General features: G+C 42.6%; 8 protein-coding genes across 29 annotated transcripts; 2 read left to right on the forward strand and 6 right to left on the reverse strand.

Moving 5' to 3' along the window:
• Positions 1 to 13,334: 13,334 nt before the first annotated feature.
• On the reverse strand, positions 13,335 to 22,032 carry RBFA (ribosome binding factor A). Of its 3 annotated transcripts, none has more exons than XM_038128673.1 (7): positions 21,629 to 22,032; positions 20,617 to 20,659; positions 19,841 to 20,017; positions 18,462 to 18,574; positions 16,857 to 16,941; positions 15,111 to 15,181; positions 13,335 to 14,067 (listed from the first exon to the last, which is right to left on the reverse strand). In XM_038128673.1, the coding sequence occupies exons 1-7, from the start codon at positions 21,736 to 21,738 to the stop codon at positions 13,674 to 13,676; spliced, it is 993 nt and encodes a 330-aa protein (XP_037984601.1). In that variant the 5' UTR covers positions 21,739 to 22,032; the 3' UTR covers positions 13,335 to 13,673. The 3 variants fall into 3 exon arrangements, with proteins under 3 accessions (XP_037984601.1, XP_037984602.1, XP_037984603.1); XM_038128674.1 differs by having other exon boundaries at positions 20,617 to 20,745; positions 21,629 to 21,760; XM_038128675.1 differs by lacking the exon at positions 20,617 to 20,659 and having other exon boundaries at positions 21,629 to 21,785.
• Positions 22,033 to 22,169: 137 nt separating this feature from the next.
• Positions 22,170 to 26,612, reverse strand: LOC119697658 (probable 2-ketogluconate reductase). Its single transcript, XM_038128681.1, has 6 exons — positions 26,465 to 26,612; positions 25,592 to 25,976; positions 24,674 to 24,845; positions 23,501 to 23,679; positions 22,892 to 22,988; positions 22,170 to 22,519 (listed from the first exon to the last, which is right to left on the reverse strand). Exons 2-6 carry the CDS (start codon positions 25,971 to 25,973, stop codon positions 22,366 to 22,368), a joined length of 984 nt encoding a protein of 327 aa, XP_037984609.1. The 5' UTR covers positions 25,974 to 25,976; positions 26,465 to 26,612; the 3' UTR covers positions 22,170 to 22,365.
• A 4,082-nt stretch (positions 26,613 to 30,694) lies between these two features.
• LOC119697656 (probable 2-ketogluconate reductase) lies at positions 30,695 to 36,768 on the reverse strand. 5 transcript variants are annotated; one of them, XM_038128679.1, is made up of 6 exons: positions 36,615 to 36,768; positions 36,020 to 36,404; positions 34,389 to 34,560; positions 32,207 to 32,385; positions 31,910 to 32,006; positions 30,695 to 31,079 (listed from the first exon to the last, which is right to left on the reverse strand). In XM_038128679.1, the coding sequence occupies exons 2-6, from the start codon at positions 36,399 to 36,401 to the stop codon at positions 30,923 to 30,925; spliced, it is 987 nt and encodes a 328-aa protein (XP_037984607.1). In that variant the 5' UTR covers positions 36,402 to 36,404; positions 36,615 to 36,768; the 3' UTR covers positions 30,695 to 30,922. The 5 variants fall into 5 exon arrangements, with proteins under 5 accessions (XP_037984607.1, XP_037984608.1, XP_037984604.1 ...); XM_038128680.1 differs by having other exon boundaries at positions 36,611 to 36,768; XM_038128676.1 differs by having other exon boundaries at positions 36,601 to 36,768.
• A 1,752-nt stretch (positions 36,769 to 38,520) lies between these two features.
• Positions 38,521 to 47,587, reverse strand: LOC119697641 (probable 2-ketogluconate reductase). 9 transcript variants are annotated; one of them, XM_038128633.1, is made up of 7 exons: positions 47,411 to 47,541; positions 45,552 to 45,793; positions 43,052 to 43,436; positions 41,627 to 41,798; positions 40,629 to 40,804; positions 39,803 to 39,899; positions 38,521 to 39,422 (listed from the first exon to the last, which is right to left on the reverse strand). In XM_038128633.1, exons 2-7 carry the CDS (start codon positions 45,744 to 45,746, stop codon positions 39,266 to 39,268), a joined length of 1,182 nt encoding a protein of 393 aa, XP_037984561.1. In that variant the 5' UTR covers positions 45,747 to 45,793; positions 47,411 to 47,541; the 3' UTR covers positions 38,521 to 39,265. The 9 variants fall into 9 exon arrangements, with proteins under 9 accessions (XP_037984561.1, XP_037984555.1, XP_037984560.1 ...); XM_038128627.1 differs by having other exon boundaries at positions 40,629 to 40,807; XM_038128632.1 differs by having other exon boundaries at positions 40,629 to 40,807; positions 47,346 to 47,481.
• On the forward strand, positions 47,544 to 55,705 carry TXNL4A (thioredoxin like 4A). Of its 2 annotated transcripts, none has more exons than XM_038128637.1 (4): positions 47,544 to 47,642; positions 47,781 to 47,954; positions 54,640 to 54,743; positions 55,415 to 55,705. In XM_038128637.1, exons 2-4 carry the CDS (start codon positions 47,802 to 47,804, stop codon positions 55,584 to 55,586), a joined length of 429 nt encoding a protein of 142 aa, XP_037984565.1. In that variant the 5' UTR covers positions 47,544 to 47,642; positions 47,781 to 47,801; the 3' UTR covers positions 55,587 to 55,705. The 2 variants fall into 2 exon arrangements, with proteins under 2 accessions (XP_037984565.1, XP_037984566.1); XM_038128638.1 differs by lacking the exon at positions 47,544 to 47,642 and adding an exon at positions 49,261 to 49,338 and having other exon boundaries at positions 47,815 to 47,954; positions 55,415 to 55,696.
• Positions 55,706 to 57,976: 2,271 nt separating this feature from the next.
• Positions 57,977 to 60,547, reverse strand: HSBP1L1 (heat shock factor binding protein 1 like 1). Its single transcript, XM_038128639.1, has 3 exons — positions 60,443 to 60,547; positions 60,264 to 60,330; positions 57,977 to 59,361 (listed from the first exon to the last, which is right to left on the reverse strand). The coding sequence occupies exons 1-3, from the start codon at positions 60,488 to 60,490 to the stop codon at positions 59,249 to 59,251; spliced, it is 228 nt and encodes a 75-aa protein (XP_037984567.1). The 5' UTR covers positions 60,491 to 60,547; the 3' UTR covers positions 57,977 to 59,248.
• Positions 60,548 to 71,561: 11,014 nt separating this feature from the next.
• On the forward strand, positions 71,562 to 147,670 carry SLC66A2 (solute carrier family 66 member 2). 5 transcript variants are annotated; one of them, XM_038163526.1, is made up of 7 exons: positions 71,562 to 71,682; positions 72,000 to 72,356; positions 81,228 to 81,361; positions 85,588 to 85,641; positions 114,709 to 114,925; positions 135,324 to 135,426; positions 146,661 to 147,670. In XM_038163526.1, the coding sequence occupies exons 2-7, from the start codon at positions 72,154 to 72,156 to the stop codon at positions 146,754 to 146,756; spliced, it is 807 nt and encodes a 268-aa protein (XP_038019454.1). In that variant the 5' UTR covers positions 71,562 to 71,682; positions 72,000 to 72,153; the 3' UTR covers positions 146,757 to 147,670. The 5 variants fall into 5 exon arrangements, with proteins under 5 accessions (XP_038019454.1, XP_038019473.1, XP_038019434.1 ...); XM_038163545.1 differs by lacking the exon at positions 135,324 to 135,426; XM_038163506.1 differs by lacking the exon at positions 146,661 to 147,670 and having other exon boundaries at positions 135,324 to 138,108.
• KCNG2 (potassium voltage-gated channel modifier subfamily G member 2) lies at positions 141,806 to 194,985 on the reverse strand. 3 transcript variants are annotated; one of them, XM_038163486.1, is made up of 3 exons: positions 194,656 to 194,985; positions 164,548 to 165,371; positions 141,806 to 144,205 (listed from the first exon to the last, which is right to left on the reverse strand). In XM_038163486.1, exons 2-3 carry the CDS (start codon positions 165,301 to 165,303, stop codon positions 143,408 to 143,410), a joined length of 1,554 nt encoding a protein of 517 aa, XP_038019414.1. In that variant the 5' UTR covers positions 165,304 to 165,371; positions 194,656 to 194,985; the 3' UTR covers positions 141,806 to 143,407. The 3 variants fall into 3 exon arrangements, with proteins under 3 accessions (XP_038019414.1, XP_038019421.1, XP_038019404.1); XM_038163493.1 differs by having other exon boundaries at positions 194,610 to 194,985; XM_038163476.1 differs by lacking the exon at positions 194,656 to 194,985 and adding an exon at positions 194,262 to 194,571.
• Between the last annotated feature and the right edge of the window lie 27,731 nt (positions 194,986 to 222,716).

Consider the following 222,716-nt stretch of genomic DNA (forward strand, 5'->3'; position numbering starts at 1 on the left):
CACATGACCGCCCAGCACTGGGCCGCAGGGGGTGCTGGGTGGAGCCTTATTTGCATCCGCTGCATTCTGGAAGCCCCGCCCACCCCGCTGGCCACTGGGGCAAGGCATAGCCTGGCGGGAAGGCTCCCCATTGGCCACGCTCCTGGGGGTGGGTCTCACACATCTTGGTGCCATGGTGGGGCTGGGCCTGGACGCGATGCCTGGGCCTGGGCCAGAAGGGACACAGGGCAGGGCTCAGGCACAGGGCCCCTCTGGTGACACCATCCGGGAGTGTGGATTGCCACACCCATGGCGCTGGAAGGCTCTGAGGTCTGATGGAACACACCTCGCTGCAAGCTCTGTCTCCATGTCTGGTAACGCCGTTCTTCTTGCTCTTCCCGTGATGGCAGATGGTTTCTGATGGACGCAAGATGCAAACAGAGCCAATCCCCTGTACAGGCAAACAACAGCCGTACCACAAGGACCAGGACAAGCGGCCTCAGCAGTAGGATGGGTGGCTCTCCACCGCCAAGACCCCTGTTGTGGCCCTGCCACCTGAGCTGGCAGGAGGCCAGTGATGGCAAGAGGCCCTATAGGACCATGCTGGATCCCCTCCTTGGCACATCTAGACTTTCTCTCTGCATCCCTACCATCTTCCTGGCACAGCTCTCAGTCTTCCCCACAAGGTTGACCTGGCTTTGCTCAGGCCATTCCCAAAGGCCTCACAAACTATTGACTTCAACTAGAGATTCCCCAAGCGTTCACCATGTGAGTGAGACATTCGTCCATGGAAGCCAAGGGGGATTTGCCATGGGCCTGGGCAGCCACGCAATTTCGCTGTTGGTCTACACACAGCTCACATGCAGGTCAATGTGTTGGCCAGCGCACTCAATGCCCGTGAAGGCCACAGCAACAGACTGGCATCTCCTCATAAAGTAATACAAATCAAACATTCACTCTGGCAGAAGAGTATTCTTTTTTTTTGCAACAGCAGCAGCATTGACCACAAAAGTTATTTACCTTTGTAGTCAACAGTCCAATAAGTACATTGAAATGCAATCAGTTCTTTTTTTTTTTTTTGTTAGTAAGTTCCTTAGCTATGTACTTTCAGCAGTTTCAGTGTATACACAGTAAGTTTGTAGGTAAAAGCATTTACAGAAAAAAGGGGCAGCCATCCCTGAAAGATAAATTATCCATAATAGATGTAGGACCACAATATAAAAAATTGTTACTACACAGTGTAAGGAGGGATATGTCCCCTTTCGTTTAAATGTAGCATCTAAAATAAAGGTATTAACTTCTGTCTAATAATTCATAAAGTAAGATAATTGAACATGGCTTTGCCAGTATGGAAATGCCCAATGGCTCCCACATAATCAACAACATTAGACTTCCATTGCTACAGACCAAATAATTGCAAAGTGTTTCAAACAGTGGATATGTTAAAAAGATTAAGTGAAAGGTTAAGAGAAAACATTTGTCAAAGAGTCTTTCATGGTTGAACATTCCAGACAAACTGTGGGATATGTTCTCATTTTCATAGAACCCCAGGACGGTTGAGGCAGGAAAGGACCTCAGGAAGCTATCTGATCCAACCCCACATTCCCAAGCCACCTGGAGACAGTTGCCCAGGATCATGTCCAGATGACTTCTGAGATCAACCAAAAGTGTTTTCTATCAGGTGGTAAAAACGGGAGCTACTTTATAAAGGGGGCAAATTAAATGTACCCACAAAATAACTTCAGTTGTAAATCTGTTACCTGTTTATCCCCAGCTGCTGATATCCTGCAGTGTGCTCAGCAAAACTGGGTGATGTTTAAATCATGGCACTTGTTTTCTTGGGAAAGGAAGTTATATTTTCACATTGCAGGACTGGCATTGAACTGTAGACATTGGAAGTGGGTTCATCAGCCACCAGCACATGCCTAAGACGTTCCAAAGTGTAACCTGTGACCAGGCTTCATATTCCTTCCGTGGTAAAAAGACAAACAAACAAAAAAAATCAACAAAAAATCCACAACAAACCAAGAAGGACAGAAACATGCAAAAACAATTGAAGAAGATTTGGAAGAATAAAAATGGATTGGGTTAAGAGGGATGAGCAATGTTTGTATTCACTTTTTCTGCAACAATGATTTCACAATATAAAAATAAGTGGGCTGGGGGACAACAGAGTGAAGACAAGTCATAAACACACAATATAAAGAAGAGTAAAGAAGTTTAAAAATCAGGTTTTCTTAGGTAAAAGTAATAGCTTTGATCAATCAAATCTGATGGTGTAGTAATTTTCTTTGGGGATGCATTTGAAGATTAGTACTTCTCCAATTAGAGGACATAAAGAAATTTGGTGATGTAAGTTTGCTGTCATATGAGAGTTAAGTATTTGTCTAGATGCCTTAACAGGTTACATTTAACAGTAACATATTAAGTAATAATTTTGCTTATACTGTTGGGCAGTTCAGGTCTGGAGGAAGTGACAACAGCAGGAGAGCGCTTTGGCAGGTCACAGTGACTTGTGAGTGCCTTAGCCCTGTCCTCTCCTTCCTGTGCACATAATTCACAGTTTCAGCTCTTCCCATTACAGAATCACAGAATCACACAGAATTTCTAGGTTGGAAGAGACCTTTAAGATCATCGAGTCCATCCCATGTTCTAACACCTCAACTAGATCATGGCACCAAGTGCCACATCCAATCTTTTTTTAAACACATCCAGGGATGGTGACTCCACCACCTCCCTGGGCAGATGATTCCAGTATTTGACCACTCTTTCTGTGAAAAACTTCCTCCTTAATTCTAGCCTGTATCTCCCTTGGCGCAGCTTGAGACTGTGTCCTCTTGTTCTGTCTGTTGTTGCCCGGAGAAAGAGACCGACCCCCAGCTCACCACAGCCACCCTTCAGGAAGTTGAAGAGAGTGATAAGGTCACCTCTGAGTCTCCTTTTCTCCAGGCTAAATAACCCCAGCTCCCACAGTCGTTCTTCATATGGCTTGTGTTCCAAGCCCCTCACCAGCCTCGTTGCTCTCCTTTGGACGCACTCAAGCATCTCAACGTCCCTCCTAAACTGAGGGGCCCAGAACTGGACACAATACTCAAGGTGTGGCCTCACTAGTGCCGAGTGCAGGGGAAGAATGACCTCCCTGCTCCTGCTGGCCACACTAGTCCTGATACTGGCCAGGATGCCATTGGCCTTCTTGGCCACCTGGGCACACTGCTGGCTCATGTTCAGCCGACTGTCAACCAGAACCCCCAGGTCCCTTTCCACCTGAGCACTGTCTAGCCACACCGTCCCCAGCCTATAACATTGCAGGGGGTTATTGTGGCCAAAGTGCAGGACTCGGCACTTGGACTTATTGAACTTCATCCCATTAGATTCTGCCCATCCATCCAACTGTTCTAAGTCCCTCTGCAAAGCCCTCCGTCCCTCTAACAGATCAACACACCCTCCCAGCTTAGTGTCATCTGCAAATTTACTAATGAAAGACTCTAAACCCTCATCCATGTCATCAATAAAAATATTAAACAGAACTGGCCCCAGCACAGACCTCTGAGGGACACCACTGGTGACTGGCCACCAGCTGGATGCAGCACCATTCACCACCATTCTCTGGGCTTGGCCATGTAGCCAGTTCCTAACCCAGCACAGAGTGCTCCTGTCCAAGCCACAGGCTGCCAGCTTATCTAGGAATATGCTGTGGGAGACAGTGTCGAAGGCCTTGCTGAAATTCAAATAAACAACATCTACAGCCTTCCCTGCATCCACTAGGTGGGTTACCTGGTCATAAAAGGTGACCAGGTTGGTTAAACATGACCTACCCCTCCTAAACCCATGCTGACGGGGTCTGATACCCTGGCCATCCTGTAAATTCTGTGTGATGGCACTTAATATAAACTGTTCCATTGTTTTGCCTGGTACTGAGGTCAGGCTGACTGGTCTATAATTACCAGGATCCTCCTTTGCACCCTTTTTGTGAATGGGTGTCACATTGGCCAGCTTCCAGTCATCCGGAACCTCACCAGTGAGCCAGGACTGTTGGTAAATGATGGAGAGTGGCTTTGCAAGCTCATCTGCCAGCTCTCTCATTACCCTGGGGTGGATCCCATCTGGTCCCATTAGCTGTCTCCAAGCAGAACAGCAGCAGCAAAGAGCACCCACCTGCAGGTGTACAGCCAACAGCTGGGTTGGCAAAAGGGACTCCTCAGAGCCTATAGGAGAGTCAGGAGAATTAACTTCCATAACTGCCTTCCAAGTCCCAGTGTAGGATCCCAAACCAGTACTGACCTAGATGACTCTTTTGAGGAAGTGCAAGAGGATGGAGGGGAGCTCTGTCTTTTTACAGGGATTTGCAGCCAATATGTTTTTTCCCTTCAACTCTCCAGTACATTTTTTGCATCAGCTTATATTAATGTAAATGTCATCTTGCTTTTGAAGATGATGCTGCAGCACATACCGGTCTCAGCGATCATCTGCAACACTGCCTGATGAACATGTTCATTGGTTTATTCTAGAGGTTTAAGGGTTAATGTAATTACTTCACACTCTGTCTTCCCAACAACAAGAAGTTGCAAGGTCTCCCTTTGCATAGTCTGTATGTTTAATTTGACAGAAAAAGGTGTTTCCTTGCTTGTTGTAGTGTTGCCATGATTCTAGAGAAACAGAAGACCTTGGAAGAGTTTCCAAAGGAACCATGTGCCAAGCCTCCCATTGCAATCCCACTCTTCTGCTCCCTGCAGGAGACCTTCTCAAATTTCACTGAAGTCTAGAAAGATTTTTACTGAATGTCATAGCTTTTCAAACAAGTTTTCATTATGAAAGGAGGAGCTTCTCTTCTAGAAGAAGAAAAGGAAACCAAGAAGCAAAGCACAAAGAAAAGACAAAGAACTATGCTAAGGAAGCAGAAGTTATACAAAAAGTAACCATATTCAATAAGTTGTATTAGTTCAATATTCATATTCATATTATATGAGAAAAATATAAAGATTCCCAGAGAAAAATTCATCTCAAATACTTGTGATTCTGGCTGAAGCAATACCACTTTTTTTACTAAACAAAACAATAAAGATGGGTTTACCTACAAAAAATTAGACTTAAAATTACTATTAAACTATGTGATTATTTGACTAAAGGAAAGATGGATCTTAAAAATCCAGATTATGTTATAGAAAGGAATTAATTATTCAGACAAGCTGAGAAGGAAAGATAACTAGAAAAGAATGAAGAATCTGTCCAAGTACATCCACTAATTAGAATATCTGACATTAATTGATACTCAAAATTTTTCAAATTAATTTTTAGTATTTCTGAATTTCAGATATCATTGGGAAATTTTCAGTTTCAATTACATTGAAGCATTTTAGCCAAATTTGAAAAGAACATGTCTAGAGAGATTAAATATCTCTGATTTAAAAAAACCACCAACATAACATCTGCACAGTAATGCAGAAAATCTATTCCTCAGTAGATGCAAATATTCTACTGTAAGAATTCCATTGGAAAATACAATTCAATCTACTTTTCATAATTTCACAAGAAAATGTTTCACAAGAAAATCTTAGAAAAAAAGAATCTCAATGTTTTTGCCAACACTCCGCACATACAATTCTGATATTATCTTTTCAGACGTTCTCTATTTTTAGAAGAGGAATTTAAAAACAGTTTTAACAAAATACTAGCTGTTGCCAATCTTTGTATTTTTAATGCTACACATCCCTTCAAGTTTAATCCAATTTTCCCTAGGTTGTTCTGGAAGTGCAGAGGTGTTTGTCTACCAACAACAAAGGCAGATTACTAACTCTGTAGGAGTGCACATTTGGATCACACAGTAGGGCTAATAAGGAAGACTAAATCCACTAGAACGTCAATGTTTTGACATTATTTTGGACCTTCTCAAGCCAGAGAAGATACCAAAAGAGTAGGTTGTATTTTTGTCACATCTATTTTCTCCTTGTTCAAGTTTTACCAGGAAATAACTTCCCTGTAGTGCTAGATGTCCCATGTAATTTGGGTGATAAATAAGTACTTATACATGCAGATTGTTATTCACTTACTCAGCCTTTCCCTCATGTTCCCCATCAGGCAGGCATTCTGAGAAAGCTATAAACCAGGATCATATAGCTTCTTTCTGAATTATGTACATATTACATATCAAGTATTTTTCTTTATTCAGAAATACTGTTTATCAAATTCTGAGAATAAATGTAACTCATGTATGTATTCATTCATATAACCACAGTTTCACATTGTAGTCTTTAACGACAGGCAACATTAGATTACCCCATCTTGGCTCAGCTTCCTGTGCTGGGCATTTGATGGGGAATGAGTTAAAACATAAACCAATTGATGTTTAACAGAGCTGCAGACTAACCTATAAAAGAATAATTAATGGCTTGTCATCACTAGATTTAACATTAAGTGGAGGGATTTTTAAAATTACCTAACCAAGCAAATAACACACCTTGTTATTGGCCAGGTGTAAAATCAATGTATTTCAGCTAATTCTGAGAAGCGCTGACTTTGGACAGTCCTTGTGCAATGGTTTTGGAGTTCTTCAAAATAAATTAAAGCCTCTTTTTTTCCAGCCAGCATGCTGCACACATCCTTGAAATAATTAAGTGAATGTTTAAGTGTTTGACTTGTGCTATTCACACATTAAGGAATTTTCCTATTCATTTGAAAGGTAACAGCCTAAAGTCCAAAATAATTAACACTTTCATTAAAAATGCTGTTCGTGGTCACTCTCAAAAACACAATAATCCCATTTGAATGTATCTGGGGTTGAAAATCCTTTGGCCATTGCATAAGAGAACAGACACATTTAAAATTAGAGTGCTTTAGCTGTATAACACCCTGAACAATCCCTTATACCTTGTGTGGATTCAGAGGTTTACTGAAATATTGCTGGGAAAAAACCAAACCAAACCCCCAGAGATAAAGGTAATTTCCTGTTCACAAAGATCATTTACTGTTAAGTCATTGCAATCTCTCTTGACAGCCTGGCCGATGCTCACTGCGGATGACTGGCAGACTTGCTCTTGGAAATTAGATTCTTCAGCTGGGTAGGTGAACAATGGCTGTGCATCTTCTCCCTCTTCCAAAGCCGACATGTAAATGCAAGTCAGAATATCTAAAAAGCTGAAGAGATTATTCCATTTTACAACCTTTCAGATGCCTTGTCTTGACATATTCCTAATGTGGACAGAAAGGTTTACCTTATATGTTGTTAAAGATCAAGTTTATATTGAGTATGAGAGATACACGTATCAGCTGGTAGGAGAGCAAGGAGGTGATTTCTTGATGTCCGGTTTTGGCTAAAAATATGTGGGTTGGAAAAGGAATTGATTGATTTAATCAATATCTCAAAGCCAGTTCTGAATAATTCAAGCACTTGTAATTTTTTTTCTTAAAATTTACAGTTTTGCTTGAAAAGAACATCAATGAAGAGGCCGATTTAGATGATATTCCAAGACTGCCTTATCGGCATTAGGATCTTCCTTTTATCTTACCATGATAGTTTGCCACACACTGGTTTGACTAGAGAGGTTCAGATGAAGGTTGCTGGAATCTCAGGAAAATTGTAAAGGTTGCAGACAGCAGCAGATTCACAGCTGACAAAAAAGTGTTCAAGAAAAGTGGGGAAAATGTGTGGGTTTTGTGAAATTTGCCTTAACACAGCTGAACAGATTAAGTTGGGTTCAGTGCCAGCAAGGGAGGAGCAGCATGGCAATGATTAGGAATCATTGCTTTAAAACCCAGCACCTTGGGGTGATCGTGAAGAGCTCAGTTCTGTTCCTATTTTTAAAACCAGGAATGTGTTTGAAACTACTTACATGAAAGTCCTCCAGACATATCATTTGTTCAACCTCCTCACAGTTCTCTGGAATGGTCATCCTACATAGCTGCCTATGGACTTCTCCTTTAAAGAAGCTATGCTTCACATCTATAAGAAGACTCTGTATATTTTTCTAAGATTAATACAACTACCAAAATTCTGTTTTCAAGCAGGTACCAAAACTGCCAGCCAAGCTCCACCTAAACACACAAAAATAGTACAATGCCTTCTTGTGTGTCAGGCAAGATATTTTTGTAGGAAAGACACACACCAAAGCCCTGGCGAAAACTCATCTATACCACCGTGGACATTTCTTATTCCTCAGGTTCAAGTAGGAGAAATTCCATCTGAAGTAAAGGCAAACAAAGACTGAAGCAGTTAAGTAGGGGCATGGAGGGCTTATGGAATAAGAAGGAAACTAGCAAGGCAAAACAACAGCTGAGAGGGCTGTCATCACTTTCAAGAAAGTTAGCAAGGATGAAGTCCAAGGAAGGAAAAAAGCTACTGAAGTGCAAGGAAAATCATGTTTAACAACACAAACCAATTCAGTACTTCTTTCCAAAATGAAAACCTCACCATCAACAGTATAGTAGCAAATGTCCCTTGGTGTATTGGGAAGAATGGTGAGGAAACCATGCATGCTTTCTATGCCTCTGCAAAATTCACACAGAGTAAACCAAAACCCTATCTTTCACCTCTCGTGTCACCGCAATAAGATATGCCCTTATTTACATAGTCTCAATGTACACATCCATTTTGGCACCAACAGAGAAAATGACAAGCCTAGTATTTTCCTTCCTCTTTCAAGGCTCAAAATACTAAATCCTAAAGGAAGAAGAGATTTACCAGGTATTTGTATAAGTTCTGAACATTTCCCCATGAATGGAGGTGCACAAATAATTTCCAGAAAGATTTAAGTCACCTTTGATTTAAGTCAGCTTTGAAAATTTTACCCTATGGATGGATCCCACATAAACACAGCCAACTGGACAGCTTAGTTTCAGTGGGAAAAGGGGATGTGAGGGTGATAGCAACAATGGGCTGTTTTACAGTTTGGAAATTTGCCTGACTGTGCTTTGGGCATGGATCCAAATGTTCTAGGTCTGAAAATAACCAGCCTTTGTACCACACCTCCTCCCCCTTGTTTTTCAAAGCCTATGTTATTTCCATAGTGGTCTCTTGGCACTGTTTATTCCAGCTGATGGAATACATTTGGCTACATTTTGGCTTTTGAGCCAGGTTGAGGGAGAACAAGGCTTGGGAATCTCCTGGGGGATGTGACCAGTCTGTACATTGAAGAGACAGGTCTTGCTTGCACACTCAGGGAATTGCCAGTTGTTAGCACTGAGATGAGGAAAGATCCACAGCAGATTGGCACTAGTCTATGGGGTTTTTTGCCTTCCCCTTCAGCATCAAGCATGACCACTGTTCAGGGCTCTCCAGTCCCCTTCTTCCAGGCTGCTCATGCACCTCAAAGATGGCCTCTTGTGCCCTGCAGCTGAAGGGGGGAAGGCTTTTTTTCCCCCCACAGTGGGCTAGCAAGTGTCTCTAGCAGTTGTTTTTTTTTTTTTTTTTTCCTTTGTCTGCAGTATTTAGCATGGTCCCTTGCCAGCATTCCTCCAGGCCCTTACAGCTCTGTTCCTGCCTGCTGCCCTTGCACTTCCCAGGCACTATTGGTGCCCTGGCTCTGTCTGACTCTTCTGCCCACTGCAGGCTTGGAGCAAGAGTGAGCTCTGCACTTCACATCACTCTATTTTCCAAGGAGTCCTTGCTTCTGGTGAACAGCCTTAGAAGCCTTCCTTTTCGCTTGGAAGGGCTCCAGGTTTGCTGCCCGATCCAGAGGCTTGGATGCCAAATGGCTTACTGCCATTTTTCAGCTCTTCCAGAGGACAATACAAGCATGGGGCAGGCACAAGAGCACATTTCATTCATCCTTGGCCAAGATGCACAGTGGAGCACATTTTGGAAGGCAAAAAGTGTGCTTGTCATCGATGTGTGTCCAACTTTGGATAATATCCCATGGTACCACATATCTCTTTGCTGTATTCTTCTGTATGTGGTCAGTACCAATCCTCATTCTTCGCATTCCTAACTCTTCAGGAAACAGGGGCTGCTTGACCTGTATTCCTGCTGTTGCTCTTTGTGCCTCTGTAGCTTCTCTTTGCTAGACTGCAAGCAATGTTTTTTCAATCTCAAGTGAAGAATGCACCAGCCTGGCTACATGTGCATTGTGTTAATGCTTGCGCACATTAGCTATGAAACAGAATCCAAAAAATAAAAGAAAATTGCGTAATGTAAATTCACATATAAAAACAAAATACCATTCCCTTTGTAATCTTTCAAGATTTGTGTCCTTGAACATGTTTTTGAAGATGAAAAAGCCTTGGTATTTCAGGAAAACAACAGTCTTGTCGTTGTTTGACTCATGGTGAGCATAGGAAAGAATAGAATAGAATAGAATAGAATAGAATAGAATAGAATAGAATAGAGCAGGACAGAACAGCTCTGCTCTGTTATGCCCAGAGTTCTGCATGACAAGCTATGACCCACATCTGAGTGTTCTATCCAGGAGAGCAGCTCTCTGCAGTGTCAGAGACACCTATAGCATCACTCAGGCTGAGCTGGAACATGCCCCTGGAGCCCTGGGCAGGAGGGGGGGGTGGAGACATGAGGGCAGCCTATAAGCACAGCCAGGGCCCGGCAGAAGATCTGCACTGATCATGTGCTCTCCTGTAGACATTGATGGTTGGCCACTTTGGAGACAGCGTTTTGGGCCAGATGGACCTCAGCGCTGATGGAGCACTGTTGTTCTCTGGGTCTTGCATTTTAACAGGTTTTTCCAAGAGAAATGACTCAGGTATTTCTACAGCTGAGTACAAGGAGAAAAAAAATCCACAGGGAAACGAACATGTATTGCTCACTTCAAACAACTTGTAACCATTTAGTCTGAAGCACCTCCTGCTCCTGACTGAGGGATTGATCTCAATGCCTAGATCTTTGATCTAGGTGTCAGAGATGTGCGGGTTTGCCATCCTGTGGAAGCCCAGCTAAACTGGATAAACATAAAAGACTTTAAAAAAATACAGTTTCCATGTGCTTTTTGCAAATGTGTTCAGGTGATCAAATGCTCTTGAGGTGATCCACAGCTCTCACCCCCATGAAAAGGTACATGCCTCCTTCCTACAAAGTGACAGAGCCAATGCCCAGGCTGGGACACAACTGCCAATTCCATCCAACTGCCTATTCCATCCCCTCTTCTAGTGTAGGGCTGGGAAGAAATGTCATCAAAGATATCCTGAGCATCTAGTGGTAAGGAAAGAAGAAGGAAGCAACAAGAGCCAAATCAAATAAAATTAAATTGGACCAAACTGAATTGAATCAAATAGCTGAGTTGTAAGGGATGATGACTGAGTCTAGCTGCCTGACTACTTCAGGGCTGACCAAAATAAAAAGCATGGTATTAAGGACATTGTCCAAATGTCTTTTAAACACTGACAGGCTTGGGGGATTGACCACCTCTCTCAGGAGCCTGTTCCAGAGTTTGATCACCCACTGGATACAGAAATGCTTCCTCATGTCAAGCCTGAACATCTTCTGAGGGGCACAGCTTTGAGCCATTCCCACATGACCTGGAACTGGGTCCCAGGGAAAGGAGGGACCTTTTCTCCTTCCTTGCCTCAGAAAGCTGTAGAGACCAGTGAGGTTGCCCCTTGGCCTCCTTCTCTCCAAACAAGAAAACCCCAGTGTCCTGCGGGGCTCCTCACAGGACACCCTGCCAGCCCCTTCCACAGCTTTGCTGCCTTCCTCTGGATTCATTCAGGGACCTTCACATCTTTTTGAAATTGTGGGGCCCAGAAGCACACACAACACTCAGGGTGAGGCCACACCAACACCAAGTACAGCAGGATAATTCCTTCTTTGAAGTGGCTGGTGAAGCTGTATTTGATGCCCCCAGGACATGGTTTGCCCCCTGGGCTGCCCGGGCACACACTGCTGACTCCTGTTGAGCCTCCTGCCAGCCAGCACCCCAGACCCCTCCTGCAAGGCTGCTCTCCAGCCACTCCTCATCCAATCTGGACTTTTCCCTGCCATTACTCCTTCCTATGTGTAGAATCTGGCATTTATCCTTGTTCCATTTCATGCCATTGATGTTTGCCCAAATACTCTAGGCTACCCAGATCCCTCTGCAAGGCCTTTTGTCCCTCGAGAGCGCCAGCAGCACCTCCCAGTTTGGAATCATCAGCAAACTTGCTCATGGTGGATTCAATTTCTGCATCCAGATCACTGAAAAATATATTGAACAGAACCAGCCCTAGAATGGAGCCCTGAGGAGCATCCCTGGTGACCAGTCACCAGCCAGATGTGGCCCTGTTCACCGCAACCCTTGAGCTCTGCCTTTCAGAAAGATCTTCACCCAGAGCACCATGAACTCACTCATCCCAGTGCTGGAAAATTTGTCCCAAAGGATGCTGTGAGGTACAGTACCAAGACCCTTACAAAAACCCAGAAAAACCATATCCATGGCATTCTTTTCATCTGCTGGGCAGGTGACCTTATTACAGGATACTAAATTATTTAAACTGGACTTTTTTTTTTTTTTTTTAATACATCTGCATTGACTATGACTGATGATTGCAGTGTTCCTTAAGTGTAGTGATAGGACAAGTCCTAAGTTTTAAATGAAAAGAGAGTAGATTTAGATTAGATATGAGGAAGAAATTGTTCCGTCATGGTGGTGAGGCACTGGCACAGGTTGTCCAGAGAAGCTTGTCCCAGCCATCCCTGGAAGTGTTGGTTGGACAGGGCTCTGAGCAATCTGGTCCAGTGAAAGATGTCCCTGCCCATGGCAAGGGGCTTGGGTCTAGATGATCTTTAAGGTTTCTTCCAATCCAAACAATTCTGTGATTCCACTGTATTGTAGGGCAACCTCCCCTGTGTTGATTTTCTTTACCTCCCCATTAACTACTGGAATTAAATTTTCTGTATTTCTGGTAGAATTTTACTACCTTGTTCATTGTAATTTCTTTGAAGCTTACAGCCTTCTGACTTTATACACTCTTGCTATTATTTTTTATGTGCTTTGAGTCAGAAAGTTTTATTCTCACTTTTTGTATGATTCCCTAGTCATTTTCAGATCTCAGTTTCTGGAACATTCTTCCCTGCAGCTCTTTGTCTGCTTTTCAAGTTGTTAATACATTTTCTAAGTCACAATGTTTTGCCTGATTTTACCCAATGGATTAGCAGTTCTCAATTTTTTTTCTGATGCAGTTCCCCTTGCACAACTATAAATTTATTTTCTTTCAGGGTTGTAACTTTATTGGCCATCATTGGGGTGTTTTTTGTAGAAAGTGTTCTCCCATTAGACTGGTCTTCTAGAGAAGACCCTGCCCTCGTCTCTGTGTGATGAAGCTGAACACCACTGTCATTATTTTGCTTCCCTCTTCCTTCCTTATATCAGAATAACAAGCACCATCACTTAGTGGCAATTTTTACACAGGTCACTAAAACAAAAAATGAAAAGAAATATTTGTAATATAGAAATCATGGTTTTATTGGAAATAATCAACACAACTACAAGAATTTTTAACTCAGGGCTCCATTAGGCATATTTTATCATTACAAAACTGCTTTCTGGTTGAAAGTCCCTCAACTGCAGCAGCTTGAAAGCTGCTTAACAGAATGTCAGTAATGGCAGTTTTCCTTACATACTTTGTGCTAGCAAACCTGCTCACATGTGGCAAATCTATTTGTTTGAATGAGGAAGTGGTAAACACGTACAATATGAATCTTTCTAGCTATGGCAGTCTTTTTTTTTTTTTTTTTTGTTATTGACAGCCTTCATTTTGAAGGGAGTGGCTTTTTTACTTCATTTCCTTTTACCAGTAGGCTGAGTTAAAGTTTTGTCATCATCCATGTCCAATTCATGCTCCTCTTCCTGTAACTCATCCTGCAGCTCACAGTCTGAAGCTGATTCAGTGTTAACATCCCAGTAATCAGCTTCGTATCTGTCCAGTAAATGTTTCTGTGGTGTAACGTCATCATCGTCAGGAGGATTCCTTGCTTTTTTCTTTTTCATTTTCTTTTGAATCTTAGAAAGCTGCTGCTGCTGCTTCTCTGTCCAGACAATGTTTTCTGTATGTCTTGACGCTTTCATTTTTTTATAGTCCATTATCTGTTTATTCAGCAGTTCATGATCAACACCAAACAGATTAGACCGCATGGGTGAATCTGAAGATTGCGTTGTTGAAGGGAAGAGTTTACTGTGGGAAAGAAAACAAGTACTGGCTTGTGGCTTTTTCCCCACATATATTTCTATTTTTGACAAGTTGAGTAACACAAAAATAAACTGGACTTTTCAGTTTAACTTTATCAACACGCTGTGTTCCCTATGTTACAAAGGAAGAGATACCACCATACCATGCGTCCAAGGACAGTCTGTGTCAACAGATTTAATGGGAGAAAGCCAATAAAGCAACAAGATGCCAGATGAAACTGCCTACATCTGGGAAAAAATGTCTCTAGATGAGCACTGTATCTGGGAGACCCAAGGAACTCAAGACTTCTCCCAGCTCTTCCAAGAAGTGAGAAGCAGCAGCTTCTGTCTAAAACATATCAGAACGATGTGACACCTTATGCTGGACTTGACTATTTCCCCAAGACAGAGAAAGGTGTGAGGGATCCTTTGGGAAATCTGTCACAGGAATGACTTCCCACAGGAAGCTATTTCTGATTCACACCTGATGGAACATCCTGTGAGATGCTGAGGCACAGAAGGCATTTCTATCAAGACTACAGCACACAGGTGCAAAGGCTGTTGGCTTTGAGAGCATCCAGTCCACAGAACCACTATTCCAATAGGTTGTTCAGCCCTATCTCTCAATGGTTAAAATCCCTCACAGAGGAATGTTAAATTAATTTAGGGAGATTTGTCAGTAAACTTGCAATCCATGTATAATAAACCAAACTTATATCAGAAAAAAAGTGGACAAGTAGAGCAGTACTGGTAAATGCCGTTTTCATCCTCATGAGACAATTACCAGCAAGCAACAAGCATTACTGCTGCAGAGCGTTTTTAAAATTTTGATTATTATCAACACATAAAGTCTTGAAATCTTAGAAGTTCTACATATATTTCACTCATAAAAACTAAGATATTAATACCAGCACAAGTATCAGGTCTGCAAGTAACAATGTACACACCTTATTAAAATATACTTTCTTTTATTTCAAATAATACCCAATTTCAGTTGGCCAGCAGAGATGAAAACAGACACTTGTACAATTCTGAACCAAAAAGACCCACCTTGAATCATTTTGAGATGTTTCTTCTTCTTCTGGAGGTCCAAAATCAGCAATTGCCAGTAAGTCCTCGACCTGTAAACACATGAAGGCCACACATATTTAAATCTACTTTGTTTAAATCTACACTGTTTAAATCTACACTGTTTAAATCTACTTTGTTCCCATCTACACAAGAAACAGACCTAAGTATCCAACAACAAATATGATTTTTTCTATGTTTGGAATATTTAGCAAAATCACTTTAAAACAGTCTTTTCCTTCTTTTACATGGAATTGCTTATACTTCTTGCCTGGGATGTTATTGTCAAATAGTGGATCCAGAGATTCCTACAAATTTTTTGCCTTATGTGCATTATGAACCCTGGGCTAGGGATTGTCTGACATACATATTTTTTGGTTTATTTCTTCTTACCTCAGTCTTGCAAATCCTTTTCCATAACATCCTTACACAGATTTTTTTCACCTCTTCTCCCTTTCTGCAAGTTTGCATTTCTCTTACAGGCAACTATGGAGTTCCCAAATCCCTTTTAACATGGCATCTAACCAGTAAATGCTACAAATTATTAATATATTATTAATGCATCATTATATGCTGTGCTTACAGACTATATGTAATCGTGAAAATTTTCTCTTGTTTGAAATTTCATTTCAGCTTTTCTTTACATTAATTCCCTTCTACTACATTGAATTATTCTAGGAGTTTAATTGGATATTTTTCCCTTTACTTACAATACTTAAAAACCAAGTTCAGTGTGTTATTTGAATCTATGATTGACATAAATCTGATGAACTGCGAATTGGGAGAAAATGATCCATCTATCTGCTCCCCAGTGTCATTCCCTGACAGAAGTGATATAAAGAGTTTTTACTTATCTTCTGTGAAACTCAGAACTTTTCTCATCACAGAAAGTTCAAGAAGTTCACTGCATTTCTAGAGAATCTGAAATTCTTTTTATCCCTTCCAGCTCTGCTCATGCACACTGCAGGAGTTCACAAGGGTCTAACAGTAATTGGCTGTAACAGTAACTATTATAAATAATAAGGCACTTCAGGTCACAGAAACATGAACCTGTTCTTTTCAACTCCTGTTCACATCAACAGCTTGAGGAGACATTTCTCATCAAATTCTACTCATTGGTGTCATCTTTCTTGTCTGTAAATCTCACTATGTTAGAGATCTCGCTTCACAGTCCAATGACAGCAAATTCCTAGGAAACATCAGTATTCTAGTAATAGGTCAACTAGTTAAAGCTATCAACACCTTGACAGAAAACATGAAATAGTAAAGACAACTTTAAAAGTTAAGGGAAAAAATGTAGTATGAATAAGCCTACATCCCCTATGCAAAGATTTGCACTTCCCTACAAACATTTTAACAATTCACAGATGGAAAAAGATATGGGGAAAAATTTAAAAATCACTGGTTATTCAATTGAATCTTAAAAGCACATAACATTTAAAATGTGGAAAACAGCTCCTCCAACCTCATTTCCACAATCATATACATCAGGCAACCCTATATTATTCCTTACAATGGTAATTTAATTCTTTAAACATTGTTCACTGGCCTGATGATACTGCCTACATATTATATAGAATCAATCAATCTTACTCAAGATTATTTGTTAAAATTATTTTTGCAACTATAGAGAAAGACTGATTTTTAATGAAAATTGGTAGAGCAACTAAATTATCAGCTCTCTGCTAAGTCACTGTATTTGTACATTGAGTCAAAGATTAGATTTACCTCTTTTACAGCTGCAGCTTCTTTGTCTTTTATAAATACTACGGGGGGAACATTTCCTACAATCTGCTGACTCTTCAGAAGATACCTGGCAAAAACACAGCATTCGCCAGCATGAGTATCAGTATATCATCTGCAGGACAAGTAAAAGATGTTAAGTGAAATCCAGTAGTCCTGCACGTTTAAAGATACGGCTTGCAAAAGCTTTCAGTCTGACGAGGAGCTATCCAGGTTGATGCTAAGCAATACATCACTGCAGAACCCCTACTTCGAATGCATGGCATACAAAAACTACTGGCTGCAGGTCCAGCTGAGTATTGATGATACTAGGTTTGTCCATATCTGTATACTGTATACACAGTCTGGCACAGGTCTTTCCCCACTTCATTTGGTATCCTTATCCCCTCTGTAGGGATAAGAGCAGTGGGGGATACAGCCCTCAGAGCAGGGCAAGACAACTTATCCTACATGCTAGCTGCAGGAAGGATTGACAGGGGTCCCCTTCTCTTCTTCCCAGGAGCAACTTTCCTTCTTAAAGAGTGGAAGCTGTGGAGTAGAAAAGAGCATTGTGCTGGAGCAGGAATTACACAGCTTAGGGAAACAGGGAGGAAGGAAATGGCTTTGCAAGTATGCTTCTATGCCACCTGCCACATGGGTGAAGTCCTGAACTTCCAACAGACTGGCTGGATAGCAGAGGGAAAGGCAAGGAAAGGGAGGAAGAGACAAAAATCTCAATGATACCATGAAAATCACCGGACTCTGTGTTGGAAAAATGGGGAAAAGCATCACAATACATGGTGGCATTCTCAATTTGGGGCAGTTTTTGGTATCACTATTGTGAAGAACTTCTGTAATAACACTTACCCCTTCTGGAGGTCTAAATCATCCCCAGCAATCAGAACTGTCCAGTGAATCAGCAAGGAGATCCTTGCAGCTGTCAGTCCTCTGTACATTATGCTGTCCTGGGCTACTGTCCCGCCCAGCCTGTCCAGCCACTGTTGCAGCAGTATTGCTCAAGTCACAATAAACAGCTCAGCTCAGCTCCACGGAGCAGCCTCTGGGCTGACTGACAGAAGCTCACAGGCAATGGGAGCTCTCCTGGGATGCAGGCATCTTATTGGTTCAGATTCTGGGGCACACACATAGACCAATGAGCTGTCTCGACCCGGGAGTTTAGAATGGGATAATAGGGTGCCAGACACGATAAACGAGGCTGTTGTCTGATCAGCAGAAGGGAGTTCTGTCGTGTGCTATGTCTCAGACATACAAACATCCCAAACATACAAACATGAAACATCGCGGATTCACTGTAATAAGCCACCACCACCAGGACACTGGAGTGAGACCTCACCACATTCCTCTTGCTTTCTGCTTGGCCCACTCCTGCCCTGGGAAAGCACAAAAGCCAAAAAAGCCAGCTGTGCTCCAGCAAAAAATCACAAAACTGGTCTGACACAGCTACCCTTCCCTGTGAGGCTCATCACAGGAGACGCTCTATTCCAAGTACCTAAAAACCTAAGGCATCCCGGTAGGTCAGGTCTAGACTGTCAGAAGTACTTAAGAAATGGCTCTGGGTGTAGGAGTGGCCTGTCTATCCCACAGCAGTACCGTATACGTGGAGCGCTCTTCCGCAGCACACTTTCAATGTAACTTTCCTCCTCCACAGTGGAAGCAGGGTTCCAGTACACACGGCACGCTGAAAAGCTGGATGACAGGGACACCTATAGAAAAGGCAAATCTGTCTTTAAAATTATATATATACTCACACACTTCATATACAAAGTCTGTCATGGATTGAAAAGCCTACTAGAAAATGTCTTTTGATAACAGAAGTGATGGTATCAGACCAGAATCAGTTCATGAGTAAATCAGGACTGATCTATGCCCAGCCACGTCCCAGTGAAGCACAAACACTGTGCAGCTATAAAATCTGTATTGTATTGGGAAGAAGGCTGTTTCTTTCTGTCTCTGATGTTATAAGCTGTTTAATTTACAACAATGCCTCCTGAAAGAACTGTCTTGCCCACACCAGCCAGCATTTTTACATGCAGACATGTGATGTGAGACAAGCAATCCTCAAAGCCCTATAGAGACAGAAATACTCTGTGAAGGATACTGCACATATACAGCTAAAAGACTCATCTTGCCTATGTAGTTTTGAATGCTTGTCTGACAACAGAATGATTAGGCTGGAAAAAACATCTATTTTAGTCATGAATGACAACTCTTTTGTCATAGATGCAGCTATGAGGTATCATTTTCCATGCTTCTAATATCAAAGCTAAGTCCACCAAGCTTTTAAGCCAAACACTGGTATAATTTAATCTTTATAGAACAGCAAATGTAGACGATAAAAACTGCAGACAACAAACAAGAATGCAGAGACTGACTTAGTTCCTGTATCAGAAATCTAACATTCCTTTCAAATCCATAAATTATGACACCACTAGATACAATTACATACAAATCTCAATTATTTCTCAGATCTGGCTTGACAATGACATTTTCTTAGGCTTGACCCTTTTTTTTGAACTGATCTCGTGCATCACTTGGGTCTTCTGCCAGTAACATTGCTGGGGAGTGACACAAGCACAACAGCTCTCACACAGCTGCAAGAAGAACAGAATCTTGGAAAGATACACTTATGTTGGTAAAACAAAGCTCCTTCTTCTGAAAGGGCAAGACAAAGAGTTTATGTTTGAGTAACAGAAAAAAAAAGTCATATCAGGAAAATCATCATTTAATTGGCCTGAGTTGCATCTGCATTAGACTGGCAAAGGTCTCCTAAGGTAGGTACTACAGTGGCAAAGCTCTGCTTGTGTGCACTCCAGTGACAGATCTTGCTGCACTCTGCCACATCAGAAGCAATGCAGTAAAACTCCTCTTGGCACACATCACAACACCCAGGGGAGCTCCTTTAGCACGTCCATGCCAACCTCACAACATAATCAGAGTGGCTCAGCACAAGCTGTAGCTTTGGCACTTGCCTTGCAGATTTCCAGCTTGAGATCATAAAATTCTTGACTGACTTCACAGGTAGTCGCCATCTCTACCACAGCTTTATGAATAAGACCATTCAAGACTCTGCAGCGCACGTTGTCTTCTTTCCTTGTTTTTGTAAGGTCATTTTTCATTAAGAAGTCCAACTTGGTTGGTTTATACAACTACAAAAAGAAACAAACAGCACATTAAACACACTTGTATTGGGCAACTATATACAGTTTCATGCACTTTACTAAGTACCCTCTTATTTCATTGTTGCAGCTATGATGGCTTTATATAGGTCCTACGTATCAAGTGTTTCAATAAAAAATACTTCTGTTAACAAAATCTTTGACATTCATCTACTACAGTCAAAGTTTCTAAAATTCTTTTTGTATTTTGTAGCAAGTTATGAAGCTCCATAGATCTGTTTTCTCAACTACAGCATGCATTGACTGAAAAGTTTTGTTTGTTTGAAAAAACAAACATTAAAAAAGTTTTCATTAAACTAAGCTCATAGAAGTTTTAATCTGGATCAGTACTCAGGAGTGTGCCAGACAGCATTGATGCTGGCAAGGATGAAAGATCAGTACAGAAGAGGAAACAGCCATGGGAAGCCAAATAGCAATCCTGTCACAGTCAGACTGGACCACTACTCTTTGTTCACAAAATCCTGCTATTTCTCCATCAGAAAGTGCTTCAAAGTTAGGATCAATGGCAGAAACACAAGTCTATTCCTCCTGGCACAAAAAACCACATTGCCTTCAGAGCTAGCACTTACCGTTTGTGATCCCAGGGTAGGGCTGTCATACCAGAACTTCTTTCTTTTGGGAAAAGGAAAGGAAATCAGCCTTATCTTTCAGTAGCTCAGAGAAATAAGGATTCCTTGTGTAATTAATATTCTACCTGCCTGAAAGGACACCATAACACCCAGGTTTTCATACAAGTAGCTCTCCTCACAGCTGGGCTGCAGCTTCCCACCCACAGATGAAGCTGCACATAGATGGGAAGGGGGTGGAAAAGAACAGCTCTCAGGTTTCTTTAGATTCAGAGAATCATTAAGGCTCAAAAACAGGGCTATGATCATCAAGTCCCACTGTTAACCCAGCACTGCCAAGTCCAGCACTAAACCATGTCTCCAAGCACCGCTTCTACACGTTTTCTGAACACTTCCAGAGACAGCGCTTACACCACTTTCCTGGGGATCCTATTCTATTGCTTGACTATTCTTCCCTTTCAGTGAAGAAATTTCTCCCAATACACAGTCTAAATGTCCCTTAGTGCAACTTGAGGGCATTTCCTCTCGTCCTGTCACATGCTTCCTGGGAGAAGAGGCCGACTCCCACCTGGCTACACTCTCCAGCAGTTGTAGAGAGTGATAAGGTCCCCCCTGAATCTCTTTTTCTCCAGGCTGAACACCCCCAGCTCCCCCAGCTGCTCCTCACAGGACTTGTGCTCCAGCACCTCAGTGTCTTTCCCGCACAGAGGGGCCCAGAACTGGACACAGCACTCGAGGTGTGGCCTCACCGAGGCCAGAGCACAGAGCACCGAGGGACGATCGGCGGCCTGGTCCTGCAGGACGCACCACTTCTGACAGAGGTCAGGGCCACTGGCCTTCTTGGCCACCTGGGCACATGTTCAGCTGCTGCCGACCAGTTCAGGTCGGCGGCTCGGGGTCGGCGTCTCTCTCTCCTCCGCGGTACCGGGGCCGCGTAAGCGCCCGAGCCCCACAGCTCCTCTGACTCCCCTTGCCCCAGCACCCACAGCCCACCCCGGCAGGGCCCCACACCTACTTATTCTTGCGGAGCATTTTTCGCAGCAAGTTCCTGGAGCCGCCCAGAGCCGCGGAGCTACGCAGGGCCCGGCACCACCGCGGCACCGCGGCCACCCGGGCGCCCCACATTGCTGCCCCAGCCCCCGGCCCGGCCCGGGGAGCTCCCACCTCAGCTCCGGCTGCGGCTCAGGCTCCGGCTGCGGCTCCCCCTGTCGGCACGGAGGCCCGGGCCCGCGGCTGGGAGTGTCCCGGCCGGTCCCGGAGAGGGAAGGAGGGAGAGAGGGAAGGAGGAGGGAGAGAGGCCGAGCCGCCCTCAGGCTGGGCAGGGCAGGGCTCGCACACACTCAGGGCCCGGCGCTCCGGCCCGCGGCGGGAGCACGCAGCCGAGAGCCGGGATTGCTGCCGGAGCGGCGGCAGGAGCCGCTCCCACACGCCGGCTGCGCTTGTGGCTGTGCCGGGCGGTCCCTCTGAGACACCATTTACTCGTCCTTCAATTCGCTGCTGCATCGGCGGACAGCAGTACGGGGACGCGAGGAAAGTAAATGACACTGAGACAAGACTCTGTGCTCTGGAATTTTCCATTGAAGATCAAGACAAAACACTGCAGTTTTCAATACAGACCTGCTGCTGGGTATTTCAATAAATTGAACCCGTGATTTATATATTTTAAATGCATAACACGAAATCACGCGAAATAATTACACAAAAAGTGATCAAATTCTGCACTGATGGCATTGATCCTAAATGCAAGCTGCTTTAGGGCAGCACCTCACGAGGGATAGGAAGACCTGCCAGGCCTGCCTCTATGCTTTCTGCCATTTCCTCCATCATAACCCAGCGCGTCTTCTTGGTGGCACTTCCGATGTGAGGAGTTATTATAACATTCTTCAGCTTTAACAAGGGGTGATCCCTGGGAGAGGAAAAGAAATGCTGAACTGTGAATCACAGCACATTCATCAGTATTTCATCAGTATTGCAGGACGCCAGGGAAAATAATAATTAAAAATAAAAGAAAACCTAATTGCATGACCCAAGTATATTCAGAGGAGTTCAAAGTGCTGCCTAGCTTGGTGGAATTTTATGCAACAAATCCTCCAAATGAGTGAGTGTGAATTTTATTTGGCTGGAACAGGATTAGGGACATGGTTTCAGCAGGACCAGTGCACATACCTCATGTACTCCTACTAACAAAATGATGCAACTTCTCACATGCTCACAAATTTTACTCAGTTTGAACATCACACATACATCCTTTTATTTTTAACATAAATACATGTCCTACCTTGGCAAAGGTTCGGGATATGTCACATCCAGAGCAGCTGCCTTAATAACTTTGTTTTGAAGGGCTTCCACCAAAGCATCCTGATCCACTATCAGACCTGGGTTACAGTAAGAAGGATATGTTTATTTTCATGTTCCTTACTGTCCTCTCAGTATTATTTTGGGTGCAGTGGTCAGGCAAACAGCAGGGCAGGCCATGGTCACAGTGCAGAAGCAGCAGTGGAGTGTGGTGGAGTGGGAGTGGGAAGCCTGGGTATGTGCATCAGGGAATTAGCAGAATGAAGCAGAGCACCAGGCATCAGAGTAGGCTGTGCCACTAATGTGTGTGAGCAACAACACTGCGTTAAATAAATAAAAGGCTTAAGTAGGAGATATATAAATAGACATGGGCTTCTAACAATCCAAGGCCACTAACATTTCAGAGACCTACTTTATCATTATTATGGGAATGCCTAAATATTTTACTGAGATATGACCATGGGTGTCAAAATAAACTAATAATCAGAAAATTTATGGAAAATTTCAGAGGGACAGACTCTATATTAGAGGTTTTCCCAGGACTTGTCATGCCACCAAACTTTAATGCAGTTTTGTTTATTCTGCACCTTACCTCTGCTGATATTAATAAGAATAGCAGTGGGTTTCATCAGCTCCAGCTCTCTCTTTCCAATCAGTTTGTGTGTCTGTGGAGTTAAGTTCACAGCCAATAACACAAAATCTGACTGCTGGAGCAAATCATCTATCTTCTTGCAGTAAACAGCTCCAACAGCATTTTCTTCTTCTTTTTTTCTGAAGAGAAAATCCCAAAATTAAACTGCAGTAGCAAGAAACAAGGGAAATATCAAATCACCAGAAGAGAAACTGTTTTATTATCTTTGCTGTGTAGTGCAAAGCAGTCAGCTGCTTGTCTGAAACTCAGTAAAAAAAAAAAAATATCAAGTTATTTCCCACAATACCAAGAGAACTATACACAAATGTGCCATACGGTGGGAATGGAAAGTAAGAAATGGGTATCACATAAATGCACTGAATAAATGATAAACCAAAAGCATTTGTGTTACAATTTCTGCTAATAATGGGGATTCTTTTCCTACCCAAGAGCAAGACTGATTTCTTGTGAAAATTAAGTCATTTAAGAAAGTTATGTGAAAATTACTGAGGAAACACACAAGACGGGGCAGGGATTAAATCTTCCCAAATCTATGTCAGCAACAGCCTGATTGTGCTTTGCATCAGTGCTGATGCACTGAAACCACATGCTGCAGGACCTGCTGGCGCACTCGATCTGTATCAGGATGAGGTTGGCTGGCTCTCATCAAATTCCCACAAAAGAAAAGAATGGAATGGGCCTGATGGGAGCACAGGGGCACAGGGCACATACAACCTCATCTACCAGACAGCAAACAGATTGGCAAGTCTGGCCCTTTATTGTCACATGGCTTTGGAAGGGTAAGATGTCTCTGCCTGAATCCCTGCCTCACCTAAATCACAAGAGTTAAGTCCTCCCAGTTTTCTGCTTTCCAGTCCACTGCAATGTCACCACCATGGCAGGAAGAAGTCAGGAGCCCCAGCTAATGGGGAGAATAGTGAGGTATATCTCTCCCATTCCTTCCTGACTTTCTTTCTGTATAAATTGGAAAATTAATCCACGTTGGAATATGTGTATGTACTTTTGCACTTAAAATAAAGAGCACTGTAAAAAGCGAAAGCACAGTGAAAAGTACAAATAACACATAAAAGCAGTGACAAAATAGAGTTGCCTTGGAAGTGCAACAAGCTTTACCTCTGATTTCTGTTGTGGTATAAAATCTTCATTTCAAAGGCTTTTGCTCTTTCAGCCACTTTGTAACCAATTTTGCCCATTCCCAGGATCCCCAGGGTTGCTCCAGAAACCTCAACCCCCAGCCAGTCAACAGGGAAATACTCTGTGTCAGGGGAGACTGCCATCTCATGGCCTTGGAAGAGCAAAAGAAGAATTATGTAATCTAAGGGATGTTCCAGCACCTGGTTACTTCCCCCCCCCCACACACACACACTTTTTATCGTAGGACTGGGCAGAAGCACAGCAGCAGTAATCTATTGTCATCATGTTTCTGGACAAGACGTGAGTAATGCTGCACTGTACACAGGACTGCTGACACTGATTTCTTGCCCAGGACAGAAACATACCCAGCCTCTCTTTGGCAAGAAAGGAAGCCAGGAAGGTAAGGCCAAAGCAGCAGTAAGGCCATCTGGTTCCCAGCCTCCTTTGCAGATACACCAAGGTTGGGAGAGAAAAGAAACGCAGAGCATGGCGGGCAGATTTCTGGACAGTGTCTTTGTAATGACTCAGATACATGGCAGCTTGGCGAAGATAGGCTTCAAACCTCCTTGAAAATACATTCTTTTAATCCTCTTTTATTGCAACTTGAAAAGCAAGACTGCAATGAACAAGTACAATGAATAAGTGGCTGTGGGCTGAGGGAGAAGAGGCCTGAATTTTTAGCTATCCAAAGAAGAAACAACTCTACCTTGCCAATAAGCCAGTTTGGAAATAGGATGCCAGTTACTGTCAACAAGAGAGATTTGCCTTAACTTTTTCCTTTGCCCCTATTTCCCATATTTCTAGTGTTGAGCTTACTTTTGCATCAGCACACATTTTCTGCTTCATGTTTTGAAGTAATCTTTTCTATGAAAAAACTAAGACCATTTAAGTTATTACCTTCCACAAGTCTCCTGGAAGATGCCAGCAGCAAAGCCATCCCCATGTCTGCAGTGTCAGTGGAAACAACAAATGGAGTGTTGGACACCTTCACACCATAGCTGGAGAGGAGTTTCAGGTCCAAGTGATCTATTCCCACTCCAGCACTTGCAACTACCTTCAAGTTAGGCAAGCTCTGGAGCAGCTCTTCATTGATAGCTGGTTTGTGATACCACAAATAGATAGCTCTGATCTTTTTGCTGAGAAATGTCTTGTTCTCAAGATATTCTTTCATGGTGATGAGATGAAAACGTTTCTTCAGAAATCCAAGATGGTCTTCATATACTCCAAGCCTCCCTCCTATACAGTCAACTAGCACATGAGGCAGTTCCTGACTCTCCATGCCCTACAAAAGCAAAGAGAACAAAAAGGACATGATTGGAAGTGATCCATTATACGTTTTTTTCTAAAAACCAGGAATTGATTGGCTCAATTATGTGCTGTTTTCCCACTTGATGAAGGATTTGGCTAAAGATAACCACTACCACATGCAGAAGTCTTTTGGGTTCTTCCTGAGCTATTCAGAAGGATGTTCTATATAATCTTGTTAATAAGAAAACATTTCTGGCATACCAAGTGTGCTAACACTTAAGCAAATGAGTAACCAGTTGTTACTCCTGTTCAACGTTCAGTATTTAAAGCCAAATTCGTGATGATTTAAGAATGTGGCCGTGTGAGTGGAAAGGCATTTTTAGTCTGCAAATTCTGCCACTTCTGCAATTATATTCAGCAATTATCATTGATGAGCTTATCTCATTAAAAATCCCTTTTAATGTAACAGGGCTGTAAATTGTCAACTATGAACACTGGAGTTACCCATGAACGTAAGTTTACCCTTTCTTTCTTCCGTCTCCTTCAGTGCTTTGCCAACTCTTCACTCTGCTGACTCTGCAAAGAGCCAAGGCTGTGATCTCAGGTTAAAGCCGAGACCCCCTCACGCCGCCCTCATTGCGAGGGGCAATGTTCCCGCACCGCTCCGGCACCGCCGGGCCAGCTCCCCCTTCTGTGCCCCGACCCCCCGCCCCCGGAGCGCGGTGTCCCGGCAAGTTCTCCCTGCCCAGGGCGGGCTGAGCGTTTTCCGCTGTCCCGGCGGGCCTAGGGCTGGGACTAAAGATAGGAGGGAGTCGGAGCGGCGGCCGCGGGCTCTGTCCAGCCCTGAAGGACGGCTGGGAACGGGCGAGATTCCTCCCGCTGCCAGCCCGGGCGGGCGCGCAGGACCGCGGGAGCCGCCGTGCCCCGCACGCCCGGTGCTGCCCCCGGAGCCGCCGCGGGGCGCGGGCCCTGTCCCCGCCCGGCAGAGGTGGTCCCGGCGGGGGGCCCGCGGAGCCGCTCGCACTCACCCCGTCCCGGTCGCACCGCGGGGGCGGAGCGGGAGCGGCCGCCGAGGCGGGCACTGCCCGGCCGCCCGCACCCCGCCCGGGCAGCCCGCGGGGCCAGTGGGGAGAAGAGGCGGTGCCAGGGCACGGGAGGGGTACCCCAATCCCTCGGGGAGCCGGGAGGGAGCAAGGGGAGCTCACGAGTGATTGTGTGTTTTTGTAGGAGTGTTTCTGTGCTGCTCGTGATTTCAGTACAGTCGGGATTTTGCATTAGCGTCCTGCACGCTGTGTTTTCCATACTGTCTTTGAAAACCGGACGTGGTCTGGCATTTCTGCTGATCATTACAGTCTGTGCACATGAATTAACATAAGATGAAGAGTTGTCTCTGACCGACAGACACCAGTGGCAGCTCTCACTGTGCAAATGAAGGACTTTTCCAACCTATATGATTCTAGGAATACCCTCAAAAACTCTCTTTGAGAGCTAAGCAGCTGGGGCAGGCTCAAGTGCTTGGACACCTGAGATGTTAGCCAGCTACTGGCCAACTTCAGCTGAGAATATGTGAGAATTTTTCTGACAAGGTTACTTGGTCTGTATCATGGAATCACAGAATGGTTTTGGTTGGAATGGGCCTTAAAGCTCATCTATTTCCAAACCCCCTTCCACAGGCAGGGACACTTTTCACTAGACTGCGTTGCTCAGAGCCCCATCTAACCTGGTCTTGAACATTGGTAGGGATGGGGCGTCTACAACTTCTCTGTGCAACCTGTTCCGTTGCCTCATTATCCTCAAAGAGGACAATTTCTTCCTAATCTTCTCCGTTCTACGTCCTAACCTAAACCTACTCTGCTTCCATTTAAGGCCATTCCCCTTGCTCGATCACTACTTGTGAAGAGTCCCTCTCCCGCTCTCTTGCAGTCCCCCTTTAGCTGCTGTAAGGTTGCTATAAGGTCTCCTCTGAGCCTTCCCTTCTCCAGGCTGAACAACTCCAGCTCTCCCATTCTGTCTTCATAGCAGAGGTGCTCCAGTCCTGTGATAACTTAGTGGCCTTCTCTGGACCCACTTCAATAGGTCCACATCTTTTTTGTGCTGAGGACCCCAGGGCTGGATGCAACATTCCAGGTGGGATCCCACAAGAGCAGAATAGAGGGGAAGAATCACCTCCCTCAATCTCCATATCCAGTGATGGGCACTGGGAAGTACAGCTTCAGTTCTCAGTTCACAAAAGCTGTGCTGAAGTGATTCCCCTTGCTGTGCAGGTGGTCATAATCCACTGGGGAGGATGCCTGATTTCTGGGGTCACAGCAGCTCAGGAGCCAGGACACACCACTGCTATGGGCATCCAGGGATCTTTCTCCTTTCACACTACGGAATAACCAGCCATAGGGGCCGCTGTGTCTCTCCTGACTACTGTAGTGCTTTTCAAAAGAATGGATTACAAAATGCTGTCATCTTGAATTCTGTCAAATACACTTTGATATGCTGAACATGAAGACAGTTTAACACCAATCCTCTCTAAAATTGCTAATAAAAAAATAAAATATAATAACAGCATCAATTACACAAAACCATAAACTGTTCTTGTTATCCTGGTGATGATTTTTGAGTATCAGTTGCTTACATTAATTTCAAGTTCAAACAGTTAAACTTTAAAGCAAAAATTAATTAGCTAGCAATATGGAACAGAACGTTAACTGGATTCTTAGTTAAGTTTACTGGCATTTTCTTCCTTTAAAAAAAATCCCAACAAACATAAAATGATTACACATTACTTCTTTCACATCAAAAGTTTCCAAACTGCTTTGGTGATAAGATTGTAATGAATAGCTTTTAACTTACTGCTCACCTGAGATCGAAGGACCCTTGTAAAGTCCTCTCAAAGACACAAGTCTGAGGAAGGAGGCCTACCACATTTTAGTATTGAAGGTAAAGAAAAACCTTTGAGAGGGTAACACAGTAGTGTTTACCTTTGTACATCAAATCCACGAATTTGAATGAACAAAACGAAGGAGGAATTAGTCAGAGGAGCCAAAAAAATAACAGTCAACGGAATGTTATTCCAAGAAAAAATCCAGGACATACATATCAAATGTCAAGAAAATGGATGTTATGTGGTTAGATATGGAGAGAATTGGATGTTTTCAAAGCTGTTTCATGCCACTTGAACATCCAATTTTCAAGCTATAGGTCAGAAGCTGATACAGCTCTACAGAAGTTATATCTGTTTAGCATCATATGTGAAAAGAAGTTATTAATTGCACCAGTGCACGATCATGTTCTAAGTATATTTAGTTTGTAGACTACCTTACAGACCTCCATGTAGCATGTTAAGTTGAATTTCACTGTGTGTACATCGTTGCTGTGTGCAAGTTTTCTCTTACAGAAAGGGATCTGATAGACCAGCACTGTACGGAGCACTGAAATGAGTGAGGTCTGTGGGTACGTAGAGAGAAGTATTGCAGACTGTGGACTTCATCCCCATCATTAAATGTTGCTGTTGGTATCCATGTAATCCTGCAGGGTGAGCTGATGCCTGCAGTGTTAATAAGGTGCTTGCATAACAGTTGTTTCTTAGCATTAGGCTTTGAAGTATTGCATTACCCTAAAAGACTTTTGTACAATTTAATGTATACATTTCTCAGGTTGGTTGTACAGAATAGCTTAAGCATGAAGCTGGATAAAGACATACATTTCCTATGTCTACATTAAGTTTTATAAGGTAGTATTTTATTACAGGCAAAAAAAGCTGAGGAGGGAAATCTTCAGGCAAGGCCAAACCAAGTGATGCATCTGTTTTCAGTCGCTATAAACTATCATAAAGTGTTATTTGGTATCAGCCTGTCTAGTTGCTGTAGGTAAGGCCAGCTTTCCCAATAGACCTCTGTATCAGCACTTTATTCCAGATCATGTACTTTTTGCACATCAAAATATTTTTTAAAATCGGAAACAATGGAGTGAACTATAATGGATCATCTCTTCTCTCATGTGGCCACTGCATCTTGGGATCCACTTTCAGTAATCATGAGATTGAAGGTATTGTGTGTAAACCAACTCATCACTCCGGTGACTGGCAGGCAGATGTGTCTTCCCTTCTAAAGCACCCTACTGGCAGGAAGCACTTCTGAAACTAATCAGCCCAGATTCTTGAAATATCTGCAGACATAGGAGTAAAACTCCAAGCAAATGCCAAACATGTACAAGTGTTTAAGTAGATGTGAAGTGCTGTATCTGATTTTGTTTGCTTCTTCACTTGGGAAAAGTTTGCATGTGCAAAAGCCTTGTGTGTTTTTTGCAGTTTTAGGATATTGATCTAAGAAAAGGCTTTTTTTCCACTTTCCTGTTTTATTGTATAGTAACTTTGCTTTTCAGCTCTGTAATTTATTGCTTAGCCTTTTATTTTTTAATAAATGGAACTTATTTTTTCAAGGTTATACATGTGACAATGAAATGTGTACTGGGCACCTGTAGCTCAGAGTGCAGGGAGGCCCCTGGGGCAGTCTTGAAATTCTTGACAGCCGATTTGCTGTGTCTAAAAAGCTGCAATGTCTTGTTTCCTGGAGCAGCAAAAGTGATGGAACTAAGTGTATTTTGGCCAACACTGGTGACAACCACCTGAAAGACAAAGGCTCTGTAAAGATGCATAAGACTCCAGGCAAAATCCTGACTGCACTTAATGGCAGCTTTGCTATAAATTTTACAGATAAATAATCATACTATTCATAAAGTCACACTGCATAACAAAAGGCATAGCACTGCCACTTTGGGTGCTGGTTTATTTGCCTTTTGGACTTGTATTAGACAACAGAAACCATATAAACACAACTGACACAATGGCAAACTGCTTCCTTCCAAGCTTTAGTGAGATGTATGGACATTCTTGTATTTAAAAAGATCTCTAGAGCTGATGTGCAGGGGAAAGATAAGAATAAAAAAACAAAGAGAAGAATAAAAAGATATGCAATATCCTTTCACACATCAGCTTGGGAGCACTTCACTGGGTAGGGGGAGACCATTCAGGGCTGCCAGTATGTTTTCAACTGCTTCCTCTGTTATCATGTAGGTGGCCTTGTCTGTTTTAATGCCGAGGTGAGGTGTTATAATGATATTCTTTAATTTTAACAATGCATGATCTCTGGAAAAAAAAGAAAAAAAGAGTTAACTATTGAATAAAGAGGAGTCTTACTTTAGCTTTTGCACTGTATTTAAAGTTAATTTGATACAGCTTTACAAGTCCCACTCTAGACCCAGAGAAATTGAGCACCTATATTGAAGTAATTTTCGACTGTAATAGGATAAGCAAAGACTTCATAAGTAGCTCTTCTCTCCAGAAACACACTTCTGCCATGAGGTAGCAATTTGAACTATGCCAGAAGAGAGGATTAAGCCCTCCTGACACATTCACCTTACACAGTAGTCTGAGCTGTAGTTATTTGCACACAGACACAACAAGACCAAACTCCCCACAAGCCGAAGTGCAGCCAGCACAGTTAACTCCAAAAGGCACCATCCTGATAGAGCAGTCTTTTTAGAAAAGCTAAGCAGTCTCTGGGCCCAAGAGGTTTGCAGTATTTCAGCCTTGTATTGTGGAAAGAAGCCTGTGGAGAAAGACATCTCCTGCCTATGCAGCAGATCTTAGGCTCAAGCAGCTGCTTCCCATTAAAACTGGCAAGCTGCACGTTCTAATAAAGCAATTTGCAAGTGAAGCACTGCTGCAGCTTCAGGGGGTGATTCTAAGGACTGGGTTTTAATGCTTTCCCTGCCTCCTGCTGTTTGCCGGCTCCCAGGCTTCCCTTTGGTCTGTTATCAGCCCCCATGTCTGGGCTGCATCCCATTCCCATTCATGGCGCTTTTATCCAAACTCATGCCAGGGGCAGGGAGGCCAGCTTCCTGCCTGCTGCAGGGATGCCTCTAGCCTCAGCAGAGCTCCCCCATCCTTCTCGAGAAACAAGCAGAGATGGCAACCTGGGCAGTGGTTCTGGGGAGGTGACATCCAAAGCCGCGGCCCTGATAACACCGGTCTGCAGAGCTGCCACCAACGCCTCTTGGTCAACTACTGCACCTGGTGTGAAATGAGAGTGTCCCTGAGTGCACCTGGCAGGTAAAGAGCAGAGAGAAAAGAGAGAAGGGAAGGGGAGAGGGAGGAATTTCCACCATGCCTGATCATCCTTGCCATATGCCCCAGCTGTGCTGGAAGCAGCACGGTGCTGTGGAACACAGCAGGACCATGCTGTGAGGCCAGCCAATGGATCTGGATGGTACCTCGGCTGATGTTAATGAGGGTAGCTGTGGGTTTCATCAGCTCCAGCTCTCTTTTCCCAATCAGCTTGTGTGTCTGAGGTGTCAGGCTCACCACCAGCATCACAAAATCTGCCTGCTGGAGCAAACTGTCTATCTTTTTGCAGTAAGTGGCACCGACAGCTTGCTCCTCTTGCACTTTCCTAGTGGGGGAAAAAAGCATTTCAGTCATGGAAACATTTTCTTCAATGATATCACCAGAATACAAACAAACTAAAGGATCTGATTATCACATCCATATAGCAAACAGGTGGCAAACAAAGGTGAATTTACCCTCAGCTCAGTGTTTAGATCCTTCTGGAGAGCTTCAATCCCTACAGCACAGGACAATTGCATGCCTGCCTCTCAGCCACTCCAGTGCAGGATTCCAAGGGCTTCTTATCAAGTCTGCAAATGAACTAAGGCTAAGTACCGAAGCAGATGGCAGCACACAGTCCATTCTCCAGGATCCCCTGTGCACCTCAAAGGATGTAATCACTGTTCAAACCAGAGGAGTGGTATTCACCAGACCTCACCCATGCATGCTCTGGGCATGGCAGTGGTCCCCATCCTGTTGGCACTCCCAGTAAGGCTGTCATTTTTTTAATGAGTGAAATCAGCAGGGCAGCTCTTTGCCAGGCTCCTGGCTGCCCCAGGACATTCATAAAGTGTTCAGCAGAAAAAGTTACTAGAGTAGAGAGAGTTTTAGTTTTGACTTTTCACAGTGCAGAAGAATACTTGCCATTTCTCACATTCTTTGTAAAATTAGCTGTCTGAACTTTGGGAAACAAAGAAGCAATGATAGGAGATAATGTGTACAATCATCTGCTTCTGGTTGCAAGAGAAGGGCTTTAAATTATCTCGTCCCTAATCTAGAAATAGAAGTCACACTAAGAAAACAACTTCAATTTAACTTTGACCCACGTCTCTCCTAACAAATGCACTTCACTGTTTTTTTTTCAGGCCAACGATCAGAGAGTAAGTGGGAAAAGAACAGAAGGAATTGTAGCCAGTTTTGCAGCATGCAGAGGGCACCTTGATTCAGCACACAAGCTGGAAGTGTAAATGTACTTTAAATATACTTTAGACTTTTAATTTCTGTTGCCCTGTGCATTAAAAAGTCAGCACTCTTACATAAATATTACTTTAAAAACTGAAAAATATTATACAGAGGGAGTTGAGGATGATACACATAAAAAAAAGAATAAAGGAATTTGTGCCTTTTCAATCTTTTTTTTTTTTGGTGGTCTGTGAAGAAATTCTGAAATATCTTAAGGAGTACTTTCTTTTAAATGTAAGTTTGCTCAGCTGTTTTTCTGAAGAAACAGAAATGCCAAGCATGGCTAAAAATTCCTGGCCTCATTCACCCTTATGATTTGCCTACAGCTAGCTAAAGAAGTGACCCTCCTCCGGCAGTCTGCCTATGGGGAAAATCCCTGAAAGACACATTCCTAGCACGGCAGCTTCTCCTTCCAGTCACAGAGGAGTTCTCTCAGGGTAGGTCATAGTTTATAGCAGTAAATATTTGTTCTGCTCATTATCTGCACCTTGCCTGATTGCAAAGGCCTCGAGTTGTTCATGGGGGTCTTGCTCACTTCAAATTGAAGAGCTCTTGTGCTGAATGTCTAACAAGGTTCAGATTCCCAGATACACAAGCTAGAAGGGACTAGAAATAAAGGGTGAAATCCAGTTAAATACTTGCTACAATTCCTACTGGCTTGAGAAGAAGCAAGGTTTTCTTAAGAACAGCTCCCAGTCATATTTTGCCAAGTATATGCTTCCTAGTTTCCAGCCAGTTTCCAAAATATCCCTCCTGAACTTCAAAATATGGGGAAAAAAAATGAACAACAAATAGAGTTATGCTGTCATCATAGTACAATGTGGTAAGAATAAAAAAGCATAAGCTTGATTTCCATTTTTCTGCAGGAAACCTTGAAATTTCTAATATAAAACCTAAATTAAGTTTCCAAGTGTTTAATCACTGAGTAACTCTTTACATGACTGATTTCAGGAAACCATTCTTTTTTTTTTTTTTTTTTTTTTTTTTGTTTGTTTTAGTCTTGGCTCTATTCTCTCATTTCTTGCTGTATTTCTGATATAACTCCTTGAAAAGAAAATACTATCTGGAGGAGTTTCTGCTGCAATTAGGGTCAAGACATATCTTTACCTCCGTGTCCTGTTGTGGTACAAAATGTTCATTTCAAATGCTTTGGCTCTCACAGCAATCTTATACCCAATGCGGCCCATGCCAATGATCCCCAAAGTAGCTCCAGCAACTTTAACTCCCAGAATATCAGCTTCACAGTAGTCCATACTTGGAGAAATTGAAATGTTATGGACTGCAAGAAAAATGTATAAATATGATAAATGAATGGGGTCAAACACAGAGGAACAAGGCAAAAGAGTCTGGACTTGTTGTGCTACTCTAGCATACTTCTAATGGTTACAAACACATGATTTTTAATGTAACATTGTAGGTAATGCCCTAACCTATCATCATTCCCTGCTACAGTTATATGTGATATTCCGATTTATTCTCTCTGTACTACAAAAAGCCTTTTTATATAATCCCTCCAAAAATTTTATTACTGCTTTAGACTCATGAAAATATTGCCCTGTACCTCATCAACAATCAAAATAATTATTGCCAATAACAATGCAGAGTTTGAAGATATCACGTGGAGAACACCACCAGATATTGGGTTTCCTCTCCACATCTGCCACTCTCCTTGGAAAGAAAAGTGTGACTTCTTTAAAAGTCACAATTTGGTAATTTCTGTAATTACCTGTTAAACCTGCACAATTCTGGATAGTTCTACAACACATAAAATACAGTTATGTACACAGTGTCAGCACTTCTTGCAAGGTGACAGCCTTTTGATATTTCAATCTTCTGATATTGCCAGCTTTTCTAAAACACAAGGAGAATATCGTGAAAGGCTACCAAAAGTGACTCAGGAAAAAACTCAGTCTGTCAGAAAACTCAGAACTATCAGAAATGACACCAGGGATAGTTCAAGTAGATGGGAACAAGAAATTAATCTTCCTTCTAAACTGTCTCCCTTTTTTGAGGTAGAAACCGACTTAGAGGGACACAAATCCCCTTTGAGTTTCCACAAATCCTGTGGTACAGATGGCAAGTCAAAGTCAGGTAAATATAAAAGGATAAATCTGAAGGATATTTTCCTGAAGAAAGAGGCTTTCTAACCCAGCCAAGGCTAGGTCTATTTGACAAAATAGCAAGAAAAAATTGTTGATGAAACTAGAAAGGACGCTATTAACAAAAACTGGAGTAGGCTACCTCTATTATTACTCCCTAATGCCCCTTAAATGCCCCAATTCTGCACCAATACATTTCAGTCTCCAAGAATATGCCCATGCCTCTATCAGCCTTGTGGGTTCCTTCCAACTCAGGATCTTCCACGATTCTATATAACCTTGTTATGCCCCATTGTTGCCTCCCACACTAAGTTCTTCTGCCAGCCTGTGACTTCAGCCAGCCAGTGATATCTGATCTTTGGCATCCCTCAGTTTTGATCATAGCACTGTAATGCCATCATGTTTTATTTATACCTGCTTGAAATAAATGCTATGTATGCCTAATGTAATAATTTAAGTATACCTATTATACATAAAATATATTAAAATACCAATTATTCTGTTTGCCAAGCCAACATACTTACATTTTCACATTTTATGTAAAACCGTGTGCACTACAGGTAACCCTAAGAAAAATCAAATTAATGGCAGGCAAATCTTGTATGATTTTTGGAAGCCACAAAAGAATTGAGATGTTACCTTCCACGAGTCTTCTAGCAGATGCTAGCAGCAAAGCCATCCCAGTATCTGCTGTGGTGCTGGAAACAGCACGTGGAGCATTAGCCATCTTCACACCAAAGCTAGCTATAAGCTTCAGATCCAAGTGATCCATCCCCACTCCCGAGTTCGCAATCACTTTTAAGTTTGGCAGGCTCTGGAGGAGCTCTTTGTCAACGACTGGTTTGTGCCACCACAAATAGATTGCTTGGACCTTTTTGCCTATATCCTTTCTGTTTTCAAGAAATTCCTTCATGGTGATGAGGTAGAAATGTTTCTTCAGGAATGGCACATGGCTATGCAGTATCCCACTTATGCCACCTATTTCATTTACCAAAAGCCAAGGTAGTTCTCCTCCTTCCATGATCTGCACAAAGAAGCAAGACACAAAGTGTCAGAAGAAACACATATTATTATTTCCAGACATTTTAAAGAATAATCACTGCCATGTCCTGTTTCATGACATTTATGTCAAGAGATCCTGTAAACCACAAAGGAAGATAAGAAAACCAAGACAAGCAAGCAGGTCTTTTAAATATGCTACTAATTATACACACAGGTACCCGCACACACACACAGAGGTATTCACATAATCAGTCTGATCAGTCTGAACAAGTTCTGTCCTCCTGATCTAAGATCTCATATTATGCTGCTGTGCTGGATTTCTTCTGCCCGACTAGCTCCCAACACTGCCAGCGAGGGTGAACCACCCCCAGACAGCTGTCAGGGACAGAAATACACTAACTCTTACACACCAATTTATAACCAGGGGAGGTCCCAGGGGAGGATACAATCTTTAGCCAATAGGGAGAAACTGGGGATGGAACACGAGGCGGGAACCAAAAGGGGAGGAGAATAATTTAAAGCAATGGGACTTCGAAGGATACAAAATTGATAGAGAAGTTTCTAGAGAAAGGGGCAGGCTTGGGGAGGGATCTACATTCAATGAGAGGAGGAACAGGGAACAAAAGGGCAGGTCTTCGGGGAGATGGACAACCAGGGCAAAAGCAACAACACAGGGGGGAAAGGAACAATCCATTGGTAATAAATATGCTATAACAATACAAAATAAGGGGGAGGGGGTATAAAACTGACTACTAGGACCGAATTATAACCAAACACAACCACAACAATATTACTGCTACCATGCTCAAAACACAGCACTTCTCATTAATTACTTAGTTTCAAATCATCAGTAGTCTGCAGTAAATAGTGCAATAAATCTCCTTTGCTACCCTGAAATCACAAAGTACCCTGTCTCACTAGTTTAGAAAAATGTTCTACCAAATCTACATCATGAAAATAAATTGCATGGCTTCATCATGAACTTTGAGTTGTCAGGTTAATTTTTAAATGCTTTGTTGCAGAGATTTTTGCAGCCACCAGTGATTGCAGAGCCCTGAGCCTACTGTAAATTACCAAAGTAACAAAATAATATGTGCTTACGCAAGTGTTTTCCAAGAAGGACGTACACACTCTAAATTGTTTGGTTTGGCTTTTTTTTTTTTTTTCCCCAGAATCCCTGACCATCTGGTTTTGGTCCCAAGAGGGTCTGTGAACTGAGTTACTTTGGGTTTTTTTGACAGACTATTTATAGCTACCTTTGATTTTCTACAGCAATATTGAGAAGAGCTGTGGGGAGTGTTCAAGAGCTAAAGATCTTGGAATAGCAATTATGTCGCCTTGCTAGTATTATTTCACTATTTCCAATGGAATGTCTGACTCTTGGCCTGTCTACACATCCTGTGCTAGTACTTCATTTTACCATCCCTTCAGGGAGCCTGACCATGTTTCAAAATAATGGAAAGTCTTCCTGACTTTATGAAGGTGACAACCAATTAATTAAATTTTCTGAATTTGTTGATTGCTAGTAGGAAAGAGAATGTAAAAAGAAGCTTGGCCCTGGGCTGGAAGTCAGGACTGATCACTAATTTTACTTGAGGTTATACCCTCACCCGTGTGATTTCAATAGTAATTCTGCCTTTCTTTCACGGCCAGTCAAGATAAAAGCATCATTTTTGTCTGCATGGAGGAACTAAATCTCTTGGAATTTACTTTGGTTTTCAAAGGATACCCTCATGAAAAATAAAGACACTTTTTCAACAATTGGCTTTGCTTTAACATGTCGATTAAGCGGGGCTCTTAAATTAGAAAAGCATAGGCCTATGATCACTTTAAAGAACATTTTTCCAGTATTTTCATATAAAAATAGAATATCGGAATATTGGCTAAAAGTGTTTCAGGATACAGTCAAACTTCTGCTGGAAATCAATGCTCATTCATATTCAACAGACTGGAGAGTGTTACACAAATTGCCAGGTGCACTTGCTTATCATTATGTAGCAGCAAGAACTGGGAACAGAACATTGCTATTCACTGAAATAGACTGAAGATACCAAAATGCATAACTGCTCAGTTAAAATCTTCAAACAAATCTCTTTTAGTAGTTTCATTTTATTTTTTTGAATTGCATGAAAAATGTGTATGATTGCCTTTTCGCTAATATTTAAATGATTATTATATGTGTTATGTTAGAAAGTTATACTGTATTAACCATTTTCAGTAGTGTGTTAAATATAGCTTTAGGCTATAACATAATATTAAAATAAAAACTATGCAATGTAAGATACTTTTTCTAACTAGCTCGAGAAATTATTCACACAGAGATAACAGCAACAAGACACCTAAATCTCCAAGAGAAGAATTACTGCCCCCTTATCGGAAAAGACAAACTTTCTTCCATCTCCTTCTTGTCTTTGAGGTGCTAACAGGATTAAGCAGGAGAAGCTGACAATAACCAGAAAACACCCTTTGTTTGAAAACAATTTTTGAATAATGTATGAGATATTTGAATATGCAACAGGCTATTGCTTTTAAGGGTTAATCCTTTGTTAGCGAGCCATGCTTTCAAGAGGGAAGCATCCAAACATTCGTAATTCTTTGCTTTTATTGTCCTTTATTGTCCTAACTCTGATTGTCCAAATTCTTATTGTTCTAATCTGTATTACAAATTTTATAACCATTTTATTACTACTAAACTTTTAAAATTTTAAAACAAGTGATTGGCGTTTTTCACAAATTGTAAGTAACAGAACAGATCAAGTCTGACAGTTTTGCAGTATCATGATGAACAGTGCAGGAGCAGGTTGTTTTTTTATTCAGCTTAAAAGTAGTAAGAAATAGTGCCTTCCCGTACACAGGAGATTTAGTGGCATCATCTGGCACTCATCATTTGGGAAACACTTCACTTGGAATGGGTTGGTCATTGAGAACAGCCAGCATGTTTGCTATTGCTTCTTCTGCCATCATACGGATGGCCTGGACTGTCGCGGTTCCAATGTGCGGGGTTATGATGACATTATTCAGGTTTAATAAAGGATGATCTCTGGAAGAAACAGAAAGAACAGAATGTGTTACAGAAGGAACTTGCTCTGCTGCTATCCTATGCTAGCTGTGAAGAACTGAACCTCAGCAACAGCATGTTCAGACCAAAGCACAGAATGAGCATGAAGCTGTGGGATGCTTGCTTACACATTTCTTCTTCTCCATCCATCTTGCTCATTGACTGGCCCATGAGACAGGCTGGCAAAGACCCAAGAGATGTGGGAAAGGGGAATAACTCGTTGTTTAATTATGATTGTGCAAGACAGTCTGAGGTCTTGCCCTTACACAATGAGTCTGCCTGTGGAGAGCAAAATTATGAGCACACTTTGAACACAGTTTAAAACATTTCAGATTAACAGACTGGGAAAGAAGTTTCTTTACCTTGGCAGAGGCTCAGGGTATGTCACGTCCAGAGCTGCAGCCCTAATAACCTTATTCTGGAGAGCTTCTACCAATGCATCTTGATCAATAACTGCACCTGCATTGAAATTAAATCTTGATAACCTGATGAGTTAATTACATATTTTTACCTATAAGGGGGGGAAGGTCTCCAGGGTCAAGTGAGAAAAACTAGAGGATCTTTATCTTGTTAGAAAATAGAATGCCTTTTTAATAATTATTAACCAAACAAACCAAAGATTTTATTTATTAACCTTTAATTAAAGGATGATTATGGTCCACTGCATAAGGTTTTTTTCTGGGATGAGACCAGTTTCAGTCTTTTCTTCATTTTGACACTTCCTGTATTATAGACAAATCATTTAATCTCCGCAGACTTTCCACTCTTTTATCTCTGCTTGTTTACTGATAATCTCTCTCATATGCTCGTTCAGTCATCAGATCAACAGATCTGTCATCCCATGTGAGGCCTCCCTCCTTTCTACACTGCTGTTCCAAATGTTACTTAATGTTTTCCCATTCTCCCTCGCTGATGATAAACCTTTCTGTTATTTCCACTAAAACCCACTGTCTCTAGAATAAGGCTAAAGAGAACCGACCATCTGCTGAGCATCCCTAATTTCCATAGGACCTTTGAAGACATAGCATATGATCCATGTAAGTCACACATTTGTAGACTGCCAGCTACTTTGTGACTCAAACAACAGAGGGATATACAGACTGAGATTGGAGAGGAGAATATCAAAACAATCAGACAAAACATGACCTTAAGTGTGGAGCCACAAACAGTGATTTCAGATCCTCCTACCTCGGCTGATGTTTATAAGAGTAGCTGTGGGTTTCATCAGCCTCAGCTCCTTCTTCCCAATCAGTTTGTGAGTCTCAGGAGTCAGGTTCACAACCAACATAACAAAGTCAGATTGCTGCAGCAAGTCTTCCATCTTTGCACAGTAGTGGGCACCAACAGCCTCTTCCTCCTCCTTTCTTCTGAAGGAAAAATGCACAAATCCCCAAATTGACACAACTATTTCTAACTGAGTTTAACAATCAGTCAGCCCTAGGAGAGTTCCAGAAAGCACAGAAACTGAGAAGTTTGAGACCAATGTAAAGGATAAGCCATAGATAGGCACAGTTGGTAGAATGGATGCAGAAAGGATGTGGGCTAGAGGGAGCAAGAGGCTACAGGAGTGGTGGGACACTGGAGGAGTGATGTACGTGTGAAAGTACAGCACACAGGCAATATGAGGTTAGGAGGCTGGGGATGCAGTCAGACCCTGCTCTTCTCTCCTGTGTCTATGCCAATTCCTGTGGAGCCTTTCCTTGTCTGACATGCCAGTTAGGACTTGTGATAGGAAAGAAATGAAGTGTGAAACAAAGGGAACTACAGACCCATGAGAAATTCAGGCCTTTGTCATTGGTGCTAGTGTGATGAGAGATCTGGCTAGGCTGAGGAGACTGGCTGGGAGGAACAGGTATGCCGCCAGAAGCCTGAAGAAGAGTCTGACAGGACAGGGGACACCACGAGGGCACAAGACCTGGTTTGCTGGGATGACATCTCCCAAATGCTTACCAGTCCTTGTTTCAAACTGGTACTGGCTAACCAGGACAGGGTAAGTGCAGAGGGAACTCCTTCCTGAAGGGAGCAAGAGGGAGCCAAAGTGAGGAAGTGGTGGCACAATGGTGCTTGTCACACTGCTTACAACTGCCACAAGTGCACAGGAAGGCTGGGGACAGAGCAGAGCTGTGGCTTCCGTCACTGCCTCCTGGACAATTAAATGCAGAAACCAGAAATGCAGAAACCTTTACCTCTGGTTTCTGTTATGGTACAGGATCCTCATGTTGAAGGCTCTGGCTCTCTGAGCCACTTTGTATCCAATGCTGCCCATCCCAATGATCCCAAGTGTCGCTCTGGTTACTTCCACTCCCAGCCAGTCAACAGCAAAACACTTTGTGTCCGGAGACAGGGCAATGTGGCAGCCTGCGTGTAAATACAGGTCTTGTAAATACAGGTCGAATGGGTACAAATCAGCCACAAATGGAGGCCTGGGGGAAAGAAAAGGTTTATCACCATCACAGCAGTGGGGCTCTGGAGCACCCCTTACAAAACACCTTTGTTGATTTTGACCAGTTTATATAAGGGTCTGGATGGTGCCAATTCCTGCACTGAGGCCTGAAGCCAGTAACACAGTGGGATCCTGGCTGGGTACTGTGCTGAAAGGAGTAACTTCTTGGGTAATTAACTTTTCCACAGCTGGTGCGTTTTCTTGGAAGTTCAAAAATAGCTTATTTGAAACCACCCTGCAAGCATTGACTCCACTTTTTTTCAGTTGGGGTAAATCTCACCATTTCTCTCCTGGATCACAACCCAAACCAGTCTCACTGCTTGAGTAGGGGTGAAGGTTTCAAATTCCAGCTCAGCCAGGGATCTCTGTCAGCTTTTATACAAAGAACTTGAGGTTCAAAAAAATACACTAGTGAGAAAACATCACTGGGAAAGAGATGTTATTTCATGCTCAGGGATGTGAGCAGCAGTGACAAGAAGACCATGAGTCCCTGAAGACAGAGGCAGCTTCTTGTGAAGGTCTCTACTGACACCTTCCTTCCCCAGAAAGGCGTTGCATGGCATGGGAGCAGGGAAAGAACCTGCGTTTAGGGACACAAACTAATGCTGGTAGTACAACTTATAACAGCTTTGTCAAAAAGATTACCATCTATTTCAAAAATAATGCCGATGCTCTTCAGGAAGTACAACCCACTGGTTTTGACAAACTGATCACAGAGGCAGGAAAAAGAAGAATTTATACTAATTACTGCTCTGGAGTTGGAGATGTGGCCACCAACACTTGTATGTTCCTGTAGCTCCTAATGCTTCTTTTGAGGGGAAATAGAAAGTGCTGACATTCAGTTTGGATGCACTCTGTATTCAGTTTTCACAGCTATAAACAACCCACACAGTGAACAGCCAGAGAAGAATTAAGCCCCAGACATTATTCCAAACATGGTATCACAAGACTTCCAAGTGCATTATTTAGACAAAAGCCCTACTCTTGTCACTGTTGCCCTAAAAAGAAGTAAGACATAGGAGAAGTAGAGGCCTCTGAAAGTTAAAGCCTCTGAAAATTTTTCCCTGTAAAAACATCCCAAATATTGATTCAGAAACATCATCTCTACCACAGCAAAAGCGAGGTATGACAAAGAAGCAGCTAGGACCAAGAAAATGTAAAACACTACCTTCCACTAGTCTTCTGGCAGAGGCCAGCATCAAGGCCATTCCTATGTCTGCTGTTGGGTCTGCCACGGCGTGCGGGGTGTTGGTCACTTTTACACCAAAGCTCGAGATCATTTTCAAGTCTAAGTGATCCACTCCAACCCCAGAGTTTGCAATCACCTTTAAATTAGGCAGGCTTTCTAGAAGCTCACGGTCAATAGTTGGCCTGCACTCAAACACAAAAACAGATTGGATTTTTTTTCTCATTTCTTCTTTGTTTCCAAGAAATTCCTTCATGGTGATAAGGTGAAAGTGTTTCTTCAAAAGTGCTGCAAGGTCTTCTAGCACGCCATGAGTTCCTCCTATATCCAGGATCAAAACAGCTGGCAACTCTCCTTCTGCCATGACCTGCAACAGAGGAATAGAAGAAATACTCCTTTGTTTAGGAGAACACCCTGCAAGGAGCAATGATGTTCCTTTAAAAGTTATCACTTAAATTCACATGTGTAGATCAGGAAACTGATGGAACTCATTAGTGCTTTTAATCCACAGTCACTTGGTACTAGCATGGTACGTCAGACAACTGCCAAGTACTTTTACCAAGTGCTGATTTAGACTATAACACCAAGGACTATCCCCACTCTTACATCCAAATCCAGTCCTACAAGCTGTTCTTCTCAAAGAATTTCATTTTGCTCCTGAATCAATATTGATTTCATACAAAACTAGTAGCTTTTCTGGTAGCTTACTCACCAATGCCTTTCTATAAGCAGTCCTATGAAACAGGCTGCTAGAAATTTACTCAAGGTTTCTTGCCTGTTAGTTATGGTTGGTGAAGCCACAGGCAATGTAGGGTGGCACTGAGGCCCAGATGGTTCTGACAAACATCTGTCAAGGATGGTTTAAGTCTAACAAATTTGCACGATGAAGGGCCACCCTTTGATAGCTGTTAGTGTTGCCTTCAGTGCCACACTTCAGTGCTTTAAAACATTCAGATCTGTACCTGAACTTACCTCATACAAAATTTAGCACACCTATGTGCTGAACCAGTGAGGAAGAGCACTAGAGAAGATACCACTGATAGCACAGTCCTTCATGCTGGAACTTTCCTCTGCCCTGAGAGTTTTGAGCCCAGTCCTCTGTACAACACTCCAGCAAATGCACTCTGCAATAAGATAGGGGCTCCACACACAATCAAACATCTAGAGTTCCTATAGGCAAAAGTGGTAGTTGAAGATTTCCTGCAATATCTTAACAATAGCTGTGCCTAATTTCCTACAATTCTTTTTGCTGTGCTCTACTGACTTTTGATCTCCATCCCATTCTATCTCCTAGACTTGTGTCCAGGACACCTGATGTTTTGCTACTTGAATCAGAACAATTTTCCACAGCAGTATGCTGATTTATTCTGGGCACACAGCATTGGCCAGCTGTGTCCTGCTGCTTCACTCCTCTCACAAAAGCCTTCTGTGAGTAATCAGAACCCAAACCTGTGACAAAAAGGTGTCAGTGTAGGTTGGAAGTTTTTGTCAACCCTATTTACCCTTGTCCTGAGCAAACTCAGACTTATCCCAACCACATCTATTAAATGGTTACAATCTCAGCACCAGTACTGCTGTTTTACTCTGGCCTCGATGTGCATTTCTGCTGCAGTTTCAGCCTGCTGCTGTACATGGGCTTGAAGGGGCCTCCATGCTAGGACAGGTCTGCAGTTCACCATAATGTCTCTGATAACACTATCTGGTTCTCAACTGCAGCAAACAAAGCAATGAGGTGAACAGTGCAACCAAATCACAAAGGAAGACAATGTTTTTATATACATCTCATCTTTTTTTTCTGCCACCTGAAGTTGTCAGCCACACGTAGTTGTCAAAACTGTGCAAATCTCCCCAGGTGTAGTCTGCATTTCTTAAGAGTATCACACAACATTACTAGGATAACCTAGATTTGTGTTGCAGAATGAATGATGCATAGAATAAAAGAGGAGTTGATGTCATATTGTGATGGCATTGTCCAGCCTCGTAAATGATCCTGGAGGATAGCTAAACCTTTCGCTGTTAAGCAGGGAAAACTGGGCACCAGACATGATCAAGTGACTGGCAGATGCCAGTGAGGCAGCACTGTATTACTCCATTTGCTTTCATCACCACTTCCTACCCTATTACAGTACACCACACATGATAAGCAGAGCCAGACTTGCTTTCACTTTGGAATCACTTCCTACACTTCAAAAGCAGAAAGGTGACCCACGAGCAAGCCTCTAGCTCTAAACAAACCAGCTGGTGCACAACAAGCAGGCCAGTGGCATGTTGATGGATCTTTCAATGAGTGTGGACATGCTGAGCCTGCCACCATTCCAGCTGTGTTTGATGCATGCCTGACCCATTCACTACCTGCAGCACTGGTCCAACAACTGGTGTTCTGCTCGCCCCAGGTACAATCTTAAAAAATCACACAGATAGCAGGAAACTAAAAACTCTTAAAGAAACCTCACAGAAGGAAGGGGGCTTTCCAGATACCAACCTTGGTCCCAGTGCTTATTGTTTGTCTTCCAGCACTAAGTTGGTGCATCCAGTACCTCTCTTTGTAAATCACACTTCTGTGACAGCGATGTCCACAAGAAGCAGTAACTGGATGAATAAATTTGTAAGCCAAATTTGACTGGCCAAACATCAAGGGAATCAGTTTCGACAGACTCGATGCTTTGCTCCTGAACATAATTATTCAGTTATCAGATGTCTTGTCCAGTGTGCCAAATGTAACACCTGTCAAAGATATGACAATTTTGGTTTTGGACTAATACCATCTGCAGTATCACTAAGTTCCTTTTTTTCTTTTTCTTTTTTTGTTTTAAAGTTGTCTCTTCTCCTTTTGTATTTACATAAGACTGTATGCTTCCATGTAGGCAAACAGTCATAATCATAGTAAATCACTGATATAAGGTAAATATACTAAGTTTTGGTCCTGGCATTGCAGAGAAAACTTTGTAAATATGACTTAGATTGAGACAACGGGGCAAATACATTTAAGTATTAACTTCAGTGCTAATTGAAATTGACCTTTTTTCATCTGTGGAGCTTGACTCCTCCTGTGGAGCTTCACTCACTCGCAGATTTGCTGGCTGGCGCTGCTCTATCACCTTGGACTTGTACTAGCAAAATAAACGACGCAATTTTTCCGACCCCAGTTTTCAATTAAAGTAAACCGCCTGCATTTTCCTGGATCAATTCCTCCCACTAACTTCTCTAAAGAAGAAGAAGACTAATTATACCTGAGCGACAACCACAAAGCACTAACCAGGGCTGGTTTCCTTCTGACTTTGTGCCTTTCACAGCTCGATCCCGCGGCAGCTGGAAGGGCCGGGAGCTCACGGCTCCTGCTCGGGGCCGAGCACATCCGCTCCTGCCCAGCCCCACTCGCTTAACCCCGCTCGGGCACCGCCGGCTCCGGGGCTGGCCACTTCCAGGGAAGCTCCAGCACGGGGATCACCGTCCCCGCTGCCTCTACCCTTGTCTGCAGTCAGACCGGGCTGCCTCTCCTATCCCCCTCTCCTTCTCCCCTCCCCGGACGTCCTAAAAAGGCAATAAAGCAAGACGAGGACTCGGATAGTTTCTGGAAAGCTCAGCAATTGTGGGGGAAAGTTATTTGCCACCAATTGACATTGTTCTCCACAGTCCTGGCTGCAGCTTGTGGGGAATTTTCATAGTGCATACTATGCTTGTGTCCCTGCCTGCTGCAAGCTCACCTTTCAAATGAGTGTCTGCTGTGGAATTAAGGAAACAGATCGGTCTGGGATGGCCTATGCCAATGGCCAGCTCGATTCTGGAACCCAGTGCTGGAATGTGCTGGTTTTGCTGCCGACCACTTCCAGTGGAACGTTTGCCCAGAGTGTTCCCGTAGCGGGACCTCGATCACCGGAGCGGTGGCAGAGCTCATGGAGCCCCAGCGCGAGTCTGGCAGCGGCGGCGCGGTGCAGCTGCCACAGCACGGCCGGGGCTGGGGCCATGAAAGTTGTCACTGCTGTGGGTGAATACACATCTCCCACAGCCAGGAGATGCAACAACACAGAACCACAGAAGGGACAGGAAGGGACCTTAAAGAAGCATCTGGACCCAGCCCTCTGCCATGAGCAGGGACACCTTTCGCTACATCAGGTTGCTCAGAGCCCCGTCCAACCCGGCCTTGAACTCTTCCAGGGACGGGCTCTCCACAGCTTCTCTGAGCGCATCTCCTTGATCAAATCCCGTGGAGATTACAGGGACTGTACAACATCAGAGCGGTCAGCAGCAGAGAGTAGGAGATCTGGGCTCTGATCACCTCTGTTTCATCCTCCCCCTGTCAGCCGGCATCACCGATCCCCACGGCACGGCTCCACATCCCACCTGCGAGGGGGGACGCGGGTGTCCCCGGCCAGCCCGTGTGTGCCCGTTCGGCGGCGGGGCCCGCTCCCGTCGGGACCGCGCCTGTCCCGCCCCACCCCGTGCCGTGCCGTGCCGTGCCGGAAGCGCGCGTGTCCCCGCCGCGTGCGCGCGCATCCCCGTGTCCGCCCTTCCGCTTCCCGCCCGTCCCGGCGCTGCCGCCGCTCCGCGTCTCTGAGGGAAGGGCGCCCGCGGGGTGCGCTGGGGATGGGCCGCGCCGGGATGGGCGGGCCGGGGGGGGCTCGGTGCTGGCGCTCGGTGCCCGCCGGCGCCCCGGGAGGGCCAGGGGAGGGGTCGGGCTGTCAGCTGCATGGGCATCCCTGTCGTCCCGCAGGCTCCCCAGCCGGCCGCCAGGATGTCGTACATGCTGCCGCACTTGCACAATGGGTGGCAGGTGGACCAGGCCATCCTGTCGGAGGAGGACCGGGTCGTGGTCATCCGCTTCGGGCACGACTGGGACCCCACGTGCATGAAGATGGATGAGGTCCTGTACAGCATCGCCGAGAAGGTAAACGGGAGCTTTCTGCTCCTTCTGAGCTCAGTGTTCCCCATGGCTTGCTTGGAGCCTGGGGCAGCTTATAACTGGGGTTCTGCACAGCTACCCCAGCTTTAGGAGGCGGCGGGAAAGCTGTGCGGCTTCACTTTCACGAGTGTCTGCTTAAGACTGCTCTTATGTTTGCGGTGTTCTGGGGGGTGAAAAGAGCGTCGCAGATGTTCGGAAATCGAAGGTGCTGCCTGTTAGGAACCCATCACTGAGTGAGCATCGGCATTCAGGCAGAAACAGTGCTCGGTGGTGGGGCTGCTGCGGCTCCAGGTAACGCAGCACTCTCACTTTGCAGCGGAAATGTGTGGGGTACCTTCAGATTTCCATCTGAATAACTTGAAAAGTTACTTTCATGTTGGCTTTTAACAATGGTGAGGTGCTAAAATGTGCGGGGGGTGTTGATCTGTCGCTCATATAATTCTGGTTAATCTATCAGTGATATTAATCTGTCAGTGATGTTATCCGTGGACACCAGTAGCACTCCGCTGAGTTGCGTGGACTGAATTAAATTTTAAGAGCCAAACTCCACAGCTGTTTTCAGATGGAAACTGAATGATAACAAACACCGGGTCACTTACTTAAGAAAGATACATAGACAGGAAAAATTAGACTGTTAGAATACACAATCAGCTACAATTTACCTTTTCATGTATTTGCTAAAGGTTTTGCAACACGATAGATGTAGAATATTGACAGTTGTTTAACTGAACCACATGAAGAAAGAAGCAAAAATATCTGAATCAGAAATGGTAACTTGGGTAGGAAAAGGTGCCAGCTATCATAGAAATCAAAGAATGGTTTGGGTTGGAAGGGACGTTAAAGATCATCTCATTCCAACTCTCCTGCTCTCCTGACCAGGTTGCTCAGGGCCCCATCCAACCTGGCCTTGAACACTGCGAGGAATGGGGCATCCAGAACTTCGCTGCCGTCATAGAAAGTTCTGTGCATGCTGCATAGATTGACATGGAGTTGTTTTGTGGTTTTCTTTGCCTTCTGAAGTTTTTTAAAATAACTTGTGTCTTGAAAATCCCCACAATTAAAGATCTATACCCACAGCCAGGGATTAAGATGTATTAGAATGCAGTAAAGAGTTGTGACATGTTTTAATACTGTTGTTTTGTGTTCAGCCTGGTGGGAGTGTTACGCTCAGATACTGTTAGTATGGACTTGTGGCAGAATGCTTGGCAATTTGGCAGACCTGCTGGCAGCTAGGGGTGACTGGGGGAAGAAAGAACAAAGTAACTTCTTATTTAAAAATCTCCCTCTGCAGAAATGGCAAATTAAAGGGGGAGATCCTACCTCATCCTCTTGCTTACAAGCCATGTTTGGATCTCTGCTGTTTTAAAGAGTGAGTAAAAGTTCCAATTGTACAGGTGTTTATTCTAGAGAATAATACAGAATGTTAACATGCTATAATTGCAGGCTACGTCTGAAGACAATGTGGCCATATTTTACATTTGTTACCCTGGTGCAATGTTCTTTTAGACTGAAGCATGTTTTTGGGAAGCAGTAATATTTATCTGTATATTATGATAGGAGAACAGGGTTTTCTTTTCAGTTTTTTTGGAAAAAGAAGCTGGAATGCTATATGAAAGTACAAAGTAGATTGTTTTCACTGAAATGTACTCCATTTGCAGTTGACTGGGGTTTTTCCCTAGTGTTATATGAAAAAGAAGCAAGGTTTCACTGAATGTCAAAACAAATCATAATTGTAAGATGTTAGATTTATTTTTGCTTTGTCAGGGTTTCAATCAAACATTGATTGAAGCAAGAATTGAGTTTCGCAAATTTTATCTTAAAGACCTTTTCTAAAAATACACTTTTTCCTTTTCTTTAAAGGGAACCCATAATTGTAAAAACCTATCCCCTAAAATACAGAGATTGGTTTGCTAAATTAATGCACCTTGTTTAGGAAATTATTTATCTATGACTGAGTACTGTAAATCAGGTAACTGTTGTATTGGATCAGTTTGGGTTTAGGGAGGGTTTTCAAATGTTGTGCATTTATTTAACCATAATCAGAAGCGTGAATAGCTGTGGCTTTTCCTCGAACACTAGTTGTGCCTCTGCATTTCTGCTAAGGGTACATGAAAAGAGAGAGGAAAAGGAGGGGGGGTGGGCAAAGAGGTAGTTATGAAAAAAACATATAGGTATTTTAGCTGGTGTTTGTAATTAAAAGCTGAGCAAAGTTAATCCATTTACTGATGTCTGTTGTTTTCAAAATTATTAGCTGTAAGCGCTGCTCTTGGCAGTACAATATCTTTCTCTTTTCCCCTAGAAATTTATCACCTACACTTACAGCATAATTAGCAAGAAGAAAGTTCAATTAAATATTGTCAGTACAGACTTTCAAGTTTGTACTTGCTCTTTTCAGTTCAGAAATGCAAGTCTGCCAGCCACCTTCAATTAAAGTCATTTGTTGCAAATGGTAGTCTCAGTTCCTGTATTTTTTTTCCTGAGTTTCTTGACTGTAAAGTAGTGTTCTGTTCTTCCAAACAGAAAAAAAACACTGTCTAGAAAGTGGTTAGGAAGATGAGAAGGTGGAATCTTGGATCTTGTTTCAGATTTCCTTAGATATTTGGGCTGTAAGGTTTGCTTTTCAAAGGCAGCTGAAAACTTCACAATTTTTGTCAGTCATCCTGGACATTAATCATAGTGTAATCTCATGTTGTAGGAATTAATTTATTTATTTTTTAGAAGGATATTGTTAATGAAGGAAGTCAGGGAGGAGAACTTCAGAGGACAAATGAGTCCCATGAGATATGATTTTTCCTACATCTGTGTCTCCCGTTATCTAGCAAAGTGTGTGATCTTCATGAAGACAGGATACAGAATCTTTATCTGATGTTTAAAGTCCTATAGATTCCTCTGCTTTATAGTCTTGAGCCATTCAGTGTAAAGACTTCATAGCGGTCCTCAGGCAGAGACAGTTCTGTGAAGTATTAAAGCAGCATGGAGTAGTGGCCAGGCAGTAATGTGCTTCTGGGTTTTCTACATGCATCTTCAGCCATGTGGATTGATTAGACTGATCTGTGAAACTACCATCACTGGGGAGAAGGGGCAAAACCAGCAAAACTGAAGCCCAACCTGTGGAAACAGGTCACACAATTTCGAATCCATGCTGCTGTTTGACTTAGGTTTCCTACTCTACCCTGTCCCCATGGAACAGCAGCTCCAACAGCCTGGTAAGGCAGAGAAATTTTGAATTGAAAGACAGATAAGGGAAGTCAGGAGTGTCAGAAATAGTTAATATCTGTCTCTGAAAATGCTTTTATCTTTAGTTGTTGCGCAGGTGAGGTGCTGCCCAGAAGGAGGTGTCTCACCAGAGTCTTGATTTTGTTTTTCTTCAGAAAGCAATTGACTTACTGCAACAAATTTACTGTATTTAGTGTATGTTATGAGTGTATGTTAAGCACTTTCAGTGTTCAACTTCTAAAATACTACAAGGTTTTTTCATATTGTCTCTACAGTAAAATTTTGGTTTATTCTAACAAATTCAGTGTAGTCTCCCTTGTAACTACTGCAACTGCTTGTATTTAGTTGGATTTGCATGTTTAGAGTTGTATTTTATTCTTCTGAGGTGTCCATACTGTATCTTTAGTTACAATTCACAAATCAGATAGAAAACTTGTTAGCAACCACTGCCTTGACAGGGTAGCAAAGCTGGTTTTGTACAGGAATGTAGGTTTTCAGCTGAGCTCTGTCTGAGGAATGGATTCACGTCCCAGCAGAGAGAGATCAACCTTTGGTTTGTCTCCACAAACTGCACATCCACAGCAGTCTGAATCCATAAATACTTCCCCTGCTTTTGCTTATATCAAAGCTTTTTTGTGAATTAGAGCTGGCTGCATGTGAAGCTGGCTCAGATGCTGCTCTGTACTGCCGCTGTCTTGGCTCCAATATTGTGTCTGAGACAGGAACTGCTTCTTCAGGCTCTGAAACTGGTCAATACTGTGCAGAAAGAGACATCTGAGTCTCTGCAAGGCTTGTCTTGTATAGAAATGAAATGCCTCTTGGTGACAAGCTTGCCCACCCTGGCACATTAAATTGCCCAGCCCCTAAACATTACACAGGCCACTGCAGTTCTTCTGCATCACCCTCTCCATGTGTTTATCTCATTCCTCCTTAGGCCTGAATTCCTATTTCCTGCTGCTGTCCTTGGCAGCTGGTGCCCAAACTCAACGAAACACAGCCTCATTCAATGTGCTTGTAAGCTAACTTGTTTTGGAGTGGCGATCTTGCTGAATTTGAAATTAGGAAAGCCAGGGGTAAAGAATAGAGCACCTTTTAAGGTTTTTAATTAAAATTTGAGTCCAGCTTTAAGGTCTGCTTCAGACTTAATATGAGCTTTTCGGCAGGTGACTGTCATCAGTTACGCTTCTATGAAAGCAGGTCAGAGAGAAGGAAGATTTAATTAATGTCTTGGATGCTTGGATCCTGGTGATGACTTGCACATGTGCTCTGCAAAGGTGATTTGAGTGATCCAGTCCTTTCTAGTAAGATTTATATAACAAATTAAGACTTTTATAGCCTGTTTCTCTTGTATGAAATCCTAGGCTGTTGATGATTACTGCTAGTGACAAGCATTTCTGGTTCCGCAATAACTCAAGTAAATTAGATGCATATAATGTCAAACTACCTTTAAAAGGTTTTTTATTCTAGTACTATCTGGAGTACAGAGTTCTTGGAAGTAAAATTTTGGTTTAGGAGTGCTTATGGAGCAGTATTCTGGTGCAACATACAAATCTCCTTGGACTAATCTTTCACCGAACAAAACAGGCCCTAAAAATGTTTTATTAATGCTAGGTTTACCTTAAAATAATTTTGCAAGCTCCAAATTAAGTAATTGTTCAGAGATGGTGTGCTCTGTCAAAACTGCTGAGCGTGTTGTAGAAATTTCCCCACATGGTGAAGGTGTGCTGCTGATGCTAAAAATGCCAGCAGGGTGGAAGAAGTAATGATAGGATAAAATGAAAATGGCTCCTCAGGTGTTTTGTCTTCTAAAAAAAGGGCCAAAACCCTCACAACTGTCTTTTGCCTGCCAGGGCTCACCAGGGAGTAGCTTCAGTCACTTCTCAGCTAAATTGTGCTGCCTCTGAACATCCTGTTATGGTTCTTAGAAGTCTTTAATGTAAAATTGAAATGGGTGTGAAGGATCCCTTCAGAGGGTTTGATATTGTGACTGTTTTAGTTGACAAGGCTTTACCTCCTGCCTGATTTAAATGGGATGCTTTCATTGGAATGTTGACCGAACCTAGGACTATATCTGGCTTCCTAAAAGCACAGTAAAAACTTTAAATGCTGCTTCGCTCTAGAAGAGATTTTACTTTCTTTGCTAGTAATACTTACTTACCTTCTTGAAGTGTGATTATTTTTTTATAATTTTGAAACAGTCTTGAAGCAGAAGTCCATAAAAATTTATTTACTCTGCGCTTCTGAGGGGTTTTTTTGTAAATAAACATCTCCATGCTTTCTCAGTAAAGTGCCTGCTAGGATGTCCACGTACAAGCTACACAATATGTTATATTTTTGTCATACAAACTAATCCTGCTCTGTGAAATAAAATAAAATACTGTTCCATCAGGTAGATATTATACTCATCATAGCATTTCCAGACTTTTGATAGCAGAATTAACAAGTGGGAAGTACTGTCACGAACAGTGTGTTTGTCACAGATTTCAGACCATGTGTGTTAACCTCAGGTTGGTAATACTGGGCAGTCAAATGGGAGGGACCAAAATTGTGTTAGCAGGTAACTGAGGATGGGCAGGCACAAATGTGCACTCCTGGTGTAGTGCAAAAGCATTTGATAATATATCTTAAAGTTAAATGTTTATGCAATTTGAGTGACTTCTGACTTAGAATGTAATGTGTGTGTGTTAATTTCTACTGTGCACTTATGAGCTAAGTTTAGAAGCCAAAATTTCTCCTAATTCCACCTAATAACAAGTATGCTACATCTAGGAAACAAAAATGTGACATGGTTTTCTTGCAGGGGTGAAGGCATTGACTGTGACACTAGAGGGGAGGGATTCTTTTGCATCTGAGTAACTCTGTAAAATGAAACCCAGTTTTACCAGAATTGTCCAGACATTAGCTTCTCATCAAGGTCTTATTTCTTTAGCAATTACACTTTTAAGTTTTAGCTTTGCACCTCTCAGAAAAGCTACTAGTTTTTAAATTAAATTATAAGTTTCCAGTTTTAGACAAATTATGTGTTTTAGAGGGGGGAAGATGCTTGGAGGCAGGCACCAGGGCATTGTAGATCATTAATTTTCTGAAGTCTATAAGCAGCTGATGACAGAGGCAAAATGTGTCAGCTTGGCTTGCACAAAGCTACTATTCTACTTGTTTAGAGCTGTGCATGTCACTGTGAGTTCTCAGTTCTGTATAAAGGGCATTTGTTTCTCTGGATGCTGATTTAGCATAGTATCTTTCCAGTTGACATTGGATGTGAAATGAGCTTCTTAGCTATATTGAAAAATATTTTCCATGTTAATTGGTTGTTGTGATTAACAATAAAAGCAAGGCTGTTTATTCTGATTTTATGACTTAATAATTTGGAAAATAGATGCTACAATAATGACAGCTTATGTCTTATAATTGGTAACATATATTGCTTTTGTATTTCCTGTTTTCTTCTGTTTAGGTTAAAAACTTTGCTGTTATTTATCTTGTGGACATCACTGAAGTACCAGACTTCAACAAGATGTATGAGTTGTACGATCCCTGTACAGTCATGTTTTTCTTCAGGTATGTGATGGTTCTGGAATGTAACTCATTTAAACTTTGTGTTTGTCAAATACAGTGTCTCAGCAGATCATTTCCAAATGCATAATAGCACACTGATGCCTATATTTACATTCCTCTATGGAAGAGTAAACTGATTTTATAGGAAAATGGCTTGTTTTCCAATTAGCCTCGTAACAGTATTTGATAATAGAGTGCAAATTAGTGATAGTGAAAACGGGGTTTGTTATCCATTTTTCTTAGTTTTAATTCTCAAACTTCCTGTAGAGAATACTGTAGTAACATAGCAATCCAGCTTGGCAAACTTGCTTTCAAGATAAATCAAAAGTGCTAAGGTTTTTTTGTCATTAAGGTTTCTACATTGATGAGATAAAATGTTCTGCTGACAAGCATGGAAGTCTCTCTGGAGACAGACAGTAGTGGGAAAGAAATACAAAAATAAGGAATATGCTGAAGGATAATTGCACCGAGTAACCATTTTGGGGGCATGTTTGGAGTCCTTGCTTTTAAAATTGACACTAAAATGTCAGTGTGAGAGGAGTAATGCTTGTTTTGCAAGCCTGTTTATGTTCTAAGGGCTTCCTTTGATCCTACAAAGCATTTGGGGTGGGGTATCAGATTTCTTTGAATTATAATACCATATTAACCTGCCTTTTTGTTCTTCCTCTTTAAAGGAACAAACACATCATGATTGATTTAGGTACAGGTAATAACAACAAGATCAACTGGGCAATGGAAGATAAGCAGGAGATGATTGACATTATAGAAACTGTTTATAGAGGAGCCCGCAAAGGTCGAGGTTTGGTGGTATCGCCGAAAGATTATTCCACTAAATACAGATATTGATGTTTCTTTGGGCTGCCTTTTTTCATAATCCTATGTCCAGTTAAATTTATTCCTGTGTATGCGTGTACATATATGTATATTAAAATAAAAAAAAAAAAACAAACCTACAAGTCCTTGAATATTGAGCACAATTTGAATTATTTAAAAGATTTGAATTCTGTTTGAGAAGCAGAAAACTCAAAGCCTGGAACTGTCTTGAATATTACTGCAGTAATATTGTAGCTGATTTTTGGGGTTTTCTTTTTTAAAGACTCCTTTGCTGTCCTTTTGGTATTACATATTTTTGTACACAAAAAGCCTGTTTGCAGAAAAAGCATTTTAAATTGTTTCATTTGCTTTTATTAGACAAATATCTGGGAAAACTATACTATAGTTTTTTTAAAGAATAAAGTGAGTTCCACTTATTCACCTCAATTTTTTTCAGCTAACGAAATTTGACAGTGAGTACAGATGGGTGCATTGGGTACAAGTCCATAATGTTGAAGGTGACTTCTGCTGGGATTTCCTTGCATATCATACTAGTCCTCAGTATCCACTAAAAATGGGAATAAAATAAGGTGCATTTATTAGTATTTAACAAAACTCAGAAAAACATCTCCCGTGACTTTGCTCACCTCCACACCCCCATCAGCCTAATAGACTTGTGGTGCCAGACTCCTTTTCCATGGTGGGTGGGCACTCACTTTGCAGCACTTGGTGAATTCTGCACTTCTGGAGCTGGCTGCAGACAGCAGCTGAGGAAACCAAAAGCCATGCTGTCACTTGACCTCCAGTTTGCCTAATAGTATACCAAAACACACATGTACTTGGGAGATTTGGATTGGATTCCACTGTGGCATAGCTTTTGAAATTTCCATTTGCATTTCTGACAACTTTTATGATAATGGAGTTGATGTTGTGTGGGGCTTCTTTGTTTTTTAAACTGATACATGCATATTTACAGGATTAATTAAAAGAAACCAGGCTAGCTCCCTTCTCCAGAAAGAAGAAATCCAATTTGTTACAAGACAAAGAATTTACTTCTACTACCAAGTGTGTTGTAGAAGATTTAGAAAGTGTGAAGAAAGTAAAATGAAAGGGTCTCAATTTCTGCTGAAGTTAATCTGGTTTACAGTGGTTATTGATTTTGGAATAATGTATGTTGGAGGGGAACGTCAGCCTCCCAGTTATAGTAGGTTCCTCGTGGTCAGGTTGCTCAGGATTGTGTCCAGTATTGAGTATCTTGGTTGGACTAGATGATCTTCAAAATGTCTTCCAACCGTGATGATTCCATGTTCTCTAAAGGTCGAGATTCTTCAGCCTTTCTGGAAGGCCTGTTCTGCTGTTTGAGCACCTTCATAATTGAAAAAGGTGTTCCTTGCATCTAGCTGGAATTTTCCATGTTTCAGCCTGTGTTGAGTAACTGTGGTGTACAACACCTTCAATAAGAGTCTGTTCCCCATGCTCTGCCGTGGGTTGGCAGCAAGGAGCCACAGTCCTTTCTTTAGGCTGGACTAAGAGATTTCTCTCAAACCTTGTATCCATCTGCTGTACTCCACCCTATCTTGGTGGCTCTGTTTTACCTCCCTCACACCACTGCATCTCTTGAGCTGGGCAGCCCCCAAACTGACAGAATATTGTGGGTGAATGGAGGGAGAATGACTTGCTGTCCCTACTTTGTGCTAATACTGACCAGTGGGTTGCTGCAGCCCTTGCTGCCTGGCACCCTGCTCACCCAGTCAACCTTTCCTCCAGACCCCCTTCCTGCAAAGCAGTGCCAGCTAGCCCCTCATACCTGCCCAGCTTGACATTTTCAACTTCAGCAAGGTCCTCTTGGCCCACTTCCCCAGCCTGTCCTCCAGCATACCAACCTCTCCCCCCAGTCTGACAGTACGTGCAAGTCTACGCTGATTAAAGCACTAATTGGAATGATTTCATGATATTAATGAAGGCTGTAATAGAAGCATTTCTCCCTCATTAGCTGAGGTATTCTGTTAACCTGGCAATGCTTCAGTTTCCGCATTTCTGGTAAAAGTTTCTCTTTACATTTCAAACTAAATTTTCCCTGCAGAGTACCAATGTTTTGGTGTAAAACCACCTTAAATTTAGTGCAGATGTCCTGTGACTACCAATTTCTTCTTCTGGACATGCCTGGTAACTAGAACTCCTCATCTATTTCCAGGTATTTAAATAAAATAAACTGTTTTCATCAAGACAGCTAACATTAAAGAATTGAAATTGTCACAATATAAATACCTGGGTGATGTTACCTGCACTGGTGTGCACAGCTTTGGGTGGGCTTGTGCAAAGAGTAACAACCAAGCAGTTGTGGCCTACGAATACTGCCATTTTTTTTAGTACAGAATAGTTTATTCTAAGAACATATAAGTTAAAAAGACAACAAATCTTACTATTTTAATATTAAAATATTTTAATATTTTCATTCATTGAAAACATTTGTGATTGGATAAGTTCACTATATATAGTTTTCTATCCAAAACAGTGGCTTTGCCTTCTCTGAAACTAACAGTTCTTTTTCAGCTCCAGGAAATACAGTGCCCCGCTTAGATGAACAAACCTAGCTTTCAATTATTTTCCCAGGGCAATAGTTTAAAATTTTTTTTCAAGGTTCTGTTTTGACATGATACCAACACATTTGTTTTCCCTAAACATTTTTTGTTAGTGTGACAATAAACTGGAAAATGTCAGAGTCAGTGGTATGCTGTTCTGCCCTTAATCTTCCTCAAACACATCCTCATTTCAGTGCTGCAAAGATACAGTGAATAAGTAGGTTATTGATTTATTCATGAATGTGGTTCAGCATGGAGATAGGAAGATCTCTCTACAATTAAATACTGTGGATTGTCTCTCTGCATTTCTGAAAATTATTGCATACCTTGTGCAAAAGGCATCAGAATGAACAGATACCTAAATTACTTCAGAATATTTATAGAGATTCGTGTCTTTCAGTGCATAAGAAGTTCCAACGACAAGAATAATTGATGTGTCTCAGTTTGAATTAGGAAGTGTGCATCAACAGGAAGACAACATCACTTGCATCCACAGAACACAGAAGCAGTGCTGCCTCATAAATACTAAGAACACAGAGTCAGCCATCCATCAGGGAGGGGGCTGGCATTTGCAAGAGACAGATATAAAATCCAGAACACAATCCTGAACTGTAGCATGATTTTATATTATGAAGTGGTTGACTATAGTTTACTGCTGTGTTTGTGGTGAGTGCGTGTGAGAGGTGTGCTCCAAGCCGCACTGGGAAGTTGTGGCAGTTTTAAAAGCAGAGGTACATAAATTTACATCAGTGAGCATCCTCAGCTAGGTTAGCATACCTGAGGGGCAGGAATGGTAGGCAGGATCACTTCAAGCCACACGCATTTCACTATGAACGGACAGCCTCAGTTTACACACTTGAGGCGAGTTAGCACTGCCCCCTTGTATATTGCACTCAGCTGGAACAGAGCCAGCAAGATGCAGTTTTTCTTTTGTGAAAGTGGTCACATTCTTTGTCTCTTGGCAAAAAAAAAAAAAAAAATCCAAGGTATATTAAGTATGTTTTTAAAAAGTACACTTTCAAATCTAAGAAAATGCAGGTATACTAAATAAGTAAACACAATTACTTGCCCACCACTCAAAACTAAGTGGAAATGCATAAAACACAGAAAAACTTAAGTAAGTGTCTTTACTCCCAATTCTTCATCCCTGTTTTCTACCCCAGCCTCTGTCATCAGGTCAGCAACACGCTTCTCAAGGTCATTGATGCGCTCGCCCATTTCTTCCAGTAAAAAGTTAAAGATAACTGTTATAAATAAGAGTTCTACATTTTTACAGGTTTTTTCTTCTGTAAGAACAAGCAACCTTCTCCCAGATGTGTCAGCCTTTTACTTGTTCACACTTAATGTAAGATGAAGCATGCAAAGGTGGTATTGTTAGAACACAATCTCTCATTCTCTAATGACAGACAAGCATTAAAATTCTTAGTATCAAAAGCCTTTGCAAATACTCATGAGTGAACTGTGTGAGAGATTGTTTTCTTTCTGAGGAACTCTTTTAGGTGATACCATACAGGTAACCTACAGAATCAGAATATGAGGGCTACTCAGACATTATTCAGGAAGTAGCTGCTTCCTGAAAGGTCAAGTTTCTGAAAAAAAAAAAAAATGCTTTGGAAAGCAGAAGTAGTTTCTGTAAGCACACGTAATAAGAAATCTCAGAGCCCCCTGTAATAAGAAATCTCAGAGGTCTGATTTTCTTCATTTGAGGGCTCACCTTGTCATGCTCAGGCATTTTTCAGCTGCTTTTAAACGGTGGCTCGTTTGAGTTGCATTTTTGGAGATGCATGCTTTTTTAAATGCACCTTCAGAATCTTTACACATAATTCGATGCTTATTTTACTTGAAAGCCAGAATTGCTGCACGGAGACTACCTTGCTACTTGTAGTGAAACATTTTTTAGGATTTCCTCCTTAGAAAAAGAGATCAATAAACAGGCTGGGGCGGGAAGGGCCGGGGGGTAGTACGTCAGGTGCCTTTACGTCGTAGGTGTTTACCCACGCCCCACATTCCACGCGAATTTGATGTTTAAGAAAGAAGCCCACCCCGCTCTTAGAAGCAAAGACCCCGCCCGCACCCATCAGCGTGCAGGGGGCCCCAGCCGCGGCACCCCACGTTCCAAAGAGGATATTTCTCAGCGTCAGCTTCTCCGTCAGAGCCTCAAAATTCTCCTGCAGCCGGCAGAGCAGATTTTCCGCCTGCCGGGAAAGGGGGAAAATGAACACAGGGGAAGCAGAAGGCAGGGGCCCCGGCCATCCAGGAGCCCCGCAACCAGGGCACCGGCCCGGCTCCGCTCCCGGCCCCGCTCACCAGCTGCGGCAGCTCCGCGGCTCCCGGCGGGGCGGCGGCCGCCGCCATCGGCTCCAGCTCCGGCTCCGGCTCCGCGGGCGCGGCGGGGCGGGCAGAGAGCGCACGGCCCCGCCCGCAGCGCTCCGCGGGGAGCCAGGGAACCCTTCGCTACCAGTTCTTTATTTGCTGAAGAAATCGTCATTCCGCGCGGCGGTAACTAAATAATGGGCTGAGGTTTCATCTTAAGAGGTCTTACAATTTTTTTTTTTTTTTTTTGAGGTTTGCTCCTTTCCCCCGTGCACTTAGTTTTGTGAGATGGAGTGGTAAAAATACCGTGGTGGTTGAAGTTCCTTGCACTGCAGTGTCGAGCGAGGCAACATCAAAGGCATCAGGGAGAGTCGCATGGTGCCTCTTGCAGCACCAGCATCTAGGTCATCCCTGGCTTCTGGGCTGCACAGCGTAAAAAAGCTCCCAGTGCATCTATTACAGAGGTGTCTTTCTTCTGGACGCTGAGACTGTTGCCTGATGTAAATGAAGAGGTTTTCAATTTACTGTGTCTGTATGGTTAGGAGCACATCACTGTTGGGCAATAAATTACCTTAGTCAATTACTTTGAGTAATTATATATGCTAGATATGCCAAATATGTGTCTTCATCCACAAAAAAAAAAAAATCTGAGCTGGGAATTACTTCAGTTGCTGTAAGCCTACCACTTAGAATCTTTCATAATAAACTTAATTGTTTTCCTTCTTGACCTTCCCCACCTCATTTGAGAGGGTGTGTTAATCTCTGAGGTGAAATTCTGGCATCAAAGCAACCTCTGCATTGCTACCTGCTTCCTATAATTGTAGCTTCTCTGTATAGCCTTATTTTTTCCCACTCTTGCAGGTAGTCCTTGTTGTAGAAAGAAAAATCAAGCACGTTTGCAAAGCTTGAGTGTCCTAGCAGTATTACTGCTCTAGACAGCTTCTAGATAAACAATTTTAACAATATTATGCATGTAGATAAGGTTTGCTTTTGTATGTAGCCACTAGCTTCAATTGTACAGCCTTTTTGTTGCATAAGTAATAAGGAACAATTGGTGCTTCTTACCTGTTTATTTGTCGATAATAAATATTCTTTCCTTTAAGGCCAAGTAGTAGAAGTAGGTAGAGCTGTAGTATTTTTGCATTTTTACTTCTGATAACAGCCATAGTCTCCCTGGTTTTCCCTCCTTCCAGAAGAGCTACAAAAGCTTCTCTCTCATGCAGCAGTATTTTACCCCAGAGGCAATCAAAGTGGCTCTGTCTGCTTGTGCCCAGTTATCCTGAACAAAGCCATAGAGTCTTATTGGAAGTGAAGAGCTTGCAAGGATAAAGAACCTGCTGGAAGTGCAGAGGAGCAAGCATTATACAGCCAACCAATTCACAGGAATCCCACTATATCTTTGTAGTGCCACATTTTAGCAATGGCCAGGTTAGAGTTCAACTGAAAACAAGCATGGCTTGATAAAGGTTTTCTGTAATTAGCTCCTCATTTTTCTGAGGTAGGTCAGTGTGGTCAAAACAGAAAAAAAAAATACAGTATCCAGCTGGCACAGCAATGAAGGACAGGCAATTAAAAGCATGAAAGAGACTGAAAAATATTTGCCATGCATTTTCCCCTTCAAAGGTCTGTTTCTTTTACTTTGTGGGCTCAGCAGCTGATGTGAATGGCCTTCTTAGTTCAGATCTGGAGCTAAATTATGCCAATAGTGCACAGCCGGGTTTATGAAATAAAAATGGAAGTGTCTTTAAAGCTAAAAGTAGGCATGGAAAAGTTCCAAACTTCAGAAAGCCTAAGAATAGACGAGACAAACGACAAGACCAATCAGACTTTGCTTAACAATGGATTTACTTACGATAGAACTAGCATGCTTGGTTTTGCTCTGCTGTCCTCTAGTCTCTCCCTTCTCAGAGGGCCTAGAAGTTCAGAATTGAGCTGTTGCATACATTTCCAGGGTCTGAAATCTGGGTATGTAAGATGAGCCATAGTTTAAAAGCATAGTCCATGTTGGGCATGCGCCCATGGGCTAAGGGAAGCTGAGCAAAGACCCTTTGGTTTTGTTTTGTTTCAAAAGCAGAGGGCTAGCTGAAAACCAATATACCACCAGTGCTCATAAGAGTATTTACTGCAAGAAGAATGCTTAATTTACTAAAAGGATAACAAGAAGTTCATTTTGGCAATACAAAAACAGGTCCTGAGGAGGTTTGAGAAAGGAGCAAAAGAGAAGATTTGTCAACAAATTATTTTTCCATTCCAAAATATGCTTGATGCTACTTTCTTTCAGTAAAAAGCTTAGACTTTAGTCACTTTCAGTCTAAATATGTCTTCTTGGTATGAAGAACATGAAGTAAAAATAAAATTAGAGTGACCTTGAGGCTGAGGTGCCATCTGCTTCCATCCTATTTCAGTATTGCAGACCTGTGCTGTGAACTCTTCACAGTGTGCGCTGAAATGGTATAAAAGCATGTTTCCCTTGCTCTTTCCTAGGGAAATTCCAGTCCCTCCACTGCTGGAAGGAGAAGTCAGACTAGCAGGATAGGACATAAAAGCATGTTGAAACATTTATAAGATCTAAGCTCCAAGTTCACTGCCATGCTGTAAAGGGCTGTGGTGTGGTGAGATAGAAGAACCGTTGTAGGAATGCATCACTCTTGCTGTTTGGATGTTACATAGAGCCTCTTTCCCTCCCCTCTGCTGACAAATAAGATTTTATATACCGGGGTAAGGAATCCCCTGGTCACATACTCCAAGCATGTCTGGCTCAGGGTTGCTTTGGAATGGAGGTGAGGCCAGAGAAAGGACATCTCAAAGAGAAACTGAATTTACATGTGTGGTAAGAGAGAAAACAGGAATTTAGTGCTGGAAGGAGACAAGGAGGGAAGGGCTCCTGGGCCAACATGGCAGCTTGTTTGGCTGCAGATAAGAAGGCAGGATGCAAATGGCACTGCAAATTTTGTGTGTTTGCTATTTTTTCTTCCTGGTGGAGGCATGGTCAATACTAAAAGTTTTCTCTGAAAAGGGCTAGGTACAAGTTAGTGCTTGCAGCACAATCATGGTATTTTTGCTAACAAATTGTTGGGCTGGGTCTTTGAGTCATGCTGTGCCTGGTCCTTCCCTCTCAGGTAGCTTCTCCTGTGTCGCTTTGCAGTAGTGATTCAGAGGGACACAATGTGCAGAAAAAAATCATCCGGCTTTGCTAGGTCATCAGCTTTTATATGCAGCAATCCCAAATGGCGCTGATGGTTCTTGTAGCAAACTTTGACATTTACCCAGTCTTTTGATTCAGCATAATGCAGTTCACTGAAATCTTGCTCCACTGGAGTACTTCCTGGTGAAGGCATCGCTTTTCTTTCATATGGTAACATCAGTAGACCAACAAGTTGTTATTTAAAAGCAGGGAAATATGTGGTGAGTGAAATGCAAATGCCTCAGGCAGGGGAAAAAGGCATTTGGGTCAGTGGTGTCTGACAGCTGGTGTTCCTTTGAAATACAAAGTCATTTGAGGTGAATATTAAAAGCCTGGGTGTTTGCTCATGGTTCAAATTTCAGCTTCTGTATCTTTGAAGAGAAAATTCCAGCCGTTGGGAAACCTGATTCCTGATGGAGGTGTTCTACCTTTAATAAAAGTATTCTTTTTTGGGACTGCTGCTCACAAATCCCCTTATTGTGAAATACTTCAGCCAGCCCCTTTCTGCAAGTATCTACAGAAAGAAAACGGAAAGGGTTAAGGATAATCTTGATCAGATGTTCAGTGCATGCTCTAGGCATCATGTACTGCTAAGTAGCTGTAATAGAACACAGGGTGTAGTTTTCCATGTAAGAGTATTGCACCGGGATAAATGCAGGAGCAGCAGAAAGGTGACTTAGTAGGCTGGTCTGGTGGGTGGTGGTGGTGGCGTCCTTTGGCTCTGTGAAGAGCTGTGTGTAATTCACGGCTCTGTGAAATCATCTACCCAGCTGCTGTTGACTGAGTTATTATGTCGTGATTTAGAAATCTCCAGCTATGTTTCCCGGACATGGCTGGTAATCAATGTTGCTTCCCATGCTTTTTTTCTGCTCCAGCCTTGTTCTGTCGTCTTTGGATAGTGAGGGTAAAGGAGTATTCACCATCAGCTCACCTCCTGAAAGGCTGCAGGAGGGAGCTGGAGGTGTTTGTCCCTGGTGGGAGAGGGAGCAGGGTCTGTTTCTCTGGCCTGGTGCCCTGCTGCTGGCATGCCTGGCACTGCATCTGGGGGCTGTGTTCAAAGCACCCCGTGGCCTTGCTCCTCACACAGAAGAGCACAGAAGAGCTTTCTGGAAGCAAATGTAGTGTGTGACAGGTGAGGCTCTGCTGTGAGGGCAGGATAGGCAGCCCCTGTGGCACAAGGACAGGCAGCTGACCTCACATGTTCAGATCCCACAGCCTGGTGTGACTCTTTTCCAGGGACCTTGTGGTCCAGAGCAGAATGCACATTTTGTGCACAGATATGAAACATGGCACGTGCTGTGGTGCATGATGGAAAGAGTATTTTTCTAAAATATTTGCTAAAGAGAGCCTGTGCTGAAGAGGCTGGAAGCTGGGCAAAGGAGGGAGTGGTTCATTGGAAAATGCTCATTTTGCATTTCCAGAGGGTGTAAAGAACCGTGGGTAAAATTTCCTGTGACCAAACTGCAGTTATGCTAATGTTTCCTTCCAGCTTCAGACACAACTTTTCCCAGAGGAGGCAACTGGAGTGTCTCCCTGCTACAGGCAGTTTAAATTCACCTTGAATTAATGGAAAGCACTTAGTATGGTTGCATAAGATGTGAGTTGATTTGGGCAAATATGGGCAATAACACTGGAAAACATTGGGTGTAGGAACACGTTCTAACAGCAAGATAGGGTCAGTGGGCAATGACAGTAATAAAAACAGCCAAGAGTGTGGTAATCTGACTCTTTGGCTTTTTTTTTTTTCTCTTAAGACTGACACCTTGACTGGCAGTGGCCTGCCTGCTTCTTCTGTCAGACATTTGTGGAAGAGGAGAGGAGCTATGAGTTATGACAGGTATTTTATGCAGCTTGGGTGATGTTGTAAGCCCTCCCACATCAGCTCCATTTAGTGCTCCACATGGTGTTTGCCAGCAGGAGACATTTGGGTGCATATTCCAACCATGCCTAGCAAAAGGCATCTGAAATTACAAGGGCATAGAGGGGCCAGAGGGTGCTAAGGGACACTGCCAGCATAGGCAGCACAAGTGTCAGCTGAGCAGAAGAGCGCTGGAGATTTAGCCTTCTACAACTGGGAAGGAGGTGCAGTGGCATGGGTCCCCAAGGCTGCTCCCACTTTTGGGACTAGCCAGAGTGGCTCAGTGGACACATGAGGATGTTAATTTTCTCTCTGGGATAGATTCTGTATTAAGCAGAAGCAAAACCACCTGTGACTGCAGCTCCTTGGGGTTTCAGAAAAGTCAGTCTGCAGTATTTGTGTCTGTTTTGTCTGAATTATCTTTGACTCAAGTGTTACTCTTGCAATAAAGATGGTCTTTGGTTTTTTTTTTTCCCCATTCTGCACTCTTTGCTCATGGTAAGGAGAGCATAAATTTAGTTTTGTGTACCAGCGATATTGAGCTTATCTAACAGAAACAAGCCATGTGTGTGCTACAGTGTGTAAATGCCACCAGGAGCACTTTGTCCTTGTCCTAGAGCAGAGAAAGAAAAAACACTTTGGGTGCTGTAATGCTACTGACTCCAGGTCACCTGGTGGTATTTTGAATCATTATGAAGCTGTAGTTTCTCTGTCATTTTTATTTTCTTTCTCTGCTTCTTATTTACTCCACAGTGGAGAGAAAATGAGTCAGGGTAGGCTAGGGATAGTTCTCCTGACACTTTGGACACTGCATTTGCACCCTCACTTGTTCAGCAAAAAAGCCAGCATGAGGATCTCCCAAATTGCATTTCATGCCCTGTGTTGGCTCTGGCTAAGATGGAGTCAGCTTTTTGCAAAGCGGCCCGTACGGTGCTGTGTTTGTGACTAGAACAGCGCTGGCAGCACACCAGTGTTTTAGCCATCACTGAACTGTGGTTGCACAGCATCAAGGCCACCTCTGTTTCTCACTGTCCTTCCCCCAGCAGGGGGGAAGGCTGGGGGGTCACAAGAGGCTGAGAGGGGAAGCAGCCAGGACAGCTGCCCCAGATGATAAAAAGGACATGCTGGACCCACAGCATCGCACTCAGCAATAAAACCAGGCTGCGGGCAGGAAGTTTCTCCAAAGTAGCTGTTGCTTGGAGACTTGCTGGGCACCAGTCTCTTAGTGGGAGGTGGTGAGTGGTTGACTTTGCATCACTTAGTTATGTTCTTTTTATTCACTACAAGACTTCTATGTCAACCCATAGGTGTTTTTCCCATGGCTTCACCCTGCTGATTCTCTTCCTCATCCTGTAGGAAGGACTGAGTGACCAACTGGCTTCACTGCTGCCTAGGATCAACCCACCACACTCCTTCTTTCCCAGCTCACTCCCTGGTATCAGCAGCTTCTTGTGGAACACAACTGATCCCGTAATTAGTGAGCATTTTGCCCCAGGGAGGAGTGAAGTGCATGAGAGTGTGTGATGGTACAGAGCTCTTTCTGCATCATGTCAAGAAAGGTCCATCAAAAAATAGCTTAATAAAATAGCCATTTCAGATGCAATAATAAGAGGATTCTGTCCCTTCTGATGCTGAGCACCATGCATTGGATCAGCGATTAATGGAGTCTGCATGGTACTTTCCCATGGCACACGGTGCAGATCCCATCTGTGGAGATGTTCCTCTATTACATATCTTCTTAAGAGAAAGTAGCTCTGCTCCTGAAGGTTGTTAAGCCGAGAACTTCTGGCTGCATTGTGGGACATGGGCAAGGATATGCAGGTGGATTGGGAGCTGTCTATGGACTCCTCTGATGCAGCCAACTGCTGAGGTGACCTTGATGTCATGGGACCCACCAAAGGCATCCCAAGAGTAGGTGGGGAAGAAATAATTGCAGCCAGCTGGACCTGTTTAACAGAAGAGTAGGCTGTGGGTAAAGCAGTCCTGGTTTAACTTCTTACCTGAGTAAGCAGCTACACAGGTAAAAAGTTGAACCAGGACTGCTGTTTGTTTATTTCCCCACTCTGAACTTTGCCCATTGTTTACAAAGCTGTAATGGTTTGAAGAAGGGTTCATGTATCTCTGCCAGCTGTCAGGCTGATTCCTGCTCTGATATGTTTGTTTTAGCGCTTTTTCTCCATTTTTCTGTGGAGATGGTAGCAGTCCAAGTACAGAGAGGAGTCTAATCATCAACCTCCATGGTCATGGTTCCTGCTCCCCAGTGCAAAGCATGTGACTACGGCCCAGGGATGGGCTTGTAGGCTTGGGCATGCTTGTCAGAGCTCCTCGTTGGAAGTGCAGAGTGTGTTCCTCTGCAGGCAGGTGGGTGTTCCACTCATGCTGATATTCACTGTTCTGTTTGTAAAGACCAGCTCAGGAGGAGAAAGGAAGAGTGGTGAAACTGTGCAATAAAACGGTATCTCCTATTAACGCTAGCTTGATTCTGCCCATCAGCTGCCAAAAAAGGGGCTCACTGGTGTTAGGAGGGGCCAGGAGGCTGTAGCTTCTGCCACCAGTTGCAGCAGGGTTGCTTTAAAAAAATCAAGAAATGGAGGACAGCTGATTTAGTGATAATACATTATGGTAGGAATGGCCAATTTCAAGACACTTAAGACCCATTTACTTGTTTTATGAACAGTACAGTGAATATTTCTTTTTAATGTCCCCATGGCTGTAGTTGCAGAATGAGATATATAATGTGGTAATTGAAGGGAATTTGGCTACCATAGGGATTCACTTTATCCTTTTATTGTGAAATGTGTTCAAGAAGTAACTTAGGGCTTATCTGCACTTTAGCAGGGTCTTGAATGGACTTCATATGCTTGCCTCTGTGCAACAGCATTTCTCTAATGTAGAATATAAAATAATTTTAATACTCATCTTTCAAAACCAATTGACAGAACAACAGACTGGTTGGGAGACTTGCAGCAATCTGCTATTTTTGCTACTGCAGTAACTACAAGTAAAGTACCAACAGCTGTCCTCCTCCTCCTCCTCCTCCTGTAAAAAACTGCAAAGAGATGGCTAAGTCTTGTCATGAAGCTGGTCCACTGGGTGGTTCATTCCTGTGTCCTGTTGGTCTCAGTGTCGTCCTGGTAGGAGTATGGCCATATGGAGCCAAGTCAGAAATGGGGCTCTGCTTACTTTTTTTAAGTCAGTGGACCTATTTGGAAAAACTAAACATTATATAGTAATTTTTATTACCTCTACCAACATTAAAGTTAAAAGCCCTTTGAAAACATTCAATGTCTGTTCACTATTTTCAGCTTGCTTATACCACATCCAAAGATACTACAGGAACATTTCTTATCAGACTTATTAATCTAAAATAAATCAAAGTTCTCATGATATTTGGAGGTTTGGGGACTACATTGTTACCAAAATGTTAACTGCTAGAACATAGTTTATAACTAGGCAGCGAAAGTTGCTCACATAATCAATTTCAATTCTCCTTCAGCAGATGTCCTAAAAAGATTAATTTAGTCTTCAAAGGTCTGGTGTGAAACATTGTCTGCTTCTGTTTTCTGAATGAGTAATGTAGTTCTAGCAAACAGGGTTTTTTCCCTAATGGGAGTTTATGTGAAAAAATAAATACACCCGTTCTTTTTCTCCTCACTTGAAACAGAGGATTGCTGTCTGGCAGTGAAGCAGTACTGTTTCTAGGGTAGGGTCTGCTTTTATATCAAGAGGGCGGTCCTTCTGAGCTCCCTCTCAGTTACTATCTCCCACAGAAAGAAATCTGCTTTCACATGAAGCCTCACAAGGCTCATTGTTGTGTGACTGCACTCAGACCTGCAGGTTGCAGAACTTTTCCTTGATGATGCAAGACTCCAATCACCCGCTATCACCTCAGGTTTAGATAAATTTCTTCTAGCACACTCTCCTACTGGAGTCTTGCTGGGTCTGCTGTGGCTGGGTGCTCCTGTGCCAGGCAGGATCCTACGCTGGAGGCAGCAAGCACCTCAGGATGGCACCACTACCAAAAATACCTGAGCCTGACTTTTTAGAATATCCTGAGACCTGAAGGGTCCCTTCCTGATGCTGGCAGCTGCTCAGCCCGAGGAGTTCAGCCAGCCTGTCATTCCTCCTCCCACTCAGTGTCTGGTGTCACTGGTCAGTTTAGCTTACATCCATGGATTAACTCCTGAGCTACTAGGACGTTTTTTAGTGACCAGTACTGAATTGTGTTCACACAGTAATGTGCTGTAACTCACAGTTTTTACCCTTACAGGTTCAAGTAAGGGAAAACAACCTAAGTTTAGGCAGTTGTCTGTTTCCAGTTGAGTATTTTAGAATCTGAATATTCTATGCAATTTGTTATTGAATAGACTTAAGAGCATCCTGGAATAATTCTGGAAGCTAACCTGGAGATCTGGTGGCAGCTTGGTAGTTTACTTCAAAATACCTGTTTTCTCAAGACAATTTCTTCATGATTTCTCAAAATACTTGTATTTACATGAACAAAAATTTGCTTTCTAATCTGGGCTACTCCTATTTTCAACTTGAAGTTTTTTTAAACCATTGTGCTTAAGGAAAAATAATGTGCTAATGGCTCCAAGGAAAGCATGTAAAGAAATTGGCATAACTGCTTGATGATAACGCACAAGTGATACATGAAATATGAGCCATTAAATAATAAAATGTTTTAAATGTTAAAATGTTTAAAATGCAGTTTATACATAATTGGATTGTAATAGTCTGAGTGAGTCAGATGTGATGACATCAGGAACTTCAGGATCCTCATCCAAAAATCAGAGATCAAAACATCCACTATGTATTTCTAACTTCAGCAATCAAACAATCAAGTCTGTGTAATAGAATAGAGCTTTGTTCAAGTAGCAGAGCTGCTACTTCCTTGTAGGAAAGCTAAGTCTCAATGTTATCACTGGTCACCTGATCTACATAGGAGGCTGTTTTGGATATTTGTGTGATGGTAGTCCAAGAATGTCTTTGACAAATACATTCTGTGGTAATGTGCAGGTTCATGTGCTGCGCATATGCTGCAAGAATTGCCCAGTGGAAGAAATGGTTGCAGCTGAGCAAGGTGCTGCTATGCAGGAAGTAAACAAAAGGCTTCTGAAATCCTGAAATAAGATACTTCTATTTTTAATTCAGCTCCTTTTACCTTTTAACACTCACAAAAAACATTTGCAGTTGCTGCTATAGGACACAAAATCATACATCACTCAGATGCAGGAAAACCCATCTCATTTCCTACCTGTTGGATGAGCAGCAAAAGACAAGCAGCCTTCCTTCTACTAACAAGGTAGAAGGAAGTATGTCTGCGGTAGTATTATGGGGAGCCCAAGGAACAAGCTTTGAGGACAGCTGTGCAGCCACTTGGATGCATGGTGGATGATCCATCCTTTTAAGTGTGGCTGAAGGAGGTGGATGCAGTGTGCATGCTGCCATTCTCCACTCAACACCTGTGTGTAGCACTTGCAGCACTTGTCCTCTCCTGGCCCAGTGCAAGCAGCAGTAGAGGCACCCTGGTCACTTTGGGTCTGCCCTACTATGAGTACAAGATGCACACTTTCCCTCTCCAGCCGCTGCAATTCAGAGAGCCACAGAAATCACAGAATCATAGAATGGTTTGGGTTGGAGACGACCTTAAAGACCATCTAGTTCCAACCTCGCTGCCATGGGCATCTTTCATTAGGCCAGGTTGCTCAGAGCCCCATCCAGCTTGGCCTGGAACACTCGCAGGGATGGTACAGCCATAGCTTCTCTGGGCAACCTGTTCCAGTGCCTCACCACCCTCAAAGTAAAGACTTTCTTCCAAGTATCTAATCTAAATCTACTCCCTTTCAGTTTAAAGCCATTCCCCCTTGTCCACGAGGCATGACGGAATTTTCCATAACTCCTGGGGAGCAGGACCCGGGGCGGCATCTCAGCGCAGCCCGAGCAGGAGAAGACGCCCAGGTGCGCTCGAGGTAGCCGAGCCCCCTGCAGCCCACGGCTCGCCGTTACGGCAGGGGAGGAGGCGGCCGGGCCCGGTGCCGCCGCTCCCCGCCGGAGGAAGGGGCGGCCCCGGCGCTCATTGGCGGAGGCGGGGCCGCTCCCGGTGCGTCACGGGCCGCCCCGGCCGCCGCTGCCCGCCCGCGGAGCGGCGCCGGGGGATGGGGGCGCCGGCGGCCGGAGCTCGGGGAGCAGGTGCGGGACGGGCGGCAGTGCCTGTCCGCGGGGCGGGGAGAGCGCGGGTGGGCGAGGGAGGCGGAGGAGCCCCCTCGAAGACGCGACCCGGGGGCCGGGCGGGGGTGGCGGCGGAGCCGCGTGTCCGCGCCGCGCCCGGCCGCTCTCAGCGATGGAGCGGCGCGCTGCCGTGCCGGGGCCGGGCTGCGACTGGGGCCGGGGCCGAGGTTGGAGCGGGGGCGGCCCCGACCCGCCCGCGGCAGGGCGGTGGTCCGAGCTCGCCGGCTCCCGGAGCCGCCCTCGGCAGAGCCAGGCTCACGCCCCATCTCTTTCCCCAGGTCCCGGCCCCACGGGAGCGGGCGCAGTCATGGAGCCGCATCCCGGCCAGGAGCCCGCCCGTGGCTAGAGCCGGCCCCGGCCGGAGAGCTGCGGCGGGGCACCCTCAGCCTGAGGGCATCCCTCAGCCTGAGCGCCTCCCCGCGCGCCCCCGGCATGGAGCCGGGCGGCCTGGAGTGGCTGCTGGTGCCCATGCAGCAGCTGGTGTCGTGGGGCGCCGCGGGGGCCATGGTGTTCGGCGGCGTCGTGCCCTACATCCCCCAGTACCGGGACATTCGGCGGACCCAGAACGCGGAGGGCTTCTCCACCTACGTCTGCCTGGTGTTGCTGGTCGCAAACATTCTGCGCATACTTTTTTGGTAAGTGGGCTGTGTTTCTGCTCAGTTCTGAAGCTTCCTACTTGTTTGCCAGGTGTAAAGCTTTGATTGGAATGTTTGAAGAAATAATGTTTTATGTACGTTTCCCCTTCTCTTGAAAATCTAATTTCTATTAGTGTGTCTTTTAAGTAGAATGAACTGGGCTGGGGAGCATGGTCTGTTACCTTGCCAGATCTGATTATCAGCAGTCTGATTTCCAAGGTGAAACTTTTTAACTTGTTGGTAAAGAGGTTTATGCTAAGTCAGGGTTTTTTTTTCTTGCCGATTGACTGTATTTTGCATTTTTCATACTCTATCTCCCTTTTCAGAGCGAAAGCCTCGGTACCACACACTTTTTGTAGCGTCTAGTTGGCATTAGCGTCACTGGAACACTTGCCATATATTCTTGCATTTTCCCAGGATGCCAGCTGGCTTCAGAGGGGGTTCACTTGTAGATCTTCATGCACAGCTACAGATGAAAATTTTCTTTCTTGGATAAGCAAGGAAAGGATGTGCTGCCTTTCCAAAGCAAATTTCTTTTGCTTTCAACACCAGTTTCAATACTTAAGAGCAGGTTTGTTTCCATATTTTGGTCTTGTGCTGCTGGACAAAGAAAATGTTATTACTGCATGATTTCTGTGACTCAATGTTATAAATATCTTGCTCGTTACTTCTGATTATACAGGTGCTACACCACTGAGAATGTACTTGGGAAATCAAAGATTAAATGGTCTGGGCAATTACTGCAACTAAGGACAGTTATTCTATGATTCTTTTTTGACTACAAAGTAATGCTTTTTAATCCATGAAGAACTGATAGGTAACAGGCTGCATCCGTTTGTTGGTTTCCAGTTTCTTTTTAAAGAAACCTCCTCTGACTCTGTATAATGGCTTCCTGGGTTCTGCTACAGCAAAATGCAACATGTAAATGCTGTGCTGGAGTGGAAAACGGGAGACCCTTTCTTGGCACCACAAGCTTGCAGTCAAACAGAAGAGTCATGACTAGAACAGAGCTACTTGTTGCATTGGAACTGTGTTTTCCTGGGGAGAAGTATATGGAGAAAGCAGAGAGCAGGAGGGAAGTAGAGGAACTGGCTGGAGGAGAAGTGAAGAGCCTGAGCTGACGCTGTTGGAAAGAGAAATAGTCTAATTTTTGGTTTTACTGGAGGCAGTCAAAATATATAAATGGCTTACACCTGAATGGAGGTGCTGGCAGTTTCTAGGTAACTCAGGTGAGTGCATCTGTTAAGTGAGACTCAGACTATGGAAAAACTGAAAGGTCTTTAATTTGTATTGATTTTAAGCACATCTAGTTAAGAGATGTGTGAAAGTATAAATACCACAAGTAGTGAAAAGTTATAATCTATATCAATATTGACAGGTTTGTCAATACCTCAAAAGAGAGAGAATGCAGTTATATTGACAGGAGTATGTATGAGCAGTTAAGCCACATGATAGTATCACTCCCTGACACGTATAAGCACTGTGTAAGTTGTGGTCACCTTGGAGCTTGGTGAAATGGCTTCACGCAGGATCCTGCAGAAACCTTTCTGTCTGTACTTGCAATGAATTCTCTCTCTCTAGTTCTGCTGAACTAAAAGACAAAAGAGTACTTGCATAATGATAGTTCAGTGTGCCTGGGAGAGAATATTTTGCTTGTCTGCCCAAAAAATTAGGCATCCCTGATAGTTAGTTATAAACACCAGTAAGTCATGAAAATGGCATTGAGGGTGGATGTTATCCTTGGATATCTGGATGATTAAAGGAAGATCATAGAGCAAGAGCTTGTGATTCCTGTGAACATTGTGAAAATGCACCCATAGAGCATCTTGGCAATTCAATTTTTGCATTAATTGGTTAATGTTACTTGTGGCCAATGCATTATCTGGGACACAATGCTCTCGATAATGGCATAAACAGCAGAATTATTTTAATTGTATATGTAATATTCTTTGGAGGAAATTAGAAAGTTTTTATTTATTTTGTTTTAATTAATTAAATAATGTAATCCTTTCTGGTGCCAGGACAGAATTGTTCCTACAAGTAATTTTCTTCTATATATATTTTTTTTTTCCCAAGTACCACTTGATGTCTCCTTCCCTTTAGCAAACCCAGTATTAATCCAAATCTCTCATCTGAAACTCTACTGCCATAAAGCTTCCAGTTTCATTTGGTTTCACTTCATTACCTCTGATTATTAAGCACGTGATTTGAGCCAGAGTAATTTTTTTCTGGACTTTCCCTCCACCCTGATCCAAAAATAAGTACTTAAATTGTTAGGCCTTAAAAACTTTCAAGTTTTAATAGTGTTGCTTTTCAGGACTTAAGTTTTTCCTAGGATGGCTGATGTTTTTATTGTTTTTTGCTTGTTCGTTTTGTTTTTAACTTCAAAGACACTCCTGTCCTTTGTTTCTGTTGTTACTTCCAGGTTTTCCCTGAAATTTCATGTATTGAATTTGTGGCTCACAAGGACAGACTGTTCCTGCCTGTTATGCCTTTTATGCCTCTGTATGTTTGCTCTTGGGTAGTGCTGGTGTTTCTGTATTTGTGTTACTTGTAACAGACCGAGTGCTCCCACCTTTCCCTTATGGCTTTAGCATACTTCCTTCTTCTCAGCTATGGGGACTATTCCCTCACATTCTCTTCGTGGAATGATGGATTCTGCAGGTTCCTATAACTGTACTTGGTTATTTCAGAGGTTATCCTTTTTTGGTTTAATGTCTGGTTTTATTGTGGTTTAAGTTTAACCTTTCATCTCCCCTCCAAATAGAGTATTTGCTTCCTAATCTTCTTGGCATGTTTTATGTGTCAATAGAGTTTCAGCTGGTGAATTGCACTGTGACAGTAGCCAATGAACAAAGTACTACTGAGATCAAGGATAACAATCCTGTTTCCAGTTACCTGTTCCCACCAATTGTGTTTCTCTGATTAGACTGTCTTCAGTGGCAAGCCATCCTTTGAAGTCAAGAGGACTCAGTGCAATGCCTCTCTTCCTTGTCATTCTTACATCTAATCACTTAATTTCAAGGTGTTCCTAAAGAACTTTTAGTTTGCTAGTGATGACAATAGCACAGTATCCATTTTTAATGCTTCTCTTTCACGGAGCTGTTTCTGCTTTCATGTGTGTTTGGCTTTGCTGTGTTCCAGCAATGTGCCAGAACTTTGTGTGAAAAGATTGGTCTGGAAGACTGAAGACAGGTATGGATAGCAATGGGTGTGATTCTACTTCACTTTATTTATGCATGCATGGCTTTTGTTTAGGAAAAAGAAACTAGAAGTTTGGCCATATTTAAGTATTTTGCCCTTTTAAAGAGGACTCTTAAAAAAATAAATTGAAAGGCAGGCAGTTTGTGCTTATAATGTAACACAAGGGAGTCTTTGTGTACCAGTGTGAAGAGCAGATTTTGTGCTGCAGTAGATTTTATACCAATTTAATGTTATTTTTAATAATAATCTATTGTTACAACTTCATCTAACACATCAAAGCAATATTTATTTTGGGGTGTCAGTATAGCTGCTGGATTTGATTTATGGCTGCATCAGCTGCCCCTTTGTTTTGTCCTGCCATTGTCAGTACTGCTTCTCCTGTCTGTCTTCTCCTGCCCCACAGGTCATTGTTTCTCTGGACTGATCAGCTTGGGAGAAGTCTGCACTGTGGATAGACATTGAGAAGCAGTGCAGAGCTCCAGGCGTTTGTAATTCTGGTGCATATGAAAGTGTATGGCCTGCTCCAAAAAACACCTGATAGCAATTTGCTTCCCTCTACATTTTTAACTAAACACTTCATTACCATTTTTGATGGCTTGTGCCTTATGTCTTATTATACGTTCTTGAGGTAGCTCTGTGTTCTTGCTCAAGGGATACACTGAGCTTTGAGGTGATTGATATCTGTTTAAGCTGTCCCAGGCTGTTTGGAAGTTGTGGGATGGCTCCAGAGTTCCCTGTGGCAGTAGACCAAGATGCACACATCTTCTGGGTTTGTGTGGCTGCCAGCTGAGTAGCTTTGCATTGTCATGATGGAGAGCAGGAATGAGAAGGCGGGTGAGAGTTGTGTAATCAGTAGGGGGTGGAGGATGCAGAAAAACTTACTTGTGAGTTCTCCCTCTCTACCCCCTCTCTCTCTTGGCCCTTTCTTTTTTAAAGCAGAACTTAGATAAGTTACAGTTTCTTCTAATATTAAAATGAGAATAAATAGCTAGAGGAAAAGGAACTATAGATTTCTTAGAAATCAGCGTAGACATTTATATGTATATCTTGACTAAGTGCAGCCAAAAGTACTTATGTTGCGTGCTATCCCCAGAAGTTTTTTGGGATTTTTTTTTTCAGTTTTACATTGTGTAAAATGGATGTCATTATATAATAGGGTTTGTATATTTTCCAAGAAGACAATGTTCTTTCCAAAGGTTTTGAGCTGCAATTCTAAGGGACACTGTCCTAAAACTTATACAGCAGTGCCGTGCAAATCCAAAACCAGAAAATAAAACCATCCAGTTTTGGAGTTGTTCTCATGTAATAGTTGCTGTAGGGCAAACTGTGGGAAAAAGTTCTGATAGCCAGGGGCAGGATGGAGACTATGGACTGTGTTATTTTTGATGAAAGGTAACCCTCTACCCATTCCTCATCAGTGGACCTGAAACAAAAAGTCTTCTTAAAACAGCAATATCAATAGACCTCAGAGCTCTCTGTGCTGGAGTCAATGGAATAAGCTCCCTGTTTAAGAATAGAAGTTTAGAGACCCAGGTATGGAGCTGGAGGTAATTTACAGAGAAATAGTGAACTTGCTCTTGTCAGGGGTAGATTCCTAGGTATTTATTGTGCTGTAGCATCTACAGTGCTACTTGTGGACCAGACTCCTTCTGTCTTGTGTTGCTCTGGCTTTGGAAAGCAAAGCAGTGAAGTCTGAAAGACTTTCTGCAAGAAGGAGAAACTTGTGCTTTTAAGGCTTCTGTTACTAAAATGGATCTTGCCAGTTTTTAACATGTGTGGCATGTGGGATGATGCTATGAATCAAGCTGATAGAATGACTACAACTTTGAAAGATTGCCTTACGTATGGCCTGCTGGTGGAATCTTGCTCAGATATTGAGAGCAAAAGTGTTATGCAATTACTCCTCCTTTGTATAAGTGCCACAGAGCAGGGATAAGTTGCGCTACTTTTTTGTGCAGAAAGTAAAGTGGAATTTTGTATGCCTGAGTGAGGAGCTTCGTTTGAGATGATGCATAAAGTCTTGGCAGTTTAAATGTCAAGAGGAGCCTTGTATCAAAAGATCCTGTTGCAAAACTAGTTTGTTTCTTCTTCCTGCTTAAATCCTACAGGTTAAATTCTGTAATTGTGTGGGATGACTTTTAGGACAGCTGCCATGCTGCTACCCTGGGCTATCTGTCGTGATCCTGGTAGTGCGTGGTGTATCCTGTGTGCTTTCCATCTTGCCTAGAATCTGTAACTTCCCAAAGAGCTGAAAAGCAGACAGTAGATGAAAGCTGGAACAGCATCCAGGAGTGTAGGAGGAAAACAGAGTGATCTGGCTGCACCAAAAACAGATGTCTTAGGAAAAGCGATAAGCAAACCTTTTATGTTTGGTCTGGCTTAGGCTTCTTTTTCACAATTGGCATTTGCTGTTTCAAGTAGGCCCAGGACAGGAATAGCAGGATTATTGCAGAACTGAATTGTATCAATGGAATTACGTAGTTTTCTCAATAACTAGTTAGTCTCTGCTCTTGTCTTCATCAGCCTGAACATGCATTAGTCATTTGAAGGCTGTGGAAACACTAATAACATGTAAGCCACTCCCGCCCCTTTATTTGCGTATTTGACTAGTACAGGAAATAAAGGGTTCTTTTGTTTTTACAAATGAAGTAAACAGTGGAAAAGCTCTTTGTCTCTTTGTAGTGTGACATATGAACTTTGAGTTCCTTGAATACTGCAAGTGTCATGGTTCACTTTGTTATACAACGCTGTAGTTATGGAATGAAAATGCAGAATAATTGTGGTGACCCCTCACCCCCAGGACTTCAAACCTGATCTTTTCCACAAACCTGTTCTAGTATCCTAAGGCTCTTCACCTTTCTCTCATAAGGTGCTTTAATTACCTTAATGTGCCTCCTCTCCTGGCTCCTGCTTAGCAGAGACAGGAGTAGTGTCTGTGAGGCAGAAAGGAAACAGAGCATGGAATGGCACGCTCTCCCTGCAGGGCTTACATCCCATAGTGCTCCTGGCTCAGGCTGGCCCTGAGGAGTCTTAAACTGGATTAGTGTTGCTTTGGCAGGCCCTGATATTAATGCAGAGTAGGGTAAGTAGCTCGGAGTGGTGTTTGTGTCCATGATCCTGAGCAAAATGAGTGTTCTGGCTTTACTTTTACAGCTTCAAGAACCCAGGAGTGGTCCTTGACAGTGGTATTCCCTTCAGTCTTGCTGCCCAGGTAGTGTGGTCTAATCCATGTGGTGTAATTTGCCCTGCCTGTTGGTCTCCATGGCAGCTGTTTGTTCTCCTGTATATGTGATCATATGTGATCTAGTTTAGCGGGTTGTGTTGCCTGCAAGACTCATTCTGGGGTTGATGTTTGGGGAGATATATTTCACATGAGTATGTTTTGTTGTATAACCTTTGTTGTCTTTGACTGGATGGTTGTGAAAAACACTACAGGTGCTTTGCATTGTTTGAAATTCCCATAAGAATTTTTAAATTTCCATTGTAACTCTCTTGTGTGTTGTGAGTTTTGTTTTACTTTTTTTCCCACCTAGTGTTTGGAGGGAGAGGGTCTGTGGCAATACTTGAATGTCATGACAAATTGTTGTGATCAGACAAGCAGGTGGCAGTGCTTATTTGTGTCGGTAGTGAGTGGGTATTTATACTGCAGGCAGTACTTTTGTGAGGCACCCGTTACTGAATGACCAATAATCTCATCAGCAGGGAGAAGCTAACCTTGCAGTGACCTGTGGCTGGATTTACTGTCATAATAGCTTCTAACTTGTTGTGCTGCTAGCTCAGCCCCTCTTAAATGCATTACTGTATTTTTACATGCAAATTCATTTGTAATTGAAGATGGTTTTTCTAAATCTGATGTAAACTGGTTTACAGTTAACTGCTCTGTAATTCTCAGTAAATCTTTCCCATATTTTTTCTCATCCCTGAGTAAGAGACAAATATAATAGTATTGATTTCCAGTAGATGAGGGGAACTTGGCCATGGTCAGCGACACAGGCTGAATGAGCTCTGGAATCATGAACCTGGAGCATAGGCTAGGCCAAACTTCTTTTCTTTTCCCCTGAACTTCAAACTAGTGCAGTGAAAGCCTTATTCAGAGCACATACTGCCTGTGATTATGCTTATCAGCTGTGTTCTTTTTTCTTTCCTCCTAGTGTCCTCCAAATTTGTTACAGTAAAGGCTCCATTGAGGGTAGAAGTGGGGGACTAAAGGTCACAGAACTGCTATTCCTGCAGTAATAACTGGTGGGCCCTCTGGCAGTAGGATGGAGCCTCAAGGGGTTGTACTTTTCCTCAGCTGTATGCCATTAGGCAGGAAATACTTGGCTGTTTTCACTGATGTGGGCTGCTTGGTTCTTATGCACATGATTTCCAAGGAAGCTAGTCAAGGACTTTACAGTCTCTGTCCTGTTCCTTGTTAGTTGACTCATAACAAAAAATCTCTCTGGTGAAATGGCTGCAGTGGAAACACAGTAGTGTGAGACAGCATGATGGTGAACCTAGCTGGTTTTTACTAGCATGGAGCTCGGCTGTAAAAGTAGCCCAAACATAACAAGTTATATTTTGCCAGGGTGCTGTAAAACAGCAAGAAGAGGGCTGTCAAGAAGAGGGCAATAATTGCCATGCCTGTGAGGCTTGGGACTCGGTCAGCATGATTTGGTGGAAGATTGACCTTAGTAACTGTGCTGTTAGGAAATTTAGAAAGCCTGTGTGCCTCATGGTGCAGGTGAGGGAGCTGGGGAGCACAACAATATGTTCTGACCAAATCACTTCCTCGGCACCTCTGTCTTCAAGGCATAAAAAAACCTGGCAGAATTGAGTACAGAGAAGCAGCTCACTGTGATGTGTGTGTCACCTTCCTGTTATAAATGCAATATGCTTCCGCCCTTAACCCCTTATGCACTTACTGAGTCTGTGGTGGGGATTGCTGAGCTTTCATCAAGTGATGTTGGAAGAGCATTACTGATCTCCACTGAAGGATTCTCCTTTTCCTACAGCAAAATCTTGTGCAATCACTTAAGAGTAAGCTCTTCAGTCAGGACTGGCTACAATCCAAGTTCACCCTCTCTATTGTGTGAAGGAAGTGCACGGAAGCTCCCATGACACATCATCTGTACTTCCTTACTTCCCCCAGTCTTGGTCCAAATAAGGCAAAAATTTATTAAATAGTTGGTGTGTTCTGCAGACCTGGCTTTTCCACTCAGATGTCTAGACAAGGCTGTGGGTATTTATTTCTTTATAGGGCAAGTGCTGTTGTTTTTATGACTTAACTGAAAAATGGAAAATTGAGAAAGGGAAGTTTTGCGCAGAATTCCATGTGAAATCTTTGGAGTGTGTGTGTGGAGAGCACGCATAACTGGTGTTAATGTGGCATAACTCTCTGGTCTCTCTGTACTGACTTACTGCGTTATGAATGTGATTCTCCTTTCAAAACAGTAGGTTTGCTACTGGCTTTTGAAGCAAAGACTTAAGCTTCTCTCTTCAGCATCTCTAGGATCAGTCCACTGAGATGTTGAGATATTGTTCTCAGAGACTTCTGCTCTGAGCTCCTGTATGGGCAAATAGGTCTGTCTGGTGACTCTGACTTCCTAAGCCTTCCATACCTGTTACTGTTAGCATTTCTTTTTGCAGGTGTTTAGACGTTTTACATACTTTCTTTTCCTTTTATAGGTTTGGAAGGCGTTTTGAATCTCCTCTTTTGTGGCAGAGCATTATCATGATCATTACAATGTTACTGATGCTGAAACTGTGCACTGAAATTCGTGTGTCCAATGAGCTGAATGTGAAACGCCGCTCTTTTGCAGGTCAGTGATGGGAATTGGCGTTTTTAGGATAAATGTATCTGAAAATATGGTGTGCTCTACTTTCAGTACAAAAGTTCGGTGTTGCAGTCCAGTCTCCCCACTGTGGCCCTTCCTGAACTTTTTTTTTGAAACTGCTTATTTTCTAGATAAAAATGTATGGCTGAAATTTTATTTCAAACAGGTCTTGGTTCAGTCTAGAAATTGGAGTTCTCCCTACTATTTCGCACCACATTTCTGAATATAGAGCTGATTGTTATGTTACTGTGCTAGCCTGGATTTTTTAAAAGATCTTGGTAAGAAGTTATTTTCTTCAGCTGTACTTCTTACCAAGTTCTTAGTTATGATCTTATGCTATTATTTAAATGTTATAATTGCAAACATTTGCTTTTGTAGATAATAATTTTCTATTTACTTAAGTTACTGACCGTCAAGAAACCAGGTGATTCTTACCATTCAACCACAGTTGCAAAACTATCTTTTTTTTTTTTTTCTTTTTGTGTACCATTTCCTTTGGCTTTAGTGTGAGATTAGTTGGGATTTATGGAAATTTTCTCATATTTTGTGTTTTGGTTAATTTTGATAATTTCCGTTGGGACAGACTATTATTCTCTGTTTAAAAAAATGTTCAGTCTTTGTGCAAAGTCCTTGCTTTTTCCCCTGCAGATAAGAAATGTGAGATGGGTAGATTTTTGTTTCTCTGTGTTGACTTTGACTTACAACATTTTATGTAACAGCTTATTACCAACAAGAACAGAATTAACACTGTCAGCTTTCTGTCAGTTGTTTTGCCATTAAGGATGTATAATTTATTCTCTCCATCTGTTCTCTTCCACACTCCCTAGTAATTGAGGGTCTGATCCAATTCCAGATATCCACAGCCATCATTAGAAGGCTGCAGCTCCTGGCTGTGCAGTAGGGTAATTTATCTAATAGCTAAGGAAGCTACTTCCATTCCTGCTCATTGTGGAGTGTAGTGAGAAACTGTTCAGGTAAGTGAATTCAGGTGGAAGAGGAGCTGCAATCCAGCTTCCAAACACAAGCTGCTGTGTTCACAGGGGTTTTCAGTCTGGCAGGATGAACGACTTAAAAACTGCTTTCAGCCAGATTTAGCAGCAGGTAAAATCCAGGAAGCATTTGGGAGGGGCACATATGCTTTCTTCCTCCTCTGCTGTTTGTGCTAGCATTTTGTGGAGTGACGGAGAGGTTTCTCTGTTTGCCCATTCTGAAAGGAAGTTGTTCTTGGGCACATTTACACACACACACACACACACACACACACACACACACTTGCAGGCTCCTTCAGTAGCCTTTGGACAGAAAAGGGAGGCTCTTCAGTTTTATATACAGTGTTCTTCAAGCAACTTTCCTTGAAAGATATACAGTCTCCTAGGGGTTAATCAGGCCTTCCCTTGACAGATGATAACAACTCTTTAAGGTTGCATTGTATTATATAAACCTTTTTCCTAAAACTCATTTTGTCATATGGAATTTGCTAGAGAGATGGATTTTTAATTAAGGACTTGTGGTCCCTAATTATTTGTTTTCATAGAAAGGCTTGCATCCTCCCACAAACACTGAGAATAGTTGGAATATTTTTCTTAACATGGGATTGATTTTTAGTAAGGACGACTGTATGATGGCTCAGAATAAACATTCAGATGCATGCAAAGCTCCTTTCAAGCTGGACAGAAAGATAGGTTTCAAGCACAATACGAGTAGGAGTGAGAACTGTGTCTCTAATCATACACCTAATCTTATCTCTAAAGTTTTATGGTGATCTAGGCAAGCTGATAAGTCTGTGTACTTACTTTCTTTCCTTATATCTTACTGGGACAGTGAAGAGCTAGGTTTGAAGTCATTGTTTTTGGTTAACCTTGCAGAATTCTGAGGGAAGGTACAGCATTTCTGTATGATAATATAATTGTTATTTCTCACGTGGCTGATCTTCATTGTAAATGTTTTTCTTTTCTATCCTCCCTTTGAGTGTTTCAGCAAAATATTTAGAAAGAATAGAATATTTCAGTGGAAGGGAGTTTCCTGTTTTCTTATATTACTGTTAAATGTGGTATTTCTTCCAAGTAGCAGAAGTATATGTTTTCCAGTGTGTTTTCAGTTATGTGGGAATTGCCCTTTTTCCTTTTGTTTTTATTTTTCTCACAAATTAGGTCCCTTAAGTAATTACTAGTTCAGAAAGAATCTGCTTCCTATCTTGAAGCATTAAGAAGCAATCTCTTCAAATTCTGACAAGCTTGTTCTGTACTCTTTATCATGTTTTGTGTGTTACTGGGGCTTAAAATACCCAAAATGTCAATAGCTATTCAGAACATATAAAGCCATTCAGTCAATTTGCTTGTATTTTGATTTGTAGGGTAACTATCATAGCATGAGAAATGCAGTCTCCCTAGATTTTCTAGTAATGTTTGATTTATTTTTTAGACTCTCTATATAGAAACTTTAAAAGAGTATGTGAGTTTTCTTAATTTTTTCCCCCTTCTTACAGTTACTTCTAAATTATGGCATTTTCCCCCGCTCCCTTTTAGTATTGCAAAATGAAATTGAGTTGAAAGTGGTGCAACCCATCTTGTGCTGTTGCTGCCTTCTCTGATTTTTTGTTTTGGATACAGAGATTTTATCCTTCAGTACCTACCAACTGAAAACGGAGTAAATGCTGTTCATATATCCAACTGTTCTATTATTATTATTTTTTTACCTTGGATTGTGTAGCTTGTTTGAAACAATTCAGGTTGAGGAAAGCCAGCACCCAAATCAGGCAAAATACAAAACGAACAAATACCCCAATTTGATTTTAAAACCTCCAGTGATAGGACAGTTCTCTCTCCCCTGTGTAAGAATGCTTTGAAAACTACATGGGGTCTTCAGGTGAAATCAGCAGGCATGAATAATAGCTTCTTATATTTTATCTTGTATTTGACCTTACTGCATTTAAGTGCTCTAATGCAGATCTTCTGGTACCGTTGTTGGGGTAACAATAGTTTTCCATATTTGTTCCTAAGTTTTAAAGTCATATCTGTGGAGCCCTTAGTATGCTGCATTGTTGGCTCAGTACAGAAGGGGCCAGGCTTCTTGTTAATTTTGATGTTGTTGTTTTTGTTCAAAGTATTGTAATATTTTGGGGCATGATGGTGCTACTGTGCTAAAGAGCTGAATATTGAAATACAAAATGTGAATGTCTTTACTCAAGAACCAAGAGGTGGCTGAAGCAAAATGGTCACAGGTATAGACAGCTGAAAACATCTGGGTCTTTTTGGGAGTGTTGGTGGACCAGAGCAGTTTCTTCATATTTTTGGAGAGACAGACACTCTCCCCAAATCAGCCTCCCATCTCTCTCTAACAAAGATTCTAATAATGCCCAAGATGTTGTGACAGATTTTGATCCTCTTGAATGTATGAACTATATTGAAAACCAGTGGACAATATTTGTTGAAAGGAGCCTCTTGGACATCTCTCTGTATTTGTGCAGCCCAAGCTCCACAAGTAGAACATGGGCTCCTGTGTTTTTACATTAAGATTATTTCCTCTTGTCATTCATTCAGTTTTACTGGTTGACTTAATCTCCTTTATAACTTGTATCTTATTATAGCACTCTGATCCTTTGAAGAGCTTTGGTTTTGGCACTGGAAAACTCTCTTGTGTAATATATGGTTTTCAACTGGCAGAGGAAGGTTAGAATGAAAAAGGTTTAGCATGCAGCATGGTTGCAGATGAGTTCTGTTTTCTCCTTCTTGTTGTTAGGCTTTGTGACAGTATTTTTGAATACCACTTTCCAGCAGAGGCAAGGCAACTACTGTCTCAGCTGTTAATACATCCATATCCACACACCCAGTGTTGCCGAGATAACAGGTTGTTTTCTCTTATCGTGAAAAGTTAGAATTTATGTAGTCTAAATAAGAATCAAGCTGTCTGTTTCATTGTTTTTTGAGCCTTTATTTTCCCCTCATAGGTACACTGCTTGTTGGGTTGTGCACTGAGACTGTTCTGGGACTTCCTACTGCTCAGTCCTATCTTAACATTGTGGGGTGGGAGCCTTATAGAAAGCATGGGGACTAAAAATTCTGGCATGTTTTTGTCTGGCTATTATTTTTTAATGAATAAAATGTACTAACTGACTAAGCTGTAACTCAAATAACCACTGTTGCATTTAATCATAAAAGTCTGTTTGTCTTTCCTTTCTTTTTTTTTTTTCCCTTCAACTCTTTTTTATGTAGCTGCAGATAGTAAGGATGAAGAAATCAAAGCACCTCCCAAGAGATCCTATCTGGGTATGTACTGTACAAACCCATTCTGCCTGAAGTTGTCCCCTTAACCACATATTTCATGATTTCCTGCTTTTTGTAATCATTTTTGGAAATGATTGCATGATCATTTCTATAGAGAAGGTTTGCATTACCTTTTCTTGATATACTAAAACCTGGTGTCTGATTGTATTTTTTTAAAAATTTTTCACCTGCCCACTTTTAACTTTCATGGAAAAGAGGAAAAGATGCTTTCAGTTGTTTCAGAAACCAATTCTTTGAAGGCAGTTGAATTGACCACACTGTGTGTCTTCCTTACTCCTTCCCCAAGCTGGACAAACAAAACAGAGGTTCACCTCTTCAGGCTCAGCTGGCCTTTTTTCAGCTCTAATGCTGGAGGAAACGATGAAATATTAGGTGCAAACCAGCCTTGCAGTACTTTTTCCACTCTTAATAGTTTGGAATGACAGTTTTAGTCAAGTAATTGTAGTTTTGTTTAAAATTAGTTGGGGTATTGCATCAAAGAACTTAAACTGACACAGAAGTTCCCCAAAATCGACTTTTAGACTGGTTTTAACTGAACTGATTCAGAATCTTCCGTTGGTACCAGCTGTGTTCTGTTGCAGTTCTTGAGTTAGTGAGGGATAACTCAACTGTCAATATCCAGGGCACAGAAGAACATTACTGTGGCAAAAGGAGAGCCTCTGTATTTCTCAGCACACAGTTAATCACGCTGGAGTTAGCTCTAAGAAACTGCCCAAGAGTGGTATTAACCTGAGTGTTTTCTTGAAGCCATAAGCCTATCCCTGCTTAGGTTAAATAAGATGCTCTTTTAATGATTTATCTTCTGGATCTCCCCTTTCAGATTTAGGGGCAAAATCCATGCTTTGGGAAATTTATCAGTTTTTTTGTCTGATACCAGTACTTTTGCAAAGCACCTTTTCCTTTTGTATTCTCAAAACATTTTTTTTTTCTGGATTTGGTATCAAACTGTTTTCTTTCTGTTTGTCTTTAACTCTAGTTTGTGTGGTCATTCTCACTGGCTTGCAACACTAACCATTGGAATGTAATGTTTAAGCAGTTCTGTCTTCCTTGTGCCTGTATTCCTGTTGTCTTTTACTAGTTTCCAGCAATGCTTATTTACAGTCTCCCAGCTATAAGCAGTTGTCAGCTTCAATTGGTTAAAATTAAACAGAAATAAGTAACTTAATGCGACCTTTTACTTATTTCAATATTTTTTTTCTTTGTCTTTTTGATTCAAAAGTAATTTGTTGGTAGTTTGATAGCTTAAAAATATGTAGAATGAAGCACCACACATCTTAATCCAGCTGGTCTAAGTCTGGAACATTTGGTTAATAGGTATTACTTGAAGTTTGTTTTGGAGTTGCTTAGCAAAATGGGATGAATTGAATTATTACTAAGGAGCAAGATAGCCTTACAGTAGTGCTCTGAAGTTTAAAGACTAGATGCAAAAGTTTGAGATATGACAATTCGCACTGCTATAAAGAAATTAGGAATGTTTTGAGCTGTTTGTCTGTAATGTGCGTACAAAAGTGTGTGCTGGTGGTATAAAGAGTGGGATACACAGTGCTGTGTGTCACAGCATATGCCATACTCAATTTACAGAGGGCTTTACTGACCTGTGCCCTGCAGTGCTGTGTTTTGCTACAGCTCTGGGGAAGCTCAGTTAGAGATTAGCTGAGGGGAATATTTGCCATGCTTTCACGTGCTAGTGCATTCTCATTATGTCCTTTAATGAGTTTTAATTAAAACTTCTGCTCTAGAAGAACAAATTGTTTTTTAAATTTCCTTTGAATAGTTGAGTGGTACAAAAGCTTTTTCAATGTATTTTTAGGCTTCAGAAATTATTATATTACTTTATTTTTCTGGTCATATACTAAATTATATCTGTAAATGAAGATGATCTCTGAAAACTATTTAATTATAGAGCTGTTGAACAATTAATCTGAAAATGTACTGGGCTACCAATGAATTTTAGGTGAACTTGTTAGATAAATACAGAGGCATTTGCTTGGTGCTTCTCCTTGAATAGGAACTGAGGAGCTCCCCGAGATTGCTTTTAGGTTTGTTTTGTTGTCAGTAGTTCAAGAAACCACTTAATGTCACTGTTTTTCCTCATGTTAGCTGAAAAAGCCTTTATCTCTGTCACATGACTCTGAAAAGTGACTTTGTCAGTCAGTACTGAGTGGGAGTTGAGAGTGTGGGGGAAGGTTACTGCAAGTTTGAGTGACCTAAAAAATTTACTGTAAGGTTGGCCCCTGGGTGTAGGGTTTTCTGATTCCATACAGAAATAAAATTATTTTCTTTTTTTTTTTCTTGGTGAGGGAAAGACTAAAAAGGAGTACCTCCAGTTCTGAAGGATTAATGCTTTATTTCCTTTGTTTTCTAATTCATGTGTCTAGTTCTGCCTAGTGCCTGGTAGCATGGCAACTGCTGAGACTGAGAAAGGTGCAGTTGAGTTGAAATTTGGGTTTTTGCTTGTTCCTTGTTTCACAATGAGATGATTTAGAACAAATGTGAATAAGTGTATTAATCTGTTTTGCTAAAATAAAAATTCCATATATATATTTTGAGCCCTGTGAGTGTTGGAGACTGTTGAGGTAACAAAATCACTAAAGAAGTAACAAAACACTATCATAGCTCCAAAGAGCTCGTATTGTTTAAAGTTCACAGTAGTTTCAGTGTGTGGCCAGTGAGCCTCAACGTGGATGAGACTTGATAGATTTTTTTTTTTTTTTTCCTTCTAAATAGATGGTTAAGCATTTGGAAGGACATTTCTGGAATTTCCTTCTCTCTCTGAAGATGGTTTTAACACTTGCTGTATTACGGAATCCTGAACCTTGGTTTTAACTCAAAAAACCCTCATCAAATCACATTAAATTTTAAAACATGAGTAATAAGAACTAGTGGTAATGGAACAGCAAAATCTTAGATTCATCGAATACCTGTTGCAAAATATTTGAAATGACTAAGCATTTTTTGGTGGGGAAAAATGTAAAATGTATGTATGGTTGACTTTGCAGACCTATAGCTGCATAATAACGCGGAGAAAATAGTAATGTGAATTGAGCAGGTGCAGGCATCTGCTGCGTGTTTCCACTGGCAGTGTGACAGCCTGGTGAATAACTCACACTTCTACCTCTCCTTCTGTTCCTGCTCTTTAGTTAGTTCAGGACATCAGTTGGCTTGTGTTGTTCAACAGCACCACCACAGTGTTGACATATTTTAGAGCAGCACTACTACATTACATGTGCCATGAAGGATGTAAACTTTATTTAATCAGCTCTGTGGCTTCTTCTGTTCAGTGTTAGGTATGTTTGGGCTCAGTGGGACATCCTGCACAGCTTATGGGCGAGCACTGTGTTTTTCCAGGGGTGCTCTGTAAGTCACATGCACAATGTGCTTCTCTGTCCAGCCCCGACACCCTGATCAGAGCTGGGGACACAGCAGAGGCACAGCTTTCTTTGCTGCTTGTGGGGAGCACCTGGGTTTCATTGAAAGTGCTTGACTTCTGCACTGTACTGCCCAGTAGTTGAATTCCCCGTACAGCTGGAACAATGAGAGCAGAGTTGTTGCTGGGATCTCACCACCTCTGTCTGTGCATAACTGAACATGGAAGTGCTCTTGGAAGGATTTTGATCCCTCCTCCCTAGGATTATACGTATCCTGGTTAGACTAATTTCAGAGTGCTTTTGTTAGTATTTGGGGGAGGATGTTCAGGAGAAGGGATTGTAATGGCTTGTCTGTAAGAAAACAGGATGTCAAAAGGATACTTTTTTTGCTTGTTTGTTTTGCTTTTGTTTAGTTATGTCGTTTGTTTGTTTTTTAATTTTTTTTTAAGGATTAAAAAATATTAATGAAGTTCTAGTTGTTGAAGAATTCAGGTCTGCTTTGCCTGAGAAAATGGCACCTGTCTGCATTAACACCTTGGTTGTAATTCTGTATATGATGGGAAAAGTTTTTCCCCATGTCTTTCTCTGCATCAATTTTTAGACTTTTTAGGAGACAAAAGAGAGTGAGAAATCGAGATTATAAACACGTAGGGTCAATTTAAAATTTGTTTTAAATAAATACTTAGCTGGGAAACATTGGTGTCTTTTTGAATACATAATTTTGGTTTATTTTTAGTTGATGTTGCAAAAGAGACCAACACAAATCTGGAAAATAATTTGTCTTTGCAGGTATCGGTCTGTGCTGGAGGTCTAAGTTACTTATTATTCAAGCATTTCAGAATAATTCAGTCCAAATAGAACACTACTGATTTTTTTAAAAGGAGCTTAAAAATTATTTGCATACTGAACAGATTGAACAGATAGCTTTTTTTTTTTTTTTTTTTTTTGTTGTTAAACTATAGACAGAGAGGAAATAGTTCCATTTTAAAAGTTGTTCCTTTATTTTTTTAGGGAATTTGTCGTGAACCATTGCAAGTTCAACACTAAAATAATTTTCTTTCAGAAAACATGAGAAAAATGGGTTTGGATCAGTCTGTTTTCTGGAACCAGTTTTATGTTTCCCAGTAGATACTCTCTTTCAGGCTTTGAAGTTCCATTCAGTGTAAATCTTTCTTCAGTCCCTTAGGCTAATGGGCCTCAAAATAAAAGTTCTGTGGCCTTTTATGTCCTGTTGAAAATGTTGAAAGTGGTTCAGTAGGAGGGCATAAATTTTGATATTAATCAGAAGGTATAAGAGGGAAGGATAAGTTTAAATTCTGTATTCCAGAGACACCTTTCCTTTCAGAAAAGACAGCTGGGAAGGGAGAAACCCAAAGAATGATTTTTGAGGCCTCTGAGCAGCTATGATCCCTGCCTCTGGCAGTTTGCAGTTTCCTTGAGGTGAGAGATCCAGAAATACACATCCTCTGCAGTGAGGTGGAGGCCAGTCTGCCTTCTGCCTACCTGAGTGCTCTGAAAGCACATTCCTGATCATGGTGGTCAGGAATGAATTACTTTTATTTTCCCATTTCCCTATGCTGGAGGCAGCTGGCTCATGTTGTTGTCTGGAGGGTGGAGGAAGGGGAGAGGGAGAATTGCAGTAAATCCAGAGACTTAGAGATGAAGTGGTGAGGGATCCAGGTGGACAAGGCACTCTTGTAATGCATGGCATGTAGTGGATTTAGGCCTGAGAGACAGGTGGTGGCTTTGCATGAGAGTTAAGGTCATCTTTAGAAAACCTAAGGGTATTTATTTTCGTGGGTGTCTTGGTTTGGAAAGACAGGTACCTGCTATGGAAGGCAGGAGCTTCCCTGGAAATGGAAAATATAAAACCCCTCCCTCCAAATTGCTATAAATTTTAAATTAAGGGGCTCTCAGGCAAAAATATGGGAGTGGGATTAACAGTTCTTTATTAGGGAAGAAAATAAAAAGATAAGATAAACAATGCAGTAAACCAAAACAACACTGACAGAGTCAGAACACAACCTGACACCTGTTGGTCAGGGTGTTGGTAGCAGTCCATTGGAATTGTGGCTGCAGTCCTCCTGGAGTGTCAGGTGTGGTTCTGTTGGAGTAGGGATCCTGCAGAAAGGTGGAGTCTTCCTCTGAAGATCTAGTGGAAGAGGCAGCTGTTCCTCAGGAAGTCCAGTGGAGAAGCCTTGCTGGTGTTCCAGAATCTCCAGATTATATCTGGGTGGGAATGCTCGGCTCTTCCCTCTGGGTGGAGCATCTCACAATGGGATGCTATGGTTCTTATCAGTCATGCAGTGATATTCGATAGCCTGTTATCAGCAGATGTCTCCCCGGAGGGAGGAGTGGGTGTGGAAGAGATAAGGAAAACTGCCCACTTAACAGAAGACAAATAGAGTACAGATGGCAAACGGAATACAATTTGTTTGGCAATTCAGGACAGTGGGATGCAATGGAAGTGGAAGAGACTGACATTACCTGCATGACTGTTACATAAAGTATGAGGCAATAGTTCCCAAACCTTAAAGTAATCTCAGATGTATTGTTCCATTCATAAACGCAGATTTATCTGTATTTGTAGTTAAGCCATAGGGAATAATCTCGTGCTGTGGGCTCACCCTGGCAGGCAGCTCTTCCCAGCAGAGCTATCCTCTCACTCCCCTGCAGTGGGTGGGAGGGGAGAGTCAGAAGGCTAGAAGTGAGAAACTCCTGGCTTGAGGTAAAGATACTTCAAAAGGTGAAGCAAAAGCTGTGAATACAGGCAAAGCAAAATAGGGATTTAATTCCCTACTTCCCATCGGTTCAGACATTTCTAGGAAAGTAGGAATTTATTGTGGGACATGATGGAGACAAAATCCATAATTTCAGACATCGCTGCTTCTTCCTCCTGAGCATGCTGCTTACACTTTCTGTGATCACTTGATGAATGTGTGAGCCAGCACAGGCAGGCTCTACTGTGATTTGATTATCTCCAGAACAGGGCAGGAGTCTGAGGCATGTTTGATAGGGAGCCTCTTATCACAGGCCTATGATACTTAAACACAGATGCTTGAGTTGCCTCTTGAAGAAAGGTGAGGTGATGAAATGTGGTACAAATCCAAAAAACCACAGCGTTTTTTCCGAGCCCAAGAAATGCCAAGGACTCCTCTCTTAATTCTGCTTTCTGGTTTAGTAGTATATGAGAGCTGTGGAGCACCTGTTACTTCATGCTAGCACATGGGTCCTCCTTTCAAGTTGAAGTCTTATCTTAGTCCATATGCTTCATAGTGGATTCTTACTGGGTCTGCCAGTTATCTGAAAATGGAATGACGTGTGTCTGCCAGGTAAACAGTTTTTTTGGCTGCTGACCTGCTGTTTTCTTTATGTAGATAGCATAACTCAGAGGAGAGAGATCTTATTTGGGTGGTAACACTTAATCCTTTTTTTACAGAATTTTGTTTAGCACAATGATGGTTGAACAGGTTCCTACTGATTTTGGGGTTTGTTTTGGAACTTAGATATTTTACCTTAATTTAAGATAAAACTAGACTTGGTAGGCAGAGAGGTAATGTCCTTTAACAGACAACTTGGGGAAAAAGTGTTTTCAGCTGTGCAAGTTCTTGAGCAGGTCTGAAATAGAAGCAGTGAGCTTCAAGCTCCTTTCAGTTTGGAAGCTGCTTTTCTCCAAGTTTAACTTTTGTATCAGTTACAACAGTTAAGCAGGAAGAATAGTTGCCACCTGTGGGGTGGGGAGTGGAATGGAATGAACACCCACCATGGAATGTGGATAGGTGAGTTGCATTTCAGGTTGTATTTTTAGTGGACAGTGAAGCCAACAGTTCTAGAGTCTGTAATTTTTGATAACTATTGATGAATTTTAGTTTCTAGACGTACTGTTTGGCAACTTAAAAAAAAAATTGTCTTTTGGGTTTCACTCAGAGATCAGAGTTGGCACCTTCAACAATTAAAACCTTATCTTGCCAGTAATGTTCCTCTCCCTAGTTTGTATGTGGAAGATGCTGACTAGCGATTGTTTCATATTAGCCACGCATTTTGCACCGGCAGAGTTGGTACACTGTACGAAGTGTTTTGCATCCAGCGATAAATGCAGTAGCATTCCTGTGCTTTGATAGCTGTATTGTAAAAAGTACTCTTTAAAAATACTTGAGAAATTGGAACTGCCACCTGCAACTTCTTTTAGTAATTAAACTAAATCCTCTGAAGCCAAAAGCACTGAAGGGGTTATTTCAATCTTGTGTAATGTGGACAATAATATTTTGCTTGTATTTTATTGTAGTGCATACAGTAACTTGTGGTTAAACTGGTTCTTCTTCACAGTTTAAAAATTTTCCCATTTTAAATCAGCAAGGTTCAAAGTACCACTTTGTAAGGTGAAATCTCCTCGGTTTTTAAATTTTTAACAGGTTACCGTTGAACAGAGTGGACTAGATGTCCTACAGAGGGCTTTTCCGATCCAAACTATTGTGGGATTGTAAATAAAGTATTTGTAATTTGCTCTGTCAACTGTATTAGCTTTGTAATGTTTGGTATAACATGTTAATTCATTTGGCTTCTGTCACTGGTAGTAATCAAACAATGCACATATTCTCTATCGCTAAAACAGGGAGTTGTGAAAGTATTACCCATGTTTACTTGTTACCAGGGCTGGGAGCCTGGTGGACATTGCTCTATTTTTGCTGCTACTGCATTTTGAAATTATTATTTAGCTTCCTTTAAGTTTTCAGCTTATATACAGTAGAGAGATAGTCAGCCACAGACTTGTACAATCTCTTGTGAGTTAGAGTCATTTCAATAAGATGTTATTTGGTGGTAGAGCAGTATGTTTGCACCTAAGTCGTTTGACCCCTTCTTTGCACCAGCCTTGCTGCTGCTTTTGAATGGCTTTGACATGAAAATGTGGGTAGGCTGTTGTTTTGTGAACTTCTTAATGCAGTTTACAGTGCTTGTGTTTTTAGTTTAACAGGCTCTGCCAGGCTAAATGTAGCATGTGAAGGGCCCATGCCTGTTTCAAAAGCCTACCTGCTGCAAGGAAAAAGGGGGTGGACAGGCAGGCACGGTTTAGGTGGACTGAAGGTGTGTGCAGTGTCAGGGGTCTTTCCTTTGCTGTGCAGCACGAGGAGCACACTGCAGTGGTTTGGAGAGCTGGAAAGAAGCAGTGCAGCTGTTATTGTCCCAGCCTGTCTTTATTAAAAAAAAAAAAAAAATCTTTATCTGCTACACCAAGAAATTTCCCTTAAGTTGAGGGAAAACTGTTTTTCAGTCTGGGGAGAAAAGAAGAGAGGTGGTGAAACTTCTTCCCCAGCCTGGCACGACCAATAATACCTTGAGGTTCAGCACCGTGTTTGTGGAGTGTGCTGCTCGGGTTGCCTGCTCCAGCTGCTGGTGCCCCGACAGGGGCCATCCAGCACTGCTCCAGTGGGAAGCCATCCAGCAGGACTGTCATCCAGCACTGCTCTGGTGGGAAGAAGAGACTTGAAACATGGTCTGTTGGAAGAGCTGTGTGGCAGCAGAAATATTATTTATGGTGTAAGAACCATGCCCACTTGGTGGTGTGGTGGGGAGATAAACCTGTGAGTAAAATGTGTATTTTGCTTGTGCCTCACACAATTCAGACAGAGGAAGGAGAACTCCTAGCAGCATCTAGCCACATGAGGGTGCTCTGGGGTTTCCAAAACTTGTCTGCTGAGCCGCTAAACTGGAACCTCAGAGACAAGGCTGAGCTTGCTTCTAGGGCTGTGGAAATAGTGAATAAACAAAGATGTTGAAAAAATATTTTCCTTCTTGGTGGGACCTAGAATAATTAGGTACTTTAATAGTATCAGCAGTGGAACATCTAAATGTTTAGACAGCTGGTTGGTCTGCTCACCCTTCACATCAGGGAGCATGTGTGCAGCAAAGCTGCTGCTTTGGTTTGGTAGAGGTGAGAAGCTTTTGTAATTGGCTGCTTCTTGAGCTTGTCACATGCTGTTGTAAACTTGGTCACATCTTGATCTGAATGGTGAGCTTCATTCTTTAAATTTGGCTTCGAAGGGTCTTCTGAAGTTATTTGATCCAGTTCCCTGCTTAAAGTGGGTCCAGTTAGATGAGGTTGCTCAGGGCCTTGTCTGGGTGAGTTGTGAGTATCTCCAGAGATGGAGATTCCACAACTCTGACACCTGTGTCAGTGTCTGTCTTCATGATGATAAAGTTTTTCTTCCATCTAATTGGAATTTCCCTTGTACCTCATGTCTTGTTATTGCCTGTCCTGTCTCCAAGTGCCTTCAAGAAGAGCCTGCCTCCATGATCCACTTCCCCCTTAGATAGCTGTAGGCAGCAAGAACCCTTCTCTTAAATCTGAATGGGTCTTATTAGCCTCTTCATGTACACTGTGTACCTGAGCCCTTTAATCAACTTGCCAGACCACCACTGGGCTCATTTATAGAATCATAATAAAATTATTTAGGTTGGAGAAGACCCTTAAGATCATCAAGTCTGGCTGTTAACCCAGTGCTGTCAAATCCACCACTAAACTGTGTCTCTAATTGCCACACCTAATCTTCTAAATTCCTTCACATCTGGTCACTCATGTGCTACCCTGGGCAGCATGTTCCAGTAATTGACAATCCTTTCTGTGGAGTTTTTTTCCTAATATACAATCCAAACCGCCTGTGATCCAACCTGAGTCCATTTTTGCTCATCCTGTTGCTTGTTACTTTGGAAAAGTAACTGACTCCCACCTGGCTACAGCCTCCTTTCAGGCAGTTGCAGAGAGTGAGAAGGTCTCCCCTGAGCCTCCTTTTCTCCAGGCTAAACACCCCCAATTCCCTCAGCTGCTCCTCATCAGACTTGAGTTGCAGGCCTTCCCCAGCTCCCTTGCCCTTCTCTGGACATGCTCCAGCACTTCAATATCTTTCTTGTAGTGAGGGGCCCAGAACTGGACACAGGACTTGAGATGTGGCCTCAGCAGTACCAAGAACAGAGGGTCAAGCACTGCCCTGGTCCTGCTGGACACATAATTGCTGATGCAGGCCAGGGTCATTGGCCTTCTTGGCCACCTGGACACACATTGGCTTGTGTTCAGCAGCTGACAGCCGGCTGGCACCCCCAGGTCCTTTTCCACCAGGCAGCTTTCCAGCCACTCTTTCCCAGCCTGTAGCTCTGCATGGGATTGTTGTGACTGAAGGCGCTTGGCCTTTAGACTGTCATACACTTGGCTTCAGCTTATTGATCCAGCCTATCCAGATCCCTCTGCAGAGCCTTTCTATCCTCCTGCACATCAGCACTCCCTCCCAACTTGGTGTCATCTGTGAAATTGCTGAGAGTGCACTCCAGTAGGCTTTCTAACGTCTTTCTTGTATTTGGAAGCCCTGAATGCATGACTGATAATGTGCCTTGTGGGCATTGAGTAGAGAGGAATAAACACATCCATCCGTCTGCCTGCCATACATTTGCCCAACTATACAGCCTGGAAGGTGATTGAAAGTGCCTTTACTATGGGTGTACACTTTGACTCATGCTCAAATTGCCTGCCATGCTACCCTCTGCTATTCTGTGAAGCTGTTCTCTGGTGAGTCAGCTCTCTGCACCAGTATTGTGTGGTTACTCCTTCCCAGCTGCACAGTAACCCTGAATTTCATTCCTGTCAGCCCATATCCTCAGACTAAGATCCCTTTGAATAGCTGTCCTCAGTTCAGACAATCATACAATATCCTGGTTTGGATGGGATCCACAAGGACCACTGAAGTCCAGCTCCTGGCCCTGTAGAGGACAGCCCCAAAAATCACACTGTGACCCTGAGGGTGTTATCCAGACACTTCTTGAACTCTGTCAGGCTTGGTGCTGTGACCACTTTTCAGAGGAGCCCAACCACCCTTTGGATGAAGAACCTTTTTCTAATATCAAAACTAAACCTCCCCTGACACAACTTCATGCTGTTTCCTGAGGTCCTAGCACTGGTCAGCAGAAAGAAGAGATTGGCATCTTCCCTTCTGCTTCACATTGGGGTGAAATTGTTTGTTGCTTACTCTCCCTAATTTGGTATTCATGAACTCACCATCATTCAGGTTGTTAATGAAGGATATTTAAAGAGCATTGGCCCTAGTATTAATCACTGTGGGCTGCCTTGTAACTTGTATGTTTTTCCTTTGAGAGGTGAAATTCTTTGAGCCTGATGATCCATCCAATTTTCTGCCTTTTTTATTGTCCACTAACCAATCGGTAATTTGTTAATAAAGATACTACAGGAGACTGTCAGTAGCCTTGTTAAAGGCACTGTAAACAACACCTACTTCTCTCCTCTTGCTCTTAAAACCATGAATTCATTGAATGTTAAGGGGTAGGAATGGACCTCAAAGACCATCTAGTCCCAGTCCCACTGCCATGAGCAGGATGTGTCCCACTAGACCAGGTTGCTCAAGGCCTTATCCAGCCTGGCCTTGAACACTTGCCAGGCATCCACAGGCTGCCTGAGCAACCTGTTCCATGTCTCACCACCTTCACAGTAAAAAATTTCTTCCTAATATCTAGCCTAAATTTTGCCTCTTTCAATTTGTACCCATTACTTCTTGTCCTATCACTGCAGCTGCTGAAGAGTCCCTCTCCAGTTCCTGGAAGGCTCCCTTCAGCTACTGGAAGGTTGTTGTCTCAAAGGTCAGGTTGGTCAGTTGCAGTTGACACTTGGTAAAGCCATGCAGGCTGTCCTGGTTACTTTCTTATCCTTCCTGTGTTTTGGAGTGACTTCCATGAGGACTTCTTCCATAACCATCCCAGGGACGAGGTTATCCTGTCTGGCCTGTAGTTCCCTGGTCTCCTCCTTGCACACAGGTGTGATTTTTTTACCTTTCCTTCCCCCTGTCCCCAGTAGTAGAAAATCTCCCCCAGTACCATGATCTTTTAGAGATGATGGACTAGCCTTGCAAAGATATAAGCCTGCACCCTCAACACACCCACATGCATCCTATCTGTGTCACTTGAAAATTTAGGTACTAACTCCTGCTTTCCTGTTCCTGGGTACTGCTTCACTCTCTCATCTATGCTAGCAGGGCTGAGGGGCTCTAGGGGGCAGACCTCACCAGTGAAAGCACATTAAAGCATTATTAATACAAGAAGGCAAGAGGTGATTTTAGAGCCATGGTGACAATTAGTTGTCTGGCTTTCATGGTGATGTCCTGCTTTGCTGCCTGTCAGCTCTCTTTCAGTTTCTGTAAGCAAAAAAGTGAGAAGAGAAATGTTGATTTTCTAAATGATGGCCAAGTTGCCAGTTCAGTGCAAAAGATATAAGTGGAAGACATTTTTAAAGTGTGACTCAACTCCCCACAGACTTCAGAATAAACTTTCAGGCTGAGGGGCTTTTAATTGTTTGTACAGATAAATTGATAGCTTGCTTTTTCAGTTTCCTAAGTAGTTTATAGCACTGGCTGGCATGGTGTCTACTTAAAGAAGCACTGTTGCCCAGTGCTGCCTGCTCAGACATAATGGATTGTCTAGACAGCTTGCTAGGGTGAAAACTTCTGGTTGCAGCACATTTTTATGATTCTAGAACATTCAGATTTTGTAGATTTTGTGAGTTTTTAAAGAACCTTATCTTTGCATTTAGGTAAGTGGTATGGAATCAACAATTCAACAAATAAGCCTGTCATCAGAGTCAACATCTGCAAATATTAAAGTTCTGTCATATACAGGGGATGGGGCATAGCTTGCACTCACTTTCTGCTGCTGACTCTCTAACCATACTCCCTAGGAAATGCAGATGTTGTCACTTGGGAAAGCTCATTTGATATGTTAGGGCCTTCTGTTGGAAATGAGCCTGCTGAGGTAACTGTACTTGCTGCTATATGCAGTGGGAGGAATGGACATTGAGGTGACCTGAAGTGCTGGGCAGGTGGCAGCACTCACTTGAGTGCTCCCAATTAAAATGCTGCACGGGGCAGGTGTGACATTGGATGTGTAAGCTGTCATAATTTGCTCTATGAACTGTATGTGGAGGTAATGCTAAAGGTACAATGTGATTGTTGTACACAGCCTGATGGATTTTTTTCACTGCATTTTATGTTTTATATTAGCTATATTTAATTACTTAAAAATCACTGAGAATATGGCATTACTAGTTTCTAGTAAGCTAGAAATAGGGAATATAAATAAATAAATCAATGCTTCTTAAGCTCTTATAAATAATGCCATTTTAACAAGGCATTTCCTGATGCTGGAGATTGAAAGGCATTTATCACTGAAACATCAGTGCTTTGCCATTTTCATTGCTGTATGAACAGAAAACAAAATAAACCCTTTTCTGTTTTGACATAAATGTCATGCTTTTAGCCTGTAATGCAGTACACTGACCATCCTGGACTGAAAACAATTTGTGATAAGTTTATTTTCTGAAAAGATTCCTATTTTCTCTCCACTGCACATTCCCACTTTGCAAGCAGTGATGCACCAAATGTTCATTGGAAAAGGATTTTTAAACTCTAGGAGGACATTTCAAGTGTGAGAGAAGAGAGATTCTAGACACTCTACCTTGTCTGTTTGCTTTTAAGAGATGACATGGGAAATCCTATTTTGTGTCCCATCTCTGAAGCAGGAAAATGAAGCAGCAGAACCTAGGTATTCTGTATTCCATGTGAATGCTGAGCGAGGATGAATTAGGGCAGGGGGCTTAGGTGCTTCTCCTTTCCTGTGTATTCTTGCCACCACAAGAAGATGCATGCAGCTGGCTCTGTTTAGCCCTCATTGCCCGTTTAGTTTGTGTCTGTCTCTGCCCCTGAATGTTTTTAGCCCTGTAAAGACTGGAGCTGAGCACTCCAGTTATAGGGGCTGCAAAGCATTATCATGGCACTTGGATGGGATACGAGAGACTGAGGTGGAGGCTCCTGCTTGCATGGGTAACTCTGAGTTTATTAGTGTGAACAAAGTGGCTCTGATGGTTTCTTGGTAAGCCAGGCTGCGGACAGGGGGGAGAGACCCCTCAATGGGAGCCTGAAGCCTGCATCCTAACCCTTTAGGCTGTTTAGGTACTGCTGGTTTCCCATCTTCTAATGCTACTGTGATTTTTTCCTGACTTGGGATGGAGAAACATTTGAAATCTCAGTGTTTTCCATAACAGAATAAGGCATCCTGTCTGGGTCTATCCCTGACTTGCTGAGTGGCCTGCAGAAGCTGAAGGCAAGCCAGTCTCTCCCCATGGATTGCAAAGGACCTGAATCTGAGGCTCAGTCTGGTAGGTTGGACTCCAAATCTCAAGTCTGATGAGATGAATACTGCCTTTTGTGGTGCTGAGATCAGCACTGTGTCAGGGAAAACTGCCTGCCTCCTGAAGTTTTACTTACTGATTTTCTTTTGCAATGGTAAGTTCTCAGCTGGCTTTGTCTACTTTTATGGAATAACTTTTTATGAACCAAGGTGTGTTGAAGAGCAAACACCAAACCAAACACCCTTCTGGTGCAGATGCCAAGTTGTCACTTCTGCTGTTTGGCAGTTAACAGATGCCCAAAGAGTGACTTACAAATGCTCAAGAGAAGCATCTTGTTTACGAATTATTTGTCGGTTCTGTTCCTGTGCTTGGGGAGGTGGGCATTGTTATGGGAAATGGTGCCGACCTTGGCAGTAAGTGTGAAGCTGTTTGATGGGAATGCTGCAGTGGGGCAGATTTGGTCTGTGTATCAACTGTGCTCACCTGCACTGAGATATGACAGTCAACTTTCAGAGACAGGCAGTACATCATCTTCGCCCTGCCTTCCAGCTTGATACTTTTTACTGTTGCATGCACCTGATATAGATTATTCCAGGTTGCATTAGATATTGGGGCAAGTAATTTAGACATTTAGAGGTGTGACAGCACAGTGTAGTGCTGGCTTACAGCCACATTCCAGATTGCAGCCAGGACTGCTGGAGGGTTGTACAGGACATTGTGTCAAGGAACAGGCAGAATTAAGGTGGAAAGATTACTTTGTAGGTCATACCAGTTCCTGAATTCACTTCAGAGTCGTGTCCCACCAACTGTTGTTCCCATTCCAAGGCCCAAAGCATCTCCTTTTCGCTCCCAACCACTCTGCTTCATTAAAGCTGATGAGGAAGGTATAAGTTTGTTTTTCTCTTAGTGCAAAGAAAGGTTAGTGTTGGAGCTGCCTTTGCAAATAATGATTTAAATTACCAAGCAAGAAATATGATAATAAAATAAATTATGTTGTGTCTTTACTAGAGGAAGTTTGCTTCATGTGGTGATATGTGTAAATAGAATAACTGTGTTTTGGTAATGATCCATTTAAATTACACTTCTTATCATCTTAAAAAATTAATTAAATGGTCAAATATTGCATTCCTTTTACTTGTAACTTACAGCAAGCTGTTTGGGTTGAAAATTGATTTAAAATAGAAGTGCAAAATGACTTAATTTAAATTATAAAAAGGTAAATGAACTGCAGTGTGTGTTCTGAAGGTTCATTTTGTGGAAATGTTTCTTTTTAAAAAAACAAATGAAGTGGATATTATTTTCAGATAGATATAATTTACTCTTTTTTTCTCATTCTTTTATACTCTCAGTTGCTCTTCAAAGACGCAAGAACAAAGCAGATGTTAGTCAGCTCCAATCAGTTTTTTGTTGTTAGAATAAATGAGATATTTTTTACTAAGCAAAACTGAAAAAGTATAAAAATTGTTCTTGTAGAAGCAGACAAAGCCTTCTAAGCTCTGGCTTCAGTGCACCAGCCAGTAATTCTTCAGATGTAGTATTTGACTCACTAAAGCTATGCAGTAGTGATTTAAGTGATGTTAATAGGCTGGCAAATATAGACCTCATCAGAAGGGTGCATAATCACATTTCAAAATTTGATTTTGTTTTATGCTTCGGAGCAAATGTTTTTAGCTTCAGAATGTTATCTTGTAACTAAGAGAATGGTGTGCAGTCTCTGGCTGTAGGAGGAGATGACATAACACTGAGCGAGGTTGGGAGGAAAGGATGTAACTTAGCTCTTAGTGAGAAGCTGCTTCCTGTATGGTCTCAGAATCAGCAGCAGAAAAGGTGGGTTTTTTTTAGTGAATTTTGAATTATGGTGAGGGAAGGGTGTACACAGTCTCCCTCCTATCACTTGGATTACTAGTAAACAGCATGTTTCCCTCCATGTGGGAAGAGAGCAACTATAGGAGGGAGCAACTATACCACCATTATTCCTGAAGTTATGAAGGTCTCCTTTCAGATGCATTTATTATATGCCCTACTTTCTCTTTGCTCTGCTCTGTGATCAGTATGCATTACTTCTCTGCATCAGGATCCTATGTCCCCTCCCATGGATGGGGGAAAGATTCCAAATCCCAGAATTCAGTTCTGACAGATTTATTTTTACTTGCATTGTTCGTTTACAAAAAAGGGTCTTGTTCATCCTGACCGATTACATGGAGAAATAGAAATCTGTGAAAGGAAGACAGATCCAGAGTATTTAATGGAAACATTTTTTTATTTTTAAAAGCTGCTTAAAGCTGTCTTTTTTACTATTACCCATTGCAACTCAGAAGTTTGAAGAGAATTTTGGAGATGGAACATTTTAAATATTCAGAACATCTCTGTTTCTTTGTGTAAGGTATGAGTGTCAGGATTTTTTTCCCATCAAAATCAGGACCAGTGCTGCTGTTTCTAAAATACATAGACTGCTTTTGTGTTACACGCACTTCAGTAGCCCTTGCAAGTTTGCTGTGTTTTTTTGTGTGTGCATGTGTGCGTAGCTAAGCTTTAAAACCTGACATTTATCTCTACGATAAGAAAAATTATGCCATCCTCTCCTTACCTGAAGTGGCTTTTAAGCAGCTTGCTTTGGAAGTGTCACACACTGTAGTTGTTCGTGGGTAAATTTTTTCCCCTCCTTACCTCCAGTTTGTACAGCCTTTGGAAAAAAACAGTTGCTGGTCTTGACATTCTCTGCTTCCTGTCACCCCATTTTTTTTTGTCCATTTATACAAACCATGACAAACTTGCAGTGACTCCTTGCTTATGTCAGTGTTTTCCACTGCTGCTCTTTTTTGTCTTTGCACCCCTTGGCATGTAAAAATCAGGAGCAGTTATTTTAAGAAATCTTTTGCCTTAGATTTTTTTACTGTGTCTTCAGAGACACTGTTTACTCCCTAATGCCTTTCTTCACCCCCTTTTGAGAGCAGGTTGTAGTAGAACAAGTAACTGCTCTTAGGGAATAGAACAAACTTAATATGGAAATGGCTTAAATAGTCTTGTACACAAGTTGCTAATTTAATTTTTGTGTACAATAGATGTTAAAGAACTGATCAGTCCTGAAAGAAATTCATTATTTCTTCACAGCAGAACTCAGAAATGTAATGAGGATTTTGTGGATAGGATTGTTGGTTGCAGCTCATTGTTTATGATTCATCTGTCGTCATTCTCCACATCCCCTGCACTCCTGAGAACACAATGTGAAAGGGACAACAGCAGTGGAAGGCAAATCCCAGAATCACTTGGCCAGGGATAAAACGATGGTGCCCTGTGGTGGCTAAGTCATCTCTCTGGTGAACACTTCCAGTGCACTCTTTCCTGCCTGTTTTGGTTTGAAGGTCTTTTGTTGTCCTTTTTAAAAGTAAAAATACTTGTAAAAGGGCATAATAGGCAAAGTCTTTTGACTCTAGCAATGGCTGAGTGCCAGCATGCTTAGCAGCAATGTTGAAGATATTCTTGATCCTCTTTTTTCCCCTACTCGTTCTTGCCCCCTCACCTGTACTGACAGAACAGTTTGTGGGATTATGTTTTGAACCAAATAAGTGAACCAGTCTTGCTTAAAATGCAGGCTTGTTCTTTTCTTCTTTGTGTAAAATCTTTGAAAAATAAAGTAAAAAGCAGACATTTTGTGGCTTTAGTGGGAAATGCTTCAGGGAACTAAACTGAACTGTTAGAGATTGAGGGGGATAAGAGGAGCTTAAACTTCTCTTGGGAAATGGGAACAATTTGTGAATGCACACCTATGTCACCACCAAACTCTTCATTACAGACCCACTTATTTAAATCAACTACCTTTTGATCTATGTCTTGAAGGATTTTTAGCTTTGGAGCATTGAACTGCAGGCACCAGGTGTTCAGAAAATGTGGTATTCAGAAGTGCACCTTACATGAAAAAATGCTACTCTTGTCAAAACAGGGATTTATTTCTGGTCAAACTAAACAGCTGGGAAGTTGAAGGGGAAGTTGTGTTTCAGGGAAGCTCTGTGTCGCTTGGCTCCTCCAGTTACAAGTGCTGCAATCAGTAAGGCAGTCTGCAGCCACTCAAGTGAAACTCTCTACTGGTCTCCTGTCCTGTAAATTCTTTCTGCTAGTGCAGTGGAAATTCCTGTTGTATTCGCTGCTCGTATACAGTGATTTAGATTTGTGCAGACTTGTAACCAGGATGAGCTTTAGTTTAGTGGTTGTGAGGGGACACTGAAGGCATGGACGTTCTGGAAAACCTGCTACTAGAAATCCCATTATTCCCTTTTCCCTAGAAAGTTGCATGGAGATTAGAATTACTGCCAACCTTATCTACCTATATATATATATTTTTTTTTAATAGCAGATGAATTTCCATAGTCACCTTTAAACTTAAATGATGTTTATTGTAGTAAATGAGAAGTTATAAGTTGAGATTTTTTTGCTATTGCTGGCCTAAAATTCATGAATTGATTGTTGGTGATAAAGGTTGTCACCAGTGAATGGTCACATCTTTGAAAACACAGATACATAAATTATTTTAATAAATTTGGTCAAAATTAGTCAGAATGTAGGAGATACTTCCAGACCTGGGTGGGTAATAGCTTCATGACCCGCTGCCATAGGACATGGAAAACTTAGGTGGAAGGTCCTTAATTCAAATCAGAGACATTAAAAGTTTAAACTGATTTCCCAGATCTCATCTGTATGTTTGCCTCTCTCATCATTCTCCCTCAGATTTCCCAAAGTCTTTCTTTTTATTCCAGCATAGAACAAAAATCGAGAAATAAATTTTTTTTAAATATGGGATTTTTTTTTTTACCAGCCTACCCTATTATTATTAACTATAATAGATATTTGGAAGGAAGCTCTATGAAATGGAGTAGACTGTGCCATCATTTGGAGATATTAGCATCTTTGTAATGCTGTTGAGATAATTAAAGAAAACTTGTCTGAAATTTTCATATATGTAGCAGGGACTGGGCAGAGGAGAGAGGCGAGTGAAAAAAAGAGGTGAAAACTTCCTATAATTTCCTCCCTGTTTGTGATAACTTTAAAGTATTCAGCTATCAATACTAAAATGGGTTATTCTGAGGTTAACTGAGGTAATGACCAAGAGATGTTTAGCAGGCCACATTGTTTTAGCAAATGAGGCAAGTGCGCAGGGCATTCTTCTGTTTAGATGCTAAATTACTAGGGCCAGTTTGGGGGCTAGAATTTGTGTTGGCTGGTGGTGGGTTACCTAGGAAACAAGGATTAAACTTGCCCCCAAAAATCCTAAATGAGGAGCTGAGTTTGTATTTTCATGAAGTGTTTAGCTTTGTGTTGTGGACATACTTACACATGCATTTATGAATGTGTAACTGTCTGACTTCGGTGTCTGAAAACAAATCAAAAATGCCTTCTTTTTGTGGTGTCTTCACAACAGAGGAGATAGGGTCTCAGGCAAGTCAAGCTCAGACAAGGCGGAAAAAGAGGGATCACTTATCAGCTTTTCTTCAGAGATCTGCAGTTCAAAAGGTGGTAAAGTCTTACCTGGTAGTTACTTCCAGAGTTTCTGATAGTAACTTGCTGCATTATACATGGAACCTGGCATTGTGATCTCTGGCTCAGTGGAATCTGAGCCAAACTGCATCTGGTATAATGCACATCTTGGTTTTGTAATGTTTAGAAGAACTTTTATTCGTTTTCTAAATTACAGTCTTTAAATAAGAAAGGGAATATTCTTTCTAACATTATAGTAGTCTTGATATCTTCTGAGACTTAAGCTGCAAAGAATAAGTTTCAGTAGTATTCAAAATAAATGAAACTGTTTTCATATAGAGTTTAGAGCTCCCAACTACAAGAATTTTAGACTCAAGTCTGCCTGCTCTGCAGTGCTTAACTTAGTCCATTTTAGTCTTTTTTGGAGTCTTTTGTATATTGCCTGCTAGGACTGTGGGTGATATCTTCGATAAACTATGCAGATGATAGTGTAAAATATTGTTAAAATTATTGTAGAAATAGAAACTTGGTACTACATGTTCTTCTTGCTGTGACATTCTCATCATCCCTGCTTATCTTGCTGTCAGAAAAAGAAGTCTCTTTCTATAGTTAGCATAGAAAGGCGTATCTGGCCAAAAGAAGAGTGAGCTTATCTTCTATCTGCCGCCTCCATCACTGGCACAGTTGGGAGCAAAGACCTGACTTCACAGCTGGGGCACTTCTTTAGTTTGCCTTGCTCTGGGGTTTTTGATGCTCCTGGTGTAGGAGGTGAGCAGAATTGGGAGTATTTGCAGTGAAGGCAGAGCTGCCCAGAGTCATCAAAACTCTGCTGTGGCATTCCCTGGGCTTTCCATTTCACTGCCCCTGCTGCAGCTTTAGAGGAGGATTTCCTTCTGGGGTCCGTGCTCCTTCTGAGTCCCATGGCTTTTAAAGCTGTTCATGCTGCTTTCACACCACCTTTCAAATACAGAGCTTATTTCTGCAGCACTGAATCCTTTGGGCCACAGCTGTCTTATTCCAGTGGCTTTCCAAGCCCCATGATCTGCGTAGTTATTAGGCTGTTTTCCTTCATTGGTCATAATTGCCACTTTTGCCTGCTGTTGAGACTGTCTCATGAACACAGTGACTAAGAAGAGCAGTCAGTACATTGGAATAGAGAGACTTCTATACTGAACAGGCAAGAGTAGCAGTAACACAGTAGGGAGTTGCAGTAGTGATGTTACTGAGAAAGCAAATCTTCACAGGGGGAATATAGTGCTGTAAGTACCTTCATTTAGATATACCTAGTCTTAACCTAAAGTGCACTGCTCTTGTAGCAGTTTTGACACGTGTGTGGTGGTGGTTGTTGTCTTTTTTTCTTCTCCTAATCTTACTGGCCTGTTAGTACACCAGCAGTAGAGATCCAGTGCTTTCTCTCAGCTGGACTTGGAAAGCAAAGAATTTGGTTAGCATATGTTGCACAAGGTACAGTGGTAGGGGGGGTTGCATGTCTACCTGCTGCAAGATTGCCTCAAAAGCATCTTCCATCTGGAGAAACCCAAGAAATGTCCTTGCTTTGGAAGAGAAGTCCGGAGTACTCTTCTGCACGCTTTCTGTTGGAGAGACTGGGGTAGGAGTTTGCTTCTGGCTGCCCCCAGGTTGGTTGCACTCATTCTGCAGTGATGTTCAGAGATGGCTGAGCTGAGCTGTACTGATCCATGAGGATTTCCCAGCTCAGCTGGCATTCACCAGCAATTTCTGAGCCCAACAGTTGGAACCTTCTTCACAGATACTATACTTACTAAAACTTCCTCTTATTAGAACAAAAAATCTTTGTTCTCCCCTGCTTGCTTTTATAATTTTGCTTTCTTTTTCATGCTTCTATATCAGCATTGCTGTGAGGAAGAGGCATGTACATGTATGCAGGCATATTTAGGTTTAAACACACAAATTAAAATGTTGACAGGGCTGGTATCAGTGCAGCACAACTAATGTAAACAATTCTGAAACCTTTTGTAAGACAGTGGAAATTCTCAAAGATGAGGTAAAGGTCAACCTAATTTTGTGTGTTTATGTAACTGCATTTTTCTCTACTTTTTTTTTTCTTCTTCACTGTGAGATTCCCATAAACTGAAGCTGTGTACAAAGCAAATTATACTGCAGATAGCACAGCAAAGGCTGTCAACTGCACAGAAGGTGCCCAGGGTATGGATATTTTGATTTAGCTTTTCATTCCTCTTGTCATTTGTGTTGTTAGCAGCAGGGATAAAACTTTCAGAATAAATGATAACTTTTAAATTGCTGCTCTTTAAGGGTCACAAAATAGTCATGATAGGTGCTAATGCTAATTATCTCTAGTGAGGACCACTGTGCTAAGTGGTATTCAAAGGTTCCCTTAAAGTGAAGGCTGTAAAATCAGGGAAATAGCACATTAATGGGAAAGGCGAGGTATTGAGAAATAGAGTGTGAATTGTTAGACTTTTTCATATATACTAGTGCATTTGTCTCAGATTTTTCTGAAGTAGTTGTAACTCACATGTGTTTCTTAACTGGGCAATTGCTAATTACCTTTGGTGAGGAGATAGAGTGGACCCTGCAGAACCCAAAGGGGAAGGACAGAGCAGTTGCTGATGCTTGTAGATATGTGCTGGGGGACAGTGTGGAATATAAATGAGAAGCTGTGAATGGGCAGGATAGCGCTGGAAAAATGCCTGCTCGCTTATCTGTAGTGTTTTTGAGAAGGAGGAAGAGGAGTGGGTAATAATCCTGATAGGAGAGAAAAAACATGAACCTGATGTGACAAAACAGAGACCCAGCATAGAAGATTTTAGAAGATTGTGAAGCTACCTAAAATAATGCAAAGAAAACTAAGGCAGGTACTTGCCTTCAAACTAGAGAAGATGACTGAGGGGAAATAGGGATAATTTTGATGTAGAGGAGGTTTCATAACACTTGAACTTCTAATCTCAGGTGTTCTCTCCCCCATCAAGTACTGAAAGCTCCATTGAGCTTTTAAAAACAAAAGTTCTTTGTATGAATCTTCAAGGTTTGTGTGGGTCAGGCTTTCAGCCTTTTTCTATGCAATTAATTAATTGACATTTTCCCCCTCTCACATGAAAATCTGCTGGTTACTTTTTGTTGACCAGAGGACTCATGCTGGGCCTTTAGGTAGAGTCAGATACTAAGAGAAGTGGCTTTAATTGAATTCACATTTGTCTAGATGTGGCCAAGAGAAGGTGCTGTATGAGCCAAGGGATGTCAAAAACGGATTTCATTGGAAGAGAGTAATTTGGTGGTATAGGCTGGGGTGATATTTTCAGAAAAGGTTCAAGACCCTCCAGGATGTTTTACTCCTATCTTGCATTGGCTAGAAAGGAAACAGTGACAATATGTGGGTACAGGTCAGTGTGAAGACCAGATAGAAGGGAATGTTTGAGAGATGCTGACAGGGCTGAGCAGATACCTAAAAGTAACTCAGAGTTTGAGAAGTTCCTAGGTCTTGGGCATGAAGGAATGGAGATGAAGAGCATTGTCTCTGTTTATAGACAGTGTCCTTTCAAAAAGACAGTGGTTTGGATTAGAGCCATAAGTTTTTTGTGCTAAGCTCTCCTTTCTTCTCTTTTGTACCATGACTGAAAGTCTCTTCTCAGTCCCAATGAGTGGAAATGCTGGCTTCAGACAGCATTTGCAGGTTTCTGTCAGTTCCTAAAAAAGGAGGAAAGAAAATCTAAATGTATCTGTTCTCACTGTCTGTAATGCTGCTTCCTTTCTTCCTTCTCCTTTCTGGAAGGAAAGGATGCCTAGCTGGGTATGTGGATGATGAGAGTGAGAGAAAAAGTTTTGGATCACACAGTAACAGTCATGCATAGTCTTACTGCCCAAATCACCCCAGTTATTTCCTGGGTGCCCTGTGGGGTACTCAGGAATTTCAGAACAGAGCATCAGAGAAACCCAGGTTCTGTCTGGGAGGTGCTCAGAATAAGCAAGGTAAGGAGTGCTAGCCAGCATGCTTCTCTGCAAACCTGCTGCTGTTTTTAGATGAGACAGCTGAAACCAGGATTGCCAGGGAGACAGATAATGCCTGAGGCAAATGTCTGAGGATTTGCTGCAGCTGAAGAACTGGAAGTGTAAAAGTCTCCTTTTCAGAATCCACTGCCTGGGCCCAACCTCTTGTGGCAGGTGCCTTGCTAGTCCTCTTTAGAGAATGTGGCAAAATTTATTTTTAAGATGCCACTGCTGCGTGCAGGAACTGTGTATAGCTTAGAGCATTCATTGGAAGTGTGAGAGGTCTGAATTAGTTTCTTTTGTCAACCTGGGGATGCAAGTCTTCGTCTTCCAGCTGCCCAAAGAGTTGCTGTTGTAGCCGGGCAGGGATGAGGAGCAGCAGCATATTTGCCTGCAGCTCAGAGCTTTTACAGCAGAGACTATGAGTTCTGGAGATGAGCAGAAGAGCAAATAAGAGGGAGAGTGTTGTACCGTAGCCCAGTGGCTAAGACCCACAGGCAGCACAGAGTGTTGCAGGTTGTGGCTTCTGCATCTTCAAAGTGTGTACGTCTTACAGGAAACAGACCATGGATAATAATCTGACATAATTCCCAGCCATGATTGCATTTTGTAACTGTTCCAGGTTGGATATATTACTGTTATCAGGCTCTTTCACAGCATATGAGCCAGGTTTTGGATTGCAGTGTTGTTGAGGCAGGCGTTGGACATCTGACTGCTTGGGCTGGACTCCTTTGATCATGTGGCAGGAGCAGGTGAGGTGGGCAGGCATGGTGGCCAGATGATGGAAATTGGATATCCTTTGAACAGCACCACAGTCTCACAAAACATAAGAATTAGCTGTGTACCAAGGGGTAGGAAGATTAACTACTGAGTCATCTGTTTAAGAGGGCACTCAGGGGTAGAGACTGTCTGCTCAGCATGCTCTTAGGAGTTAGTGAGCAGTGCTTTTCATACAAGAGGTCAAGAGTTTAGTTACGGGAGGCAGTTTGGGTGAGTGACTGTGATGTAATGGCGTTCCATAAGGAGTGGGAGAGAGGGTGAAGCCAGCAACCTTTGTAAGAAGAAAAGAGTTTATTTCCTTGTCAAAGCCATACAAAGGGCTCAAATGCAAACTCTCCCACCTCACAAAGACAGGCAGGGGAAATGGTAAGCTTTTCCTTGACCTCAAAACTAGGAAGGAACCAGCCAAATGGAGGAGCTGGCTCAAATGTCTAAGGACAAGTGTAAGTGAATGTAGTGCAAGGATGTAGGTACAGAATTAGGTCAAGGCATAAAATAAGATGCAACTAGTAAGAGAAATTGAGAGCTACAGTAAATAATTTTTAGGATGTCAAAGTCTTTGCTTCACTTTCCCAAAAGGAACTAGCATGTATCTGGCTTGGTATAAAGTATTTCTTGACTAAAAATAATGTAACTGTTTGGACCTCTGTGTCATCCTAACTTGAAAGTTGATACTCTGGACTCTTCTTCGTGTCACTTGGCATCTATCCCACACCAGAATATTGAATTTACTACTTGCATTTTGGCCTGTTTGGTAATAACCATTGTTATTTACAATGCTGTCTCTTGCCTGCTTTACATTTTTCATCTCTTGACATGCAAAGTGCCTCCCAGAGGAGGTCTTTTAATCTCATCCTTCTTTACCCTCAAGCTGTGTAGAGTTTTCTCCAGTCAGTGCACAAAAAAAAACTACTGAGCTGCTCCTTCCCCCAGCATTAATAGGATTTTCCAACATAAATCTCTCATCTATCAATGGATTAACATGCTTAAAATGCAATTCACTGGGTGGTTTTAAGAGCTCAGCCATGGGTAATAAAATACAGTACCTTTCACTGCAGTAATGCTAATTCTGATCCACACAGGATGTTAGTGACTGGGAGTTACTGCTTGAACTGCATCAGCTGAGTGTAGTTACAAACCCATGTTAGGGATTTCTCACTGGGCAGAATGGAGTGAGCTGTGCAGGCAGTGCCTTCCCATTTCAGGGAGTAGAAAGATATGCATCCACATTTAACTTAGACAGTTTTAAAGATGTTTGCTGGAAATAAATGGTGGTTCAGGGGATTTCTTGTTTTGTCATTCTAAGGAAAAGAGATGATGGGGGTAGCAAAAATCCCAATATGATATTGGGATATTATTATATTATTATTATATGTATAATATTATTAGTCATGCTTTTCTTCAAACATGAGTAATGTTTGCAATAATATGTATAACTTTGTTCAGTTCTCAGATGACATGGTCTGGGACACGGACTGGTTTTCTCTGCCTATCTTCTTGGAATAGGACTGGTTTGCACACACATGAATTTTATTCTGTTTTTAAAACTACTTTTTTAAAAAGCATTTAAGAATTTTTTGCACATACCTGTCACTGTATTTAGGAGAATCAACATATTTTTTTTATTTTAAAAAAATATCACTCCCATTGCAGAACTAATGTGCTTGGGCCCCCTTGAGAAGGGAGCCACTTGGAAAAATGAGTCACAGTTTTATTTCCAGACCTTGAAGTGATGGATATGTGACTTCTTTCCCCTCTGAATTTTTGAAACCATTTTTCAAAGAAAGTAAACTTTACCCTTGTTTAAAAAGAAGAAATAATGAGGCAAAACATTTTAGCAGTTCAAATAAGGGTTAAAGAAACTACAACCCTTATGGAAAGTCAGGTGTTTCATTCTCTTTTTTTTTTTGCAATGCAGTGTGGTGAGGTTTAGTGTCCTAAAATAGACTTCTGCATCTGGAGAATACATCTGTTAAGTAGAGTAATTAGTGGTTATATATTAGGTTGTTTTTACAATAACTCAGATGTTTTTCTGCAAAACTATTACCAAGGCTATGATTGCTTTTATCTCTTTTGTCTTCTCTTCCCTTCTTCCTTTCTTTCTTAACTATATTACCAAGCAAAATTTATAGCAGAGACCAGAACTTTTAAACTACGACAGTGAAATGGAGATTATCTAGCATCATGATAGTTTTGAGCAAAATAGGGTCTCTGTACTAGTAATTAGTTCTCCTGCTTCAGTTGAAATTTTGTTTCACACAGTGTTTTTCTCATCTATGCTCAAGTCTTTGCATTCATCCATGGATTTTGTAGCTTGCCTCATGATAGCTGTGAGAATGTTGACTTTTTGGTTTCATAAACTTCCTAAACTTATGTTCCTTCAGTGTAGTTTTAGTTCTTCGATTTCTGTTATGAAAATGAACTGGGGAAATTAGGATTTGGTGTCCAGGGATGGGTATTTTGAAAACAATCTTTAAGCATGTGGAGAACGCAGGAGGAAAAACACAGTGTATGTAGGGCAGATGTGACAGCTGGTAGGAAGGTTTAATGAATGGCCATGGGCTCTTCATCTCCAAAAAGGAAAGCCTTCACAAAGCTCCAGAAATGCATGAGGCTCACATGGTTTGGGCTGTGCCAGCACTGGGTCTTTTACTTCGTCTTGTGCCCCTGAATTCTGAGGCTGAGGAGCCACTACCATAAAATACTGAAAGTCAACATTTACATTGACAGTGGTTTTGCCCCAGGTCATTTTACTCAATTCTGAGTGATGGCTGATAATACTGCAGGTTGGGTATGGCTCCTGGCCAGTTGTGCCTTCCTCTTTGGTGGCAAAATAAAGTGATTCAGCTGGGCGCAGTCAGGAGGTGTCCTGTGGTGTGGATTTGCCAAGTACTAAAAAGAGAGTAGCTAATAAAGTGTGTCTGAGGGCCAGACTGATACTGATATGGAGGTATGAAGAGATGCAGAATATAAAACTATTACTTGGTGTGTGTATGTATCCTGAGGCAGCCAAGTGCCTATATTCCCATCTCAGTGAATTTTCTGTTTGTGTTAGTCAGTGGAGGTTGGTGTCTTCCTTGCTTGAGTTAGCAGTGGCACTGTTTCTGTGGCTTTCTTGACTACTTCTGAAGTGACAGCAATGGAAATCTTCTAGTGATGTGCTGTGTGTTGCACAGCTTTGGGCTGGTTGTAATATCCCTGTTAGGACAGTAGTTCGTCACCTTGGTAGTTCGGAGAGTCCAGTTGATCTGAAGTAGGTGCTTCTATGAAAGGAAGGCAGGGACAGCACCTGCTAATGAACAGTTATTGTAGCATTTTTGTTAAAAATGAAGTTGTTATAATGCTATACAGTCAATCGATATGGGGTTGTGTATTTTATTATTCATCAATAACACTGCTAGGTATCTTCCAATGATACACTGTTAACGTACCAAGCAAATGCCATGGTTGGTTTGTTCCTTCTCTCCTTCCCTCAACAGGGGATATTGCATTCTGTGGCTGAGGGTTTCATGGTGATGGATGCAGAAACGGGTGCTACATCTGCACTCCTTGGTGCTGGCAAAGGCAAGAGCAAAGTTTTGTCCTAGGAGTGAAAGTGGTGATGTCTGTGAGAGGCTTTTTTCCAGGGAAAATCTTGCCTCAGTCTTGTACCTGTCTCTGAAAAACTGCAGCAGCTGCACTGGCATCTTGGCCTTCCCCACAGGCAGCTGCACTGCACCAGGGAACAGAGCTGTGGACTTCAGGTGACCTTCTAAGCAGCTTGGATTGAGGCACTTGGAAGGCAGAGATAATGACCTAAGAGAAAGAAAGCTTGCACTGCAGTGCTTGGGGCTTGTTGTTAGTACTGTAAGGATTTTTGTGAAACATTTCCTATGCCAGCAATATCCAGAGTCCTTCATGTTTGATAGGAAGGTAGTTTTTAAATGCTTACTTCTAGAAAGTTATCTTTGTAAATACTTTGTTGGCTTTCAAGCCTTTGCTTTCTTGTTTCTTTATTGAACACCCCTCAAAAATGTTTTTGAAATCAGGACTATTATTTATTTTTCTTGGTTTTGTGAGATTTTTTTTGGGGCAGGGGTGGGGGTGATTGCAAGTGTGTTTATTTGGTTGTTTTGTTTTTATTTTTTTAATCCTATCTCTCATTTTCTACTAACCCCTTCTGCCAAAGACTGTGGCTCCCTCATGCTTCCCAATTATCAATTCCATCCTGATTAACTTTGAGTTGGTTGGGAAAACATAATTAATTCTTCTTGCATTCCTGTTCTGTTGCAGATTTTGACTTGAACTATTTTTGGCATTGGAGCAAGTTTACAGACTACGTGCAGTGTGTCCTCACCTTCACCGGTGTGACTGGTTACATCACTTACCTGTGGCTGGACTCCTCCCTCTTTGTGGAAACGCTGGGCTTCCTTGCTGTGTTCACTGAGGCCATGCTGGGCGTCCCCCAGCTGTACCGCAACTACCAGAACAGGTCAACAGAAGGAATGAGGTATGGTGCTTGCCTTTGTGAGGGTTGTCTCTGCAGTGTGGGAATGCTTTTCCAGGAAGAGCAGTGTCATCTCTACAATTTTTACTTGAAAACACAGCAGCAGTCGGCATAGACTTTCTGTCAGTAGGAGCCGGTGCAGCACTGATAAACGCAGTGGGAGTTCCATGACCCCTCTGAAGTCTGACCCATTATCCGAGCTCAGCTGGAGAGTTCCAGGGTGAAATGTGTTCTAGTGAAATAAACATGTGAAACCACTGCTGTTGCCATTAGCAACATGTTGCAGTTCTACTCAAGCTGTGCTACACCAGTAATTAGAAATGGTCTAAAGAGATCTTGCATATCAAAAGTAATAAAGAGGATGAAAATATTTTGGGCCTGCAGCCTATAACTATCAGTATAACTCATATAATTAGCTTTTCCTCACATATCTGCTCATAACTTCTTCATAATCTACTACTACATTTGTAGCAAATGACATCAGTATTTATTTTTGTGTCAAAGCTTGAAACTGACATTTACAAAAGCGCCAATGCGACTTTTACAGTCATGAATGTAAAAATGCAGGACAAAAAATTTTAATCTTGTGCCCACTCTTGAGTCATTAAGTCAGAATATTTTTTCACACTGTTTATTAGATAACTCAAATGGTAATACTAAGATTACAAAGGCAACATGTGAAGCTTTTTGAGAGAGGAAACCTTCACTGTGGTGCATCAGTGCATTGATCTGTAGAAACAATACAGCAGAAAATTCAGTTCACAGAGTGCTGTGATCATTTGTAACTGTCATCTCTTCCACTGTTTCATTATGACTTCTCTGCATTCCTTTTAAAATTTGCTAGGATAATTTTTACTTTGGTCAAGACAATTAACCACCCCAAATGAAAGCAATTCTGTCCTCTGTTCACATTGTTCGTTTTACTTGTTTGGCTTGAGCATGCTTATACTAGCTACTCTGAGATCTTTTCTAACTTGAAATATTGAAATGTTCAGAAATTTGCTTTGATGCTCGAGGCATTTTCTGATTGGGAGCCCATTTGGTACAGAATGAGTCAGGATTTGCTTCCGAAATAGTGGGGTATTTTTCATATGCTCACTGTCTTGGAAAATTCTGTACCTATCATATCCAGAAAGCAACTCATCTGCTAGACAGTTTTTGTGCTCTGGTTTGATTTTTTTTTCCCTTTTCTGTTTTTCATCTGTGAATCATAATGCCATATTAATGATGGCCACTGGTAGTGCTTTGCTTTTCCTTAACTCCTTCCTGGGGTTGTGAGTCTCAGTTTTGCTATTTCTTGTATGTGCTGTTAGCAAAAGGATTAAAAAAACCCCTTTGTTCTTTGTAAACTGCTAAGCATAGAATTGCAGAATTCTCATCTAAGACTGCTTGGTGAAAGAGTGCTGTGTTTAGTCAAGAAAAAATAGCACAAAAGCTCATGTTTCCTTGTCATGGAACAGAACCAGGTCAAGCATAGCCACACTGCTTATCATTTGTGCTCACAGTTCCAGAATGCATTCCTCTCTCTGGTTCCACTCTTGAAGCAATACTTTGTGTGGTATTGGACATTGATGGGTCTGGGCACTGATGAAGTAATGCATAACCTTGTGCTGTTGTACTGCAGTGGGAGGATATTCATGCATATGTTGGTGCTCTTTCTTTTTATCAAGTTAAATTGTGGCTTTATATATGTTGCAGGTACTACACACACTTTGTAGTACCATGCAATCCTAAATTGACTGGATGTTCTCTAAGCATTACTGGGCTGTTCCTCCTGTGAGAGTGAGTGACTTCTCCCAGTTGCCTTCTGTTGAAGGAACTGTTGGAAATACTTACTCTGAACTTCCCTTCCTGTGCCCACTTCTCTAAGAGCATGTCAAGAAGAGACCCCAGTCACGGGAACGTTGAAGGGAGCATGTAACAGTGTAGCCAAGCCTACTTGCATGGGCATTCAGCAGGGGAGGGCTGGCTGATGCCCAGGTTATCTGATTGCCACTGCTCTGTTCAGTTATTTACAGCTCAGGGCAGAAATAAACATGTGTGTGGTTGGTTACACTGTCGGAAGCAATTGTGTTGGTGATCCGGGCCAAAATGGCTGCCTGCCAGCCATGCTCTTAGCAAGCCTCAGTGGCAAAGAAAAAGAGATGAGTTTCAAGTGTCGCTGTGACTTTAAGCTTAATGGAGAGAGCAAAGAGTATTAAGCTGTTCTATATAGTGACCTTTTGGTCAATCATCACATCCTGGTTGGAGGTGAATTACCACAATAATTTTGTCACCCAGTGCAGGAGTGCAGTCTGTGTCCCTGACAAAGATCACAGCCATCACTACTGCTAGAGAAGCGTGGTTGTGCGCAGGTCCTCATGGCTCGGCTGAGAAAAGCTGTAACATGCATCTGTCTCTGAGCTGGGACAGAGCAGCTGATACATTAATTCTATTTAGCAAACAAGTCTTTTCATAAAGGTTAACTGTTGAAAAAGAAATGGAGAATAAGGTCTCCATCTGAGCAGAGTATCCTGCCAGACTCCTCTGATATTCTTGTTTCTGAAAAAAGGCCACACTACCCACAACTCTTCCCCCACCCAGTAACACCAATTTAAGTGGGAAGTTGAGGACATCTCATACTTGAGGTAGTAGTCATTTCCTGATAAACAGACTTGGAGACCAGGGGCCATGAGAGAGCTAAGTGGGAGAGGTGGCTGTAGTGGCAGCCAGGATATCGTTTATGAGTCTGTTGTGGAAAGGGTCCTATCATCTCACCCCTGTATTTCCATTTGCTACTGCCTGAAAAGTCCCCTACTGAAAATGTGCTCTGTGTCTGAGGTAAATGTCCAGAGGCCATCTTCAGCTTAGGCAGTTACGTTTATTGTAACAGAGCATGACTGGAGTGAAGGAATCACAGTTATATGCTTTCTAGTGCTCCTGAGAATGAGTCTGCTGGTTCTTTGATATCTCTGTTCTGCTGGATAGAGCTCCTCACATCTTATTTTTAAGTTTTCATTTTTCCCTTCCTCTCTCATTTTCCTTCTTTTTGTAGGATTATTACTACTAGGTCCTGTAGCTTCCTCCTCTCTTCTGACAGAGCAGAGACCAAAGGAGAAGTTGGAAAGAAACAGAACAATAAAAATAGAAAGGAGATGCATGCTGAATAACAGCTTTTGTGGAGTGAAGATAGTGTAATATGTTCTTGTAGGCTGATGATTGATGGGTGGAAGTTTTCCTATGATTAAGTAAACAACTAAGCTAATCAAAGTAACAGAAATTTTCATTATGTTCTCTTTGATAATTCACCTGATTACTTTTGGAATGAGTACTTCATGGAAACTTGGAGCTCTGTTTAAGTATTTAAGTACTTTTGAATGGTTGCAAACCTAAATAGTGCAGTAGTAGTTATATCAATTATGGTACTAAACTTGACAGAAGTGCTTTGTAATGAATTGTGTTAATACCTATCAAAGAAATATTCACTTAATCTCCATTCTTTTCAAGAACTAAACTAGTTCTGTCAGGTGACCTAGTAAAAGAGTAATTTAATTACTTTAATTATTGGGGTGGATTAGAATTATAAGCGGTTATGTTAGAAAAAGGACAAAAGCTGCCTCAGGAGTATTTGAGAAAAAAAGGCACTATGACATTAAAAGATGGTTCATCACTTGTAAATTTGCTTTATATTATGTGGTAAAATATTTCAAGATTTGACATCCAGAACACCTCTCCTCTACCACCCGTTAGGAGTCAGAGCTGTTGAATACTACAGTTGGGATCTGATGCTCCTTGTTTTATAACTGCTTTTGTTTTGGGACAGGAAACATACAGACAGGAACTTACTCTGTCATTTATTTTTGTGTCCCCACTCCTTCTAGGATAGTTGCCTCCCAGTCTCTTTCTCTTTCTAATGAACTGCATTCATGAGAAATGATGGTGTTCAACAGGAGGCAGTGGAAAGGGCAGGAAGGTTGGCTCTGGATCTGGCAGCAGCACGGCTACACACAGAGATCAGTGCATTAGGAGAATCACATCCTTGTGTTGACAGCAGATTTTGTGGAGTTCCTGTAGGGGGGCGGTATGTGCTTTTGTGCAGGTGTGGGGAGAGCCTCTGAGGGGAGGCACTGCTGTTATTATGCTCATAATCCCATCCGACCGACCTCCACCAAAGGAGGAGGATGGAGGGTTGTCGTGGGGTGACTTTATGATGCTTGTATTCTCATCCATTAGTTTAGCCCAGAAATAAGTTTTATACCTTTAAGACTGGTTCTGAGAGTGAAGGGGAGGAGATAAGAAGCATGGAGTTTGTTATCAGAGACTGCACTTGCTCCCCTGCATCCTGCTGCTGGACTGTGTTGTCTGCAGCACGGACAGAGCTCCCCTTTGTTTTAGTTAATTTTAGCTAGGCAAAAAAGTTCCCTGGACTGTGGTTTTTTTCCTTTTCTTTGGACCTGTTTAAACCTGCTCTGGACCGAACACCCAGCAGAGCACCGGCAGCTCACACCTGTGGCTCACAGGGCCGGGTCTGGGCTGGGCATTTCCAGCACCAGAGGGACTGATAAAGACTGAGTGAGCCGAGCTGCAACCCCAGGAGGGGACTTTCTGAGTTTGTCATCTCTTTTGAAGCAGCAAGAGGTCCTACTGCTTGATATTGTTCAATTTTTTTGTGCTGATGAATGCTTTGCCTATTAAATAAACAGTTTTTTTCCACTTTTCTCCAAGGAAATCTTTTCCCAAACCAGATGGGTGAGGGGCCACTTGAGTTTGCTTTCTAGAGGAGCCCCCTTTGGAGGTTTTCTCCCAAATTCGCCCTAAACCAGGACAAGGGTGTTCCTCTGTAAGGTCTGTGGCCAAGTGGTAGGTGTATGGTCCTACCCAAGGACTGTGTTAACCTTGGGACTGCATGAGGGTTGATTTGCTCCGGGACGGTATTGCATTCCTGTCTGCTGCCCTGCTCCAGAAAAAAGCAACTGCCCTTCCTCAAAAGTTTTTTGCAAAGGCTTCTCAAAATCACCTGGCACTAACCCTTTTTGACTGCCAGCTGCTGCTCAAACCCCATGGAGAAGCAGTTTCTTTTCAGTCAGGGCTGCTGCATGGCACAGTATTCCCAGGTCCAAAAAAGAGGTCTGGCAATAGGACAGAGCTGGACTGCATATCTTGAAATCTCAGAAATCCACAGTCCATTGGATATCCAAATGTGCCCATCACTTGTTAGCTTGGAAACATGTGGGTTCAATAAAGCAAGGTATTTTTGCAGCCGTAGTTGATACGATATGCAGTGTTGTCTCTTCCCTGGCTGCACCCTGGGCATGGGATGGCCCTTGCTGTGCCGGGCTCAGGGCTGCACGTGCAGCTGCAGGGTCAGAAGGACACAACCAGAGAAAACCTGTGTCGTCCCTCTGCAAGCAATTTCCCAGGTCTTCTTGCTCATGGCCAGCTTTCAGTCTGCTTGGAAGGAATCTCCTTTCTGCACAACTTTGACTGTTGTATTTGGCTGATATTGGGTTGGGGGTGCAGAATTTCACTGCCCGGAGACAGCCAACACAATCAGTGACTCTGCTTATGTGTTGATAGGAGACTGTCTTGGGAAATCTAGTCTGAAAAGGCTGAATGAGGATAATCTCAGGATTTCATTCAATTGGGTTATTGTGCTATGAAAGAAAAATATTAATTTAATCCCTCCTGTGGCAGTGCTGGGTCAGTCACAGTGATTATCCTGTTTTTAAAAGTGCAAATCACTGATGGAGAAATAATTGGCATTTACTGTCTCAGAAGCTGCTGGAGTCAAAAGCTGCAAATTATAAAAAGGTTTTTAATTCAGAAATGTTTTATAAGGTGTGCTGCAGCTGTGAGCTAGTTATGAGCAAGTGTTTGTTTGAAATGTATTCAGTGAAATGAGTGTGGTATAAAGACGTATGAAAGAAATAAATTCTATTAAATTATTCTAATATGCATAGGTATTTAATATATTATTTCCTGTTCTCCTCTATAGATAATATTAAAAATACTAGAAGACAGTATTTCTTAGATAAATTTTATTGTTGGTTGCTTTTATTGAATACTGCTCTATAGCTTTTTCCTTTATGAGATATGCAGCTCTTTATATAAATTTTTCAGGAGAAACTTTTGACTTCTGAAATCAGTGTTTGTCCCAGAGACAAATCCTGGGTTTATTCAAAAGCTGCAAAGTAATGAAAGCTGCTATATTTTTTCTGTCTGTATTGTATTAACCAGTTGCTGTGATAAAGCAATGGAAGGCTTTATTCAGGACTGGCTAACCAATGTCTGGCCACCTCACTTAGTGAGATTTTAGATTTAAGGAGATTGGGCAATTGCTCTAAAAATGCTACTCCTGTGGTTTCTTGGGATTTTTTAGCCTGAGGGAATTTTTAATTTGTGAATAAGTAAAACAACTTCAGTGAGTTACTTCCTTTGGAGTAACTTTTGAGTTACTTCCTTTGTGCTATTTAAAAGAAAACAAAACCCTGTGCTAGAGGGAGGTAACAAGACTTGTGAATATTTCTGCTCAGGCACCAACTGTGTATTAGCTTCTTCAGCATAAATTTAGTTCCATTTAAAAGAGAGGCAATTCACATCTGTTATGGCAACTTTGGTACATATCTGTGGTACATAAGTTTATGGTAACTTTGTTACATATCTGTGCTTTTTTGGGGAGGCTCAGTAAGAGGTTGGAGAAATTAACTGGAAAAGAACTTAAAAAGTGCTAAAAAGGAGGGAAGTTAAAAAAGAGTGATGCAGGCAATGGCCATATGGAATGTTGTTGCTTTTTTTCTCTTCAACTCCTTTTTCTCACTGTCAGAAATTGCATAGATAAGAGCAAAAAAAAAAATAGGAGTAGGGATAATGGATGCTTATGTGAAAGATTTCCTTTCCTGAGTATGCCACATACACAAAGCAGACACTGACCAGTACAGCAGGGACCTGAGTTAGGAGTAAATTGTGTCCAGTCCAGAACTAACACCAAGGAAGATGCTGAATAGAGAGAGAACTGTTTCCCACAGCTTTAGCATTGTACCCTCCAGGTGCTGGTTAAGCAGTGTCTTCTGTTATTCTTAAAACAGCAGCTGCTTTATATATTAAACAGACAAAACAGAGAACATGGAAGAAGGGTATGGGAGGTGAGGGCCATTTAGTTCAAAGAAACAAACAAACAACCCCCAGTATAGTTTTGTGGATTCAAATCATCCGAACCAACTAAGAAGCAGGTTTTCATTGCATAAGGCATTGTGCAGACAATCATAGGAACTAAGTTATGAGAGAGGAAGTAGTTCTTGAGGGACTAGTTAGGACCTAAAAGTTAAATATAGGGCCCTAGCAAATAGAGAAATCAAGGTCTTAAGCATGAGCCAGAACTGCATCGGGTAAATGTAAAATTATTAGCTCTGCTTAAAAGTGGTTTGTACTTAGGGTTGAATAGCCCATTCCTTAGTTTTGCTGCCTTTCCTATTGCACCAAGTTAATCAGAACTGTCACTGTGCTTACAAATTGCCTATTTTAAACTATACATATAATTTACTGTAGTTCTGTGATTCTATTCTTTTATCTTCCTAAATGCTCTTCTTTACTCAGATCCTTGGTTTTCTTTGTGGACCTACAATTGTTGTCATTACTTCTGTAGCTCCAGCCAGCATTTGTAGTTTTCTGGGCAAGTTTTACTTGTGGGATTGTGTTGCTTTGCTGACATTTCCTCTTCTGCTGCTGGCACTGATCAGCTGGTGGCTATTGTCCTTTATCGTGGCTTTTATGTAAAATATTCCAAGGTTTTTAATTTCTGGACTTTGCATACTCATTCAGGTTTGCATAATAGTGAACAGTTTTCATGACTGGATGGACGAGGTTTTTGTACAACTGTAAGGCTTACCAGACACAGCTTGTCTTCTCTCTTAACCTTCTCATTTGTAGTTCCAGGGGACAGCAGGAACATGAGATTCCCTTCCCAAATCTACCTGTTTTAAGGCTAAGAGATTAAATAAATTATTCTGTAGTCCTCAGAAGATTTCTAATTTCTTCTCCCGTGAAAGTGTTACTACATCAGGAAAATAAACAGACTTGGTCTCAGTGCACTCAGGATGAGGGCAGAGTCATGTCAGCATGTGAACAGGTGGGCTGAAACTATTTTGTTCTCATCCTAGGAATTAAGTGGATTCTCTCCTCTTCTCCAGACCCTCTTTTCACTTGGAGCAGATTTGTGATTGATGCCCCAGTTTCAAGGGCCTGCACTTTCTGCTTGACTCTCTGCAGGTCTGTGGCCTTGTGGGTTGCTGTGCTGGGTCAGCACTGCAGTCACCTCTGTGCTCGCCTTCTGTGTCTCCCCAGAGCTGCTCTCTCAAGACCTGCAGCAGCACAGTATGAATCTCCAAAGACAGTTCTTTTTGCCCTGTACACTCAACACATCTGAGAATTTCAGGAACTGAAGGAAGAGACACGTGGAAAAATCCAGGAGGGAGACCTTCCTTCCCTCAGTCTCCCAGCACTTCTGACAGCGAGAGCAGCAGTATCCACTTACCTTATGCATCTCTAAGGTTGTAGCGCAGTGTGGACTGCAAAAGTTCTTGCACATATTGAACCTCTTTCTCATTTCTCTTCCCCTGGCACCTCATCCCCTCTGTTCAAAAAGTAAAATCAAAGCAAATGGCTTCAAACCAAAAGCATTCATCTTTTACAAATAGTTCAAGGCTTCTGTACAGTAATAGGAATAAAGCTCTGCTGGCATGTTTAATGAGTGCTCTCTCGGTAGGTGCTTTTCTCTGTGCCTTGAGAATTTGAATTACAAGAGAAAATTTATTGTACTTCTGTTACAAAACCATTCCATTAAGTTTAGGTGCTCCGTCTTCCTCTGACAAGGAAGTGTCATGCAAGGTATTTTGCATAGATAAGGTCAGGTCAAGGCACAAAAGATGGGAATTGAACCTGTCATGAAGATACCTGAGAGATGGAAGTTTTCTAAAAATGTTGTCTTCCTCTATTACCTAAAAAATTTGGGAACAGAAGTGCCTCAGTTCTTGACATTCCAGCACCTGTATTGTTTTTTTAGAATTCACCACAGCAATTACCTGCACGTAAGTGGCTGCAGAGCTGTCTCCCTCAGATCAGTAGGACTGAGTGGGATTAGAAAAACAGAATGGAAGTAAACTGAGATTTGAGTTTGAAGAAATGTAAGTTGAGATGTAAGCAGCCATAATGGTAATATTGACTGTGATGAAGATCTGTAAAGTCAGCAGAGAGGTGAGTAATTGAAGTAGTTAACAGATGAGCCAGAACAGCAGAAAAAAAAGAGATCAAAGAACCTTAGCTCAGGAAATGACTTTGCAGGGTGGTCCAGAAAGACTGCGATGAAGAATTGGGTAGAGAATGGGAGTTGGGCAGATGTGAGTGGGTCGACTACAGAGATTTTCTGCCTCAGCTTTGACCTGTAATGGTTTATTTGGTCCCCTGCTCCTCAGACACAGAGAGACAAGCAAACAGAAGAGTGGGAAGTGCAGAGACTGACATACTGAATGATGAGCCCAAAAACTGAGATGGGGAGGAAGTGCTCATAGTATTCCTGAGTAGAATGTAGAAAGAAAAAAAATCTTGATATCAGAAAAACATGTTTCAACAAGGCCAAGAGGTAGGATTTTAATTTGTTCTGGGGAGGATGGCTAGGAATGATACATGTCTGCATCACCTCAGGGAATTACATGCCTAGCCAGATGTCCTGGCATTGTCAGGCAAGCTTTCAGGGTAATTTTGGAAGCCTTGTTCTGTCAGATACTAAGTCTTGTATTAGAGAATTCCTAAAACAGGATTCATAGTGTACAAGGCAGCAGATGGCAAGGGTTTGGGAATGAAGATAGGCTAGGGGATGTCTATCCTTGTTGAACTGCAGAAACCCTACTGGGGCTGAAATGTTAAGATTTGTTTCATGCTACTGTGTGTGGGATGTGATCATGATGCTTTTATTTCCTCCCTGCAGCATTCAGTTCTGCCTACAGCAGGGCTTCAAACCTCTGCAGCCCCCGTGGGTCAGTGGCAATGTGGAAAGTGGCTCAGAAAGGGTTGGTTTGTTGTGGCACCTGCTGACAAAGCAGTTTTCCCACTTGGCTTTGCTTTAAGAAGTAGCACAGAGTTGTATGCTGTCTCACTGTCACCAGTAACTTCACTGCTGCACCTCTGTGTGCACTTGAGAAACCTGGAATTTCAGATGAAGAATTAGGTGGTGACATACCTTCATGGAGAGTTTGCAAGGGATTATTTCATAGAATCAATAAGATTGGAAGAAACCTCTAAAATTACTGAGTCCAGCCATTGACCTAACACTGCCAGGTCTGCCATTATTTCCTTATGGTGCTAAGATGTTTTGGAGGAGGATGCAAGCTTCGTTCTTGCAAATATCTGTAATTCCTTTCTGGACAGTAATCTGGACTTTGTCCCCGAGTGATCACTCTTATTTTAACCACTAGTGTGTTTGGGGTTTTAATTTCCCCAGTGTTTTCCTGGAATGTGAGAGGCATTTTTACTAACTGAAGGATGTGATTATTCGTGAAAAGTAATGACTGCAACATCATTAGATTTTGTCCTCGTGGATGCTGTCTTGAATACAAGTGAACTCCAATCATCTAGTAAAAGGAAAGCATTGGAGCTGGGACTGTTACTTTGTGTATGTTGACCAAAGAGGTAATTGCAGTTTTTGAAGTAGAAACTAGAAGTGTGCTCAAGCTGTGTAATTGTTACCATATGAAGATGAAGGGAAAATGTGCTCAAATTACCTCGAGGTGAATGAAGAGTCTGATGATCTCTTGGTTGTCTAGGGCAGGAAGAAAGGAAGATTTAAAAGCATTGCTTTGAGCCTTGGGACACACAACTGTGCTGACATGTTCCCTCATGTCTTTTGATTACCTTACAAATTGAATTTGTCCCAAGTTATTTAGAACTAGAGCAGGAAATATCCCTGTGCAACACCATTCAGTGCATTATGTTGATACTTCTTGGCATTGGCCTTGCAGGACATAGCAGTGATGTGGCAGTGGGCAGGTTGCTGCAACTACTGGGGTGTGGCAGGCTAACTCACCCTGCAGGGAAGTGAGCCATGGGAAGGAGTGCTGCTTCCTGGGATTTGTGTCCCTGTGCCCTAGCATGGCAGCAAGTCCTTTTATCACCCACCTTTCAGTGCTTGATGTGGGGCCCCAGGGTGGGCTGTGCCAAGTGGCTGGAGAGAAGATGGGCAGCAGGAGAGCATCTAGAGCAGCGAGAGCCAGCAGCTGTGCTTGCAGCTCCACCAACTGCAGTGCCGTGAGTGGGAGGTGAGAGACATGGAAGCAGGGACAGATCCTCGAGAACAGCTTCACGAGTGAGATCTTGAAGAATGATGTAACTTAGGTGTGCTCTGCACCATTCTCATTACATTGACAGTACCATGTGTGTTGGCAGCTGACTGCGGTTATTGCGAGAGGTGCAGGATGTGATTTTCTGCCTTGGCACCAGAGGAAATCTGGTCCCTGCCATGGCAGCAGGTCTCAAGCTTCCCAGTTCACCAGCAGCAGAAACAGAGCCTGCCTGATCTGTGTTCATACCACATGTCTAAGCAGACCTGAGTTTTGCAGTCTGGCTGGCATCCATCTGTGTCTCCTGCAGAAAGGGCACTGGTGTGAATTGTGGCTCAAATCTCTCCTCTGATCCACCAAAGAGTTTTTTTTTTTCACATCTGCTTCATAGAACTTGGGGAGTTTTATGCTGTTTAAGACCTGCTGCCCTTCTTTCTACAGCACAAGTTGTAGAGTACTAGAAGTAGTATTTTGTAGCTGTTAAGGGTTAGTTTCTGGACCCCTACAGACTGAACTTCAGGCATAGCTGCTTGACATAGTTGAAGGCCATGTTAGTGATCCTGGACTATCTACCAGCCCTGTGCGGCATGTCCTGTGGTTTCCTTTTGACTATCCTTTCACAGACATGCTCTAACATATACTGGCTTTTGAGTGGATATGCTGCATGGGATCAAAATGCCTGACACTGCCATACTTGGGAGTTTAGAAAATAGATATTAATGAAAAAAATTGACAAATGCCTATTTACCCCGTGTTTTGTTTTTTTTTTTGTGAAACTTTTGTTTAGATGCACCTTTTTAGGTTTGTTTGTGTGATGGTGTTTCAGAGTGAAATCCTGCATTTCGTCTTTACTCATTGATGAGTACAGTCCCTGAAAATCACAGGAACTTTTAGATAATTTGCACTTGGATTGCAGCTGACTGTGGTATCAATTGCTCCTGGATATGGCTTTAACTCAACTCCTTCAGCTTGGTTACAGAGGTCCAAAATAAATGCTGGATCTCTCTTGCTGGAAGCTCCTCTTAACTCCTGCCAGTATTGTGGGGCTGGACGAATGTCTTTCTCTGGAGATGGTCAGTGCTGCTGCAGCCTCAGAGGAATTGTTGAGACGTGAGGTAAGGCACCCACACCGAGCAGGGCACGTACGACTGGTGAACAGTTTCATGCTTGGATTCCCAGCTGGCTGTGCAATATTTAAAACAAGATCTTTGCTTGTTCACACAGAAGGACCTGTCTTAGGGTATGCACACTTAGTTTCCATGTTTTCAAACTTCAGATGCTTTGGATATCTGATCTGTGTGTTTTCTTTTTCTTCTTTTCCTTTTAATAGTTTTTGGCAGGCTAAGCAAATTGGTTAGCATGAGGAGAATTCCTTTTTTTGTAAAGCCATATGGCATTTTGTTAGAAACAAATGGTCTATTTATTAATTTTTGTTTGTTTTGTGCAGTGTTAAAAATAACATGGCATTCGTGTTTCATGTTTTCTGGTCTCTGTTTCACTGCTGTAGGCGGGCCAGCCTCTGATTGAAATATAGTGTTAGGGATGCTTGCAGTCTTTTCTAAGTAGACTATTTTGGAGCTGCAAATGGGAACTGAAAGTTTTCCAAAGTCAGGATGTTACAACTGAATCTGCATTCTCTTCCAGACGTTCCTGTGCAAATGGCTTGTGGGAGGTAGCAGCTTAAAAGGTTGCTGGAGAGATACCTTCTGTACCTTCTTCCTCATTTCCCAAAACCAAATGCAGTGTTGAAAATACTCACTGACAGGCTGCTTTTGTGTGGACTTTATTCCTGAATGAAATACTGTATTATCAGCTTTTAAATTATTTTATTCTGCTTTTGTATCCCATAATTCAAAGATTTGTCACTGTGTTTTAACATGTATGAAAGTCAAGTGCTAATATATGAAGAAATGTCTGAAACTGTGGCAGTCTAATCAAATTTTCTGATTTGGCAAAACCTGTGTCATGGCCAAGATACGGGGAAGTTGGCCACGATGTGGGGCCATTATGTGTGGAAGTTGTCCATAACTGATTCTTGAACAGAGTCCAGGCTAATTCTCTTCTTTACATGGGTAAAGGTAAATAAATTATATTCTTTTTTTCTCTTATCAAACATAACTTAGAAGTGCTGAAACGTTTGCTCAAACCACTACAGGATTTTTCAATGGAAGTCACCATCTAATGTCTCATTCTCTCAGTGTCTTCCAGTGCGCAGGGTATTTTTGGGTTTGTGTGTTAAGCTACAAACATGCAGTGTCATAACATCAGTGTGAGAAAATCTGCAGTGCAAACAGGAAGCGAGGACTGCCGTGTCTTTTTCCTCCTGCATGTTTTGTGCTCAGTCCCAGCCTGTGTTCTGCAAACTGCTCTGCAGCCCTGCTGCTGTTTGGACAGAGAGTGGCAGCAGTCTTAAGACAGACTGGTTCACCAGGGAAGTGGAAGAGGGGGCTTCACATCTCATATTCTTTTACAAGATTCTTCTTTTTGGTAGTTTTTGTTCATTTCAGATGAAGGAAGAAGAAAAGATGTAATGATCCACGTGTGACTAATGTTGGGCAGAGTGTGCAAAGACTCTGAGGGAAAATCAGAGACTTGAGACTCTGGTTGCAGCCAGGTTTTGTGCAGAAGGAATGAAGATGCTGAAAAGCTTTGATTAGAATAGTATTAGTCCTGGATAAGGAAGATTGCACCTGAATATCTGGCAGATATAATTGTTTTGTAAATTACTCATCCTCTAGTATAGTTCCACAGAAAAAAGTGACAGAATATGGTTTGGGATTTTTTTTTCTGTTTTGAATGTAGCTCTTTATACATCTAAATAATTCCAGAAATAATTCTGTAAAAATTAAGGTTTGTTGGCTGATTGCAGATGCCATGTTACTGATAGCTGCTGTTACCTCTAGTTGCTGTCACTTCATGATTAATATACAACATACAGGGAACCTGAATGAAAGAAGTTATTCCATGAGAAAAGTGAATGCTGTTTTCTAGCATGTAATTTATTTGTTTAGCAAATGAGGATGGGTACAGCTTATTTATGAAATCTGCTATCAGTGGTAGAGAACAGCAGCACCATAGGGCATTTTCATATTACCATATTAAAAACCATCATTTAGCAACCCACCCCTAATCTAGTGTCTAATCAAAAGGGCTGGTGACTCTCTGAGAATTAATTCCAGCAACAGAATAAATAAGTGCTCTTTCAGATTTTAAATAAAGTTGAAAAAATACCAGCTTTTCCTTTTTGTGGTCATTTGCACTTTATGCAGACTTGGCCCTGGCCTTGGCCCCCTGTTACTACATTAACAGCTCCTTCTATCGAGCTCAGCTGTGAGGAAGGCACTTGCTTTTTAGGAGGTTTGTTGTCATTGGATGCTGCAGTGCTGATGTATATTACTGGGAAGTGCTATTTTTACCGCAAGTCTGCCTCAGCCTCTGGCAATACCAGCTATTTGAGCACAGTTCCTGCCTCTCAAGTTGGCATCTCTGTTGTCACACAGACAAATGCTGCCATTTGCTTATTTCTGCATCCCCAGGTTGCTCTCTGGCACTGCTCACCCCTAACCTGCTTGCTTATTTGTGTTAAGAGCAGTAGTGCTGTCCTCCTAGAGCAAATCCTCCATATTGACAAGGGGAGCATTTCCTGCCTTCCACCTCTCCCCAGCTTAGCTTTGGGCTGTTTCAGGGAAGAAATATTTACTTTTAAGTCCTGTTTTGCTTTGTAGCCAGTGCTGCACAGAACAGCTTGGCTTGTGTGACTTTGCAGATAGCAGGAAGATAGAGCGTGAAGTTGGTCATTGTGAGACAGTCTGGGAAGTTTCTGCTGTACGCAGCCTCTTTGCGTTGTGCTGTCCAGTCTCGTGCAGTGTTGATGGTGGGCCCTGACTGCCTGTTGTAGCAAAGCCTCCTCTGCATTAGCAGCGCAGCATTTCCTCTTGCACTGTGGAGCCAGGGGTCAGACTCTGGTTCACTGGAGTCTGTGATCTACCAGCCCATGACACCTGGCACATGGCAAAGGTGCACATCCATGGGCTGAGGTTGGTTATATGAGACCGAATGCTGGATCCTGCACTTGGGTTGCAACAAGCCCAAGCTACAGGCTTGGGAAGGAGTGGCTGGAGAGTCCTCAGCAGAAAAGCACCTGGAGGTGCTGGTTGACATCCACCTGAATATGGAGATACTTAAAAGATGTGCAGATGTACCACTTAGGGGCATGGTTTAGAGGTGGACTTGACATGGTTGGGTGAGTTTAGGTTAATGGTTGAACCCAGTGATCTTAAAAGTCTTTTTCAACCTAATGATTCTGTGATTCACTCAGCAAATACAGGGTTACAGTAGAGCAGTGAAGCAAGGGCTTAGGTGTGCTCTCCCCTTTTTGCTCTTTCTTCTCCACAACCAATTAAAAATCCCCATTTCTTCTGGGCAGTAAAATGCTTCCTTTTTCACAGACACTGCTCTTTTCTCCACCAGGGCAGGTAAGGGGCAGCTATCTGCCTGAGCTAGAATGGTGTCTTTCTTGTCTACCCCAAAAGTAAGACCAAATATAAAAATTACCTCTCTTCCCCAGATGATTGGGTAAAGTTGAGAAGCTGCAGACAAAAACTGGCTTTTATATGCAATGTGGCATCCTGAAGTGACACAATAGCTGGAAGGTATGAGAACAGTGACAGTTGTATCTATGCCATCCATCCCTCATAGTCCTACAAGCACTGCTGCATCATTGCAAGTGACATCTGCATATGCAGCAAGGACAGAGCAATTGCAAATCCCAAACTGGGAGGAGGACCATTACTATTGCACTGAGAATCTGGAAACTAGGACTTGACAGAAGCTGTGTTGATGGTGTAGGCTTCATCCAGCCCGTCTCAGGCCTGTGATGTAGTGGGGGCAGGGCCAGCTCTGTTTCCCCCAAGGTGCCACACAGACACTCGACAGGTTTCCCAGCAAGCTGAAACTTTGAGGCTGTGTGTGCAGATGGGTGCTGGTTGAGATGGGAGAGCCAACAGCAGTTGTAGCTTTTCCTCTCCCTGGAGTGGACACTGGAGGAGTGAGACACATACTGACTTGGAGAGAGTGCTGGGGGCATTCCCGGGTGCTTGGAGTGGTGAGGTGAGGGTCCTGGGCCAGCACACACCTCTTTGCTCATTCCCTAGCTTTACCCTCATGGTGGATTGATGTTGGCTAATGCCAGGTGCTTACCCCTCATACCACTCATACTGCTCCTGCTCCTCGGCTGGACAGGGTGAGTGAAAAATACAACAGAAGGCTCATGGGTCGAGATAAGGACAGGGAGATCACTCACCAGTTACCATCACAGGCAAAACAGACTCCACTCAAGGAAATTATTTTAATTTATTGCCAGTCAAAATCAGAGTGCGATAATGAGAAATAAACCCAAATCTTAAAACAGCTTCCCCAGACCTCTCCCTTCTTCCTAAGCTCAATTTTATTTTATCTTCTCTACATTCTCCATACAAATGGCACAGAGGGACAGGGGATGGGGGTTGTGTGATCCATTCATCACATGTTGTTTTTGCTGCTCCGTCCTCTTCATGCTTTTTCCCTATTCCATTTGGGGTTCCTGCCAGGGAGACAGAGACAGTGCTTCATGAACTTCTTCAGTGTGGGTCCTTCCCTTGGTATGCAGTTCCTCATGAACTGCTCCAGTGTGAGTCCCTATGTATCCTTTCCATGGGGTGCAGTCCTTCAGGAATAGATTGCTCCATCCATTGCTCCAGGGGTCAGAAGTCTTGACAGAAAGCTGCTCCAGCTTTGCTGCTGTGGGCTGCACTCTCCATGGACCTCCCAGGGACCTGCTTCAGCACAGGCTTCCCATGGGATCACAACCCCCTTTGGGCATCTGCCTGCTCCAGGGTGGTTTCCTTCACATACTACAGGTGGATCTGTGCTCCCCCGTGAACCCTCATGGGCTGCAGAGGCACAGCTGTTTCACCATGGTCTTCACCATGGGCTGCAGGGGAATCTCTGTTCCAGTGCCTGGGGCACCACCTCCCCCTTCTTCTGCACCAACCTTGGTGTCTGAAGGGCTGCTCCACTCACATATTCTCACTTCCTCTCACCTGGCTGCTCTTAGTGCAGCAGTTTTTTCCCCTTTCTTAAATACATTATCCCAGGAGTGCTACCACTGTCACTGATGGGCTCAGCCTTTGCCAGTGGCAGGTGCATCTTGGAGCCAGCTGGCATTGGCTCTCTTGGACTTAAGGGAAGCTTCTGGCAGCTTCTCACAGAAGTAATTTTGTAGCCTGCCTCCCTGGCCCCTGCTACCAAAACCTTGCCATACAAACTGTCTACCCCAAATTCAGGTCATTTTCAAGGACTTGTGTACCAAGTTTCCAGTTTTCTTCCATTCCTGTCATTCCCTGTCCTGTTCCAGTCTCTTTTTTCTATCCTCTTCTCATCTTACCAATCTCCTGGCTCCTCTGCTGTCTCCTTTGCTCTCCTCTATGGCCCTTCATTGCCTTTTCTCTCCTCTTGCATGACACTGTCCCCATTTTCTTGCTAAGCTCTTTGTGATTACTCCATGCACCTTTTGGTCTCTGCTAGATGTGCTCCTTTTGTCCACTCCCAGCCTCTCCTCTTGGAGGGCAGCCAGCACTGCCACAGTCACTACTTTGCATCAGCCCTGAGAATACCTTGGTGCAGCTGCAGGACTGAGTGTTGTGGGATGTCAAGCATTTTCTGTATTTTATTTTCGTTGTACCTTGGTGATTTGTAGGTTTTCTCTGGTGCTTTTTCCAAGCTACTGGACAGAGAAGGATGTATGTTTTTTGGTACTCAGATAGACCAGTGGCATTAGCTCTTTAAACTACCTGTAGCATTTTTCAAGATCATTTTTGTCAAATGATGACAAAAAGATTGAGATTTTCATGTGTGTGGAGCGTTGTCATGTCCCAGTGAGAACTCCAGGCATGATGATGATGTCCTTGAATGTCAGATGTATGAGCTGAACTGTGGGTTCTGGAACGTTCAGCTCATACATCTGACATTCTGATAGCAGCCTCTGATAGCAGAGGCTATCAGAACATGCACCGAGTTTTCCAGCTGGTATTGCAGACTGTTGAGTTCACAGGTGGCTTCCTAGCAAACTTGCTTCCTAGCAAAACTTGTTTTGGCAAGCCTGACACAGCCTGTGACACAGAGGTGTGCTTGGCTCCTGTGGTGCTGCTGAACTGCAGGTGTCCTTAAGTTTTCCCTCAGTGATTGATTATTCTTTCTATGAAGGGGTTAACTCTGCTCAGAAAAAACCCCCGCTGGTTTTCTCCATTGGGAATGAGTGACAAATATCCTTTGTATTAAGGACGTTTGTTAAATTCCTATTCAGCTATCTCATGGTATCTCTGAATTGCCCTTCTGTTAACAGTGAGCAGTTAGTTTGATCAGCCTAGTTGAGCATGTGCTTTTAGTGAGGGTGCCTAGCCATGCTTGGACAGATTCACAATTAAATTGTGATCAGTTGCCCAGCAAATACTAATACACTTAAAGGAGGAGAAATACTGACTGCCAGCAAGCAAGGTGCCAGTTTTATTATCCTCAGAGTTTATTGCTTTCCTAATTAAAATCTCAATCAATTCCTTGACCACCACCTGCATCTATAAACATCCTGTAAGTGTGATGTAAGGTGACTTGGTGTGACTGGGAACATGCACAGGGCAGGTGGTACAGGCTTTTTGCACCAAGCACAAATGACATGTAGAGTTCAGCAGGTTTTTTTTCTTTTTCCGATTATTTATTTACATTTTTAGAATGACCTTGGGTGGGGAATGACTGCTCACTTAACCCTTTATCCTTGCTTGCAGTTCCACACAGATTCTATGGAAGGTCCTGATTGTTTTGTACTCTGGGCCACGTGTCCCAAGTTACAAAAAGGCTTCTGTTTCTATGGTGTGATGGGGCTGTACAAACTGATGCTTTTGTCCACCCTTCCCATGTGGGGAAAGAATGGGCTGCAGCATTTGGCTTGCAATGGCATTGTGTGCTTGTGCCAAAACCACAAATCCTGTGAGCTCCTGCCTGAGTGTTTGAAAAATGAACATTAAGTCCTGCCCTGCTGCATGGGCCTGACTGTGTGTGATGGAGTCTGTGCTGGCAAAATGTAAATTGCTTGTAATTATGACAAATCATATGCAGTGCTCATACTGTGAACTACAAAGCTTTTGTCCACTGCTGCTTATCCAGCTGCTTAAAAACCTCTCCTGATAAAGTACGTGAAGCTCAGAAACAGCCTTCCAGGTTTGGTTGTTCACATTCTGTTGAGGACACTGAAAATAATTTGGTCTGTTTGAAGAAATTGCTTTCATTCCCCAGAGTTTCTACTGATGTGGGGGAGCAGGAGCTGGACTACAGGACAGGAAATGCTTAGCAGAAGAGCAAGATGAAAGCAAGTTTGGTTATTAAAAGGAACTTTGAGCATTGCTCTTGATCTGTGTCCTTGATAAAAATCCCTAGTGCTGTTCATCCTTCCAGTAACAGCTGCAGGCATGTATTTTCTCCTCTTTCTGTATTACTTGTCCAGTAGACAATCTGTCTGCTTTTTTTAGTTAGGCATTTTCTGCAGTAAGGATTGGTTTCTTCTATCTGTTTTGTTTGTTTCAGCAGATGCTGAAAGCGTGCATGCATGAGAGAGCAATCTGTGTGTTACTTTACCTTGCACGAGCTCAGAATGGCACACACAAGAAGTAACTGCTGGGATGAATTGCTGTTCTTTTCCATGCACTGTTTTACTTCGGTTCATGGTCAATGCTGTCAGCATGTGGCAGCCATGTTTACAGAGCACCACTGAGTCAAATATCCTAGCTGGAGATTTAAAAATGTTTGATACCTTCATAGCCACAGGTGTTTGGAGCTGTAAATGCTGAGATAAGAGTGCTGCAGTTGTGGAGCAGAGAGTTTGATCCTTCCTTTCAAGTACAGTGCTGCCTGTCTCAGCTAGGCCCACTGTCTGCCCCTGTCAAGGGGAGTCCCAGCCCACTGTTGGGTATAAGTCCTACCTGCAGTAGGTGGGATCCTCAGGCACAGCAGGTCTAATCCAAAACCAAGTTCTCAGCAAACACTCTTCCCTTTCTTCTGTCTTTTAGTATCAAGATGGTGCTGATGTGGACCAGTGGGGACACGTTCAAGACTGTTTACTTCATCCTGAATCAGGCCCCTTTCCAGTTCTCCATCTGTGGGCTCCTGCAGGTATTTGTGGACATCGCTATCCTGTTGCAGGTTTACTTGTACAGCCACTACCCTCAGAAGCCTGTGTCCCACACTGCACACCCAGCCAGCACCAAGGCCCTGTGAGGAACTTGGCTGGGCAGGATGCAGGTCAGCAGAGTCAGCCATGGCATCTCTTCTTCCACTTGTAAATACTCCTGTGTTGCCAAGTTGAAAGCAGAAATGAGAACAAGGATGGAGGATACGGCTGCATGTCCAGCTCGGGAGGTTCTGTGTTAAATAACTTGCTCTGTTTTCAGACTTAGCTGTACAGAACTGTTTCTTGGTGGGGGGAGGGGCACTTTATTTTTGCATATGTACCTATGAGCCTTATTAATTCACAAATGTTTGTATATTTAATCACAAGGGCTGGATGGTTTGTGTTTTTAATGCTATTTAAAAATGTTACACCACAGAAATTATAGGATATTTTGTCTGAAACTTCTACCTATTTATATAATGTAAAGTCTGTATATTGGCGGGAAGTTTGTGGTGTATACTAGCATTCAGTGTCTCCGCGATGGAGGAAGCAGTATTGAAGACCAAATCCAGGAACTTTCTCTTTTCCCTATAAGGGTGTCTGGTGAGAGAAGGTGGGGGTGAGAGGCCCTGCAATGAGTTGAGCAGCCAGAAATGAGCTGGCCACAGATGCTGTAAAGCTAAAAAATCAGCAGATGTTCATCTCTGCTGCAGGAGGACGCATGGAGGAGATGATGGAGGGGGGGTCTGATGGTGCTGGAGTCACATCTAGAGCTGGCACAGCCAGTCAAGCATCCAGGCAAAAGGAGGAGCCGGCAGGTGACTTCTGGGAACTTAGGTACTCATGCTTTGAAACTCTGGGGTGTGGGAATAGCCTGCCCTGCACCCGGGGGGCAGCACTGCCCCTGCAGCTGTGCACAGGACAGAGCTGGGCCGTAGGGTGTCTTTCCCAAACCAAGGGAAACAGACGGGCATTGCCAGTATTGCCAGGCAAGTATTTCTAGATGTGGTTGAGCCGCAAAGATAGAAGCAGGTCCACTTTCATTGGCTCAGAAATGAAAAAGTTTGAGATGGGGAAAAAGCTGTATTCCCTGGAGTAGGACCAGCATCTGACAGCTTGATTTGTTGAGGCTGAGATTTGTGTTCATGTTGTTCAATGCCAAACAAGAACTAGGTTATGTTTTGGGGTGTTTCCTGCATTGGCCCAACAAAGGAGTCCATGTTTTCCTTTTACTGTTGTGAACTGTTAGGCTTTTAAAGAAGAGGTTCTTCGCTTTTAGAAGAATCAGCAGGCTGTACTGAGAGGGACTGAGAAGGCTGAAAGAGCAGAGTTATGTAGATGTTGTCTCTGAATGCCATTAGGCAGCATAGGTCACCATACATGCTGTATGGTCTGTGACATGCAACTGCTGGTGGTGTGGACCCATGGGGGCTGTGACCAAGCCCCTGGGCTCCTGTTGTGACACTGCTGCCATGAAACTGCCCCAGGTGATGTGAGGAGGCCGTAGCAATGCCCTTGGTCCCAGGAACAGTTATGCCTGTGCTGCTTCCTTCATGGGGCTTCCTCCTTCTGCTGGACGAGTCCTGTCTGGCCACAGGCAAGGTTGGACTGATTTTTCAGAATAATTTTTTCTCTAAGCATAGCCCAAGAGCTTATGTTTTCTTAGCAGTGGCAGCAAGTCTGAGGTTTGATAACCTTAGTGTGTAAGTCAGATATTTCCCCTATCGCGCTTTCTTTGGGAACATCACGATTTGAGTCTGGACTGTCTGGATTGGTGGCAAACTGTCCAGTGGAGGGGAATCACACTGTGCCCAGGCACTGACTCCATGCTCTTTGTTCGATACCATACTCTTCTAGGCCTGAAGTGACCTTACAAAGACAATGTACTCAGCATGGCAGACTATGAATGTTTTGTTCCTCTCTTTTCTCCAATGTTCTGGTTGTGCTACAAGAACATCTGGGCTTTTGTCTTTTTTAATTGAAAATGTAACAACTGGCTTCTCCGGTATGCTGCTTTAATGAGGATTGTATTTCTACTGTTAGAAAACAAACACTTTGTTGTGTGTTTTAATTGTCTGAAGGGTTTTTTAATAACTTGTAATGGTAAGATTTTTGTATTTGGTGGTCTTTTTCTAATATTCTGCAAAACAGGGATGTAAGAAATTAGTGGTTCCTAAGAAACATACTTTTGTATGTTGTAGCTTCACCTGGGAGTGCACACTTTTGGCCACCTCTTTGGCTTTGAACTACAGATATTACTGAGCATAAAACAATTTCTGCTTTTTGCTTTTGGGATTCTTCCTTGGGTGGATTCTTGAGTCTGTCATCAGTACCTAAACCAGCGAGCTCTGCAGACCAGTCTCATTTACACCAGAGCAGCAAATGCTGGAAGAGAAGCCAGTGAAACCATGTCTAAGTCATCTTTTGTGTGTGGCATTTAGCAAGTAGGACTCTTGGCCAGGAACTCTAGAACTTCTTGCAAGGTACTTTAGGGACAAAGTGTTACAGAACTTTTGTTTTGTTCTCTAATTGTCAGGAAGTATCTGTTTCAATGATCACCTCAGAGAATAAGAAAATTGCTTACTTTAAATACATCTCTTGGAATGTATGGCACATTTCACAGACTTTATTTTTTCTGTCAGTTGCAATGTTTTTTTTAATAAAAATTACCTATTATATATAAATTGCAGTGTTGCTTTGTTTTGTTCAGGTACAAAATGTGTACTTCTTAACTCTTGTTATAAATCATCTTGTCAGGAGCATTCTTGATACAAATAACTAGCATGGTTTTTCCTTCTGATGGGTGAGTAAGCGCAAGGCAGAAATTGTCCTGAAGTCATGATGCACAGCAGGGATTCTGGATTTCTGTTCCCTGCTCTTCCATACATACCAGGGTAAATTTAACCATCGAGACCACATAACTTGTGTTTGCAATGCTCACAGTAAAAACCACATTACTAACAGATTATAATGTAGCTTTAAAGGGACCCTGTGTCACGCAGGCTGCAGAATGAGGTTGAAGATGGAATACAGATGAGGGACGTGCTCTTGGCAGGCTCTGCACAGAAGATGAGGACACTGAGTCTGTCATCTCATGGCAAGCTGCTGCCCCAAGAGACGTCTTGACCACCCTCCCTGTTCATTCTGGATAGGAAAACAAGCCAAGGCTGTCAGGAGCAGCCTTGCAGCTGCTGTGCACCTCCTGGATCCTGCCAGGCTGCTGATCCAGGATGTTGGGCTGCTTGGGCATGGAGAGGTGGTATGCTATTGCTGTGTGCAATGCTGCAGGAGCTGCAGAAGGGGAGTTGGGGAGGAGAGAGGGCTGGAGGCGTAGGAGAGAGTGTTGGGCAAGGCAAGAGGAGAGATGTAGGAGAAACTGAACTTGCTTAAATAAGGGGTTGAAAGATGATACTCCTGGAGGGAAGGGATAGAAGAGAAACCAAAACATGAAGGTAAAGGTAGGTAAATCATCAAAATAGGCAGGAAAGGAGGAGGAATATGATGGTGGGGAGTAAACCCTGCCTGCTGGCAGTGGAGACCCAAGCAGTTCTCACTGCAGTCAAGCCTGCTCAACACTTGCAGTGCCTGCACCTTCTCTCCCAGACAGTGCTGGTATTACTGGCTACTGCTTTGGCATCCACTGTGGGGAAGCCAGTGGTGGGGCTGGCCCCAAAGGAAACCATGGGGAACGCCATCTCTGGGTGCTGCACCAGCCCAGCCCTGCTGGCTGGTGCAGTGCTGCCCCAGGCTTCCCTCAGGGCAAATCTCTTCCTCTGCTGTGCATGGCAGGCAGTGGTTGGCACTGTGACTCCATGGAGGGAGAAATTTCAAGGTTAGATATTTGAGATGCATGCAGTTAGGTGCAATTTAAAAAAAAAATTAAGACATAAAATAAAGCTCACATTTGGTACTGGGTATTAAGCAAAAATGGGCGCACAGGTTCTGTTTGTTAAATCTGATTGTGATCCTTAGGCTTGAGAGCCAAGCAGGTTTCAAGGACCTGACTGACAACTGTAGCTTTGTTGGAGGCTTTCTGTAAGAAAGAGGACATCAATATGAGAGCAAACAATGCGCCAGTAAATAAACACTTCCTGGATACCTGTGCCAACAGCAGTAAATAAGAGATGGGGACTAGAACACAATGTGAGGTTCACCCTGGGGCACGGGCAGGTCTTCCTGTAAACAGCCTTGTAAAGCAGCCAGTCCCAAGTGGATGTCAGCATCTAGAAATGCACTGATAGCAGTCAGCATTTCAGACCCCCCTCCTGCCCTTCTGTGTCCTGGCTTACATGCACTTGGCTCTGGCAGGTGCTAGTTGGGAGACTGAGGGGCCTCACTTAGCCACAGATGGGCCAGCAGCACCACACTGGATTTCTCTACCCATCAGCCCTTCCATGTGCCTCTGTCCTTTTCCATGCCAAGGCTTCACAGTCCTCTAAGGCTGTGGCTTGTATGTGTCAAGGATGCTTTGCCCCCTGAAGCATCTGCTGTGAGGCTGCCACATCCTGTGCCTGTTCTGGCCTCAGCAGTGTGGGACAGCTGCCTCTGTCTGGCTTACAGCTGAGGAGATGACACCAGCATCACGTTTTTCTTTGCATTACTGCTTTTTCTTAACTGCGGCTGCTGTGCCGTAGAAGTGGCTGTGCACACGCGCTGTACGAGCTGAACCTGTGTTTGACTCAGTGCCATTGCCTTTAGCTCTGTCCCTTTACCAGTTAACACATTCTTAACTCTCCTAAGCTATGCTTTTTCATGACTAGTGTTGCCAGCTGCCAGAATTTGTAGGTCTAGATCCATGCATGCTGCCACCAAGGTGAATGTGTAGGTGGACATGTAGAAGAGGTGACTTTGCTCACATTTCAAGTCTTTGTCCCATATAAGAGAGAGACATATTTTTTTCTTTTTCCTTTTGGCAAAACTAGTGTGCTACAATCGTGAAGCACTTAGTTGTTCAAAGAAACAGGTATAACTACCTGGTGGCAGTGGTGTGCCTGCAGACAGCAGTGTGGCATTTATTATAGTTAGAGATAAATGGCCTTAAAATCATCTGTGTACCGTGTCAAAAAACCCCAACCACCATACACAACAAAACCAACATTCTCCAGCAGCTGATCAAAAGCAATAAGCATCACTCATAACAACAGCTGCCCTGGGTGAAATTTATTCTCCTCTGAGTGTCTTTTATGTCTGGCAATGTGTGCATCACAACTTTATATAGCTTCCAAAAATAATTTTTTAAAAGGTTCCTAGTTTATATTTGTTTCCTCATCTGTCATCCCAGTAGATGAAATGAAACTTTATTAAAAGCCAGGCTTTGACTAGGAGACAATGAGTGGGTTTTGTCACTTTATTAAAACTGTGCGTGCTGGAATTAATTATGTGCCTTTTGAAAAATACAAAGACCTCACTATTGTAGGACAATAGCAACTGGATGGAGAACAGCAGCAATATGATGTGTGTCATCAGTCTGTTTTTCAACACAGCTGCTGAGCTGCAGTTTGCTGTCCCAGCACTGTTTTTTTCATGCTGCAAAGCCAAAGCTGCTTTGATTCATGGTTATTTGCTAGCACTGCAAGTGTGAAACTCTTCATTCTGCAAGGATGTCTACTCCAGCATGGCTTTTCTAGTAGTAAGGTAAGGGTGCTTGCAGATTTTGGGCTTCACCCCCTTGAGGAGATGCATTCTGCACCTTCCATGTGCATTAGCCATGGCCGCTTTATTCACACTGGAGAAGGAGCATGAAACACACCTGGTGTGCATGAGCCAAACCACCACGAGGAGTGAACTTGTGAGTCCACCTAGTGAGTCTGTCGGGTGCCACCTTAAGACCGAGCACCTGAATGCCACCAGAAGATGCAGTGCTGCTCCTCAGCACCAGGCCACACTGTCCCCCTGCCACTGCTCCCTTCACTGGTTTGCAATCAGCTGGCTCCAAAGATGTATCCCTTGATGTCAGACCTTAATAATCCTTAATGAAAGAAATGTCTGCACTGGGAATAAAAAAAACAATAAAATAAAAATCTTTGATGAGTCACAGCAACCAGTGCTGGCATTGCTTTGCCAGGAGTCTGAGTCAGCCCAGGCACCAGGCACCAGCCCTTGGCCCTCTTCTCTAGCACAAGGAGCAGATGTGTTCCCAGTGCTGCTGGGCCATGAAGGATGGGCAGAACCCTGGCATGGGCCCCTGCATTTGGTTTGCCTACAGTTCAACACAGCTTTGCTTTGCTGACCCGGGTGCATCCTGCAGGGTAGGGGGGCTCAGTTTCGCTGCCTCCATCTCTTGCAGTGCTCAGCAACAAGTAACACGAGTTGCTTCACATCAGCATGGCAAAACACCACCTCCCTCCACACCCAATTCATCAGACACAAAGAGTCAACAACAAAGCTTTATATTTTTATTAAAATAAAGTTAACTTTTCCATTTCCCTTGCTTCATTCCTATAAGGAATGGCTTAATATGAGATTTTGCTAATATAGGATTAGTTTTACAACGTATCTTGAGGCAAAAAAACCCCCACACAACAGACCAGACAAATCCCATCTTTAATACATCAGGTTTTGTTCCCTTCCTGGTGGGTGGAGAATACGTAGGGTGACATTGCATGGCTTTAGTACAAATAGGAGTGAAGGTACAAGACTGTTTGGTTCCATCTCCCTCCATTCCCTTACCACATCCCACCTGTAGGAGCACTGAAAGACCCACACAGCATCCTGACTTGGACCAGCTACACAGCTCCACCAGGGTAGGGGCTGGAAAGCTCATGCATGGGGCTGGCATCAATAAGCAAACATGCAGACGCCGCCATATGATTAATTTTCCCTTTAAAATTACTTAAATCTTTTGAGAATCAGGAAGAAGAGCCAGAACACTTGTTCTAATGACAGGATTGTCTTTTTCTTTGTAGGAGGGCAAAACCAAAAGGCTACTCCTAACGCAGAGCACAGCTGCTACGCTGCAGCTTGGGCCAGAGCCCGCTGAAGGTGTCTCGCTGGCTTCACTGAGTTTGTACTGCTCCCCTACTCCTGTTTGCACACGACTGCACTCAGTGCAGCCACCACCACTGAGGAAGACTGTGCAGAGCTGGGAGTCACTGCTGGTTTAACACTACCCTCCCCTTCTTGAGCTACATGTAGTTCAGATTGGTTCAGTTGCCTGAACCAGTTAAACACATTTCTCAACACGTGAGAGATGGAAATAGTTAACAGAAAGCGGAGAACATAATCATTTGTAATGGTATTTTTAATATTTGACTGTTAGCAAAGGAAAAATAACCAAGTTAACATTCAGTACCGTAGTCAGGAAGATTTTTTGTATGTATATTTCTGTCATGGGACTAAGATACAAAGCTTAGGATGGTAAATATGCATCTCTACTAAATAATGCAAACTGTGCTCACACACAATTCAGAGCTGGCAGCGCTGCCAGCGCTCTGGCTGTGCTGCTTCATCCGTAGAAGACAAAAGCAAGCCCCTGGTAAAGCTGAAGGAATGCTTCTGCCCTTCTCTTGCCCTCGCTCCTTGGCTTGTCTGAGGTTTGTATTCCTTGGTGGTGCTGCCAAAACAAACGTGCTGTGGGGCGTCGCAGCACAGGGAGCCCTTGCTCAGCTCCTCGCACTGGGAGTGCCACTGAGCAGGGCACGGAGGAGATGGCACGCTGGTTGCCTGCCACATGGCACCTGGCACAGGCTGTGCTTCACATTCAATTCTGCTGGCTGGCTATGTTCAATGGCTGCTCCTTGGGCATACCCAAAAATACTTGCTCAATAGAAAAGCCCTAAGAAAAGCAATGGAGCAGAGCTGTACTTGGTAGAATTTGTAGGGGTACTTTTCAGAGATCCCTTAAGATCAGAAGTTGTTCTTTAGAGAAACCTTCTGTGTGTCTGCCCCTCATTTATGCAGTTCATGGCATTCTTCCCTTGTCCACTGCTTCTTGGGCTGCCAGCATATGTCCTCAGCTGTTCAGGGTCAAGAACTTCTCCTGGCTTACTGGTCCACCAGTAAGGTCAGACCCTCCTGCTCACCAGCACTTGGTGGGAATGTGGCATTGAGCCCCCTTGCACTGTCACCACCCGGGGGCTCAGTGTTCTCTTGCCGCTGGCGCACCTGCCTGCTGGCTACTCGCTGCTGCTGCTCCTTCAGCTCACTGTAGGAACGGGAAAAGGTATGAAAGATGGATGTGACTGGGAAAGCCATCAGCAAAATCCCACTCAAGATGCTGCTCAGGGCTACCACCTGTCCAGGGATGCTACGAGGCACCATGTCCCCGTAGCCAACAGTTGTCATGGAGATCACAGCCCACCAGTAACTGGTGGGGACGCTGGTGAACTCTTGCTTGGCTCCCAGTTCGCTCTCAGCCAAGTACACCAGCGGTGAGAAGAGGGCCATGGCGACGCAGAGGAAGAGCAGGAGCAGCCCGAACTCGCGGGTGCAGCGGCGCACGGTGAGCCCCAGCGTCTGCAGCCCCAGCGAGTGCCGCGCCAGCCGCATCACGTACAGGATGCGCAGCGCCCGCAGGAAGCGCAGCACCAGCCCCACGCGCTCCAGGTACTTGTTCCCAGCTCCCCCACCAGGCTTGCTGCTGTTCTTTGCAGAAACCACATCCACAATGAGAGATATGTAGAAAGGCAGAATGGCCAGGATGTCGATGATGTTGAGCGGGGTTTTTAGGAAAGCACACTTGTTTTCTGCCTGGATGGATCGCAGCAAGAACTCAAAGGAAAACCACGCCACACACACCGTCTCCAGCACAAAGATGTCATAGCACTTTTGTGAGCATTCACCCTGAGGAGAAGAGGAGCGGGAAACACATAAAAGAGAGAAGAAACAGATTTAGCCAGGGAGTGAAACAAAGAGAGTGTCAGCTCTTAAAGGAAAGCACCACATGAAATTGATACAAACTGTGGTGTACCAAAGCAAAATAATGGCTGCTGAGAGGTACTAAAACCAGAGGCTACATGTTTGACTACAGGACAGGTCAACAATGCTCTGGAGTGCCCCAAAGCTGCCAAGAACTTGGTGTGATCTTATCAGCTGTTGGCCAGAGAGCCTACTGCTAAAAGGCCAGTAGCTCGCTCTTCATTTCCAACCAAGACTTTAACACCTTTTTAAAAAGGATTAATACAGGATTCATGGATTGTAATAAATGTTATCTTTCCTTCCCTTCTTAATCAATAATAAATTGCTTACTAATGGCTCATAAACACCTAGAGCATTTTATGTGATATGCTTGGAGTTATCTATAATCTATTATTCACTAAATACAGAACATATTTTATATTCCAGTGAACATTTATTAGCACACTACCCCTACAGTCAAACGCTTATATAAAGTACTGAGAAATGTAGGCATTTCTAAAAGAAAAAATACCACAGGATAGAGTGGGGTATGGAGAGATAAGTGGTTTTAGTTACTGCACCTGTAACAACTATTGACCACAATGCCATCCCCAAGCTTTCTTTCCCTGCTCTTCCCTGCAGGCTCACTTGGTGGCAAATAAAGAGAACTCTGGCTCTTTAGTTATGATGCTTGTAAACAAGCCTCAGTGCACTGGAAAGGCAATAAACAGTAATGCTGGTGATGGCCACTCGTCGGTTGTTAATACTGTGGCAATTCTCTGCTATATCACTCTCGGTACCTCCAGCTGAATAATGAACAGCTTCTCTAAATAAATAAATTTTGATGTGGACAATTATAGGGCTAGTGCTGTTTCCTCTGTAAATGCTTGTATAAAAGTGTGAATGCTCTGGGGGCTTTGTGTGGAAGGCAAAGTGTATACTTATAAAGGGAAGTGTATATTTACTCAGTGTGCCAGTTTGAACAGTTTGTGAAACAGTTTGTTGTAAGGAGTCAATCCATGCTAGTGGGGTGTGTGACTCCCACTGGATGCAACAGGTATTGGGTCCCAATTCCCAACCTTGTTTTACTTGCCTATGCCAAATTATAGCAATAAAACATCGGTTGAGAATGGTGAAGCTGTTTCAAGCTGGTTCCCATTTCACCACTGGGGAAGCTGAGAACCTGGCACATCTATTAGCAGTTCTGCCCACATACTCAGCTACGGGAGTCTTTTGCTCCAGAGAGCCAAGGAAATTTTTAATGCGCAGCACCACATCCTCACTTCATCCCTCTTGAAGTGTGTATGCACAGGCTTTTTCCCTGTTTGGAAAGAAAGCAGCCAGCAAAACACTGATGAGGCTTTTGCCCTCTTCACTAACTGCAGCCTTCCCCAAAATGTGGAGGGACTGGATATGTTTCAAGGGCTGTTGCACTGCCAGCAGTGGGAGCAGTGTCATCACATTGAATGCAAAGCCTTGGGTTACCTCAGTATGATAACCAAAATGCTGAGGCACCTTGCACATCTTACGCTTAAGAAGAGATTGAGACAATAACTAAAGAGATGTCAACAAGAAAAACAGATGTGAAAAGGAATCCTCAGAGCCAGCATTTCTGGTCCTTGTAGTAACCACAATAAAAAATTGTGATGCCTTATGTTTATGGATTTTTGTTTTGTATTCCACTTTCAGTTGGCACATGATGTACCTCCCACTGTTTCCCAGGGGGTCATGCTGATATGGAGAGAAATATTACTTGTCCCATTGAAATTACTGTCAATATTTTAAGCATATTGCAGGGAGGAATGATAATCTTATTTTACCAATATAGTAGCTTGGATAGCCTCTCTTTAAATTCAGATTTTTGATATGTGTGAACACTGGAAGGAGCTTAATTTATATCTGCCTCACCAAACTAATTTGGTCATAAGTAAGTATTTTTGTCACAGCCCAATACATAGGATACAAGATTTTGTTTCTAGGAGCTTTCCTCCTATCACAGCATAATTATACTGTCAGGCTCTTCTATCAAATATAGAATCAAGATGCTTTCATACCACAACACAAATCTGGCTCTGTGAACCAGAGACAAAGCTCACAAAGTCAGTGGAAGGACGCTGCCTGTACCACTGTAACTTCTCTCCTTATGACTCAGAAACCAGCTCTCAGACCCATATTGTCCCAGAACTCTGCTGCCTGGGAATCTCTCATCAGGATATGCTTGATCTCACCTAAGGGCAGTCGCTGGAAATGATTTGCAGTTCTTCATCCTATCCTTGCAGGTGCTCTAGAGGATCAGGTTGCAGTGTTAGGATGACAACCCAGAGAAGAATAGCTAAGGCTTGAGCAAAGCAACAGCAATGACAATGAATACCCAAATGTGCAAATTTGCTTTCTCTGACAGGTGCACCATTACTTGGACCTTGGGCCATTACCTATGGAAACCAGGATGGACCTTGCCTTAAGAGCCCTTTCTGGAAGGAAGTGTTCTGGACTCTGATGCACATATATAGACTTTTTGTGCCGCTAAAAGTTTTGGGAAAGTCAGCGAAGCCAATGGGGAATTTAGCCTTAACATAAACCTACAAAGTAACTAAGGTGATTAATAGCTCATTTGGCACCTAATTCCCCCAATTTCTATTAGCTGCATATGGAAAGAAGACTTGCCAAAGTGCTTTTGTGTGTGAGTTTTGGTGTAGGAGAAAACAGGAGTGAAGATTGCTCCTCATGAATGGGCTACCAGGGAAGAGGACTTTTGGAAGACCCTGTCTGCTCTCCCACACTCTGACATGTTTATCCTGTGTAGGTTCACAGACCTAAAACATTGCTATTTATGTCTTCGATCTTCCTACAGAATTACATCCCAAACGCAAGTGCGGGAGCAGCCTGGCAACCTTTGTTCAGCCAAGCTCAAGAAGCTTGGTGGAATCTGGAGCCCAGATAATCCAACACTGCAGAACCGAGATGCATCTTTGCCCATCAAGATAATGAGGAGTTGAAATTTCCTCAACCCAGAGCTGAGGCTGGCTTTTTTCCACTCTTCCTACTCTCCACAGCTGACAAATAATTTGAAAGTCAAAATGTTTACTTTCAGTACAGTGGAGTGATAATGTTTTACTACACAGAGTTCACTTCATCAGGATGAAACAATCCCCCCTTCCAGCAAACGCATAATTATCTCCAGCAACTTGCTCAGTATCCTTATTAACCTAGCACAATCTGAACAAGCCAGGCTCTGTCCGAAGGCTGTCTTAAGAATAAGAAGGTCTGAATATACTTTTAGAAAACAGATCTGTGTGTCAATCAACCTGCCAGAGGTCTCTTTTTTCCACTAATTAAATGTCTTCCTATCCCTTGGACCATGTTTCAACATCATCTAGGTGTGTCCTATTATTATCCTCACATGCTATATAAAACAGCAACTCAAAATTGTATTTCATACTCTTTGCACTTCATTTCTTTCAGTTGCAGCTGCTTTTCCTTGCTGGTATTTTTTCCGTGCTTGACTACAGCATTGGTTAAGAAAGAAAAAAAAAGGCAATTTTTGCTTTCTAAACCTTCTAACTATGTGTTCCAGTCCAAATGGATGCTGTAATTCTGTTGGGGCTTTAGAGGTTTTTCCATTCAAGAAGACAAAGCAAAAATTCTCAGAAAAGCACACACACAGATGGAAAAAAAAAAAATCAGGAATTAATCAGCCATTGGAACACGAGAAAAACAAGTCCTAGCAGAATAGGGCATCCTGCCCAAAATAGGTCTTCATCAAATCTGTATGTTCTCAAAAAAAATCGAGCCATACCAACTTGTAGCCATAAACAAGTCCATTAACAACGACACACTGCTTTTTACTTTTTATAAGCAAAACAGCTCTCCCTCATACCAAGTAACAAAATTTCTTCACCCTGTATTCTAATGGATACAGTTTTATCATTACTTTTTCATATTTAGATTGATGAAATTGAGCCACAGGGAAAACAGTTGCTTTTCATGAAGTGTGTATATTTACTTATCTGTGTACATTTCTTTCTTTCAAACCATGAGTAGTCTGGGTTTCTTTTTCGTGCAGAAATTTCTTGAGTATGGGAAATCATCTGCAGTTGTACAGAACTTGGGGGTGATATACCAATATCAACACAGGGAACAAGGAAAGAAGTAAGAAAGACATCAGTGAGTAATTCTGTGCAGTCATTCTCCTTCATTAGGATCTATAGAAATTTGCTGTCAAAAAGCCAACCATGGCATCTTTCTTCTGGAGAAACGTTTCTCTGCCAAAAGTTCCTCTGACAAAAGGAAAAATTACAAAAAGGAAAATCTGTGTCACTGGAGTTCAAATCCATCTGTATTCATTGTTCTGTAAGGTCTGTCTAAAAGTGGCAGACATCTTTCAGAAACATTTTGGTTTGTCTTGCAGGGTCCATTTCACTTGTACTGAACCCTGTACTGAGCCCCAGAAAAATTCTTCACTGTGTGTTGTGTGACTTCTTGGCCCTGCCTTTGTCCTTTGGTCTCCTGAGAAGAAATTCGGACTCTTCCTTAGATTCTTGCAGGCTTTGACACCATCTTCTAATCCCTCTGCATTACAAGATGTCAAAAGCCAGGTCACCTTTAACTGCTCCAGTTCTTGTGTTGCTTTTTTGTAAAGTCAGCGGCTCCACGGAACTTTGAAGGAAGAAGTTTCAATGCTGCCCACTTTGACCCTATAGTGAGATTTCCCTTACTGTCAAATCTATATGTTAAGAAAAAAAAGAAACCCCAACCTGAGAGGCATTGCATACAAAAGCACTTACATAAGCTTGAAAATCATGACATTTCTGAAATTATATTTTTGTACATGTCCTCTTGCTCCTTGTTACTTGAGCCTTTCGGGTCACACGTTTCAAGTGTTTCTCTGTGCACATCAGATCAAACTCTTTTTTAACAACAATGTGGAACTTGAAATTCTGATGCAACTGAGATCTCAGCATCAGAGATCCGTGTTAAGAGACCTGCAGCCAAAGAGACCTGCAGCCCTGAGGCTGCTGACAAGTCTGCCTACATTTCCCAGTCCAGAGGCTTAGGGTGTTCCCCTTGGATTTGGATGGGAGGCTGAGCAGCCTGTTTCAATGAACATCTGCAGGGTGACCAGAGGACAGACAGTCCTCCACTACCAATTATTCAGCAGCCCAACACTTGGAGCCTTTGCTGGACTTAGGAGAGACCCAGCTCCTACTCCTATGAGAGTGAGGTGGAAGGTTGCATCTGGCTCTGTCCCAGTGCGTGGGAGTGCCTGGAGCACTGGCTGCTGGATCATTTGCTCTCTCTTGTCATTGTAAAATGAAGAAGCCTTCCTTGAGAAAAATTCCGGCAAAAGAGCAACATTCCCAGAAACATGCCTCACCAATGAAACTCAAAGGTATTGCTCACGCTGGCACTTTCTGATGAAAGGCAATTTTCTGATGAGAAGTGATTTTCTGGTGAAAGCATCCAGACAATTTTCCCAGCATGGGTAAGTGCAGGACTCCTGCGATGTGACTGACCTTGGAAGGGCAGCATCCCACCCTGCTCTGGGGCACAGGCAGCTCCCCTTGCTCTGACCACCCACAGACATGGGGATTGTAACTCAGTGCTTCTGCCATTAACGCTGGGGTCAGGCTGAACTCGCAGTCAGCCTGCTCCGAATATCTCCTTGTGCTCCTGAGCAAAGATGATTCAGATAACTGCACAGCTTGTCCTCAAAGCTGGCTGGCTATGAAGTCAAAGTAACAATTTCTGTTTTTAAAGTCACCAAAGGGCCATGAAAGAGTCCTCTGCTTCTTGCTGTCCACACTTTGATCCGTAGCTCGAGCTTGGTTCGTGCTTCATCTTCAGCCCAGCTGCCAACAAAGGTAACTTGTGCCTTCCGAGGGGAGGGCTGTTGCCAACTTTGTGCAGCCCTGTTATGGACACAAGATAGCTCTTATAGAATTTGTCTTTGTTTAGGAGAAAGGGCAAGGAACTGGGCAGGAGCTACACCTCCTTACCCCTCTGGATTTCCCTTGATCCTGAGACAGCACAGCCCCAAACCACCACTTCTCAAAACCCCTCAGCCTGCCATTTTTATCCTGCCAGAAAAGCTGCAAATAAACATGGAACACCATCAGGAACAAGGGAAATGCCAAAAGACTATGGCAGCTGCTAGAAGGTAACTGCAGGCTGTGCTAAAATACCCAGCCAGAGTCTGATCAGCTTGTGGAATTGCATGCTGTGCTATTCACTTGCAGTCATGCAGCCAAGGGGTTACTGAGATACCTGCATGTGCCTTTCGTTTGTCTCAAATTGCTCCTCTGACCTGTAACTGTGACGCCAGATGGCTGTGTTCATGGAAATCTCAGAAAAGGGCCTGGGGGTCAATGAGAGGGAAGAGAAGACCACGTGAGGACTTTACCTATGACTACCCTTGCAGACTACAGAGACAGGAAACACATCAGGGTGGCACTCCTGATCCAAGAGGCTGCAGAGGGAACCAGTTGTGCTTCCTTGGGTTACTCTGCCCAATCCACAAGTAGCTGATGATTTGGGCTATCTCAGCCCCAAACTGTAGAACCAAAATTAGACACTGTAAGTAGGCCTCAGGTCCCTAAGCCATAAAATACTGAGTTTTGAGACCTGTTTAACCAACACCTTTTTCCCTGGAAATGCTACAGATGTCTTAACAGTTGACTGCATAGATTTAGCATATAAATCTGAATGACGGAGAAAGACACAGACACGAGGGATTCAACAGCCTACCTACCAGGCAAGACTTACTATGATCCTAAGGCTTTCTTCCACTTCCCTGCCTCCTTCATGGACTGCCCCTGACACATGCAGATATATTCTTTGGTCCACTATCCTGCCTCTTTTTGCCCCAGTAGAGCCATTGCTGAGAAGAATGGAAAGCAGGTAAGAAGTACTACAAATGCACAAAGTGCCCTCTCATTAATTCCTTCTTCTGAACTAGCTCTCCTCATGCCTGTGCCCGTTTTTAGCACACACTTCTCCAAAAGAAACAATATTTGTTGGAGGGAAAAAAATGCTGGTGGACCAGCCAGGTGGTGCTGTACTTTATGGAAAGCAACCAAAACCTAAACTCAGCAAGGAGCAGGAAACACAGAAAGAATAAAACAGACCATGAAATATCTGTGAAACCATCAACTTGCCTGATTTTCAGATGTCTATCAGGAACAAGCACAGCACCTCGTCCAGAGAGGCTGGAGGAAGTGTCAAGACATCCAATGTCTTAAAGCTCCTCAGATTCTGTGACTGGCTGGGAGCAGCTTAAGGAGCTAATGTGAGCTCCAGCAGCCAGCTCCTCCTATCTTCCACTCTGATCACCCCACACACCAGGAGTGAGGGGCTGTGCTACAACATAAGGAGGAGTGATCCACCCTGGGTAACATTTTGTGCAGATGTGATCCAGGAGTGGCTGGGATGAGCAGCACCATCAGCTGAATAACTGCAACCAGCAGGGGAGGTAGGAGGGTGAAGGAAAGGGACCTTACATGATCAGTCCGTGCTGGCTATGTTCAAAGGGAACACCTCACTAATTGACAGGAGAGTGTTGGCCAGAGAAGAAATAACTACACCAGCTTTCAGAAGCTGGACTCCAGAAGACACACGAGGTTCCAAAAAAGACCCTCTGCAAGAACAGGGAGGATGAGAGATCTTTTAAGATGAAGCTTCTCAGTTTCAGGGTTGGTGGTGTGATGTAGTTCCCATGAGAACAGTGTCTGTGCTCACCTCAGAGGACCCCTCCAAGTCCAACCTGCCCATAAGGTTCAGCTGGCAGAGGAAATGATCTCTTGGTGATGCTGGAGTTGGCCTTCGGGGTCTGAGATCCCCACCTGGCTGGTCCACAGCTTTTGTCTGTGCATGAGTGTAAGACAAAAGCAGGCTGTTACTAATATTTAGAGAATTACAGCCTATATGTACAAGAATAGATTTACTGCCATTTGCTTGAACAAATATTCTAAAATCAAAACTTTTGTGCCGGGGGTCTGCTTTGGCAATTTTGCAATCGTTCAGTGCCATTGGGACATTGTCTGAAGACAAATAGCTACACAGGAAGACACAGGTCCAGGAAAACAAGGTATTGTATTTGAAACTCATCAACTCCCATGGCATTTGAGGCAGGATTTCACAGACCTCAGCCCATATGGCTTGCTTGTCTTTGCCCTGCAGCTGACCCCTCTGTGGGAAACACCCGTGGGTGACACAGGGGTTCAGGTGTGCCCAGGATTCCTGCACAGCCCGCTGTGCTTGGACCAAGCACAACCTGCCCAGCCTGGCCTCAGGGGGCAGCTCAGCAGGGAGGGTTTGTTTATCAGCCACTGCCACCGACAGAGGCAGGAAGGCAGGAAAAAGAATGATGATTTCACCAAGCCAAGGTGTCCTCCAAAGAACAGCTTCAATTTAGAAACACTGATGTTCTCAGTATTTCTGACTAAAATTACCTTGGAATTTTCTATTTCCAGATTTACAGAATGCTTTTTTTGGGTTTGGCCCACTTTTTTTTTCACTGAAATTGTAAGTAAAAATCCCCACGAGATAGTGATTCACCAGTAACGTCCTGGCTGACAAGTGTCCCCCTCTTCCCCTAATTTTACATGAATAGAAATCTTCCTCCTCGGCCCCCTCTACTTTCTAGCTCTGATAGAGGCATCAGAGCCTTGAAAGTTTACAATGTTTTTTTTTTAAAAAATCCAGTATCTGCAAATCTGAGCAAAATGCTTCAGCCTGAGCTTTCGCATGAAGAAGCCCAGTTACACTGCAACTTAGCAAATCTGATTTCTGAAGAACTGTATTTTCTATCCTAGCGCTCTGAAAACAAGGCAGACTCAGCTGGCTCTTGGAAAAGCTTAAGCAATGGCACTTGGCACTTGCAGCACACCTGGTCCTCACAGACAGGGCAAGATCACAGAAATAAAGATGAGGGCTATCTCCCTTAAACCAAACCAGCATCCAACTGCAGAACCAGAGCAGGGCTGAGTTCTTGCCAAAGGCACTTGGGTGCAGTTGGAACAGTTTCCCCAGGGAATGGGAACACCTGCACACCCCTCCAAAAGAACCTGTCCAAGAGGGACAGGGCTGTGTGACAAAGCAGTGGTATTCCCAAGGCTTTCACACCTATCCAATACCTGGGAAAAGGTGATGTGGTCGCACCTGGCCTCACAGATATACACCGCCTAGAACTGTGGTCTTCCTAAAGCCAGCATCCTCTTTCCATCTTCTCCTCAAGCTTGTCTCACATTAAAAAAACAATCTGTCTTGTTCTCTCTCTCTCTCTCATTAATTATATTAAATTATCAACTAATTCTTAATATAATTTTAAAGTGTATTTTCCCCTCTTATTTACCCCAATTTCTCACTTCTTTCAATAATTTTTTTAAGCTCTTTTCCTCCTTCTTCCCACTCACTGCTAGTTCTGTTTTACTGACCCATATTTATTTTACTGGTTCCTGCAACCCTATAACCTGCTATAAGATCTGGGGGTGTCTGTTTTTTTCCTTGGAGGAAAGGAGGACAGAGTCAAGCTTGCTGTCTTCCTTTGACATTTTTTTCCAAACCTGTATCTCTTCCCGCTCAGTCTCCCTTTATCCTCTTATCTGAAAGCAAGGGAAGGATTTGCCTGTGTTGCCTGTGGTAAGATTTGCCTTCCTGCTGGTAGCAGCTCAGGCACAGCTGGCAGTGAGCTCCCGCAGTGCCTTTGCACTGAAATGCTCTAAGTTGCGATGGATTTTTATGGGGTGGATGTGACCACAGCGAAACCACACACACTTTCATATTCTCTTTCTGCTCAAGGCAAGAGTAAAAACAGTGCTTTCTGTGACAGCAGTGCAGCACACAGGAGCTTACCTTAAAACATCCAACATTTCTACTGTGTGTGAAGGCAACAAGCTGCAGATCGGGAGAAAATCTCTGCATCTGCTCACAGTCAGAGCAGGGACTTTTCAGGAGAGTGCTGCAATTTCTCTTGTCATCATCTCTACCCAGTGTACCAGGTGCCAAGTTTCCAGCACAGCTCAGGATGTATTGGATGGCTGGGACCTTCACACTATTCTCTGTATTTCCTACTGAATCCAGGCTCAGGAAGTAAGATGAGGCAAGGGAAAGGGATTGTTTGTGTGTGTGTGACTTATGGAAGGGTGAGGGTAGAGTGAGTGAATGGCCAGAGGGGCTAGCACGTGTCCTGGTGAACAGCCTGTTCTGCTGTGGCTAAGCCCCACTAGTAGCATATCCCAGCCCCTGTGGCACCTCCTGACAAACACATTCAGTGCTGGACAAGACACCTGGGTTAGGATGCTGCCTTCATGGGACCAGACTCAAGCCACGTCATTCTTCAGAGAGCTTCCAGCCTTCTGAGCTTTTTCTGGCTGCCCTTGCCTTTAATCACAATTATGAACTGTCACTGCTCATTTCATCTTACTGATGCCTTCAGGTCTGAATATTCACAAGGGCCAAGGAAGCCCCAGACAGCAAGAAGATGTACAGCATCCCTGCTGGCACCTCCTACACCAGCAGGAGTCAGGGACAGGATGGCAATGGCTCACCGCCCTGGAAGGCCAGAAGAGGCTCTTGAGCTGATCCTCCGTGGAGCAGAGGATCTTGCCAAGTGGCTCATGAATCATATGCATGGCTTCAGCTGAGCTGAGTTATAATGTTTGGAAGGACTGACAGAATGTATTTAAAAACTCTGTGAGATGCATGCAGGCATGTCTAGATAAATGGTTTCCATTGTTAATTACCCACACTGTAGCACACTTTAATTCAGAGCATGAGTTTGTCCAGCTGCAGCTTTCAGTTATTTCAGTTCACTGTTGCCTACAGCCGTTCTCTTATTATGATTCCCACTGCATTAAAAGCACTTCTAATGTCTCATTATAAAGCAGAACTTGGAGATTTTAAACCATTTTTAAAACTTTTTTTTTTCAATTTGCCTGCTAAATGAATATCAATCTGGACACAGTATCTCAAGCCTCACTTGATGTCTTATGTTGGTTTTCTGCTATTATGAGATCTAACAGAATTTTTTTAAACAATAAGGAAGGTAATTTTTGAAAAATGCCTTTTTATTAAGGAAGAATATTGTGTGGCACTAATTCAAATGTCTTACAGAAGTACCTACATCAGAAGTTACTTTCTTCTGAAAACTTTATAACCTCAAAAAATTATATTAAATTTGATTAATGAAAGGTGTTTTACATAGAGTAGATAAACATGTGACTGATTGTACTCAGTACCATGTTTTTGATATTTTTACTTGGAACTATTATCATGCTTACTGTTAGAAAATCTAACAACTTTATGGATTTCTCCTGGTCCTTTCTCAAGCCTTTGTTTAAAAACTTCTGCAAAAAGTCTTATAACTATTTTTCCCCATCTGTATACCACTCAATTTGTCTTGAATATAAATGTCTACACTGCAAAAAAACCCCAGTTTCAAAAACTTTTATATTTCATCTCCATTGCTAGACTCTAGGCAATGAAAATGTAAGCATTTATAATGTTGAAGGATTTAATGCAATTCTTCTAAGTGCCGTACACATGAATCAGCTCATTACCTCAGCCTGGCTATATGAGGTGCAGCCAAATGTAAATCTGCCTGCTTGCTTTCATTCCAAACCTCCGGAATTGATAGCAACCTATCCTGGAGTTCTGAAATGAAATTTCCAGATTATATTTTCATTTCAAATAAATGAAAGAGTTCTCTCTTTCAGAACACTGGGACAGTACTCAATAAGCCCACAGTGCCCAAGCTCTCCTGCAAAAGGCAGTGGAGCAATCTATGGAATGCAGGAGCTGTGCTGTACCCCCAGGATATTAGGCTGCAATGAGTAGCTGTAGTAATTTTACAAACCTGTCTGAAGGCCAAGCAGCTATTATTGTGAGATATCTTTGGAGATTCCCTGGATGATTTACCTGGAAGTTTGGAGATTAAACTCACTGGTAAGGGTACATACTTATGGGGGTGGAAACAGAGAGATATTAAAAGAAATTAAACATGGAGCATATTTTGCTGGGTGAGCCACACTGCACCAAATATAAACCAGTTAACAATGTGACAAAGTTACCAATGCTTTTATGAAATAGTTTTAGCTGTTTAATTATTTATCACTAATGTTACATTGCAGGATATTTATATAATATTTAAAAGAAGACCCAAGCTTGCTATTTATTCATGAGAAGACTGCAGACTGAAAGAGTTCGTTGGCCCAGAATAAAGTTATTAACAAGTCAAAAGTAATTTTATCTTAGCCAACTCCTGCCTTGTTCTCAAGCAGCGGGGAGAAACACTCTCCATTTTTTTACTTCTAAGCCTAAAAGACTGCAGAGACTCTCAGGTGGCTCCCAACGTCTATATTGCAACCTACTATCCTCAAAATCTTCCAGGGCAGCTCCTTGACCCATAAGGATTTCTCTCTTTATTTGGGAAAAGCAGCCCAATAGCAGGTGCTGCCATGAGAGCCACGGCTGGGAAGAGCCAGGCATGGAGAGCTCAGGCAGCAACTTTGCTGAGAGCAGGAATTTTGAGCAGAAGGTCTGCAGGCTCCCTAAGGGACTCTGCGTAAACTTGCCACACAGTGCTGTGTCCCCACCCTCAATCTATGGGCAATTCTCAGAGAAAAAAAAAACAACATTCCTCCTAATCCTCCTGATACAATGGAGGATGATTTTCTTACTGGGACCATGGTTCCTTTATCTGCTTATGAAGCAGCTGCCATGATGGAACAACCAGGTATGTCTGCCAAAGTTTAGAGAGCTTTGATGAAGCAGGAAGGCTGGATTTTTGTTTTTTCTTCCAGGGGTGGGACAGCTGCAGAAAACAATTTCTTTTTTTCCCAAGAAGAGCAAGTAAGTCAAGGAGAAGAAATGGTGAGAACTCTCCAAATGTAGTCATGACAAAATACAGCCAGTTATCCAGCAACAAGTATCTGTCCACACAACCAATAGCAAAACCAACCAATCATTCCTTCAAATGTTTTCTATTTGTTAGCAGCTTAAGGCAGCTTTGCAAAGGGGAAGGACTGTCTTGTAAAAGAGTTGGCAAAGCTGGCGCATGGTGTGCTATTTGACCAGGGGTTTTGTAGGCAGTAGGGGTCCCAGGCAGTGGCTGGCAGAGCTGGTGCAAAGGGCAGTGAGATGTACAGCAGTGATGCTGGGGACTCCCAGTACTCAATGTGTCTCCTCAGTGTGTGACTACAGCAATCCTGAACTCATCAAAATAAACTGACACCAGGATATGCTCCATATAACAGCTGGATTTGGACAGCCAGAAAGGAGAGATTGAGATTTGGATCCACAAAGCAAAAACAAAGAAATGTGTTCTTTTGCATTAGGGACTGTATCTTTCAGATGCCTCACAGACAGCTCCCAGGAAAGTGATCAAAGGACATGATCACCACTTCTCAATATTTGAAAAGAACATTTTGCCATTGGTCTCAGACTTATAAACTTTCTCTGACTCTGATGGGAGTCAGAGAAAAGATGGAGAAATCTCTACAAAACTTGACATTTAAGGTTTAGATTGAGCAGTGCAGAGGTTAGCTCCATGATTTTAATGTCTGTGTGACACACAGAAGCAGCATCACTTATTAAAACCAAACTTCATCACTTCCCACTGCTTTCAGACAAACCTGATCTCTCTGAAAGACAACTTGCCCAGCAAATGCCTCTGACCATCAGAAAGGAGTTGGGAGACCACGCTAGCATGACTCAGACTCGAGAATTTTGCAGTTATCCCTCAGTTTGGATTCAGCATGAACTTAGTTGGTCTCACTTGCAAAGAAGAATATCCTTGCCTAGAAACATATCTTGCAGGTGAGGCATGTGAAAGGCGGCCATGGACCTGAACAGCAGGTAGATGTAGTTTTATTTCCGTTGTTATGATGGCCATAGACATGGTGTTTAAGATATTCTGTCCCAAAGCATTCTGAATCTAAAGGCAAGACTACACAGAACAGGTGATGGAACTACAAGAGGCCAATTGAGAACTTCAACAAGAAAGCAAACATTTACTTACTGCTGATAACTGAAACTGTCAGTAAAGGATGCTCTCAAGGCTTGTAATTTAAAGTGTGGGTTACCAGTTTCATTTAAGTGCTATCTGAGGAGAAAACCTACTTTGGCTTATGAAAGGAAAAAAAAAGTAAGAAACACCTTACTTCTAGTTAAAATAGAGCTCTGCTGTGCTCTGAGTCCTACATCCCTTAAGCAAGGACATGTGAATGTTAAACTGAATATGAATCTCATGTGCCTACAGGAACTTCCTTGTGCACGACGTAGAAAAGGCAGGTGACCATTGCTACTGAGTCATTTGGTCTTTCCCTGGCTGCCAGCCAGCTGTGGCCTGAGGAGTCTGGAGCAGACACAAAATGCAAATTAGCAATGTAGGGTACAAGTACAGTAGATCAGTTCAGATGCCAAAACTGGTGATACTGTTACAGCTTATGATTTTTGCATTTCAACAGCAGAGCTGAGAGTGGTATAGTAAACTCTAAGATGATCCCTGGGGAAATTAGTTAGTCCAATTCCCCAGGATTCTTTTTATAAAAAGTCACCCTCAGTGCCTATACACTATTAATAGTTATCTGTAACACCAGCAGGGAGATATTTTTTTAATACATGTTTTTTGTTGACTGTGCTGTAATTTCTAGAACAGTTTATTCCACAATGAAAGTAAAAACACAAGCTGCAGTTTTATTAATGCTTTCATTCATGAAAACAAACCATCTCTGCATCACATGTGGCTCTAAGTTAAAATTAAGATCTCAGTATCACAAGCAGAGCAACAACTCAACAGTCAGAAAACAGATAAAGTCATAAAAATGACACCAGTAATTCCAGAGTCTCAAGCAGAATGCCATCTTAGGATAGCAAGCACCACTGGACTTTGTCCAGCATGTCTGTATCTCTCTTGCACTGAGGAGCCCAGCACTGGACACACTGCTCCAAGTGTGGCCTTCCCAGTGCTGAGCTGAGGGGAAGAATCTCCTCCCATGATGTGCTGGCAGCACTTTGCCTGAGGCAGCCCAGGATACCAGTACCAGCGAGGGCACAGTGCTGGCTTATGGCCAGCCTGGTGTCCACCAGGACCCCGAGGTCCTATTCTACCAATCTCCTTTCCTTCTGGTCCCCAACATGTACTGCTGTGTGGGGCTGCTCCTCACCAGGAATGCAGGACTCTGCGTTTCTTCTTGCTGAGCTTGCTGAGGTCCACAGTCTTCCTGAGCCTGTTTCTCCAGCCTGCCAAGGCTGTTCAGGGTGGCAGCACAACTGTCCCGCCACAACATGCCCAAAGTTTGTGTCATCAGCAAACTCGCCGCAGGTGCACTCTGCTTCACCCTCCAGGCCACTAACGTAGAAGCCTCACAGGACTGGACCCAGTATGGACCCCAGGGCACCCTGTTAGTTACTGGCCTCCAACTGGACTCTGTGTCACTGACCACCCTGCTCAGGGCATGGCCACTGAGACAGTTTTCAGCCAGCCTCACTGGCTGCTCCTCCAGCCTCTCACAGAACAGTTTGTCTATGAAAAGCTATTGAGAATCATTATACAAGACTCTCTTAACCTTGTCTGAGATTACTTTTGTGTGTACCTTTGTGAAATGAAACCTTTAGTCACAAGATTGTTTAAAATGCACATTCGCAATTTACCTATTCCCTATCCTCAACATTGTGGAAGTTGAAGCACAGTGTGTAAATTGAGCTTAGAAGGTTAAATAGTGTTGGCTTCTTGAGAAGCTATTATTAACTTCATTATTTATAAATCTCTTTGTTGTAATGTTCTTCAGCTGAAGGTTATTGAACTGTAACTTCCTATCACAGCATCTCTAATTAGGCTAGCTTTTCCCAACACGTTACGAAGCACGGTGAAGAACATGCTCTCTGATCTGCTTCTCCTGTTTTGCACTATGCTGTTACAAATGACTCAGGGGTCTCAGGCCTATAAATGCTTTTTTGAATCAGGACAGAATGTTTGATATTATTCTCGAAATTCCACCTTCTCTTCTCTGATGACAAAGGCTGCTGTCTAACAAAAAAGAGAAGATTTGTCTTCAGAGAGAAATTTCTGTTTTCACCAAGAAAAAAATGAAGAGTCTAGTATGTGTACCCTCTGACTTTCAGCTGAACCTCTCTGAATGTCTTTTGGTTGTTCAGCTCTTACTGTGTGTTTAAAGCTTTTGCTGTAATATATCCCTGACTGGTTTACTTCTCCAATGTATTAGCTGCTTTCTTTGAGTCATTCGATAGCTGCTATTTGTTTAGAGAGGTGAGAAGTCCACTTAAAGATAGGATATGCCTAAAATGCCTTGAGGATACTCTGTGCCTCTGGCTATTTTTATGTCTTGGAGATGACTTCTGTGGTGGTCTTGAACGAGCCTGGTGCCTGGGGGCTCCCGCTATGATTTTGCGTCAACAGATTTTGCCTTAAGAGGAGACTTTTCACCATTAAATCTAAATCTCTCATTGAAATCTCCCATTCTGAAAACTTTGAAATAAAAAGTTTATCATCATCTTGTTACTTTACATGGAAGAACCTGACTGCCTTCACATGTTTGTTTTCTTCACATACTCGAAGTGTCCCTTTCCTGAAATTTCCAGAAGGAGCTATTACACATGTTACTGGATTGGTGGATTTTATTTAATTTAATAAGCAAATAAAATCTAAAGGAGAAAAAAAAAAGACTAAATATATATCCTACTTGGGTAAGTGAAAAGTAGCTCAGGATCTGATTCTGTTAACTCTACTGACAATTGTGCAGCATCTGAAATACACGAAACTACTTCCAAAAAAGTACACTCAAGGTGAATCAAGGTGACCTTTAGTAAGAACAAGTATCTACAGTACAGGGGAGCATGAGCCTTCCTACTCTTGTTAAACCACCAGGGATTGCCACTGTCATCCAGAACACCTGGAGCAGCTAATGAAGTTAAAAAAAAGTATGATTTTCTGCTCTATTTTGAAAGAGAAAGGCAGGCACCTAAAATAATTTCCTCACCCACCTGGTAATTACTTCTATCTTTTAAGGTCCCACACTTACATCTTGTGTGAGGTAGTTTACACCTCTGCAGGACATCACTGGGTGTAACACCTCGTCCATTCAGATGGCATTGAATGGTCGGGGTATGGAAAATTGCTCCCCAGCATGGCTTTTTTCATGATTGGCCTCTCTACCTTTCCCTGAAACAGTCACAGGACAGGTAGATGGCACATAGAGCTACTGTTTTCTGTAGTAACACCAGCTCAAGGAAAAGGCCACTGTTTGCTGGCCAGAGCACGTACGACAGCCCTGACACAGAACCATAACAACAGCAATGCCAGCCAGAAAGCCTGGAAAATGTGCACACTGAGTATGGTGTGCCTTTGAAATAGTATTTACTATTTATTTGTTCCTCAGTCAGGAGGGATGCACATCCGTTTTCTGCTTGTTAGGAGCTGCAAAGCCAGACCAAAGAGCTATCCCTGGGCACAAATTTTAATCTAGATACTGGGAATACAGCTAGGATGATTACCACAAATTTGAATTCACATAAGCTCTCTTGTCTCCCCGCCTGTTACTTGCAGAGCAGCCTTGGCTTGCTAAGACATAGGGAGTACATGTAGGGAGTCTGCAGCCACGGTCCCAGACCCTACAGGTGATTCCAAGTGGGCAGATGCCTACTCCTTGCCTTGCCAGAAGTGATCCTTCACCAGTCCCCTGTGCAAGAGAGCCACCTTTGTCTCAAACAAAATAACCATGTCCAGTCTGTCCACAGAGACCTTCCCTGTGCAAAGCGCAGAACAAAGATTATTTTCAGGAGCTCTGTGTTTTTAGAATTTAAGGGCACAGAAGAACACTGGATAATTTATTCTGATCTTCTTTGTATTGCAAGAATTTCACCTTTGTAACTTGATCTGCAATTGATGTTTTTCTTTTGATTGAAGTAAAGTCTGTTTAGCTGAGGGCTAAACAAAAGGACACTGATCTTTTAACTGAAAATGTCTAAAAGCACAAAATCCACTCATTTTCTTCCTAGCCTGTCCCAGTAATGAATCATCTTGGTATTAAATACTGGCATATAGTTTCCCATATGAATTTATAAGGATCCAGCTTTTATCCATGCATCATCCCCCTGCTTATTTTAAAGGTCTTTTAGATGATACAGTTCTTCTCCCCTCATAAAAAAAAATTACTTATGTGCCTAATCCACTCACCTTCCTTTTAATAATTTAAATAAATTGGAATGTTCAAGTTTCTTATTTTATGGCATTTTCCCCAGGTGTCTAAGATTTACAGGTCTTTAGCCCTTTCCCAGTTTTTCAAAACACCATGAAAAACAGGAATGTGAGAACCCACTGCAGTATTCTAGCGTCAGTCTCACCAGTACTGCATACAGGCACCAAAAATCTTCCAGCTTCTTATTAATACTTCCCAACTTAGATATTCAAAGATGGCATTAACCCTTTTGACTTTATGCTACAATTGGAATTTATGGTTGCTTGTACCCTAAATATTATTCAGTGCCTCATTTTGGGAACCAGAGTCAGTCCCTGCTATTACACGAGCAAGCCTGCATTCATCTTTATTGCAAAATTTTGCATTTGACTATGAAAACGTGCTCCTTCTAATGGTGCCAGCTTACCAAGAAATCCAGTCTTCTCTCATATGCTTGCTTTATCCTCATTATTATCCTGCTCCACCCAAAAAACATTATTAGCCTATTATTATGAGTCCCTATTTATGTTAGATCATTAGTAAAAACATAGGGTTCCTAAACTCTCATAATTCTTAAAGCAATAGTTCAGCTCTCACTTAAACCTGGGAACAATAAAACGCTAAATACATCTCAGTTTTCAACAGTAGAATATCCCTTGTACTTAGAATTCAGGATACTGGAGCCCTGATGGTTAATTACAGTAAAAGGCATGTGTTTTAGAAATGATATCTTTAAAAAAGTTACAAGGACAACACAGCGTTAACTAGTAGCCAGTACTACCATCCTCAAATTTTAAATCAGAAAAAGCCCTTAAAATAAAGATCTGATGAAAAATCATGTATCAGTCAACATACCTAATGTTTTATCTTTTTTCCTGGCTGCTCCTGAAAGAGTCTGATTCCAAATCAAACTCCTCAGTTGAGATGTAACCTGAGCAGACCTTGCAAGCAAAGGGTGGGTTTAACTGTACGCAGGGTGCTCAGTGAGGTGCAGGGGTCTCTCTGGAGCAGCTGGATGCGTTTTCCATCACCTTGCATTTTACTTTCAAGGTGACGTAACAGTAAATGTCTCTGGTCTGGGGATGATCGCCCTCTTTTCTGCTCGTGGCAGTAGGGCACAAGCCATACAGCCCCTGGGTGACAGCACATGGGAATAGCTGCTTCCAGGAGGGCTCAGCCTTCAGTTCAGAGGCAGCACTCCATGGGGTGAAGTACTGTCTTAGTAGCTGAAGTTCACAACCACATTTAATGACCACAGGGCTGGGAAATAAGCCCAAACATTTAGTGTCAAGCTTGGACTTGGGTAAAACTAGAGAGAGCATGAATTCTTCAACACGTTCCCACCCCCAACTCCTCAGATTGCATTTCAGCATGTATGTGAAGAAAATGTGAATGTCCTCTACCATTTTTCAGATGAGCTCTCACTGGCCTACATACAATTAATCCTAGGGAAGTGAACTGCTTGCACAAAAAAGGGACTAAACCCTTAGGAAATTTGATGAACTAAAGAATAAACAAAATATCTGTAAGACTTGATTTTCAAGGGCATGAATCATCCACAGCTTACACTTGAGAATATTAAGCAGGTCTGAAAATTGGGACAAACGCTCTGTTTCTGCTGTTAAGTTGCTGCCTCAGCTTCCTTGGCCTTTACATCACCCTATAGCATCACAATACTTTAGAAGTGGTTTTTACACTGGCACACTGAGAGTTCATTCAAATTGTTAAAGTACCTTTAGGGAAAATTGATTTGTTAGCTCTAAACTTTAACGTAAAACATTAAACCAAAAGAAAGGCTGGTTTTTATCCCCAGAGTAGCTAGTTTGTCATCTGGTTAGACATGTCAGAAAACAATTCTGGTGGGTAAGGCTATCTGCTGGTGTGAACTGGCTAAGCTGGGCTAGCAGGGCAGAGTTTGGCCCAATCTTGTCTCAGTGTTAAGTGACATAATGCTTTCTGTGCTCTACCCAGCCAGCCCTCCACATCATATATACTGAACATGATACCTGCATATCTGCTGGAGAGATTTTTCCTGTGAACTTTCCTAAGGAGACAAGAATGCAAAACATGCTCTACCCCAAGAAAAGCTGCACTTACGCGATCCTCTTCTTCTCTGACATCTGGCATGGTGCTGATGCAGAGGCTGACAGCAGTGATGGCAACAAAAGAGATTGAAATACAAGCAAAGATCTTTCCTGGGATCCCTGAGTGGGGGTTCTCCACCATATCCCTGAGCTTTCGCATGCACAAACTCAGTCGGCTGCTGTCCTGGAAGGCACATTGCGTAGCTTCATTAAATACCATCTCCCTTTCAAACAGCCTGGCCTCAGCTGCCTCTTCCTCTTTCTGTCGCAATCTCTTTTTACAGCACCACTCCAGGTGGTCCTCTTCTATCCCCCAGTACACAAGCTCCTCCTGGAACGAAAGAGCACACATCTCCCTGAGAAGCCTCAGCTTCCCAGCTGTCAGGAATGTCATGATCGTTCTGAAGGCACTAGGATTACGGTCAAAAAAAAATTCATTGCAGCTAACATCATAATCATCGCAGATGTCCATGATCTCATCATAATTGTTGCAAGATTTTAGCTTCCCAAGCCTGGTCAAGGGGCAGTTCTCCAAGGTGGTCCAGGGAATTTTGTACTTAATACCACCTACGTTAATGATCACAAACCTGGACCGGTCATCCAAGCGGGCTAAGCAGCACAGGTCTTCTCCAGGGTGCAGAAGTTTGGCCTTTTTGTAGAAGAATCCTTTCTTGGTTTGTACTTCACACAGGTTTTCCAAGTTGTTGAAGGAGCGGGAGCTGAAGTCAGGATCTGCATTCCCAGTGAGCAATGCCATTTCGTGGTACATCTGTTGAGTCCATAGGGAGGTTGAGGCTACTCCAACAAAAGCATCTGGAGCTTGACCAGAATGTCTATCTGCAAAATAGAATTTTAAAATTATAAGAAAAGTGGGGCACTCTTAAATGATAGCAATCCTATCCTCTCCTTCCTGAGAAACTCTTCTCTATGGCATACCTTCTTCCCCCATTATTTTAGGACTATCTTTGCTTGATGTTTGCTTGAGGAAAAAACTTACACTACAATCAAGTCAGAAGCCCTGCTGTTACTTCTAGAGGGTTTAGTTAGTGACTGAATGGAAACAAAACCGGTGTATTACCCTTTTTAGAAATTTCTAGAGGTTCAAGCTATATCCTGGACATCAATGCATACTAGAAGAGAAATCTAATAATGTGGATAAATGGCAATTTACAGTTCAGCAACTTAATTTAAAAAAGTTGCAAATGTTTTTTCAGTTATTTTGGCTCATCTATATTATGTTCCTATTGCAAAAATCCTATAGGGTCAGGATAAAATGGATACTTCCAGTACAGTCAGAAACATGATGGCAAAAATGTGGGTAATTCTCAACCTAAATTCACCAAGCCTAGGTAGCAATAGCAATGTGGGAGCTGTTGTGGGAGCTGAGAGCATGCTGGATCTGAGCTGAAACCAGAGCTTGCCTGGGAGCCTGTAACTGCTGGAAGCTCTGCTGTGGGCTTGGCTGCAGCTGTGGACAGGTTTCCAAGCAGCCTGTCAGGAGCTCTGAAACAGGAGCTCAAACTCAGAATGAAGCCGAGCTGGAAGTGACTCGGTTGCTGCTCTCACTTCTGGATAGTGCAGAACACAACCGGTCACATTTAGAAGGAATTATGTATCATTCCAGGATTTAATTTGTGCCTCCTGCTTATCCTTCCTTTACCACATCACAATCCACATTGATTCCTTACTTTCTCTAAAGCCCATCACATGCATTCTTCAAAGCTGTCTCTCTAAAGCAATACTGGGATGTCTTGAAATGCTACCATGTAATCGCATTTGTGAATCACCCAAAACTTCCAGAATTGCTCAGATATGAAGTAGGAAATAAGAAGTCAGTGTAGGATGACTGGGTCTCCACACAAAGACACGGGCTGAGAAAGGATGCAGTGATGGGGAACAATTTTAAGCAGAGGATGGAGAAACCCAGAAAGAACTGACTAGTGAAGGATAAACGGACATTTTTGATGACAGAATGGTAATTGTGAGGCAGTAAATCCATAATTTATAAGCAACATTCTCCAATTCCCTCTGAATCTCATGCCTCAACCGGGAGAGAACAACAAACAAAGGGGTGCTAGGAAAAACTGGAGAGCATACACATTCAAACACATTCCCAGAGGAGCAACTTCCTTTATCTTTAATCAGCTCACCAACTCTTAGCTCATTAGACTTAGTCAAAATGATCTCTGACAGAGAGTAGTGAATACTTTTAGTCACAGCCCTGAATCACCCTCTAAACATTCTTACCAACCACTCTCAAACAACAACACTGCAGTGACAGTGATACTTTTGCTCCAAAATTTCTACGAGGATCCAGTCCCTGAATTTCAGAACAACTCTTCTATCAGATATTTGTAAAAAGCCAGAGAATGGTTGCTTTATGTGCAAAAAGCTACAGCCATCCAAAGATACTTTTCAGCACCGTGAAAATTTCAGAAGAGCTAATGATGCCAAAATCTCTACAATTTCATTTCGGGGGAGAGAAATAAATGTTTAAACATCCGTTTCTACAGGGCAACATGAGCAACAGAGAAGAGCTCCTTCATCTGGCCAAGGGCCAGTAAAGGGCAACATGCACACTAAGGAGTGGGTGCTTTTACAGCACAGGCTTGAGTGCAGCTGGGATTGCAAATACCATTACTGTCACAGTGAGAGCGCACTGTCAGCACAGCATATGCTTTAAGGATTTGGTCTCTTGTTGCTTTCTCTTGGAAAGATAAAATATTCACTGTCGCTACTGAGGGCTCTGCACTTTTGTTTTCATGCCTCACTTGTTCCACAAGTCAACATACTAAAAGGGGTTTACATTGTTTTGACATCAAGGCCAGCATTTATTTTTTTCTCTCCCCCATGTAGCAGGTTGTTGCATAAAGGGACCAGATAGATTTCACAGAACTGCTCTGAATCTAATCTTACATGTACCTCTTCCTCCATCTAAGCCGCAACTAACTCAATGTGAAAATTGGTAAGCATGTTGTTTGCTACAAAATCTATGAATTATAGAGGGTTAGTATTTTATTTTATAAAATATAAAATAAATGGATATAAAATGTGGATATAAAATGATGTTGCTTAAATCTAAAGCTTAAGAACACAGCTTTTTTTTTATAATCATCAGTGGAAAAATAGAAAGTGAGAGAGAAGTAGTTACAAATTAAAGTTGCCTATGATTTAACAGGTTGATTCTGGACAGTGCAGGCAGCACCAGATGCTGAAGTTCAGTAACTAAAATAAATTTTCTGACATCGCAGTTCAACATCCCAGAATCCATAATAGCTGGCAGCATTAGTTTTGGAAATCTCATATTTATTCTCAGATTAAAAGATAAGCATGTGAGGACAGTTGTATTTATTATTCTCCTTGGTACTTCCACCTTGTGATCTGATTGCCCAAGACTGGGCTCAGATGTCAGAGGAACAGCTTGTGGTGCCATTTTAACTGTCCTACAGAAAACCAAAATACTGTGGGCTCCCAATTTGGCATCTATCCTGAGAAGTAAAACAAGCCTGGAAGGTCTGCTTCTGATCTTATGTGCATGGAATGTATCATGAATTTCACTAAATATTAAAGGGTGTTTCAAAATTATGTAGGTCTTAAAATACTCTCTGCATGCCAGGGTTTTCTAATGTATGCACATGCCTGCAGTAAAGCATCCCATTGAAGATTAATATTAAAAGCCAATACTTCCAGAAATGCTACTACATTGTCATCCAGTTGGCATTTCTACTATTTAATCTGACACATGGGTGTATGAAAGACTATTAAAACACAGTCTGGAATAAGTTGCCCATCACAGCGATGAAGGACAGAATTTGACTCTATATTTGTTGTTCATAATTTTGAAGTGCTGTGGGAGAAATGCTGTATGAATATTTCAGTTTGAGGATCATATACAGGGTGGGTCATACATTGTGTGGATTCTTTTTTTTTTTTTTTTTTGAAGTATTTTTATTCACTAATTGTACCAATTGAAGTACAATTTTTATTCAGTAAGAAGTACTTTCTTTGGCCATCTGTGTATGCACATGTATATGTCTACATACACACATAAGTTCAGCCACATTTTGTCAGCAGCAAACAGCTGAGATATTCACAATACAGGTATTTCTCATCAAACATTTTAAAGATTTACACGATGTCAGAAGCACACAACTGCCTCATATTATTCTTTTTGCTGAATTATTTCCTCAGTGGAGAAAGGGCAGTTTCCCTGTTTACTGCCTTTTCACTTCGCCTGCTCCCAGAACTTCTCTTCACACCAGCATTCCTCATTATCCCATTCTATCAGTATCACTGCATCTAAGTCATATGTTCCCCTGGTCTCAAGTTACCTTGGGTAAGAATGAAAAGTGGGGCAAATCATCCCTACCAAGAGGCTGAGTAGCTTGGCAAGGAGAACTTGACAACAGTGATGAAAGGGAGGTAGTGTGGAGCAAAGACTGCAGGGTGTCATGGCAGGAGAGACCTCATGAGGAAGGGTGGCCACATAAAGCCTCTGCACATAAATGAAGGTACAGGAAAGTGTCATGGGCAGAGCACTCACACCTTTTCTGAGAAACCAGCCCGAGCAGGTGGGTCTGAAGGGCCTGTAGACAAACGAAGGCGGCCAGGGGGGAAAACTCGAGAATTCAGAGGTCTTTGTGCAGTTGCACAGAAGAAAACTTTTACTCAAGGGTGATCAAACACTGAAAAAGAATGCTGAGAGGTGGTGGAGGCTCTATCTTTGGGGATATTCAAAACCCATCTGGACACAGTCCCAAGTAACCTGTTCTAGCTTATGTCACTTTGAGCAGTGGCAGACAAATCAGATGAACTCTGGAGGTCCCTTTCTACTTGAACTACTCTGTGATTTTGGGAACAGTCTCTTTTTAACTGCTGCTGTAAAATTACAAAGTATTGAAAGTTTACATTTGGGCTACAATAGCAAGAGGAAGCTGTGAGACCTTTTAGTAATTAATGTTTTAAGATTTCCTTTGATTTTGACAGAGAGCAGGTAATTGTGTCATAATTTAAAGCCACAAACAGGAAACATATATTAGGGTGACCACAAGATATTTTCTCTCAATTCCAATGAGAGTTGGGTCAGTGAATCTGTTCTGCAGTGCTCAGCCATTTCTAGTCAAGGATGTGCTGAAATCTGGCATTGCTGCCTGGGACCAAAGCAGTTCCCACTTCCTACCGTGACGTGATTTATAAATCACAGCACACACAATCACTTTAATACTAAACCTCACACATGCAATTGACCTCCCATTTGTTGATATAACAGTTAATAGTGTGGATGAGGAGGCTTAGGAGATCCATGTTACTCTTGTACTTATTACAATCCAGTAGAACTTGGACTCCCAATAATAAATCCTAGCCAGTCACTGTGGAAACATGGAGAGGAGAGCACCTGCCCATGAGGCTTACAAAATGCAAAACAGATGGGGTGCGATAAATACACATATTTAAAAACAAAACAAAACAAACCCAACAAAACAAAACTGAAAAGGGGACTGGGAGGATATGGTAAAACAGATGCAGCTAAGCCTAGTGGGCAGACCCTATGGGATTTGGGGAATTAGCTTCTGAGTTTGTCCACACTGAACATGAATATGGCTCCCTACATACTCATTATCACAGAATCGTAGAATCATTTATGTTGGAAAAGACCCTTAGGGGATCCCTGAGTCCAACCATTACCCTGACACTGCCAAGTCCACCACTAAACCATGTCCCAGAGTGCCATATCTATGGTCTTCTAAATACCTCCAGGAATGGTGACTCACACTTCCCTGGGCAGCCTGTTCCAATGCCTGACCCCCTTATCAGCAAAGAAACGCTTCCTTAATATCCAATCTAAACCTGCCCTGGCACAACTTGAGACTGTTTCATTCTGTCCTGTCTCTTGGTATTTGGGAGAAGAGACTGAACTGCACCTCTCTACAGCCTCCTTTCAGGGGAACTGTAACTGGGACACAGTCAAATGTTACATATTTCTGTATTCATTGCCAGTAAACTCTAATATCCCCAAGCTCCTAAGCCCCTGCTTAGGGAAGGCAATAGCTCAAGAGGTTGAAAAGGTACTAGAATTTTGAACAGCCCTTCATTTTGTCTGTTTCTTCATCAGGAAGCCGTGACACCACCTTACCCATCTAACAGAGAAAGAAGGGTTTCTTCTATAGGTATAGAGCACAATAGCCAAGATAGTCTTCTCCAGAGAGTCTTCTGGGGGTCTTGAGGAGGATGCTGCATTAGTCAGTCCAAGAAGCCCAGGAGACTCATGCTGTAATGAAGGCTGCAAAATTCAGCATGTGAAGCTGGACATTGTTTCATACTCTGAGTGCACATTTTCCTTAATATTTTCATTAATTCAATGGAGGAAAAAAAGTAATAATTTTCTTCTCTGAACATCCCTCACCACATTTAGGCCACACTACATAATTAGCTGAAACAATTCAATTTGTTAAATGAAAAAATTAACTTGACTCAACATTAATTATTCTGACGTACACCCATAGCTATTTGTCTCCATTAGACAGATTATGAGTTATCTTGTGTCATTGCACTTGCCAGAATTCTATAGTGAAAGTATTAACATTGTGACATTTTAAGAAATCAGGAATTTGGTTGAACTACCTATGTGAAGCTATGGGATCCTTACCTGTATCTTAGTAGCTAAATCAAATCCTATTCTGCACATCCAATCTTATTCTGCACAAGATTTTGGTGCCCATTTATCTTTGTACCCTAAATAGCATCAAACTATTATTTCTATGAAGCTATCTGCACACTTCAGTTGCACAGCAGACAAAGGCAGATGTGCTAGGTAAAAAACACACAGAGGAAGAAACACTTATTTCTGCATTCTACCCAGAACTACAGAATTCTCTTCAGGCTAGCAAGCTTCAAGATTTCACAAAGGTCTTAAAACATGCATTTCACTTAAAAAGAACTATAAATAAAAAAACAAGCAGAGACAAGGATTAGGCAGAAAAGTTTTTCCCCACAGAATTATTACTACTTAAAATAAAATAAAGCATCATGTTTAAACCATGCTTTATTTGTTCAGGTGAATTAACCCTCAGCTGGTTTCCAGAAAAATAGGTTTGTTAAATGTGCTTTCACCCTCAGTTTTTTCCTGAACAACTGAACAGACCCCAAATCTGCACCAAGTGGATGAAAGGGAAGGGACTTCAGAGCAAAGCTCCTGCTCCTTCAGAGCAGTCCTCCCAGACTCTGGGAAGATTAGATTGGACATGGAGATTTGTTTGATCCAATTCCTGTTAACTACAACCTTGTATTAAGTATACAGTGTCAAGAGCCTAAAATTAAAATGTGTTCTGTCTGCACTTGCTTCGTCAGAGACTGAGCCCTGTGAACACAGTAATTTTGACCCTTACTGGCAGCCACTAGATGGTGAAATTTTTATTCTTCCATGAATCACACAAAAGTTTATTTTAGGAACTTTACTGATTAATCCTGTTAGTATCCCATTTAATCAGCCAGTCAGATAAGGTACTATGAGATAGTTGCCAGTCTGAAATATTTCTTTCCCAGTTCTTAGATTGTTGTATTTCAGAATAAAAAATAATCAAAATCCAGTTTTTAAAGTATCTGCTCCAGTAATGATTACATACCCACAGCTGGCCTAAGATACTATGTGAACATCGCTATTAAATGCAAAAGTGACATACTGTGTAGTATTTTAAAACAACATTGTTTATCCCTCTCATCCAGGAAATTAAACAAATTGTCTCATTTCTGTTGCCAAAATTTGGGAAGCACAAAAAACCAAACAAGTTTTGGTGTCTTTGAAAATCACAGAATTATCAGTCAAGAAAAACTGCTTTTTCTCCCCACAGTGATCTGCAGACCAAATCACTGTGGGGAGAAAAAGCAGTTTTTAACACAAGCTCTGCTCCTAAAACTGATCTTTTCTTTCTGATCCATCCTACAGGTTTTTGCAATTCTATACTTAGCAGCTTCCCACCCACATGATTAATATGCTTGATTTCATACAGAATATACCAACTAGATTTCTGACTAGAAATAAGAAGGTTTGGCTCTGTGATGCCACTCTTAGCCCAGCTTCACATTCAGAAGTTCATAAAGATTTGCTGGGGCATTTTTCCTAATAACTGCACCTGTCCTTGTGTCTCTTTCAGGGCCATTCACAGGTTTGCATGAATAGTTGTTAGATACATATGATTGAATGTGAAAGAATGAGAGGAAACAGCCTCAGATTGTGCCAGAAGGTTAGACTGGATATTGGGAAAAATTTCTTCACTGGAAGACTTATCAAGCATTGGAACAGGCTGCTGAGGGAAATGGTTGAGTCAACTTCCCTGGAGATCCTGCAGACACTGCACCCAGGGACATGGTTCAGTGCTGGGCTAACACTTGAACTCAGTGATCCTAAGGGTCTTCTCCAACCTAAATGGTTCTATGAATAAATGCTCTTGTTAAGTGCCCACAGATTTCAGATGCAGATCTAGCCTTTTAAATTCCCACTTGAAATCCTTGGCATAGAAAATAAATTGTATACAGATGCATCTTGCTTCTCTTGTTAGCTTGAATTAGTGAACACTGGATTTTATGTGTTTTCATTGGTTTTTTTGCAGATGACATTCTTGTTCTCATGTGTGTTTCATAAGTCAATTGTGCACTGACCTCAAAAATATTCCCATCTCTACTTAAACACAATTCTGCCTCTAAATTTAACATGATTTCAGTTAATTATTAACATCATTGCACAGAATACTTTGTAAATTTAGACTCATTAAGATTGTATATTTAATCCGTGGTTGGAGTTAACAGGAACTGGATCAAACAAAACTCCACATGCAATAGAATTATCTCAGAGGGACACTGGTTAAAGGATAGTTCCTGGCCTAAAGTCTGTCCACTTCAGCTCATCGCTCTCTTTGTGCACATCTGGTGTCCCCAGAGCTTGCTCTGCTTTGTTTGTCCCAATATCCCTACCCACACTCACAGTGACACACATATTTTGCAGAAGATTAATATGGCTGTGGTTCCAGAGCCCTTGGATGAGGTGACTCCTAAACAGAGGGGGTTCCTAACTCTGCGGCATGATGCCCACACTGAGCACTGGGAATACTGACACAGTGCTAATAACTGCTGCTTAGTGCAGCAAGAATTACCTGCCCTACCTGCTGTGGACAGAATTCAGGAATCCTGTCCTCCAGATGTGTTTTTAAATGACGTGGTGCTCCAGATCTTGCTCTGTACACAACTTGCATTTCCACAAGGAACGACCACTACTGCCTGGAGTGGGAAGTTCCCAGGGCCTTTCACTTCTACTATGTGCAGTCTTTACTCAGGTACATCTGCATTTTGCAGCTTTCAGTTGTGGTGAACTGGAAATACTGCAGCAGCTTGAAGTAAATTTAAAAATTAAAATCTGTGCTCAAATAAGAAGGAAAACTAATACTATGACTAATAAAGAACCCCTCATGTATTTATATAAATTTAACACAGAACTCTGTTTCAAAATGTCATTTTCATTACATCTTCTGTCCTGAATTCCTCCTAGACAAATGTGGTAGCAACATCAACTTTCCCAACAAAAGCTGACAGGACAAAGCCACAGCACCTGTGTGGAAGCATGGATTCTTTTGTTTCCTGGAAAGGTGGAAGACAGGTAGAGAGAGGTCTTTTGCAGTTTGGGTTTACAGATGCATTTCCACATTCTTACCCTGCTATTGAAGAGTATGAAAATGACCTGTAATAGTCTAAGGCATCTCTATAATTTCTCTCACCAGCAACCCACTTTCCCCTCCACTGAATTGACTGCTGTATTCAGTAGAGAAACACATTCACTAAATACACTCACTCACTTAAAAGATCATCTGATAATGTTACCAGTTTTAACAGTTCATTAAAAACCAAAATGATAAGAAAACCTTGCACTTTCTCTAATACAATTATTTCAGTCAGCTCACAGACTGAGGATGATAGCATTTTTAAGACCTTATTTTCTATAAAATTTCAATGGACTTGTCTACGCAATGCAGTGGGAATGAATGGATTCCACTGTGAAGATGATGGCTTTAAAATCAGGTAAAATATGACTGATCCAGTTATGTGTAATATCTTCAGCAATCATTGAATCCTTCATAAATCACCTCTCCTTTCAAAAACACAGGAACAGATACAAGAGGAAGGCTGACAGGCTAATTATTCATGTATGCAATAGATGAAAAGCATTTCACTGATATCTTGGTAGAGAACCCTGGTAGATCAGATGTCATGCAGAAACACCGATGTAACATTTCCAGAGAACTGCTATAATGCCAGATGTGTGAGAAGCTCAATTCTAAGACCAGCTCCCCAGTCTAGAGGTTTTTGACCCAAGAGGGGTATATGTACCACTGAATAAGGTGAGCTCTTGGGGCAGTGAAAGCAGGCAATAATATCCACACTATGACAACAATCCAGACCTTTAAAGGATGCTCAGGGTGGCTATTTATTCACTAATTGTTTTTGCAGTTGGGCTAGCAATTGAACAATTCCTGCTCTTCATGAGAAAGCACTCCTCTGTCCAGAATTCCTTCAGTTTCTGCCAGATCGCTCACCATCTTTCTACTTGCAATACTGATAAACACACAGAAACATTGGGATAAAATACCACTAAGGAATTAATTTTACAGCATCACCACTACTGATACAATTTTGTTTCTGAGCAGTTATTTTCATGCAGCAAAAGGACATGTTGTTACTCATAAGGCATACATTATTCTGCAAGTGAGACAAACAATAAATCACTGCCAGATCCCAGTATCTCTGGCACACTTCAAAGCTGCTGGTTTCTTCCTCTGTGTTGTCATGCTTTAAATATTATTACCATCAGAAAGATGATGAGGAATTTCCAGTTACTTCAGTTCACTGCCAGCTGGCCTTCCCCTTCCATGAGGAAGACTCCATGAGCTTCACAGTCTGTGGTGCTCGCATTAAAAACTCAGGAGGTAATTAACCCAAGGGCCTTGTTCAGGAGGTGTTTAAGACTTCACTCCAGGCCTCCTTCATGGTTAGTTGCCTCATGGGTTTTAACTTTCCCCTGCAGGTTCCTACTGCACTACTCTGTGAGAGAGGCTAATTGTGGGGTACTACGCAGCCACACAGACAGGTTTTACATCAGCAAAAGCAGTTTGATTACAGACCATTTTACCCCAAATCCGGGTTACATTAGAGATCCGTGTGGAACTGCCACTCCCAGTGCGTGCCGTGATGGCTTTGCTCACAACTACACCTACAAAGGGCAGCGGGCCCTGGCAATTCCACTGCCAATGGGAAACAGGAAGGGGACCAAGATGGTGAGCTGGGCCAGCAGAGTTGAGCAAGTTGCTTCTCCATTCCCCCTTTACCTGACTGGCCAGGTCATTGTGCAGCTAACAGGATATCCATATCACTTTGAGCAATGGAAAGCTGCTCTTGCTTTCTTGTGTTGCCAGAAGATCTGAGAAAGAAGCTGGAGACTGGCAAGTGTAGGAACAATTTTGCACTTCTTTTTCTTTCCAGCTATGCTCCCTGACTGCCAAAGGAGGCTCCCTGGAAGGTGCTCTGCAGATGAATAAGCTGGTCTAACTCATCAGGTTGTGTTTGTTAAGGCGCTGCAGTACTGGCATAATCAGGGGAAAAAAGATGGATGTTCAGCTAAACGAGAAAGATCACAGAATGGAGTTTCATAGTACTAACAAAAAAGCTGGGCTCCAGCTCTATTGCAAGGCTGTACTTTGGTAAATATAAGGTTTATCTACTACACTGAAGAATCTGGAGCGTGGTCTCTACAGAAACTCTCCACAGTGACAGCAGTGAATAGAAGTGATCCTCAGGCATAAGGCTTATGTGATCGGCAGCTCTGTATATTTGTATCATGCAATACAGCAAAACACCCCAGATTTATCTACCTCAATTTTATTTATCCTAGGTCATTTTTTCCAAACAAAACTTCATTATTCTATGACTGGGGTTTTTGCTAGCAACCAACCTTTACTGTTAGCACAAAAGATATGCAGAAGAAATAAGCAACAAAATAACTTTCATTCTCTCTCCTCCTGAAAATTTTTAATTAAAAGGCATCTCATAAGATATGAATTCATATCCAATTTGCTTGCTCATCAAGTAAAAAGCAAGCACAGATGTCCAAAGCACAGCATCTAAAAATCTGAATAAAGACTGGCAAATAAGTAACTAACAGCTACTTAATGAAGATGCTAGAAAAAAATGCATGTAATCTGATTTGTACTGCATAATTCTTTTTGTATTATTTATTTTACACTTTAAATGACCTTGTTTTATTTTATTTAATGCATTCAGTCTCAGTAGCTCACTGATACAGAATAATTTATTCTAAACTCTGATTAAGCAGCTGCTCTCCAGTTCAATCAGTCTCCTTCCCAACAGCAAAATTTTGTTTGGCTGGTGAAAACTTCTGTACCCTGACAGCAACTTGAAACCCCATTTGGTCTCAGAAACCTTGTTCTGAAGTGTATAGTTATACTCCACAAAGCCTGGCTTCAACTGAATCAACAGGAATTGAATGGGCTGTGGAATTGGTTTCTATAGAGGTCCATCCTCAGGCTTTTGAGGAGCTGGAGTGGAGCATACCCCCGTGAAGACTCGCTGGACAGAAGTGCAAAGATCCTACCAGCGCTATACAGTAAACACCATTCATAAGATAAATTTCTGTGTCTCTGTCATCATTACAGAAATGTTTTTGTATAAAGGACAGCTTCATGATCTGAAAGGGAAACAAAGTGTGAAGTAAATATGAGACATGAGCAAACACAGATGGGTTTACAGAAAGAGAGTGGGAGAGAGAAAGCACTTAGCTAAACCTGTTGTGGTCAGCTAAGAAATGTAAATGGTACTGTTTTGAGATAAAATATGATCATAAACTAAAATCACTTGGTTTTATGTTTACAACTACTAAATAAAAATACCCCACATGTAATTTACAGTGTGAAGGCAGAAGAGAAGAATAAAAGGATAGAGATCAATATGGTATAAAGCAGATACTTCATTATTTTAGAGCCTAATTCAAGCATATGCTGAATCCCTGCACTTTTAATGCAAGTTAGCAAGTGCCAAGCTTGTAAGAAGCTCTCAGAATCAGGATCCCAGCCTGCTATATCACCTAAGAAAACCAAGTACATGCATAACTGGTACTAAGCCTATGCTTAAATATATATAAACACTCCCCTAGAAAATGTTGTATTTTCCCCCATTCATATGCATATCTATGCAGATGTCCATATATTGCCCTCAACAGGCAGGGAAATGACAGATATGAGATCTGCAACTCGAAATGCATGTGGCACGGCTCCAGCCCCGGGGAGCACAAGGCCAGGAAGCACAAGCAGGGTCAAATCAGTCATCAGCTCCCACTGGCTTCCAGTGAAAATGAGCAGCTTGAATCTGGTGCCTGCATAGAGGCACCCAGTGCAATTTGAGACACCTTAGCGTATCTGAGGATAGCAGATGTGGCACAACAGCAACAGCTGGATGACAAGAATGATGTGCTAGTACATCTGAAAGAGCCATCTTTGGGCAACCAGAACTACCCTAGGTAAACAGGTCCTTTGAGAATATTTGCACACAGAGCCTTTTGGGGTTTATTTTTAATCTCTTGGCAGCGACAAAAGATCCTCCATATTCATAACTTTTTAAAGTATGGTACTCTTACATCAAAAGTCAGTGCTGCAGACCAACTGATTTCTCCATGCAAACAAGATACTCACTGAAACAGCAGAAGTGCAATTAAAAAAATAGTGGATTTCTACCATGCTTTGGTGCATGTAAACCTGAAAATTTTTGTAATCAAAGTTAAACACTATCCTAGAAGAAGTTTCCATAAGATTCACATTAGGCAGCTATATTTATTACTAAAGAAATATAGCTGTTTTACCCAAGCTGAACACATTCAGCAATTTGCATTACAGAGCATAACTCCTTAATACTCAAGTTCAATGTGATCACTGCAGATACTGGTTTTGCACATACTCAGCCTATGCACGTGAATTTCCAGTGTCTGTAGCTTGATCAGATATTTGCTCATACAAAGGTACTTGTCATGGGGACCAGCTGGAAATAAGTCTGTGTTTAGTTATAATGTGTGTACAAACGTGTGAACAGGTTGAAAAACAGAGCAAATTATTCTTTCTTTTTGGAGATACCTTGGTCACACAATGTCATTATGGAAAACCTGGTGGTCCTCACCCTTCCAAGGTACATACACACATCCATGAGCCAAATAGAAAAAGAGAAGCCAGTGAAAGGGTTAATGTCAAGTGGTGCTACCTCTTCTGCTGCTGGATAAATGCTGTTTTCTAAAAACAGCAAATAGCTTTCCTTATCCTGGACTGGTAAAGTAGAAGGATTTTAAATTAAAATGCATCCTCTATGAACCACAGTAAAAAAAGTCCCAGTTTCCTCCAAACCCTAGAAATTCTACTACTCACTGTATTTATACAAAACCAAAGCCCAGCTATGAAAAATAAATTAAACCTAACCAGCTAAATATCCTTTTCATGTGTTAGAATCTCATGCTTTCTCCTGCCTCTGTTTTATGCATAGTCTACATTCCCACTGACTTGACAAAACTGGGAATTTGTTACAGTGACAGAAAAAGCAAGGCCACTTAATTCGCCAGTCTATGGGAGTAAAGCAAGCTACTTTTCATAATGTATGTGCAGGCATCATGTGAGCACTCACTGGTAGCTGTGTTGGAAAGCCTGGATGTTGTGTGTTTGTCAAACTGTCATAAAGACTTATTAATACACAGCTACAAACTGGAGATGAAGTCTTGCAGTACAGACAGGCTACACACACCTAAATTAAGAAGGTGTTTTAATTCTCAATACAGAAAGATGCAGAATGTCTTTTTGCATGTAAACCTGTTAAGGTTTTCAGACTATGGTGATTTTGCATGGAGAAAATCAATGCTCCCTCAGGTTCAGCAAGACCTACTAGATTCTGTGTGGTTCCACCAAATGAGAGGAAGAAGAAGAAGCAATATAGAAACCACTACAAAGGAGCCTTCTTGAGCACTGAGTCTCAGATTGTAGGTTCAAGATGGGGACAAGGTGAGAGAATAGACATTTCCACTTCATTTCACAGTCCTTAACATCTTTATTTCCAACCCAGAAAGACAGGAGCAATGAAGACTCCAGAACCCCAATAAAGCCATTCCAGATAGACAGTGGGGAAGAATTTTATACAAGTTACAGACATTTTCATTCCAAATTCTCCTGAAAGTGTCATAGCTGTTGATGAGCACCTCTCTTACGGACATCTGCTCCTATGTCCATGCCACTTATTAAAAAGTGATCCCCTTAATCAAATCTTGAGCTCAATTGTTTTTCTAAAGCATGAATAAAACACCTTTATCCATTAGCCTAGTTTCTGCTGCTTTCCTAGTACTGAAAAGGTGAAGGAGTCACTTGCAGTGTCTTTCCTCACTCCCTGGCAGATCTAATAATCTTTCTTACTAATCTGGCAGATCTCTTCTCCTTTTGAATGGTTTCTTTACTCCCCAAGCTATTCATTGCTAGAGCAACATACTTTTCCTCTTATTAAGGACCTTTTCACCCCAAATAAGTGTCTCGCAGTATCAACCCACCGTGCATCAGTTCCAGCTCCTCATTACCAGGTCCATTTTTCCTTCTGCAGACACCTGCATAATTACATTATGTGAAATAGCTTATATAAATCAGCAGTCATTGTCATATGTTCTAAAGAAATGACCTGCAATTGTTATCTACTGCAAAACTTCATCCCAATTTTGGCTATCAAATCTAAGCCATAAAGTCAAAAGTTAACTGCATATGGGTTACTGAAGCTGCATTTTGGAAACAATAAATTACAATTTATTTACCCAGATCATACTTTCAAAGCTATTGTGATCTCATCCCCACAGGCCTTGAAATTGATTTTTCAAACAATATTTTAATTACCTTTCTACCTGGCAAGCTTTCTTTGGTGCTTGGTTCAGAAGCTGAGATTGACCCTGACTTTTCATGTCTGTGTCTGTGCACTGGTGTTACCTGCTCTCCATCCTCGATCACCACTGAGTGTGCCAGCCCAATAGGGCTGGTGAGTAACTATTAGAGCACAGGGCAACATATGAAGTTTTCCATATGCTTTCAATAAACAGTGACTAACAGCTCTTTAAATTACAAAACCATGGCAAAAGTAAATTATATTTAAGGTTACATTTTCACCACCTCCTTATTTGTACGTTCAAAATACGTCCGCATAACTGTATCAGCTAATTAGCTGTGCAGCTATCCAAATGCCTTTTCAAATGCATCTGTACATGGCCAAATGTAGATTTTTCATACCTGAATGACTGAAAACAAACGAACCAGAAGCCAAATGAAGGCTTGGCTATTTAATCTAGAGGATATTGCATATTAAGAAACACATTCTAAGTTGCAACAGTGGAAATTATTGCTATCCTTTTATACACTTTCAGTTTCTTCATGAAAAGAATCACATTTGATCCATTGAAAATAAATCTGATCAGACGCTATTATAAAATGCAGAATGTGCTTCCACAAAGAGAACAAGCAAATTTGTGTAATTTGTATATTCATAATTTATTTCAGAGTCACTCTGTTTTGCTGACATATATCTATTCTTCTTAAAACCTTTTCCAATGAGTTGTTTTAAGTTCCAATAAAGGCTATCTTAAATCTCTCATTTCTTTCTGTTTAATTCTGAATATTTCACCACTTGAAACGTCCAGTGACTACCTGCAATAGTTACATTTAACCTTCCATATGCCACTCTTTCTCATACAATTGTTTACCTTCTAGGACAAGGACTGATATCAAACTTCCTGTCTTTTGATTAGGCTTCTTTCCTACTGCTAAGTAGCACATGTACCCCTTAGGCTTTCAGTTTACTAAATTAAGTGTCAGCACTTTTTATGATCCCTCAACTTCTTTTCCCTCCACAGATTTATCTCATTTCATTATCCTTGCCAGTTCTAAAACCTTTCAAAATTTGGTCTGCTGAAACTGAATACTCATGTAAAAGGACGTAAGGTTCATCCTGACAAGATATAACTACAAGTTTTGAGCACACCTCTCTAGTTAGCCTTGCCCAGTCTTACTTCATCTGTCATTCAATGCCTAGAAGCAGAACTTGGGCACACTATACAAACCCTAAAACCAGAAGTGCATGCTTTCTCTAGAAAAATATATACTTCTCTCCACTTCCTCAACAGTTCTTCTCCTCATCACTTTTTCAACTACTCTTAGGGAAATTACATTACCTGACTGCTTTGCCTAAGGCAAATGGATATATATTATTTCAGCATCTCTTTGTTTTCTTTTTTCCTTCTGGAGGGTGAGGCCAGTAAATTTTATACTAGACTAGCAACATGCTGCAAAGTCAAAATTCAAAGAAATATTCTGCATGCCTCCTGCTCTAATTCTTACTTTGAAAATTGGTACTTCTTATGTTGACTTGAAACATGAAAAATAACTGTGTGTTGGCCATAAAAGTGCACAGGTAAACAAAATCTGTCAATTACACTGAGCTATTTTTGTCATACCTGGCCTTCTGGCTCCATTCCAACTATATCACTCTAGTTAAGTCAGTCACTTGCTATTAGTTGCTTGCCAGCTCCTGGCACTGCTCCATGACCTCTTCCAGGTGACTCACAGAGCACAAGATTGACCTTAAGGTAGCTTCAAATGACAATAAAATGTGCAGCTTGCCAGAACAAACACAATTTCTCTTTCTCCTAAGCCCCAGTCTCATCCCACCTGTGATTCCCATTCTACAACATTCAGAGTAGGAGGAAGGAGGTTATTTGAAGCATCAGCCTGCAGGTGTTTCCAAGACATGTCTGTGCTTAAGCAAAGATTTTCCTTTAACTTTGTCCAGCTAAAGAGCAGATGAAAGTAAATAGACTTTTTTTTTCCCCCTCCATGATTCTATCTTTGCATTTACTTACTTCTGAAATGCTTTCCAAATGTTTTCTCAGGGTTTGGCCTAAAATCTTGATATGCTGCCTCCTAAAATTCTCCTCAAACATATGTTATTTGCCTTGAAATTGATAGTGTCTTTCCACTTCAGAAAAAAATCTTCAGTTAGAGGCACCATGAGCTTCTCTATTTTCAGACCAAATCCATTCAGTTATCAAGGAAAGAATTAGGTCTTCTACAAAATCCAGTCAGGGCATCTAGAGAGGAAGCTGATCTGCTAAAAAAGGAACTGCCATTTTCCACAGTGCCTTTTCAGAGCTGAAGTGCCATATGCTGCCTATCCCTCTTTCACTTGCATCCCCTCTGGGGGAAACCAGCTCGCGGGCTTCAGTCCACTGGCTCAGCCTTCCCCAAAACAGCGTGCACTTTACTTAGTTGCAGGCTAATGTCTTCTTGCCCCACCTCAAGTCACTGAAACAGGTTTTTGGTGCCTTAGGCACCCTTCAAAGGAGCAGGTGCCTCTTTTCCACACACACTGCACCAGGTGATGCGACAGGGACACATGATCCTTTGAGGGTCCACGGCAGGCTGAGTCACAGACATGAAGCGTCATGTGACACACTCTTTGTTTCTGGTTTCTTGTGAGGAGCATGCAGGGTTGAAGAGGTGGAGTGAAGTTAGTGTGGTTCTGATTCCCTGGCACTGCATCAAGGAGCAGGGCAATGGGAGACAAGCTCTGCTAGGCCCAGCCTAAATCTATCCCTATAACATGCTAAAAAGAACAAAAGCTTCAGTATGTGTCATTGACGCTGAGTGCCCTTCTGTACAAAGAGCCCTTCTGTACAGAGACTCCTTGAAGAGTTCTGTGACACCAGTGCCCATCAGGAGTCAGGACTGTCTAGTGCAATAATGGAGCTCTTTCAGCCAAGAATGCACACAAACCATTTCCAGCCCTTCCCGGGCTCAAAATGCTTTGAAATGAAACTCCAGGCAAGACCTCCCTCTTGCAGTCTCACCTAAGCCTTCCCCCCAGCCACATCCTGCATGCCAGCTCATAGCAGGCATTCCTAACCCCTTGGCTGCCTGCCTTGTCCTCCTCTCCAAAGGGACTTTGGCATCACTTTCCACATGTTTTGCCTCTGCAAAGCTACCAAGGCCTTGCCCCTCACATTCATGCCTGCCACTCCACTCAAAAAAATACAAAAAAACCAAAGGATGGAATGTGGGTGGGAAATAAAACCTGATAAATGAGACTGCCTTTACATAACTACAAAATTGCAATCATAAATGTACTAATATTCCTGTGCTGTTGAGAACCCACTGGTATAGCAAAAATGTAACACTGGAAAATAAACAACACAAAAATGTGTTAAAATCCATCACTGGATCCCTGGAAGCCCACATGTTTCCTGACACTCCAACATTTACCAGTTGGCTTGGATGAAATTGTGGAAAAGGCAGAGGGACACACTTTTCCTCATCACACTCATTCATTATCTTCCACCCTCACTATCACTGTACAAGGCAAAAGCTCCGTGCCACCGCCAATGTAGGGCACAATGTCATGTTCCCTCTTGCCTTTGCCTTTGATCCAGCCCCTACATGGGGCTGAGGCATTAATTCAGAAGCCTGAAGTCAGGCATTGTCGATCCTAGCTGGTAAGGACCCACACCTTTATTCAGAGACAGTCCCATTAATATGCAGCTGGTGACTCTGAAACCACTTCAGGTGACACCTGTTATCTCTGTGAATGGGTAGGTAAATGCACAAAATAAACAGAGAAAAACTCTTTTTTGTTACAATAGAGGACAGAAAATAATGCAAAATGTACAGATAAACAGCCTGAACACTGTTGTTCTACACTGACCTAGAAGTATTTTAGGCCAAAACACCAGTCTGTGGTAATTCTACACTAACTTCTTTTAAGTGAAAGTGGATCATTGTATTATGACTACTTGAATAAATTTAATGGCCAGCTGACATTCCAGCAATGGATGCCTCAAAGTTGGACCATGCCTACTAGCTTCCATAGGTGGAAACAGGATGACAAAATCAGTAGTTACAGAGCACTTAATTGAAAGGTTCAAAGAACCTGCACATTCATGATGCATCCTGCTCTTGGGAGCAGTTTGCCCCTAAACCCCAATGCTGCATTTTCATTTACATTCTGAAAACAAAGGGTTTGAATTCTTATGCTATTGAATTTAACTTTAGCTGTGTCTCTTGCTTCAAGATTTTTCCCAGAAATCTCCAGTGATGCATAGAATAACTTAAAAATTGTAGAGTAGGATCTTTTGGTGGTGCAATTACTTTTTCTCTTTAATTCTCTTTTGAGAATGCCAAGAGTGGTATAAAGGATGCCAAGGAAGCAAAAAGGTGGGCAAGGAATCATGTCACTAAATTTCAATAGTCCAAATGTGCTTGAAAAATCTTGACCAAGAAGGAAGCAAGAAAAGCCCAGAGAAATGCTGACTTCAGAGGCTTCAGAAAAGAGTCAGATGGCTGCCACTACACATGACAAATCTACATCTGACTTTCTGGTTCTTCATGCTGATGGTTGCATAGAGCAATGTGCCCCCCTTATAACACTTTTTTATAAGAAGCTCAATTAATCCAGTTTATTAAAAAGTATCAAAGTATGAGTTTTGGATCGTACACCAGTCTTCTCTCACTTAAGCTAAAGGAGAATCCCTTCATTTGAGGAATAAATAAATTCTAGATAATCTTAAAAAAAAATAATTTCCAGCATTTAGAATTGTAGTAGGTTGTTGAACAAGGAGCCATGTTTGATATGAAACAAAAAAGCATGCATATCCACATGTGCAGCATTTGAACAAGTATTATTTGTCACAGTCTCCCCCAGACGCTATCAGAGCTCACAGAGAAACGCAATGGTTATTAAAGATGATTCACTACACTTATTAACATGACAAAGCACAAGAACCCTGAGCTAGTCATTAGAATGAATGAGATTTGATAAATAAAAGGCTTTTCCATGTTCTATAAGAACCCACTCTTGAGACCCCTTACTTTTTGTGAGCCCATCAGCTTTAGGGCATCGATGTACTCAGTAGTTTGTGTGAATTACTCATGAAGGGTCCCTCCCAGCTCATACTATTCTATTATCCAATGCCACTGGGATAGTGCAGAGAAGAGGCCAATCTTTGATTGCAATTGCTCAGTTAAAATTTTCACCTACGGAAGACACAGTATTGTGGTGCCAAGTCCAAGCTAGTGCATGTTTTAAAGGCATTTTTGCTGATTCCCTTCCTGCAGGAGAAAAGCAGAGCTTGCCAAAGTGACTTCCAGATGGAAAGTGCATCCCTGATCATATGTATCTACAAACAGACCAAGCTGGGCAGTCCTGAGGCTGCTCTCACTTGACCCAAGCGCAGAACCATCAGATTGGAACTCAGATTTGAGAAAGAAAGCCAAGTGAAAAATCACGTATTTTAACTGAAAAGTAATTAGGCAAAAACACCAGCAGATTGCAGTGGAAATTGAGAAGCCATAGAACAAACTGCTTCCATGGACCAAAGGATCCTTGTGGATTCCTTCCAACTCCAGATATTCTATGATTCTGTGATCTAAGGGTGAAGTCTTTCAGGATTAGACATTGAATGTAAGCTCTTTTCACATTTTTTTTTTATTTTAAAGCCAGGAAAGAAATAAAATCAGAAGTTTTACTCTTGCTTAGTCCAAGGGTGATATATTATTCATCCATAACTCTGAGGGTTTTAACTCTAGACCACTGTACAAGTACAAAGAAATACAAGTACAAACACGTAGGTCTGAGACATGCTCTCATTTACACAAAGGTAGGTCTGGACAGGCTCCTTTGATTTACCTCAGCCAAGAAGAACATTTCCCTGCCATGAAGCCAGGAATTGCTCCCAATTAAGAGCCTTGAACAGCAGTCTGCAGAACAAATTCCAGTCTCTCTGATGCCAGAGGAAGCCTCCATGGTGTGAAGCCTCATACAACCACCAGGAGAGGCTGAGCTCAAAATCAGGCTTTTAGGGAAACACTAAATGCAATACTGAACTGAGAAATATTTTAGTGACATTTACATTGAAGAACATACATGCAAAAGAGGTATATTCACAATCTACAATCACAAAATGCTGGGACTCTCTAAAGCCCGGACAGTACGCTGCTTCTGCTTCTGGTGGATAAGGAACAGGTTGTGTATGCTGTGTATTTCCCAGCCTTACAGGACTCAACCTTTGTTTCTAAATCAGTAGATATGAAATGGAGCCTTATATCTCATTCTAGACTACTTAAACTTGTCATGAAAAGACTTCTCAAAATTTCTCTTTTTTTCTCTCTCTTTAATATGTAACCCTAATCAGCTTCCTTAATGCATATATATTTGCAAAGGTTTTTGCAGACTTTAAAGTCATACTCAGAGAAGTCCTTCCTGAAACACCTTTGATGACTTTATAGCATATAATAAAATTAAAAACTACTCCTCAAAATGTGAATAAATGACCTAGAAAAACAAAACAGACAAGAGCAAAGCAATAAAATTATTCTAGGTACAGAACTTAAAATGAATTAACCTTATCTGAATCAGAATTGGTGTGATTAGAGTTGTTCCTGCCTTCTCGTAGGCTGAATAAAGGAGATTTTCTTAAGGAATTGATAGGACTTTCCCTTAAACAACGAACGCAAGTTCAACTGAATGCAAGCCAGAAAAAAACCCTGAAACTTATCTGGGAACCTGGAATATATTGTTGAGTACTGCCACAGAAACTGTCTGATTGAAAGTAACAGGGACATGATTTTACTGTGTGCTCCTCTACAGTGAGAGGCATCATATAAAGGATACCATTCAAAGTTAGCATACTCATGCGCATCAATAGAAACCACAGACAAGCCTCTTGTGGCTTCACTGATTGCTTAAGCCTGGCAGGTAAGGCTGGTCATTATTCTGAGCATGGAGGTAAGTTCAGAAATATGTCAATATGCATTATTGCAATCAACAGGCATTAGCGTACATCAGCGTGCATTACTGTAATCAAATTTCACAGCTCAACTGAACAACTAGGTCTGGCAGTCTGAAAAGATGGCAAAAGGTCCAGTAATGGTAATAAAGTGGTACTAGACTGTCCATGGAGGCACACAGCAGGTCTCTGCCAACAAAGTATAACTGCAATTTCACTGCAAGAATCAGTCTTGATGGTCTACAACAATCTTCATTAACTAGAAGCACATTATAGTGATCTCCAAAAGCAATAATTTCTGATGTCAGAATTAGAAACTAAAATTTATGATGCGTGCTCCATGTCCTGGAAAATATCTGCTTTTTCAAGCAGCTCTTCCTTAACTTTGGAACATTATCAAAGGCAGTTTGTGAGGGAAGAGAATTAATTTGTGAGAACCAAGCAAAAATTTCATCCTGACAGGTCAGAGTAAAGTAGAATTCTAACCCATACAGACTTTAGTCTTGGGATAATGTTTGAAAAACTCTAAAGGGGCTTGAGTTTCACTCAGAGTTTTGTTGAATTAATTCATATTGTGATTGCAGAGTCTCCATAGAGACCCTGGCTTCCTGGCTATACCAGATGAAAAAAATTGCACTGATAATCTGTAGGAAAACAACTATTTTCCTCGTGTCTGTTACAATCTGTTCAGCATGGAGTACCTAGGATTCTCACACAGGACTCTGAGAAGTTCAAAAACCCTCATCTTCCCTCAAGCTCCTTCATCCCATTATTTAGAACATTCAATGATTCACAGTGTTGACAATGCACTTTCTCTTGCAATTGTTTCCACCTCATTTCCAAAGCAGGATGTTCTGATGTTCTTATTCTTAGAAACATATTGACCCACCCCCCCAACAAAAAACTTCAAAGTCCAAAACCAAACAAAACCCTAGAGATTTTTTTCTATACACTGCAAAAATCTGTCCATCATTATGATAACCACATTCAGACAGTGGGGCAGGTTCCTGGCTGACACTGCCTTACACCATTCGGGCAAACAACATGACCTAGACCCATTAATGGGAATCACATATTGGTCCCTTCATTAATCTACATCACTTGTGTGGTTAGACCAGCACATTCCCATTCTTGTTGACTTTGGATGTGATGTTCTTATATTATTGCTCATGCAGTTCAGTGTTGCTTCAGCTGTAAACAAATACAGAGTTTAGCTGTGAATGAATTCCTTCCAGCTCAGGCCAGTAACAGCTCAGTAATGCCAAAGTCACCTGAACCGGCTTGCCATACACAGCATAGAAACCAGGGCTCACAATTTGTGTACTACCATAGCAAAGGAGGGACCGAGGGGGAAGAGAAGGCAAAAGGGAGAGACTCTGAAAGGATGCAAATGCTGACTCTCGAAGTCACCACAGTAAGCAGATCTGCACTTAGAAATACAGTTTTCAGACAAATGGGTATCCAAGCAGTATTTTTCTTGACTCAAAGCTGGTTTGATGTGACAAACATTTAAAAGCAGTAGTGCAGGACCAGTTCTAACTAATGAAATTAAAAAGTGAGTGGCAACAAACTTCCATTTCAGGATTCAGTTCTGTTCAACATCCTGGACAGATAAAATCCCAAAGTCTCAGAAATGTACTGGACTTGAAGAAGTTAGGTTTAGTTTTCAGGGGTACAGGGCTAGGCACAAAAAATTCATTCTCACAGCTGTGCCAAATCCCTGGAGGATGGTTTATCCTAAATCTGGTTTACTTCTCCTCCTTTTCCCTTAATCTGTCCATTTTCTCATTAAACATTTTAAAATCAAAGATGTCTTGTAACTCAGTGATACAAATGTGCACAAAATGATGATGTAAGGAATCCGGTTCACAGTCAGCACACAACTGCTACACAATACATCTAGGAAACCTGTCACATTGTCAGTCCATCCCAAGAATGTGTCTGACTAGAAACATTAGAAGAAACCCCAACAAACATTGCAAGATGGCAAGAGACACATAATAAACAAATTAATATGTTTATAAATCCTCTCCAAAGTTCCCAGAGGACCATGCTGAAATCCCAGGTGTACTAAACAAAGCCAGTGTAGTAGTGGGCTTGTTAACAGTCAGACTTCATGATCTTAAAGACCTTTCACAACCTAAGTGATTCTATGATCCTGCCGTGTCTCAGCACCCTTTTCCCCCTAAGCAACAATGGAATTCAGGCAGAGAAGGGTATCACCAGCATGGGTATGACCCCAACTGCTCCCATTTCCTACTGGGCATCCTGGCACTACTCTGCACACAGACAAAGATGGATCTTACCCATTACTCCCTGCCCAGTTGGTATCAGTCTATTTATTTTGTTCACAGAACCATTTATATATGGCTGAGACAAACAGCTCTAACTCAATTGCCAAAAATCCTCCACAACATTAATATTTACGAAGTGCTTCTTGTGGGTTCCATCTCAGTCTAAATATTATTTGTATCTTCAAGAAACACAAAGCTCTGAATAAGAAGATGAGAACAATCTCCATAAACACCAACATGTGTAATTCTTCTTGAAAGAACACTGAAAGCATACATTTTTAATGCTTTATTTTCGTTTCATCTCGGTTGCTTTAATATTCTTAGAATCTTGAGTACATTTTTTCTTTTAAATGCTCATATCCTTTCTATTTGTCAAACATTTATTTATCTCCTGCAACTTGTGCAGAACTCTAATTTAACACACTTTAGTTGGATCTCTTGTTTTCAGCAAGCATCACAAATTCTACTGTGAGCTCAGAAAGACACTGGCTGACCAAGCACACAGCATGGAGAACCATTGCTTGTGCAGATACCCTGCAAACATAATGGTTTTACATTTATTTTGACTAATAGCTGGTATCACAGTTTACAGTCTTAATTATCCTTATTTTTAAAGTAGTTATTTAGAACCCTGAAAGAGAAGAAGAAAGAAATCCTTTGGGACTGTTTCTACCCAGAAATAGGAATAGACTGTAGTGGCTTAATTCAATTACAGTAATTTAAATTCCTCCTTTAGCTTTTTGTCACTTGGAAAAAATACCACTAACCTCTGACTTGCTTTAAAGATTTAGATTTTATCACCAAATAGCGGTGAAATGGTAAATTTCTTGTTAGAACCTGAGCAATCACCAGAGATGCCAGTTCATGTTAAGAAGCTGGGAGACTGCATACTTCTTATCTTAAATCCAGGGTGAAAAAACAAAGATTTTAAATATTTAATAAGAAGAAAAATGCTCTAGAAATTGCTGTTCATGCACCTAAGGTTAGTGAAAGCACTGGAAGTTGGAAGAGGTAAAGCACTCATCCTAAAGCACATCAGCATTCAGTAAACCATCACAGATGATTTTTGAACTGGCAAGGGCAGAAGGACAACATTAAGAAAGCAGAGTGACTCTAGCCCTTCTCTCATCTTAAATAACATAGAGAGTGTCCATCCTCTCTGCTGGGAAGTCAGGGAAAGGCCACTGGTCTTTTATTAGGTCTTTTATTAGGCACTGGTCTTTTATTAGGCACAATGACCAGCCTAGACAACCAGAGCCTAGACAACCTTTTTTCACTCAGCTCACCATTTAACCACAGTGCACAGAATCTGAATTTGCATTTGTATCTTAGTCCAGTGAAGAACAAAACTAAGTGAGAAGCAAGAGAAAAGTCTCTCACAGGTAAAACACCACACAAGAGGAACAGAAGCAACAGTCCCTGACTTTCCATGGGGCTAAACTGCCTCAAAATGGAACGTGTGTGTGGTGCACACACCAGGGAAGCAGTACCAAGTAACTTTTAGTTGTCAGGTTTAATTAACTGGTTCTTAAAAGTGCCTGGTGCAAACAAAGCATTGAAGTCCCTTGGCTGATTATGACACCTCTTAGAATCTGATTAAGACATTCATCTGACTAGGAAAACACATGAGTCGGGTAACTCAAAACTAATGTCTTAACTTTAAGCAAATAAGTTGTTCCACGCAATTCAAGGCACACTGAGTATTTAAAGAGGTACTGCACCAGAGCTGACAGGTTTCTTCATGTTTTTAGTAGAGCTGAAAAACGTTTGAAAAGAAATAATCTCAATCCTTATCACCTACATGCACCTGAAAGTTTTATACCCTCTACTGAAAGCCATCTGTATCACAGGTTTAACACTCTGGTCCTTGATTGCCTGCATCATTTTTAAAATAAGAGAAAGGCTCCTCAATCACTCAGACATTTAAGATTTGGAGTTTCCACTATCTCCAGTTTCCTGTTTCTTTTCTTAATACTATTTAAATTGAACCGTTTTTTTTAAAATTCATTCAGTCTTAAAATCTTGCCTCTTTTTCTTTTTTTCAAACAATCCGAGGACACGGATCAAATCCATCTCAGTCTTTCCAATTGCTAAAAACGAGCAATCAAATAGCTGTGTGCATGCAAGTTCATAAGCTAAAAGCTATGCCAAGCATTCAGAAGACAATACTCTGGAATAATTCCCCACCTGGGTACTCACCCTGTACCAAGAGTACTAGTGCACGGTGTTAGCATACTACAGCTACAGCATCATCAGTTCCCACCAGCTTTTCTGGCTCTAGCTTCTCCAATTAGTCTGGTCTCATGCTGGAGAAGTCCAAGGGTCTCCAGAGTGTCTAAAAATCCATCCAACACTGGCTTGATTACTGATCCTGTCTGACCGCAGACAGTGCTGGGTTCAGTGCAAGGCACAATCTGATTACCTGAGGGTAATTTCTTACAGTGTCCTGAAATCACAGTCAGGCATTTAAAAGGATTTCTCCCAGAATCAAATACAATGACAAAGGAAAGGGAAATACGAATATGACCATCACAGTCCTGCCTAAGTTCAGCAAAGGAATGCAATTCTAATGAAACTCTTCTCTCATATCTTCTATCAACACGGAGCTACTAAGGGGAAATTAAAGAAATAAACTCACGCATTTTAGGTCTTCAAAAACCAAAGCCACATAAACAAAGCTGGGCTACACTAATGGGGACCCTGACAATAGATCCAGGAATCAAGAGTTAGTCATACAAAGGGCTGTGTCACATTTAAAAAATGAGCTGAAACTTCTGTCTGTGCTGTTTTAAAGCCACTCCGTACTTCAGCCCGAAGTGATGGCAAACATTTATTGACAGTTAATGCAGTGCTCCTGCGATGTATTATTAGGCACAAGCCCAGAGGCACAAGGCCAAGTGCTGTTAATCTCTTGGCGAGTGCCATAGTGTCTCAGATAGGCACTGCCTGAAAATATATGGTGATATTGCTAATGCTTTTTAAAAGGCAGGAGTCTTGAGTTTTCACAGAAACTGATAACACTGATTAGGCCACCAAAATAAAAGCATAATTGAAAAAGCCCTGCAACAGTTCACCCAGTTTCTAACCCCTGTTTCCACACATCAGGAGTGATGTACCAAAAAAAATACTACCTTCCTTTGCCTTACCTCATGATTTACTTCAACAGTGTCAAATCAGATCTTTCTTGCTTGGCTAAAAACCTTTCCAAAACAAGTGAAAACATCTATCAGCTTTTACCCAAGGGAAATGAATTGCTGAATATTCAATCGTAGGTTTCCTTCCAAATGCTCTGCTTGTTTGTTTTAGAGAAGCCTTAAGAAGAACAAATAAAAGGTTTGCAATCCTCTGAGCAAAGCTGACTTCTTTCTCTGAAGGTCACCCTCAAGTCATTTCAGAACCGTGGAAATAGCCAGGGGAGAGATAACCAGAGTCAAAAGACAGCTTTTCTTCTCAAGTAACTTTGGTGCTTCAGGCTGAACTAAAAAAATGCCCTCAGGTGGAGGTTTGCCACTTTTTATGGACCTATCCAATTTTACCCCGGGGAGAAAGATGCAGTAAGAAGTTCTTCTAGCAAAAATATCTGCTGCACAAGTGCATTAAAGAATGGAGAGATTGCCTTTTCAGAATGACTCTACTAGAAGTGATCAGGCTCGTCAAGGGTCTTATGGTCAGGTACTTTCTTCTTTGGGACAAACCTTAACCACTGTTTTCAGGGTCAGTGCCAAAGCTGGAATATTCAAACCATATGGTATAGACCTGAATCAAGACAGCCCCTTCATATTCCTTCAGAATTTACAGTGTGATCATAATAACATGCACTCAAATTGACAGTAATGCATTTAGCAAACATTAACTATGACTGCCTTGCCTATTCAGAGCAAATTTTGCCTAAGACCCAAACTGAAACTCATAATCACGTTAGCGATACATTTTATCTAGGAGATGTTGCAGCCTGACTAAAGACTCAATTCCGTGTAAACCTTGAGAAAGACCCGGGAAACCAGCGGGAGCTCTGCCTAAGCAAAAACTACAGGATCTGGGGCCCCTACGTAGCTCCATGCACGGGCACACCACCGTCATTCCAGTGACAGCTCCGCACACCCCGTTTCTGCAACGAAAGCGAATCGCCACCCAAAATCCCCAAGCAGGCAAGCGAACAAAGCCGCGCTCCGGGGCAGTCCGGGCAGGGCAGCGACTGCGCCCCGGCACAGCTCCGCACAGCGCCGCCGCCCCCGCCCAGCCCCGTTACCTTCTGCCGCGGCCGCGGTGCCGGGCAGGGCCGGCCGCGCTCGCTCCGCTCCGAGGGCAGGGCAGGGCAGGGCAGGGCAGGGCAGGGCAGGGCAGGGCAGGGCCCCAGCCCGGGGCAGGCGGCAGCGCTTCGCCCCGGCTCTGGTAGCGCCTCTCGCTCCGCGCACGGCTCGGGCAGGGACGGGACCCGGTAACTTCGCGGACGTTGCGGCCGGCCAGCGGCGGAGTTGCCTCTATCCAGCGCCGTTCCCTCGCCCAGCGGGTGCCCCCGGCCCACCCGCCCGCAGCCCCTCTCACCTCAGGCACTGCCTCCTCCCCGCCGGGACCGGGGACGGCGCCGGCTGCTCCCCGCTCCATCGCCTCGCCCCGCTCCCTGCTCGCTCCGGCTGCTGCGGCCCCGCTCGCCGCCGCAGCCCCAGCGCCGGCCCCGGAGCGCCGCCTGCCGCCGGGGCACGGCCCCCCCGCCCCCGGAGCGCCGCTGCCCCGGCCGCCCTGCGAGCCTCAGGGGGCACCTCCTGGCCGGGCAGCGGCGCTCATCTTTCATGCATGTCTTTAAGCAGCAGCCCCCTGCCCTCATCGGGGCAGCGCGGGCCCCGCTGCCCGGGCCGCTGGCGTGAGTTGCCCAAGCACTCAGCCGAGCCCCACCGTGACGCGCTTTGAAGCGGCGAACGCGCTCCCCCGGGCGCCGGACCTGTGCTGGCTGCGCTGCGGTCCCGGCTGAGTTTCCCGCTCCGCTCCGATCCCGCGGGTGGTTCCGTGCAGCCGGCAGGTGAGCGCTGTCAGCGAGCCCGCGGGGCGTGCCAGGCGCTTCCCAAGGCGGGGAGAGCCCTTTCCCCGAGTTTCTGCCCCTGCCCGGCGCAGCCGGAGCCCGTCGCGGAGGCGAGAGCGGTGCCGGCAGCCCGCGGCCCGCGGGGACGGTGTCCCGGCAGAGCGCGGCTTGGCTCGGACCCTGTCCCGAGCGCTGGCGGGGTTCGTGTGTGCCGGGGCTGCCAGGAGCCCTCGGGGGGAAAAGTGGGGAGCGGCGTTCACAGAAGGTCGGGCGGAGACATCATTGCCCCGCTGGATGTCTCCGATCTGCAAGCGGGCGCTTGCGGGAGGGTTAAGCCTTTGGATGCTGGTGTGAGTGCTCAGGCTCTGCCGGCGCGTACACCGCATGTACACCGCCGCAGGATGCCGCTCCACCGGGCAAACAAAAAGCACACCTCACTCGTAAGTTCTATGGTTTTAGTAACGAGGATGCTCTACCCCGACCCCACCCTCTCCTCTCCTCAACCTCGATCGATACCAAGTTACAACCTAATTGTAAGGATGGAAATACATTTCCTGAGGTGTCTCTTATCTCCTGCCAGCTTTTTTCAAAATGCCTCTGTAGCTAGTACCTGAATCCAGATTTTTGTCAGTCTTAACACATTTTATTATTTTATTTTATTTTATTTTATCTTGATCCTGGCATTCATTAATTTTAATTTTTAGTATATTTTAGAAAAATGTTTCCTTCCCTTCCTCTTGGCAAAAATTCTGGCTAGTTCTGGCATCTGTCATGATTTTTGCCTCTTAATACTGAAGCAAAGATTATGTGTGTATTAATTAGTTTTGTTTCTCAGTTAGTGGATCAAGTGCAAGCATTTGTTAGGTCAAACTTGATAAAAAGTGTCAGTCCCAGGCAGCCCCTTGTCTCTGCAAGGAACCAACTCTGTCTCAGAGAGAGCAGGACGTAGTTCTGCCAATGGTATCTGTCGCTATTATGGAGATTCTCTTGGTACATGTATATGCATTTCATGGCTTTTACTAATTATTGCTTACAACCATTACAAAATCGATCAAGTTTCATGGGAACAATTAATTGCTCTCAAAGTATTTAGTTTTCAAGATAGCAGTGAAGAAGTAATTGGCGATTAAGTACATTTCCTTCTGATTTCATTTCATATTCTGGTTGTCTTGCATTATGTACAGACAAACAATCAGGACCTTGCTCATGGCCTTCTCAGCTCCATTTCAGCACTGCTTCTTGCATGATCTCCATGAATCTCTCCCCTCTGCTCTCCCACTGAGGTCTGGAAGTGAGACAGGCATCACAATATGTGACCTTGTTTGTATCAGTGTTGAAGAACTATTTGAAACCATTCCTCTTTCTCATACAGCAATTTTCATTTTATTATTTAAATAATATTATTTTCATTTTTCTGCTGCTTGACAGCACAGATAGCCTGGAACATATTTCCCCTGGCATGAGATTTTTGTGCACTTACTTTTCTGTGCCATTTCTATTTATTTATTTAACATGGATTTATCCCACCTGCATATGGCTTGTATTTCCTCAAGATAATCTGTGTTAAAATACACAGAGGTATGTATTTCTTTCCTTTCCCCTCCCCCTCCAATTCCCTATAAGTAATTTGACAAGGCTATGGAGATTAGGATCTCACTTCTATTCACAAACTGATGTGGTACTATTATCTTCAGAGGTTACCTTTCAGCTTGCACTGGAGATTAGTTGTACATCCCCAGAAGTGACAGGTGTAATTCCACTTTTAATAATTCCAAAATATTAAGCAGTGTTCCTTCTCCTCCACCCCCCAGTTCCACTTTACTTCACTGATGATAGTGAAGAGTAAAACTGAAGATCAATAGCAGAATGTTATTTATGGGGTCCATGCCACTTACCATTAAAAATAATACAACTCCAGTTTTCTAAACTGATGGGGAGAAGGTTGCATGGAGCAGTTAACAGTTTGGACAGGGTCAAAATTGTGCGGTCTTGGCATTACTTTTGTTGAGAATTGGGTCTCTGGCTCCAGCCTTTTTCTCTCAGTGCTGTTGCTTTGGTGCTGCTTTGTGCTCCTGTTCCTTGAAGGCCGTGTCATGTGCGCTATTCCCGACTCACACAGCACCCACAGCTGCAGCAGGGAGGCTACAGGCACCATTCCAACCCTCCCAAAGACCCTCACCTCTAGAAGTGGGCCACAAAAGATGAATTGGCAGCTTTGTTTCATGTCTATGCCTATAGAGGATAGGGACAGCAACCATTCCTTCTTACTCTTTCTCCTGGACTAGCTTGGAGTAAATACAATTGAGTTTGGTTTACAATCATACCTTTCTACTGCAATTGAAAATGCATTTATATAGCTTTCTGTGAGGAGCTCTCTTTATACAGGTGTGTGGGTGCAGCCTCATCAGTCTTCCAGTTTAAAAATTTAATTTTCTGCTTGGACGTGGTCCTGCTTCAAATGAAATTACCATCTGAAGTCCCAAAAATTTCAGAGGAATATGATTAAATGCTTTGCAGGTGTGTTTACCCATTTCTTTCCAATCCATCCCACTAGTGTTGCTATTGCTTCTGTTCCACAGATGGCAGCTTCAGTGGCAGTGACATGGCAAATGCAGAAGACAAAGCATACCTCTGTTTCACTTCTTCAATTAGTTTAACATTTCTTAAATATGCTTAATTGTTTTTAGAAAGTAATAAGTATTAAGCCACTTGCTTACACTGCTCACCAAGACCTACTTTTGTAAAGCAAAAAAAAGCAGATTTAAGTGCAATACTTTAGGGGCTTTTTAAAATCTGAAATCTGAGAAAAGCTGGAATATTATCCCAGAGCTGTGAAAGAGGAAAGGATATACTTTTTCCTTTTGATTCACAACAGAATAACTCCTAGAATTGTGTGGTTGTTGCTGTTGTTGTTGATTTGTTTTGGTTATTTTAGCATCTCAGTTGTACTGCCATGATGAATTTGGTTTAGGATTTGTGTCATCTAATCCAGAAGCTATTTTACAGGTCAATAAGATGCTTCATCTGGGTGTCAATAAGCCCTCTTCAAACACATTCAGCTTCTCAGCACTTGTTTGGGATCAGCAGTCTTAGGGATAAGAATTTATGCACGTATTAGTACATGTGTTTTACAGATGGAGAACCTGTTAAATTAGTTCACCGTGGTTACATTAGTTCACCAATTACCAAAGAAACAGAATATGGGCAGAGGCAGTAAGAACCTGCACTAAAGCTGTAATTTTCTAGTTTCACCCTGGTGTCCCAGTCAGGCAAATTGTTTTAGCTGCAAACTGGTACAGCCCCATCTGTCTGGAAGGGACTAGGTAGAGAATTGGAAGCTTTTGCAGAGTATGTGCCTAAAAATGTGGCATCAGGCAGGAGGTGAATTCTACATGTTAGAAAGAGGAGTATACCTAAAAGAAGGTGTCACAAAAAGGAAAAGAAAGGTAATGGTGACCATGACACCTGGGATGTGTGTAGACTGTGGAGATGGTTATAGAAGCTTGCTCCTTGGAGATTGTGGCAGGAACAAAAGGAGGCTCCTGGAAGCCTAACTCCCACTCTTCAGCTCTCATAGCAGACAGAAATCCCAGAGATGGGTAAGTGAATATGTCTGTGAAGACTCCATTGAGCACGATTATTGTAATGGTCGATTGTCACAAAGTGCTGCTGAGTGTGTTTTTGAAGGGAGAGAGAGGCAGATAGCAAAATTTTGGTGGTACCTGTCATGGAGATAATTATTTTTGTAGCTGAAGGGAGGGAAAACAGGAAAGGGAAATGGAGCATCTCTTGCTTCAGGTAAAAGTGATTTTTCAAACAGGAAAATAATTAAGCTGAACTTCTATTTACATGACTGCAACTGATTCTATTTGGGGCAACTGATCGGAACAAGGTTCTCAGAGCTAAGAAATTATACTGCAGGTATCAATGCAGAAGGGAAGGATGATATAATTGTATCAATGACAGCAGATGCAGTAGTTTTTCCCTCAAGTTATTTGTGACTAAAGTGGTCATGCTCTTGTGCAAAATATTATATGATCTATTAGAACAGTAGCCAGGCGTATACATTACATAAATATGGACATATGCATATATTACATAAATATAGTATTTTCTCTGTACTTACCTTCTTCTGTATAAAAAGGTACCAAAGGCAGAATTTAGAGCTTCCTGAAAACTATTTATATAAATTATATAACATGTTGCAAGCAGGATGTACTTTTACATTAATGACAATTTTTCAAATTATTTCCGGGAAAATTATTCAGGTTGGAAAATCACAAGAGTTAAATTCAAGAAAGCAAAAGGAAATCTAGAAAGTTACAGAAGACGTAATAGAGCTACTGTGGCAATAGCTATTGTGGTGATCACTTGTGAACACTCTATATCCTTTCTGTGTGGAAATAATATTGCTGTGAGTTACAGCTCTGGTATTTCCTCTTCTGTTAGATATCAGGCTGTGTTTTTCTAATTTTGCTGAGAGTCACAGCAATGAATTTGTATCTCTGTAATCTCTTGCCTCAAGTTGCAAGAGCAACAAACAAAAAAAGTCGTAACAAACAGCGTACAAGTCATCTTCCAACTATAGCTAAACTAAATTTTAAGGTAGTATATGCAAACCTCCCCTGAAAAAGAAAACTTGTTAAGTAAAAGGTGTTTATCTTCTTCTGGGTCTGTTTATTGCCAGAGTCATGGGGTTGGTGGAGGGGAGAGTAACTCTGCCAAGCAAGAAACTCTTAGCTATTTGGCTCTTTGATTTGCAAATGAGACCCAGGTATCCATATTAACACTTAGCAAAACTGGAGCCTTATGACAACAACATGTATAGTTCGATTTCAACTTTTTCCAGGTCAGATGCAAACTTATGCTGAAAACTGTCCCTCTGTAGAGATTGACCAAGCTGCTAAGCCCATGGGCTGGCACTGACTGCTGGCCACATCATGTGCTCAGAGATTGCTTGTCTACAAAGGAGGTAAAAATCAACATATGTCCGCCTCCGTGTTGGTATGACAAATCCCAGCAGCCATACTCAGACTGAAAAGACATTTTGCTAGTGTGGGGGTTTGCCCACTCAAAACACCAAGGCAGAAAACATTTTATAAATGGGAAGAAATACAGAGCATAAACTGGAAGCAATTTGGAAATTATATTTTTTCTCTCAAATCAAACATAAGCACCCAACACTCTGAGATGGAAGCATAATTACTGAATAAAGATATGGTCAGGCAGCCAGACAAATGGAAAATGAATCCAACAGTGTTAAGCTTGATCCTGCCCTGCCTTGGGAAAAAAATTGCTTCTTAAATACATTTCATTGTGTAAATTTAACATTTCACCTCAAAGTATTATATTTGCTTCAATACAGGCTTTGCTGTCTGAAGGGTTCTCCTAATCCATTTGGCTGAAAATCAAGGACTGTGAGAGAAAAATAATATCAGAATGATTTTTGTGGGATTTATTTGCACTGTTGTTCTCAGAAAAAAAAAAAAAATTAAGCCAAATTCACTAGTTTCAGATTCTTGAAATGGATCATTAAACCAAGGTAAGCTCTTGTATTGGCTATTTGATTCAAAACTAAGATTTCAATAGTAAACTGTACTTTATTTTGAAAAAAAAATTACATCTCTTTTAATTTCGAATGTCAATACACATAATTTTAAAACAGTGTAACAAAATCACTCTGAAAGTTCATTCAGATAAATGTTTAATCATCCACCCTTGTTTGGAGGCTTATGAACATGGGAATCCTAATGTGCTCTAAAGTAGCATTTAAATTTTTGTTGAAGGAGAATATGCCTTTTCCAGTGAATTATCCCAACGAGTGGTCTAGAGGAAGAGTCAGTGTGCAGTAAGTTCCCAGTTCCACTCACTAACTTCACAGTAACCTCCTGTGCAGACATGCATCCAGGTCGGTAGAATTTATGCTTTGTTAATCTTGCTGTGCACATATTGCAGCACTTTGGCTACAAAGTGGATCAGAGCCCAAACAGTGAAGGATGGCTGTGTCTGCATTAGGAGCAAAATGGTGCCGAGGGTCCAACATTTGTCTTCCAGGAGCTTTTTCTGTAGTGTAGCTGCAGTGTGCTCCCAGGGACTCAAAGCCCATTAGTGCTTGAAGCACATCTTTCAGTTTAGCTCCTGCAGAAAGACCCTGTTTGGGCAGTATTGAGCAACACACACTAAGTGGGGGGAATCAAGAATAATCTGAACTTCAGTGCTAGTGTAGCTATTCTGAAACAGGACTGGGCTTCACAGGAGGGCTAGTCTGATGGCAGCCTGGGTGTGCTGTGAGTCTGAGGTAACCAGTGTCTTGGGGACCTGCTAGAGACTGGCTGTGGGACTCCCTGAGTTAGCAGAGAGGTTGGTATTTTTCATTTTATGGAAAAAAGAATGCAGAAAAGCACTCATCAGATTCATGCCTATGGCACCATTCAGTCTGTCATGGCATTTGATGCAGAACTAACACTCTGCACAGCATTCTGCGGTGAAGACCACATTATAAAGACTGCATTGAGAACTAGCCCTGAAGCTTTTCTTGCCCCAGTCTGTTTGCCATGAGAAACAGTAAATTAAATAACATCCAAAACGCCAGACTCCTGTATGTAATGAGCATGCAGTCCACAGAATTCACTAGCAAGAGGTCAGTGGGCTTAGTGAATTTGCCTGGTTCTTTTAAAAGACTTTCTATTATTAATAACATTTCCAGCTTCTTCGTGGGAGCTGAAGTTACTGCAGAGCTTTTGAAACAAATTTCAGGGGTCAGGAATGGAGTGCTATTTTTGGCTTCCACTTAACCACCCAACAGACAGGAGTCAGGTAAATGATTTGCTCATGTTGCCATTAGTATCATGTTGCTGCTATGCATGGCATCTTTTTTCATAAAAAAACAACAGAGCTACCATTCCAGCAGCTTGCAGCATAGATTAGAGAAAATGGTGAGGCTTGCCAAAGTGCTTTTGCTCTTTACATAGCAATTAAGCTTAAGAGAAAAACAGATGGCCACAGGTGGGTCTCAAGCAGCCATACACAAACTTCAAATACCCACCTAAGCCACAGTCACCTTCTGGGATTCAGGTGGCTTTTGAACAACCAGTGGGCTGTTTGTAAATTATTCACATGGATTCCAACCTATTCCTACCTATGAAAAGAGCACATGAGAGTGGCTGATGGAAAGAGGAGGTTAGGGCAGCAATATGGTCAGTGTCACCCATGAACTTTGTCAGTTGTGTTTTTTTTTTTTAAAGTGAGAGGTAGAATCACAGTGCAGGTGCTGACATCCAGAGGAGGGTGGTTAGGAGGGGAGAGAGGGAGGGAATGTGGTTACCCCATTAATTCCATCATGGCTCACATTAGCAGTGTGTCTTTAAAAGCAAAATAGGATGCTGCTAAGGATGTAAAGGGAGCTCTGGTGTACGTTACATCAGTTGTAAAATTGAATTATTTCTAAATTATTGGGTTTTTTGAAATGCCGCTGGCTGAGCTATAGCACAAAGCTGAACAAAGACTGCAGTGAAGAACATGAGTAGTTACAGTGATGGGACCTGCAGAAATATTTAAGCAGACTTGTGTGATAAGTGGGGCTTTTCTCACAGCGTTTAGTCTTGATAAGAACAAGACTGGTGTCTTATCTACACTGCTTATCACATTTACTGCTTAATAGCAATGGAGCTGCTGACAGTGAGCAAACAAAAAATTGTCAGGAATGTTGAATGATTGAATTACCACTAAATGAATGCCCAGAGTTGTCAGTGATATTTTTAGCAACAAAGAGACCTAACCAAAACAAAACGATTTTCAGAATTCACTGAGGTGATCCTTCAGAAGCACTGGTGGGGGCTGCATCAACAGGAGGTGTCACAAAAGAGCTGTTTGCCTTCAGCTCCTTCGCCTTCATTGTGATGAAGGAACCTTCTCACTTCTACAGTGGGGAAACAGTTTCAGGCCAGAAGGGTGGACAAGCAAGGAGGGGAAGAGAGGCAGATATTCAAGGAGCAGCAGCCTCCTTGGGTGCCTTCAGCTCATTTTCTGAAGGGCAGCCAATTTCAGAGGAAAGTAGCTCAGGAAAAAGAAGGTGCTGTGCTGCTTGGGAGCTAACAGGCTGCCCCTCCTCGACCAATAATTAATTACCAGAGCCAGAAGATAAGGTTGCTTCTTGGCAAAATGCTTTTTGTCATATAGTGACAAAAGATGACAGCGATGAAAGTGCTTGGGAGTGCAAAATTGACTTACTTATCCATTCTGTAACTTGACTGACTGCATTCACACCAGGCAGATCTAACGATGCTTCATGCTGGGGCTTTCATGAGATGAATCTCTGCAGGGAAAAAATGTCACTTGTTTTCCACTGCCCTCTTTCAGATGCTTTGGACATGCAGTTTTGTTAAACAGAACCCAGCAATCCTTTTCATATTGGTATTTTTGTGCATTTTTGTTTCAATGGAGAAGTGGCAGCTCATTTAGAGCCCAAGAACATGCATGAAACATTCAAGTCAGTTCCAGCTGAGACAGCTCTGGGTACAGCGTGGAAGGAGGGAGTTTGCATGGCTGAAGACCGTCACCTCTAGCAGGTCTTCTTTACTGTCCTTAGTTATCTGTATTCATTAAAACCCAGGTGACAGGTTAAATGTCAGCAACAACCTTTGCACTTTTCCTTTTAATTAATGCCTCTTGAAGTGACTCAGCAGATGCATAAGTTTCATCTATATTATAATAAATTTGCTGTTAAATTCTATTTCACTATTTTAGCCTGATGGTGCCATTGGTTCCTTACAGCACACATTGCAAAACATCCTTTCAAAGCCCAACTAGAAATTAAAATTGATTAAACGCCCAATAGACTGCCCAAAGCTGCATGAAAATTGAGCATGAGTGGTTTCAGAAGTTAGAAATGCTATTCTAAAAAAGTTGACAGATTCTCTACCCCAAAGAAAGTCCAGAGAAGGATGTCCTGGTTTACAAAGATGCTAAATGGGAAGCTTAAGCAGGCTTCACTGCTGTGTTACACATGAAACCGGATGGTTAGATCGCTCAGGTCAGAGCCATAGAGAGAATCATTGCCTTGCTGGTGGGTGGTAGGCACCATTGGGCCAGCAGTCCTGTCCCTGGTAATTTTGAGAGACTATTAATCTTGTTCCAGTGCAGAACAAAAAGCCATCTAAGGTGCTGGAAACTTTTGCTGTGTTGCTAGGGGAGTCAGTGCAGTGAGGCAAGGACAATGTTTTTCTTTCTACATCCATCCTCTAAATATTTGTAATTTCTGTGACTACTCATTGGTGCATTCTTTATTTTCTCAAACCTGTACTACTCAGATCTCCTTATCTTATTCTCCAAGGGGTTCCTAAACTGTAAGCAAGCAGGTTGTAGATCAATTAGCTCCATCTACTTCTTTTTCTTTTGCATTTTTGTACTTAATATCAAACAGTTGCATTTCCATCTCTTGGTGCTCACTAACTTTGAAGCTGAGATACTGGGAAAACAAGGCATTTAAGTCTTGTTGTGAGAAAGAGTTACCCCAATGCAGCACAGAAAAAAGACACCCTTTGCTCTTCATATGCCACACAAAGTCCTCCAGCTGCAGGGGAGTTGGAGTGGCTCAGGAATTGACCATGATAATATGAGGTTCAGACTTTGTTCCTGGAAAGGGCGGAAGTAGCTACAATAGCTGGTCTTCAGTTAGCCATCAGGTGAAAGCCTTGACACAGTTGCCCTTCAGGGTCACAATTTTTCCTCCTACCCATCTTCCAGAGGCTTATTCCAAAAAGCTAATGGTAATTTCTGCATAAGAGAAAGGTATTGACGTTTTCCCCCTCCATTTATGATATTACCAAAGATACTATTCCTTATTTAGTTTTCTATTTTTGAGATAAATACAGTGCTCTTTATAACCCCATTGAAGCCAACAGGTTTTTCTCAGCTTACACCTAGGAATGATACCAATTTTCTGTGTGTTCTCACTGTGCCATTCTGCCTAGGACACAACTGTGGGAGAAAAAAAGACCTCCCACAGCTGGGGAAGATGGTCCACGCTACCAGACTGGGAATTCATGCCACTGTCAGTCTGTCAGCTGTTTATCTTCTCACTGACCCAAAGCCCTAGGAGATATCACCTTGTTAAATCTAAAGAACATCGTGTATCAGAGTCCCATCACTGGGCAGACTTGACCTTGTGCTACTACAGCATCTAGCAACTAGCTTGTCAGTGGGAAAAAAAAGCATTCAGAGGGGACAGTAATTAAAAAAATACAGCACAATAAAGCTCAAGATTCTTTTATGTTCTGCACATATAAAGCACCATTCATCCAAATCCTTTTTTCCATCCTATTACTGAGTTCAATTTATAATGATGAAACAATTGCTCAGGAGCGTGAACATGTTCATATATGGAAAGTAAATTAACTCAGTAAATTGCTGACTAAACTGAACAAATTAATTTTTTTTTTCTTTGAGAATAACATCCTCCCTATCCATTATCAAACAAAAGATATCTGTATTAAAAGCTTGCACTTGAGGCACTCTCCCTGGTACTGCGCTATTCGTGACACAAACACATTAAGTTTATTACAGCAGGGAAAATTATTTCTATCTACAAGTATTTTGTAGTAGCTCTTTCTCACATACCAATTATGGGTCATTAGCTTCCAAATGAGCAATATCTGCTCACATACATGGCATGTAAACACCTTAAAAGGGACAGTGGGAGCACCTGCCTAATGAGGTCATCCTGGGAAATTCATGCAGCCAGGCAGCTCTGGTGTACAAGCTTGCAGAAGCAGGGGCTGCAGGCAGACACTTCTCCATCACTTCTCAGGCTAGGCTGTACAGATGGCATTTTCTTCAAACTGTTCCACCTTGTGGTACGAAGTGTTTAATATGGAAGTTCAACCTATTCTATTCCAGGCTCAACATACTCCAGAACCTGGAGAAAACTAATCTCAGGGAAAGTGTTAGAGCAACATTTGCAGCTTAACATTTCTTAATGTTAGGAAATGTTAAGCTGCAATTAAGCACAGACTCTTGAAGGTTTCTTCAGGTTTGCTCCTTGCCAGAAGAGTTTCAGTAAGGGTTGAGATCAGGATCCAAGCTGATAGATTTCATGTTGGGATTTAGACACCTAAACATATAGTCTTATTTTCTTCATAATAAATGCTTTGCTTGTGGCATCACAAGATGCTTGTGATCTAACAGCCACTGCCTCAAGCTCCAGCACAGGCTAAGCTGTATTCAGTCTAATGGATGCGCCATAATGAGACAGTAGCAAGTCACCAAATCATTGACTCTACCGGCTGAATATGAAAGGAATCAATAGTCTATCTCCAAAGGCTAAAGGCAGGTAAGAAAATAATAAAGGTCACCAAAACAAATGCCACTAAGTGGCCACTTGGCTTGACCCCTCAGCACAGTGTATCAAAGAACTGGAGAGAGGTAGCAGCAACTGTGGCTGCGAGAGTGCAAGAGAATAGCTTCAGCCCAAGAAAAAGTAGTGTCAGCACATTCAAAGGTGTAGAAGCAAGAAAGGAGTTAAGTAAGTACTGAGCCTTCAGTGAAGCAAGGAAGGATGAATTATTTAATCCCTGGAAGATGAAAACTTGACCATAGAATAGCATTTTTCTGCAGAAGATTGAATATTAAGGTATTAGGTAAACAGGAACGTACAGTTACAGACAGAAAAATGTATTTTCTGAAAGAGTTATTTAGAAGAAAGAGTGAACTATCCAAAGAGCTGAATATTACAGAAAATCTGGAACTGACAGTGAAAAACTAGGATAAAGTTTTGTTTCTAAAATGGAAGGCACCATCTTCCAAATGGAACCTAAACCACTTCCAGTTTCAGTATGCATCACACATTACTCACATTACTGATCCACAGGTGGAGAGGATGTGAGGTGAGCCTGGTAAAGTCTGAAGGAGAGCCATCACAGAATTTGAAGCAGTGAAAAAAAGATTAAAAAACCCCCAAAGATAAAATACATCCTCAATTAAATTATAACTCAGCTAGTATGCACAAAGTCAAATGACTTCTGGCTCAGTTTCTCAGAGAAAATTAGATAGTTCTGCTCCAAGTGGAAGAAAAATGTATCCTTTTGCAAATGCATTTCTCTGTGTTATGCTTTTAAGTACCAGCTTTTAAATCATGTCTGAAGAGGCCTGGGAAAGCACATTAGCACCTCTCCACAAGCACTGTTTGAACATGGCTGGCTCGGAGAGAGGGGAATGAAAGATTTCCAGACTCGGTGCAGACAAAGCCCAAAGGCTGTTGGCATAAGTACAAAGCTAGAACAGTGCTTCAAGAAAATGGAAAGAAAATGCCTTTAAAGAAGAATTCAACAAAATGACATGAAACAGCAAACAGGAGACAGGGCCTTTGAGAGCAGTTTTTCACAATTAGGTCACTGCTCTTTTGTGAATGTTGACGGTGTTCCACAACAGGAGTCAGAAACCTGCTGAAAGCCTGTTCCAAAAACCTTCTGCATCCCCTGGCTCACTTTTCACCATTGCAATTATCAGACTGCCAGGGCAACTGATACAGCAAATTGACTGTTCACTTCCAAAGCCGCTTGCTGCTGGTCTTACAGAGTTAACGCTGGAGCTCTGGGAAGCAGCAGCGTGCCTGGAGCAGCTCACAACCTCCCTTGGGGGAATGAGAGACTTACCAGCCATTTCTGTGTGTAGAGGGACACAGAGCAATGCCAAGTTATCAACTGCATCTAAAATGTCACTCTTTTTGTGACCATTACTCTCCTTTCCCTGACTCCAGGTTAGCAGAGTGCTTTTCTGTGCCCTGTGTTTTAAAGAACGAGCTGAGGTCCTGTGTGTGTTTTGGCTTGGTGTTTGCAGTCCCCGACAGCCAGCTCTGTCTGACAGAGCCATCCAAGTGAGCACTAGCCAGTGGTTGCACCCTGCACCCAGAAGGGGACTTCGCATTTGAAAGGAGCTCACCACAGAGGAGGTAAGAAAGGAAATGTCTGCCAATGTGCAAGAAGAGCAGGCCAGCTCCTGGAACACATTTGAGGGAATGTGTTTCCATTTCTTTTCTTTCTTCTAACTTAAATATTTTACTATTTTCAAAAAGAAGAGCAAATGAGCATTAAAAAAAAAGTGTGCCAAGGAGTGCACTTGCATTTATAAGAAGGCCTGCAGACAGGTGAGATGGCACCTCAGAGGAAGAGGGATGCAGGTTTCCAATCAACTCAGTCACTATGCTGCGTGGAGCTGGAACTGAAGCTCAGCACAGGTTTAGGCAGGTCTGTGTGCAGTATGGCAGATTTTCCATCTACTTCTTCAACTTACAGTGCAGTTCTGTTTTCCGAACAATGTTTCAGTCGTCTAGGGGTTTGGTGTGGAGCTTACTGAACATCAAAATTCAGTGAACTGTCACTGTTCTCTGTGTGATTAATAGAAATTAATGTTGATGTATGTACCGGCATGTGACATCACAATGTTTCTACAAGGAACCATTACTCATCAGCTCAACATGTGGGATTAATTGGCTTTGCTCATTACCAGGGAGAAACAAGCAAAAAGGTCAAGTTGCCCTTGCAAAATCATGCACTATCACTTCTCTTCAGTGGGAAATATTCACTGAATTGAGTGAGAACAATTGTTTTGGGTTTTTTTGTGAGACTTATACACTTGATCTATGTAATTAAAGTCTAGAACGAATGTATGTACCCTGACAGCCTCTTGCTACCTATGGACCGCTTTAGCTGTGTACTGACAGTCATGTGCCACAGTAACATTTTTTTCCGTCTCACTGTTTATTTTATATTAATTCAAGGCATTTCTGACTCTGTTTTTTCCCTGTGAGTTTGATTTTGCAGAAACAAACTTTTAGAAATAACTGATGCTCTTTTAGGCCCTACAAAACTAGCCTCAGCACAACTGTCTGTACAGACAGGGAATACTCAGCTGAGACCTTTATGCACTTCGAATCATCTTTTTTACAGTGTCTTGGTGAGCAATTCTGCAATTCAATTTACAAATTACAAATGATGTGAAATGAATGATGAATGGAGAATGGCTGTGATGCTGAATAGCTGTGTAGAAAAGTCTTCCATGACAACGAAAAAGGGACTAAGGAAAGGTGTGCGCTGCTTCCACAAAATTCAGGTGTGATCTCTTAAAAAAGCAAATAACAGTAATGTGAGATGTGTGGGCTGTTTAGTTCTGTTTCTAATTGAACAAGAACACCCCTGCCCCACCTCACCCCCCATTATGAAAAGAAATATTGATAAAGAATTGTTTTGCAAGCGCTTAGAGATTTTGCAGGAGTTCTTTGGTATCAGGATGGATAGTGTGTCCTAGGGATCTGAAAGTATCCTACTTCTCCCACTAGCTGGTGAGAATCAATGAAACCCAACTGGTCTCTGGTAGTACAGGCCTAGAAACCATGTCGCAGATGTAAACTTCAGAAATTTGGCAAGGCAAAGGCTTTCTGGAAGGTTAAAAACCAGTAAAAATTGTTCAGGATTTTCAGATTTCCTGCTCTAGCCAAGAACACCAAGAGAGGAACAGGTGCTCTCTGTACAAGCTTGCAGGTCTTTGAAAGCCTTGGGACCATTTCTGATAGAGTGAGGTCTGGGATAGTGTAAGCAGGGAGTGCCACAGGAGGACATAAACTAAAGCAATATGAGTAACTGCTTGTCCACCAGTTTGTTGCTTATACAAATATTAATGGAGAAACAGGGATAATTTGTTCCTCTTGAAAAAGAAAAATTACCCTTTTTTGCAACTCTGGGACAGTATGCTTACAGTGCATTCCAATTTTTTTTTATTCTTTTACATAAGATTTATAAAAAGGAAAACTATAGAGGGATTCAATAATTTTTCAAGAAGTTATTGGAAAACCTGAATTGTGTTTCAAAAAACAAGACCCTGATTTATGCTGTACAACCCAGTATTTTACCTTTCACGGAGGTGACTTCCATAGCAGATGGAACAGAATTTTGATGAATATCCCTGTTGTCCTGGCCAGGACAGGTTTGATTTCTGCAGTAGCCAGGAGAGGGCTTGGCCAGGACCTGGAGATTATTCTGTACCATCTCACCTCATTTTCTGTATGGGGGAAGCATGGAGCGGTTGGGTCGGATTGGTGGATTGGTGACCATTTTGCATTTGAATCACTCTGTGTCTCCCTTGTACACTTTTGTTATTAATATTGTTGCTGCTAACTGTTTATTTGCTTCTCTCATTGCTGTTTCCAGTAAATTGTTCTCATCTCAAGCCAAGATCTTTGCCTTTTGTGTCTCCAGTTCTCCACTCCAGTCAACACAGGGGAGAGTTGGAGGGGGAATGGGAAGTGAGTGGTGGGCACAAATAGAGCGTGGTTTCACTGGGAGCACTAAATTCCTAAACCACGACAACTGTAAACACAAATAGTCATGGAAGGGCTTTGTGGAACTTCTGAAGCTAGAAAAAGTAAATTTTATTTCCAGTATTTTGGTGTAATTTTGTCACAGAAGGAAGATCATCTATTCTTCCTTTGAAAGGCAATGTCCTTTCAGAGCCACAAAATTTAACTTAAAAATAAAACAGTCAATAAAGCAAAGCACAGAAATGCCATGCCTGAATACTGAATACCCCTTTTTGTCAAGGTTAATAAGTAGAAGCAACATTACAAAACAAACAGCTCTGGGAAGACAACACGTGTAATACAGATTATTCAGACAAAAGAGAGTGCAATGGCCATCTCCTGCAATGGTCATCTCATATGATCTCCTCCTACTGTTACATTTGGAGTTATTTGTAGAATATTTTTGTGAGAATGAGCACCAAATCTTCAACCCAACATCATTTACTAGGGTTAAGAGATGATCACACATCTTTTGTAAATAAATTTAAATATTAGAAACAAATGGTGAAAGTAATGACTTAGAGGTTGGCAGGGACTCTAACAGAGACATTTGTTAAGTAACATGCATCTGTTCTTTTATGCGTTTACTAATTATCTAGAGTAGAGAATAAAGAATATATTAATTGAAGTCACTTATATATTAAATTGAGGGAAATTACTAATACAAAGAAGACATGAAAAAAATAGGATGGAACTCACCCAGACAAAAAAATGCAGGGAGAAAGTGAGAAAATGAGATACTATTTGTGGATTAAAACACAATCAAGATGAAAAGTTATTCTAAATCACAAGGGGGAAAATCTAAGACGTGCTACCAAATAAACCTGCAAAGAAACAACATGGAAAGAATCTTAGGGGGCTGTACTTTTGATGCAGGGTAACAAGGTAAAATAGCCAGAGAAATATGAAATGTGGAATATATAGATAAAGTCTTTTTATAGGCACACCTGGAATAGCCTGTTCACTTTATGAGATGAAGAAGATCTGAAGAAAGAGAGAGAATTCTGATCAGCACAGCAAATGGATTCATCAAGGTCCAAAATTTGATTTATGAGAAAGAATGAAAAGACATCAAAACATTTTAGATGATTAGATAGATTAAGAGACAAGTATAGCCTAGGAACAAAGAAGCAGTCTTGAAATGCATAAAACCTATAAATAATGTTGATAAAGAGACTTCACCAGCTAATCCAAACCAAACATAAATGAATAGGTGAAACTAGGTAAAGAGGAGGTCAGCAGCCCCTTTTCTAACAGCACGCCAATAACTTGCACAGTGATCTTGCAGGAGACATAATGAAAGAAACTCCACTTGGCCCATTGAAAACCTGAGAAAAAATGTGCAAGAGAGGACAGCTAGGAGTGGGCAGCTTCAGCTGCCCAGCTGAAAGTGGCTTATGTTCCCCTGCCCTTCCTCTCCCCTTCACTTCTCACCAGAGGGATGTCACAAGGCAGTAGGGAGCCAGTTGTATGTGCAGACCCTGGTTGGTGGCATCCCTATGCCCCTGCCCTGTTCATGGCTGGATAATTGTTTCTTACTCCCTGTGAGGCTCTTTTGGGCATGAATTAGTTCCCATACCATTAGAAAACAGTCTTTCCCTTCCTTGCTTCAAGTCTTTCCTGGACATGCAATCAATCTGTGCCAGAAGAATGGTGCTGCTTGTTTCACAGCTGCAGCTTTGCCAATTCCAGGCTGTCCAGAAGATGCCCATGGGAGTTCTCTCACCTGGCAAGTACAAGAGCATCGGTGGGAAAGGGTGTAAGCTGGGAGTGAGAAGCCCTAATGGGGCAGCTGCAAAGCTGAAACCTCTCCTTGGGAAGAAGTGCAGTTTTGTGTCATGTTTCACAAAGCAGAAGAGAGCAGCAGGTAAGATTTGAATGGCAGATTTGGGGAGTAAGGAATAACACTTCACAACCTGGCAGTGCAGAAAAAGTCTTGTTAAATTCCTTGGCATTAATATCCTGCTGAGATGTTAAGCCACACAGCATCAAAAAGCGAGTTGTTGAGAGGTAATGCCTGCTCTGTCCACCTCTCTTATCCGGGGGATATTTTCCTCAAACTGAGTTTTCTCTCCAGGCTGATGTTTCCACACCAGCCCTGCTTAGCATGGACGTCCCTATTTCATGCACAACACTCCCCAGCACACAGTCCCTATGTCCCCAGACCAACTCTTCTGTGGCTGCTGGTAAGGATATCATGTTATTCATTAAACCTTTTATTAGCATGCTGCTGTCTAACGTTTCATTGTCTAACAGCACCCACTGTGTTAATGGTCACAGAGTGTAATGTTGAATGTGCACGGTGGGAAATAACACACATAACACAGGCAGGAGGGCAATTGATTGGACAGTTTAATCTCCTGGTTTATTCCCCTGCTGCCACTGGGAAGTCAATATCATTGACTGAATAAGCCAAAGCATTATCTTGTGAGAAAATCTGTCTTCGGTGGTTTTAAAGAAGTGATAAGAAGTAAAGAGGACATTAAAAGTAAAACAATACTTATATAAAACTCTGTCAGATCTGAACTAGTCCCGCCAGGTTTGCAAGTAGATCTTGGTTTCTGGCAGCACATTCCTACAGTAGCACCAAGCGCCTTCAAGCTTCATTTGCTGGATGAATTAAAACTCAGTGATCTTTCAATGTTTTCTCTAGATAAGCCTGAATCAGAATCCCAAACCCAAACACCCCCAAATGCTGGGGACATTTGGATTTTACAGACAGATTATCAAGGTAGTTGGGGATAAGTTTAGGTGTTTGTGGAGGAGGGAAATCTTCCAGTGCATTACAGCCTGCACAATTTTAACATCTGCATGGAATAAGTGTGCGTGTAAGGAAGGGAGCATGACTAACTGAGACAGAACAGGAGAAATAATAGGTGAATATGAGCAAGGGATAAAATTTTCCAGGCACTGGGAAGAGGAGTTTTTGTGGGGCACTGCATCACTTCTGCAGTCCCATTTTCTCTTCTTGGCTTTGTGCTACCAGGAAGAACATGGAAAGCTGGAAGCAAAACCCAAAAGGCTCACAATTAAAGGTGCATCTGCTACAAAAGCCTGAGAGATAAGAGCATAAAAGATTGAAGTGTTTGTGAAATCTTGTCATCTGAGGAGTACAAGCAGGCAAAGCAGTTAGTGAAAGCTGGCAAAACTGACCCCTAAGGACTGTGGCTCAGATATTGGAAGGAGAAGCTTCCTGGGTATCAGTTTTCTGGATGTTACTCCAGCAAAACATTACTTTATATGCTAAAGGACTTGAATTCCACCTGCAAGTGCACATACACAGTTTTGTATGGAAAAGCAGGAGGACAGGTGGTTTTTCTGCCTTGTGGCACTTGCAGACAGCAGTGCAGGCAGGGGCCATGCTCCCCAAGGCAGATGCTGACAGGTGAGGAGCAGCTGATTTTCCAAGGGAGTGTCCTGCATCCCTGGGCAATGGGATTTGTCCTGTCTCCATTCTTTCTACCTCTGATTTATTTGGAAATAGGATACCAGGTTGCTGCAGACACAAAATGTGGTGGCTTTTAGGGGACTGAAATGTATGCTGGGCAGCACCACTCCCTTTCACCAAAACAATAGGAAGGATGAGGACCAACACTCCTTTTAGTTCTGTTGTTTCTTGGCACTGAAGTGGGAAGAAGTAACACACTTTTATCCCTTTTCCTTTTCTACTCTGAGAGGGCATGATGGGATGTGCTGCCACACATGAATATGAGAGCCAGGTGCTCTCCAAAGGTGAGGCAAGGACATCCTGGGTCTGCTGAAATTAGTGGGATGGCAGCCTTGGTCTTGTTGGGAATGCAAAAGTGCCATGCGCCGTGTGTAAGTTGCGACAGGTAGTACAAGCCTGAGTGACACATGCTAGGATCCTATCCAGGGCTGGGCAGCTCCATCTTCGAGGTAACCACTGCCCAAAATCCTAGAGAAACCCTTTCCCACAGCAGGAAGCGCACACACTGAGCACCTCTGCCAACCCCTGCAGTCAGCTGAGAGGAGCTGAAATGGCACAGGGAGCTCAGAGCTGCTCAGAAGGATGGTCAGCAGCCATGCTACTCAGTCGAGATTTTCATAATTTTTCAATTTATAATTGAAAACATTTTCATTTTCTAACAAGCAGTGAAGATGTGTGGTGAAAACCAAGAGATGTTTTGCAAAGAAAAAGAAAGCTTTGCAGTGAATCACGAAGCATGTTTTGGGGATCCCTGGTGAGTGCATGCTGCTTCAGGGACCTGACCAGACATCTACAGGCCCTGCTGCAGCATCCACAGGGCAGTCCTCATTCCACACCCACATCTGTGAGACACAGAATCAAAACCCAGCCAGAATCCATAGCAGGACACAAGGTTTGCTGTGCTGGGTACAGCAGCAGCACAGCTAAATACCTGGAAAGGCCCCTGTGATGTTAGAACTAAGTGTGCCGCAGAGCATCCCTGAAGGAAGGTCTGTGTGGGGAGGCCGGTCCGTGTGGGCAGGCCGGTCCCCAAGTGCCACAGCAGTGACATGCTCGGTGCCCGAGAACAAAACCCTTCCTGCAGCACGAAGAGATGGTGGAGAAGTGAGTCGGTTCATGGCTCCTCTGGCACCCGAAGCCCTTGCAAAGGGGGGCAAAAGGAAGGGGCGTGAAGCCCAGCAGGAACCTCTCCCCAGTGGAGGGATACATGGAGCATGGGTGAAGGTGCCTGCTTAGCAAGGAGGGGCTCCCACTCGTGGAGGCTTTTCCAGGAGACTCAAGTCCATGTCTGGGCTCACAGGTGTTGTGATTCTTAGTGAAAAAGTGGCTAGAGAAAACAGAATAAAATTCAAATCAATTATGCTGTTCAAAGTCAGTCTCTAAATTAATCCAATTATGCAGCAGCAATCTTTGCTTAATGCCCAGAAGCCAGAAATTATGGTTAGAGCAGTCGTTGGGGAAATCAGTTGATAATGACAATAACCAACAATGGAAGATGCTATTCTGAAAGTAAAGTGGTATGGGGGGGGGGGGGGGGGGGGGGAGGCGCAGAGGGCAGGGAAAATACTCTATTATCCAACCTTCACTCCAAGTATATTGCTTAGCTATTACAGGATAATGCACCAGAGCTAACCAAGCACAGTGCTGCCTCCAGGTCTCAGCAAGGAAGCTGAAACTTGCTTATCGTTCTTTGCTAAGGAAAGCTCCCAGCACTGTTATTATGGAAGTACAGCTCTTAATAACCATTGCACAGCTGTGTTCTGGAACAGTTTGCCCACACAATGTCTCTGCCTCTGTCAGGCAGGCTGCTAAAAGCCTATTTTTATATTTTCAAAATTTATTCTTCAAATCAACTTGGTGCAGAAGCTCAGCTTCAGGGCCTCGATGTTTTTCACAGAATGATAGAATAGTCTGAGTTGAAAGGGACCTTGAAAGCCCATCTAGTCTAATACCTTCCCTGCATTAAGCAGGGATGTCTTCAGCTAGACCAGGTTGCTCAGAGCCCTGCTCAGCGTGGCCTTGAATGTCCCCCAGGATGCGACATCCACAGCTTCTCTGGGCAACCTGTTCCAGTATTTCACCTCTCTCTCCATAAGAAATTTTTTCCTCATATCTAGTCTGAATTTACCCCCTTGTAGTTTACAACCACTACCCTTTGTTCTATCCCAGCAGGCCCTGCTAAAAAGTCTGTTCTCACCTCTTTCATAAGCCCCCTTTAAGTACTGAAAGGCTGCAGTGAGGTCTCCCTGAAGCCTTCCCTTCTCCAGGCTGAACAATCCCAGCTCTCTGAGTCTGTCTTTGTAGGAGAGATGCTCCATATTTGTGGTGCTCCTCTGGACTTGCTCCAACAGGTGCTGAGGACCCCAGAGCTGGATGCATCGCTCCAGGTGGGCTCTCACCAGAGCAGAGCAGAGGGGCAGAATCCTCTTCCTTGCCCTGCTGCTCACGCTGCTTTTGATGCAGCCCAGGACGGGATTTGTTTTCTAGAGGGCAAGTGCACATTGCTGCTCTCCATCTCCAAACCCCAGCCTGTGTTGGTACTGGGGTTTGCCCTCACGCAGGCACAGCACCTCACACAAGTTTTAACATGGGTTAAAAACATGGCCACATTCGGCTTCTAGCTTAAAGCATGAAAAGACAGAGGAGGAGCAGATGCAAACAAGAATGTAGTCTTGTTCTAATCAGTCAGTCTGTGTGCACACAGGCAGCCAGCTGCACCTAGGCCTCTTGAAAGCACCAATGAAGAACTGCATGATGATAGTTTCAAGACAGGACATTATAAATATTTTAAAACATTTGGACCAAAATGCCAAGATAATGGGAAGGAAATAGCAAGTGGAAATTCTACTGCTTGCCCCAGATGATTTTCACTCAGTGCCTGCATCTCAGGTAGTCTTTATGGGGGCAAAACTTGTCTGAAACAAAGGATAATCATGAGTTTTGTGAGGGACTCGTATTTACGCCACTGCATTGAAGTCACTGGTGTGTGGCATGATTTGTGTCCTTCCCACCCCAAAGGTTCGGAATCTTGGTCTGGCTTTCTTGTTCTGTAAGATACTTCATAACAAGATTTCATCTTTGAGCTGTAGCTCCTCTCTTCAAACTGCATCATTCAGATCCTCTCTGCTGGAAAACAGATGCACCCTCCTGTGCTCAATCTCACACATCAGAACATTAAGAATATATTTATAAGATATTCAACTCTGAAAATGCTTGCATGCAATTTCTGAGGCAGTATCCTTGTTAACATTGGAAGAATCTGTTCCCAATATTGCAGCCCACGTGCTCCTCAGAAAACGTTTCTTTGAGCTGTGTCAAAATTTCACAAAAGATTTGAAGAAGTCTCATTTCAACTCAGTAGGAAAATCTTGTATTGTTTACCTCATTACACCTCGTTGCCTCAAGACTACTATTATTATTCATGGCCCCTCACATTCAAAATTGCATGGAAACCCCCATGAAGCTGTGAGCTTAGCTTAAAAATCACCAGGTATACTCGTGGCTGAGCTGCTGAGCTTTTTCACAGTGCAGCCAGGACAGGATTTCAAAGTTTGCTTCACAACCTGAAGGAGTAGAGAAGAATATTTACATTTTTCTAAAGTGCAAATTGAAATTTCTGTAGTTCACAGACTCCACCGTTCTAAGGGGAAAGAGAGCTGGTAGCAGCCAGGAGCAGAAGTGTGTCACAAGAGTGCTGCAGCATCTACAGATACAAAGGTATTAAATGATAATGATTACCTAAACATCTCCCTAGAAAGCCAAGTGAAAATCATAGCATGAGAGCTACAAGCAGAGAGCCTCCAGTGTCGTGTTAGGAAACCCTGCACAATGAAGGCAGTTTTTCCTTTGTGCTCTCTAGGTTTCCAAATACTTCCACAAGGACCCAGAAGAGGATCCCGAATTAGTGTTAAATTCTTACTTCTGACCTGAAAAGTGGTCCATAATAGCTTCCAGAGATGCCAGAGGGCACCCCCTCAGCCCTGGTTAGCTTCTTGGAGGGCTCCAGGGTTTCCATCAAGGTAGGAATTTCCACCAGGTAGGAGATGCCTGTCTGGGAGCTCCATGGGGTCCCACAGCCCTTTGCAGCACAAAGATACCAAGCAATGGGGGGGATCTAAGAAAAGCAACACATTTTATGCCCCTAATACTATGACCTGGATTCCAGATAAGGCTGCTGGGGGATGGAGCTCATGCTGACTGTGAGGACCTGCTTCACCCAAACCCAGGCAGAGGGCTGTCTGCACACAGGGGCTGTCTCATGGAATTATAGAATAGTTTAGGATGGAAAAGACCTCTTAGCTCATTGAACCTGCTAACCCAGCACTGCCAAGTCCGCCACTGAACAATGTTTCCTGGTGCCTTTTGAACACTTCTCTCTGCACTACCTGTTCCAATGCCTGACCATCCTTTTTGCAAAGAATTTTTTCCTAAGACCCAAGTAAACCTCCTCTGGCTCAACTTGAAGTACATTCCTCTTGTCATATCCCTTGCTGCTTGGGAAAAGAAACTATACCCCACCTGGCTACACCCTCCTTCCAGGCGGTTGTAGAGAGTGATAAGGTCTCCCTTGAGCCTCCTTTTCTCCAGACTAAATAATCCCAGCTCCCTCAGCCACTCATTGAACTTGTCCTCTGGACCCTTCACGAGATTCACTGCCCTTCTCTGGACACACTCCAGCACCTCAATGACTGTGCTGCAGTGAGGGGCCCAAATGTCCTGCTCTGGGCTGCTCCAGGGTAGCTGCAGCCCGAGCTGGGTGAGCTGCAGCGGAGTTGCAATCTGTCCCTCTCCAGCACGAGCAGCATTCCTGCCATTTGCTCTCTGAAAGCAGCAGCTGTTTCTGTGCTGCCACTCGTGTCTCAGCCTGTGCTGCACCCCAGCAAAGCACCGTGGCCGGGGCTGCTTTTTGAGCTCCGCACATTTTGGGGCAGCAGCTGCTGCGCCCCGCCGCAGAGCGCTCGGGCTCTCCCCACACCGAGCTGGCGGGCGTGGGGGAGGCCGTGCTGGGTCTGCTGTGTCTGAGGGCTCAGCTGAGACAGGGACGTGGCACAGAGGCAAGCGGGATCCATTAACCCTGGGGAAGCAGAGAGCAGCTGAGGGCTGCAGGCAGTCCCGTAATGAGGTAAACGATATAAGCTAGGGATCAAACAGGAATTACTCACGGCCTTGTTCCTCAGCACTTCCACTGCGGCTGTTAGTGCCTCTGCCTCACGGATGTCAAATGCAGGCAATTTAAAGTTGCCTAAAGCCACAGCTGAAATTAACCCCTGCTGTGCCCCAGTCTGCACCTACGGGCACCCTCCCGTAAGGAAGCAACCCAGGGGCTCTGCTCGGCGGCCTGCGCACGGGCTGCGGCTCAAGGAGGGCAGTAGGTGTTGCGCTGATACAGGCCTGGGCACATTCTGTAGAGGAGAATTTCTAAGCTAATCTAATTTCTAATCGAATGAACCTCTGTTTTGCCCACTTCTTTCCCCTTATAGACTGAGGACCCTCTCATGTAAGGAAACAGTGTCCAGCCTTTGTTCACCTTTCCTTGCCTGATCTGATGTTCAGATGGATGCACACCATCTGTAGTGAGATAGGAGTTCTTCTGGTAATGCACAACTTTCAGACTCTTGAGTTTCTTTCCCATCCCACAGCCCTCCAGGGGTCTGCTTTCACCTCCTTAGCTGTCTTAGGAATGTTAAAAAGGAAGAGAGATTTAAAGTGCCAAACCCCAAATCACTGAGAAGTGTCTTGGGTTGCTGACAGAAGGAGCCAGCTGCAGGGGAAGATGTGCTTTGTGCCAGCAAGCTGAAAGCCTTTTCCACCAGCAAGGGAAAAGTGATGGTCAGTGAAGTAGATGGGTGCTGGAAGATGCACAGCTGCTGTTCTGAGGCAGGCTCAGAAGTGACACAGCTTCCACAGGCAGCCCCTGGAGGGAGGAGACCCCAGGAGGATGCAGGCTGTGTCCTGTGGACTCGGTGCAGGGCTGCTGTGCATATGGGTCCTGTGGTGGGGCTCCCCCCTTGGTCTGACAGGTTGGCTGAGAGCTTGGATCCAAGGACAGAAAGCAAAAAGCAGAAAGGAATCAGGTAAAGTGTTCTTTATTTGGTATTCAGTGCCAAGGAAAAGAAAGCTTTTCTGTGGGTTGCAGCTATAAGATTATAAAAGACAAAGCTGAATTATTAAAGCATTTATTCACCCAAGGACATGTTGAGCTCTCTGAGGACCATGCTCATCCACTTAATTAAAACAGAGAATCTCCCAAGCACCATTTGTATTGGAACTAAGTGACATATTTATTACTCATGTCCTGAAAGGGTCATACATATCCATAGTGGTAGATCTGAAAAGATAAGAAGCTTTTCTGACTTCTTGCTGTGCTTCCTGCCAGAAAAGCACCAGCACCTGGTCTGAAGACAGCATGAGGAGGAGGAGGAAGAGGGTGTTGCCTATGGGCTTTGACCCTTACAATTGATGAATAGCAATGGTAATTTGTGCTACAGCAAGAACAGCTTGATGTGAAGGAGCAACAACATCCAAAATCTGACAGACAAACAGTCTCGGGGACTTAGAGATGCTGGTCTCCTGCAGAGAAGGGAAAGGAAGGAGGACCCAGCTCTTTAGATAGTCCTTGGTCAAGGTTTCCCCCTCACAATTTCTGTCAGTGGAGGCCTGTCACTGAGATTTGCTTTTTCAAGGCTTCCCCTGGCAGGTGTAGAAGGGACAGAGGAGAACTGCACTGCTCTAAGAGCAGACTTGGAGAAGGATGAGTGTTTTGTCATCGCCTATTAAACCCATATGGCTCTGCAATACAGTTACTGTCTGCCAGCTCTGGTGAGAGTTTGGCTCAGGAGGATGGCAGTGGTGCCTCAGGAGGAAGGTCTGTCCCTATTCTGCTTCCCAGTCTACTGGCACGACACGCTGACTCATGGAGGACTGCTCAGTGGAATAGGACAGCACATGGAAGGAACCCATGGACACAGCTGTCCATCCTACAGATAGGGCAACACAATGCACTTTTACCTCTGTTGTTTCAGGTTAGCATCTGCTCTACCTTTAAAGTGCCTCTAAACCCACCTAATGACTAAGTCAGCCCAGCTTCATCTTGGAGAATGGAGATCTTTAGAAGTGCCATACATACTTATATCTACCAGATATGGCTCCTTGTCTTTTCAGGGAGCAGAGTTAGGATGGAGTGTGGAAAGAAAAGAGAATTAATCATCCTCTGCCAAGGGAGCTCTGACTCATGGGGTGGTAGCACAGGCTCTGTGGGCATGAGACCTGCAGGGATGAGAATTCTAGGGGGTTTAAAAGGGCCCCTGGAAGTCAGCAATGTCAAATACTGCAAACACATCAAACCTATCCTCTGCTCAGTGCACACAACAGAATCGGAGTCAAAATCAGCCCCCATCTCACCAAGTAAATGATCTGAGTGCTCTGGGGTTGGGGTGTATGCCAACCCCACCCTTCCCTGGGATCAGGTCACGGGGGCATTTCTGCTACTCTCCAGCAAATAGAGAAAGTCACGAAGAATGAGAGGAGTGAAAGGAATAATTTACTGTACCAGAAATAGAGTTTGCGCAAAGGAGGGCTTGGCTTATAGTTCATGTCTGTTTCTCCACAGTTCTAGCAATCCTGTGTTCCAGGTGCCTGACATCCTTCTCAAATCCTGTTCCCAAATAAACTTTCAAGTGGCTCAAAAACCCATCACATATTTATTAAAATTCACACTCTCATTAACACGTGGTAGGGGATTCTCCAGTACAGTGTCTGGTTCTGAACTTGAAAGAAAACAAGCTTCTGGTAATCATGCATCCTGAAGTTTCAGCTCCTTGAGAAACTCGGGGGTGAGGGCCACACCCGCTTTATGCCTCCTCTGTCTTAGCCAGCAATCATGCACCTTGTGCTCACTTTTTTCCTTTCCACTTCCCCCCCCTAAAAATAAAGTAAAAAAACCCAAACCAAACCAAACCAAACCAAACAAAAAAAAAAAAACAACCAAAAAAACCTTTTTACTGTGAGGTGACTGAGCAAAAGCTGTGGACTTTCCATCCTTGTAGACCCTGACATGGACATGGACATGAACAGGTGACCCTCCCTGCTTGAGCAGGGAAGATAGAAGATTAGACTAGATGACCTCCAGAGGACCACTCCCACCTCAGCCATTCTGTCATGCATATCTTGGTGACAACGACTTACTCTTTCCTTGGAGGAGAAAGATAACAGAATTCATGTGGGCCCTGAGGAGATCCAGGAAAGCAGCTGGCCTGGTTATTGGGAACAATGACGTAACAGCTGCTGGGAATGGTTGAGTTGATCTTCATGGGAGGCCAGACCAGAAGGAAGGTTTTTCCATTTATGGTTATGAACTGTATGACACTGAGGAATAAATTCCTAGAAAAAAGATGTTCAGAAGCACTCACACCCAGCCTACAAAAAGGCAGTATTTTCACTTCTCTGTACTATTTGTTACTGCTGTTACTACAGGTCATCTCTCTCTGTCTCTCTCTCTCAAAGCCAGGTCTGCAGGAGCATAGGATATGCAGCCCATCAGTACAGGTATGTACGCCTGCTGTAGGTGATGCTGCCTGGAGGATTGGGTACTGCTGCCTTCCGTTCCTGGGAGAGGGAAGGGGGAGGAGGCTGGCCCAGGTGCTGGGCTCCAAACACTTCTGAAATAACAACAGAAGGTGGGACTGGATAGGAAAAACAAATGTATAAAAGCTTGCCTGCAGGTAGTGAGAATTGGGAGTCTTCTCATGCTGAATTTTCAGCTACATGATGAGATCCTCTTCCTTAACCAGACCACTATGTATTTATTCTTCGACTTGTCACCTACTGCAATGTTCACTGTAGTAAAATTAGGCAGAGCTGAGAAATCTTTAGGTACAGCTCCAGGTTTGTGTATGTGTATTTTCACACTTGTAAGACAGTCACCTATTCCGCAAGCGGTAGTGCCAAGAAGGAAAATTGAGACTTCCCACCCCTCACAGAGCATGTTACTATCCAACGCTGAGAAAACTCAAGGCCTACTTCACATATGCACAAAACCCAGCAGGGAAAGTATCTGCATGCCTGGAGCTTTCCACATCTCAGTGCTAAGCCAGGGTTCCCTCTTCTTCCCCTGTCCCCACCCAGCACAGGCACAAGGAGAACAGCTTGGCCACTATGCAATGCTTTTTGCCTTTATCACAGGTCCCA

This window comes from Motacilla alba, chromosome 2, assembly GCF_015832195.1.
Source record: "Motacilla alba alba isolate MOTALB_02 chromosome 2, Motacilla_alba_V1.0_pri, whole genome shotgun sequence".
Classification (NCBI taxonomy): Eukaryota; Metazoa; Chordata; class Aves; order Passeriformes; family Motacillidae; genus Motacilla; species Motacilla alba.

Bases quoted from the DNA above. Each gene is read 5' to 3' on its own strand.
- RBFA (XM_038128673.1), bottom strand. From the start codon at position 21,738: ATGTGGGGCGCCCGGGTGGCCGCGGTGCCGCGGTGGTGCCGGGCCCTG. The intron at 15,182-16,856 runs GTAAATCTAATC...ATGTGTTTACAG, and splicing joins AAGCTGCAGCTGTAAAAGAG to GTCGAGGACTTACTGGCAAT. The intron at 14,068-15,110 runs GTGGGTCTTTTT...TCTTTCCCACAG, and splicing joins ACATCTCAAAATGATTCAAG to TAAACTCTTCCCTTCAACAA.
- LOC119697658 (XM_038128681.1), bottom strand. From the start codon at position 25,973: ATGGAGAGTCAGGAACTGCCTCATGTGCTAGTTGACTGTATAGGAGGG. The intron at 22,989-23,500 runs GTAAGGTGCAGA...ACTGTAACCCAG, and splicing joins TCTTATTAATATCAGCAGAG to GTCTGATAGTGGATCAGGAT. The intron at 22,520-22,891 runs GTAGGACATGTA...TTCCTCTCCCAG, and splicing joins TATCCCGAACCTTTGCCAAG to GGATCACCCCTTGTTAAAGC.
- LOC119697656 (XM_038128679.1), bottom strand. From the start codon at position 36,401: ATGGAAGGAGGAGAACTACCTTGGCTTTTGGTAAATGAAATAGGTGGC. The intron at 32,386-34,388 runs GTAAAGATATGT...TTCCCCCACTAG, and splicing joins TACCACAACAGGACACGGAG to GAAAGTGCAAGAGGAGCAAG. The intron at 31,080-31,909 runs GTTGCCATCTCT...TTTTTTTTCCAG, and splicing joins TCCCCAGAACCACTGCCCAG to AGATCATGCATTGTTAAAAT.
- LOC119697641 (XM_038128627.1), bottom strand. From the start codon at position 45,746: ATGTTCAGGAGCAAAGCATCGAGTCTGTCGAAACTGATTCCCTTGATG. The intron at 41,799-43,051 runs GTAGTGTTTTAC...ATTTACACGCAG, and splicing joins TGCCAGAAGACTAGTGGAAG to GCTGCCACATTGCCCTGTCT. The intron at 40,808-41,626 runs GTAAAGGTTTCT...TTTTTCCTTCAG, and splicing joins TACCATAACAGAAACCAGAG to AAGAAAGGAGGAGGAAGAGG.
- TXNL4A (XM_038128637.1), top strand. From the start codon at position 47,802: ATGTCGTACATGCTGCCGCACTTGCACAATGGGTGGCAGGTGGACCAG. The intron at 47,955-54,639 runs GTAAACGGGAGC...TCTTCTGTTTAG, and splicing joins TGTACAGCATCGCCGAGAAG to GTTAAAAACTTTGCTGTTAT. The intron at 54,744-55,414 runs GTATGTGATGGT...TCCTCTTTAAAG, and splicing joins ACAGTCATGTTTTTCTTCAG to GAACAAACACATCATGATTG.
- HSBP1L1 (XM_038128639.1), bottom strand. From the start codon at position 60,490: ATGGCGGCGGCCGCCGCCCCGCCGGGAGCCGCGGAGCTGCCGCAGCTG. The intron at 60,331-60,442 runs GTGAGCGGGGCC...CTTTCCCGGCAG, and splicing joins CCGCGGAGCTGCCGCAGCTG to GCGGAAAATCTGCTCTGCCG. The intron at 59,362-60,263 runs ATATCCTCTTTG...TTAACTTTTTAC, and splicing joins GGAGAAGCTGACGCTGAGAA to TGGAAGAAATGGGCGAGCGC.
- SLC66A2 (XM_038163506.1), top strand. From the start codon at position 72,154: ATGGAGCCGGGCGGCCTGGAGTGGCTGCTGGTGCCCATGCAGCAGCTG. The intron at 72,357-81,227 runs GTAAGTGGGCTG...TTCCTTTTATAG, and splicing joins ATTCTGCGCATACTTTTTTG to GTTTGGAAGGCGTTTTGAAT. The intron at 81,362-85,587 runs GTCAGTGATGGG...TTTTTTATGTAG, and splicing joins GAAACGCCGCTCTTTTGCAG to CTGCAGATAGTAAGGATGAA.
- KCNG2 (XM_038163486.1), bottom strand. From the start codon at position 165,303: ATGTACCACGAAATGGCATTGCTCACTGGGAATGCAGATCCTGACTTC. The intron at 144,206-164,547 runs GTAAGTGCAGCT...TCTTCTCCTCAG, and splicing joins TCAGAGAAGAAGAGGATCGC to GGTGAATGCTCACAAAAGTG.